This window comes from Coenobita brevimanus, chromosome 101 (genome assembly GCF_032717465.1).
Source record: "Coenobita brevimanus isolate Jiangsu-jjx chromosome 101, ASM3271746v2, whole genome shotgun sequence".
Classification (NCBI taxonomy): domain Eukaryota; kingdom Metazoa; phylum Arthropoda; class Malacostraca; order Decapoda; family Coenobitidae; genus Coenobita; species Coenobita brevimanus.
This window is the reverse complement of record NC_137054.1, coordinates 5,932,438-6,178,986: the sequence shown is the minus strand read 5'-3', so window position 1 is coordinate 6,178,986 and position 246,549 is coordinate 5,932,438. Positions and strand designations below refer to the sequence as shown.

Here is a 246,549-nt window from a genome sequence, read left to right as displayed (position 1 = left end):
CCCATTAATTTACAGTTATGTTGATTGTCATGTTGAACAGTATCATTGTTTATTTTTATGTCGACAGGACTGCTGTTGTTATTAGGAAACCACTTATACGGAACTAAAAATTTAGTTATAAATTAATATTCCATTTACAGTTATTTTGGCAGTGCAATAGAACTGGATATGTAACTTGAGGTAGACATGAACAGGAACTGGTCAGCAGGTACTCAGCATCAGTTTACAGGGCATTTTCCAAAGTATTGTACAATGTGATCTCGTATGACCTGAGCGTTTGTTGCTGCTACAGTTTTGAAACTGCTTGTTGCTTCTAAAGAGTTTGAAAATTTAAACTCCATTTTTCATTAAGCATTCTCATTCAGTAAAAACCGTTTTAGTATCAGTGATTTATATACAGTGTCACGATATACCTTGAAAGCTGCATGTAGAAAGTCAAAACTGGAGTATGAAATTCCTGTTGTCATTTCAGCAACAGTGTAGATAGTACAAGTGGTATCACATGAGTAGTTGTCAGCAGGAGAGGTTGCTAATATATTGTTATCAATTTTTAATTCATTTATATCTGGAATTGCCTTATCTTTTTAGTTTGTGTGTTGTCTTGATAGGTGAAATTCTGTTTTTGTTTCAGTTTTATTTAGCCCATGTCAAGACTGTATTCCTAGTTTCATGTAGAGATCCATATTGTTTTTATTAGAACTGTGAACTATGCCATGCCATTAGATTAAGTTTTGTAGGTTCTCAGTGAAACTTTCAAGTTTTTGTCATAAGACTCTTCATTCCATTACCATAGACCCAAGAAGTAGATTATGTTTATTAACATCTATGTGTATGAAACACGGGTGTATACCAGGTATAATGATCATATTTCTGCAGTTAGAATTGTATTGCTATTTTGCTTGATGTGATCCCTCCTGCTGACAAGTGCAGTATTTGGTGTTCTTCCATGTAAGTCACTGTGGGTAGGTCAGTCATGCTGCTCATACCATACCATAGTCACTCCTTCACCACTGGGTATTTTGAACTTTCATTTTTATTGGCATCAGCCAAGTGTATCCCACTTTTCCAATAAGTTATATTTCTTATATTCTGTTGCAGATTATTTTTATTAGATTTTTTAAAAGACTGAATGTAAATGATAATCATACTGACGGAAGTGTAAATTGGTCAGCACCAGGACTTAGGGTTGCTTTTAGATCTCATCAGTACTTCATGATTTACGGTATCTCAACCTCCCAGTTCATCATACTGTACATTGTATACGAAATGCCCTCATCAAAACTGAGATTGGAAGCAACTGACTGGTGGGGTACGTTGTTGAAACTTAGCTTTTTTTTATAAGGGAAGCCTAGAGAGATGGACCTCCCATGTGGTAGTGAACAACTGCATCCCCTTCAGCCAGTTGCTGTCAGATGGAACCAACCTTAGTACTGTACTTGCACTGTACTGTACCAAACTATTAAGTGAACTTGTAGAAGTCAATAATACTTGGATATTTGTTTCTGCTCACTACTTATTAAACCTAAGAAAACTATATCATGATATGCTCAAGGATTTTGCCACCACTTTTTCAGGCATTACCCTTGTAGCAATTGCTTGGTCTACTCATTTGTTTTTGTTTTTACATAAATGTATTTTTTGGTGGACTTTGCCTGCCTTTGAGTCCTTCAACAAAAACATGCTAAATGGAAGCGCTACTACCATAAACAACATACCGTAAGTATGCTTGAGGATTTTGCCGCCACTTTTACAGACATTACCCTTGTAACGATTGCTTGGTGCACCCATTTGTTTTCACATAATTGTATTCCTTGGTGGGCTTTGCCTGCTCATGAGTCCTTCAACAAAAATACAGCAATAAGCAGTATTATCTTATTCTTTTTCAACAGACCAGTGCTGCCCTTCTTTGCACCATAGCTAAAAAGGCAGAGTGGAATATGTTGTTGCTTCTATCACAGTAACTCTTCTAATCCAGTTACTGTGGTTTTGCAGCACATCAGGAAGATGGGAAAGCAAAGTCCTTCCTCTTCCAAAGTTCTACAAGTAAATCATGTACATAGGACTCTAATGATGATTATGGATTGGCTACTGATGACCTAAGTGCCAATTTCACATTACCCAATGTAGAAACTATCGTGTTAGGAATTCCTTTTTATTTAGTAAGTGGCTGAAACCCTTATAATTAGGTTTAATATATCAGCAGGGAGGACGTATAATACAGTACTGTATGTCCTTAACTCTTGCCGAGTTATGCAGTGCTTTGTGATCTTACAAGGATTCAAAAAAGGTCTCGGTGATATGCTTAAAAATTTCTTGTTGAAAGCATTATGCTTCCTGTTAACAATACAGTACTTAACCTAAGGACTGCAGTTATATGGCCAGTTTAATGACCATTGCAAAAGCACTTCAGCAGTACGTCATTGTCGTGGTTATGGTATTATCCACCTACCCATGAAATATTTTTGTTCAACTCACCATAGTTAGAGAGTTATTGCCATCGGAAATTTCCCAGTTGTTGAGTAATCAACAACTACATATTTGGAACTTTCCTGTCAAACCCTAAGTGAGTTGCCAGTTAGTCTAATAAGCCATAACTTGAGCATGATATGGTAAATTTGATCATTCAGAATCTAAAGATCCATGTATAGGTAAGGCTTATAACAACATTATTTCATCTGTTCCTTGCTTCCCTTAACCACTGTCAACCTCACATTCAGTTTTATCATCAAGAACGAGTTTTTCTAGACAGGATTAATCCTTCCTTAGCTGCTAAAGCCACGGTAAAAGGATCAGCAAGTGCATGACTTATTCATAGTAGCTACTGTTCCTTTGTTTCTGGGCTGAACCTTGAGGGTCGGGACGAGAGAATACATAGCCTCTTATGACAAAATTTGTGGTGTGTTGTTAAAAATCTAGCTCAAATAAGACAAGTTGTTTGTTTGTTCGTTTCAAGATTTCCTCCACCTGAAGTGGAGGCTGGGCCATACATTAGCCCAGTGAGGCAAGTTGCATGCCATGTGGTTAACAAGAGTTGGTCTGAGGATGTGTTTGCACCAGTCAGGAGTATTAAACTGTGTCTTTTCTCAAGCCTTCCAAGGTTAGTTTCCTTCCTCAAGATTATCAGCCTGTAACCTTGACAAATTGTCAGTGTTGTAGTTGTTGCTGTTGCTTGACCCCAGTCTGTCTGGCCAAGCAGACACAATCATCATCAGTAAGCAAGTGCTTCTATGGAGCTGTCCTACAGGTACAGTACAGTATGTACACCTTGGAGGGATCTGGCACCTCCACATGGTAGACAACGCCTTGCCAGATTTGGACTAGGGTCTTTCCCATGGTGAGGTGGAGGGAAATTTGAGGAGGTTTGGCCCCCAAGTGGATGTCACAGCTAGTTTGCCCCACCCAGGTACACAGGGCCACCATTATCATGAGTAAGGTGCTTGAATGCAAGGTCAGTGAGAGTTGTGTGGATTGTGAAGTCAACACATCTTTTCTGTGTAGCTTTTGAATGGCATGTAGTACACTAGATCTATCAGGTTGGAAACATATCTTGTCTGCACTTGCAATCAGAAAGATGGTTATTGCATTTTTTTTTTCAGGGTAGAGAAAGCATACAATGCTACTAGGATATCATATTCTTTGTACACTAAAGCATTTTGGTATTTGTGGTAATGTGGGTGTTATTCTTCAGATAGGCCCTTTCATATTCTTGTTAGCAACTCCATGACTTTTTCCATAATTTGAGTGCATGCCACATTACTCGTATGTATTTAGTTGTCATCATTACCCAGACCTCTTTTCCCAGCATAGGACAGGGTAAGAGTCCAAAGAGCAAGAAAAATTTAATAGAGAGAGAACTCTCAAAATTCTATCTATCTATCTATAGCCCGACGCCCTAATCCCGCAAAGGGTGGCCGCAGACAAAACGCCTCCAAGTCACTCTGTTACCCACCATTTGACTCCCCTCCCCCCAACTCACCCCCCCCCCTCCCTCATATACCTCTCAACTCCATCCCTCCACGTCATCCTCGGTCTACCCCTCCCTCTCCCTCCCTCCACCTCACCTACATACACCCTCTTAGTCAGTCTTTCATTCTCCATTCTCTCCACTTGTCCAAAATTCAGCTCAGTTAAATGGGCCACACATGCATTCATTACTCACACTTGAAGTTCTCGGACTGACTAGCTGATGGTATTGTGAAGCGCATACATATCTTTCTACCATTAACTCTTTTATTGCCGTTAATGGCATAGTTTCCTCTTCTTGTGGATGTCTGTTCTCCCGTGTAGGTTGATGATTTTGCAGTTTATGCAGCTGGCACGTGTCACTACTTTGTATGTTCTCCTTAACTCATGTGCTGTGACGGAGTGGTTGCAAAATTTCTGGTGGTGTGGCTATTTGGCAAAGTCAGTGACCCTCACAAAATGTCGTCAGGTGTACATCATCATCTTGGAAATGACATGCCACACTTTCTCAAGAAATATTTATGCTTAGCGCACCATAAATATGGAATTACTGTGGTTGGAAATTTCCGAATTGGCAAGAAACTAGCAACTACCTGAATGGAACTGAGTACAGCCAGGTCTTACTCTATGATAGAGTTGCATTAAGTGAAGACGTATTGCATAATGATTTATGGTATAGTGAGATCAATGTAACATGGTTCATTGGGGTTAGGGAGGTTTCTCTCTGCCACAAAACTCTGCCACCCACTGAAAGTTTGTCCTGGGCTGGTCCAAATAATCACCAAGGGTCCTCCCAGAAGTTGAGGGACAGCTGGAGGGCCTGGATGATCATTCCAGATCCTTAGGAAGAGGTGAAGAGAGGTGGGGGAGTATGATGTGGTGAAGTCAAGGAAGAGTGGTGCACTGAGGCCAATGGAGAGAAATATGGTAATGCTGATGGAAGGAGATGTGGTGTGGCCAGTGAAAAGTAGAGCTGAAGGTGAGGGAGAACGTGGCAGTGTGGTGTATGGGTGCACCAGGCAGCAATGAAGATGAGGCAGACATGATGGAGGCAGGTGCATATGCACACCACTCGTTGATGGCCTTGGCTCTTCGTTGGTGTTGCTGGCAGGGGAGAAGAAAGAGGTGATGGTGTCTGCCATGCTACCTTTTTCTTAGCTTATTGGCTCCCTTCAACCTCTGTTCGTCTCACCGTTGCCTCTATCTCTTTTCTATCTACTTCAATGGTCACAACTTCTCTGAACTGTCTGCTTGCGTCCTTCCACCACAACAACGGGAGTTTAGCAACAAGCTCTCATCCCTTTTCTGTTCAACTCTCTAATGCAACATTACTCCCAGTCCTTCATTTATGCAACAGGTAAACTCTGGAATTGTCTCCCTCCGTCTGTATTTCCTACTTCCTGTGATCTCCAGTCTTTCCAACGCAGTGTCCAGGCATTTCAAAATGAACGGATCGAATTTGGCTCTCTTTTTTTTTTTTTTTTTTTTTTGTTGGAAGGAACTGTTTGTGGGCTCAGGCTTTGGTTCCTTCTTCCTCAAAAAAAAAAAAAAAAAAAAATGCGAAGGCCACCACCTGCACAGACCCGAGATGGGGTTCTGCACATGTAAACACCGCCGGTCACGTTGGATCACAGCTGATTGTTGGTTTGCATGCATCACTGCATCCACATGATATTCTTGGAGGCAGCTGTCACAATTATTGCTGTAGTGAATTTGCAATCAATCTTCAAACATTACGCGGAAAAGAAGGTATGACTTTCAAATTATCATTGTTGTGATTTATCACACAGCAAACAGTCATATACCGTAGTGAGACATGACTGTACTGTTAGTCTCAGCGAGCTGTCATTCAGCCCAACACATTATAATTGGTGTGTGATGTGCTGCATTTGACAATTTATTCTACCTCTTCTCTTCCCTTAACAACTGTCGACCTTACATTTGATTTTTGCATCAAGAACCGGCCTTATCTAAACAGGTATGAGCCTTCCATGAGTGCTAACCAAATGGTAAATGGGTCAAGAAGTGCATGAATTTCATTCTTAATAAGTACTGTTTTCATGTTTCTTGGTTCAGCCTTAGGGGTGGAGGTGAGTGATAATATTCTATAAAATTTGTGTGATGCTGCTCCTTCCAGAAAGTTTGTAGTATGAGGTTGAAAATCTTGCTCATGAGAGGTATACCACAGCCGTTTGGTGGCAGCTCTTAAGAGATATATGTCACAGCCTGTGGATTATGTCCACAGTTACTTGCTGCATCAGCTTGGGCCTCTAACCACACCATGTCTTTTGGATTTCCACATGATACATGTCAGCCTGTGGATTATGTCAACAGTTACTTGCTGCTTCAGCTTCGGCCTCAAACCATACCATGACTTTTGGTTTTCCACATCTAAATCCTGCACTGTTGCCTTTACCCAGAAATTTTTTTATTCTGTGCCTTACCCTTACTCCTTAAAATACACCTCTTTCATACCAGAGCACCACACTATTCTGGGTCTCATCTTTAATAGTAGCTTGACTTAAGATGTGCATATGTTGTCCTTGAGGTTTTGCATTACACTGCTTTTGTCTCCAAACCCTGTCATACATGATGAGTAGTGTAGACCACAAAACCTTTCTTGAGCGTCATACTGTTCTTGTACTGTACCACTGAAAGGAGATTACAGTTGCCCAAGTATATTCCTTGGTCTCTCCTAGCACAGTACTCCACACAAACCTGAATCAGTATGTCATTTTGATTTTCACTTGCCACGTGGAACTTTTAAGTTTTATCCTGTTGAATTGTCTCAACAATATTCTAATTCAAGAAGTGTGTGGTAATCATAGGGGCATTTGTCTTCTTAGTATAATAGGAAAAGTGTATGGTAGGATACTTATTGACAGAGTTAGAGAAAGAACAGAGGAATTAAGTTGGAGAAGAACAGGGAGGCTTTAGGAAGGGAAGAGGTTGTGTAGGTCAGATATTCATTCTTAGATCTTTAGTGGAAAAGTTTCTAGAGAAGGGAAAGAAGTTGTATGCGGCTTTCATGGATTTGGAGAAAGCATATGACAGGGTGGATAGACAAGGATTGTGGAAAGTGTTAAGAATATATGGAGTAGATGGGACGTTGTTGAATGCTGTGAAGAGTATGTACGATGGTGCGAAGGCTGCAGTGCGTGTGGATGGTGAACTAAGTGAATTTTTCTCTTTGAAAGTTGGTTTGAAACAGGGATGTGTCATGTCTCCATGGTTGTTCAATCTGTACATGGATGGGGTAATAAAAGAGGTACAAGGTAGGGTAGTGGATGTTGGAGTGGCCCTGGTGAGAGAGGATAGTGTTTGGAAACTCCCTGTACTGTTGTTTGCAGATGATACTGTGTTGTTGAGTGAAGACGAAGGGGAGCTGCAAGGCTTGGTGGATGAGTTTGAGAGTGTGTAAGAAACGGAATCTAAAGGTGAATGTAGGGAAGAGTAAAGTGATGGTCTTTGAGAGAGGTGAAGTTAGTGAATGTACAGCGAGGTTGGATGGTGAGGAATTGGAAAATGTGAGTACGTTTAAGTACTTGGGTAGTGTGATGAGTAAGGATGGAGGTTTGGAGGGTGAAGTGCTTGAAAGGGTACAGCAGGGAAGAAAGGTTGCTGGTTCTTTAAAAGCAGTGATAAGAAACAGGGAAGTGAGCATGGAAGTGAAAAAGTTACTACATGACAGTACTGTATTGTGATACCAACTCTAACGTACGGAAGTGAAGCTTGGACATTGTTGGAAGGACACAAGTCAAGAGTGAGAGCAGTGGAAATAGTTATTTAAGAGGAGCCTGTGGAGTCACGTGGAGAGAGAGGCTGACAAATGAGGATATAAAGGAACGTTGTGGTGTTGATGTGGATGTGATAGGAAGCGTTATGAGGAACACACTGAGGTGGTTTGGCCATGTGGAGAGGATGGAGGGTGAAAGACTGATGAAGAGAGTGTATGTGAGTGAGGTGGAGGGGGGATGAGGGAGGGGGAGGCCGAGGATGAGATGGAAGGATGGGGTGGAGAGGTATATGAGAGAGGGGGGTGTGAGTTGGGAGCAGGGCAGTGAAATGGCGGGGGACAGGGCGACTTGGAGGCGATTTGTTTGTGGCCACCCCAAACGGGATTGAGGTGTCTGGCAATAGATAGATAGATAGAAGAATAACATCTTATCGTCATTTTGCACTTTTATTATGTTTTGCCAGACTCAGTTGGTTGCCTTCCCTTTTGATTGGCTTTCCATATGCCAGATTCTGTTGTAAATAATTTGCCACTTGGCCTTACCTAGGATCTCCTTATCTAGTTCGTTTACAGTCCATACTTGCTTCTTAGCCTCTTTGAGCAAACATTCTTTTATTCCAACTGGTTGTGTTTCCTCAGTGGCTTCTGCCACAACCCATATTCCTGCTTTCCAAATCCTCTGCTTCATTGGTATTCCTTCCCAGGCAGCATGTTTGCTGAACTGCACCCCGTCAACCACTGTCCAAGACTCATGGAAGGTTAGTGGGATATTATAAATAAAAATGAACAGTCTGTTTGACAGAGATCACCATTTTATCAACAGGAAGAAACTTACTGGAGATAGTTGGAGGCAACAATTAGGAGGTGTTGATCATCATACAAACATGCAGTGTATGTTTGTCATACCCTTGCAGTCCTGAATCACATGGACTATTCAAGGTCATTTGAGGGTACAGTATAAATATTGTAGTCCTGATTCCTGATATTTTTCCAGCTGAACTTAATGTCCTGTACCATGCAATGAAATGCATTCGTTGACAGTCCTGCCCCATCATTAGTATTCAGACTCCCTCAGTACCCTTCAACTATTTTGCAGACAGCATTAAGATAGCTTCCCATTGTTTTACAGATTCAGTAATAACATTTTCATTTATTGACTAATAAGTCACTTCAGTTTTGCTGAGTGCCTTGTCATGGTGGTGGTATATCCCAGGGCGTGAAATGTAGTGGATGCACTGGGATCCAGTCAAGGTGGATTTTGGCTGCCATTCTTGTTGGACTGTTTCAGTTTGGATATGTTCCTTGATATCTTGACATTATTCCATCCAACTTTGGCAGTCCTGTTGGTTTTCCATCACTCCATCCAAGCTCCACCCAGTTATGTCTTGTTTTTACCCTGGTCCAGCTATTATCATTGCACTGCAGGTAGGAGACTGCACTGGGGTCCAGTTAAGGTAGATTTTGGCTGCCTGTCGTGTCAAACTGTTCCAACTTAGATATCTTCCTTGACATCTTGAGATTATTTCATCCAACTTTGGCAGTCTTGTTGGTCTTCCGCTGCACCTTCCAAGCTTCATACAGTTATGTCTTATTTTTACCCTGGTCCACCTGTTGTCACTGCAATGCAGGTAGGAGACTACATTGGTTTGTCTGAGCATAAGCCATACCAAACTTATCTATGGTTACTTGTTGACCAGTTCCTTCCTCCACTCTGTTCCAGTTGTAGTTCCTCATTGACCGTCCACCATATCTTGCATGTACCATAATGCCTGCTTTATACCTCATATTGATGATTTGCATTCTCTTTCTTGTTATGCCTTCACCGACCCCTGCATTTGAGTGACATTTTCTTAACTTTTTTTCTCCATTTAACCTCCACTGCTGCTCCTTTCTCATTCTGAGGTTTTGAAGTTCTAACCTATTTTATTACAATTTCTGCATTACCTTTGTTTTATGATTCTTCTTGTCTTAGCTTAGTGCCATATGATGGCCTTTGAATCTGTTAGGAGTGTATATATTACCAGCACAGTATTGTACTGCAGTGTATATCATGAAATCTAATGTTTGTGAGCTCTCTTTTTGAGAGAGATTGCTGGGTGCTGAAGGCACTGGCACCAATAGCAGACAATAGATGGCATTGAAGCCTGTTGCCACCCTCCCTTTACCACATCTTCCTCACCCTCTTTTCACTTGACACTGCATATTGTTGACCCTGACTCGTCTATCCTCTCATTACATCCTTTTCTCTCTTTTTCATCACATCCATCTGATTTTACTATATGTCAGCATTGTAACCTCCCTTCCCCCTTTTCCTCAGACATAAAGAATCAGATGCAGCTGCATCCTCCCCACAGTATTACCTTCCCTACACTGTCATTGGTAGAAGCCTTTTCATTGTATTTGTGTAATTCCTCCATTTGATTTTGATTTGATTTTGATTTGACTTGAGAGGAGCATGTGGAGTGACATGGAGGGACAGGTTGACGAATGAAGAAGTGAAGGAACGTTGTGGGGTAGATGTGGATGTGGTTGAAAAGATTAGGAGAAATACACTGAGGTGGTTTGGACATGTGGAGAGGATGGAGAGTGAAAGACTGACTAAGAGGGTGTATGTGGGTGAGGTGGAGGGAGGGAGAGGGAGGGGTAGACCGAGGATGAAGTGGAGGGATGGAGTGGAGAGGTATATGAGGGAGGGGGGGGTGAGTTGGGGGGAGGGGAGTCAAATGGTGGGTGACAGAGTGACTTGGAGGCGTTTTGTCTGCGGCCACCCTTTGCGGGATTAGGGCGTCGGGCTATAGATAGATAGATAGATAGATTTTGATTTATTCTGCACATCTCCCTACCTTCCTTCTCACATTACTTTTTCTCTACTGCACTTTTTTCTGTGTTTCTTTTCCCTCCCATTACTTTCCTTGCTACATGCTGTTTGTCTCCACATCCCCTTGCCAGTCATTTGCTGTACCACATACGACATTTTCTCAAAACAGTTTGTTCCACATGAAATGCTGCTGAAGCATTTTTCATCTTCTCACATGAATGTCTCTCTATGCAATAATTGGTTTCACTGTTAGACCTCAGTCACTGCTTCCTATCTCAATTAAAATTTGATCTTTCAACTTGTGTGTGGTGAGGGGGGGAGGAGGCACCATCTGTTTTTCATCATCAGCAGAAATACCTTAGTGAGGGAAGCTTGTGGACTGAAAACCTAAGTGTACATAGTAATCAACTGTTGTTCCTTTTGGTACTTTCCCCTTTAGGACAGTTCTCTGATGCACACAGGGAGATCAAGGCTGAGCCTTCATGCTGTGTACTGGTTACTTCTGTGGGGCAGCAGGAATTTCTGGCTCATGCAGTGCTGCTCATGGAGAGCAGCTGGTCACTCTTTCCTTTACTGTCTGGATTACGTGGCCTTGCTCCAGATGGGCAGTTATGAACTGGGTGATGGACGAATTATCCTTTTCAAAACCAGGAGGCATTTACTCATTGTACAGGGCCCCCCCAAAACCAAGCCCGTTGTAGTTGTGAGGGGGCTTTGGGGTCTGGGGCTGGGACCTGATGATGGGGGTGGCGTCCTTATACCCTGCTTCCCCGCCCTTGGGTCCCAGTCCTTGGCCCTACTAATTTTGCTTGGTCCTTTTTCTTCTCTTCTTTTCTTTTATTTTCTTTCTTCTCACCTTCCTAAGGTGTGAGAGCCGTGCTGATGGGATGCAAGGCTGTCTCTTCTGTGTCAGTCGCTAACGGCCTCGGGGAACCATGGGTACGGTAGCCCTTGTATTTTTCGCCCTTACTCCTGACCGGGCTCTCAGGAGTGGACCAGTTTATTTCCTGATATTTACAATTAGGCTCACCATGGCCAATAATGATACATTAATAAATTCTCAAGGAGCAACGGGAGATGCTCCTCCAAAACCTTCTCCCGGACAGGCGGATCCCCCACCCCCTATTTTTCTGCCTCTTTCCTCCTCTTCCTATCCTTCTGTTTCTTCTTCTCCCCCCCCTCTCCTTCCTCCCCCCCTCTTTCCAAACCCACCATCAGTAACATCAATTATTGGTCGCCAGACATGGCCCAAGTTCTTCAACATCCAGCCGACAACAAACGACCTCACTCTCCATCTCTCTCTCTCCTTCGACAGATAGGTCCTGACATAACATTTACATCACGACCAAATGGAGACCGCCTTTTGACTGTCCAGACTGCTGCACAGGCTGAGAAGGTGATGTCACTTACTGATCATTCTGGTCATCCCATTGCAGCAGTACCAGATCCCCACCTAAACTCCAGCACGGGAACTGTTCTAATCCCTTCATATATATCTATAGGAGATCGCAGTTTCTCAGAATGCTCTACAGATATACAAGCCATCTTGTCAGCCCAACACCTAGCAGTACTGTCCGTTCAGTGTTACACGCTTCCACCTCAGGGGCGCCGGAAATACTCCTCCAACATTGCTAAGATCAGTTTTAAGGGCCGCGATCTTCCCACTTCTGTCATTATTGGTGGCAGACGACTCAGTGTCAAAGAATACATACCTCGTCCGCGACAGTGCTCTTCATGTTGGCGCTATGGACATCCTGCCAAATACTGTAGATCAGAATCAGTATGCCCTACCTGCGCCCAACCTGGCCACACCTTCTCAGCCTGCACAGCAAAGACCCAGGTCTGCCCGAACTGCCAAGGCTCTCATGCTGCCTCGTCCCGGAACTGCCCGGTGTATACCTTCGAATCCGAAGTCTCCAGGATTCGCTGGAAAGAAGGTCCTTCCCTCCGTGCAGCTCGTCAACGTGCCCGTGAACTAGGATTCTCTACCAAGACTACATATGCTCGAGTGGCCCGTCCTGTCCCCACTACCTCCCCCATTTCCCAGTCCCACCACTCTACCACCATTACAACCTCTACCTCCTTTTCTGCCGTCACCTCCCAATCTAACACACTTACTCCCTTGGTATCACCAGTCTCCTGCTCCCCTGCTGTCCCAACCTCTTTTCCAGTCTGTACTCATACCTCCTCATCATCTTCTTCTCTGACTGTCAGTGTTGTCTCCTCCCCCCCTGTCTCTGTTCTACCCTCTTCCACCTCCCCTTCTCTCTCTTCTTGTTCCACTTCACACTCTCAAACCCCTCTGGTTACTCTTTCCAACTCTTTCTCTGTTCTAGACTCTTCCACTCCAATTTCCTCCCTGTTGCCTCTATTATCTACTCCTATAACTTCTCCTCAACACCCTTCTTGTTCTGCTACTACCCCTCGCTCCTCTTCGTCTCTCCACCAACAATTACTCCCTCTGCCACAGCGTGATGCCCGCCGCCCGCCTTCCTCTGGCAAACGTGGACTTCCTCCCACCACTTTGGATGCCAAGGGTTTCACAAAACCCACACATTCCCCCCCAACCCGTAAAATGCGTACCTCCCGCCCCTTGCCCTCCACGACAACTACTCCATCAAAGATCCCTGTCTCGACTCCACGAACTAGTCCCAACCCTATCCCAACCCCACAAACTACTCCACAACCTGTATCAAATCCATTGCCGACACCACAGACGACACTCCCAGCAAGTGTCGAGAGTGAAACCCTCACAGACATCATGGAGTTTCTGGCGACTCCATTGCAGGAACCCATGAGTCCACAAAAAATAGTCCATACAGCCGAAGTCCATTCTGTCCCTTCTGATCTCCCTCCCACTCCCACAGCTCCTTCCCCTTCTGCCCCCCTTCCTTCTTATTCTAATCCCTCTCCTCTATCCCTTCCGATTCCACCAGGCTATACTGACCATCCCACTCATCCACCTCCTCCACGTTCTGCCCCTATTCCAACTATCGAACCAACCCGGTGATATATAATACCAGTCCGCTATAAATTCGTTTTTATTGTATTTTATCCATTGTAAATTTTTTTTTTCTTAAGCTTTTATTTCCCTTGGTTTTACTTTTTTAGTTTTTTAAATTTTAACATGTCTATTTTACAATGGAATCTTAGAAGTTTTACGGCCCATCGTAATGACCTTCGTTATCTTCTCGCAGTTCGTTGTCCTACATTAGTCTGCATACAAGAACCCCGTTTGTCTGCCCCCCCAGTACCCATACCTGACTATAGTTTCTTATTTTCTCCTGCTTCTCTTTCTGTTTCCGTCATTTTAGTTCATCACACAGTTCCGCTAGAACGTCTATCCATTCACACTACGGTTCCGTGTCATTTTGTTCGTGTCTTCCTCGAACAATGGATTACGGTGGTGTCCATATATTTTACTCCCTCCCAGCCTATCGATTTCCCTGCCTTATCTCTTTTATTAACACAATTACCCACCCCAATTTTATTGTTGGGAGATTTTAACTGTCGTCATGCCTTGTGGGGCGACACCGTTACCAATTCGCGTGGCCGCCAACTTGAGACTTTTATTTTTAATAATGATTTATCCCTTCTAAATACAGGAACTTCAACACATATTGACGACAAAACTCATACTTTTTCCTGTCTGGATCTCTCCTTGTGCTCCTCTTCTATTTCTTTACATTTCCATTGGTCCGTTCTTTTGGACACTGTATATAGGGATCACTTTCCTATAAGGCTTACTCTTACTACATATTGCCCCATACTCAGGCCCCCTCGATGGAGTTTTCGGAAAGCTGACTGGCCGTTATTTACTTCTTTAACCGTGCCTTCTATGCACTCTTCTTCCTTACCCACTGTTTTAGATATACTCACCTATTTTAATGTGTTAGTTCTAAGTGCAGCTTTGACAGCGATTTCTAGGTCGTCCCGTCCTTTTACTTTGAAGTGCATACCTTGGTGGGATTTGGACTGTACTGTAGCACTCCGTGTTAAACGTGCACGTTGGAAGAGTTTTCTACGCAAACGCAACACTCCGGATGAACAGAGTGCATTTCTTCTGTTTAAAAAGGCCCGAGCGGTTCTTCGTAATACTGTTAAACGGGCTAAACATCGTAGCTGGAGATTATACGTTTCCACCATTACTGCCAATACACCCATTGCATCCGTCTGGAAACGTATATGCAAAATAGCAGGTAAACATCTTCCCATGCCCTTACCCTGTCCTACATTTGGATGGGGAGTCAGTTGCAGATGCTCATCTAGTTGCTAATGGCTTAGGTCTTCATTCATTCATTCATTGCCAGACGCCATGTATCCCAGACGGGGTGGCCAAGGGCTTAGAGTTAATTGTTTTACAGGGAGGGGCACTAATCCTCCACCAACCCCACTTGACGTAGGGATGCCAACAGCATCTGGTGTTCCCAGGCGGTCACCCATCCAAGTACTAACCAGACCCAACGTTGCTTAGGTCTTCATTTTAGTAATGTTAGTAGCGGCTCTCATCTCTCACCTGAATTCCATACCCTTAAAGCTGCTACTGAATGTACCCCAGTTGTCTTCAAGCTGTTGTCTAGTCAGTCATATAACGCGCCATTCACGCTCCATGAATTGTCGTCTGCCCTTCGCCTTTGTAAGAACACTTGCGAGGGCCCTGATGGCATACATCATAATATGCTCCGTCACCTTTCCCCCCAGGCCATGGCCTTATTATTAACTATTTATAATCGTATCTGGACAGAGGGTGTTTTTCCTCCCTCTTTTCTTAGTGCCACCATCCTTCCATTTCTTAAACCAGGAAAGCAAGGCCATGCCCCTCAAGATTATCGCCCCATTGCTCTTACCAGCTGTCTTTGCAAATTATTCGAGCGTATGATAAATCATCATCTTATGTGACTCCTATAATCCAAGCAACTTTTGTCATCATCAGTTTGGTTTTCGAAAAGCTCGCGGCACCTTAACTGCCCTCCTAAATCTAGAGACTTATATCCGTTCTGCCTTTGCCACTCGACAATCTGTTATCGCAGTATTCTTCGACCTTGAGAAGGCTTATGACACAGCCTGGCGCTACCATATTTTACGCACAGTTCGTTCTTGTGGTATTGATGGTAACCTTGGTGTCTTCTTAAAGAATTTTCTATCAGCTCGTTTCTTTAGAGTCTGTGTCCAGCATACTTATTCAGACTCATTTCCACAATACGAAGGTGTTCTCCAAGGCAGCGTTCTTAGCACTACTTTATTTTTATTGGCAATTAATGGGATTGTTTCTTGTCTCCCAGTTGGCATCTGCTCTTCTTTGTATGTTGATGATTTTGCAGTATATGCCTCAAATTCTGACATCTCTGCCCTTGGTGCTCTTATTCAGCATGCGGTTTCTGCTGCCTCAGAATGGGCCACTTCTCATGGCTTTCGGTTCTCTCCTCTTAAGTCTCATGCTATTACCTTTGCTCGTTCTCATCATATTCCTCAACCACCTCTTTTTCTTTGTGGCTCTCCTCTCCCATACAAAACCTCCGCTTCCTTTCTTGGCCTTCTTTTCGACTCCCGTCTTACTTGGAAAGATCATATTGCCTCCTTGAAAACCTCAGCCTTGCAACGCCTCCATCTCTTACAAACTTTGTCTCATGTGTCGTGGGGTGCTGATCGAACTACTCTCCTTCACCTCCATATTGTTCTCGTTCTCTCCAAACTTGATTATGGTTGCCAAGTTTATTCTTCTGCTTCAGACACTGTCCTCCAACAACTTGATTCTGTACATCATCATGGTTTGCGTCTGGCTCTTGGTGCTTTTAAGTCATCCAAAGAGTCTGTATCTTGAATTAGGAGTTCCATCACTCTTCCGTCATCGTGCTCTTCTTTCTCTTCGTACCTATGCTAAGTTGCATTGTTTTCCTCATACCCCTTCTCTACTTCCTCCCAGTCCTGACTCAGGCATATTTTCCACTCCTAGGACCAAGCCACCATTTGCAGTTCGAGCCCGTACACTTCTCTCGTGCTCCTGTCTTGCTGTTAGTAATGTTTTTCCTTTCCGCACATGTCTTTTTCCTCCGTGGCTACTTCCGCGACCCCACATTTGTTCTTCCATTTTCCCTTATTCCAAGTCCAATTCTCCTCCATTCATTCTCCGTTCTCGGTTTTCAGACCATCTCTCCTAACATTCCTCTGCAGTCCCTATATACACTGATGGTTCAAAAACTCCTGCTGGCGTTGGATTCGCGATACGGTTTCCTGACACTTTTTATCATTTTAGCCTTCCTACCTATGCAGGTGTTCTAACAGCAGAGTTATATGCCCTCTTGTTTGCGTTACGGTATATTTGTCGTGCCTCCTCCTCCTCATTTGTGATATTCTCTGATTCATATAGTGCTCTAACCCTTCTTCACTCACCTTTTGCTTCTCACTCTCTAGTTCTTCGTATCTTGGAATGGTTGTTCCGTATCTCCTCTTGTCGTAGAGGAGTCCAGTTCTGTTGGGTCCCGGGACGTGGGCGCCGCGGGCAATGAATGTGCTGATCAGTTGGCTCGTATGGCAGTTACCAGGGATGTCTCTCCTTCCTTCCTCATTCCAGTCTCTGACCTTCTTCCTGCTCTGTCATCCTTCCTTCAGCACTGGTGGCAGTCTTGTTGGGACTCTGTCACTAATAACAAACCACGTGTTGTTAAACCGTTTATTTCTCCATGGTCGACCCCTTGCCACCGTAATAGGTGGTGGGAGATGGCTTTAGCTCGCCTTAGAATTGGTCATACTCGACTTACCCACTCTTATTTGATGTCTGGTGGTCGCCCTCCCTTTTGTGCTCGTTGCAATACCATTCTCTCTGTACGCCATATTTTCCTCGATTGTCCACTCTACATACTACAGCGACGTGTTGCATTTCCATTTTTGTCTCACCTCCAACATCCCCCCCTTCTTGCAGACTTTCTCCGAGAGTCATCGTATTTTTCCCTCCATAATATCATGTCCTTCCTTACCTCTGTTGGTCTTCTTTCCGACATCTAATTCCGTTCCTTATTTCAATAGCCCCATCTGTGATATGATATACTCCTTCCATTGACCCATTTCTTCCAGCCCACCTAACGTACACAACTTGTAGCCGATGATCCGGCTTTGTGTTGGATTTTGGCACTAGGTTCCTATTGTTCTTCTTCTTCATTGTACAGGATAATTTTGAAACCAAGAAAACAAAATTATAACATTTCTTATTACTTTTTATTACAGTGCTGTTACAACTTGTATACTGAAGTGCACTGTGCACTGTTACCTAATATCTACATTAAAATTATGGCCTGGAATCTCATGACATGACTAACATACAAGCTGGAACAAGCTGGACATTCATAAAACACTAATCATTAGGGGATACAACAATACACTGACTACAGAGAACACATTACAGGACAATATAAATAAATATAGCCTACTGTATGTATACTGGTATGTTCCTTTACCAAATGTAATACTGAACTATATTACTGCAGACTTACTCCCAAAGCAACTTCTCTAGAATATATTATACTGTTGTGGAAAATTATGCAGAAACAGGTTTTGGAAATATGAAAATGAAATTTAAAATATTCAGTACAGTATTGCATTACCAACAGCTGACAGTATAGTGACTTGGAGAGAACAGTGACATTATCAGCTAAATCCAGCTGAACAAGCCTAACATATTTTTTGTTACAGAACTTAGTGCAGATAGTATTTGTATAAGTGTGCGGTACATCAAGTTTGGTTAAGCAAATTACTTGTGCAATTTGATGATGAAGCTAGCATGAATTAAGTTACATTATTGCTGCTTGATTGTTCTAGGTTGCAGTATTATCTTTGATTTTAATCTTACCAGTTACCGGTAACATGTTACCAACTAGTGAAGTACAGGTATATACAAACAATTTTGTAGCTAGGGCATGACATTTGCATGTTCACCAGTGTACTGGTCTCTTTGTTTTTTATCTCAAAACATTCACTAAAAGCATTCTACACTATGGCATGCATTTTCCGTTACATTGTCCCAGTCAACTTAGTGAATACAATTTTTCAGTCCCTGCATGAGAGCAAAGCCATTCACAATTGAATTTCTCATTTTGACTAAAGATTCTGACAGACCCGATTTATAATTTTAAACTCAAGCAGCAGCATTATTGTTAGTTCAGGTAAACAAATAACGGATAAATGTGTCTGGGTGCTGAGACAGTGCTGCATATCCAAGGGTAGTATGGTATTTTCTTAGCATTTGACCCTCATCTGTCTGATATGAACTTTCCAGAATTAGTCATTCTTCAGTCAGCTGAAAAAATTAAATATAAAATACACATTTAAGTCACAGACAACAATATACAACACACAATAAATACTACTCTGAATAGTTTCAGTACCAGACTGCTCACTGTGCTGGTACAGTACTGTGTTCATAATTCTCTTTGGAAGACTTTCAACAGTTTAGAAATGGACGAATCCTATGCTACATGACAGAAACGTGTAACTTTCCCTCAACAATATCGGGTCTGCTAAACAAGGGTCACAGCTGCTACAGCACAGAACTATAAAGGTGCAACAAGTGCAGAGAAGAGCTGTGCAGGACTGTGCTTCTGGACTACTGTTCAAGGCACACCTGTTCACTCTGGAAGATTTTTACATCACATACTGTAAAGGTATTGTGGAATTACTGAACTTTGAGGCTAAGGCAATGTGGAAACAGAAATTAAAGCCCAGTGGCCTCCTCTTCCAGGAATATGATCCAAGGTAATGGATCTCCTTAACATGAGCACAGCAAATTATTCTAGGACATGGTAAAATTCCAACATTGCAAGATTAAGTGAAGATAAAGTATTATTATATGGTGCACTTCCATGATTTCATGGCTCTTGAGTTACAGCATTCCATAATCCTTAGCCTGAGTGGCACAGATATGCATTACATCATGCAGTTGACTCCCCCACCCCCTTCCACACACACACAAGGCAATTACAGTATATTCACAGTTTATGTACTTCTTGTATTTGTAGTCAAATGGGTTAACACATTCTAGTTAGATGTGGCCTATTAGAGTACAAATTCAAAGGTTAGTATTGAGTTTATTGCTTATATATAACTTGTGACCCTTGCACCCGTGCCTTAAATGTTTGGATTAAATAGTGTAACCCTAAGCCCTGAAGGTCCTAATGGGACAATGAAAGATTGAACAGATTATATATAGAGGGGCTGCTTTATCTTCATGCTTGCATCTTGTAATTTGCTGCATCTGTGAGGACCTCAAAATATCCTGGCATGCCTCATGTATGAAATTTTCACAACAGTTGCGTGGCAGGACAGCAATGAACAATTTGAGAAACCTGCAGAAAATACAAGGAGCTGAGCTGCTAAACTTGGTCTGCATTAGGTTTACCATTTTTGTTTTGGTTAGAATGTACAGAATACTAGTATCTCTTGTTTAACATGCACAGAAACTGTGATACCAACTTCCATGCCAAAAATTGACCTTTCCACTTTGAAAATTTTCATAGAAGTACTTGGCCACCCCGTTTCTCGGATACATGGCGTCTGGCAATGAATGAATGAATGAACTCGCCATAAATTAATAAAAATTGTACAGTTGTTTGGTTAGGTAAACATGACTATGGTCATTTTTGCACTGATCTTTAGGACCATATATAAAGTCTCCTACACCATATTAGTCAATATGATCTGTGCATTACAACTCCAATTTTTTTTCTTTCTTTTTTTAGCTCTAAAGTGACAAAAATTACTGTAAGTGATGTTTGATTTACATGATCAATCAAACAGCTGACCTATGAGGCAGGAATGGAATATGCACAAAGTAAAACATTACATTATCAAATCTAACTATGTATCTATAGCCAGATGCCATTAACCTCTAAGGGGTGGCACTTTGTCTTTTAGTTGTTTTAGAGGGAGAGGCACCAACCCTCTGCCAACAAGAACACATATGGATTGGTTCTATGGTTACCACCCAGTGTTGTAAACTGTTTCCTGGTTTACAGGAAACCATCAGTCTTGTCACTCAATGTAAAGCCATCTGAAAAGGAAGGAAGAGTGATAAAAAGTGACAGGAAAGATGAGAGAAATAGGAAGAGAGGAGGGCAAACACAGGAAAAGAATGATAATGGTAAATGAAGAAGTAGGCAGCACTACATCAAGTGAGTGGATGATGGTTGCCACAACCTACCACCCTCAAATGGTGATATAGTTGAGTATGATCTGTGCATTACATGTATGAACAATACTGTTATTAACATTTTTTAGCTCTACACAAAACTGAGTAATACTGCATGTGTGACAAGCAGTGCAATGTTTGGGTGTTGGAGAAGGGGGATACCTTCACATAATGACTTATCAACCTAGAGGTAGGTGAAAAACTATTTTTTCAAAGCATAAAGTATTGAAAGGTTACCTGAAAGAAAAAGTACATGGTGGAGGCAATGAGGTGATACAGGTTAAAGGCAGGTGGTGTGTGGGGGGGGGGGGAGGGGGGGGAGCTGATCGAGTGTAAACAGACCATTTCACTTCCATAATTTTAGCTGTGTTGAAATATGACCATTTGTTTTAGGAAAATCCTGCAAAAAGACAATGTTTTGCTTATTCTAGATGAGGTGAGCATTCATCTACCTGGTCTCAGTTTGAAACTTTGGAGTGATGGCTGCAGACAGGGAATGAATTTTGGAATTGTCTCGCACAATTTTTTTTTTTTTTTTTTCCCCCCTGCGTTTACTGGGCTGGGTCAGAGTTTATTTTTCCATGCTAAATGTGTTTAGTGCAAATCGGGCCCATGCAAAGTGAAGGTGTACCGTATGTGGTAAATGTGGTTGAGTTCCCCATATGGGATGTGTTGTGCAAACCATTTTCTGGATCTTGGCCCCATTGTCATTTCCCCTGTAGTGTCTCCTGGAACAATGGTAACCATCCACCAACTACCTTTCTGGCAGGCTAACAGGTGCTACACCTTGTCCAAGGGTGACCTGTGACTATGCAGGGAAAGGGTGTCATTTTCCCATTGCCGGACCGAAGGATGACATACTATTCTCAATATGATCTATGCAATACACTTATCAATCATAATTAACATGGTCCAGCAGTGAGTAATTAAACATCAGCAAAAAAGGGATAAATATCAAATATATAGGTGCTGCTGGAAACGGGTCAGCATTGTGTCCATCATTTCATCATTCAGGCTCCAATAAACCTAACAAAGGCACTCAACCTTGTAACAACTCTGTGCCCAGCACTCAACAGTACCTGAACTGTAGTACATACTGTGTTACATTCTTAATCATGTATAACAGGTACTCAACCTTGTAACAACTCTGTGCCCAGCACTCAACAGTATCTGAACTGTAGTACATACTGTATTACATTCTTAATCATGTATAATACTATCTTCTAAATGCACAAAAGTATCAGAACTCAGTTGGTAGTTTGGTGGGGGAGGGGGATCAAAAGTCATAAGAGTACCATTGCTTGTCACAGACATTAGGACCAGTTAGCTTTTTCCCATTGGTTTAGCTGTTCAAGTTTTGTGAGTCTCATGCTGTGTTGCAGAATCAATTAACCGGAATTAACAAAAGTTCTCTGTATTATCATCATTCAGTTATCTGTTTACATCACTATTATTTTCCCAATGAGTGCAACATGCTGCTTTGATGCTTCTCTGTCCATTCCCAATTTTTATAATTTGATTTATCTACTTTTTTGCCATGACCTGTTACTCCCTGTGACACTGCAACCTGCTACCCATTAAAAAGGTCAATCTATTCAGTATTTAATCTGTGTAATCAATGGTCTCCTATTAATACATTCTTGTAGAAAGGTTGAAATATTACTGTAAAAATCTAAAAACAATTGGAGTTGCTGGCAGAACTAAAGTTTCTGAAAACTGTATCATATGTATAAGGCAGAGGAAGAAAATTATGGTCAGATACTCCATGTTATTCTAGCATGTTTTGCAGATTATAATCCAAAGTATGGTAATACCTGTACAGTATGCTTCCTTCAATGGTTACCTTTACTATTCTGCATTTTTTGAATATGGGAAATCTATTGTAAATATAGAATTTGGAAAAAATAAATAAATAAATAAAAAATAAAATTATACCTGGGTAACTCCAAATGTTGTCAAAGACATCTAGGCCAGCAATAAGGGAATTTGGGGGAGGAGTGACATGTCATCGAACCATATACCGGTAGTTTATAGAGGCTCTAACATAATTTCAATGTGTTGGCCTTGGTCACCTTATGGTGGTTCTCCCCACTGCTCGATTTCTGGCAGCCTCCCTATTCAGTCTCTTATCTCTGAGGTCACACTGTATGACTTCGTCCCAGATATTTTTTGGTCTGCCTCTTGCAACCCTGGCCACGACATTCGAATTTCTCACCTCCTGCACCCAACTGTTGTCCTCCATCCCTCTCAACATGCCCAAACCATCTCAGTCTGCCCCTCCTCATCACTATACAGGATTCATCTGTGGTAATAGGGTAACCCAGACAATCTTATTCATGTCACCATTATAAACAACTTATTACAGTACAGTATATATATATATATTAGAGGATTGTTCAGAAAGTATCCAACCTCATTTTTTTTTTTCTCACCACCCAGTTGGAGGATAGGGGGGTTTTGTGTGGTGGAGTGCAGTACCTTCATGCACATGTGTAATTAATGCCAGCCACCATGAGTGATTCAATGGCTGTCACTCAGCTTGTGTTCATGGTCACGCACCTTTTGTTCGTTGCGTTCCTGCGCTTGTCACTATGACCAAAAAAGTTGAACAATGTTACTGCATCAAATTTTGCCAGCAAGTTTTTGCAAACAAATCCATGAAGGGTAACACAAATAAAGGAGTGGTACAAATGCTTAAAAAATGGCTATGTCAGTCACGAGCAATCCATGTCCTGGGAGGCCATCAACAAGAAGGGGTGCTTAGAATGTGAAGAAAGTGTGCGATTTGGTCATGGGAAATCGTTGGCTGACTGTTAGAGAAACTGTTAATGAAACTGGAATCAGCAATGGACGAGCACACGAAATTTCAACAGATGATTTGGGCATGCGAAGAGTAACCACCAAGTTCATTCCAAAGCTCCTTTCACGGGAACAACATGCACTGTGGATGAAAACTGCTGAAGACATGTTAGAGTGTGCAAATCGCAATCCAAACTTGCTGAAGACTGTTATCACTGGAGATGAGACATGGGTGCACAAGTATGACCCAGAAAACAAAACACAGTCATCCCAGTGGAAGCATGCAGTCGCCTCGGCCAAAACAAGCACGACAGGTCCACAGCAAGGTGAAATGCATGTTGACAGTTTTTTTCAACCACCGCAGTGCTGTGCATCACAAATACACCCCAAAGGTCAGACTGTCAACAAACATTACTAACCCGACGTTATCTGTCATCTTCGTGACACAGTTTGGTGAAAAAGACCAAACCTTAAGAAAGTGGCAAGTTGGAAGCTGCACCATGACAAAATGCCTGCCCATTCTTCTGAACTGATTCTGGAAATTTTGGCCATGCACAACATCCCCTAGGTCCGGCAGGCTCCCTACTCACCAGACATGGCTCTGTGCGACTTTTGATTATTCCCCAAGCTTAAAACTCTGCTGAAGGGTTCCCGATTTGAGACAAGAAAAGAGATCATGATGAACGTGATGGAGCACCTGCAGGAGATACCGAAAGCCAACTTTGAATGCTGGGTTGTGTGTGTGAAGTCAGACCTCGTATGCTGATTTTTCATGCAAGAACCCTTATTAAATTTTGTTTTAACTTATTCAAGTAAACACTACAATATACAGTGGATACTGTTTTCTGACAGGAAGGAATAGCAGCTGAAATGATATTTGAAAATTTATCAGAAAACTCTGCTGATCATAATGCTTTACCATTGATGAAATGACACTCTGTAAAGCCAAGTTCCTAGGAATTAATGAACCAAATTGTCACCTGTGTGGCCGAACTCAGGTTTATGTGCTATGATTAACTGATTTACCTGTATCATCAGTAAAGAATACAAAGTGAATGATTGTGTACAGCCTAGCCAATCTTCGTATGATATTAATTTAGACATGCTGGACTAAAAGGCAGCACAAGGGTCAGAGGAGTTAGTTTGGGAGGATTCTTTGAGGAGGCACTGTTCAGTTCCAGTTAACCACATTATAGGAGAGACACTGCACTTAAGTTAGATAATGAGTTTCAACATAATGCAACTGTATTGCCAATATGCCAATATTAGTATGGTATTAATTGCCAAGTTTCTTGAGAAACAAAAAATGTATCTAGTCCCTGTAATTCTGAATCAGCTGAGTAAGTCCTTAAAAGTATTATGTGCCCAGTGCTACAATACCAATTCATAACTTAAAACTACAAGCAATTCATTTTCAGTTACAAAATACAGTACAAGTACCGTGTACATATAAATTTGAGAACCAGCTGGTTACCTCACCACTACTTAGATATATAAATGTGGATGCCACAAACTTTGCATCATTACCCTGATGCATAAATTATGTTACTGAAATGTTTTGCTAACATAAATTACCAATTTCCACCTAATGTAATTTCATTACAGTACAATACTTTTAATTCTCTGGCAAATATTATAGCTATTTCTTTCCAAATACATTTATAAGGATGTGTGTGTGATTCAAAATATAAACGATGAATTGGAATTGAAAACTATTTCTTCCTGGTATTTCTTAAGGAAATTCATATTTTCCAAATTTCTGCAATATTGGCCACCAGCAAATTATCAATACTGTATTAAGTAAGTTGGTTGATAAATTAATAGCTGGGTGTGGGTGCGGATAGCGAGTGAATTGGCAGAATTTTTACAACCAGTGATGAGTGTAACGCACTTGGTATTAACAGGTAATAAACTTCACCGGTAGAGGAAAAAAATACACTAAATGTGCTGTTACTACTATACATATACATATACACACACACACACACACACATATATATATATATATATATATATATATATATATATATATATATATATATGTTAGTTTGAAATTGTAGCATGGGACACTGTGTATTCAGGTAGCATCATTAACACAGGAAGTTTGCATCATTAACACAGAAATGACAATAATGTACACTTTCTGATATCTCCTTGCAAGTGCAGTACTGGCCATTTGTGTCTAGCAAAAGAGAACAAGACAGTTACATATATACATAAGATACTAGCATCTTTTTGAGGGGGGAAAAATGCAATACAGTACTAAAATTAGAAATACTATGTCTCATCATAATCAAAATAGTAATGAACTACCTTTCATGAGAACATGTATTATGCATCTTTTGTGAAAAAAATTATAAATCTCAGGTAAATACTGGGGGTTGACAGCATACTTCTGAATAACTGTACATAGGAATCAAGAACGGATTTCCATCTGTATGAGAATAATACATCCTTTAAAAACAGTACAGTACTGTATCCATCATGCTTTTGTTAGTTTCCAATCCTTGATAATTCTTAAAAGTAATATACATGACAATTAATGCACAGTACAGTATGTCTCTTGGGATATGTTTTACTGATTCCTGTACCATCAACATTCAGTAATTCATTTATATTAGCTTTTCACTTCTTTTAGCTAGCTTGTTACCACTGTGATAATCCAAAATTCATTTCTGCCACCACTAACTGTCCATCTGATTACTGAGCTTTGTGAAAGAACCATCTTGGTACTACAAAATGAAGGACACTCATTGTTGTTATGTGTTCATGTTGGGATTACACATCTGTAGGTTACAAATATTTAACAGTAGATGATCAACCTAAGTCCTTAGCAGCCTTGCATGATTCAAGATTACCCATTTGCCTCTTAGGGACTTGAATATGGGTGTTGCAGGTAATCATCATGCTCACTGGTCTGTGATGTACACAGGGCTGCACCTCATGGGAGTTGCAAAACAGGCTCTTAAGGTTTTTCTTTCCATTTGTATCTTAACCATTATTTTGTCTAATTTTCTTTATGTTTCAGCTTCTTCATTATGCTCATTCTACTGAAATTCTGAACACAGAGAGTAGAGTCTGAAAGAGATAACCCACAGTGAAGATGACTAAGGGAAGGCCACAAGATGGCTGAAGCAAGCTCATTACTGCTGATGGGGGAGGGGAATTAGGAATAGTCACCGTCTGAATGCTTGCACAGGGGGTACCCCTGTGAGTGGAGTTGGAAGGAGAGTGACGTTATCATTGCCATGGCATTTGCCCCAACTGTGGAGTGGGTCATGCTGCCTAAGCTGTGCTCTGAAAAAATGGTAAGAGGTAGATGGTTACCATCATCCTTGGGAGCCATTGCCATGGGAATGATGTAGGATCAGAAGCTCAGTAGCTAGCCTTGTATAATACTGCCAGGCAAGGAACATTCTCATATTTACAGTCAAAGTTCAGGCTGAGACTACAACACATACATATCCCTTCATTGCTACAACCTAGTCTTGGATGGCAGCTGGTCCTGAAGGGAAACTCCAAATTCAAACCCAATGCCCTATGCAAGAGTGGGGGGGGTGAGGGTACTTGGGAGAAAAAAAAACTACTTTTTACAATAGTGGAGTAAAAGCTAAATGGCACCCAAAGTCACAGATAACTGCAATCAACAAATGAAAATGGGTTACAAATGGATACAAGACCAAGGCCATCAAAGATGTAAATTTTGCTTTGGCAGGCTTTTGAATTAAGTATTGTATCAGCTGATGTGGTCATACTTCCAAGCTAACTTAATCACCATTAAACTCACAGACCTCATGGAAGGGGTGATCCTGCCTTTCCTAGTACATTATACCTCTGCTCAAGAACTGGATGGTAGCCAAGTCAAGCATGAGTGCCTTAGCCCATCCTTTAAAATATGGATTTGATATATACATCATCTCAAGAATCTCTGCCAAGCAGTGCAGGGATTTATACAGCAGATCCCCCACTGAACCAGTATTCTTCATGCTGTGATTCATGGCTACCAAAAACTATTCTTGCACATGGCCATTGCTATTAGCATGAGGATTTCAGAATTCGCTGCAATCAAATGTAATTCAGAACTTCTCACACCATGGTATTTGAGGAAAGAAGGGTGGCACTATGCTGTTTCCCAGTGTGGACCACTAAAACAGTTCCAGACACCCTCTCTTCAGTCATAGCCTTTACCTACAAGCCTGGACTTTACAGCAGCCTCTGGGCCTGAATATCTTTTTCCCAAACCCTCAGTCCCTTGCATTTCTCAAAACCACAGGGAGAAAGCTCTGGAAAACAGCAGATCCAGACACCATGGCCTGTTCCTATAACAAAAGTATACAAACATACTTGTTCTATTGCCACATTATTCAAATGTAATGTGGATGTAGGCTTATGGAAGGACATAAATCCATTCATCCATCATCCAATCCTATGCCACCCCATGAGAAGCGTGGGAGCCTGAAGCTAGGCAAGTTGGTCCTGACATTTAAGATGAAAGTGACCAGCCTCACTCATCCCTGCGTGGCATTATGTGAGCAATAAACCCCAGCCACCCCTTGGATATAAACCTACATAGGCTCAGTCTGAGTGGAATGCCTCAATTACCCACTAAACCAACAGGTGCCATAATTTGGTTATATGGTTACCACCCAGCATAGTAAATGGTTTCCTGGTGTACAGGAAACCATTTGGCATGTCACTCAGTGTAGATTCACCCACAGACAGAAGGAAGAGGAAATATTGAAGGAAAGGAAGACATAAATACCTTATAATGATACAGTACCAGAGTTCTTCCGCACACAAAGATGACATGCTTAATTTACAGTAACCTCTTGGCAAACTGGGATTGGGGAAGTTAGAATTCAAGGTAAATTTGCACCACAGGACCTCATTGGAATCTTATGCACTTTCACCATACAATGAACACTATATGTCTTTTGACCCAATCCTAATTCCACTCCCGAAAGGTAGATGAAGTTCAAGAAGTGTGCTAATCAATACCCAGTACATTCTTTTTAAATCACTCTAGTCTCAATGATTGCCTTAGCTGAGGCCAGCCCATATAAGTCATATGTATTCTAACCTATGGTATATAATCCAATTAGTTTAATTTTCTTTTACCTTCATGCCTGTGTACTAGTTGATGTTAAACTGTGATGAAAATCATTAAATGAAATAAACAAGATAGAACATATGTGTCAGCACAAAAATGCCAAATAGCCAGCTGACAATTCAGAGTCCTTTTTTAAGTCTTTATGTTATAATTAGCTGTAATGTACCGGTAATGGAGTAAGAATGGTATCTTGTGGGAAACCGCTTACTATGCTGGGCAATACACATACCCAAGGAATGGACATTAGGTAGTCTACTGAGTTAAAAGCATTCTAGTCAGATGTGGTCATAAGGATTTCACTTTGATTTGGGATTTACTGTACATGGAATGCCACTCTGAGGCAAGTCACTGCCTGATCACTAAACTCTAGAAACTAACACAAGGAGCCCAACAAAGGGTTGCTCCTCCCTCCTGTTTTGGAAGAATTTCCTGATGTTCTTACCATAGCCTAAGGTTGACCTTTTCCTACTGAAAATTTGGAAAGACACATAGCCATGCTCCATATATGAGGGATATGCAAACTGCACTCCAACCTCACACCACCCATTGTTGGGTCTGAGTATGTCAAGAAAACAGAATAGCAGAATAGTTTCTCGGCACATGACAAGATATATACATTAAGCTTTTTAAATTGTAGACATCAGCTTCAGCACTACCTAGCAGGCAAAACTGTCTTGTGGGTTTTAAGAGCAGTTCCTCCTTACTTTCATGCACAGCAGACTTTCAGCACCTTTCTCTTCAAACTGACTGTATCAAGTTGATCAAGATGGTCTCTTCAATACCAACTATGCTCAAGTGTGGCTGTTCGTGGTGGCAGAGCTGCATATTCCACAGGTGTAATCACAATCTCTCTTCATGGATGACGAAGGGGTATAGATATACATGAACATTTGTGGATAAAATTAAGAGCTCACTTGCAGGTACTAAAGGAAAACTTGTGCACAATGAAAGAAGAACCTGTGGTAGAAGAGCAATCATTGCACAGTACTATGCATTAGTTGGCAAACAGTATAATCTATCAGCCACACTTCTCACCATATCCTACTAAGTTTCTAAACAGATGAGAAAAGGAAATAACTTCACCAATGCTGTATCTGGCAACTATAGTACTTCACCAGTATCAAGTCTATATCACTCACATTTAAGAAACAATATTTCCCAATACTTTCCACATAATACCACTATTACTTACAACTCCTAATACAATATCTTGCTTTCACCATTGTCTGATTTAAAGATACATTTTTACTATCACTCACCTCACAAGTTCTCCTTCATGTTCTACTCTTGCCTCTGCATTCTCCTGATAATTTTTCAGCTGAAACAACAAAAATGGTCTTCACACATGAATTCTCCCTAAAAACTGCAATGCTGTTTAACAAAGAACAACAATGGTGTTTATTCCCAATGCTGTATCAACATAACCCTTATACATCTATCGATCTTTTGTGTATTCTTTTTCATGTTCTGGATTTTACCAAGCCCTTTGCAGAAAATGTACTGCAGAAACAGGTTGGGATGATTATGATAATTCAAGCTTGCATTCAGTTATGCCTTTTTTTTTTTATGGGTTAATAAACCATTCCCCCTCTTAACCCTTGCCAAGCTCAAGACCTCATAATTATGAGGCATAATGAAGGCCTGCATGGGCCAAGCTGTAAGCCTCACACAAGGGACAATTCTGATTGGGTATAAAACAAAGATTCAGGGGAGGTAAACTACCTTACAATAAATCTGCCCTGTTGGTTATTTAAAAAAAAAAAAAAAAAAAAAAAAAAAAAAAAATCAGCTTTCAACAAATCTGTGATATTGTGAATAAAATGATAAATGAAGTTGCATTCAGTTATTTCTAATTTTTGAAAGCAGGTAAACCATTCCCTTCTTAAAAAAGAAAAAATAAATAAAAAATTATATATATATAAACTTTTTACAAATCTGTGCAACTGTGAATAAATTACACTATATGACCTACTGTACACTTAGTGAATAAATTCTCTCACGGGCTGTGTCCCATTTTGAATATACTGTACTTTACTGTATACAGTATATAAACCAGCCAAACTCCCATGGTACTTAATTAAGAGGATCTTCACTATACATTCATTTGTACTGACAAGTCCTCTTACTATCTGACATTATATCTTGTCTACACACCCCATCTTCCTGGTCATTTGCATCTCCTTTTCAATATCTGTCACTGTTTTTCTTCTTTTTTTATATATTTATTATTTTTTTTAACATGCAGCTCACTGCTCTGCCTGTGCTGCATCTTCCTCCTCCTCTGTCTCTGGTATCACATCCTGCTTCTTTGCTTCCTCTGCTTTCTTCTCATGCTGTCTGATGAATTCTGCAATTTCTGGATATCCAAAATTTTCTGCTTCTTCACTTGGAGTATGGCCCCACCTGGAGAGAGGTACAGCACATTATATAAAACTGAGGTCATGAGGAGACTAAGAACATCAAGAATGTTGGCAAAAAGGTGAAAGAGAAAGAAATCTGAGCAAAAATAATAGTTTGGGGACAGTCAAAGGACTGCTAAATCAATGAAGGACATTAAAAGAGTCAGGACTGAGAATCATGAATACTGGAAAAATCAGGAGGAAATAAATGATATGATACCACAGCAACATACTGTACGTTGGAAAATATGATTATGTTGCTTAATGCATACATTTTTCTCTGCTTCTGTTCAGTATAGACACCCTTATGAAAGAAATTAACCCCTTCTCTGCAACCACTACCAACCTTTTGTGGTGGAGTCAGGGAGACTCATTTCAGACCTAAAAAGGTGAAGAGTATATATGGCTCCACTAAATACTTAAAAGACAAAGAAACCTCTCCCAAGATTTTAATAAAACGTCTGTACTTTGAGCTTCTTAGTGTCCAGGTGGTTCCCATCAAGTAATGTTATCTCAGGATGAGGGTGATCAAGACAGTGTACATCAGTAGTGGTATTTACATGGTTCTACAGCTTTTTTACTCTGCTATTTTTGTCCTTTTTGTGAAGCCTGTGGCAAGCCTTTCTCATGTTCTCTCACCTACAGCCTTGAAAGTTCCTTAGCTTATTCCTAGGTAGTTAATTGGGTGACTTTTACACTTATGCCTGCAATCTGGAGGGCAAATATTATATTCCCGAAGGACAACACAGGGTCAGTTTTAAGCCTCTTATTGTCACAGTTCTTGATGCTCTTTCATGTAACTTCAGATCTGGACTCCCATAGAGGGTGTTGTTTGCTGATGAGAAGGTGTTGACTGCAGAGAATGAGAAGGTAGCAGAAGAAAGACCTACGAAGTGGAGAGATGGAATGTGGTACAAGGATTTGAGAGTAAATATTAGATAAAACAAAAGTGATGGAAACCGTTGAGGCTAAGGGACTGACGAGAGATCGAGCTGGCTAGATGAATGTTGTGAAAAGACATACATGATCAGAGATTTGGCACCCCTTTTCAATGTGACAGCATCCGGACTGATTTTGGATATGTTTATGTGAAGCTACAGAATGTGGTGAATGTTTTTGGCATATCAGATGTAGCCAGGATTCTGGGGGCTTGAATGATGAGTTGAATGGAAGCGTGGCCCATTGGACTGGGCAAACTTAGGCTGTCTGGATGTGCTGCTCCTCACCTCAATGTGCCCTGGGGTGGATGAGGTCCAGTCGATGATGATGATGATGATAAAAATGGTGATATACTAGGCAGGTTGTGTTATCATCAGACTAGTATCATATTCTACTGTTAAACAATTCTTATAATCACCAATCAAGATAGATTAATGGCAATTTAGGCAAAGTTAAAATGAAAAGAATATGCCATATGAGTTATGTCTAACCTGTCTTTAGGTGCAGGAGGAACACTGCATTTCTCCAAAAGGAAGGAGACAACATCCATATGTCCCTCTGAAGCAGCCAGGTGGAGTGCTGTACGACCATCGTAGTCACTTTCAGCCATGTTTAGACCTGCCAGTGCATATCTGTAAAGTCAAGCCACATTTTGATACTTGTTAATTTACCTACTTCACTCTTGGAAGTCACAACAAATTTTATATATATACTATATATATATATATATATATATAATCGTATTATTTCATTTTTGAAGGCTCCAACATGCTCGCACACATCGGCCTTTGTTACCTAATGGCGGCTCTCCTTGTTGCTCGATATATGGCACCCTCCACATTCAGTCCCTTAACCCTGAGGCCACATTTAATGACCTCGTCCCATGTCTTTCTCGGTCTAACCCTCACAACTCCACCCCAAATATTAACGCTTCTCAACTTCTGCACCAAATTATCATCCTTCATCCTCTCCACATGCCCAAACCATCTCAATCTACCTCTCCTCATCACAACACCAATACACTCCAGTCCCATCCTACCTCTGAACTCTTTCATCATAAAACCAGCCCCCCTACGCTTTGCATGCAGGGACGCACTGCACATCCACCTAATCATTGTCATTTCTCTAGGTTTGAGCCTGCGAATATCCTCTTCCTTTACTGCCCAGGTCTCACTACCATACAGTATTATACTCATATATATATATATATATATATATATATATATATATATAATATTCAGGTATACCCCGGCTTAACAATGCAGTTGGTTAGGTAAAAACCCATCATTAGGCGTGGTATCATATATCGGGGTAGTTTTAACACGTACAATAATGGGATGCGTTTTTCAGCCTCGGGTTTCCCCCCAACAGAGTCCAAAATCACCGAACTGAGCCCCAAAATAAGTTTAAAGCCAATCTAAATGGCCTAACAGCTGTAAAAGAAGCTAACCTAAGCCTAACACCTGTAAATAACTCACTAAAATCAACAAATAAAATCTGAAAATCATCAAATATAAGTCTGGAAAAAATTAAACTTATTAAATTGTACCCCAAAATGGCAATGTTCACACCACCTATGGCTAAAACACATTACTCTAAGTTTAAAAACTACTTATAAATCAACCTAAACACACACTTTGTCTAAAATGTCATCAAAATCGGTAAAAAAAATCAAAATCCATCGTTCAACCAGGGTTTGACCATCGTTAGGTGAGACATGGTGGAATTTCTACCTCCACAGTTAAGCCTGGGTATCGCATCTAGGGGTATTGTATATCGGTAAATTATTGTACATATATACAGTATGTCTCATCTCATCAGCCATTTGAGTGTCCACTGCAAGACCGGCCTATCCCTACTGAAGTGAGGACGATACAGCCAATGTATCTCTACCAAGTGGCTTAGGCTGTCTGGTAGAGATTGTATGTAGGGTGAGAAGTGCTTGTAAGTGTAAGGGTAGTGTTGTACTGCAGTGGCTTTGGATGTGTGTGTAGTCTGTGAACCAAGTGTAATCGGCCTGCGCAAGCCAACTAGGTGCAAGCGTACTTTAAAGTATGCAACACTGGTTCAACCACAGCACCCCTGATGTCTGCCAAGCAGTACGTGGCCAGAAGAATGCTCCCAAAGATTATTACCCTGGCGGGGAATGAACCCTAGTTCTTCAGTGTACAAAAACACACTTTACCACAAAGGCCCCACATATATATTATATCTATCTATCTATCTACCTATTGCCAGATGCCTCAATCCCATTCGGGGTTGCCACAAACAAAACACTTCCACGTCGCCCTGCCACCGCCATTTCACTGCCCTGCTCCCAACTCACACACCTCTCTCTCATATACCTCTCCACCCCATCTCTCCATCTCATCCTCAGCCTCCCCCTCCCTCTCCCACCCTCCACCTCATTCACATACACTCTCTTCGTCAGTCTTTCACCCTCCATCCTCTCCACATGGCCAAACCACCTCAGTGTATTCCTCCTAACACTTCCTATCACATCCACATCCACACCACAACGCTCCTTTATATGCTCATTTGTCAGCCTGTCTCTCCATGTGACTCCACAGGCTCCTCTTAAATAACTCATTTCCACTGCTCTCACTCTTGACTTGTGCCCTTCCAACAATGTCCAAGCTTCACTTCCATAAGTTAGAGTTGGTATCACAATACTGTCATGTAGTAACCTTTTCACTTCCATGCTCACTTCCCTGTTCCTTATCACTGCTTTCAAGGAACCAGCAACCTTTCTTCCCTGCTGTACCCTTTCAAGCACTTCACCCTCCAAACCTCCATCCTTACTTATCACACTACTCAAGTACTTAAACGTACTCACATTTTCCAATTCCTCATCATCTAACCTCGCTGTACATTCACTGACTTCACCTCTCTCAAAGACCATCACTTTACTCTTCCCTACATTCACCTTTAGATTCCGTTTCTTACACACTCTCCCAAACTCATCCACCAAGCCTTGCAGCTCCCCTTCATCTTCACTTTACAACACAGTATCATCTGCAAACAACAGTACAGGGAGTTTCCAAACACTATCCTCTCTCACCAGGGCCACTCCAACATCCACTACCATACCTTGTACCTCTTTTATTACCCCATCCATGTACAGATTGAACAACCATGGAGACATGATACATCCCTGTTTCAACCCAACCTTCAAAGAGAAAAATTCACTTAGTTCACCATCCACACGCACTGCAGCCTTCGCACCATCGTACATACTCTTCACAGCATTCAACAACTTCCCATCTACTCCATATATTCTTAACACTTTCCACAATCCTTGTCTATCCACCCTGTCATATGCTTTCTCCAAATCCATGAAAGCCACATACAACTTCTTTCCCTTCTCTAGAAACTTTTCCACTAAAGATCTAAGAATGAATATCTGACCTACACAACCTCTTCCCTTCCTAAAGCCTCCCTGTTCTTCTCCAACTAATTTCTCTGTTATTTCCCTAACTCTGTCAATAAGTATCCTACCATACACTTTTCCTATTATACTAAGAAGACAAATGCCCTTATGATTACCACACACTTCTTTTTCCCCTTTTCCTTTGTACATGGGAATAATTATACCTGACTTCCAATCCTCCGGAACTCTACCTTCCTCCCAGGCCAATCTGTACATCTTCCACATCCATTCTACTACTATCTCTCCCCCATGCTTCAGCATTTCACCACACACTTCATCAATTCCTGGGGCTTTCCCCGATTTAACTTTCTTCACTGCTTCCACAACTTCTATCCTACTGATTTCGTCCTGTCTTCTCACCTCCCTCCTCCTCCCAGCCATTCCCCAGCCACTTATACTTGCATCACTTCCATCCTTTATGTTCAACAATTCCTTAAAGTGTTCTCTCCATCTGCTCACTTTTTCTCCCTTCTCCACTAGTAATCTACCATTTTTATCTTTCACTCCCCTGCTAACTTCACTTCCACCCAGTCTTACTCTCTTCACCTCTTTCCAGAACATTTTCTTACAGTCCCTCCACTTTACACTCAAATTCCTTCCAAATTCCTCATCCACTCTCTTCTTACTCTTTTTACTAATCTTTTCACCTCTCTCTTTCTTTCTACATATAACTCTCTTTTCCGCCTCTCAACTTCTTCCACGCCCCTATTTCTCATCCATTCATTGTATGCTTTCTTCTTCTGTGCCACAGCCTGCTTCACCCTTCATTCCACCAAGCTTTCCTTGCACCCCCCTCTGTCTTCTCTTCATCCCACACACCACATCACATGCTGCACATATTTCTTCTGTGAATATCCTGCACACACCTTCCATGTCTCCCATCTGCTCTAATTCATATTTGCCCAATCGTTCCTCCACTTCTCTCTTATATTCTGCCTTTTTCTCATCCTCTTATAACCTTTCCACTCTCCTTGCAACTACTCCTTCTTCCCGTCCTTCCCTTCTTCTATTACTCCATCAAATATATATATATACATTCAAAAACCCAGCCTGTTCCTTATCTACTATACATTCTGTACATTCAGCAACCCTGTAAATAAATTTCACCACACATCATCTCAGATGTACTGGACAATCTGATCATTCAAAAATTCCCCTCCACTTCCCCTGGTTCTTTTCTACTGTGCAAATGACCTATGATAATAATTTTCCTATAAATTACTATACACACAAAAGAAAATGGCAGGCTAAAATTTTAACCTGCAATACTGTCCCTTTCAATTGAAGTTGAGCCAAAGAAAGGTAGAATCAAGACCTGTTCACTTTGAGATGCCAGGACACATGGCAGTTAAGAAAAGATTCACGTTTATGGGTAGGAGGGAAGACTGAGATACTGTATATAATTCCACGGCTGACCAGCTGTACACACGAAGGGCAGTGAACACAGGTTTACTCTTGCAATGCAATAAAGTAGAAAAAGAGTGACAATCTATAGTTGGATAAATTATGCATTTCTGGTTACAGTACTTCTTTCCTGGAATTGTTATTACCCACCTCCTCATAGCAGTAACATCCCCAGAGCAGGCAGAGAAGAGGAGAGAGACCACCTTCTGGCCTCGGGACTCAAAGCGCTGCTTCCTTGGGTCCTTTTTGTTGGCTGCATGGCGTAGGTTATCATACCGATGGAAGTTGAAGACTTGGACCAGCTCCTGTGTAATGCATAGGTGGATTGATTAGTACACTATACAGTCATGCTTCAGTAAGCAATGGGGTTATGTCAAGTAAGAACTCATCATGTAATGATTTATCATATACTGAGGTCAATAGAACATGGATTCAGTGGGGATATGTTAGGAGTCAATGGCCACTTAAACTAAAATATCAAAAAAGCCTTACCCTTTTGGGCTTGCCCTCAGTGCTCTCAGTAGCACCACGTTTTCCACTACAGGGAGAACCCTTGCCAAACATAATTAACTTTACTCTTCCCTACATTCACCTTTAAATTCTGTTTCTTACATGCTCTCCCAAACACATCCACCAAGCCTTGCAGTTCCCCTTTGTCTTCACTTTACAACACAGTATCATCTGCAAACATCAATACAGGGAGTTTCCAAACACTGCCCTCTCTCATTAGGGCCACTCCAACATCCACTGCCCTACCTTGTACAGTATCTCTTTTATAACCCCATCCATGTACAGATTGAACAACAATGGAGACATGACACATCCCTGCTTCAACCCAAGCTTCAAATAAAAAAATTCACACAGTTCACTGTCCACATGCACTGCAGCCTTAGCACCCTCATACATTCTCTTCACAGCATTGAAAAACTTCCCTTTTACTCCATATATTCTTAATATTTTCCACAATGCTTGTCTATCCACCCTCTCATATGCTTTCTCCAAATCCATGAATGCTGCATACAACTTCCTTCCCTTCTCTAGAAACTTTTCCACTAAAGATCTAAGAATGAATATCTGATCTACACAACCTCTTCCCTTCCTTAAACCTCCCTGTTCTTCAACTAATTTCTCTGTCATTTCCCTAACTCAGTCAATGAGTTTCCTACCATACACTTTTCCTACTACACTAAGTAGACAAATGCCCCTATGATTACCACACATTTCTTTTTCCCTTTTTCCATTCCTTCCAAGGAAAAAAAACAAAAAACAAAGAGAGCCAATTTCAAGATCCGTTCATTTCTATATGCCTGGACACACTGCGTTTGAAAGACTGGAGATCATAGGAAGCAGGAAATACAGACAGAAGGAGACAGTTCCAGAGCTGACCTGTTGCATAAATGAAGGACTGGGAGTAACTGTTAACTCTTGCATTAGAGAGTTGGACAGAAAAGGGATTAGAGTTTGCAATGTATAGGGTGCAAATGATGAGGTGAAAGAGGGATTGTCCAGGTGCCTGAGGGTGCAAAAGTAGATGTGTGTGGATTAACTGAAACTAAATATGAGTACAGAGGTGAGAGTGTGAGGGAATGGGGGAGTATGGATGGGGTATATGCACAGGAGTGGGTGAGAATGAGAGGGCACAAGAAGGAGTGTGTATTGTTGTGTGCAAGAGATGGAAGGAGAATATAAGAGAGTTGGATCAGTTTGCTCAAGGATTGTGTGGGTAAGATTGAAAGTTGGACTGCAAATGTGGGTGACTGTGTGTGTATGCGCCAACACAAGATCGTGCAAGCATAGTGAGAGAAGAGCTCTGGACAAATGTTGAAGTGTGCACAGAAAAGTTTGAAAGGAATGAGAAAGTGTTTTTGACTGGAGATATGAATAAAAAAGTAGGGGATGTGAAGGTGGATGGAGTAGTTGGTGAGTGGTGTGTGCTTGCAGAAGTGGATAAGAATGGTAGTGCTCTTATGGACATCTGTGCCAGGAGGGAGTTGGTGATAGCCAATACCCTCTTCAGACAAAAAATGATCTACCGGTATAGGTGGTACATGATGAGAAGGGTGGGCGGTGAACTGAATGAACGGAGGCTAATGATTGATTGTGTGTGTGTGGATGATAGGATGAGGTGTGTAATGGAAGCAAAAGCATACAGAGGTTGGGGGAGTGGACTTTCTGACCACCACTTGGTGGTGGTGAAAGTCAAGGCTGAAATGAAGTGGAGGTATAGAAGAAGGGAAGGACAGGAGGAAGTAGTTCTTACAAGGAGGGTGGAAAGGTTGCAAGAGGATGGAAAAAAGGCTGAATATAAGAGAGAAGTGGAGGAGAGACTGGGTAAATATGATTTGGAGCAGATGGGGGATGTGGAAGGTGTGTGCAAGATATTCACAGAAGAAATCTGTGCAGTATGTGAGGTCGTTCGTGGGGTGAAGAGAAGGCAAAAGGGGTGCAAGGAACAGCATAGTGGAATGGAGATGAGACAGGTTGTGACACAAAAGAAGAATGCATATAGTGAGTGGATGAGAAACAGGGGTATGGAGGACGCTGAGAGACAGAAGGGAGAGTTTTATGTAGAGAGGAAGAAAGAGGTGAAAAGATTAGTAAGAGAGAGTAAGGAGAGAGTGGATGAGGAATTTGGAAGTAATCTGAGTGTAAATTGGAGGGAATGTAAGAAAATGTTCAGGAAAGAGCTAGTGTCAGTAGGCAGGTTGTTAAAGAATTTAGTCGGGAAGTGAAAGATAAAAACGGTAGATTACTAGTGGAGAACGGAGAAGTGAGCAGATGGAGAGAACATTTTAAGGAACTTCTGAACACAGAGAATGAAAGTAATGTTTGAACCTATTAAGACATATTACATCTCCAGTGAGAATTTCTATATGGCTCTGGACAATCAACAAGCTCATTCACAATCTCAAGAATCGTATAAAAAGTGACCCAACATCTATGACTTCTGACATGCTCTGCAATTCCCAGTGATTCAAACTCTTTCATTGAAAAAAAATCCTATAATGGATAATTTGACTGAGTAATGAGCCCATCTGCCTTGGGTTATACTTCCTTCTTTCCTTATAATAAAAAATGAATAGGAATGAATTATTATAAGTGATAGTTAATTCTCTGAGTTTCTGGGGACAAGGAACTGGAGTCAAATGACTCGAGGAATGCTCTATGATAACTCAGAAATTAAGCAGTTAAAAACCAATTATAGTCCTCTCTTACTCTGCAAGAGTAACGGCCAGTGGCTATAATTCTAAGCCAACCTACCACAGGCTAAAGGACTCAGGTTCACATGCCTACCACCATATCCCTTTGGAATAACCTCACGTGATCCACCACCATCCATCAATGGTAAGAACCACCTGACTCCACAATGCCCTAAACCCTCCTAACCTCATCTACACAACACCCTCTGCTGAATATCATCCAATAATGCTGTCCATTGATGGTGCCATACAATACCTTCCACCTCTAAAAACACACACACACACACACAATGTCAGGAGTCCTCACCACCAAAATTCCACATGAAGGACCAAGCACAGCAACAGCTAAAATGAGAGGTAGGCTCAGACCCTTGTTTTGTATAATAAAAATATTGTAAGAATAATAATAATAATAGGGTTGTGTGAGAGTCAGGACTGTTTATGGGTGATTTACAGTATTGTGCTTTGTCCTCTTCCGGCTTTACAAAGCTCTGCGTATAATCTATATAACACTGGACCACTCTCTGTCAGTTCAGTATCAAGGTTAATCCAGCTACTCCTCTTAGATGCATGAACTGATTTTGTTTAAACTTTGCAGGAACACTCCCTATGGGCCCAGATTTTGCAAAAACTTTTTTTGGTTTCATAGTTCTGAAAAATGTTTTATTAACAAAATTATAATAGTTACTTATCAATAGTTTGTTCCCTGCAATGGATCATGACCACATAGTAGTTTATTCATACATATAGTAGTTGGTTTATTTCAAAGTTCTAAATATTAAAGGGTGATAGACCAAACAAATCTAGGCCACTGTAGGTGTCTTTATTCAAGTAATAATAATCCATCCACTCATCCAATCCTATGTTGCCCCATGAAAAGCGTAAGAGCCTGGGGCTTGGCAAGTAGGTCCTGACATTTAAGATGAGAGTGACCAACCTCACTCATCTCTGAGTGGCATAACACGAGCAATCAACCCCAACCACCCTCTGGATATAACCCTACACTGGCTCAATCCGACTGGAGCGCCTTAATTACCCACTAAACCACCAGGCGCCATAATTTGGTTATATGGTTACCACCCAGCATAGTAAATGGTTTCCTGGTGTACAGGAAACCGTTTGGTTTGTCACTCAGTGTAGAGTCACCCACAGACAGAAGGAAGAGGAAAGAATGAAGGAATGAAAGACATAAGAGAGAGTGTAAAGTCACCTGTAAGCAGAAGGACAAGGAAAGAATGATGTAAAGAAAGACAAAAGAGAAAGGAAGGAAGGAAAGAAGGGAGGAGAGGACAGGACAGACACCCAAGAGTGGCACTAGATTGAGTGAGTGGATGGTGAGCATAATATACAGTATACAGTATATGTACATTTTTTGCACCGTGTCTCCTTTTTTGACCAGGGCTAAGGCATTGCCCCTGGGTAGAGGACTTTGGTTTTGAAGCGTGAAACATTTTATGACCGGATGCCTTTCCTAATGTCTAACTATGACCCTTGGGTGGACTTGAACTTCTGACCCTTCAGTCAGAGTGCTCTAACCCAATGAACCACAGCTGATAATTAATAATAATAATTACACTACTAGTACAACTCCTACCACTGCTATTACTACTACTACTGCTAACAACAACAAAAACATCAACAACAGTTTCTTTGAACAGCACTGGTAATCCCTATATTTAACAAAGCTTATAACGAACTTACCTCACAGAATTTGAGTCCCCTGACTGAGTTGCCTAAAGGATCAAGGGGAGGGGACCAGGTACAGATGCCCATAACATTTGGAATCACCAGCATGATGGAACCACACACACCCGACTTGGCAGGCAGCCCAACCTGATGGAGACATTCAGATATAAATGTATGCAATCAAGTGGTAAACTTACATTACACAATAGTGTAACAGCCCCTTCTACTCTGAGACTTTATATTATTTTTCACTCAAGCTCAATTGTGTAGTTATTTCTACTATGCAGGCACAGTATTTCTATGTATTACTGTGAATACTTAGGGGGAATCTTTCTTGTAGGTAACACTTTTATTATAACACTAATAACATATATTTAATACAGTTAATTGTACCATTCGTATACTTGTGTGCAACAGCCTGGTCACCTGCGGCTCTCAATGCTGCTCGATCTCTGGCAACCTCCCTATTCAGTCCCTTATCTCTGAGGTCACACTCTCAGACTTTGTCCCAGGCCTTTTTAGGTCTGCCTCTCACAACCCTACCCCAGTTGTTCACACTTCTCACTTTCCGGACGCAACTGTCACCTCCATCCTCTCCACATGCCCAAACCATCTTAATCTACCCCTCCCCATCACAACACCAATACACTCCAGTCCCATCCATCCTCTTAACTCTTTAACTGTGAACCTAGCCCCACCCAGCCATGTTTTCAAGGACACACTACACATTCATCTAATCAATTTTTTTATGTTTAAGCCTATGAATATCCTCTTCCTTTACTGCTCAGGTCTCTTTACCATACAGTATTACACTCTTAACACATGCCACATACAAGACCCCTTAGCATGGAGGGAGAGCCCTCTTTTTGTCAGGAGGGACAACAGCTCCCTGAACTTCCTGCAACCACTCCTTATCTTAGTCACAGAGCTAACTCCAGTTCCACCTCTTGCACATAACATCCCCCCAAAAAAACATTACTCTTGTACACACTCAAGAAATTCACCAATTCTTTCATACCTAATTCAATTCCTTCATACCTAACAATCTCTACATGCTCTTCTCTAAACACTGCATACACAAAATCAACATTATCTTGCAGTCATCCTCTAATGCCACTACATTTCTTATGCACCTACTTATCACAAATACTGAACACGATGGAATTACTTTCCACACCCTTGTGGCAACCAGAAGACCCGCCGACATGTCGTAAAAATACCCCTGCTAATACCAATACACCAGTCCTGTATGAGACAGCCCTAGCATGTATTCAATATGGACGGTGGGTGTTAGCGCCGAAGTGGTGACATGTAGAGGTGTATGGTATGTAGGAGGACTGCTGGGCCTTGATAGCAGGCTGTGAAGCCTATGCCCAGAGTCGGACACATAAAAAAAAAAACATGTGGCCACTCTCCCTCATGCTTTGACAGTACCACCACCACCCCTAGATACAATCACTTTTGATTTATACGCACTTACTCGCAAACCCTCGTGCCCCACTTCAACTCTCTACTTCTTTAATCTTTCCTGCACTTCCCCCTTCATTCTCTGCAGTCAACAAGTAATTAGTATACATCTCCCATGGGAGTTCATTTTTGAAGTCACGTGAGAAAGCTTCAAGCACCATGATAAACAATAAGGGGCTCAAGACTGACCCCTGATGCATGCCAACATTCAAAGAAAACTCATCACTCAAATCTCCATTCACTTCCACCTTGGTGCGAGCACCCACATACACTGCCAAAACCACTCTAAACAGCCATTCCTTAATCCCAAGCTTTCACATTGGCCACTCCCCCCCCCCCCCCATCAAAGGTCTTCTCCAAATCAACAAAAACAAAGTACAGCTCCCTATTCTTTTTGATATATTTTTCCTGAAGCTGTGAAACAATGACTGTGGAGTCAGTGGTCCATTTGCCTAGCATAAACCCGAACTGCATCTCATTAATATTCACTTTTTCCTGAATCATACCTTCTAGGACTCTCTCCATTACCTACATTATCCGATTCAAACTTTTACGCCCCTATAATTTCCTCTTTCCAGGGCATCACTCTTCTGCTTGTGCACAGTTACAATCACACTCTTCAGCCAGTCATTCGGAACAACACATAAATCATCATCATCATCATCATCTGGGCCTCCTTTCCCACCCTAGGACCAAGTGAGGAGTAGCAATGTCCAGACAGCCCAAGTTTGTCCAATCCAATGGGCCACGCTTCCATTCACTCTTCACTGAAGCCCCCGGTATCCTAGCTCTATCTGATACGCTGGAACATTTACCACATTCTGCAGCTTCACATAAACATATTCAATAGTGTCAACTGACATTCACAGACAGTCGTATTTATCAAATCAGTAACTAAACCCACTCCTATATCTCCTGAGGCCTTCAGTATCTCAACAGTCAACCCAGACACACCTGCTGCCTTTCCCACCTGCTTCCTGCCTATTGCTCTACTCAGTAGCAGCATCAGTTAAAGGCCAGGGGCCAAACACTGGATCAACGGACTCCAAACTTTCTGTGTTCCTGTCAAGCTCCTCATTCCGCAACCAGATAAAATGCCCTCTCCAGGCATCTTTAATATCCTCACTGTCCAACACTACCTTTCCTTCACCATTCTTCACACACTGCTTACCTCTGATGTTTTCCTTCTTCATCTGATCTGGCACCTTAAATACCATATTCTTCCTTTCAACACTATTTGGGTTAACCCATAAGTCTCTGAGACTCAGATTTTGCCCTGTTAATACTAGAGTTTAAACACTGTAAGTACATTATGCGAAGGCTTCTGATGTCTGTAATATGGTACAATGTCTACAATAAAATCTCACATGTCACAGACTGGAACATAGCGCATCCATCCATCCATCATCTGATCCTGTGCTGCCCCATGAGAGGCATAGGAGCCTGGAGCTGGGCAAGTTGGTTCTGACATTCAAGATGAGAGTGGCCAGCCTCAGTCATCCCCGAGTCGCATTATGTTAGGAATAAACCCGAACCACCACTTGGATATAAACCTGCAAGGGCTTAATCCAACTGGAACACTTTAATTACCCACTGAACCACCAGGCACCATAATTTGGTTATATGGTTACCACCCAGCGTGGTAAATGGCTTCCTAGTGTACAGGAAACCATTTGGCTTGTCACTCAGTGTAAAGTCACTCGTACATAGAAGGAAGAGGAAAGAATGAAGAAGAAAGAGACAGAACAGGAAGGAAGGAGGGGAAGAAAGTAGAGAGAGAAGAAAGAGCAGTCACCTGAGAGAAGCGCTACATCGAGTGAGTGGATGGTGAATGCCCCCACCTAAACATAAACCAAGAAAAAAAAAAAAATGCTCAGTTGTATACACCAAATTACACGGCATTATCAATCACCTTTGTAATTTTTAACTCTTCATTCCATATAATTACAGTATACCAAACAAAAATAATTTTTGAATTATCTGAAATTCAATTTGTGTTCCTTGATTGTCCATGACACTGTTATACAGTAAAGGATAACACTGAGCAGGGAAGCTCTTTGGTACAACAATGCCCTTTTTCTTTCACTGTCGCTACGTAACAGGTGATTTGGTGCGGTTCTGGGAGAAATGGGAGAAATGGAGTTCCCCCGAGCTAAGCCCTGTATTGGACTATATAGCCCCGCTAGGGTTACAGGAGGGAGCTACCCCTCCCGGCACGCCAGCCCGGGCGAGGCTCGAACTTGCAATCCCCCGATCACAAGTCCAGCGCGCTACCACTGTGCTACCGCGCCCCCCGGTGCGGTTCTGGGGAATCTTGTAATAATGGAGTTAATGAAGGCTAGAGTCCCTATTGAGCTGAATAAAATCATCTGGTAGTACAGTGAGCAAAAGAATATGTCACCGCAATGAATATATCAATCAAAATTAGAGTACACAAGTGGATTTAAAATATCTATCTACAGTATCTATCTATAGCTCGACGTCCCAATCCCACAAACGGTGGCTGCAGACAAAACGCCTCCAAGTCGCTCTGTCACCCATCATTATATATATATATATATATATATATATATATATATATATATATATATATATATATATAGATATAGATAGATAGATAGATATATATACAGTCGCCCCAAGAAGTGATGGCAGAGTTTCAGATTGCTTCGGTCACTCTGCATTGCCGTAAGTTCAATGAAAACAGTGAATATAAGGTAAACATTCAATGCCTTCATCAGGTCATATCAAATAAATTATGTATTATATTGCCCTAAGAATGTAATAACAGGAGGCAGTGATATAATAGAAGTTAACACTTAGTTACCTTTCCCGATTTGAATGAATGTGAAATGTATTACTCCGTGCTCGGTGGGCAGTAGGCCTATAACTCTGTTCCTGATTTAATCGTTTCCCAGGATTTCAAATACAGATGCTCTCGTTTTGACGACCAGTTAAGGAAAATTATAGTGACTGCAATACACTGCCTTATTTTCAAATGCTATGGTGATGATACAGCAACAATAAGGATGCCATAACAATGAAATTATTCTTCGTAATGATGCCCTACCTGCGGTAGCAGCAAGACCATACTACCTGTTATTCCATCTTCCTCTTTACAATAATAATTATAACTAGCAACTTTATTCCCAATTGATGCAAAGTTATTCTTAATTGTAAGGAGGTATGACAGATTCTGCCTTTTTCTCTTACACTAAGCAATAAACAGGACCAAAACATGAGTTCATAAACTCTTGCAATACAAAACCACGCACTCTTTACTCCATCTTTTAATCATAATATCTGTCTTTTTAAATAAACTGTAATGTCCTGCTGAACAGAAAATGCTGATCTGCAAGTTTTGAATTCAATGATTTTATTAACTCTTGCTAATCGATTATGCACTGAGGATAATATCAAACACTGACAGAAGTTAGCATTCACCAAGGAGCTCCGATTATAGGCAAACATCGAGGTTCTATTTTTATACTTCTTTCACCGACAGCCCTCTGGCTTATATTAAATAATCCAGAAATTTTTCTTAATGGGAAACTGGCCAAAGGCAGTATAATAACTGCATGTCTTTGAGTAAATGTTATCTCCTTTCGTGCGTGTTGATCGAAACATTTTAAAAAGCTTACTGGCTTACGCCGCCTTCCCGCTTTCTGTCGTTGTCCATGAAGACATTGGAAACGGAAATAAACGACTTTAAATTATTCCCTGGTATTGTAACGGAAATTATTTTATAAATAATAATTGCTATTTTATATTATTTATTGAAGCTCCTTTTTGTTCAGGCTTACACTACTAAAAGATTATTGCGTGTTACCATACTAGATTTGAACTCCGCAAATTATTCCTGACTGTCCCTGAGCGATAGTTGTGAGATTTCAATTAGTTCCGTTTAGGATTTCCTATTATCGTAACTAACGAACTGCTTCCTACAATTTTGAAGTATACAGGTACTTTGGCATTGATTTATTGTTTTTTGTTACAATTTTACGTATTAGGTTTCACCTCGTAGAGATATAAGGAAGAGTATGTGCACTGTCGCTGACCGAAAATTTCTGGATACTCCGCCGTCACTTCTTAGGCCGACTGTACACACACACACACACACACACACACACATATATATATATATATATATATATATATATATATATATATATATATATATATATATATATATATATATATATATATATATAAAGTAATGGTACACTACTAGGTCTGGATTCAAAAACAAACTTAGATGATCACTTCCCTGTCATAACTGTGCTTTGTTTTGGCAGGATGGATTAAAAAAAAAAAAACTTCCCTGTCATAACTGTGCTTTGTTTTAGCAGGATGGATTTAAAAAAAAAAACTTCCGTCATAACTGTGCTTTGTTTTGGCAGGATGGATTAAAAAAAAAAAGTAAAAAATCTTTCCATGCCTGTTGTTCTGTCTGTTGAAATAAATTTTATGTGCTACTGTGACTCCAGCATAATCTAGATGTCAGTCCAATGTACAAGTACTGCAAGCCACCATTTGAAGGTGTCCCCTTTCTAGCACATTTAAAAATGGACAACTGTCATCAGCTATTTTTATCACTACAGGAATGACATGGAATGACTGAGAAATTTCTGGGTCTGTTGTTCTTTTTGCATATACATATCTGAGTTCCAAAAGTAAGATGATCATAAGTGTGTGTGGATCCACGCCCAATGTGGTATTTCTACAAAATAATGTAGCAGCAACACTCCCCCCCCCCCAATCTCTGTACCTTGAAAGCAAACTGTCCTGAGTAGTCATACATGCCACAGGAGTGCATGAGAGACAGCACATCTCTGACAGCATTGGGCTGCAGCACCTGCTCCCCGGTGATGGGACAGATGCCACCATTGGCCAGTGTCGCTGCCATCACTGACACCACCTCTGCAGTCACCTCCATTGAGCAGCTCTGAAGCACAAACAGGTAAAAAATGAACAAACATTCACAGGATAAGTGTAGTATCCATAACACTTTATTATTATTACAGGAGCAGAGTACAATGCAGAATTGTTACTAACCATAAAGTTACATAGAATTACAATAAAGTACTGTACTACTAATCCGACAGCAGCATAGGTGGTGGGTGAGAAGATGAAGCAGAGGACTGGTTTGTAAATATATGACGTGTACAGTAATGTTTCAATTACACTCCAACATGTTCATTTCCTAAATGCCTGATTAGTAGCAGGTCATAAGAAACATACCGTATTTTAACTTCTTCCCTGACATGATGTATATATTGTTTAACTTAAAACTACCATCTAATGATTTTATTTAACCTGGGAAAGTATTTCATACAATGATGGGGGTTAATGAAAAGTAAACCAGATCCCTCCAGTTGAAAATGACTCTCTGTGACTAAGTAAACTTATCTGATGTAAGTGAGAAGAAAAGGAGAATTACGGGTATGTCCTTGGGCTGAAGGTGTTAACCACATTTACAGTACTAGTTAATAATGTGGTGCACTGCTGAAAAACAATCTTTTGGTTGTGAATTTTACAGTGCACACATAGTAAAATGAACTCAATGAAGACAAGTTTTTTTTTTGGATTGTGAAAGTTCACACTATTACTATGCAACACTTTAGGTCAGCAAATGTATTACAGTAAGTTAGAAGATAAAGAAAACACTTCTGCTACTTTAGTGTTATTATACTGAAAAATAAACAAGGCATTATATAATTCGGCAACTGCAAAATCAAATGACTTGCACAAATTTGCATTTTCTCACCTATTACACCAAATGAATCACACGCTGAGTGGAGAGAGAGAGAGAGAGAGAGAGAGAGAGAGAGAGAGAGAGAGAGAGACAGAGAGACAGACAGACAGACAGACAGAGAGATGGGAGAAAAATGAAGGATGATAAAATTTTTCTCACCTATTACGCCAAACAAATTACACGGGTGGAGAGAGAGAGAGAGAATGGGAGGGTGAAGCGAAAGTGAAAGGGGAATGGGTAATGTAATGCAAAAAGGTATGTGTTTGAGGGGATGGGAAGGGGAGTGAGGGGAGGGTATGTGTGTGAGGTGGAGGGAGTGAGGGGATAGCGGAAGGGGAGTGGGAGGGACAGTGTAATGCAGAGAGGGGAGGGGACGGGGGTCTTTGTGGAGGGGGGCGGGATGTCCACCTTTAGCAATAACACCCTGGCCACGGTCCTTCCTTCATCTCTACTTCCTTAATCTAATCTTAGCTCTCCTACCCCTCTTCCTCCTTCCCTCCCCAACCCTTCCCCATGCTTCCTCTCATCCCTTCTCCTCTTCAGTTCTCCACCTCCGTCCCCCATCTTCTCTCTCTCCCTTCCCGTTTTACGTTTTTCGCCTTCCTCCTTTTATATGGACTTAACTCTTCTCCATTTATCCCTTCTCTACTCGTCTTTCCTTCCTTAATATTTCCCATTATTCTTCCATATCTCTACCTTTCCTTTCCCTTCCCCGTCTTTTCTCTCTTCCTTCATCTTCAACACTTCGTCCTCTATTTCATCTCCATTCTCTTAAACTCACCCTTTTCTCCCTCCTCCGTCCATCTATCCCTTCTTTCTCTCCATTCTTCCATCTCTTCGCTCCCCTTTCCTCAACCCCATTTCAATCTCTTCATCCCTATCTCCCTCCATCTCTTCCCTCTCCCTCTTCATCTCTCCCCCAACTCCCCCTTCCCCTCGAACTCTCCACCTCCCCCCTCCATTAGGCAGTGGGGGGAAATACAGTGAATGTCGAGCCCTCAGCTCTATGTGCCCTTTGTCCTCCTCCTTTTAGCCATCTCTTCCGTACACTCCCCTTTACTGTTTGCTCTCTCCTGCTTCCTCTCTTCGTTCTGCGCATTACAGAGGTTATTTTCTAGGGCATGGATGTATACATTCCTTTCTCATATCCTGTGACTAATGGAAAAAATATATATATATGGTTTAATCACGCTTGTTTTTATGCCGTCCACAAAGAGAAGGCCTACAAAAGGTACCGGAGTTAACCCACCCCTGAATCTCATCTCTCTGTTTCAGCCCGGAATCGTGCTAAGTCTGTTCTTTGCTAAAAATAATGTCATTCGTACTACATGTTCTGAATTCTCAAACTCAAATTCTTCCCGCTCCTTCTGGCACCTTGCCAAAATACCTTTCTAACAACTCAAATTCTTCCCGCTCCATCTGGCACCTTGCCAAAATACCTTTCTAACAACTTTACCTAATCATCCTTCCCTCCTCTTTTCCACTCGGATGGCTCTGTAGCTATTTCTTCTACTGATAAAGCAGAACTCTTCGCTCAGACTTTCACCTCCAGTTCCGCCTTATAGACGATTCGGTGCTGTTCCTCCATCACTTCCCCCTTCTGACTTCCTCATGGCTGACATTAAAATTTCTTCAGCTGATGTATTTTCTGCCATCACTGGCCTCAATACTAACAAGGTATATGGACTTGATGGGGTCCTTCCTGCTGCCCTCAAGAACTGTGTTTCTGTGCTTACACCCTGCCTAGGTAAACTCTTTCAGCTGTTTATTAACTTGTACTTTTCCTTCTTGCTGGAAGTTTGCTCTCATTCAGCCTGTTCCAAAGAAGAAAGACCATTCCCATCCCTCAAACTATCTCCCACTTGCTTTAACATTCAGTGTTTCAAAAGTATTCGAGTCTATTCTTAACATCCTTTCACAACCTTCCTTCTGATTGATAGTATGGGTTCCGCCAGGGACGCTCCACCAGCGATCTTCTCACCTACCTTTCAGTCTCTTGGCCATCCTCCTTTCGGAACTTTGGCGAAAGCTTTGCCATTGCTCTTGACATCTCAAAGGCTTTCGATCGAGTCTGGTATAAATCTTTAATTTCCAAACTACCTTCTTACAGTTTCTATCCTTCTATCTGTGCATTCAGCTCTAGCTTCCTTTCTGGTCATTCTATAGCTGCTGTTGTAGACGGCCATAGTTCTTCTAGATCTACCAATGGTGGTGTTCCTCAGGGCTCTGTCCTATCACACACTCTCTTCCTTTTATTCATCAATGACTTTCTAAGCTGTACATCTAACCCTAACCACTCATACGCCGATGACTCCAGCCTTCACCTTTCTATTCGCTTCCTGCAGCTTCCATCTCAGCAGTTACTTCAGCAAACAAGGGATGAAGCTACGTCACACCTAATGTCTGACTTGGCTCATCTCTCATTGGGGTGAAAGTAATCTTGTTTTCAATGCATCAAAAACTCAGTTCCTACATCTATCAACCCCAAAAAATCTTCCGTAGGAGTACCCTCCATTTTTTAACAATATCCAACTCAGTCCTACATCATCTTTAAACATACTTCAGGTTTCATTCTCTTGGGATTTATCTTGGAAAGATCATATTACCTCTCATGTAAAATCTGCTTCCAAGAGACTAGGTATGCTAAGCCGACTCTGTCTTCTCTACCCCTGTACAGTTGCTGACTTTATAGACGCGTTTTACTCGCCTCTGTGTATAGTACAACTCTCACGAGTAGGGGACTTTTCACAACAAAGTGGAGATAAAGGCTTTTTCGTCTCATTAGCTGTCCTCTTACTGGCTCCCTTCAACTTCTGCATCTTTACCTCTTTTCCATCGATATTTCAACGGTCACTGCTCCTCTGGACTGTCTGCTTGCATCCCTCCACCACTACGGTGGGCGTGTATCACCCGTCTAGCTACAAACTCTCATCCCTTTTCTATCCGAATCTCTAATGCAAAAGTTAACCGTTACTCCCAGTCCTTCATGTATGCAGCAGGCCAACTCTGGAATTGTCTTCCTCTGTCTATTTCCTACTGCCTATGACCTCTGGTCTTTCAAACGAAGTGTGTCCAGGCATCTCGAAATGAACGGATCTTGAATTTGGCTCTGTTATCTTGTTTCTGTTTTTTCTTCGGGGAAACAATATGAGGGCTCCTGGCCTTTGACTCTTCCTTCCCTGCATAAAAAAAAAAAAAAATCTCTTCCCTCTGTTCTATCCTCCTCCCTTCTGTCTCCCTTCCCCACTCTCTTTAGACTGCACTTTTCCTTGCTTTCATCCCTATTATGCCTTCCTTCTTGCTTTCTCTTCTCTTCCTCCATTCTGCCTTCTTCCTTATCTCCCACTATCATTCACCCCGCCTTCTTCATTTACCATGTTCCTCTTCTCTTCCCTAATCCAGTTCATTACTTTTATTTTTTTCTTTCCAAAATGATTTTTAAATCAACCTTAAATAATTTCATGTATTTATCAACCGTATGTTGAATGTCATATATATATATATATATATATATATATATATATATATATATATATATATATATATATATATATATATATATATATATATATATATATAAAAGACATACAGACAGACGAACACCCTTCCACACCCACACCCACACCCAGACCCAGACCCACCCACCAAAACCCACACTCACACAAGGATCTGTTTTGTTCCCTACACTTTTTAACCTAAACATGCACGACATACCCACACCCCACAGATACACATTGCTTCTTGTGAAGACGACGTAACGCATGTACACACCAAAACGCAAACAGCCGCATACATCCTCCAACCTTACCTCAACAAACTGCACGAATAGTTCACAACAAACAGACTCAATATAGCCCCAGCCAAACCTTCAGTGACCCTTCTCACAAACTGGACAGCAGAACATAGTCACATTCCACACCTCATCATAAACACCACCCCCTACCACACACACACACACACACACACACACACACACACACACACACACACACACACACACACACTCCTTAACGTAACATACAATACATCAATGTCATTGAACCAACACATCACAAACATTCAAAATAACACAAAGACATCGCCCTAAAGTCACTTGTCCATACAACATTCGGACACACCAAAGAAATCACCACCACCACAGTATACAATATATACGTTCAGTGATGAATTGTGCAAGCCATGCTTGGGCTTCTAACCTCACTAAAACACACTACATACAGAACAAGGTCCTAAAAATAATCACATACTGCACAGCTACTACACACACACACCACCTACACCAAGAAACTAAAGTCCTCAAACTCAAGGATCATCTAGACGAGAGGCACACAAATTCTTGCCGCAACCTCCACAAACCTACATCATTCACCATACAACATGGCAGCACATCCATACACACCAAGCAACATCAAAACAACACCCAGCACACGATATCATACACAAATACTGTCATCCCTCCCCGCTCGCCCGCCTCAAACCAGCTTCCAAAAGCATATCCATACCCAAATCACTCGCCGTTCTATTCAGTCACCCAAAGACAACACACAGCTGCATGCACGACCTCCTGATATCCACCCTTCTGAATCCTACCTCCCTCGTGAGGACAGGGTCCACCTGGCCAGGCTGAGATGTGGGCATCATCCAACCCTCTTGAGTTATCACAAGAGGTTGGATGACTCACCAGCTGATGCCTGTCCAGAATGCAACACAGCACCCCATACTATTAAGCACATTATGGAAGACTGTATTGCACACGATCACCTGCGCCAACAACACAACATGCACTCGAGAGCTCTGTGGGAAAGCCCAGTCTCGGTCATGGCCTTCCTTAGGGACTCGGGGCTGTTCGGCCAGACTGCCAATAGGGAGCAACTAGTATTACTACCCACACCCACAACAACCCCTTCCCCCCCCCACAGAGAGAGAGAGAGAGAGAGAGAGTACAACAAACTTAGGGGAGGATATCTGCATGTAATGAAAGGGGGTGATATAGTGGTGACCAGACACGTGGCTTTGTTTACACTATCAGCTGATCCTTGTTTACATTATCAGCTGGTCGGCACAGTTCACTCCCTCACGTACTAATGGGGACGAGGCAGGGAGTAATAATAAGACTCTCAAGAGGAATAAAGAGGGAAAAGAAGTACTACAGGAAAGAAAACTTAAGGAAAGAGGGAAAAGAAGTACTACAGGAAAGAAAACTTAAGGAAATGATGTAGAAAGAGGTGAAAACAGAAGGAATAATAATGGAAGCTGAAGATAATGAGAAGGAAAACAAGAAAAGAAAGGAAAAAACTGGATGAAAAACATGACAAATAGAGAGAGAGAGAGAGAGAGAGAGAGAGAGAGAGAGATTATAAATTAAGGATAGAGTAAATGAAAAAAAACAAACGAAGAGTCAGACATACAATAAGCTGAAAAGTGATTAAGAAGAAAGTAGCCAACTAATTATGAAAATAGCTGTGTGTGTGTGTGTGTGTGTGTGTGTGTGTGTGTGTGTGTGTGTGTGTGTGTGTGTGTGTGTGTGTGTGTGTGTGTGTGTGTGTGTGTGTGTGTGTGTGTGTGTGTGTGTGTGTGTGTGTGTGTGTGTGTGTGTGTGTGTGAGAGAGAGAGAGAGAGAGAGAGAGAGGAGAGAGAGAGAGAGGGAGAGAGAGAATCACCTGTGCCCCCATGACCTTATTACCACCACCACACAGGGTTGGTGAGATGCCAAGGATCCCTCCACCCTCAAGTATGTATGTATGTATGCCCCTCCCTCCATCTCATGTATGACCCTCCATCCTCATGTATATATGTATGCCCCTCCCTCCATCTCATGTATGACCCTCCACCCTCATGTAAGTCTATGTGTATACTCCTCCAGCTCCAAGTACAGGTATATCAATCTTCCATGTATATCTAGTATCATGTTCATTTTCTCCTCTCATCCACATGTCTGCTCCACCTTCATGTATGACTTTCCACGCCATATACTGATTTAAACTCATGTAGCCTATGGCCTCCTAACTACGTACATGAGATTCGTCTTTGTGTATTCCCCTCTCCATCCTGCCTACCCATCACACATGCCCCTTTGCTCTCATGCAGTATAAATAGCTCATTCTCCACTACCCCATGTATGCCTGTCTACTGTAATGTATAATACTCCACTCACTCATGTATGCTTCTGTAGTGTGATGTAAACGTTTCAACAATACACTCCACCACCCTCATGTATCTATGTTGTATATTCCACCAGCCCCATGTACCGTATGTCTTTACTATACAGCTTTCTCTCAACAACATCCATGTATGGGGCTTTCCTGCACTGTATACTCAACCACCCCACGTTTACTTCCTCACCTAATGTGTAACAACCATGTACTTTCCACAACTTCACTCACACAGCAATCTTGTAACCCAAATCTTCACTTAACCACCTCTGCCCGAATCTCTCTCTCTCTCTCTCTCTCTCTCTCTCTCTCTCTCTCCTGACGAGTTTAGCTCAGGAAAGAGATCTCGTACTGAACGGGTTGATGAAGGCTGTATCTCACCCACTCAGTTCGAAATCTCCTCTAATCTGAAAAGAATCGTGGAGAGGGAGCACGAATTAAACAATACGTCATCGTAGTGCAGCAGTTAAGCGCACCAGGAGGGTAAGGTCTTTATTATTATTATTATTATTATTATTATTATTATTATTATATTCTTGCTCTCTCGTGGCGACTTTATTCAAAGTAAGATATTTTTCTGAACATCAGAAATACACCTTCTTTAACCCTTTCAATCCGATGACGTATTTATTTTACTTGCTACACTGAGACGATTTCGTTCAGCTCAGGATACTCTTTACGGAAAGGAAGGAATAATCAAGAACCAGCACCAAATCATATTATGGCAATATGGCACTAAGGTAGAAGGAAGCGGGGTAAATAATTATACCAAATGTATGACATGAAACGCGTAAGAAAAATAATAATATAGGAAACAGATACAATGGGAAAGTTACCTTCGAAAGCCATAAGTTGTGGGGGCCGACGTAGTGTGAAAAGGAAGGGACAAGCTGCGAGGTGTTGTTGGAATATAGAGGGGAAATCAAGAAAAGGTGACAGGTAGGCCTATTCAGAGGGCAGTTACAGTGTGACCAGACGGGCTGAGGGTCATGCCTCATCAACTGACCATGAGTTACGAGGGTATGACCCAAGCGAAGACGAGCATGGATAGTACTCCACCGACGATTGGGGTGGGTTGATGTGTGCCAGGGTAGAACAGAGGGTTTAACAGTACGAATTTTTTTGTGAACCTATTGGTTCCATCACGGTCCAAACAAACTTGTAATGTCGGAGCCTACCTGTTGTAACAGGGAATAATGCAGCGAAAGGTCATCTGTCTGGGAATTGATGTTAAAATACAGAGACCTGGTCTGGGGTCCAAAAGGAAAGGTGATCAAGGCAGGGTTAGTGAGTCTGGAAGCAGTATGAGGACGGGACGAGGAAGCCGAAGAAACAGAACGGGTAGATGGAGGAGGGGGAGGAGGCAGGTAAGTTTCAAATGTTACAAAAGAAGATAAAACAGGTAGCGTTGTACATGGACGGGGGTGTGAGGCAGGTGATGGTGTAGTTAGGCAGGTTGAAACAGCCAGAGAAACAGTGGAACAAGATAGAGAAATACCAGGAAGTAAAGCCGGGGTTGCCATCAGGGTAAAAAAAATCGGCAGAACCGGGGGAGGGGGAACCAGAAACAATTTCCATCATTTCCTTTGGGAAGGAAAAGGTTCACCATGAATGTTGAAAAGAATGGATTATTTGGCCGGAACCCGCAGTCCAAGGGCCCGGCAATGACCCATGTAGGGATAAAGCTTCAAGCACGCACTCCCTACCCTACCCAGCAACAGCACCCCTGGATCCGAAAGCTACAAGTAAGCCCCAGTTCCGATCCTGCCGAGACTACCTCCGCAGAGGTCCACACACCGGGGTGGTATCGAACCACCATGATCCCTACAATTGGCCAGACCAATAGCCCACGGGCACACCCTAATCATTCCTGTTGCAACTTCCTAAAGGTCATTGATGAGAATTTTGATGTATGTGGAAAATTCCACTCTATTTAGAGACAAAGATACAGTACTGAGGATAGGAGAAAAGGAAGGAAGAAGCAACAGTAGAAAAAAAGAGCCTTGCAAAATTAGTTGAGGCAGGGACAGGGACCCAAGGAAAAGGGACAGAGCAGAGCAGAATGGAGATGCAGGTGCGGCATCCACCTAGGAACCAAACTTCCACACACCGTGGAGTTCATTAAGGTACCCTGCTATGGCTCCCCTCCAAATCAAGTCCCAATCAACGTCTCCAAAGCCCCTCCCCACGACAACAACGAGCAAGGAAACAGGGGGGGGGGGGATAGACTCTAAAAAACAGAATTATATCTTGCTTTCACAAACCTCTTCACTACCAGGATGCTCTACTGCGGTGAATAAAATCGCCTGTTTATTAACAAGAGTAAAATAATAAATACTAGAGTGCGTCACCTGAGTGAGGGGTTTCCTCCACTCCCAGGAATCAGGACATCTTAGAGCCAGAAAATATATACAGGCCTCACCGTATTCACGAGGCTAACCACTTCAGTCCTGTGACGTACTTTTCAGATGATTTTTGTTGTTCCCAGACGATTTTACGTAACTACAAGAAAGATCCCTCATACTGAAAGGGTACATGAAGGCTATAGCTAATCTCTTCAGCTGCAATTAAAAACTCTCGTTGAATATTACAAAAAGGAAACATCACGAATACAACAGAAAATGAGTCACCGATTCAAGAGGTTTAATAACAGCCTCACAACTGATACAACACAAGAGGGAACAGGGGGAAAGTGAATGCAAGACGTCCACTTTTCCATCTATTCATAATACTCATTCTCTCGGGCTCATGTAACTCACTCTCAGTTGAATAAAATCACTTGGGTTTGCAGGAAAAGAATATTCGAGTTGTCCCGACAGTGACAGAGACAATGGTTACAAGCAGTGACACTCAGGTTCCTATGACTCACCCATTTGTCACTGGCAGGAAAGTCATTTGTCACTGACAGGAAAATACAAGAGTTTCCCAAACTTCAGAAGGCTCCTCATGACTAACCCACCTGAATAGTCATTTGGGGCTGGCAGGAAAAGAATCAAAGAGCTGTCCCGAACTTAAGAGTGTTAACACGACCCATAGCCTGATTTTAGAGATCCTCGCCTCACCTAAATTTATGTGGGAAATGGGGTTAGGACGAAAACAAAGGGGTACTGTTTACGAACACAGATAATTTTAATTTGGTGAACCACGGAAACAGATTTCAGCGCAGCACCTGGCCCTTAATGTATCAAACTATCGCCCTTCAAACTAATCCAGAATGAGACAACCCAAACATGTGTTCAGTACAGACGGTGGGTCACAGCACCGAAGTGGCGACATGTGAAGGGATGTGGCATGCAGGAGGACTATTGGGCCTCAGGGTACGGGTTATGAAGTCAAAGCCAAAAGATGGACAGTGATGATGATGACGATAATAATAACAACAGCAACAATAACAACTAATGACTGTATATGCAAGCCAGTAAGCACACCCTGGGAACGAACACCCAGAGCATCTAAAACACGGCCGAATAAAACAGTTACATGGGTACATACACCATACGATCCTAACGAGGCGGTGCGGCTGGACTTAACACTAACAATAACAATAGCTAGAGGAAAGAAAAAAAATATATACTGTGATATAAAACTGTCTCTCCTCCACCCACCACATCGTAGAAAAAATCGTGCTGGAATGAAATGTGGAGGAAATATCACAGCACCTGCAGATATTATTATTAAAAAGGAAAAACTGAACATTCTTAAAGGTACAATAAAGTTAGGCCATAAATGTACTTCATATATTTTCATACAGGTACACAGCATGAAATTCAGTTCGTCACCCTTTTATAATAATTATGATATATGTAATAGGTAAACATATACGCACATACATTAAACTACGACTATACATGTACACGAGAGAGAGAGAGAGAGAGAGAGAGAGAGAGAGAGAGAGAGAGAGAGAGAGAGAGAGAGAGAGAGAGAACCTTGAGAATGCCCAACACAGCTATAAAGTCTCTCTCTCACGCCCCATAAATCTCTCACCGTTGCTTTTCTTTAATCTCTCACTTCGCTTTACCTTCTCCCTTCTCCCTCATTTTTCCATCTTCCATCAGACTCGCTTTTGTTTCTCTTACATTTTTCAATATGCTCTAAAAAATAATAATTAAAAGATAAATAGACTCGTTTCCGTTAAATATAGAAAATCAATATAACAGCAGCAATAAAGAAAAAATTATTGAAAAAATCTAATATTCTGTTAATACTAAAATTTTTTGAACTGTTTTTACTACACTGAGAATCTATCATTGTGTGTGTGTGTGTGTGTGTGTGTGTGTGTGTGTGTGTGTGAGAGAGAGAGAGAGAGAGAGAGAGAGAGAGAGAGAGAGAGAGAGAGAGAGAATGTTAAGGAGAAAAGAACGCAGCAAAGGGAAAAAAAAAAGAGTGAAGGAATGTGAGAAAAGAAAATCCGACAAAGACTCTTATACTCCATTCTTGCTATCTTCGGGCGATTTCACTCAGCCTTTCAGTTTTCGAGAATTACCTGGTCAACCCTTCCAGTTCGAAAAAATCTCCTCAGCTGAATAAAACCGTCTGTAAATGGCAAGAACATAATAAAGTTTCACAGCACTGAGGAGGTTAAAAAAGAAAACGAGACTTGATAAGAGAAGAAAAAGGAAGTGCGAAAAACAGAAGATGGGGAAGGAGGTCAGATAAAATGAAAATGGAACGCCACTAAAAGACCAGTAAACTTGACACAGATGAAGAGAAGTAAAACACCACAAAAAGAACAGCAAACCCGAAACGGCGAGGAGAGGAGGAGGAGGAGGAGGAGGAGGAGGTAAAATGGATAAAAGTATGCAAGAAGAGGCGGCGGCCAGATGACGACAAAATGAAAAACTAATAGATGACAAGGAAACTTGAAAACAGCAAAGAGAGAGGAAAAAGGAATAAGAGAAAGGATGAAAAGAGGTGATGAAAATAAAGAATATATTATCACATACACAAAAAGGAAAAGGAGTAAAAACAGTAAAGTGGGAGAGAAAAGGGATTAATCCCCAAGCCAGACCTCATTAGTTCATATAGCCCTGCTAGGGTTACAGGAGAGCGCTACCCCTCCCAGCACGGCAGCCACCGGGCGGGGCGCGAACTCGCAACCTCACGATTACGAGCCCGACACCCTACCACCGAGCTACCGCGCTCCCTAAAGTAGGAGAGAAGAGGAAAAAAAAAATCGATTATCAGGAAGACGAAAGGAAGATTCGATGAAGGAAATATACATTATTAGGAAGCAATAAAAGAAGACGAGAATGCAACAAAGTAAATAGAGAGAGCAAGAGAAGACAGCAAGTACAGGAGAGACTGAACAACGTGAACACAGAATTAGCTACTACTATAAGAGGAGAGGCAGCCTAACAGTGAAGCGGCGGAGTAAAGAAAAACAAAGCTAGAAAGGAAGAGGAAGAGGACAGTATAAAACAAGAGTACAAAATTAGACTGCCCTGAGGAAAATGAGGTAAAGCAGCAAACAAGTGGAAGAGGAAAAAGCAAGAGAAACAGGTGGAAGAGGTGAACGTGGGGGAAACAAAGGCAAATCAAAAAACACTGAAAGAGAGGAAAGTTTGCGATAATAACAGTGCAGGACAGTAGGCGACAGAGCAGGCAGATGAGAGGATGGACAGTAAGGAACACACACACACACACACACACACACACACACACACACACACACACACACACACACAACTAGGCGCCAGCATGAGGTAAAAGTAGAGCAAGGCAGTAAAATGATGGCCTATGATATTCGTAGGCTGGGAACTGGAGAAGGGTGTAAACAATATGTGTACAAAACTAGATGGTACTAAAAGAGGAAAAAAACAAAACAGCCTGAAAACAGTAAACACGAGGAGTTATGAGAACGCAAGAAATGAAGAGGAGAAGAGGACAGGTAATAAATAGGTGTAATTATATATCACTAAATGAGGGGAAGAAACCTTGATACAGTAAAGACGGAGTAAAAAGCACAGAGAAGGAGAAAGAGGACGGAATTCAACAGTCAGCCATCACTATCATCATCATGCAGTCTCTTACTGCCCTATCAGGTGAAAACAACAGGTCGCTTTCCCCTGAGCGTCACTCTGTAAGCAACAAACGCCAACCACCCATCGGATAAATAAGATTACACAACTAGACAGAAATAAAATTGGAGACGGAAGTTTGAGACAGTAAAGAGGCAGAATAAGAAAAACGGGTAGCGTGAGTAAAATAGGGGGTGGGGGGTGGGGGGCTGAGGAAAGACGAAGAGGGGGACTTATTTACCACGACTCTTAACTAATATTTACAATTAACAAATTCCCTTTGCTGTTAATTGTCTATGATTTTATTTTCGTCAATTTTTTCACTCTGATGTTCATTCCAGTTTGGTTGTATGAGTGAAAACAGAAGCATAAACTAGAGGCCCCCAAAGGGAGGAATCATACCAGCCGCGAGCAGATACAGATATAGCGCAGCTCGGAATATGACCTTGACCTTTCCCTACTTTCATCAATTTCGAACTCGTAGGAGATTTTCATCCCTACCACACACCTGTAAAATTTTGTGATGATATCCCGAGCGGTTGCGAAGTTATCGTGGTAACAGACACACAGACCTTGACCTACTTTCACCAATTTCTAACTCGTAACCTATTTTTTCCGTACTACACATCTATAAAATTTTGTGATGATATCTTGAGCTGCTGCGAAGTTATCGTGCACGAACACACACACAAACAGGAAAATTGAAAACAATACCAGCTTCGCTATCGCGGCAGGTAAAAGTAGTTCCATATAGTACAACCCCTTCAGTCCAATGACGTATTGCTATATTTTATTCTATCTCCAGAGGTTATACTTGAGTTTAAGAGAGAATTTACGGACTGACCTGTTAGATATAACCTTCATTAACCCCTTCAAAACCAGAGATCTTTATCTGGTTGATTAAAATCGCCAAGAAATAGCAATAGTAAATGGCAAACATATGACATCGTAATGATGGGATTGCACTCAAGAAGCTTAGTAACTACAGCCTCATTTTCTAGGTCTTCCTCACCCCATTATGCTGACTCTAATGGCCCGTAACGACGCTATAAACACCAGGGCAAGTTTACAAACTGCTGATTTTATAGCTGATGGACATAATTTTATGGCATGACATCAAATGTACTCAACAAGAGATTTTCAGAACAAGAAATACAGGAAGTCTGTCACAACGCTATCCCGTCTCTTGCTTTGATCCCTCGCTTTTTTATTTTATTTTTTTAATCTTTGTTTTGTTCTTTCTTTTCATCCTCCAGGCTTCATTCTTGTCTTAATCTTTCACTAGGGCTCCATACCAAAGCGTGGAGGGGTATTCGCATTTCATCCGTTTTGTCTTTCCTCCAAACGCGTGTTCACTTTGGCGCCATTCTTTTATTTCTTCACCTATTTACTTCAAACTTGGCACAATACAGTAATTGTTCCTTGGGCCAAGACTTCCAGGAGGCATTTTAATTTTCTTTTTGCCTTTTATGTGAATTCATGGGATCAAACGTCATACCATATAACACGTAAATTTTGAGATACAATATTTCCGTATATTTTTCCATCATAAGCATGTTACCGAACAGTAGCTGTGTGGAAACCATCTTGCATTCTCTTGGGAATGTTGGCAACCTTGTTTTTGTTTAATATTCCATCCTTCGTTTATAATCTCTGACATCGTCATTCAATTTTCTATTATCCCTTTAGTTGCCGTTCTTCAGTATATCGTCTCTCTTGTCTTAACATTTCAATCTCGTTTCAACCTCCACCTTTTTTTTTTTATCTCTGTCTTCGTCTCCCCCTCTTTCTTTCATTTCTATCGTCATCTTCTACCTCTTTCATCTCCACCTTCCAATTTTTCTTCGTGTCTTCACCATACATATTGTTTTAAACTCGCAATCTTTCCTTAATCTAGCGCTTCTTTCATCTCAGTCTTGATTTTCCTCTTCTTTCATCCCTCTGCCTCCCTCCTCAATTTTTCTTTCATGTTTTTATCTTGCATTTTACTTTTACCTTCCACCCTTCTTCCATGTGTTCTTCCAGCCTTCTTTCATTACAGTACATCTTCCACAACTTTTTTTCTCAGCAATCTCACTTTCACTCTTCCATTCTTAACTTTAACCACTGATTCACCTCTGTCTTAATTTCCTAGTCTTTTTTCCCCTGTCTGTTTTCGTCTCCCACTCTCCATTCATCTCTATGTTCATGTTCCACTCTTTTTTTCATCCCTGTTTTCATTTTCTACACCTCTTTTATCTCTTAATTTTCAACTCTTCTTTCATGTCTTTATCTTCCACTTTTCTTTCATCCCTGGCTTCATCTTCCACTTTTCTTCCATTCGTCATCAATTACTACTCTTCTTTCATCTGTCTTCCAGTCATCTTTCATCTGTCTTCACCTTCCACTCTTCTTCTATCTGTCTTCCTCTTCCATTCTTCTTTCATCTGTCTCTCTCTTCCACTCTTCTTTCATCTGCCTTCGTCTTTCACTCTTCATCTGTCTTCATCTTCCACTTTTTTTCATGTCTACATCTTCCCTTCCTGTTTCATGTCTTCGTCTTCTACTATTTTATCTGTTTTAATCATCCACCCTTCTTTTATCAGTCTTTATCTTCTATTCTTCTTTCGTCTTCCACTCTTTATTTTATTTCTGTCTAAATTTTCCGCCATTCTGTCATCTTTGTCTTCAACCTCCATTCTTCCACATTTATTTTTCATCTCAGTCTATATTTTCCGTTGTTCTTTCATCCTTGTCCTCACATCTCTCACTTTTTTCATCAATGCCTTCACTAAGTTTTCTTCCTCCCTTTCATCGTTCATCATTTGTTTTTCTCTCTTCTTTCACCCCTGACTTCATCATCCTCTCCTCCTTCATCAATTTAGTCTTTATTTTCCTCTCTTCTATCCCTATCTTCATCCTCTTCGTCTCCTTTTTTATCATCCATCTTTCATCCCTACCATCTTTCATCCCTATCCTCCTCTCCTCTTTCCTCTCTGCTCTTACTGAACATCAACACATTTAATCTGCTCATCTGCTTTTTTCAAACCCAAGCAGGAAGGATACATGAAGGTCAAGCAGAAGAGTTATTAGCCAATAGTGTAATATAGCACCTGCTGCGTTTGTACCCTACTATACATTCAAACATCACCCCCTAACCTTTCCTACAAACCACTTCAACTTCCCTCCCCCTCTCCTACAAACCACTCCAACCAGGCTAAAAACATCTCCATCCCGAACACAGTCACTTCATCCTGCTACCCTCACACCACACCACAACCCTCCATACTTCAACCATCAACCACCAAACAACTCAGCCACCAAACTCCATCTTCCACCGAAACTGTAAACCCCAAACACTCAGTCACCTAACTCCCAAACCTCTTAACTTCGAAAGAAATCTATAAATTAACGAAAAAAGTTCTTTAGAATTACTTTTTCAACTTATTCTTTATTAAACATATCTTCGGAAAACAAATACAGAAAGTCTGCTACATAAAATAATGGGCTATAAAAATGGATTAAATATGCTGAGAAAATCGCGCAAGGAATGTGTTGATAAAATGGAGGGAGGCGTACCAAATAAAGCGAGGCGGAAGATGGGTTGAGGCCAGACCCCTCTGTCAATACTCCAACGCCACATATACTGTACTGTACACAACAACCACACACACACTCAACCTTCCCTTCACGTCGTCACCCCACCACCTACAACTACTTCCACCTCCACCACATACTTGCACCTACACTATCATCACTCATCCACACACCCTTCACATTCGGATCTTCATCCTTCACACTACACATTCTCCAAGTCATCAACATTCAACACTCACAAGCCGTCACCCTTACCATTACACCTGCACACTTACAATCCCGTCCTCACTCACTACCCACCCCCTCAACCACACACCCACGCACCTCACCAACACACCCACACTCTCACGCCTACTTTACCACGCCAAATATCCAACACATCCCGGAATTCTCTCCTCTCCCCCCTCTCTCTCTCTCTCTCTCTCTCTCTCTCTCTCTCTCTCACACACACACACCATCGAAAGCTAGCACATTCATCACATCTCTTGCATGTGCACATCCTCCCCCCTCTTTCAATATCGCTATATCCATCTTAATGTACCGGATCTATCTATATATCTACAGTGTGTATATATATATATATATATATATATATATATATATATATATATATATATATATAAGCACATACTCGAACTAGCAACCCCACCCACGCGCCACCTCCCCACCGACCCTCCCTCAGCCCACCCAGACAGCTGTGGATGCGAGGGCGGTGCCAGGCGGGGGGGCAGGGCGTTGGGGGGCGTAGTGGGAGAGCAACTAACAACTCAATTTTCCCCAATATTGTTCTCAGCTCTGGCCTCGAGGTCTGTTGGTGTGCGGAGCAGACGAGGTGGAGGCGGGGGGGAGGAGGGGAGGTAAAGGAAAAGGGGAGGAAGAGACAGGGAGAGAGAGGGAGAGACGAGGAGAATGAGAGGAAGAGAAGGAACAGAGGAAGAGAAGGAACAGAGGAAGGGAGAGACAAGGGATACGGAGGGAAAAAGGGAGGTTGAAACGAAGAAGAATGAGAGGAACGAGAGCAGTGGAGGGATAAAGTAGGAAAGACGACAGTAAACAGACAATAAAAAAAGAAAACAGATACGGAAGGAGAGAAAGAGGAAGGGAAGGAGGGTAAAGAAAAAGGAAGAGGGGAAATGAGGGAGGGAAGATGGGTAATAGGGAAACAAAGAAACAAGGTAGACGAGAATGGGGGGACGGAAACAGGATCAGGTTGCTAAGCAGAGACAACGAAGTAATGAAGGAGAAAAAGAGATGAGGGAGACAGATAGACAGATAAACTGATGACAGAGAGAGAGAGAGAGAGAGAGAGAGAGAGAGAGAGAGACTACAGGAACAAGCAGGAAGCGAAGCAAGGACAATAAAGGTGAGAAGAAAACAGGGACAAATAAATGGACAGAAAGGGATGCAGAGAAGAAACAGAGAACAAAGATTGTGGTTAAGAAAATAGAAAAGAAAGGAAGAGAAAGAATGTAACGAGGAAACAGAGGGAAAGAAAAAAAGAGGGAGGACAATGGTAATAGGGGAAAAGAGATATGAAGTGAATGAGGAACTGGAGGACAGGTAACACAATGAATGGAGGGAAGGAGGGACGGAAGGAATAAAACAAAATAAAAGAAAGTAGTATGAAAAACATCTAAAAAAAAAAGGACATGTTTGAAAGAAGTGACGGTTAAAAAAATATATATATGGATTGTGGGGCAAATGGAGAGAGTAAATACGAACCAGAAAAAAAAAATGAAAACCAATAGATAACAGTACAATGAAAAAATTAAATTAACGAATGGTGTGACTGAGAAGAAAAAAAAAAAAAGAAACTAGAAGGAAGATAACGATGGACGAAGGAATGAATGTTGACGAAGATGAGGACAAACAAGAAATACTGAGGAAATAAAAAATGTAAGCCAGTAGAAGGAAAATGGTGCAGACTTGACAGAAGAGATGAGGACCAACGGGTTGTTTCGTAAGACGAGAGAAAATGTGAGGGAGAGAAGCAAAGAGGGGTGTGAGAAAGAGAAAGAGGACAATGAGGGCAAAGGGAACACACACACACACACACACACACACACACACACACACACACACACGAGAGAGAGAGAGAGAGAGAGAGAGAGAGAGAGAGAGAGAGAGAGAGAGAGAGAGAGAGAGAGAGAGAGAGAGAGAGAGAGAGAGAGAAATGATTAACAACGAAAAAACGAGAGAAAAAAGACAAAATGGCGACAAGAAAAAGAAAAAAGAGGAATAGAGTAGAGGAGGAGGCTGTCCCATCCCCAAAACGACAGTAAAGAGTGAAGGGGGTGCAGTGCGGCATCAAACTGCGTGTACAACATTGGCCCCAAAATGTCCTTGTCTTCATCTCCAACACCTTATATACCTCCTTCAACACTTATGCATCGGTTCATGTACATACTAACGCTTTCATACATATACTAAACGTGGATTTTAACTACAGTATTGGCATGGTCATACACGCCTGGCAGTCTACTGGTTGCAACGCTGCAGTCGAAATTACTGTTTTCCAAAATGTTTTATCCCCATGAGATGACAGCGGCATTTCTGATTATGTGATGCCACCAAGGGAAGCAAAGCTGGTTATCTACCCTTGAATGTGCGTACCTTAGTCTCCGGCCACTACACCTGTAACTGGTTAAACTGGGACTCGCTTTACACAAAGCCTTATACTAGTAGATGACAACAGGAGGTAAAAAGGCCATAAGTATAAATCACCTGCACAAGAAACACAGGTACTATTAATCAAGGGCCACATGAACATGAGAGGTACACAGTTCATCGTCTCAGTACAGGACCCATCCCATCCAGTCACTTTATGTTACGCCATCCTCTGTCACAAAGAAACAGCAAAAACAACCGGCCAACAAAACGTAGCCTGCCTCAACAACATCCTTCCTCCACCCATCACTACACTTCGCAAACATATACACAAGCACATAGCCCCCCCGCCTTTTACAACCTACAGCCAAACAGCATCCTCCATGAACCCCAACCAGACACCCTTCCTAGAGAGGCATGAGGTGATGTACACAGACTACCATGCGGCCACCACCCTTCGCTGCTCCAAGAACGACACAAAATCAACTCACGAATAATCCACTTTTTTAGCCTTTACATCCCTCTCAAACGACTACACACTTGCCTCACGCATCACTCACAATACACACAATTCCTCAACATATCGTCAACAAAAGATCTGAGAGTGGGCGACTATAATGACTTGTTTTTTGCAGTTCACTTCATATAAGTCCAGATAAGCCAGGAGCCACAACAATAATATCCACACACACACATTTTCTCTCTTTTATGTGTCAGTATTTTCATGCATACTCTCACCCCTCTCCTGATTGGTTCATACTGCTTCTTTTATACACTAAAACTCTCTCTCTCTCTCTCTCTCTCTCTCTCTCTCTGTTTATTGATTCATACTGCTTTTATATACATTCAAACTTAGTTCAAATATATACTGGAGCTGTTTTCGCATACACTCACTTCTTATGCCCACACTTCCTATATACTTAAACAGCCTTCGTCCTTATTCATATATTGATTTACAGGGTTTTGTATGAGCAATGATGAAGTTGCTCAGCTATTATTACCATATTATTTACACAATTTCTAAAAATTACGCACAGAGAAAGAATGTAAAATTTTAAGATAATAGTTGACAATCATTATCCGAACCTTCTACGGACGAAGAATAGATCAAACCGAAGTGATGACGTCACGTTACCACAACAACCGCCGTGCTGGTTCAACACAAACATCCAACAAAGGGCTTTCACAATGTCGTCTTCTGTTTCTTCTGTGAGGAATGCAGTCAGTATTTAAGTGCGAACACCACTACAGATGTATTCATATTATCAATCTTCTCTTACTCTAGTGGTGCAGTATTAAGTAAAGGCTAGCATCAAGGAAAGTCTACAAAACTAGGGTGTCTGCAATGTGTCTGGTCTGGCTGTCAACACTTTCTTAATATATAAATTTTCGTTATTTTATGGTAATAATTTATCACTGCTGGCAAAAAGAATATTTCTTTCTATGGCCATCTTTTTTTCTGACTTGCAAAGCTTAGTTCAGCGAATATATCCGATGATAAGTACTGAAGTCTGGTTCTGTGACAGAGTCAGCACACTAAAATTCAGTACAATATAATTTTGAAAGAAAACCCTGACTTAAGCAATAATGATTATCAGTCTAGCAGATACTGTAGTACCAATTATCAACTACTATATCTGAATTTATTTTGTCACAGTGTAGTATGTTCACTGGGTCACAATGATGTATATACACTGTTTGCCCAGTAGCTAATTTAAGATTCATTTACTATACTTCAGGCTCTGTAGGTTTCTCTAGGTTTTGTTCACAAGTAAACCTACAGTAAGTAAGGTCTGGTCAGACTCTGATTTGGTTTGGTCTAGTACCAGTTTGTGTTCGTTAGATCTGGTGGCAATGTGTGTTAGGTCAAGTGGCAATGTGTGTTGGTTAGGTTTAGTGGCGATCTATGTTTGTCAGGTCAAAATTTGATTTGGTTAAGTTAGCACCAGCGGTGGTCTAGATTAGTACCCTTGGCTGATTTAGTTAGGTTAGGGTCGGTTAGGTTAAGTGGCAGAGTATTAGTATGATGAATGATTGCTTCCGTCATTGCTATCATTAGTATTGTATTCTACTTTAGGAGGTATAAAACTTCCATACAATTTTACCAGGAGTTTTACACAACATCCACGACATGCTGATAGTTACTGTATTTCAATATCTTATTCAAACAAATTTTTTTTTTTTTTCTGCGCCCTGGAATTCTTTTCGCCATTATTGTTTCATTGACACTAGTCTGTTCTTCACTGTGGAAGGGGAGAACAATTTTAAAGACCCTTTCAGGTATTATGTTGAATTAAGAAAAAAATATAAAAATCTGCTAAACTTAAATCCCTACATAAAGAAACTTTGTCAGCAATAATAAATTAAATATTAACATTAAATAACGAAAAGGTTTACATCAAGGAAAGGGTTGTAATCAAACCTGACACATTCCAGGCAGTTTTGTATACTTTCTATGATGCTAGCCTTAACTTTACCTGATACTGCGCCACTAGAGTAAGAGAACGTATATACCAGGTATATAAATACATTTACAGTGGTTTTCGCACTTACATACTGACTGCTTCCTCACAAAAGACAGAAACATGAGACAACATTGTCGTATTGCCTCTTGTCGGATGTTTGTGTTGAACCAGCATTGCCGTTGTCATGGTAACATGACGTCACACCGGCTCTGTAAGGTTATTCTCACTTTTTCCAAATAATTTAAAACTACTTACTATAAAAATAAATAATATATTGCTCCTCTTTATTACAGTAGCATATAACATCCTCCGTCATTGTCAAAATAGTTTTTAGATATTAATACTGCTTGAAATATTAGTTGGTAAACCTGGTGTGTGAATGTCGTAGACTTTCATATGCTGCTCTAACAAACCTGACGAATATTAGAAATGAACCAGACAACTTATCGGGGTCGGGCTGGAAGGTCTGAGGGTTTATAATTTTGGCAGTTTAGTGACACACCAACACGTTCCTTCAAACCTTCAACTAAACATGAGTCTGTGTTTTATGCTGAATCACTGAGGAATATTGCCTATTAATTATGGCAAACTGTAAAAACCTACTACTGTAATTCGTATATTATTATTATTATTATCATCTAATGTATCTGAATCCTCTTGCTGTAAAAGAAAAGTCTAGGGTGTACTGCGTTCCTGACCCCTTGAATTCGAGTCCGTAAAGAAGTGGCGAATGTGACGCAGTGAAGTTGATAAGTTGAGTGTACTGTACAGTTTAATACCCGTCTGGTTCTCTTCTTGTTTGTCCAGATTAGTTTTTTTTTTCTTTTTTTTTAGTTCTATATGCAGTGTGATCGTCAGCGAAAACAGAGACAGTACTTTCGCATATTACATCTTCAGACAGGTATTTCTGTCTGAAGACGTAATATACGAATGTACGAGTATTAACTGTCTATTTTCATTTCTCCTGTAGTCAACTTGCCTACATTTCTTCACGGTGAAGCATCCGCATAATATATATATATATATATATATATATATATATATATATATATATATATATATATATATATATATATATATATATATATATATATATACAGTATATATATATATATATATATATATATATATATATATATATATATATATATATATAAAATTCGCCCATAAGGTTATCCGTAACTAGCTCCGTAATGGCTGAGATTTAGACACATGCTCATATAACATCATTTGTTTAGAATTCATTTACCTATCATTTCCCAAAGTTATGCACTTTGCTCCCAGGCCATCCTGAATACTGATGTGCATGAAAGGTTTTAGTTGTGTCCTGGTGTGCGTCAATCAGTTTCCCTCTTTTTGGTTGCCCTCCTTCAAATCCATTTGTCTTCCCTTCACGTCCTATTCCGCCTCTCCATTAGCCTGTTCTGTCACCTTGGTTGCCTCACCTGTCTCCTCGCCATCTCTCCGCCGGTGCACCTCTGACACTGGGTGCGGGGTTTTGACAGCCATTATTCGCTTAGACGCCCATAGCACACCTGACATACGCACTCACCCTCCACCATCTTTATTCCGTTCTCATACCCACTGCTTTCACTCTGCCTCCCATCCCCTTTACTTCTCATCATTTCCCTCCCCCCATTTTTTTTCGTCCCTACGCTTTCCTTTCGCCTCCTTCTTTCTCTTTCATTCCCCCCCTCCCCTCTGTATCTCCTAACCTCACCCCCCTCCCTTTCCACTCCCCTCTTCTTTCTTACCACTCCTGTTTTTTGTTTTTTTTGTCTCTTCTTCTTCACTCTCCCTCCCCCCTCTTTCTCCTCTTTACTAATCCTTGCACTTCGTCACTTTCTTTGTTCCCCCTCTCTCTTTCCTTCTCCATACTCCTCTTCTCCCATCTTATTTTTTCTCACCCTTGCATCTTGTCACCTAATTTCATTCTTCCCCTTCTTTCCTCTCTTCCCCCTCCCACCCATTATCGTTTTCCTCTTCCTTCGTTTGCCCATTCTCCCCACCTCCCCCGTCCCTTTATCTTACCCCATCTATCTCCAGTCTCCAGGCTCTCTCTCTCTCTCTCTCTCCCTCTCTCCATTAAGAAAAAAAATCCCTATTCTTTACTCGTTTATCTATATCTGTCCTTCTAATAAACAGCTTGCTTTTATCTGTACATTTATATTTGTCCCTTTGTCTCATTTCTCTCTGCGTCTGTCTTGTCTATCCCTATACCTTTGCTTTCATCTCTGTCTGTCCCTCTGCTCCCTCTAACACACCTTGCTTTCATCTTTCTCTCATTCCCTCCCCTCCGACACATCCCTCTTTTATTTTAAACATTTCAACCCTTTACCTCCCCCACCTGTGTAATATGATCGGTCTTAACACACTTTATTACCTCTCTCTCTCTCTCTCTCTCTCTCTCTCTCTCTCTCTCTCTCTCCTTCGCTTCTCCGTTTCTTCCCCCTCTCACCATCTACGGTACTTTCCCAAACTTTCCCAGTTACTATTCATTCTTATACCGCATCACTTTCCCTCTTCTTTTCACTTTTCCTCCACTGTCCCTGCCTCCCTTATTCCTCCCCCTTATTATCTTTTCTCCCCTTTTTCTTCCATTACCTTCCCTCTCTCCCACCTCTCCATTCTTTCTCCCTCTTTTCCTGCTTGTTTCTCCCTCCCTCTTCCCTATCTCATACATTTTTTAATTCTCCCTCCAGTCTCCTTTTTATATTCTTCCTCCCTCTCTCCTTTTTCTCTTCTCCCCCCCCCTTTTTTTATTAACAGGATGGCTAGAAGGAGAAGACGTTAAGTGAAGAAGGTAGAGTGAGAAAAAAAAAAAGGTGATAGAGTGTAGCTGTATGTCCTAGTTTCTGTGGTGTTGTCTGTGTATAATATTTTCTGTTGCCGTCCTTAAATACTCCCAGCATTTTAGGTGTGTGCGTGTCTTCCTTTTTTGTGTATAGGAAATTATTTCTAAGCTAAAAACTATATACATTTTGCAAGATTATGGTGTTTGTCTCCTCCTCCTCCCCTCACCCTTACCTCTGTCCCACCCCTTTCCTCCCTCTCTCTCGCCCCCTTCCCCACCCCATGCAAGGCCCCCGTTCTTTTCACAGGGCAAGGGATAATGATTTGTGTGTGAACCCTTTCTCTCTCTCTCTCTCTGTGTTCTCGTGGTACATGGTACAGAGGTCAGCCCCCCTTCCCCCTTACCCCCCAGGGAGATACGGGGGGCCAAGAAACACATTCAAGGATGAGGTTGTGGGGAAGACCAGGATTTGCTCCACCGCTACTGCACCCCCCCCCCTGGCCCCCCCAATCTCTCTCTCTAATTGCAGCAACAACGCAGAAGACATCAATGTCAAATACACTGACAATTTAATGCAGGAGCTACTGTTACTGCTGCAGCAGTGTATTGTACGTGTATGTATATACTGTACATATATACAGATAGATAGATAGATAGATAGATATAAAGATAAATATATATATATATATAATATCTATATCTATATATATATATATATATATATATATATATATATATATGACTATCATTGTCACACTAATCAGACAGCTGAAGTACTGATTTTGCTTGTGGTCCACAAACTATAAACCATCATGGCCACGTTGTCTGCACTTGCATAATATTCTGAACTAACAGATGATGTAATAATAAAGCAAAAAAAATAAATAAATTATATTACGACCCATAAGTTGCCGCCAGCGGAACTTATACGTGAGTGATGTGCCGTGTTCTGAACAAGTAATGATAGTTACAGGAGCCTGTGACACTGTTTTCAAATGCCATGCTTACTAGCCTATGACTCCATCTATAACCTCCATACACGTAATTACGCATCAACAATAAATTTTCCAAATGTTATGGTACTAGAGTAATGGAATTTCTAGAACATTTTGCTCGATGCTATGCATTAGGTTTGTCATAATAGCTAAAGTGTTGCTAAAGTAAGTATACTGTATGCTTGCAAAAATCGTCCTTTCCACGCGATTCAGATTTTAAACGACAGTCAAATACCAAGATCCACTCATTTCAAGAACTTGTTAGAACAATGTGGCCTTTGTAATCGAATTCAAATCGGAGACTGATCCTTGAGTATAACAATTCAACACAACACCGGTTAAGTCACTTGTATTTTGGGTCAATCTGCAGTTTCATACAATCAGCGATTCTGGTGACTTCCTTATGCCAGTCGACATATATTATATAACTTTTATTCCCTACGAGTATGGTCATACCGATTGCATTAGCTGAAGTATTTGTACTAGAGTAAAATGTAGCCTTCGTAATTTTAGTACAATATTCCATATTTATTGTTTCTCTTATGTTTCTAGTTATGAGTATATGAATGAGAAACAGTAGGAATATATGCATAACATTGAAATACAACCTTCCTTACATGTCTGTCTTCCTAACAATACTGGGGTGCTATTGCAACTGAGACTTTACTCCGATGATTTTTTTTTTTTTTTTTTTTTTTTTTTTTTTTTACCGTCGGACGTAACACAATTTGCTCAAGAGACATGCCTGCTGTGAAGGGTTAATAATGGTTATATGAAAACCTCCAGTTCGGAAAGTCCCCTATGAGCTGAATAAAATTGTCTAAGGACAGTAAAACTATAATAAAAATGTATAATGAAACTGAAGTTGTTAGAACGGGATACAGTAAGAACACTGTGGTTAATGGTTTCTTTTTCAGCACCTTTCCCTCATCATACGCCTAAAAATACACCATAAGTCCCCTAAAGTGTTCAAAAATATATTCTAAGTGGCTGCTAGTTTTAATCTTTAGTAATTTCATGGCTATAACCTGGAGGCAATTTGGTAAAGCTAGACTAGATAAAGTTGTGTTGATGATGACTGGCGATGTGACTGGAGAGGCAGTAAAGCACAAGGTGGCTTATAAGCTAAATGAATTCCATGAATTACCAAAACTGCAGTGCCAGAAGCAAGATTACACACACACACACACACACACACACACACACACACACACACACACACACACACACACACTATAAGCTCAAACTGTACCCCCAAAAAGTCACACACACTCACTCATGCTTGGTTACTGGTCAGCACATATCTACTAGTACTACAAAGGCTATTACCAACTCCTTCAGCCACAGAACGTGAATCATTCATTGTTTTCGCTATCATCCTTCCATTTAATTTAGCACGGGAGGGATGTGTTGTAGGAAAGGGGTTGATGGAGGCTTAACCACACCCCTCCAGGCATGAAGCTTTATCCAGAGCTGATTAAAATCGTCTGAACACGGCAAAAATTCAATAAAAACTGCGTCCTCGGATTGAAGGCGTTGAGAAAGCAGAATTAATTATCTTTCTCAATTATATCAATTAGTTCATTCCATTAGGGGTGTCAGCTGTATTTCAGTTACAAAGAGGAAAATAGTCCCCTCCCCCCTTTCTCTCTCTCTCTCTCGTCTGTTTACTCTTCGTCACTTCCTCATTTCCGGCTCTCCCTCCCATACCCCGTCTTTTCCCATCATTTCACAGTCCTTCACTTTTTACTGGCACTGTCATTTCTCTCTCTCTCTCTCTCTCTCTCTCTCTCTCTCTCTCTCTCTCAAATAAAATTAATCGAAAACGGAACTATGACTACAAAAACACACACACACACACACACACACACACACACACACACACACACACACACACAAAACATGCACAAACATAGTAAAGAAAGCAAACACACAAACAAGTTCAAAAGAAATCACACAAAATAAAGCTTGATAAATGAGCACAAAGCAAAGAAATTCTCAGTAATGGACATAAATAAACACTAATGAAAAAACAACTTGGGGCGTACTCAGAAGGCATGTGTTCACAGAAATACACTCGAGCAAGCACAACTACATTCCCAAACACCGAGTCATCCACGCCCCCCCCCTTCTCTCTCTCTCTCTCTCTCTCTCTCTCTCTCTCTCTCTCAATCACTTGTATATACGTTTGTGAGCAAGTGAGGTTAGTCTGGGTGTCACTTTATGCGCGTATTTGCTGGGTGTATGGTTTTGTGTGTATGTTCAGCGGTGTGTGTGTGTGTGTGTGTGTGTGTGTGTGTGTGTGTGTGTGTGTGTGTGTGTGTGTGTGTGTGCGCTCTATCTACCTGTGTCTATCTATCCACCAGCCCGCCCATACGTCCCTTACCCACTCTGTTAACCACCACCCCACCCCTTTAGTACCAGTCATGTCCTCCCATCGTCCTGCCTCACCATTCCTTACCTCTCCTCCCTCCCATTCTCCCACCATACTCTCCCCCATTCCCCCTAGACCCACCCATCCCATCCCTTCCCATCCCCCAACCACCCCCACACTCATTACTATCTATCTTGGCCTTCTATTGTTTTATCCTTTCGTTTCCTTGTCCCATTCTCTCCCATTTTATCTCACCTAGCCGGCCATGCTGCTCTGTGCCGCCCTATACCGCTGTTCTCTGGCTTCTCTCACCCCATCCAAACGGTATCGCAATGCCCGAGTTTCTTACCCCCGTCACATACCTCCAGTCCTTCATTCCATTCCGCCCAGTCCCACCCAATCTAGACAGTCCCATTCCTCCCTGTGCCTACCTAGCGATCGCAATGCCCGAGTTTCTTACCCCCGTCACATACCTCCAGTCCTTCACTCCATTCCGCCCATTCTCTCGTCCCCACCACCCCTTCCGGCGCTACTCCACACCAATCTTCTAACCCATCCCACTAGTCAATCCCAACCCATCTATTCAGTCTCATTCCAATATTATGACCCATCCCTCGTCACTATTATGTCCCGCTTCATCCAAAGAATATCCAACCACCCATCCATCCCACCCTTTCACTCGCCCAAATCGCCCAGTCCCATGCTACTCCCACCTCAATATTCTTCCCGGTCTTACTCCATGCACTGCCAGCCATCATTTCACTCCATTCATTATTCCGATCACTTTTTTCCCCCAAACCCATCTCACGCTGTATTCCATCCCACCCCGACCCCATCACGGCCCCAGGTCACTCTCTTGGTTGAGTTGGGTCGGGGCGGTGAGTCAGCCACAGTAAAGCGGGGGAGGGAGGAAAGCCCCGAAACGTTGCTACTACTGGGTGTTTCAGGGAAGCAAGCAGTTGGACGGGGTGAGAGAGAATGCGAGCGAGGAAGGAAAGGGGAGATCAGAGGAAAGGGGGAGTGAAAGGGACAAGCGACTGAAGAGAGAGGAAAGATGGGGGAAGCGAGAGGAAAAGGGAGAGAAAGTGGGAGGAAAGGTGAGTATGGGAGGGGGGACGAGAGGAAGAGATATGAATGAACCCAGTGTCAAGAGTGAACTGAGAGGGTAAGAAAGCACGCGGGCAGGGAGGAACTGAGAGAGGTGGAAAGGGAGGAATAGAAACAAAATTGAGGGTAAATAGAGAGGAAGTACAAGAGTGAGAGAGGGCGATGGAAAAAAAAGAAATTAAGAAACCGAACGGAAGGGAGAGGAGGTGAAAAACTTAAAGGAGGTGAGAGGAAGAGATAGGAAATGAGAAAAAGACAAGGCTAATGTGAGAAAGCTGAGAGAAACAGAGGGGATGGAGGTGACGGATGGTGGGAGATGAAAAGAAAAAAAAAATAGGTAGAGGGAAGGGAAGGGAAGGAAAAAAAACGAGGGAAGGAAAGGAAAAAGAAAAACAACGGAATCTTCCACACATAGTGCTTAGAGTTTAACTAAATGCCAAAATACATCAGAAAAATATGTTTGTGTGTGTGGAAAATAGCCCTGTAATTAAAACAACTCTCTAACACAGAGAGAAAGGGAGGATGGATGGGAAAAACAAAGGGGGGGAGGAAGGAGTTGGAAGATAAGAAAGGAAAGGGAAGAGAAAGAAAGCGAGGCGGAATAGTGGGAGGAAAGGAGAAAGTGAGGGAGAAAGCGAAATAAAGCTGGCGGATATGAACAAACAGGAGGGAAAGAAAATGGTAAATAACTTCGAAAGGGAGGAGGAGAGAGAGGATGGAAGTAAGAAATGAAGAGAAAGGGGCAGGAGAGAAGCAAGCAAGGCAGATGATGAAAGAAGAGAAAGGAAAGGATAAAAAATATGATTAGGTAGATTAAAAGATATAGAAAAGAAAAGTACGAAAACAAGATATATCTATGGAGGAGTGAGAAATGGAGAGATGGGTGGAGGGGGACGGAAATTAGGAAGTGATGAAGAGCAGCAGGCGAGAGAGAGAGAGAGAGAGAGAGAGAGAGAGAGAGAGAAGATGGCACAAGAACTCGAATGATAGAGAGAGGTGGCGAGTGAGGATTAGGAGGGGGAAGAAACACGGAGGAGAGGTGAGAGAAAATGAAATAAGGAGAGAGAGCGTACGGGAAGAGGGAGGTTTAAAAGAGGGGAGGGAAAGGTACGGAGAGATTAGGTAAGTGTGAAGGAGAGGTACGGAGATGGAGAGGGGGAGGAAAGAAAAAAAAAATAAGTAGAAGAGAGGAGGGAGGAGGAGGGACGGAGGGGAGAGGAAGGATGGGGGGGCGAGGTGAGGACAAAGAGGGGAAATATGGAGATGAAAGGAAGGAGGGGGGAAAGTTAGAGAGAGAGGGGAGAGAGGGAAGAGAGACAGGGAGTTGGGCGAAGGAAGGGAAGGAGGAGGGAGGTGGGTTAAGAGGTCGACAGACTGAGACAGAAACAGGGAGGGAGGAAAAGTGACAAGTGAAAGGTGGCAAACGAGAGAGAGAGAGAGAGAGAGAGAGAGAGAGAGAGAGAGAGAGAGAGAGAGAGAGAGAGAGAGAGAGAGAGAGGAGGGGGAGGCGAGGGTGAGAGGTCGGGAGATGGAGACAGAGACAAGGAAGGAGGAGTGGTGGAGGGAGGGAGGGGAGGTATATAAATGAGGATGAGGGAGGGAGGGAGCAGTGTATTCAGTAGCGTGGTTTTGGAGAAGCCGGCACCATGGTAGGTGACGGGACACTGCGTAACATCCATCCACACCCTCCACATCCCTCACCACCCACACCCACCTCAACCCTCATCATCCACCACCACCCACACCACACAGCCCCCACCACCCACACCATCACAGCCCTCACCACCCACACCATCACAGCCCCCACCACCCACACCATCACAGCCCCCACCACCCATCATCATCATACTCCTCACCTGCCCATCATCACATCCCACACCAGCGCAACATCACACACCTGTCTTCACCACTCTAAAGCACCGTCTCATATTCTCTCATAAGCTTACACAAGAGGTTAGCTATTAACCCCTTCACTACGAGGCGTCTCTCCCCATCCCTCCACCATCACATATCCGCCTTAACCATTCTATAAGCATCTTGCTTCATATCCTCACATAAACAACAACATAGAGCCTCCTGTAAGCCTCTTCACTGCAAGGCGCCTCTGTTAAGAAGAGAAAATATCGTCGGACGATATTAAGAAAAAAAAATCAACTGACATCATGGTGCAGAAGTTACTGGAGATATATATCATTTATCCCTTTAACAGGAGGTCCTTCATTAAAAGAAAAAAAAGTCGTCGGTGGTACCTAAAATACAGATCAGTCCTGGTACTGAACGTGTTAAATGCATAGTGGTGTACCTGCACCCCAGCTAACTTTCCTCCGTAAACCACACTGTGACAACACACTACATATTATACCTCTACTGTACTCTGTCCACTTTAACTAGACCGAAGCCTGCCCTTAATACTGAGCTGTAATATGAGATGAACACTAACATACGGCGCTGGTCATTACGAAATACTGTGAAAAATATACAGAGCCAAAGTATTGCCACTCAGCTACGGGAAGAGAATTGCAAAAGGACGAAGATCTCCGCTTTGTTAAGGTGGCGACCTATAAATTTGTTAGTGGTGGGTGAAGCTCCTCTTTGATGTACACAAAGAATGCGACAGGCTCAACAGCTGCAAAATTTGTTCCTGCCAAAAAAGGGTTACAAAAGTTAGGACCTATATTCAAGACCCGGTCGGGATGCCAAGTAACAACATACTTCATAAATCAACTGACGACATAATTAAACCAGGAAGATATGCGGATTAAAGGAGAATAATATGTCAAACCATGTAATGAACACGCACTGCTTGCCCTATACCGTGAACGACACAGTCACATACCTGATGAACTATCTCCACCGTCAGCTAGTTTTGCAATTTCTGAATTAGAGGAGGGACCTGTTATTCTTCTATAGCTTTTTCGAAGATTAATAAAATCGACGATTGGTATGCAAGAAAGATGTAATTGCACTACACCTTTCGTAACGGGAAGCCCCTCAAAGATACCGAACAACCCATCATAGGCCATTATAATCGGCTGTGCGACGACAGTAATAAAACCATTCAGTCGTGGCAGTGAAGGTAATAGCTAGTGTATACTTAATAATCAGAAATGATACACTTAAAAAGCAAAGTTTCTTTCAAAGATCTAGTGAATACATGGCGGATAAATCGAACCATCGGACATACAAATTATCTTAATTCAGAGTTTGGATGTGTCTCGGTAGCTTTTAATACACAACGGACACAACTAGAAAGATGAATCCCTGTCTTGCCACCAAGAAACATCATTTGGTGTTGCAAGAGAGGAAGCAGGAGAAACGATACTGACCAAGCCTCTGCCACACAGGACCTACAAGACAAAGCTCCGCGGACAAGGCAACCCGTGTTTCATGTGTATCACTAACCATGAGAGGAGAAGTGTTTAATATTCTTTTGACCATTGTAATTTCATATTATCCAGTATTCACTCAACCAATATACCATCTGTTATTACCATATTATTTTCATCTGATTAAAGCCATTTAGTATGTTCACTTTCGTGTATTTGTAATATCAAGATAGACGCAGAGTGAAGTGTAAGATAAGGTGGATGATGTGAGGAGGTGCGCAATATAAGGCAGGGCTGTGCTGAGTATGAGGCAGGGCTGTGCTGAGTATGAGGCAGGGTGAGGAGTATGAGGTAAAGTGTGAAGTGTGTGAGGTACAGTACTGTGTGAAGTATGTTGGAAGGAGTAGAATGTGACGCAGAGTGATGGGTAGGGTGTTCAGAGGTGTGCAGTATGAAGCAGAATTACGGAGAGTATGAGGATAGAAATGTAATGTGATGCAGGGTGTACGATTTAAGAAGGTATGTGCTGTGAGGCAGGGTGTGAGGAGTGGTACAGTGAGCGAAAGGAAGACGGGGAGAGTGAGAAAATGTAAAGTGTTGAGTGGAGAGGAAATGAAGTCGCTGATCCAAGGTACCGTCCGTGGAGCGAGAGCCAGGGTAGGAAGTGTTATCAATGACGGGTGGAGAGGGGTAGTCACGGACGCAACTGCTTTCCACTTCGCCTGCTTCGCACTAAAGGCATGTCCGTCATTTTCCCCCCTGACGCAACTTATCAGACATCATCTATGGGCAAAGAAACACCAAGCCTATCTCAACTACATGGCTATTAACCACCAGAGGAATGTTAGAAGCAGAAAAGGAGAAACATTAGGCGAATTTTTGTCCGGGACTGTATGTGACGCGAGAGGCATGACATCAAACGGTATATGGTGAGACTATGGAATGTGCAGTGATTTGTAACAGGGACGCCCCTATAAAATGACCTTTATAGAGTAAAATGAAGCTGGACACAGACATAAATGGACAGATGATGGAAGGGAATGTAAAATGCTGTGGTAGGATACGTGGAATGGAAAGTAAACGGCAACTTGAAGCATGTGAAGTTCAGTGAAACGTGTACACACACATGCACACTCCACCTGCCTCTTGACGGGCCTGCCTCTCTCATTACACACACACACACACACACACACACACTCACATTATATTATATTATATATATATATATATATATATATATATATATATATATATATATATATATATATATATGAGAGAGATGGGGGGGAGGAGAGGGAGCCGTAAAGAGGCAAGTGAAGAGGGTAAAATGTGGAATGGTGGGATAAAAAGTGGTGTGTGTATGTGTGTGTGTGTGTGTGTGTGTGTGTGGCGGGGTGGTGGATGGCGACCAAATATTCCTTAATAAATCCTGACTCACCCCCCTGGCGGCCTCCCACCGAACTATGTCCCGCCCGCCTCCTCCGCCCACCTATCACCTTTTTATTCACGTGTATTTCGGTAACTGCGTACTTACAGGCGTTAAAATGAATGAGTGATGGTGTGTGTGTGTGTGTGTGTGTGTGTGTGTGTGTGTGTGTGTGTGTTTTAATGCTCTTTGGAATGAATGTACTGTATGTTTAAATGTATGTGTATAAATTTTCCTTAAAGAGAAAGTGTAAGAATGTACGCATATATTTATGTTGATCAGGCATGTGCGTGTGTGTGTGGATTAGTTTCTGGAAATTAATAAATGTATCGTATACGTACGGTATATGTTTATGAAACGTGTATACAAATACGTGCCTAATAATGCTCCCAGAAATGAATTTGTCTTCAACAGTTCCTTGAAATGGATGAATACATATATTCTGTGGAATCTGCTTTAAATATGACTGTATTCTGGTAATAACTACATAAAGGTTTTAAACCGAACGAATGATGAATGTGTATATTAATGTGGGCATTAATGTTCCTCGAAATGAATGTAGGATTCCATTAAGGTTCATTAAAATGGATACTTATTTACAAATGAATATTAATTCCCATCTCCAGTTTTACCTAACACCCCTTTCTTTACGCATATTTCAATGTGTACAGGATACTTACAGTACATGCGTTAAAATGTGTGAAGGTCTCTCTCTCTCTATGTATCCACTCCAACCAGGTTCATTTACCCAATAGTTAATACTGCTGCTCTTACCTGAATATTTTATTCAACTGAACAGAATCCTAGTGACGAAGGGGCTAATGAATGCTATACTTAACTCCTTCTGTGCGACAGGTCTTTTCTAACTTAATAAAATTGTTAATTAGCAGCAAAAATAAACTATCAATAACGTCTTCGGTTTGAAATGGTTAACGATCCTATCACCTGTTTTTTATGTATCTGGTAACCGCGTACTTATGACGTGTGTGTGTGTGTGTGTGTGTGTGTGTGTGTGTGTGTGTGTGTGTGTGTGTTGGTTGGTTATATGGGCATATTACTGCTCCACGAGTGAAGGTATGTTTGTAAATATGTTTTACTATAAAAACGTACGTATACCTGTATGTGCAATAATGTTCCACGAAACGAATGGATGATAATGTATCAGCGCTGTTTGTTATCAGTGTTCTGCGATTATATATATATATATATATATATATATATATATATATATATATATATATATATAAAGTGATTAATGTTTACCTGAATATATACACTAGTATGTATACAGTATAACAGGGATGGCACTTTTAGCAAGTGTCACTGAAAGAATATATTCACTATGTTTCCCAGTCGGTGAAATGTACTGAGATAGTTTTAACCCTACAAGTGGCAATGGTTACATTTAAGTCTAATAAAACCGTAGCTAGAGTTAAATACCAAAGACCTAAGAGGCCGATGACTGGGGAAAAGTTACGACACATAACTTGCTTTTACACACGCTATACATTGAAGTGAAATGTGTGTGTTCTTGCAATATTACAACCATCACCCTGACAAAGTGACTTCATCTGTCTTAGCAGGAGCAAGCACTGACAGACGCGAAGGGACAGGAGGTTGACAGATATATGACTGCAGAATTTAACACTCCATTAGAAAATAATGTATAGTCCACACATACACAGAGACAGAAGATATTCAATGAGACATATTTGACGGGAAAATTAACACGCCATCAGAGGACACAGAGATCATACAGACATACATTAATACAGAGCAAAGGGCACACAGCAGGCAAAGACTAGGCACAACACTGAACCGCAGACAGACAACAGACGGACTAAAAATGGAACCAAATGCATTAGATGTAGAAAAAAGGCGAAACGAAACCAAATTCAGACATAACCAGAAGTACTTGAAAAAAACGTGGCAGACTTGAAAAGGACACAACAGACAGGAAGAAAACAGGTGAAAGACAAGACGCTGACAGTCACGAAGGCAAACAGATGAAAGATGACAGGAAGAAGACAAATTACAAAAATTCAGGGGGAAGAAAGACCAAAATGATAGATTTGCGAAGCCTGGAAAAAAAAAAAAAAAAAAAACTGGACGCTGCTAAACAAAAGAATATGGAGAAACGATAAGATCAGAAGACAGATGACACGGGAAAGCACACAGGGCGACCGAAGGAGGATATACGAACGACATGGATTCACGAGGAAGACATACGAAGCCAGACATGGGGAGAGAAGACAGACGAAAGCAGATAAGACAAACGAAAGAGCACAGGAGGAAAGACGGATGTAAATAAGAGGAAGACACACGAAAGCAGATATGGGGAAGATATACGAATGCAGATGGGTGGAAGACAGATGAAAGCAGACGGGAATAAAACAGACAAGGGCAGACACGAGGAAACAGACAAAAGTATACAGGAAGAGGACAGACAAGCGCAGATTGGCAGAAAGTAGGCGAAAACAAAGAAGGCTTACAGACGAAAACAGAAGACGAATAAGGCGGGAAAAACAAAAAAGACCCAAAACAGACCCAGAGATGGACCCATACAGAAGCGCTACACAAAGACAGACAGACAGACAAAAACAGAACCAGACAAAGACCTAAAACAGCTGGAGAAAGACAGGAAAAGCAGATGGAACAGAAACACAAGGCAACATCAACTGAAAGACAGAAACAGAACTTGACACACTGAGAGGAGCAAAACTAGACAGACAGAATTAACACAGAAAATGAGAAGCAGACAGAACCACACTTACAGATTCTGAACCCGACATACAGACACTGAATCAGAATCAGAATCATACATAACCAAACTGAAAAACAATCAAACAAAAAAGTTGAACAGAACTCGCCAAAAATACACAGACAACCCAATCCTGACAAAACTTCAAACTGAACATGCACAGACAGACAACTTCAGGCCAAATCATACACAGACAGACAAGCAAAACCAGAGAGAGAGAGAGACGGAACCAGACAGACAGACACACAGAAGCAGAACCAGACAGAGACTTGGGATGGGGGTGGAAAGAGAGGGGGGTAGGGGGGTGGTGGGGGGTTGGCGCCACCTTCGTGTTGCCAACCTCGGGAAACTTTAAGACATTTTTCCCTCCCTCCATCGCAAGAAGTGGAGGGGAGGAGGAGGACGGGTGGAGGAGAGGAGAGGAGAGAAAAGGGAGGGAGGATGAGGGGGTGATGATGGAGGAGGAGCGGTGGTGTGTGTGTGTGTGTGTGTGTGTGTGTGTGTGTGTGTGTGTGTGTGTGTGTGTGTGTGTGTGTGTGTGTGTGTGTGTGTGTGTGAGAGAGAGAGAGAGAGAGAGATTGGGGCTGCGGAAGAAAATGTAACTAACACTCATATTATTCTAGCTGCTTCACTTGTTATTGTTCATAAATTAGTAAGAGCAGTTGTTTTTGTTTTTGTTAACTGCGTGGGTGGTGCGTGCAACAAACATCCGCCCATCTCTCCACCCACCCACCCATCCCTTGATATGCCACTTGTCACTGCATCAACCCCCCATCCCCCACACACACAGACCACCCACACACCCATATACATTCATACATATTTAAGTATGTACATGCAAAGGAAATGAGAGAGAAAAACAAGGAAAGTGGAGGAAACTGGAAGCAGAGCGGAGAGAAGGGGAGGAAAACTGAAGGTACTGTACGAAAGGCGTGGAAACTGACAAGAAGAAAAATGGATAAGGAGAAATAGGGATAATGAGATGATGGTGGTGGTATTATATATATATATATATATATATATATATATATATATATATATATATATATAAATTCTGTGTGTGTGTGTGTGTGTGTGTGTGTGTGTGTGTGTATGAGAGAGAGAGAGAGAGAGAGAGAGAGAGAGAGAGAGAGAGAGAGAGGGGGGGGGAGGAAGAGAGGCCGATGGGGGAGACGAAAAACTCGGAAGGGGGAGGGGATAGAAATGAAGTGGGGAAGGTGAAGATGGGATGGGGAGGGGATACGTTGGAAGGGGAGAAAAGAGTGAGAAGGTATGGGAGGAGGAAGGCGGGGAGGGCAGAAGGGAGGGGCGTGGGGAGGAAAGGCGGGATGAGAAGGAGGGAGGGAGAGAGAGTTAGAGGGGTGGAGGAAAGGTGAGAGGAGAGGAATCTTGACACGGAACGAGCCAGGTGAACTTCCTCCACCTATTTCCGCCGGGAGGTGGAGGCAAGGACGGAGGAAGGGAGGGTGGAGGGAAGAAGAGTGGGTTGAGGCAATGACGGAAGAAGTAAGGGTGGAGGGACGGAAGGAATAAGGGACGACGAGGAGGTGAGGAAAAGGAGGAATGGAAATGGAAGGTGGAAGGATGGAGGGCAGGAGGAGGGACGTGGAAGGAAGAGAGGAAGAAACTGATGAAATGGATGGGAGGAACATGGGGAATGAAGGAGAGTGGTGAGGAAAGAGAGACGAAGAAAAGAGACATGCAATGGGAATGAGAATGTGAAGAGGAAGAAAGTGAAGGAAAGGAAGGAGAGACAGGAGGAAGAATGGGAGGAAGGAATGGGGAGACAAAATTTTGAGAGAATATCAAGTAAAAGGATGATGAATGGAGGAAGAGGCAGAAGGAAGGTGACTGACGTGAATGCTAATGAAAGAGGGAAAGGAGTTCAAAAAAGACGCGACGGCAGATAAAACAAGAGGAGATGGAAGCAGGAGGGTGAGAGGATGGAGGGAAGGTCAGAGGGAAATTTAATATTCTGGGAAGTACAAAGGAGTAAAGAAAAGCAAAAAAAAAAAAAGAAGTTACAACTAACAAATTTGTTTAATGAAATATACAAGGACAGGAAAACAGGAAGGGATGAGAAATGAAACACACACACACACACACACACACACACACACACACACACACACACACACCTAACCTACTAAAAACATACTCAGAAGAGGTGTAAGGAAAAAGGTGCCACTAGGATAAAGTAAGAAGAATGCCACTTGCCTGTGCCAATACGAAGGTACCTAATAAAGACAAGAAGGAGAAGGAGAGAGAGATAGATAGATAGATAGATAGATAGATAGATAGATAGAGAGAGAGAGAGAGAGTCCAACATACGAAGGAACAAGGAAGAGGGGGATGGGGAACAGATGCATAAGAGAAAGTGAGAGAGATTATTAGTAATTAGATACGAAAAATCAAGGAGAAAGTGAATGCGAAGGAATAGTGAAAAGCAAATTATTCGAATGAGGGCTGGTTTAACTATTCAATTCTGGCCTTATCACAAGAACCATATCCTGGTGTCAACTTGTCCCCCATTAACAATAGTAATAATAATAACTAATAATAATAATAATAATAATAATAATAATAAAATCAACCACCCAGTATCAACAGTGTTTATCTGATGCATATTTACCAGGATTTTGTTACGTTCATGGTCACAATTTACACCTAAAACATGCCTAACAATCCCCGTGTAAGTACCAAGCATGAAAAAAAAAAAAAAAAAAAACGAGTCAATATATTTATCTGAAATACAAATAACCAACAAGTAAAAATGAATACCTGATTATTAAGTACTGATTAACATACACTCTGCATGTCAAGGTACATCCATTGAAAAGAAAAAATAAATCCTAGTGCTAAAATACATACTTGAACCAAAGTTACGTCCCACGCTGATACACACATCTAAATGATAATCACAACAAGCACTCGCGCCGAATTTATACTTGATTAATTGATATACATTTCTAATTATTATCAACGAGGTGGGTAGGATCCAGAAACATGATACAAACCTCACAATACAAACCTGACAATAAAATGAAAAACACTTCAGACAAAATTAATACTTGGACCATAAAGTAATTCACTACTGTGGCCAAACTGTATTCCTGGACAATATTACACTCCTCTGGTCAAAATAGATAATACGGTTGATTGGCAAAACGTCAAAGCCTTCCTCTCATCATCTGGGTGGAGTGATTTAGTGCAGAGGGCAGAGACAGAGACGAGTCGAAAGAGAGATATATAAAAGTGAAAGGGGGAAACAGGAAAACATGAATTAGGCATATGGGTGAAGAAAGAGAAGGAAGGGGGGGGAGGCACAGAGAAAACAATATGGAAAAAAAAACAGCAATGTGGGTACAAAGGAGGGAGCAGTGTGGTAAATAAGAGAGTGGAAAGCGAGAGAGAAAAGAGTACTAGACTACGGTGAGAAAAGAAGTTTGAAAGCCCGTTTGGTGAGACCCAGCAACAGGAAAATTTTACTGGCCAGAATATATTGCTGTACCTATTGTATTGGCAGAAAGATATAAAAAAGTGTGTGTGTGTGTGTGTGTGTGTGTGTGTGTGTCAGAGAGAGAGAGAGAGGGAGAGGGAGAGAGAGAGGTGGGGGGGCAGGGGAGAAAGTAGTGTGGGGACGCAAGGCAAAGAGTAAAGAGATGGAGGGGGGGGGTAGAAGGCACCTGTCACCCTTCTTTACCTGTCATACACCCCCAATCTTCTCCAACCCGTCCCGTGCCTCCGCCCCATCCCATCCCCATCCCATATTGTGCCTCCGCCTCATCCCATCCCATTCCCCATCTCACACTGTGCCTCCGCCCTATGGCATCCCATTCCACATAATGTCCCCACTCCATCCCATCCCTCCATTATATCATACCTCCACCCTATCCCATCCCACATCCCACACTGTGACTCTGTCCCACGTCATCCTGTATCCCACATCGTGCTTCCATCCTGTCCCACACCATGTCTCTGCCCCACCTCCCCATCCCACATCGTGCCTCCCCCATCCCATACCGTGCCTCACCATGCCATCCCCCATCCTCCTCCCTCCCACATGGTGCATCCACCATCCCATCCCCCACTGTGCCTCCTCCATCCCATCCCACATCATCCCGCCTCCATCCCATCCCCCACACCACATCATGCCTTCCCATCTCATCCCCTATCCCACACTGTGCCGCCTCCACCCTATCCCCCATCCCACATTGTGCCGTCTCATCCCATCTCCCATTCCCATCGTGCCTACTCCATCCCATCCCCCACACCACATCATGCCTTCCCATCCCATCCCCGATTCCACATTGTTTCTCCACCATCCCATCCCCCATCCCATGTCGTGCCTTTCCACCCCATGTCCCATCCCACCTCCACAATCCTATTTCCCATACAACATCGTGCTTCCGCCATCCCATCCCAAATCGTGCCTTCCCCAATCCCATCCCACCTCACTTTGTGCTCCAACCTGTCTCCCATCCCACATCATGCCTCCCTCATCCCTCCCATTATGCTTCAACTCCACCCTCCATCGCTGACATGACCCGCTTCTGAATGCTTTAACACACGATCCACATCCCCCCCCCTCTCTCTCTCTCATTAGTTTCCTCCCTCCCACTCACAATATTCTCTTCATTCTTTCTTAATATAAATGGGGTTGCTGTGTACTCTTCACCTTCCTACTAACACATTTCTCCCTGTCCTCTCTCTCCTCCATTGCCAGTTTTACTTGCTTCTTCTGCATCTACATACCTTCACCTCTCTCTCTCTCTCTCTCTCTCTCTCTCTCTCTCTCTCACACACACACACACACACAACAGGAGAGAGCTCAGTGACTTATGAAGCAACATGGGCACAAAGCTCTTGCACAAACATAGCCTCCACCATTTAGCGGAGTGAGCACAAGACACAAGCATGCACCCAGTATAGCAGCAAAAAAAAAAAAAAAAAAGTGGGGTCGGAGACGGGCCTAGAGGAGCACTGCAGGATGAGCTAAACTTTTGGCAAACCTGCACACTCTCAGGACAACACACACTGGCTGCATAGTTCGCCTTATGGAGAGTATACCCTGTGTGTGTGTGTGTGTGTGTGTGTGTGTGTGTGTGTGTGTGTGTGTGTGTGTGTGTGTGTGTGTGTGTGTGTGTGTGTGTGTGTGTGTACTCCCAGACGCCTCAATCTCGTAATGGGTGGCCACAAACAAACCGCCTTCATGTCGCCCTGTCCAACGCCATTTCACTGCCCTACGCCCAGCTCACATACCCCCCTCTCATATATCTCACCACTCCATCCCTCCATCTCATCCTCGGCCTCCCTTTCCTTCACCCCCCTCCACCTCACTCGCATACTCTCTCCTCGTTAGTCTCTCACTCTCCATCCTCTCCACATGGCCAAATCACCTCAATGTCTTTCTCCTAACGCCTTCTATTACATTCACATCCACACCACAACGCTCCTTCACTTCACGTGTCAGTCTGTCTCTCCACGTAACTCCAAATGCTCCTCTCATATAACTCATTTCCACTGCTCTCACTCTTGTGTCCTTCTAGTAAGGTCCAAGCTTCACTTCCATACGTTAGGTTTGGTATCACAATACTGTCATGCAGTGACTTTTATACCCCCCATGCTCACTTCCCCGTTCCTTATCACTGCTTTCAAAGTACCAGCAACAATTCTTCCTTGTTGTAACCTTTCAAGCACTTCATCCTCTAAACTTCCATCCTTACACATCACACTACCCAAGTACTTAAATGCACTCATTTTCCGTTCCTCCACATGCAGCCTCACTGTACGTTCAGTAGATTCATTTCTCTATCTCAATATATATGTATATATTATTTATATACATATAAATATGTACTGGGAGGGTTAGCCTGTGTTCGTGAGTGGACCCATCAACCCCCACCCACGCCTCAGTCAGTGTCTTCCTCGTTTCACCACTCCCCTTCCCTCCTCCCTCCCCTCTTGCACTACTTTGTCCCTTTGCTATTCTTTGCCAGACACCATTTACCTTCTCTCAAGCGTTTCCCCTAGTGCTCTAGTATTGTTCCCCTTCCTAGCCCACTGCCCGACACTGACCCTGCCACTCAGTATGACGGCATGAAAGGAATTGCACAGGTCCAGCCAGGCCAAAGACCATTGGCTAAAAGTATTTCTCCCCCGGGGATCACGCTCCGCCCAACAATGCTAGGCTAATATGGCAACAGGTGGTGCTCATGACACGATGCTGCTTCTGTCTGTTGTGACTGTTGTGGTGACTGGTTGTGGGGGGTTGGTGATGATTGTGGCTGTGGTTGGAGTGGTGGTTGTGGCTTGAGTGGTGATAGTTATGGCTGTGGCTGTAGTCTTGTTGCGGCTCTAGGGGTGATGGCTGTGACTGTGGTTGTAGTACGAAAGGGGATGGTTGTAGATGTGGTTGTAGTGGTGGCTGTGGCTCACTTGGTGATGGTTGTGGCTGTGGTGATCTTTGTTGTCGTCGCTATGACTGTGGTGGTGGTTGTGGCTGTTTTGGTGGCTGGTAATGGTGGTTGATGATGAGTGGGTGTGGTGGTGGTAGGTGTAGCTAGGATGATGGGCGTGGTGGTGGTTGTTGTGGCTAGGATGATGGTTGTGGTGGTGGTTGTTGTGGCTAGGATGATGGTTGTGGTGGTAGTGTTTGTGAGGATGTTGGCTTTGGTGGTAGTGTTTGTGACTGTTTGTGGTTCTGGTGGCCGTGATACTGGTGGTGGAATCTATACCTGTAGTGAAGATGAGTGAGGTAACGATTCTGGTGAAGTTCTGGCGGTGGTACTGTGCTGGTGGCAGAAAGAGCACTGTGGCTATGTGTAAATGCTTCTTCATTTTACTGATGTTGGTGATGGTGACACAGGGCAACAGCGAAAACTATAATTACAATGCTATTATTATGATCACTATTATCGCAGTGGCAAAGCAGTCGATACTATTATTATTATTATTATTACTGGTCAAATTTTTTCTTCAAGTGCACACTTTTGCAGAGCAGACACAAAGGTAACAACTTTTAAAGGAAGAACCCGAGGAGAGAAATAAATAAGGCAAAGCTACATGAAGGATTATGATGGAAATATGTGCGGGGTAGCTATCAAATACAAAAAGACATGCGAAAGAAACTAAGTAAGGTGCGTTAAAATACAAAGACATAACCGTGCTTTCAAAAAATACAAAGGAAAAGGTGCTGAAGTAGCCCTGGCAAAGGTGAAGATTAGTTTCCACAGAATTTTCGCAGGTGACGTGAGATAGCAAGTACTTCGTGGAATCATTATGTACGTTCAATACCGATGAAGCCTCTAATTTATTTTTATTGCTGCTGTCATTCTATTACTATCTTCTGCTAAAACCACCATTTCATAAGTTAGTTTGTATTGGGTTTTAAACTATTCTCTCTCCATTAAATCATCATGGTTCCATCACATCATCACTTAAGGCACTAATCACTTCTGTCATATTTTTCAACAATCCAGTCCTTCATTATTTTCAAGAAAGCAGCCCTATATCATCACCAATATTTCCCTGCGGTTGGTGTGTGTGTGTGTGTGTGTGTGTGTGTGTGTGTGTGTGTGTGTGTGTGTGTGTGTGTGTGTGTGTGCGCGCGCGCCGCCCACGCGGTGTAGTGTAGTGGCAGTATTGTGTTAAAGCACTATAATGCTGCCACCTCGCAACACAGTATTTTTACACGGGGAGGTGCCATGGTGACAGAGAGAGAGAGAGAGAGAGAGAGGGGGGGGGGAGGAGGGAGACTGATTTTGTTTCTTTGTTTATCACTTATTTACAAGCAATTACGTGCGAGAGAGAGAGAGAGAGAGAGAGAGAGAGAGAGAGAGAGAGAGAGGGAGAGAGAGAGAGAACGTCCTTCATGTCACTCAACCAATACCGTATATTTTTTGTCTCCATTTTATTATACTATTCCGGTGCTTTTTTACAAGCTCTCTCTCTCTCTCTCTCTCTCTCTCATCCACGCCTCTGTCTCTAATCTCTCACCTGCTCACCGACTCGTGTCTCGAGTGAGGCAGAGACTGTCACACTTGTCAACATTTATTTCTCTCTCTCTCTCTCTCTCTCTCTCTCTCTCTCACACACACACACACACACACACACAGAGAGAGAGAGAGAGAGAGAGAGAGAGAGAGAATTACGAATATATAAAGGGGAGAAGACACAAAAAGAGAAAAAGTTAAAAAAAAAAAAATCCAACCTGCTGGCAACCTTTCCCGCTACAGTTGCCAATTAATATTTTTGTTACACTTTCGAGCAATGGTTTCTGGTAGCAATTTCTTCCCTGACAAACCGAATCATATGTAACTCGAGAGAGAGAGAGAGAGAGAGAGAGAGAGAGAGAGAGAGTGGCTGTAGTAATAGCAGTAGCCCCTGATTCATCTGAAATGTGAACCCAGTGGACTGAAGGCTAACGTACTTAACTTGGTCGTCTGTCAGTAAAATGATCTATAGGTTATTCCGTCCTTATTCCTGCCAGACGATTTTACTCAGCTTACAGGCACCCCTCGTGGTGAAGGGGTGAAGTAAGGAGAGGGAGGAATTTCATAAGAGCATGAATGAGGTATTAAAAGAAAAAAGAAAAAAAAAGGGGGGGAATGAGCTAAAACTGAGAGGGTGGAGGACAGGAGGGAGAGAAGGGAGGTTGGGGGGGTAGGATCAGAGAGGGCTGGGGTGCGGGGGAGGGGGATAAGAGGGAGAGAAGGGGCGCTAAGATGATGGGAGAGAGTACTGAAGGGGACAAAGATGAGAGGGAAACGAGAATAGGAGGGGAGTTAGAGGAGTTCAGGAGGAGGGAGGCAGGAGAGGCGGGAAACAAGCGAGGGGTGAGGGATAAAGAGAAGTGGGAGAAGAGGAGCAAGAAGAGGAAAGAAGAGAGAAAGGAACAGAACAGAACGGGGTAGAGAGACAAGGGGAGTGGAGAAGGAACAGGAGGGGGCGAGGGGACATGAGAAGAGGGGTGGACAAGGAGAGGCAATAGGGAAAAGGAGAGGAAAGAGGAATAGAAGAGGAGAGAGGAAAATTAAAAAGGGAGGGGGTGAGAGGACAAGAAAAGGGGCAGGAGATACAAGGGATCCAAATAAAAAGGCGGACTGACAGGGAATAGGAGAGAGAGAGAAGAAACAGAAGAACAGGAGAGGGGACGGTCGGATCAAGGAGACCAGTGGGGACAGGAGTGAGAGGAGGATCGGGGTGAGGAGACCAGAAGGGAGGACAGGTGTGAGGGGAGAGAGGGGATCAGGAGTGGGTAACAAGAGAAGAAGCAACAACAAGGGGACTACAGCAAGGGGGGAGGGAGGTGAACACATATAAGGGAAGGAGGATCATGGAAAGAAAAAGGGGAACAGGAGTGAACAGACCATGAAAAGGAAACAAGACATGAGGTTGGAGGGGAAAGGACAGGAATGTGGGGGAGGGATGGGAAGGGAGTGGGATGCTGCGACACAGAAACTGATCAGGAAAAAAGAGAAAAGCAAGAAGTGACTAGGAGTAAGTTTAGCTATTCAGTTCTGTCCCGGTTTTACGAGACGGATATATTCATCACTCCCGTACGACGCCTTCACCCTGGACGTGTCTAGTCCATATGAACATCTAGCAGTGACGGGAGGTAAGAAGGAACCATGAAAGAGACATAGGAAAGCAATCAGAAGTGAGTGAAGGAAGACAGACCAGGAGTTAGTGAGGGGAGAGGAACCAGATGCGAGTGTGGGAAAAGAGAAAAGAGGTGCGTGAGGGGAGAAGGTCTGACGTGAGACAGGGAAGAGGGACCAGAAGTGAGTGAGGAGAAGGGGACCAGACACGAGTGAGAAGAAGAGGTACCAGCAGGGAGTAAGCGAAGTGAAACCAGAAGTGAATGAAAGGAGTGTGACTAGCAGTGAGTGGGGCAAGGAGCAAGAGGAGTGAGTGAGGGGAGAGGGACTAGATGCGAGTGAGGGGAGAGAGAAGACCAGAAGTGAGTGAGGGGAGAGGGACTAGATGCGAGTGAGGGGAGAGAGAAGACCAGAAGTGAGTGAGGGGAGAGGGACCAGATGCGAGTGAGGGAAGAGGGACCAGAAGTGAGGTGAGAGGAACCAGAAGTGAGGTGAGAGGAACCAGCAGCAAGTGAGAGGAGAAACCAGAAGTGAGTGAGGCGAGGGCGACTAGCAGTGAGTGAGGAGAAAGAAACTAGAAGTGAGAGAAGAAGGACCAGAAGTGAGTGAGGGGAGGAACCAAAAATGAGGGGAGATGGACCAGAAGAGGATGAGGGGAGAGAAACCAGGAGTGAGGGGAGAGGAAACAGCAGTAAGTGAGGAGTGAGGGGAGAGGAAACAGCAGTGGGTGAGGAATGAGGGGAGAGGAAGAGGAATCAGACGTGAGTGATAGAAAAGGGATCAGAAGTGAGAGAAGCGAGAGGAGAGAGACCATCAGTGAGTGAAGCGAGAGGAGGGGGATCGGAAGTGGGTTAGAGGAGAGGAGGTGGACCAGAAATGAGTGGAGCGAGAGAAGGGGGATCGGAAGTGAGTGAGGGGACAGGAGGGAGACCAAAAATGTGTAAGGAGAGAGGGGAAGGACCAGAAGTGTTTGAGGAAAAAGAAGGGGGAACCAGAAATGAATGAGGAGAGATGAGGGGAGAGGGGGGGACCAGAAGTGAGTGAACGGAGAAAAGGGGGACGAGAAATGAGAGAGGGGAGAGGGGGCAGAGTAGGGGAGAGGGGACTCACATGTGAAGGCGTGATCACGTTAACCTCTCACCACTGAGGCCCTCCTGTCTACCACACTCACTAAACCTTTCACACCTCGCCTTATTGCTGTGTGTGTGTGTGTGTGTGTGTGTGTGTGTGTGTGTGTGTGTGTGTGTGTGTGTGTGTGTGTGTGTGTGTGTGTGTGTGATGCCCTAAATTCATACATATTTTCTGTACAATTACTGTACCAACAAAAACACTGAAATGCTACCCAGATAACAAACCCTGAGTGGCAAATGAACTAAAATATCTGTTGAATGAGAAGAAAATATGTATGTTAGGCAATGACACAGAATTTTTGAAAGTAAATATAAAGTGCACGTGTTTTTACATACGTGTTCCGCACTAAATGAGAGTGTATGATATCGTGTAAACGCGTCCGTGAATTAACATACGAAATTCTGTGTGTATGTGTCAGTTGGAGTGTGCGTGGGCTTCCATGTGCGTGTGTGGTTTCATGGGTCGTTTCCTAAAACAATATATGGTCGTATAAATTCTTGTTTTTAGTGGGTTTGATTTTACGAACTCATCCCCCCCCCTCTCTCTCTCTCGGAGAAATGAGAATGAAGATGAAGAGAAAGCGGATGAAGGTGATGTCAAACAGAAAATCAAGGAGAACCTGGGGAAGGGGAGGAAGAGAGGAGCAATAGATGAGAGGGGAACGGGTGAAGGAGAGGAGATGAGGAAAGAAGATATGGAAAGTAATGGAAGAGTAATGAAGAGGAGGAGGACTGGTAAAGAGGGAGAGGAACGAGGGAGAGGGACGAGAAAGAGGGGAGAAAGAAGGCAGGGGAGAGACGGGGAGGAGAGTTGCGTAGCGGAGGCAAGTAGTGGAAAATGAGAAAAATGATGGATGACACACACACACACACACACACACACACACACACACACACACACACACACACACACACACACACACACAGAATTAACTTGGAAGTGCACATTAAAAGTTATGTTATACGGGATTTAGTGGTGCGAGATATTCTGTAGTAGGGTTAGGCTGGGTGCACTATGAGAGGGACAGGATAGGGTGATTGAGCAGAGTAGAGTAGGGTGGGGAAGATGACAGGTTAAGTTAGGTTAGGGTACGGTAGGGGGTATATTAGGAAGAGAAGGTAGGGTTGGGTGGGGTGGGGTGAGGTGACCTAGGGTAGGGTAAGGTAGGGTAGGGTAGGGTCGGGTCGGGCATGGTTTGGCAGGGTAAGGTAGGGTAAAATGGGCTGGGATGGCGTAGAGAAAGGTAAGCTTATTTATGGCAAGGTAGGGTAATGTGGGAGTGAATTATAATGTGTAAGGCAGGGCTGGACAGAGCAGAGCAGGTTATGTTGGGGTAAGGATGAATATGTTGGGTAGAGTAGGGCAGGGTATGGTGGGCAAGGGAAAGGCCAAGTAGCGGGTAAAATAAACTGGGATAGGGTAAGGCAGAATGAGAGCAGGGTAAGGCTGGGAGGGATGGAATGGGAAGGGGTTGAGTAGGGAGGGGAAAGGGAGCGGAAGGGGTGATAGGGGTGGGGCGTGGTGTGGTAGGCAGTGGGTGGAGGGGAATGGCAGGGTGGGCAATAGGTAGTCTCGTAACTCAGTCGTCCTCGTAACACGCCTCACCTACCACTCTAAATGGCACACGGAAAGCCGAGGAGGAAGGGAGGGGAGGGGAGGGAAGGGGAAGGGGAAAGGAGAAAATAATTATGATGGGGAGGAGGGTTAGGGAACGAGATAGTGATGGTGATGATGAGACAGTGGTGAATGGACTGACTTACTCGTATGTTCAAAACAGACGTGCTACAACGAGAAACGGACAGACGGTGATTTGAATTAGTAAATCAATTTAAACTCACTCACTCTCTCTCTCTCTCTCTCTGTTACTCAAAGCACACCACACACCACATTTCTCTGCTCCCCTGCAGAGTTTTTTGGGCCACATATGGACAATGTAGGTAGGGTACAGGAGTGAGCTAGTCCCATAATTGCTAGAGATAACTTAATCTGAATATAATCGCAAGGCGGTAACTAGAATATTGTTTTTATAATCTGCCACCTAGTTCTTTTTTGCCCATCAGTAGCGCAGAGGCCAGAGACTAGGCTACTTAGTCCCAACATTCCTGAGTGGCATGATGTTAGCAATCAATCCCGACCACCCTCAGAAACATACCCTTACAGACTCCATTCGGATGAAGCGCCTTAAACCACTCGACTACCAGGCGTCATTTGGTTGTATGGTTACCATCGAACGTAGTAAATAGCTTCCTGGATTACAGGAAACTATCTGGCTTGTCATTCAGTGTACAGTCTTTTAAAGGCAGCACTACATCGAATGTGTGGATGGACGGCGCCCCCACCAATCATTAACGAAGAATAAAGAATGCAGATTAGTAAAAGTATAAATACTGTAATAAAAAATTTACAAATCAATCCTAATGAATGAATTAAAGGTGACTGTTTATAACCTCTTCACTAGGTTTCCCTAACACTGACAAAATCGCCTGGCAGTAATATGAAGAGAATAAAACAAAACGTCAATGTAGTAACTGCTGTAAAGTAGGTACAGTCTGTCACTCCTTAACCCTCTCTCCGGCATTTTCTTCCCTCTCTCCCCTTGTCCCTTCTCCACTCTCCACTTCTTTTCCTGATCATCTTCCCTTTCCTTCCTCCTATACCCCTACCGTTTTCCTTCTTTCTCTTCCTCCTCTTATCCATCTTCCTTCTTGTTTCCTCCCCTTACCCCTCTTCCTTCTCTTTTTCTCATCTCTTCTTGTTCCCTCTCCTCTCCTTTTCTCTCTCCCCTCTTCCCGTTCTAGTCCCTCTTTCCTTTCCTTCCTTTTTTCCTTTAATCTCCCACCTTTTTATTTTTTCTCCTACTTCTACATAGTAAAAAAAAAATAAAAGAAAAAAAAACTCGACCTTGAGAGAGAGAGAGAGAGAGAGAGAGAGAGAGAGAGGGAGAGAGTGTACACATAAGAGTTTTAGAGACGAGGAAGATGGAAGAGGGGGAGCAAGAGGAAACACCGTAATGAGTACACGAAATAAAACCTGCGAGAGGGGAAGGCGGGAAAGAGGGTAAACATACATCACTCTGAGGCAGGTATTTCCCTCACTATTTCCGGAGCAGCATACTTTGATACCCACCCTCGTACTGTGGTGGCTGTGGTACTACTAGGCCTGAGAATTGTAACTGCTGTTGTGGTAGAATATGTGGTGGTTGGGGTGGTGGTGGAGGGAAGAGTGGTGGTAGCACTGGGATGGTAGGGTGGTGCAGTGCGTGTAGTTCTGGTAGCTAATGTTGTTGTGGTACTACACGTGTTGGATAAGGGGTGTAGGGTGGTCGTGATGGGGGTGTAGCTGTGATAGCTGTGGTAGCTGCAGTATATCTAACTGTAAGGGTTGCAACAGTGTGTGTGTGTGGGAGGGGGGGTAAAGCGGGAGGAGGGAAGCGCTTGTACGGAGCGATGGTGGAAGCAATGGTGAAAAACTGCAATGATGATGGTAAACACGAATGTTGGTGGTAATCTGATGGTGTTGCAAGATGTGGCAATGATTACATGGCCCATTTTCACGCTAGTTAAGATGGTGGCGGTGGTGGCGGTGGCGGTGGTGGTGTATTTCTTTTTTTTATGTGATGATGCCGGGGAAGAGTGGTGATGGTGGTGACAGTGAGGGGTGGTGATAATGCCAGGCTGCTATAGTGATGATCAAGTGACAGTGATGGTGGAGGTAGGTGTGACACCTGTAAGCGTAGATTGTGGTGCGCTGAGGTAGTGGTGATAGTGATGGTAATGGTAAGCTGAGGTAGTGGTGATAGTGATGGTAATGGTAAGCTGAGGTAGTGGTGCTAGCGAGGATAGTTGTGGTAATAGCAGTGATGATAGGATGGGTAATTATGGTGACAGTGGTGGTGCTAGTGGTGGCAGTAATGGTGACTGTGGTGATAGTACTGGCGGTCACAGTAATAGTGAGAGGTCATGGTGTCAGCGGTGGTGATACTGAGGGTGGTCATGGTGATAGCGGAGGTGATAGTTATGGCTGCACTGGTGATAGCAGAGGTGACAGTGAAGGTGGTAATGGTGATAGTGGAGGTGATAGTGAAGGTGGTAATGGTGATAGTGGAGGTGACAGTGAAGGTGGTAATGGTGATAGTGGAGGTGACAGTGAAGGTGGTAATGGTGATAGTGGAGGTGACATGTGCGGGAGGATGATTCAGAGGGAATGAATGAGCTATCTTGAGAGAAGGTGAGTCAGGACAGCTCTTCAAATTAGAAGGAAAATGTGCACTAAATATAACAGCTGTGACTAGAATGTTAGGAATGAACTGAAAGAGAGGAGAAGGAAATAAGTAAAGAAAGTAAGAGTACAATAGTGAAAAGTGATCAAGTGAATGGAGGTGAGTAAAGTAAATTAGAGATGAATGAAGCTTGAAATATAAGTGAATGAAATGCTGAAAAAATAAGTGAAGGACGCAACACAGGTGAATGAAATTACAGACCCGTGTGTAGGAAATAATAAAAATGAATGGCATGATGGAAAAGATTTCAGTGATAAAAGTGAGTGACATGATGAAAGCCAATGAATGAAATTATAGCAGCGAGTAAAGGAAGCGACAGAATGGAGGGAAAGAAGTGATAGAAGCGAGCAAAAAAAACAGTAACTTTTCTCTTTCCAGGCTGAGGTTGAGATGCCGGAGATCGACTCGGAGCAGATGAACGGTCAGTCTTGTTGCTTATCTATTTTTTTTCTATTCACACACACACACACACACACACACACACACACACACACACACAATTTTCTCTACGTTCACTACCAGCATTTCCACATGTCTGACTAAATTATCGTTATATGAAATTGTCCAATACGGTACAAACGTCTCCTCCTCTCTCTCTCTTTCTCTCATCAACCTTCTCTTCTCATTTCCCCCGTACTCCCCTTTTCAAACACACCCCTACTCTCTTCTCAAAGCCTTCTCTCCCTTTCTCCCTCACATCACATACTCTTTTGCTCTCTCCTCCTCACCACTCATTTCCTCCTTCCCTTCTCCTCTTCCCTCTTAAACATCTCCCGGCATCTCCTTTCCCCTCCTATCCATATCCCTTCTCCATCCCCTCCTTTCTTCATTCCACTTTTCCTCCCCTTTTCTCCTCCTTTCGTTACCTTTCTTCTTACTCCCTGTCCCCCAACACATCCCTTCCCCTCACTCACAGATCCCTTTCCTGAGTTTCCTCCCCTCGATTCTCCTACCCTCTCTCTCATCCCTCATGCACTCCCTTTTCTTTCTCACTCCCTTCCCTTCTCCCGCTCACCCATATTTACTCCTCACACCCTATCCTTTACACCTTTCCTCTCAAACAATCCCTCCCCTCTCTTACCTCTTCTCCCCTTTCTTCCCTTCACCCTCTCTTCGCTCCGTTCTCACTCTCCCACCTCTTCTATATCGGATCTCCCATCTTCCATTCTCTCTCTCTCTCTCTCTCTCTCTTTCTCTCTCTCTCACCTCCTCTTGTCTCACAGTTCTGAAGAGGGCGTTCGACAGCTTCGATTCGGACAAGAAGGGCGCCATATCGACGGAGATCGTGGGCACCATCCTCAGAATGATGGGCCAGCACGTCAACAGGCAGATACTCAACCAAGTCATTGAGGAGGTCGACGTAGACAGTAAGTGGAGGATAGGAAAGGACAAGATAAGACTGGACACGACAACACACGACACGGCACGACTGGATAGAATTGGATAGGAAGGGAGACAATGAGGACGAAAGGATAATGCAAGTAGAAGACGTTTTAGGAGACCGTCAGGAGGGAGTTTGAAAAGTGAGATGTGGCACTGCTGGAGGAATCGAGAAATACTTTTGAGATGGTGCGCACATATTAACACACACACACACACACACACACACACACACACACACACACACACACACAAAGATAGGATGAAAGAAACAGAAGGAGAGAGAAAGGAGCAACAAAGAGAAGTGAAACAGAGGGACAGTACAGAGGAGTAAAAATGGAAGAAAAATTGAGTGTTGAAGAATACAACAAATGGGTGAAGAGACGTGAAAGAAAAGGAAAGAGAAAGCAAAAGGGAAGTAATACAGGAAAGAGGGAGCGGGAGGAGGTATGTAGACGGTGGAGAAAGAAGAAGGGAGAGATGGAAACTAGAATAAAAAGTGGAAGGGTGAAAAAGAAGAAAAGGAGAGTGTAGAACGGGAAGAGGGGAGAAGGAAGAATTGGGCACATAAAGGGAAAAAAAATGAAGGAGGAATGACAAAAGGTAAGAAAGTAAAGAAGCTGGGAAGGTGAAGACAAATAATGAATAGGGGAAAGGAAAGTGAAATAGACAGCAAAATGGAGTGGTGCAAATTTGGTATCAGTGAGGGAGCTTTCATAACATCTTCAGCCCTAAGACGTCCCTTCTACTATATTCTTGCTAACCCTTGACGAGATTAGTCAGCTTAGGACAGACTTTTCGGGCTGGAAGAATTACATATTGCCTTCATTAACCTCTAATACTGGAGGCCCTTCCAATGATGAACTGTGACCTTTCTGATCGATTTGCATAAATGAATTACTTGATACCCTCTTGATCTACAATATATGTGTCAAGTTCGCTCCAAGTCAGGTCAGGCATTAACGAGATATTTTGTTGACCTATGCCGTACATACCTAGGTCCAAATACCGTACATACACAAAACCAGACCCTATCACAACAGCTACGTCTTAGGCATCGCTAATGTAAGTCTGGTATTGGCAAGTGTAAAATATGAAAAGATACCATGTTGGTGAAGGGATGAATCTTTTTCCTTACCCATGCTATCTCCAGGCGATTATAGTGACTTTAGGAATGACTGCCCAGACTGGAGGGATAACTCCATCCTTAACTACCTCTCCACAACCGGATGTCTAGAACAGAATCATCCGGTGGTAGTAAGAATAAAGTACAAAAGCCGTCAGTGTAGTGCAAGAGTTAAGTAGCCTCAGTATGTACTTGTAAAAGAGTAGCCCAGCACTTTTTCGCAAGTAGGCTAGCTAATGACTGTTTAACGAGCCTTGCTAAGCTGTCGCGGGAGGAGGGGAATGGTTCAGCGAGTACAGGTATTTTTTCTTACACTTCAAGAGAACAGCTAAACATCACTGCACTTCTGTATGTGTTGTGCTTAACCCTGTCTGTTTTATTCCCAGTACCACCAGACGACTCTATAAAGTTTAGGAGTGTTTTATTGAACTGTGAGGGTACTGTGTATGGCTTTTATTAACACGTCATTGTTAGACGTCTAAAATATATATATATATATATATATATATATATATATATATATATATATATATATATATATATATATATATATATATGGAAGAATAAAGTCCAGAAGAAGTGCTCGGGCTCAAATGGTTAACCTCATCTAAAAGAAAAGTCTATCGCAGGCTGAAGAAAATCATTTCGTTAGCTATAATACATAGTGTACTGGTCATGCAAAGACTAAAGAAAATAACTTAGGAGGCGCTTCTCTCCATCCCTACTTTCACCTATCTAATTTTTCTTCCTAGCTCTATTTCCTATCTCCCGACGATTTTATTCACCTTAGGATAAATCTTTCGAAACGGGAAGGGTTATATGTAGCTTCCATTGACCCCTTTACATACAAAGGTTACTTATGGGTAAAATATTTAAGAGCAGCAATAATCATCATCATCATCATCATAACTATTATAATGATGATTATTATTATTAATATTATTATTCATTCATTTATTCATCATCTAATCCAGAGATGCCCCATGAGGAGCGCAGAAGCCCGGGGCTAGGAAAGTTGGTCCTGGCACTTAATATGAGAGTAACCAGCCTCACTCATCCCTGAGTGGCATTCCGTGAGCAATAAACCCCAACCAGCCCTTGGATTTAAACCTGCACAGGCTCAATCCGACTGAAGCACCTTAATTGCCTACTAAACCACCAGGCGCCATAATTTGGCTAATGGTTACCACCCAGAGTAGTAAATGGTTTCCTCGTGTACAGGAAACCATTTGGCCTATCACTCAGTGTAGAGTCACCCATAGGCAGAAGCAAAATGGAAAGAATGAAGGAAAGAAAGACAGAAGAGGAAGGATGGAAAAAAGGAAAAGAGGAAAGGGCAGGCACCCCGAAAGCAGCACTACATCGAGTGAGTGGATGGTGAGCGCCCCCACCAACCACTTAATAATAATAATAATAATAATAATAATAATAATAAAAATAATAATAATAATATAAAAAGCAGCCGTAATAATGAAGTTATCGTGGTGAATAACAATGGCTTGAACAATGCAGACATTTATATCGAGTTACAACTGCTGACTTTTTGCAGGTTATGAAAGAAAACTTATTTGAGAGTGAAAAGAAATATTTGGCAGAACTGAAAACTGATGATGCTGATGCTGATGATGGTTGAAGAAATGTGTTTAACGAGACTGTGCCCAAACAGGATCGGGAGAGCTGGAGTTCAACGAGTTTGTGATGTTGGCGGTGAAATTCATGAACGAGGAGGACGAGGAGGAGCTCAGGAAGGAACTGTACGAAGCATTTAGGCTCTATGACAAGGACGGTACGTGGAAGAGCTTCAGTACACACACACACACACACACACACACACACACACACACACACACACACACACACTGATAGTCATTCCACACACCTGCATACAACCATCCACCCACATACAACCCGTCACCACACATAAATGCAAACTGTGAATACATACATATTTTGCATACACACAAACATGATTAATGTGTGAATCTCTCTCTCTCTCTCTCTCTCTCTCTCTCTCTCTCTCTCATACACATTCCTGACTCGTCCAGCCTTTCGCCACCCATCCTTTCCCATTACTCACTTCCTTTTCTTTCTTTAGCTAACGTACTCTCTCTCTAAATTCCCTTCTAGTAGCTCACCCCCCTCCTTGAAGCTCCTCTCTCTCTCTCTCTCTCTCTCTCTCTCTCTCCACTTTTTCATCTTTTTCTCCCTCCCTCAAGGTACCACATGTTGGCACTTTTCCACGGCTAGTGAGGAAGGGAGGGAGTGAGAGAGAGAAGAGGAGGATGGGCGAGGGAGAGATGGAGAGGAAGGGAGGCAGGAGAGAAAGAGGAAGGAAGGCAGTCAGAAAATGGTAGAAAAGGAGGCAGACGGACAGGAGAGAGAGAGAGAGAGAGAGAGAGAGAGGGAGGGGGTGAGAGAGAAGGAGAGGAGAGGCGGAAGGGAGGAAGTGGATGAGAAGAGGAAGAATGGAGCGACAGGGAGAAAAGAGGGTCAGGGGTTGAAGAGAGGGGACAGCGAAGTAGTGGAAAAGAGGAAGGGAGGGAGTGGGAGCGAAATGGGAGAGAAGTGCAAAAGAGAAAAATATAAAGGATGAAAGAGATAAGAAGCAGGAGAAATGAGATTATATAAAGGGTAGGGAGATATGGTGAGGAACAGGGTGAATGCCAGAGACAAAAGGAAAGAGACGAGGAGAAAGGAAAATTGAAGAGGGAGGAGGGAAGGAAAAAAAGAGCACAGATGTAAGAGGTGAGGAAGAGACGAAGAAGTGAGGTGAAAGTAGGAGGGGAATGGAGGTGAAAGTAGGAGTAGAAAGAAAGGAAGGAGAGGGAGAGAAGGGACGGGAAAGGAGAGGAGAGAAGGGACGGGAAAGGAGAGGAGAGAAGGGACGGGAAAGGAGAGGAGAGAGAGTGAAGGAGAGAGGAGAGAGAGTGAAGGAGAGAGGAGAGAGATATGAAGGATGAAAGGGATAAGAAGTAGAAGAGAGAAGGTGGGTATGCAGGGTGAGGAGATAAGGTGAGGAAGAGGGAGGATGAGAGTGAGAGGAAAGGAAAGAGACAATGAGAGAGAAAGGAAAAAAGGGAGGGAGGGAGGGAGGGAGGGAGGGAGAGAGAGAGAGAGAGAGAGAGAGAGAGAGAGAGAGAGAGAGAGAGAGAGAGAGAGAGACTAATACAGAACATGAAAGCAGTACAAATGAAATTTTCTTCCCTCATTCACCTTTTTTTACTGACATCCTCTATCTTTATTTTCTACCTCTTTACCTCCACTGTCTCTTCTTCCCTTCTACTTTATCTCCTAACTGACTCTCTCTCTCTCTCTCTCTCTCTCATCCTTCTCCTCCTCCTACCCATCCCTCGTAACTCTTCTTTGCATACCACATCCTTCTTTGTTTCTCCCTCACTTCCCACTCCCTCCTTTCCCACACCCCTATCCCCCTCCCCTAATCCATTTTCACCTAAATCCCTTCTCTTCTCCCCTTCCCTTTACTCCTTCATTCCTATCTCCATTCCTTTTTGCAGTTTTCATCTTCCCCTCTTCCCTTCCCCACACCCACCTCTCCCCTCCATATTCCCCTTTCCCTCCCCAGTATATCCACTTCCACCTCTTTACACAACTCCACTTTCCTCTACCCCTCCTCCCATCTATCCTCCTCTTCCTTTCCCTCCTTTTCATACCTCTCCCCCTACTCCCCCCTTATATCCCCTTCCTCCCTTTATGAGGCTGGTCGTGATACAACTAAAGTTCTCTCTCAACTGGAAACTAATACAAACGGTAAGGCCAGTTAATTACTTCCTAGAAGTTGTTGGAAACTGTTGGGATAATGGAATTTAAAATGTGTAACAAGAATAATAACTGTCTCTTCTCAGACTTTTGACTTGTCAGTTTTAACTTGTGCCTGAACGTATCCAGCTTGAGTGATTATTGCGTGACTAGTTCCCAAGCCTGAAGCTACAGTTCACTTTCATGGAAGTACCTACCAGGGTTGGTGGTACCCACCCATCTACTATCTTTCCCATACTATATCAGTGCTTCATACTGTTCTCCAATCTATTTCACTGTCTATATTCGACCGCACTATACATGAATCACTACGTTTCTCCATCTGCTCATCATCTAGCTTTTTAACTTCCTCAGCCCAAGGATGTATTCATTTTATTCTTGGTAACGCCACATAATTTCAATAAGCTCAGGACATACTTTCTTTACTAGAGAGTTTACATATAGCCTTCACTAACTCTTTCACTACCTTGGTGCTCTTCTAAGCTGAACAATACTGACTCTTTGCAACAATAATGTTAATACCAATGAGTCAACATACTTTGGGTGAAGAGGTTAATATCAGCCATTTTCTATCAGCTCTTCCTATCCATTATTCTCTCACTTTAAGCTATGATGTGATACCATATCCTTCTATTCTATCCATATAACTGTTACTTCAATACTGAATCTAAACTGAACATTATGTGAGTACAGTAAAGTACACACTGTCATGATGTTTTGTCTTACATCAGCCATAACCTATCTCATATTTCATTTTGCCAGACTCTTATACCTCAGCTATTAACATATTCATTAAGATGTTCTCAGATTTTCCTATTATTTCCTCTAACCCTAATGCCCTGCACAAATTAAACTATGGAGGAACAACATTTTTCCATTACTTTAGATAAATAAGCCTTACATCACACCTTCCTATCCTAACTCCTATATTGTTCATCTTCAGATGATGAGAGATTTCCAGTGGAAAATAAAATATACTTGAATTAGCCTGAGGAAAGTGGATGTTGTGCATCAGGGTTCAAGAGTTAAATTGTAATTGCTTCTTAACCCTTGGACCTCAAAAGGTCTACCAGTGGTGTGTAAAATTATCTAACCTTGGACCTCAAGAGGTCTACCAGTGACATGCAAAACTATCTAACACCTGGTACAGTGATACAAGTAGGATGCCCTCAACACAAGATTAAATCTATTTGACTACTGAACACTGCATAAGATCATCTTATCAATTCCTTTAATCTCTACTTCCCTGTTCTTCCCACAGGTCAGGGCTTCATCCCCACCAAGGCACTGCGTGACATTCTGCATGAGCTGGATGACAAACTGACAGATGAGGAGCTAGATGGCATTATTGATGAGATTGACCAGGACGGCTCTGGCACTGTTGATTTTGATGGTATGTCCCCACAGCCATCACAAGACAATTTAACCCCTTCAATATAATGATCTTTTTCATTTTATTCCTTTCATCTTCAGATAATTTTATTCAGCACAAACGACTCAACTGTGGGTTAAAATCATCACTATTAGGGTGTTCTCTTCACCTGAATAAAATAATCTGAAACAGAAGTGACAAACATAAAATGAAAAGTATGCCAGTTAAGTGAGGGGGTTAAACACTTGTGACCCAATGTTTATTATTTACATTTGTACACTTGTTTCTCCTGACTTTTTTTTTTTTTTTACTAACACTTTCCCAGACAATGGGCAAATTTAATACAGTATTTTCATTCCAGTCAAAATAACTGATAGGTTACACCTGTACTTTCTATTCCTGATATTATTTCCCTGTAATACTGTATTTACTGGCAGAAATTACTGAACATCTATACTTCTCTAACTGCACAGTATTTAACAGCAGACATAACTGACTATCTATACTTCTCTTAACTTTTGTGAGGTTCAGCACAAGTTGCATACAAAACTTCTTCCATTCAAGAGTCTAATTTCCAGCCTTGAATAACAGTTTTGAAGTGGTTAAGATCATAATCATATTACATATGATGATCTACTCACCATGTCCACACAGAAGATTCATTCAATACTCTGAATACTGTAATAGATATATAGAATACCAGCCTTGGCTGCTTGTCAGGTTAACTTGAACTGTAGAAAAGAAAGCAGCAAACAGAATTTAAACTTGACTCTAGTGTTTACACTGGCCGGTCATAATTGGAAAAGAAAATTACTGTACAGGGTACCTACACAAAAGACATCATTACATTCTCAACAGAAATGATACTCCAGCTGGGCAGACAGAAAAGATCAGTATTACAAGAAAAGGCAATATTTCAATAATCACTTTCCTTTCCTTTGGCCTTCAATTTGCAATCTAGGGCTAAACTTCTTTATTACACACAAGAGTACCTAAATTAGAACAATTAAATGCATTTCCTGGCAATATAATTTTGTAGGAGCCAATGCGAAAATAACGGAATATCTGGAAGTTTTTAGAGTTGGTTAAAAGGATTTTAATGTAAATTCTTCTGGTTCACACAAAATGAGGAGACAGTTATCAAGATATGACAAACAGATAAAGATGTGTTTCCAGCAAAATCTTTCCAACATCTCAAATCTATCTTTTCATAACTCCTAAAGGATGGCTGGAGCACTAAGATTTTATTCTGGCTCCCACCAAGTGATCTTTTGCTGAGGGAAGCAATTCACCCAGACATGGTTAAAATCTGTCCCAATTAATCCTTTGGAACTTGCTGCGACAATATGGGATTTGATTCTGACTGCCACCAGATTATTTAAATTGCTCTAAGAGAGTTCTGCACCCTAATACCACCAATACCTATCTCAATCAGGCCCTGCAATAACTGAGACACTCTAAAGATTACCTTATGGCTATACTGTTAAGACATTTAATTCTATCAACAAACGATTTAAAACACGAAGGACGGAAACAGCACTTTAACTAATTAATTGCAACATACAGCCACAGCCGTTCTGAGGTGCAGTGCGATGTACAGATACAGCTGCATTTTGACCCAAGTCCCAACTTCAAAATAAAGAAAACATCCAGGCTCTTTATGGCCAAACTTCAGTAGATACTGGCCTGAAAATTTGCACACACACATTGCAACAAGCTCACTTCAATAATATACCCACAAACTTGGTCTTTAGAAAAAGTAACATATGCATATTTTTTTGGTGATCCAAAATTACCAAACTTCAAAATGCTGCAGTGGCCAGACTATGGCATATTTTGATCTGAAAATTGATATACTTTACCACACCCTCTATCAATCAGCAAGGAAAAAAAAAAAAAAAAAAAAAAAATACATGTACTGTTTGAGAAACTTAATTTCTCAGTCACATGGGGTCCACTTTGGAATTCCAGTCTACCCCAGATTAAGGGTTAAGACATACTTTAAACTTCAAGCACCAAAATTGCATCCTTACAGTAACTTTGGTCACTTTGCAAAAGAAACAGAATTAAAACATAGCCATATATTAAGTCCTATTGTTCATAGCTACAGCTTCAAAATTTGCTGCAGTTCTCCCTCTTCGTATGCTGTATTTATTTCATAAAAACTAAGCTTATTTGCTGTCTGCATCCTTATGTACTCTCTTTATCTAACTCATATACTACAGCAATTAACCCATTCAATCCAATGACATGTGTTACATTTTATTCTTGAAACCACCAAAGTTATTTAGCTCTGGAGAGAGATTCTTAGCCAGAGTGGTTAGATGTAGCTTTCATGAAATCCTTCACTACTAGAGATCTGCCATAAGAGTTTTACTGCACTCATCTGGCTATGACAAGAATATGAAAATTTTTTAACAGACTGGAGGAAATAAGCAGAGGCCTGTATAAGATATCAACACAAATATCGAAGTGTTGATATAGCTACTGCTGAAATAGTTTTGCTGTTACAGTATCTTTCACCTATTCAGTCAGAATCTAATTCAGTTCATGCTTGCTCTGCCTGATTTTATTCAGCTAAGGATGAAATTTTCAAATGGAGACGGGGGAGTTGGTTACATACTTAATAAACCCATTCAATATGTATGGACTTTCCTAATTTGAAGGTTAAAAAAAAAAAAGTTTGGCAGCAACAAGAGTAAACTAAAAAGGTGTTACAAGGAACCAAAAGGTTAATCACTTATTATTTCCATCTACTACATGTTTATATTAAATGAACCTTTTCTCTCCCTGCAGAATTTATGGACATGATGACCGGCTAAGGCATTTCCTCCTCCTCTTCCTCCTTTCTTTGCTCCCTCCCTCCCTCTTTATCATCACCCACCCTATTTTTCCTCCCACTACCTCTTCACTATCACGACATTTGATTTTATTCTTGCTATCTCCAGGCAATTTTATCCTGTTAACAAGCTTATTCAAACAGGAGGGGTTAAATATTGCCCTCATCAACTCCTTCTCTACTGTACTAGGGGACTCTTCCTAATTTGAATAAAACTGCCTACAAGCAACAAGAATAAAATAAATGACATCATCTGGCTGAAGAGGTAAAAGTGTACTGGCAGTTACACAGAGAAAGACGTCAATTTATAACCACCTAATCAAACCACTAAGCCATTCCCGTACTGCACCCTCTCCACATCTCTACCCCAAAACCCATCCACTATATGTCTCCCTCTCCACTTTCTCCTAAACTATCTCTGATGTTTATCTAATCTATCATTATATCATCATCCATATTATCTCCTTAGAGCCATATCTAATTCTACAAGTGTATTTATCTCCTCTTATTAATTATTCCTTTGTTGCTTCATTTTTTTATGCAGCATGACAAACATGCGTTGTAACTGAAACATATATTTGATTTTCCTTTACTCCTAACTCAAGGTCTTTCCATCCACCATCTAATTCTTTACTGTCCCCTTCCACTGTTGCTTAAAACAGTCTGATCACAGTGAGAATAAAACAAAGTAATCATTATAGTGAAGGGGTTCAGGAACAAATGTACTGTACTCAAAAATATTCCCTGAATCTCTTCCCTCTCAATCACTCCTCATACTCTTTCACTACTGATTTCTTTTCTTATCTCTCCCTTCTGTGGCTTGTATTTTTCTCCCAAAATATGGTTCAGTTTGGAGGGCATTCTGTGATTAGAAATAAAAAATAGTAATAGTTTATAATTTTACATGCAAGTATTATTGCAAATGGTCCTGCTTTCTTCCTAGGCTCTAGTCATGTTTCAACTTATTAACTTTATAATCAGCAACATAGCTGGATTGACAATAATTCATAAATTCTGTTATCTGAAGAATGATAGCCAAGAAAAACTGAAATCTGATGATGGTTAAAAAATGACAGATAACTGGGTCAGTACTAACAATACGGTGGGCCAACAGGCTGAACTTAGACGGAATATGCTTACATTCTTGATAATGGTAGGATGCTTTAATACATAAAGCTTGAAGACTGGCTAACAGTGGCTGGTTGATTATACAGGCTTGTTCATCAAGATCTGCCTTACTGAGCTAGTGCTATTGTCACATATATCAGTAACCCTTGATTAAAAAATTAATGCCCCACTCCTGCTTCTAAACTTTCTTTTGTTATTCAGCTTTCCTCAGGATAATGATTTATTTTCATATCTATTCAGTACCATGTTAGTTTTCTTGTTATCTTTCCATTTATGAAACCGGTCTGAAGCTGCACTTGACATTGCTTTTCTTTTCCATTCACTCTCACAGTTCCCTTATATAATAGTCCCTCTCTTCTGTTCCCCAGCAAATGTTTTGTTATCTTTACCCCTAGTAATTTTGAAAATTACTGTATCCAAAATCCTGTTTCACTTCAATAAAAGACATGCTATACCTTTGCTTTCCTCTTCCATTATTCATTACATTATCACAGTGATTGATCCTCTCCACTTTCACAATCTCTTTGCTCATCAACCTTTATTAAAACCCATCCTCTTTCCTTCCATGATTACTTTTACATTTTTTTCTTAGCCCCTAACCTTCACCTTCCAATTCCCTCCCTCATCTCTGTGAGCCTCAGCTCTATCAAGTTATGTTTAAGGGAAGTCATGTTAAGTTCTTGTAAGAAAATAAAGAAAATCCAGTGACAACTTTACCTTTTACTTGAAACCTACAATACAGAGAAGTATGGTACACAATACTTTTATAGTACAGCACCTGTATACAGCACTGTAATGTAGTTTCTCTCTGTCATAAAATGAACTAGTGTAATGAACGGAATCCAGTCAACCAATCCACCAGAGAGACAAATGGGGGGATGGTATAGGGGGTGTATGCCTGCCTCCCCCCCCCCTTTGTTTGGCAGAACAACAATTATTTGTAATAAAAAAAACATTATGAAATATGTCAAAAAGATCTTACATAAATGTTTTACAAAAATTATTTCAATAAAGTCAAGAGTGAGGGCAGTGGAAATGAGTTATTTAAGAGGAGCCTGTGGAGTCACATGGAGAGACAGGCTGACAAATGAGGATATAAAGGAGTGTTGTGGTGTGGATGTGGATGTGATAGGAAGCATTAGGAGGAATACACTGAGGTGGTTTGGCCATGTGAAGAGGATGGAGGGTGAAAGACTGACGAAGAGAGTGTATGTGAGTGAGGTGAAGGGGGGGAGAGGGAGGGGGAGGCCGAGGATGAGATGAAGGGATGGGGTGGATTGGTATATGAGAGAGAGGGATGTGAGTTGGGAGCAGGGCAGTGAAATAGCGGGGACAGGGCGACGTGGAGGCAATTTGTTTGTGGCCACCCCGAATGGGATTGAGGCGTCTGGCAATTGATAGATAGATAGATAGATATTTTAATAAAAAGAGGAATCTGGTAACAAATTTTAAAGAATTTGGTAATAAAGTATGAATTTAATTAAATGTGTAGTAATTCCACTTGGAATCATGCCCCTCCCCACTTTTCGAAAGTGCTGGATCCAGCTTTGAATCAATCAAATGATGCCATGCTTCCAGTCAGAGAAATACTCATTCTGAGGTATGCCATGATACAGCTGATGTTTTCTATAAACTTGAAGTTAATCCAAATGCTAAAACCAGTTAACTATTTCCCAACAGATGATGGAAACTGTTGGGAAAAAGAATCTGAGATGTATATAGGTAACAGGATTCATATTATTGATGGAGGGTCAGGTGGACTTCGACTCAAAGTGTGACTGTGTCCTACCTGAGAGTGATGACTGTTTGGCTTCTTACTAAGCTTATGGCCACATTTCACTCATGGTAGTACGGAATTTCCCAGGGCTTCACACTGGTCATCATTATCACTGAAGGTATGAGAAGTGGATTAAACCCAACTTCCATGCCCTTTTAACAAAAATAAACACAAAAAGGGCAAGAAGAAAAATGTGAGAATAAAAGGACTTCCAATCCTTGGTTATTTCTTCATCAGTAAACAAAGCACATGAAAGGATTACAATTAATAACATTCCAAATGTACCATCGGAAATTCAGTTCAAATACAAACCTCCATACAGATAGTTTTGGTCATACATGTGACAATAATATCCCGACAAACATTTGTAATAAAAAAGTCTTTTCCTTTCCTTTCCTTTCAAAACTTTTGGCTTATCAGTTTTGACACCTAACTTACAATGCCTTGCCATCCATTCTGGCTGACATGATTTTTCTTTTTTTTCTTTTTTATGCAAGAAAGAAGGAAACAAAGGCCAGGGGCCCACAAACTGTTCCTTCCAGGAAAAAAACAAAAACAAAATGAAAGAGAGCCAAATTCAAGATCCGTTCATTTCGAGATGCCTGGACACACTGCATTTGAAAGACTGGAGATCATAGAAAAAGGAAATACAGACAAAGGGAGACAGTTCCAGAGTTACCTGTTGCATAAATGAAGGACTGGGAGTAACAGTTAACTCTTGCATTAGAGAGCTGGACAGAAAAGGCAGAGTGGAGGGATGCATGCAGACAGTTCAGAGGAGCGGTGACCATTTAAGTAGCGATACAAAAGAGATGATGCAACAGTGCGGCGAAGAGATAGAGGTTGAAGGGAGCCAGTAAGAGAAGGAGAGTTAATGAGACGAAAAGCCTTTGACTCCACCCTATTGAGAAGAGCCGTATGCGGGAAGCCTCCCCACACGTGAGAGTTGTACTCTACACAGGGGTGAATAAATATTACCATTAACTAATTAACTAATATCTCATGAACTTTTTACTGACAATGGCACTAACAAAAAACTCCCCAGTTCTAAGCAAGTCAGCAGTGTTCATATTTCTGATATGACACCTATGGAATACTAGAACATCACATCCTATTAATGACAAATTTAATTTATTGTACACTATTGTATGTGGTCTCAGTTCTGTATATACAGTATATACATCTATCTATCTACCTGTCTATCTATCTATCTATCTATATATATGTACATCCATCATCCAATCCTACGTTGCCCCATGGGAAGTGTAGGAGCCCGAGGCTAGGGAAGTTGGTCCTGACATTTAAGATGAGTGAATATATATATACCAGTATATATATATATATATATATATATATATATATATATATATATAAAGATCTTCCAATACCATTTTAACATGACTGAAATTGGCAATCATCAGACCTGTCTGGTCACCAGAGGTGGCTACAACAACTTTCTTGTTCAACAAACTATTTTTTTTTTTTTTTCTTTCATATGACACAACAGCTTGTCCCTAAAGCTACTAAAAAAATCTGTCCAAATACTTTCAATTTTCACCCTAACCAAATACCCTGCTTTAGGATTACTGGGGCACTCTTCATAAAGTTGTATTTGAGGAGGATCTCCCCCTTTCACTTGATACTTAACCATTTTAAAACACATTCATCAACTTAAATGATAAGTTAAAAGTTTGTTTGTATGCAAAGACTACTGAGGCTCACACCTTTTACTATGCAACGATAAGTGCTGTACAGTGAACTCTCAAATTATCAGTCAGTGCAATATCAGGCCCAACACAATATCTGGTGCAGCTATCTTGGCTCTATCAACCCCTAACAGCCTGGTGTCAGTTGGAACTATCAAGAAATCAGTGGCAGGGTGGCATCAGCCATCGATCAGAACCACACTTGTTTTTGCACCATAGTTTGAAGTGGCCGCCACCTTATCTCATCACCAATATCTAGGGAGGGACTCCCACCAGCCGAGCCAACCATACCTCAGTCGTCTTTGTGACTTTGCCAGATGTAAGCCGATCTTTTCTTAACCCTTCTCGTCTGATTCTGTTCCCATCTTTTTGCCTAGTTGGTATTTGGGGTTTTCAGAGTTTGGTTCAGAGGGAATTATACGTGGTTAAAATTATGGGGGTCTTGAGGGGTAAAACCCCTTGGTTAGGTTATTTATTTATTTTTTTATTTTTATTTTTTTTTATATGCAAGGAAGAAGGAACCAAATGCCAGGAGCTTGCAAATTGTTCCCTCCAAGAAAAAACAAAAACAAGTTAACAGAGAGCCAAATTCAAGATTCGAGATGCCTGGACACAGTGCATTTGAAAGACTAGAGATCACAGGCAGTAGGAAATACAGACAGAGGAAGACAGTTCCAGAGCTGACCTGTTGCATACACGAAGGACTGCTAATAACGGTCAACTCTTGTGTTAGAGAGTTGGACAGAAAAGGGATGAGAGTTTGCTGCTAGACAGGTGCTACGTGCCTGCTGTAGTGGTGGAGGGATGCAAGCAGACAGTTCAGAGGGGCAGTGACCACTGATGCAGTAACAGAAATGATATAAAGATGCAATAGTGTGGCAAAGACACATAGGCTGAAGGAAGCCAGTAAGAGGAGGAGAGTTAATGAGACGAAAAACCTTTGACTCCACCTTGTTGAGAAGAGCTGTATGCAGGGATCCTCCCCACACGTGAGAGTTGTACCCTACACGGGCTATTAAACCTCATGTATTAAGTCAAAAACCGTGCAGGGGTAAAGAAGGCATGGAGATGGCTTGGCACACTTTATCTCTTGGAAACAAATTTTACAATGTTCTTTCCAAGATAAATCCCGAGAGAATGTAACCCCAAGTATGTTTAAAGATGATGCAGGATTGAGCTGGATATTGTAATAAATTAGAGGGTATTCCTGTGGAAAATTTTGTTGGGCTGATAGATGTAAGAACTGAGTTTTTGATGCATTAAAAACAACAAGATTACTTTTATCACAATCAGATATAAGTGCCAAGTCAGACATTAGGTGTGTCATAGCTTCAACCCTTGTCTGTTGATGTAACTGCTGAGATGGACACTGTGGGAAGCTAATAGAAAGGTGAAGGGTGGAGTCATCAGCGTATGAATAGGTAGGGTTAGACGTACAGCTTAGAAGGTGAATAAAAGGAAGACAGTTGGTGATAGGACAGAGCCTTGAGGAACATCACTATTGATAGCTCTAGGAAAAGAACACTGGCCATCTACAACAGCAACTACAGTACAGAATGACCAGAGAGGAGGCTAGAGATGAAGGCACAGACAGAAGGGCAGAAACCATAAGAGGGCAGTTTGGAAATTAAAGATTTATGCCAGACTCGCTCGAAAGTCTTTGAGATGTTAAGTGCAATGTCAAAGTTTTTGTCAAAGTCTCAAAAGGAAGATGACCAGGGGTCTAAAAGGAAGGTGAGAAGATTGCCAGTGATGCGTCCCTGCCAGAACCCATACTGACGATCAGAAAGAAGGTTATGATAGAAAAGATGCTTCAAAATTTTTCTGTTAAGGAGAGACTCAAAAACTTTTGAAACACAGGATGTTAAATAAATTCAGCAATAGTTAGAGGGATGGGAATGGTCACCCTTCTTTAGGGCTGGCTAAATGAGGGCAAACTTCCAGCAAGAAGGTACAAGCTGAATAACAAAGGCAAAAGAATTTACCTAGTCAAGGTGTAAGCACAGACGCACAGTTCTTGTGGACAACAGGAGGGACCAAATCAGCCCCTTATGCCTTACTAGTATTCAGGCCGGTGATGGCAGAAAATACATCAATTGAAGATATTTTAATGTCAGCCATGATGAAATATGAGGTGGTAAGTAATGGAGGAACAGCACTGGAATTGTCTAAGGTGGAATGGAAAGAGAAAGTCTATGAGAACAGTTATACTTCATCACTAGAAGAAATAGCTACAAAGCCATAATAGAGGAAAGGAGGAGGGAAGGATGATAAGGTCAAGTTGTTAGAAAAGTTTTTGACAAGGTGCCAGAAGGTAAGGTAAAAGTAATGAAGGGAGTATATGCCATGAGGCACTTAGTTGAGGTGCTCATCTCTGTTACATAGGCCTTTAAACCTGTGGTGGGTTATTCACCCAATAACCTAAGATACAAGGCCATTGCATCAACCAGGTCACCACAGTTACCTTCCCTAGGTGCTATCCTAGGTAATCATTTTACCTACTAACCCAAAAAGGGTGGATGGACACCTAAGTCAAGCGATCCCAGCAGCCTGCACCAGGATTTGAACCCTGGCACTGATGGGCCAGCAGCTTCGCAGTCAGCGATGCTAACCACTTAAAGAAATGGGAAGAATTCGAGTTGGAGTGTCCAGAGCATTTAGTACGAATGAAATTATTTTTAGCAGAGCAAAAAACAGACTTAGCACCATTCCAAGCAGACACATTAAAGAGATGAGATTCAGGGGTGGGATGGCTCCAGTACCCTTTGTAGGTTAGGATGCACTGATGTGTCCAGTTGGCAAGATCCTATGTAAACACGCTCGAGGAGTTATCTAAGGCAGAAATATTGATAATAAACTGAAATTTTGGCCAGCTCCATGCTGCCCTTATTGTTAGTCACATTTTCTTTCTTTCTTTTGTTTATTTGTGGCAGGTACTTCTACCCTTCAGAATTAACTGAGTCCAACCAAACTTGGGCACAATGACAAGCCTATGACCTAGTTGTGTCCACGAGTTTTTGGTTGCTGGGCAACTACTCGTTGCCTAGCAATGGCTGAAAAACTGCTTTTTTTGTACTTTTCATGTTTTGAGCTCTAGAGGCATAGTAACAGGTGTAGAAAGCTCTGACTTTTTTAGGTGTAATCTTGAGGTCATTCCCTATTGGGAGAGTTCCATTCATTTTTCCTCTCACTTCTCTAGTTTTCGTGTGGCATCCTGCGAATATTGGCCTCAGTGTCCCTAGCAATCAGTACTGGTTTTCAAAAATGACCCCCCCCCCCATTCCCCTGCAGCTTGATGGATTGAACGAAAGTTTGCATGCTTATAGACATTGATTCAACAACTTCTACTGTCCACCTATGTGCTACATTAGCCAGGTCAGGGGTCAAAAGTCATCAAATGCGGAAACACTGAAAATAACTAAAACCACAACTATGCTCGTGCGAAATCCTAAGGCTCCGGAGATTATTAAGTCATTGCCATGATTCTTGGGTGGAATGTTACATTGGACTACCTCCATACAAAAATTACATTTAGTGTCAAAACTCACTTCCAGTCACTGGCAGTGCCACCTAGAAGTTGTACCTCTGGTGGCCACTCCATGAACATCAAGTTCCCTAGCTCCACAGTGGGTTGATGGAATAGAATGAAACTTTACATGCTTATAGACGTTAATGAGTACTACAAGTGTGCTTTGTACATGCATTACCTGTATCTGCCAGGTCAGAGGTCAAGGTCATCAAGTGCAGGAAATATGAAAGTGCTAAAATTACGACCTTGCTCATGTGAAATGCTAAGGCTTCGAAGATTATTATGCCATGGCCATGATTCTTGGGTGGAATGCGCACTGAAGTACCTCCATATGGAAATGACTTTTAGTGTTAAAACTCACTTTTGGTCGCTGACAAAACTTGGTCCGCTTAGAGCTGGCCATTGTCATCTACCAGCTTGTATAAAATTTTTGTTTAGGAAAAATATGGGGCTCCCATTACGTAACCCCCTATTTTACAGGTAAATATATGTCACATTCCAGCACAAACTTGATTCAGCATGGTTTTACATGACCTATCTCCTGCTGTACAGAGACCCTCCTGTATTAAAATCAGCACAGATACTTACATACAAATTTCTAACACATCTGTATAATACTGAAGAGCAAAGTGTGATGGAAACAGTTTTTAATCTACAAAAAATATTAAGTATGAGAGACAACTGAAGGAAATACAACAATGATGACAGTTGCAAATAATAAGTTGAGTGGAGCATGAGAAATGTGGAAGATAAAATGGCAAAGTGATAAGCTGTGGCAAAAACAAGCAGTCACTAACCTGGAAATAGAGGTCAAGTGATGACATGAGGTCACACTTGTCTGGGAAGCACTTGTTTTCACGCATATAGTAACCAAGGGAGTAGTTGCGGTCAGCATTCTCTCGCTCAGACAAGAAAGTTCCATTGCTGAAACCAATGTTTTCACCTCCTGCAAGTCTCTGTGGATGGAGGAAGAACAAGATAAAAGTTCCATACTAAATCTGGGTTATGGAGAACAAATAGTTACTGGTAATCATTTCAATTCAGTTACATTTATACCTTCCACCAAATACACACGTCACAATCCTGAACCAATTCTCTGTTCAGTCCCCTAACCCAGAGGTCTCCACATGCAGAATGTGAGCCCACATCTTCCTCAGGCTGCCTCTGGGCACTCTCCCCTCCACATCCACAACTGGGATCATCCTCAACTAGGCATCCTCATCCCTCACCTCAAAAGAGTCAGAACATCTCAACCTACTGGCTTACATTACCTTACTTAGGTAAAATCTCTCTGACAGAAAACTATTCTCGGTTCTGCCACTCATATCCTACTCATTCATTTCAACTTTTCCAATTCTGTGCACTCCAATCAGTCAACATCCCCTTTCTGTTACATGCCAAGTCTCACTGCTATATGGCATAACACTTCTATCTATCTATCTATCTATCTACTGCCAGACGCCTAAATCCCGTAAGTGGTGGCCACAAACAAATCGCCTCCATGTCGCCCTGTCCATGCCACTTCACTGCCTCGCTCCCAGCTCACACACCCCCTCTCTCGTATACCTCTCCATTCCATCATTCCATCTCATCCTTGGCCTCCCCATCCATCTCCCCCCCTCCACTTCATTCGCATACATCTCGCTCTCCACTGTCTCCACATAGCCAAACCACCTCAATGTATTTCTCCTGATGCTTTCTGTAAAATCAACATCCGCACTATAATGCTCCTTCACTTCCTCATTTGTCAGTCTGTCTCACCATGTAACTCCACATGCTCCTCAACTAACTCATTTCCACAGCTCTCACTCTTATGTCCCCCCAACAAGGTTTAAGCTTTGCTCCCATATGTCAGAGTTGGTATCACAATACTATCATGCAGTGATTTTTTTACTTCCATGCTCACCTCCCTAATTCTTATCACTGCTTTTGTTATATGCAGGTAAAACTCATCAGCAAATGACATCTGCTGTTCTGTGGCAATGAATGATCAAGGGACATTTATTTTAGTTTCATTTCCTATGGAACTTCAGAATTTTATATAATTGTTTTGTAATACTCCTATGGGTGACTTTATAATCCCTCTTCTATCTTTCTTTCCTTCATTCTTCCCTCTTCGTTTTGCCTGTGGGTGACTCTACACTGAGTGACAAGCCAAATGGTTTCCTGTACACCAGGAAACCATTTACCATGCTGGGTGGTGACCGTATAACCAAATTTTGGCACCTGGTGGTCTAGTGGGTAATTATGGGCGCTCCAATCGGATTGTACCAGTGAAAGTTTATATCCAAGGGATGGTTGAGGTTTATTGCTCATGCAATGCCACTCAGGGATGAGTGAGGCTGGTCACTCTCTTCTTAAATGTCAGGACCAATTTGCCTAGCCCTGGGCTCCTACGCTCCTCGTGGGACAAAGTGGGATTGGATGATCGATGGATGGATGGATGTTTTGTAATACTGTATACTGTCATGTTTCCAACAACATGACCGTCTTTGACTGCACGTGAAGATGGTTATTTACTCAAGTTTCAGTCTGTACAGAACATCTGAATATTATCACGTTTTTGTCATACATGGTCATGTTTTCATCAGCACAACCCTCTTGTAACACATGCACACAATACCTACTTGCAGGGTTTTTTTTTTTTTTAATGATAAGACAGACTGGGGTAGCACCACAACAACTACAACAACACTAATTACTATAACTAGGGCACTTTCTTGAAGCCATAATTACTGTGAAATCTAAGTACATGTATTGTTTATACTGAATCAAGGAACAGAAATTCTTTGACCACAAGGAGGCATGGAAATGTCTGGCATGGATGTGCCAATACACTCACTAATATGGAAAATCAATAAGAGGTCAGTGTAGTCATCAGTTTTAGTTGCTTGTTTCTACAATCATTTAATTTGAGAGCTAATTCTGGGAAACGAAAATGGCAATGACTAAATAAATTATGGTATTCGAACTTCAGCTGTGTCTGACCTTTAGATATTTGAATTTTGGAGGTTGTACTTCTTTTTTTTTTCTTCAATGACATCAGTCTGTTCAGTAATTCTTGTCCAGACTGCTTTCATTCATTTCATTCCCAAACTGTTCTCTTACAGAAATCTATCTATAGCAATAGTCCTGTAATCCAAACAGCAGGGGACCGAGGGTCTTTTGGACTATTGGGAGGGACCTCTAAAAACATTAGAAATATTTACATGATCATTAAATGAACACTTAAAATTATATGGGTTATTCTTTTACTCTCCAGAAATGCAAAGAACTGTTGATAAATAGTTGCAGGCAGGTACATCCAAGCAAGTCCAAGCCAGATAAATCCTTGAATAAGGCCAAGAAAAAGTTTGAAAAAAGCCCAGAAAATGTTAAAAATTTTGCCTTGAAAAATTCGGAGTACTGGGATATTCGGATACTGTAATTGGTGGTTGGATTGGAGGACTTTTACTGTATTTATCAATCTATCTATTTATAGTCAACCACTTTACTCCCATAATGGATGGCCACAAACAAATCTCCTCCATGTCGCCCTGTCCCCTGGCATTTTGCTGCCCTCCCCCTGACTTATACCCCTCTCTCTCCATTCCATCCCTCCATCTCATCCTAGGTTTCCCCTTCCCTCTCCTTCCTCCACCTCACTCACATACACTTGCCTTGCTGGTGTCTCACTCTCCATCCCTCCACATGGCCAAACCACCTCAATGTATTTCTCCTAATGCTTTCTATCACATCCACACCCACACCAGAATGCTCCTTCACTTCCTCATTTGTCAGTCTGATGGAAATACTGAACTAAATTTCTGAACCCTGTACTGCAACATGTGAACAAATATGTGGATATCATTTTTCCTTCTGCAATTGTGTTATTTTATATACCAGACAATATTCGCACATATGATCAAATGTTGTTATGGAGTCACAAGTCTGCTGTTACAAACTGAGTGCCAAATTTGAGCATGCCACTAGTTACAATACCTTTTTTACAATGCCTGCTGTAAATGTACACAAATTACTGCAATGATAAGGATGAAGATTTTTACTATTTTTGTACTACAACTATGTTAAGATTTTCATAAAATGGGCAGTTCTGTTACCACATGTATTCTAACAGCACAAGAGTTGCTAATGATGATGATCAACCTTAGTCTGACTCACTGGGCAGACCCAAAAACCACGCACAAGCAACCGCACCTGCTCAGCCATCCTGTGCAGTGAACTGATGTTCTTGTGTAGTTGACAACACTGAGGCATGGGGAATAGTGAGGAGGTTTGGTTCCAGGGTGGGTGCTGCATTTGCCTCTCTCCACTTGGCTAACAGGGGCACCAGAGTAGGCTCTACTTCACCCCATGATCTGGTTATATAGCTACCACCCTGCATTATAAATGGTTTCTTGGGTTGCAAGAAATCATTAGGCTTATCACTTAAAGTAGAGTCACCAGAAGTGAAGAGTAATAAAAGTGTGACAGGATGGAAATGGAGAAGTGGGAAGAGAAGAGAGCAGACATAAAATTAAAATGATAATGTGAACGAGGAAGTAGGCAGCACTACATCAAACAAAGTAACCCACATAGTACACGAGTACAGTGGATAAAGACTCTCATTAACATATCAAACAGTACACAAGTGATAGCCACATTTTTGAGACTATTGTTCAATGAATACTGTGATTATGATCCCATTTTTTTTTTTTAATTACCTTCATTCCAAGCAGATGTTCTGAAACTGACCTGGAAATACTGCTGCACAAAGTCAAATTTCTCAGAAGAGGACATCTCTGGCTTTACAAGAGTGTGGAGAAGACTATTGATCACAATAGATCCAGCATTAACCAATGGATTGTGTGGTTTATCTGAAAGTCAAATGTAAATTTCAAATTAGAGATTTTGATTATTAAGTATTTTATCTCTAATATACAATTTCATAAGCTGTAGCATACATTATGTGTGATTTAAGCTTCTTAATTAACTTTATTTTACAAAGACACAGAAAAAAAAGCATATTGTGTAAATTTATTAACATGTTTCCATTTAAAACTGGTCTTCAGTTACCTTAAGAAAGCAGTAATATGCATTCTTCTTTAAGGCTTATATACCATACAGCACATACAAGATAATTACTGTTTATTCAATAAATACCAAGATAAAAATGAACAACATACCATCAACTGTGGATTCTCACCATTATAGTCAAGTACGATTGCATTGAACATGCGGCCACTGGGTTCAGTGCCAACGTACTTGTGGACGGTTTCATTCCCCAGTTCATTCAACGCAATGGCATATGTCACTGGCTTGCTGTGGGGGTGTAAAAGAGAACTAATGAATTGCAGACTAGAGAAAAAACCCAGATACTGTATATACATCAAATTCTAACCCTTTAAGTCTTGTAATACATCAATGAAAGCAACACATGTACAACAAGAGTTTTCTAAGGGCTACACCCACCAACAAATTTCAGTCCTAAAAATGTGATACCATTAAGTTCAATGCAGCGGGCAAAAGGCATTAATCTGATAATGTAGTGTGTACAGGGAGGAAGGATATGGCAGAAGGAAGGTCAAGGGTTGAGCATGGACATAGACGAGTCATTGATTTAAGTGCAGGATAAACTTAATATTTTTTTATTTCAGTTTAAGAATGGCTGAAGGAGGTTCATTGTATACAATAAATTAATAAAGGTACAGGTACCTGCTTTGTCTATAATGCACAGGCAGGAGAGGATATTTAAGATAACAATCATGACAGAAGCATCTTTTGCTAGCTTTCTTTTCAGCTCTATGCACAAAGTAGATCATCTGTTAGCAATGGAATCACACCATATCATACAGTTTATAAAGGCTCCAACATACGTGCATGTGTCAACCTTGATCACTTAATGGTGGCTCTCCACACTGCTCCATCCCTGACAGCCTCCCTATTCAGTCCTTTATCCCTGAGGTCACACTCTATGAGAGAAACATCCATTGCTAGCTTTCCTTTCAGCTCTATGCACAAAGTTGATCATCTGTTTTACTCAATGGAATCATACCATATCGTTTATAAAGGCCCCAACATACAGTACTCGCATGTGTCAACCTTGGTCATCTCATCGAGGTTCTCCATGCTGCTTTATCACTGGCTGCCTCCCTATTCAGTCCCTTAACCCTGAGGTAACATTACATGACTTCATACTGTGTCTTTATCAGTCTGTCTCTCGCAACCCTACACCGACATTCATGCTTCTCACTTTCTGCACCAAAATGTCATCCTCCATCCTCTCCACATGTGCAAGCCATCTCAATCTACCCCTCCTCATCATGATATCGATATGCTCCAGTCCCATCCTTCCTCTCAACTCTTAAATCGTAAACCCAGCCCCCCAGGCCTCACATTCAAGGATGAACTACACATGCATCTAATCACTGCCATTTCTGTACTTTTGAGCCTATGAATATCCTCTTCCTTTACTGCACAGGTCTCACTGCCATACAGCATTACACTCCTAGCACATGCCACATACAAAGATCCCTCATAGCATGGAGGGAGAGACTTCTCAGTGTTTGGAGAGGCAACAGCTCCCTGAACTTCCTCTAAACACTCCTTACCTTGGCCAATGAGCTAGATCCAGCTCCACCTCCAGCACATAACATATCCCTTAAATACAATAACAAAGCTCTTCCACACACTCAAGAGACTCACCAGCAAGATCAATCCTTTCACACCTGACAATCTCTACATTCTCTCTCTGACACACCACAATATCTCACAGTCTATTGTAATAACTGGAATGAAACTTAACAAATTAATCACTGGTCTGGCTGAGATTCGAACTCAGGCCCCGGCACTCCAAACATGAGCATATTATCACTGAGCAAAACAGAGGAGCCCAGCTTTGGCAACAGGCAACTTGGGCACTTATAAACCCCCGTTAAACCTCTCATTTCTCCCCTTGATGATTAATTTGGTGAGTTTCAAACACACATGGTGGCACAGCACTGGAGGCCATCACTGGGGACTCGACGGACCACACCCAACAGCTCATCCCCGGGACAAAGACACTGCCAGCTAACTAAGGAACATCATTGCCAACCAGGCCTAGCCTCACATCCTACACCGCTGTCAACTAATGTAATAACTTAAATGGAACTTAACAAATTAATCACCAGCCTGGCCGAGATTCGATCCCTGGCCCACGAGCTCCGTATGTGCGCACATAACACTGAGCCAAACAGAGGATCCATGCTCTGGGTACAGGCAACACGGATATTTATAAACTCCAATACATATCTCTAATACCATTACATCCCTTGTGCACCCACTTATCATGAGGGATGATGAATGTGTGCTTAGATAATATGGTCATATGGAGGGTGGATGTAAATATAATGATGAAGAGGGAATGTGTGAATGAATATGAAGGTGGGAAAAGTCTAGCAAGAAGGTGGATGGATATGGTACATGAGTGTTTAAGAAAGCAAGGAATGAAATGAATGAGACTAGGAAATTGACAAAGCATAAAGTTGGTTAGTTAAATCATATATGAAGGAGCACAAGATCAGGGTTTGGCACTCATTTCTAACTTGATAGCTGACAGACTGACTCAAGCTGGCAGGTAGTATGGAGCCCATCCATATAGAAAACCATTAAAATAAAAATGCAGATGGTTAAGCCTTTGAGGGTGGAACCAGAATTATGGGGGTTGAATGGTGAGCAAAACCAAAGTTAAAGATAACATACAGTCCATCATGGATGAGGGGATAACCTACATCCACGAAAAAGATATCTGCAAAGTTCTTAACAAAAAATTCCAATCAGTTTCTAGAAGAAAGTAATTTTGAGAGGGAAGATGGGGAAAATGCATGCCCACACATATTACCAATTATACGAATATTGGAACAAGAGGTACAGGAAGAGTTGAGTAAATTAGACAAAGGAAAAGCAAATGGTCCTGACGAAGTTTCAGGTTGGGCGCTACATGAATGTGCAGCAGAGTTAAGCAAACCAATATATTTAATATTCAAGGAATCCTTAAGTCAAGGTAAACTACCTGATAGTCGGAAGAAAGCAAACACTGTTCCCATATTCAAGAATGGATGCAGACAGAATCCGCTCAATTACCATTCTGTATCCCTGACCAGTTTGTATGCATGGTAATAGAAGAGCTAATGCAAGGTAATAGAAGAGCTAACAAGAAAAATTTGGGTAAACCATCGGGAAAGATACAAGATGACAACAGAAAGACAGTTCAGTTTTGGAAAAGGAAAATTATGTGTTGCAAATCTATTAACCTACTATGACAGACTTGCAGAAACACTACACAAAAGAGATGGATAGGTGGACAGTATCTATTTAGATTTTAAGAAAGAATTTGACAGAGTACTGCACCAAAGACTTTTATGGAAACTGTACCATCAAGGAGGAATCCGAGGTAATCTGTACTGTTAGATGCAGGATTTTCTCAGAAAAAGGGAAATGAGAACAGTATTAAGGAAAAATTACTCATCATGGAGGGAAGTGACTTGCAGAGCTCCACAGGGCTCAGTGCTTACACCAATCATGTTTTTAGTATACATAATTGAAACAGACAGGAATACTGGAAATGGTAGCTATCTAAATATGTTTGCTGATGATGCAAAAATACAAAGGAGAATTACAAACAGAGACGCTTGTAGAGAGCTACAAGAAGAATTAAATAAGTTTCATGAATGGAGCAACAGATGACAAGTGGAATTCAATGTGGACAAATGCCATGTAATTAAGTTTGGTAAAAACGGAAAAAGTCCAGACTGGGATTATAAGCTAGGAAGTTCAACTCTATACACATCAGAAAAAGAGAAGGACCTAGGAGTGGTTTTCAATAACAGACTATCACTGGCTGACCACATAAATGATAATGTAAGAAACATGCATACACTGATAGCTAATATGAGAATAGAATTCACATATACAAATGAAGACATGCTCAGAAAGATAATACAAGCATTCATCAGAACAACCCTGGAATATGCATCAAGGGTCTGGAATCCCCATCTCAAAAAACACACAGATAAGACTGAAAAAATGCAAAGGTCTGCTACAAGATGGGTACCAAGCTTAAGGGATCTAAGCTATGAAGAAAGACTAGAAAAACTGAACCTACCAACATTACAAGAGAGAACAAAAAGAGGAGACATGATGATGCTACATAAATGCATCTCAGGGAAAGAGAAAATAGACATCAATGAGTGTAAAACCTATGGGGAGGCATCAGCATGAGAACACTGCACAAAACTGCATAAAAAGAGAGGTGAGAAAGACATAACAAAATTCTGTTTCCCAAAGTGGGCAAATGATCAGTGGAATGGACTACCAAATGAAATACAGTACTGTGTGCCAAAACTATTCATAAATTTAAGGATATGTATGATAAAAATGTTTTAATACACGTGACAGCACGGGCCTGACTCATTTCTGAAATTATACAATTAGGTAAGAAAAATTAGGTAAGAACACAAACACACACACACATGGGAGGCAAGAGAGGATGGGGGAGGGTCGGGGGACAGGGAGGGAGACAACCAGGGGGGGGGGGATCAGAGAGGGAGACACACCTAGCAACACTGAGCAAGGTGGGGGATGGAAGAGGGATGGGAGAAGAAGAGAGAGAATGGAGAGAGGACAGGGAGAGCTGAGTACACCCCACATCCTATTTAGACGTGCTCATTCAAACCTAGGGAGGAGTGGAGTGTTTGGACTAGCGAATTGCTGGCCGTTTGGATTGTGGGAATGTTCCCTCATTTCTTTCGTTAGGTCTAGCGAATCATCGGTTAGCAATGCGCTGGAAATCGGGGTATGGGGTATGCCTGTGTATGTGAACAGTCATGGGGACTACACACATTCTTTTATCATTCCGACACTGATTAAATCATTCACTTAACCACCCACCTATTCATACCATCATAAACACTTAACAGCATTCCACACTTCTCCATCCAAACTATACATATAAAAAAACTTCCATAATCCCTCTTTATTTACCCTGTCAGCTGCTTTTCATTTACAAATTCACTCACTCCTCTACAACCTTACTTTCTATGCTTCAAATTTACTTACTCCTCTCAGGCCTCACCTGCAAGACTGTACAGTGAAGTTAATATTAGTATCGCCAATCTCGAAGCGTTGCCCATCAACTGAACACACGGCAACACCCCAATAATCTGGATTAAATCTGGCTAATTGTGGAATGTATGCTGCAACCTGTTGGGAAAAAAAATCTATATTAGCCAATAAATACAAAGCTTTCATAAGGAAGAAAAAGGTTTACATAAAAACATATGAAAAGCAAAATAAAGATGTAGCACTATTACCACAAAGAAGTTCTACAGAAAAGCAATTACTCTGCTGCCTTCACTAAATACATACTGCTAAAAACCTATGGAGGTGTACATGGAAGACTGTTGAAATGGATGGAAAATTATTTGATAGACAAATGAGAACTCTAATTAGCAATAAGTTTTCCCTGTGGAAAAAGGCAACTAGTGGAGTGCCCCAGGGTTCGGTGTTGGCTTCAATCGTGTTCTTGATATATATAAATGACATGCCTGAAGGGTTGAGTACCTATACGAGTTTATTTGCTGACGATGCAAAAATTATGAAATATATCATAGGAGTAAATTGTTGTAAGGAATTGCTAAAAGATCTAGAAAAACCCTACAAGTGGAGTTCATCCATCCAGTCATCATCTACAAGTGGAGTCACTGGAATTCAATACTAATAACTGTCATGTACTGGAAATGGGAGTCAGTGATATGAGACCAAGGTGCAGGAATGTATATAAGATGGAAGATGAAATAATATGGAAGGCAAAAGAAAAGGACCTTAGTGTAACTATACAAGATAGCCGATCACCAGAGAAACATATAAACATGATTACTGGAGGAACTTACAGGCTACTGACTAGTATGAGAGTGCCATTTCATTATATGAATGAAGAGATGCTGGGAGAGTTAACAGTGACCATGATAAGGCTGAGACTGGAATATGCTGCAGTAATATGGTCACCACACTGGAAATAGCATATTAGTAAACTAGAAAGTTTACAAAGGATTGCCACAAAACTGACCCCAAGCTTGAGGAAGTTGTCTTATGAGGAGAGATTGGAAAAGCTAAAACTACAATGAGAGAGAAAGAGGAGAGAGGGGAGATTTGACTGCAATGTTTAGAGGGGTAAGAAGAAAAGAAAGTGTGGACAAAGAGGACCTCTTTGTGAAAGATGATGGATGAACAAGAGGACATAAATTCAAGCTGAAGAAGAGTTGATGACTCAGTGATGTAAAGAAATTTGGTTTTCCAAACAGAACGACAGAAAATTGAAATAATTTAGAGGGAAAGGTGGTGCAAGCAGACAGCATCCATGTGTTTAACATTTGTAGAAAAGAGACGGGACAACACGAGCTTAGCTTAAATCCTTTATAATACAATTATGTAAATACACATTAACAATCACACTCTTCAGCCAGTAATCGGGAACAACACACTCATATATAATCAAATTTATCAAATCAGTAATTAAACCCACTCCTATATCTCCTGAGGCCTTCAACATTTTAGCAGTCTGCCCAGACACACACGTTGCTTTCCCCAGCTGCATCCTGTCTATTGCCCTGCTCACAGTAGCCACATCAATCAAAGGCCAAGGGCCAAATACTGGATCCGCTAACTCCAAACCTTCCCAGTTCCAGACAAACTCCTCATTCAGCAACTGGTTATAATGCTCTCTCCATGCACCATTAATATCCTTACTGTTCACCACTATATTTTTTTCATCATTCTTCTCACACTGCTTACTTATGATATCACTATTTTCCATTATTCATCTGATTTGCCACCTTAAATACCATATTCCTGCTTTCAGAACTTTTTAGGTTATCCAGTAAGTCTTTGATACTCAGATATTGCCCTGTATACCTCCTTCCTAGCCCTACGCTTGGTAGCCAACTATTCTTCTCTGTTACCACCCCTTTTCCATTCCCTAAAAAGTCTTTTCTCCTTAACTGCAGCTTGTACACCCTTATCCCACCACCATGTTACCTTATGTCATGGAGGGCACCTTGTCCATCCAAACAGTAAATCAGTAACTCTCAAGAGACTGAGACTGAGAGCTCTATGGTGTTCATTTACAGTATCTGTTACAGGTTTCTATACACAGTATTTACTATATCACATGTAACAAAATAAATAAAATGTTAGAAAATGGCCCTCATATTAATATTTAGAACAAGAATTTTTCTGCAAAAATAATTTTAATCTGTTATTATTTTTTAATCTTCCCAGCAAATCTGCCATCCTCGCACACTGCACCAGTGTGGCATGCTGCACCATTTGGAGACCACTGCTCTGGATTAACAACCCTTAAGCACTATCCACTGTTACTGTTAGTCAGTGTTGAAATTAATATGCTGTATAATCATGCAATATTTTCTTCACTCCCACACTTACATTCCTACTTATCATTACTTTTAATGCCTATCATCTTCCTTCCATACTTTGCTGCACCCTATCCTTCAACTCATACTTCAAAATACCATCTTCAATCACAGCACCGACAATACTTGTAGACCTACACATTTTTCCATTACTGTACTATTGAGTCTCAGCCTATAATAATCATAGTACCTGTTCCAAACACCATCACTTTAATTTACTCAATATTCACTTTTAAACTTTGTATTTCACACATACTACCAAAGTTTTCTACCAGATTTTGTAATTTCCATTCTACATATGCTATCAGCATTGCATCACATGCAAACAGAAACCCAGAAACCTCCAACTCATTACTTCCTTTCTTAAAAATCACTTCCCTATCACACGTCCCCCGTATCACCTATCTTCTATGTTATGTTCATTTTGTTTCATTTATAAAGGCTCCAACATGCTTGCATGTACAGTACTGACCTTGGTAACCTAATGGCAGCACTCCACACTGCTCGATCTCTGGCTGCCTCCCTCCTCGGTTCCTTATCACTGATGATACACTTTATGACATGTTTTTTTTTTTCTTTTTCTTTGTCCCCCCCCCCCTCCAACCCTATCCTCAATGTTTATACCTCTCATTTTCTGCATCCTCTCAATATGCTAAAACCATCACAATCTATCCCTCGTCATTACAACAATATTACATTCAATTCTCACCCCTCCTCCTAACTCTTTAATCTTAATGCTAACCCTCCCCCCAGAAATGTCATTCAAGGAAATATTACACATCCATTTAGTCATTATCATTTCTGTACACCTAAGCCTATGAATATCCTCTTCCTTTGCTGCCATGGTATCATTACCATACAGCATTATACTCCATACACATGCTGCATACAATAGCTCTGTAGCATGGAGGGAGAGCCCTCTCAATGTCAGGACAGACAAATGCTCCCTGAATTTTCTCCAACCATTCCTTACACTAGCCACAAAGCTAGTCCCTACTTCCAGCACATTACATGATCCTCAAATAACAAACCTCATCCACATGCTCGAGAGACTTTCCACCAAAATCAATCCTTTTGCGCCTCTCTATCTCTGTATGCTCTCCTTGACACATCACACACACAAGAATGCATTATTTTGCAGCCTACTTCTAATACCACTATATCTCTTATGCACTCACTTATCACAAACACTGCACAAGGTTGAGTTACTTCCCACAAACTTGTGTTAAACTACACATGGCCACACTCCCTCTGTTTTGACAAAACCATCACCAGCCCTAGATATCATTACTCCACTCATGTACATTACACATTAAACAGCCATAGTGACATGACACACTCCTGTTTCGTAAGCATAAAAGCACAGCTCAAGCCAAATGAAGCATAGAATGTTTATTTAGGTACCACTTACCCACTTGAAAAAAGTTAGTTCCACAACTACCTAATCAACAATAATATTGTTAATGAAAACAATATATGTACTTTACATAATGTTAACACTCTCATGGTCCAAGAGTTATAGTACAGGTATGCTACTCCTGCTAATCATGTTATTCAGCTGGGTGAATCACAGAAGCCTGACCGTGCTTTAGTAGATTACTAACTTACCTTGCCCCCTGTGAGCCCCTTACAAGACCAGTAAAATTCTTCTATATAGTTTGTGAATTCTTGCCACTCAGGAATGACAAACTGGTGCCTCAATGCCCTTGATATCAGCACGATGTTGTCTTGGATCACTCTGTCCAGGGTGTGGTGGTGGTGGGGGGGATGAGAAATTGGTTGTCAGACAAAGATTTATGACAAATTATATCAAATTATGCCCTATCTGGGGTGGTTAGGCAAGAGAGAATGTGGAACAGATGAGATGTCATTAAATTTGTGTCTACCAAACTTCACTGTCATGATGGTCTAAATTAACCCCTTCAGATTTTTTCATCTCACTCATGTTACAAACAAACTGTTTAATTCAGCTTCTGGGAGACTTCTCATAGTCAGAGAAAGTACTGGAGTTTGTTTCTAATCCCATTATTACCAGATCTCTCCTAATTTGAGTAAAATCATCTGGTGGTAATGTGAAAAAAAATATATATATAAATGCTGTCATCATAGTGAAGTGATTATGGTTGAGGGAGACGAGACTGTGATTATTACAAGTTGTTTTTACAAACTGGCATGGGGATTTTCTACACCACAATTTATGTCAGTGGTAGACCACAAAAAGATCTGAACACAGATAAGCAAGTAAATTTTCCTTCAGTAAGACAATGTTTACCAGATATTTGTGCTAAAAGGCTCTGCAACTAACATTAGATACAAGACTGGAAATTATATATCAGAAAGAGGCTCTGTTTTTTTTTTTTTTTCACATATTCTCCTCATAAAATAAAGGATGCACACCACATCGCAGTCAGGGAGCAATGTCTTGTTATGATAATGTTGCTGAAATTTACAGAGCCACAAACAGTATAAAGAATTGTTCTCATACTTCTGTCCTGATCACTACCAAGGGGAGGGACTGGATGCAGAATGTACCATATGCATTTAATAGTGGTAGGAAGGGACGCTCACCATCCACTCACTCGATGTAGTGCTGCTCTTAGGTGACTGCCCTTTCCTCTCTTCCTTCCTCTTCTGTCTTACTTTCCTTCATTCTTTCCTCTTCTTTCTGTCTACAGGTGACTCTACACTGAGTGACAAGCCAAATGGTTTCCTGTATACCAGGAAGCCATTTGCCATGTGGGTATATAACTGGTGGTTTGGTGGGTAATTAAGGCACCCAAATCAGACTGAGCCTGTGCAGGGTTTTATCCAAGGCATGGTTGGGGTTTACTGCTCACATAATGCCACTCAGGGATGAGTGAGGCTGGTCGTTCTCACTTTAAAAGTCAGGATCAACCTGCCTAGCCCCGGGCTCCTACGCTCCTCATGGGGCAACACAGGATTGGATGATGATGATGATGGTGATGATGATGATATCAATGAAACAGTTTGTAATTTTGCAACTCAAAAAATTCTTAAAGGTTAACTGCACATGCTTAGGTCATATGAGAATACTGTATAAAAAAATAAGGATACTTCAAAATTTGTTCCTTACAATAATAATAATAACAGTATAGTGTGGAACTTCCATTAAAATCCTACACTATAATATTACAATATACAATAAAAGTCCTGTAATCCAAATGGCAGGGGACCAAGGGTCTTTCGAGCTATTGTTTTATATATATATATATATATATATATATATATATATATATATATATATATATATATATATATATATATATATATATATATATACCGGTATATATATATATATATATATATATATATATATATATTTTTTTTTTGACTATTGGAAGGGACCTTTGAAAACATTAGAAATATGTACATGATCATTAAATAAACACTTATAATGATATGGGTTATTGTTTTAGACACTGGACATGCACAGAAGTGTAGCTGAATAGTTACAGGCAGATACAGGACATCCAAGTCCAAGAGCAACCCCAAGCCGATTACTGTAAATCCTTAGATAAAGGCCAGAAAATTTTGAATAAAGCCCAGAAAAGTTCAAAAGCCCAGAAAATTTAGAAAAATTTCACCCTGTAAAATTTGAAGTATTGGCAGTCGGACTGAAGGACTTTTACTGTATAGTTACATCAAGGATAAATTTAATAACAAATTAAGCAGCAAAAGGAAAGGTTGGTAAGAATCTCAAAGAAGAAAGAATACAGTATATAACAGTAAATGATACGCACTACTTAAACAGAGGTGGTTAATTTATATTGTACCTAGCAAAACAAATCCTTGATTTAACAAACAAATTTGAGAGTAAAACATAGTTCATAACAGAGAAAACCATTACATTACAGACTTCTTAACTTATTGATTAGATTTGTAATATTTAGTTTTCATTAACTCCTTCATTACAATGCCATCTTATTCACTTTAATTACATCATGAGACAATCTTACTCAATATTTTAATGCAAGCCTAGCAGTTAATGACTTAAATGTTGCTATAACCCCTCGAGTTAAAACATTTTTCTCTAAAATGAACAAAATCATATGGAAGCAACATGAGTAAATCCATGCAGCACAGTAAATATGTCACTGAATTCAAGAGGTTCAATTTAAGAACAGACTAAGTATATCAGAGCCTCATCTTTGTTTTATCTGATTGTCTCTCCAATCTAAAAAATAAAATAAAATAAAAATAATTACTATACACATGATGGTAGTAAACCAGATTTGTCAGAAATTATCATTAAACAGCTACAGTATTCTCCATGTTCATTTAATCAAGAATTTATTGCAATATACATGTAAACTACAGGTAACATTCATGCTTCAAGTCTGAGAACTAGTACACTGTGCTACAACATAGGAAAACTGGATAAGAATGCATTCATCTGTGCAATACTATAGGCATGCAAATATGCAATGTACAGTTTGTAAATGTACTGTACAGTAATCGCCATATCAATAATGACATACCAAGTGGCAGGTATACTTTTTGGCAGAACATTTTGTTGTACAGTACCATTCACACTGTCCACAAATACAAACAACCATGAGCATGGACACAAAGCAAGGTTATTGTTAAAATTACTAAGAGGGACTTACACAGGCTACATATTATTTGGATAGAAAGTTGTGCTCCACTAGTGTCTGCACTGTACAGTGAGACCTTATCATACAGTACAGTACAGTAACTGGGGGGACAGTATATCTGATAGCTTGTTATATAAGACATTTGAGGGGGACCCATTATACCAGACCTAGGGTCAGTATACAGTATATATGAAAAATAGTTTGACAGGTACCCCACATACAACAAGTAACATGATGTCAATAAATCAGTACTGTATGGGTTTGCCCACTGTTCCTTGATGTATAACAGATTTGATATATAACAGATCAATAAGCAACAGGGAATAATGTTGGCCTTCATATCAACTGAAAATAATGAAAAAAAGAATATCAGGTACAGGTTTGGTATTTGACAAATATGTGCAGTAGGGCACTGCATGTGTTCCCTGTGCTGGACCTTGGTTAGGTATAGAGTATAAAAAAGTTGTCCAGTAGGGTCAACGGGTCCATTGCATCTGAAGTCCAGCATAAATGGGTCTGTTAAAGCAAGGTCTCACTGTAATGTACTTTACAATGCCTGCTCTACGTTTACATTACAACACTTCACGTCAGTGTCGTATGCTTTGCCGGAATTGCACGAGTGAAGTGCAGCATGACATTATCATGAGTACTGTGCAGTATAACTTGTGCTCCACATTCTCAGGAGTTAACATGCTTCAGAACTGTTTCATAAAAACACTTACAGAGGATATTATATGAGTTTGGTACATAACACTCTACTTTATAGAATTGGGATACATAAAAAAAAAAAGTAAAGAAATCAAACAAAAGGGAAGTTTGCATACAATAAAGTAAAATACAAAATCAAACATTAAGGCAAGTCATCACAGTGCCAAAGGACAGAAGATGCTACATTAAAGGCACGAAAGTACAGCAGTGTTCTGCGTACTGAGCAAGTGTGACATACATAAATTAGCAAAACTAAAAATGACAGTGTTTTGTACATGCTCTGGTGTTCTCTGTTTCACCACATCTATAACACCATCTAACCACCACTACATACTGTACCTTCAACTAACTACATACTGTACCTTCAACTAAACAGGCATGAACTAGGTATTAAAATAAAAAAATGATCAATTCATGTGAACTCTATGGAAACATACTGTTTAACTAGACCATGGATGTTAAATGTTTTGAATAATTCTAAGTAGGAATGATAAAATGAGGAGAACTAAATCAGAAACAAAAGGACGAGGTATCATCCAAGTGTAATGTAGGTTACTATGCACCAGTTGTAAAACCATCAAAGTCCAGTATGCTTTGGTGTCCCCCCTTCTCCACAAAAAAGTTACCTTCACTGGCTTTCCAAAGCCACATACAGTAAATCCTCAGTTTAACCCACTCTGATTTAGCAAACTTCTGAATCACTGCCCAATATAGGAACCAAAACATGGATAACTCCGTTAAATTGCACATGTGCATTAATCTCCCTCATTTCATTAATTTTGTTACATTACCTATACGCAAAGATATGTTATAATGAGATTTTGTTCTTTGGAGGAGGCTATTTCATCATATAACATTATCCTGAATGCAATTTAGTGACAAAAGTGTGCAAACTAGGGACCAGAGCATTTGATATAGGGATCTTAGAGTTAGCATATTTGATTTAGTACACAGGGCAGTGTCTGAATTAGTGAGCTAAATGGAGGACATACTGTACTACAAAACTTATTTTCTATGATTTTTCAAGTACATCAAACTGCTTATAATGTAGTTGTATGTCTCTCTTCACTATCTTTCAAAATACAATACTGTGTGCCAAGAAAGTTTGAGTCTTCTTACTGTAATGCACTTTACCTGGTTACAGTACTGCGTCTGACTAGACTGAAATACTTCCCCACAACTGACCTACACTGGTTAGGCAAGGCTATGGAGTGTCTGCTCTGGCATAAATAAAAGGTGTTACTGGAAATGCAATACTGTATTACACAAAACTACAGCAGGGATGCAACTTTTTAATTTCATGGGCCACATCATTACTTTAACATGTGAGGGCCACCAGACTTATGGTACACACACACACACACACACACACTTTACTTCCTCCTTCATACAATGTCCACATTCTGGGTCTTCCCCTCCTCATTCTGCCTTCAACTTCCCTTCATCCCATTAAGCTGTCAATATATTCTTCTATATTAAGATCCAGTCTGTTAAGTCATTATATAACCGCACTGAATAGGGAAGAGAGAGAAAGAGAGAGAGAGAATGTCGGGGGGAAGTGAATGTTGAAGGACGGAATGTGAGTTAATGGGGGAGCATATCTACTAAAGGGCCACAGGTTGTGCATCCTTGCTGTACAGTATACAGTAACCAGTAACCACTATGTATAACTAACCGCCTGAAAGAATTACCTCAAACTCTATGGGTGTGCTATGGTCCAAACAGTCTCAAAACACAGCATTCTATTTTTGGTAAATTTTATAAATATCCATATTTTTCAGCTGTCTTCATTCATGCTAAAATTGTAATATTATTCTTAAGTTTTAATTTTAAGAACATTATCTTGGGAACACATAACTGAATATACTATAAATAAATTACTGTATTACTGCATTCTTATTGGCCATAAACAATTTCAAATGCATGATACAATGTGATTTGGCCTCTTACACCAAAGTTTATGCAAAGAATTTCACTGAATACCTTCAGGAGACTGTACTGTACAAAAGCATTGTATTACCTGTATGGCATAACTTGGTTTGCATGACCTTTTGGTGATATTTATACATAAACTTTCATGACTAAGATGATAAAACAATACCAATAGCTATGCAAGCATTTTTACGTACAGTATAGTGTATGACTATGAATTTACTTTAAAAGAATTAAATTCTTAATTACAGTAATTACAAAATATAGTACAGTACTGTTAATTTTCTTGCACTTAAGTCCAAGTATCCTCTTTCATATGCATAGTTTGTTTGCAACTTATCTTTGATTGACTAAGCAAAAAATAGTTTCCCTAATTTCTTCATAAACACTGCTGAAGCATATCACATTATGAAATATTCAGATACAGTAAACTCTCAATAAACTCTCAATAATCCATTACACAGCAACCGTGGGAGTGTTGGATAGTGAAGTAATACCCCTCAAACCCCTTCAAAGTGGGGTTTAACCCCCTGTAAAACCTTATACCAACACTATATAAAACTGTTCAAATAGTTTAAAACTTTAATTAATTTATTTTTCATGCAGGAAATAAGGAACCAAAGGCTAGAAGCCCACAAATTATTCCCTCCAAGAAAAAATAAAAACAAGATAACAGAGAGCCAAATTCAAGATCCATATATTTCAAGATGGCTGGACACACTGCCTTTAAGAGTCTGGAGGTCATAGGCAGTAGGATATAAAGACTGAAGAAGACAGTTCTGGAGAAGACCTGTTAGGACATACATGAAGGACTGGGAGTAATGGTTCACTCTGCATCAGAGTGATGGACAGAAAAGGGATGAGAGTTTTCTGCTAGATGAGTGCTATGTGCCTGCTGCAGTGGTGGAAGGATGCAAGCAGACAGTTCAGAGGAGCAGTGACCATTGAAGTAGCAACAGAAAAGAGATAAAGATATAACAGTGTGGTGAAGCAGTAGAGGTTGAAGGGCGTCAGTAAGAAGGAGAGTTAATGAGACAAAATACCTTTGACTCCACCTTGATGAGAAGAGCTGTGTGTGGGGAGCCTCCCCACGTATAAGCGTTGTACTCTACATGGGAGAATAACACCCACGTACAAAGTCAACAACCGTGCAGGGGTAAGGAAGACATGAAGTCCACTTAGCACATCTAATCTCTTGGAAAGGAAATTTTTCAAGAAGTAATATGATCTTTCCAAGATATATCCTGAGAGAATGAAACCCCATGTATGTTCAAAGATGATGTAGGACTGAGTTAAGCATTGTTGAAAATTAGAGGTTATTCCTGTGGTAGATCTGATTGGTCAAAAGATATAAGAACTGATTTTTTGATGCACTAAAAACATTCATTCATTCATCATCCAATCTTACGTTGCCCCATGAGGAGCGTAGGAGCCCGGGGCTAGGCAAGTTGGTCCTGACATTTAAGATGAGAGTGACCAGCCTCACTCATCCCTGAGTGTCATTATGTGAGCAATAAACCCCAACCACCCCTTGGATATAAACCTTCACTGGCTCAATCCGATTGGAGGGCCGTAATTACCCACTAAACCACCAGGTGCCAAAATTTGGTTATATGGCTACCACCCAGCATAGTAAATGGTTTCCTGGTGTACAGCAAACCATTATACCGTTTTTACCCCAATCAGAGATATGAGCCAAGTCAGACATTAAGTGTGCCATAGCTTCATCCCTTGTGTGTTAAGTATCTGCCGAGATGGACACTGCAGGAAGCCGATGGATATGTGAAGAATGGAGTCATCAGCATACGAGTGGATAAGATCAGATGTACAGTACAACTAAGGTCACTGATGAATACTGTAGAAACAATAGAGTTGGTGATAGGACAGAACCCTGTGGAACACCACAACTGATAGCCCTAGGAGAACGGTGACCATCTACAACAGCAGCTATGGAACTACCAGAAAGCAAGCTACAGATGAAGGCACAGATAGAAGGATAGGAACTGTAAGAGTGAAGTTTGGAAATTAAAGATTTATGTCAGACTTGATCGAAAGCCTTTGAGATATCAAGTGCAATGGCAAAACTTTCACCAAAGTCTCAAAAGGAGGATGACCAGAGTGTAAAAGGAAGGCAAGATGATTGCCAGTGTAGCATCTCTGGCGGAACCCATACTCGTACCGATGATCGGAAAAATGGTTATTATAGGAAAGGTGTTAAAAATTATTTTGTTAAGAATACTGTATATTAAAAAACGTTAGAAATATAGGATGTTGAAGCAACTGAGCAATAGTTAGAAGGCTGGGAATGGTTACCCTTCTTTGGGACAGGTTGAATGAGAGCAAACTTCCAGCAAGAAGCAAAGGTACAAGTTGACAGAGAAAGGCAAAAAGAGTTTACCTAGGCAGGGTGTAAACACAAAAGCACAGTTCTTGATTCTTTAGGACAACAGGAAGGATGCCTTGTTAGTACTGAGACCAGTGATGGCAGAAAACACATGAATTGAAGAAATTTTAGTGTCAGCCACTAGGAAGTCAAAAGAGAAAGTGATGGAGGAACAGCATCAGAATTATCTAAGGTGGAATTGGAGGAGAAAGTCTGAGTGAAGAGTTCTGCTTGATCTGTAGAAGAAAGAGCTACAGAGTCACCAGTGCTGAAAAGAAAAGGGAAGGATGGTGAAATAAAGTTGTTAGAAAGGTTTTTGGCAAGGTGCCAGAAGGAGCAGGAAGAGTCTGAGACGGAGAGCTCAAAGCATTCACTACGAATGAAACTATTTTTAGCAGAGAGAAGGACAGACTTAGCATGATTCCGTGCAGAAATACAGAGATGAGTGTGATAGGTGGGGCCACTCACCATCCACTCGCTCGATGTAGTGCTGCTTTGGGTGTCTGCCCTTTCCTCTCTTCCTTCCTTCCTCCTCTGTCTTTCTTTGCTTCATTCTTTCCTCTTCCTGCTGCCTATGGGTGACTTTACACTCCCTCTTCTGTCTTTCTTTCCTTCATTCTCTCCTATTCCTTCTGTCTATGGGTGACTCTACACTGAGTGATGAGCCAAATGGTTTCCTGTACACCCAGAAACCATTTACTATGCTGGGTGGTAACCATATAACCAAATTATGGCACCTGTTGGTTTAGTGAGTAATTAATGAGTACCAATTGGATTGAGCCTGTGCAAGTTTATATCCAAGGGGTGGTTGGGGTTTATTGCTCATGTAATGCCACTCAGGGATGAGTAAGGCTGGTCGTCTCATCTTAAATGTCAGGACCAACTTGCCTAGCCCCGGACTCTTATGCTCTTCATGAGGCAACGTAGGATTGGATGATGGATGGATGGATGGATGGATGGATGGATGGAGATTCTAGGGTGGGCTGGCTCTGGTACTTTTTGAAGGACCTCTCCTTGTTGTGTACAGAATTAGAGCAAGAGTGCTTTAACCAAGGTTTTTGATGCATTAGTCACAGGATAAGAGAAAGGAATGTATGCTTCCATGCCCAAGAGAATTACCTATGTAATGTGCGTGGCACACTCAGATGGCTCTTAGCCGTGGAGGAAAAAATCATTCCACGAAAAATCAAGGAAATACTACTTGAGGGACTCTCAATCAGCTGAACCTTCTCCATTGCTTTTGGAAATACAGTACAGGTCTCCCTCGTTTTACGCTGTATCGTTTTATTTTACGATATTTTGCATTTACGATCCTTATTCTTTAGTACCAAGTGTTCATTTTACAATTGAGCTCCCTCGTATTTACGATTGGACGTGTGGAAATCCCGTGCTCACAGGCAGATCAGCTGAGCGTTGCATGGCATACCCGCCCAAACCTCCACCTCCACCACCTCTCATTCTCCTGATTCATGCACCCCTGCCACCCAAACCTCCACCATCCCTGCTTCCTCCCACTCCACCTCTTGTGTTGACGAGTGATGGGCTTTGGCCCAGGATGTCTCCTAGCATCGGAGGAGACATTTAGGCATTACGTCCTCCAGCCTCGGGGGGGGGGGGGGACTGACTAAGGGTGGACGGACCTACAGTACAGTAGGAGGGTACATAACAGTACATTACAGTACAGTACAGCCGTATTTCATGTTGTTTTTGCTATTTCATGTCTTTATGTTTGCAGATGTACATACATATGTGATTCAGATGCACTACAATACATAAAACATCATCATTATTATTGCATATTAGAATTACTCTGGATAATTGAGTGTTTACTGTGCCTCGAATTCTCATACATACGTTTACTAACACTCCACCTTCTTCTTGGTTTACCATGAATCCTCCTACCTTCAAACTCATTTACATTCAGTAGCTATACCCTTTCCATTTCACATTACAAAAATAAAAATCTTATGTATCCTTACTACAATAAAGTACTGTACTGTACTGCATATCTCTTCCACACATGACTAATTCAGATCTAATATATGTGATTGCCTTTAAATCTCCATAAGCATTTTGTAAAGAATATGACTGACAAATAAGTTGTAGATAATTTACTTAGGCCTATCTAAATGAATATACACTACTGATACAGCTGACTTGCACTGTGCATCTCTATCTTTTACTATAACCCTCCTTTTAACTTAAACTAAAATACAACTACAAAACACTAAATATTATGCTTCAAGATGAATTTGCATCACATAATAAAGCAACTTCTACTGTGGTGTGCTGTGGATCCAAGGTGACAGAAATACAGCCCTACATGTTTATCTGAAAACCTTACATATTTACACGTACACACAGATGTACTTTCAAACAAACTCTGTATGGTATAGGTAAAGGTATGAGTGTCCAGATATTCTGTGTTTAACTTATATATCTCAGACGGAACTTGCCGGTGTGAATCACACCAAATCAAGCACAGACAATATAATGCTTCAAGTCCCTACTGAGGTTAGCTCACTAGCAGCAAGCTACAACCAAGCACATCAGACATTCACGATTTGAGAAAAGAGGCTTACTGCTGGCTTAATGCAAGTGCAGCAGTGATATACGGTATACACTGGAGAGAATGATTATTTGCTAGGGAAAAATAGCAGAATACACTATGAAGTCCATGGGAGTGAATTAACTTAATTTCTGTGAGTATTATATAACAGGAATGCTATATTCAGTAATTACTGTACCATAAATAACGCCAGTAAATGTAGTGGCTCTCAGTAATGAACTTACAATTAATACACATGATCCCATCTGTATGGCACAGTACAGCACAAAGTTCAGTACCAGAATAACAAGTGTTCTAAACAGGTACCAGTGGTCTTGGTACCTGCAAAGCACAATATGAAAGGGTACCTTCTAATATCATTAGAATAACAGAATGTTCAAAAGGATGTTGGTAAAGCAAGTTTTCACAAACTCTGCCTGTTACATACAGTATGTACAGAATGCTGAACAGTAAGTTTTTAAAAAAATGTAAAATCCAATAAAACATCTAAGATTATGGCTGAACTTAGAAGAATGCTGAGTTCCATAAACTTCACTTTATATATATATATATATATATATATATATATATTATATATATATTTGTTTTTTCTAACCATAAATATACATGACATTAAGAAGCAAACAGGTATCAAAGTCTTGTCTGAGTAATGGTGCTGATGTGAGAATGATGCCTGGAAGTACAGTAGGATGGAGCTGCATGCAACTTAATATATGGAGGAAACAAGCAGAATGGGTGCCAGATAGAGAGGAAGGTGGGAGGGATATAATAATGATAATCCTCCCATGGTGATAAACAGAGAGAGAGAATACGAGTGGAGTACGGCCGAGTGAACAAAAAAGAAAAGAAACACATATTGCACATCCAGCCTCTTCAAGAACAAGTACAGTATCTGTTCATAATTTACATACATATTTAATGCTTAAAATGATCATTACATCAGGTCAGGATAAATAAGTTATCACTCTACTACAGCATTCTCTGAGCAATCATTGGCTAAGTTTGTGGAACTTTTGCCGCACTTTAATATTTCACCCATATAGTACACATCCAAGAAATCTATAAAATTTGCATATGTATATGATCATGTTGTAGCACAATGACTGTGCTAAACAATTAGGGAATAAAGCATGGATGAGCAACAAGCATTTCGTTTATTTTTCTCTCTTTCCCTCACACCGGACCTGAGGTGCCCCTGGTGCGTACTTCTTGAACTGCTGCCTGTCCAAACAGCGTGAGGTTGGGGAGATGACGGAGATGGAACGGCGTGGTGACCCATCTAGCGAAGGACTCTGGCTCCTCGATCTGACCCGGCCCCATAACACAACGACTATTACGCTTTATGGTTTAGGGACATGCACTCTAGAGCTGCCTAATTATCTACAGCCTTCCAAACTGCCATTCACTCTGTATATTCACTGAACTGGCTTAGGGTCACACATTCTAGGACTGCCTGAGATCATCTACAGCCTTCTACACAGTCACTCACTGTATATTCCCTGCACTGTACTACTTTACTTCTGGGATCCAGAAAGACTAAGTCCTCCACTATTATCACCAAAATTTATCTTTCCTAATTTATAAACATCATGCCTACATTCCTAACTACAACCATCTCCTCTACAGTATTACTACTAACATTACCTAAATGCCTATGATTTTGAATCCTCCTCACTCTTCACAAAAATATAACATCGGCAAAACACAAACCTCTAACAACAATACTATTTTGCATTCTCAGGATCATCTGCTTTCCCTCTGCACAATACTCTACCTTTACTTAACACCATCCACTCTTGTGTTCAGTTAACCTAAAGGAAGTATCCACTAACTTCATTTCACTGGAGAAGAAACAGTTTAAGTTTTTGATAATTACATTTTTAAGGCCTTGGCCAGACTTGCAAGTATGAGCCTTTTTTCATATACTATGGCAACAACAGCAATACTGGGTGACACGTAGCTCCAGCATCACTGATATGCCATTAACAAATACCATGGGCAAGTTTATTTCATGATTATATGCCCTTACTGATGCCAATCCTCACCTTGGGGTTCTCAGGTTTGAATTTGGATTATTCCTCCTAAGCCAGCTGCCAGTCCAGTCTATTACAGAGAATGGTATAAATGAGTGGACTCTGTGTAAATGTACTTGACGCCTCCACCTGGGAATGTTGTTTAAGAACAGTTACCGAGCTTTTTGTCCCACATCACTCTCAAGATAGTATCTCTCAAGGGCAATGGTCACTACACCTCTAACCTCAAACAGTGATATTAAAAAGGACTTACAAAGACCAAAGTCCAAAAAAATTATAACAACACCATAAAACCACAATTACATAAACAATCTTGCTAATTACAGTGATATCTTTGTGGCAGAGGAGTAGACTGTCAATTTCATGGTCCCTGGGGATGCTGTGGTCAAGTACTGTAGAAAGTACTTTGAGGGAAGGCCTGGTGTTTGATGGGATATAAGGTGAATATTAGACTGGGACAGGGAATTGTTTTACCATCTGAATTTTATTAAACACACTATCTTTTTTTCCTATAACACCATCCACCTACATATCTTAAAAACACCTCTGCTAATACTGTACCCTGATACTAGTCCTGAAAGAGACAGCCTTGGCATCAAACAGTAGTTCAATATGGATGATTAGTATTAGCACCACAGTGGTGACATATGAAGGTGTTGCAAGCAGGACTGCCAGACCTTGGAATAGATTAAGATATCTATGTCCAAAATTGGACAAATAAAAAGGTTTATTTTTAGCTGTTATAGGGAAAAGGTCCTCCACTGTATCACAACAAAGATGATGGAAATCCTCCACTGTATCACAACAAAGATGATGGGAATCCTCCACTGTATCACAACAAAGACGATGGGAATCCTCCACTGTATCACAACAAAGATGATGGGATTCCTCCACTGTATAACAGAGATGGTGGACTTACAAAGCAAGTGGTGTAAGGGTATTTGACATCAATATGTTTGTGCAAGCTAACTATTGTATTAGTTCTTGGAAATGTGCTACCCAGCCTTTGGGGGGGAGAGAGAGAGAGAAAGGAAACACACAGGTATGTACTTTTTTTTTTTTTTCAATTAACAGAATGGTAACTTTACTACCACTTTTTTATTCTGCCATTAGGCAGACTACTGAATTCAAGTTCAAAGATCATGGATCAGATATCAAGAAAGTAAGGGGAAAGGGAGGCTGAGAAGCCAATGGAAGAACAAAACAACAGGATACTGGTATGATTCACAAAAGTCTAAGCACCCAACAGTGTGCAAGCTGTGTATGAAAACGCAATTTGTATGAAGTAGATACGTGGGAAAGCACAGGAATGCAATCAGAATAGAGTAGGGGAGAAGCCAGAAGAACCTTACTGACTGTCAAAATTTAATTCTGTCTTCATACAACATATAGGAGGTGTAATCCAAAAATAATGAGACAGGCTACATAAAATCTTTATTTTTCTAGATATTACTTGATAACCAAAATAGTGTGGAAAGGAAGAATATTATATTTAGGATGGCAAATCAGATGAAGAAGGAGAACAGGGATACCATAGGTGAGCAGCATGTGAAGACTGAAGGAAAGGTAGTGGTGAACAGTGGGGATATTAAAGACGCATGGAGAAAGCACTACAACCGGTTGTTGAATGAGGAATTTGACTGGGACAGGGAAGGTTTAGAGCCAGTAGATCCAGTGTCTGGCCCCTGACCATTGATTAATGCTGCTACTGTGAGCAGGGCAATAGGCAGCAGGTGTGTCTGGGTTGACTGCTGAAATGTTGAATGCCTCAGGAGATATAGGAGTGGGGTTAGTCACTGACCTGATAAATACAATTATGTATGAGTGTGTTGTCCCAGATGATTGGCTGAAGAGTGTAAATGTAAATGTGTACAAGAGGAAGAGTGATGCCCTGTAAAGAGGAAATTATATAGGCATAAAGTTCTGGACCAGATAATGAAGGTAATGGAGAGAGTTCTAGAAGGTATGATTAGAGTAAGAGTGAATATTGATGAGATGCAGCTTGGGTTTATGCCACGCAAAGAGACCACTTATCTCATATTCATTGTTTGACAGCTTCAGGAAAAATATCCAGGAAAGAAATGGGAACTGCATCCTGTTCATGTTGATTTGGAAAAGGCCTTTGACAGAGTCCCTAGAGAGGTGGTGGTGGGCAATGAGAAAGCTTGGGATCATGGAGTGGCTGGTTAGGGTGATTATGGCCATGTATGTGGGTGCTTGCACTCAGGTAAGAGTGAATGGAGATTTGAGTGAGGAGTTTTCTGTGAATGCTGATGTGCATCAGGGGTCAGTCTTGAAACTCTTGTTCATTATGGTACTTAAAGCCCTTTCATGTGACTTTAGAAATGGACTCCCATGGGAGATGTTGTATGCTGATGATATCGCACTGATTGCAGGAAATGAAACAGAGGCAGAGGAAAGATTTAGGAAGTGGAGAGATGGTATGGGGGCACAAGGGCTTAGGAGTAAATGCAGATAAAAGAAAAGTGATGGTATCTAGTGGGCTAGGGGTAGTACTGTCAAAGAAGAGAGGGAGTGGCCATGTGAGATTTGCAACAAGGTCATGGGAAGTAATTCCATCTTACAGAGTGTTTGTGATAAGTGGGTAATGGTATTAGAGGTAGACTGTGAGATAATGCTGATTTCACATGAGCGGTGTGTCAGGGAGAGCATATGGAGATTGTCAGGCATGAAAAGATTGAACTTGCAGGCAAGTCTCTTAAGTGTGTGGAAGAGTTTTGTTATTTGGGAGACATGTTATGTGCTGGGGGTGGGGCTGGAGCTACTTCTGTGACTAGAGTGAGGAGTAATCGGAAGAAGTTCAGGGAGCTGTTGTCTCTCCTGACATTGAGAGGGCTCTGTATGCAGCATGTGTTAGGATTGTAATGCTGTATGGTAGTGACGCCTGGGCAGCAAAGGAAGAGGATATGCGCCAGTTCAAACGTACAGAAATGATAATGATTAGGTGGATGTTCAGTGTGTCCCTGAGTGCAAGGCCTGGAGGGGCTAGGTTTATGATGGAAGAGTTAAGAGATAGGATGGGACTGGAGTGGATTGGTGTTGTGATGAGGAGAGGTAGACTGAGATGGTTTCTAGGTTTATGATGGAAGAGTTAAGTGGTAGGATGGGACTGGAGTGTATTGGTGTTGTGATGAGGAGCGGTAGACTGAGATGGTTTGGGCATGTGGTGAGGATGGGGGATGATAACTGGGTGGAGAAAGTGTGAAGTGTCATTGTTGGGGGTAGGGTAGCAAAAGACAGATAGAAAAAGACCTGGGACAAGGTCACCAAGTGTGACTTCAGGGATAAGGGACTAATTAGGGAAGCCGCCAGAGATCAGGCAGCACGGAAAGCCGCTATTAGGTGACCAAGGCCAACGCATTCAAGCATGTTGGAGCATTCAAAACTGAACGAACGATAACTGTGAAACTTCAGTCACCCTCAAAATAATCTGCAGCCGTCACAATGCAGTGCTGAATTCACTCCTCCCACTTCTAGAAGCAGAGCTGAAAGTCCTCACTGATAAGTGTGGCAATCATCTGCACTGTCTGCTGAATCTCCATCCAGTCCATGAGTCTCCTCCCCTTGAGATGCAACTTGAGCTTTGGAAACAGCCAGATCTAGAGAGTACAAAGGGTTGGTGACCTGTGTTATTCTGTGCTTGACCAGAAAGCTATTCACAGAGAAGGCCATGTGTGCAGGGGCACTGTTCTGGTAAAGCGACCAATTGACAGTTCTGTGCAGCTCTGGCCTCTTCCTCCTGATGTCCTCCCTCAGCCACTGGATACCAGGGTAGTACTGCTGGTTCACAGTTCACAGGATATGGTTTTCCCTCCTGTGGCTTCTGGCTGCTTCCAAAGCTCAAGTTGCATCTTGAGGGGAAGAGGTTCATGGACAGGATGGAGATTTAACAGACAATAAAGAACATGATTTCCACACTACCAATGAGAACTTCCTGATCTGCTTCTACAAGTGGGAGGATTGAGTTCATTGTTGCATTGTGGCCTCTGCGATTATTTAGGAGGCTACTAATATTCACCATACAGTAATAACTAGAAAAATACAGATTTTATGAAGCCAGACTGATTACTCTCAGAGAATCTACTAGAGTAGATGTGAATGTAATAGGTAATACAGTATTATCCTGCTTCAGGGAAACAAACTATTCAGGGTCAAAACTAAGCATATCTAAATACAAAAGTGGGGATGATAATGCATGATAACCATGAAACATACAATTTAGTAGTGTGTGTGTGTTCTTACCTAATTGTTCTTACCTAATTGTATCTTTACAGGAATGAGTCAAGCTCGTACTGTCCCGTGTCTTAAACCATATTTATCGTACATATCCTTAAATTTGTGAATTGTTTTGGCACACACTATTTCATTCGGTAGTGCATTCCATTGATCAATTGCTCTGTTTGGGAAACTGAATTTCCTTACGTCTTTATCACCTCTCTTCTTATGCAGTTTTTTGCAGTGTCCTCTTGCTGATGCTTCTCCATATGTTAAGTAATCGTTTATGTCTATTTTCTCCTTTCCTGATATGCGCTTATATAGCATTATCATGTCACCTCTTTTCCTTCTCTCCTGTATTGTTGGTAGATTCAGTTTATTTAGTCTTTCTTCGTAGCTTAGGTCCCTTAAGCTTGGTATCCATCTTGTAGCGGCCCTTTGAACTTTTTCAATCTTGTCTATATGCTTTTTGAGATGAGGATTCCAGACTACTGATGCATATTCCAGGGTTGGTCTAATGAATGATGTTATTATCCTTCTTAGCATGTCTTCATTTATGTATGTGAATGCTATTCTCATATTTGCAAGCAGTGTATACATGTTCCGTCCCTTCTCGCTGATGTGGTCAGCCGGAGATAGTCTGTTATTGATAATCACACCTAGGTCTTTCTCTCTTTCTGATGTGTATAGGGTTTTATTTCCTAACTTATAATCCCAATCAGGTCTTTTTCCACTTTTACCAAACTTGATTGCATGACACTTGTCCACATTGAATTCCATTTGCCATGTACTACTCCATTCATGAAGTTTATTTAATTCTTCTTGTAGCTCCCTACAAGAGTCTGTGCTAGTAATTCTCCTTTGTATTTTTGCATCATCTGCAAACATATTCAGATAGCTCTCATTTCCAGTGTTACTGTTTATATCATTTATGTACACTAAAAACATGATTGGTGCCAGCACCGAACCCTGTGGTACTCCACTAGTCACTTCTTTCCATGATGAGTAGTTTCCTCTTAGTACTGTCCTCATTTCTCTTTTTATGAGAAAGTCTTGCATCCAACAAAACAGTTTGCCTCGAATTCCTCCTTGATGGTACAGCTTCCATAAAAGTCTTTGGTGTGGTACTGTGTCAAAAGCTTTCTTGAAATCTAAATAGATACTGTCCACCCATCCTTCCCTTTCCTGTATTGTGTTTGTTACTCTGTCATAGTAGCTCAACAGATTAGTAACACATGATTTTCCTTTTCTGAAACCAAACTGTCTTTCTGTTATCATACTGTGTTCTTCTAAATGATTTACCCAAGCTTTTCTTATAAGTTTTTCTAATACCTTGCTTACAACACTGGTCAGTGATACTGGTCGGTAGTTAAGAGGACTTTGTCTATTTCCTTTCTTGAATAAGGGGACTATATTTGCTTTTTTCCAAATATCAGGTAGTTTCCCTTGACTCAAGGATTTCTTGAAAATTAAAAATAATGGTTTACTTAACTCCTTTGCACATTCTCGTAACACCAACATGAAATTTCATCAGGACCACTTGCTTTTCCTCTGTCTAATCTACTTAACTCCTCCTGTATTACTTTTTCTGCTATTTGTATATCTGGTAGTATGTGTGGACATGCGTGTTCCACATAGTCCCTCTCAAAATTTTTTTCTTCTGTAAAAACTAATTGGAAATTCTTATTTAGTGCTTCACAAATATCTTTCTCTTGTGTATAAGTGATTCCCTCGTCCGTAATGGATTGTATTATATCTTTTACTTTGGTTTTGCTTCTGATATAGCTGTAAAACAGCTTTGGTTGATCACTACTTTTATTTATTATATCCTCCTCAAACTGTTTTTGGGCTTCCCTCCTTATTCTTGTATAGTCGTTTCTTGCCTGTTTGTAATTATTATAAGCCCTTTCACTGTTGTGTCTTCTGTATCTATTCCACAACAAATCTCTTCTTTCTTTTGATTTTTTACATTCTGTATTGAACCATTTCTGTATTTTCTTATCTGCTTCTTTGTGCTGTGGGATGTACTTCTGGACTCCTATTTCATAAAATTCACAAAATTTTTTATATACAGCATTTAAATCTTGTCCTCTAAGCTCATTTTCCCAATCAACTTCTAAGAAATACTTCTTTAGGTCTTGATAATTTCCCTTTTTATAGTTTAGGCTCTTTTTGTAACTGTCATTGCTGTTTACTATGTCATATGCTATCCTGAAGTTATAATTTAGTACTGCATGATCGCTTTTGCCGAGTGGAGGGTGATATATTAAACTGTCAATGTCATTTTCTTGCCTAGTAAATATTAGATCTAGCACTGAAGGTGTGTGTGTGTGTGTGTGTGTGTGTGTGTGTGTGTGTGTGTGTGTGTGTAAATAATATAATATTTCTGGAGTATATGAGTACAGGATTAAGCCTCATATAATTACACAAGACTGGCTTGCACACCACTTCCTTGGGGTATTCTCTCATCCATTAAATGATACCAATAGCTGGGGAAAACTCCATGTCTATTCATATCAACTTGCTCGGAAACAAGTATGTTCTGTGTCGAATATTTGGTGAACTGAACACAAATGTATATGACCATGATCCTTGTCCTCATGTAGCCTCACTATGAACAGGAAAACACAGTAGTCTCTCTCTCTCTCTAACTGCATGACTGGTCGTTTCGAATCTGTTTCCCATTAAATTTTCACTGACATTTGCCACAATCCACTGATGACAGCTTACTCTGCTGTTTGCCATACAAGATGCAGTTATAAGGAAAATACTGTAATTATGACAGTTACCATATAATAAGGCTGACCATATCAAAGCAGCAACAGAGGCTTGTATAAGATGACTATTATTTGCATCAACAGTGCCAAAGAATATGCTTTTAATAAGCCCTTTAATCACTTCCTGTTATGTTTGAAAAAAGGTTAATTTAGTGCAGTTATTACACAATGTCATTCCTAATGATAATGATTACTGTTCACTACACTACAACTTAAAGGACAATGAAAAATTTTGAAAGGATAACATGTTGAGCAGAGACAGAGACAGAGAGTAATACAATTTTTCACTCGTAAAATCACTCATTCTGCTGAAAACATTCACATATTTATGTATGACTATCCTGGGTACCTTTAATAACAAACACCTGTGATGAAAGGGTAAGACAACAAAAAATTGTAAACTTATTATGCATCCTCTTTAACTGGCATCCCATCACACAACACAGTACAGTGACAGTACTCATATATACTGTAGTATATAAACATTCATACAACATCTGATTTTTGTGACATGCTAGGCTTTAGAGGGATGGGATAGCCAAAATGCAGTGTCATGAAGATTATCAAGGCTATACCCAAACTGATCACAGCTATACCAAGTTCTTGCAAACAGAGACAGATGATATATGGGAGTTTACACACAGTGGATGGAGTTTACATCTAAATACATTTTAATTTAAGTAAATATATAAAATATTGTATCAAACCGAGTTCAAAAGTAGACTTAGAAAATTTGCAAACCTCAATTAGCTTTATGACACACCAAATTATAAACCTAAAAATAGTGGCCAATACAACATACTGCATGAACAGCTTACTCATATAAATACTGATAAAAATTTAACAAGTATCTGAAGGATATCTCCAGATTCTCGCAGTGTACAGAAAATAGAATAAATGAATACAGAAAACATATTAGAGCACCAACCTTCTTATTCTTGATTTTGTAACAATACACAGAGGAGGTATGGAGGGCAGGATGGGGAGAAAAATGTGTAAAGAATCAATCAAAACTAATATAAAAACAAAGAGAACAAAGATCTTTGAACTGGTGGGAAAAAAAAAAAAGTTATTTCAAGTCAAAGGAATGGAAAGAGACTGAGCATGCCTCCCCTACCAAACACTGAAAACTAAACAACTGCAAAGTGAATGCTTAGTGTTCTGTATAAAAATAAATGCTAGTTTTATGCATGCTATGTGGTACAACATTACACCTTCAACACATTTCATGCATTACCTATCAATATTTTAGATTTGGCTTCAAATTTTGTTTCATAATCATGTATCCATGACTTTTTACCAAGTTTCAAACACATATGTGAAAACAGCAACCACATCATGGCCAATACAACACATATGATGTGTGATAAAAGGCACTAACAATTTTAAATGAATTTATCAGGGTTATAATGGAAACAATACTCTCTGACTACAAACACACACTGATTTACCCAATCAAACTAAATACTGCAAAATGATCATGTTTTAACTACAACAACAACACCCAGAATGAGAAATAATAAGACTGATGCAGTGCACTCTATCCTGCCAGCTGGATTGATCATCACTGCTGTATACACTAAGACCAAACAACACTCCATTTACCTTGTGTTAGGGAACAAGATGCTTTAACCCACTTAATTGTTAATGATGCCTAGGGATTATAGTACTTTATTTATCGCCTGGTTGCAAAAATCATGCAAAAATAAATTTTCTGTTTAGATACTGTATCTGCACAGACTCCTACAGCCTATTTTTGCCTCCAAATACTATTGTATCCCACGATTCCATCACCGGATCTTCCAAAATAACATCATATGAGTGTTCTATGCTTTAATTACTAGACTTCTAACTGGCTGAGGTGTATTACATAAATATTACTAGGAATTATTCATACTACATCTAGGGTCACAGAAACTTACAGGTATTAAAGAAATATTAACACATTCCATGCATATGGTTCAGTAAAAAAAAGTTGTTGTGGGCATCCAGGCAGCTGCCCTGAATACCCTAAAATAGGTAAAATTTAAATTTTTTGTTCAATATACATTTTGTCATAAAAAATCAACAGGCAGCTATCTGTGCTGCACAATGTTAGACTCTATGACAACAGGTGAAATTGCCACAGCCATGGGGTAGTTTCTCAGAGAAATTTCAAAATGATGTCCACTACCATATATAAAAGGCTAACAGGCAGTTTGGCAGTTGTCATGACTAGATAGTGTTACCCTAGTACCATTACCCTGATCTAGCTGAACAAACGTTACTATCATTCTTCGGTACCTTTATGGAGTTACACCCAACTAATGGACAATGAAATTAATATGCTCATAAGGCTCCTGAACTTAAGCAATCTTACGCATTTTCTTCTCACTAAGTATCCATCACAAATGCTAAAGAACAGTAAACAGGAGCTGGCAGGAGAGTCTCCAGCTCCTTTTCTAGCTTATTATTGCATCTATATTAAGCTGAACTGCGGTAACCTAATTTTAAAATGAGAACGGGGGGAGGGAGCTAGGAGTTGAATAACTCCCCTCCCCCACTTCATTTACCAAAGTAATGATAAGTGCTTTTGCGATGGATACCAGTATGTATTGAAGAGAAATTTCTTAAAACTGCATAAATAAATGGTGCACATTAATTTCAACCTCCGTTGGTTGGGCTTCACTCTGAAATAAAACCCATTCTTCAAAGAGCAACACTGGTATCTCACTGGACTACTAGTTAAATAACTTAATTTGGCAAACTGTTTAACTAAACATATAATCAGTCTTGGGTAAACAGTTCAATCAAACATTTAATCAGCTTTAAAATCAATCAACTGTTTAAGACTTTGGCCTATTACTTGACAGATGGTGATGTGCTTTTGGGAATTTCTCTTCCTACTACTGCACCAGTAAGACAGGGAACCACTTAACATGGTAAAAATGCTGCTTACTAAAGACTTTATAGTTACTGGGTCTCTACTGCTCTTTATTCAGTACCCAAACAGGGAATATCGACTCTCATATTTTCGCCGCTTTCTTTCATGCAGCCACTACTTGTTTCAGCCTCAGGTTCTTTCACCTCCTCTGTGTGATCCTTATTATCTCAATGCCACATTCCCTATCAGTGAATGACATTTAGAAACAAACGTATGTATAAATACGTTAATAAGACAACATAAACGATAAGGCACCCACCGTGAGGTTTAGCCACCTGCCTGCTGCACAAGAATGGTACAAAGTGTTGTGACCAGAAGCAGCAACAGTTGGCAACATTGTGGTATACATCGCACCATGCCATTAGTTACAAGCCTGCCACAGAAATCAGGAATGGTATCCTGAAAACTGACTAGAAAGAACGCAGTTTCAAACTCCCTTCTAATGGCCGGATGCACCAACACGAAATCAGAAAATGTAGTTTCGATAATTTTCCTAAAATTATTATTCCACGTAAATGTAATAACTAGTACTTATAAAACACCTTGATGAATGTTGAAGATGGTACAGTATTTTTTATTTTGTTGACAAATTGCTAACAAATTGTTTATAAACAAAAATTGTGCCATATAGCCCATAGATTGCCATATAGCCCCTGGAATACCAAATAGCCATGCCGTAAGGTAGTTCTTAACTGTTGCTGGCAAAAGTTAGTGGTGGTGGTTGACTTTAAACAGTCAAATTTATCATTTTGTTTAAAATAGTACATTACCTTTATCATGTCTTGAACATGTCAAAAAATCATTGAACTAATGGTAAAAATGGTTTTCTTATACCCAAAAACCCTTAAACAGAGGTTTTACATGACCATCTGTGACTTTTGGTTCTTAAGCTATAATTATATGCATCCCATGCTGTTGGTGGCCATCTTGGATTTTTGTCCCACAAGGCTAGCTCACGTGGAATGTTTAGAATGTTTGTGGATTTCGACTTAGCATGCTTCCAAGTGGCTTTCCTGAAAAAATCAGCTTCTCAATTTTTTTTTTTATTTTTTTTTAAAGGTTCCCATAGAATCTGAGCTACTGCTCCTGGCCTATGACGCAAATGGTTGAGAGTCGAGGGGGTTCCAACGTGTGGGGTGTGGAGCTCATGGAGGTTTTAGAATATACCATTCAAATCAACTTCAGAGAAGAACAAGCATCATTAGGAAATTTTCATTCTCTGAGCAAGGGCTTGCAACAAAACTCAAAATAATGCTGTTTGTGATAATGAGGTAATATTACTGTATTTCTCACTATTGCATCAAGAGATGGCATAACATTTCTTATTGTTCGTCTCAACTTTTTTTTTATGAGCTCCAAAGCTAACTTCATCTTACGCCCATGGTAACACATAAAGAAACTGTACAGAACTGTTTACTCTGCTCATCTCCATTTCCATAACAACTTCCTGTGTCAACTGCAGTGATTTTGGTCATAAGTGTGCCGAAATACTACACCAATATACGAGTATTATACGACATTAATGCATGGCTGCAGGCGTACATTATATTTCTTCTGAAAGTACTATAGAACACATGACTGGTTCTTCAAAGGCACGCAGCTTGATACATCCTTCAGCACTCCATGACTACACATCAGCAATGTGTATTTCAGTGCAGTAATTCTGGATCTCCTAATCTACTGAATAACAACTGGAAATAATGGTTTTGTCTACACAATCATAAATTATGCAGATTACCGTATAAACAAACATGGGCGGATACAGTATATGGAATACAGTATCCCCACATGTTTCACTCAAGCTATTAACCAACAATCAAGCACATGAAGCTAACATACCTAACACATCAGAATCTGCAAGTTTCCACGGACAGTTAGAGTAAGAATGAAAGGAGTGATTTTACAGAGCTCTAAAACATTAAAATACTTGACCAACCTTGCTTACCTATCAGGGTTGATCACAATAAGTGAAAAAATAATCAATATATTTTTTATCACCCCTCTTGTCTGGGTCATCAAATAAAACAGCCTCTCTGGACATGCAATACTACCTACAGAGTATCAGTTAAGGACGAAATGAGCTTGATATTACAGTCAGTACAGCGAAAGGACACTCTGAAGTACGCACCAGATTCTAAAAAATATTAACAATAATTACCTTGTCATAACTCAGATTTGTTTTTTCAGGGGGAACAAGTAACCGGGAAGTTTCTACACTCTCCTTTCCTTGCCTTTCATGGGGAAATTGAACAACTTACGATAACTTTTTTCTCGCTGCTTAGGATTGATTATTTCCATACGAAGTACAAGAGGAGAGTCTGTTTTCTCCTTGTCTTTCTTGCAAAACCAAGTCTGTGTTATGATAGGAAAACAATCGTTATGATGTTCGAGAATCCCACCCGATTCAGTTGGTATTCGGGAGTTTTAAACAACAGGGAAACAGGTGCACCACTAATGACAGCTGGCAATACACTGACACCCATAAGAGTTAAAACAGAAATAGACCATTTTTACAGAAACCAAATGCACATGGCAGTGCTGAGTATTCAAACACAAGGGGTAAGAAGGTTCTGATTTAAAAAATAATGAGAATTCAACACTTTAAGAAAAATAAGTACAGTACTAGCATAAGAACGTGGACGCCAGCCGGAAATAGTGCAGTGTCATATTTCCTCTGATACAGGAAAGGGGCAGTTAGATGTCCATGAAGTTCTAACTCTTCTAACTGCTGTCTTGCGAGTTATAAAGTGCCATGTGCTAGTTATCTCCAGCCTTTGTGAAAATGAGCAACAACACAGGGTAATGACTACATCTTTTAAAACCTTCAAAATATTATGTGTGTCCAAAAGAGGAAAGTAGAAAGATCACTTTGGTTCTCTTAAGCTAACTTGGTTCAGATTTTCGGCATTTTGCAGTTTATTCCACGCAGCTCTGTGGGAAAATTATACTGCAACTCTACGCCCTTTCTATAGCACGTCTTCGCGACTAGTACCATACTCGAGTGCTAATCTATTGTTGCAATTCAGCAGGCTATTTAAGACAGAGAGGGCAATTTTTGGTCGTTAAAGTAAAATGAGTATATTCTTGTATTCTCTGCACATCATAAAGGGGTGAGTATGGAGAACTTGAAATGCTCCTCTCTGCATCAGTGTAGGGTGAGGGCTAGCAACCTCACTGCCCAGTAATTTCATTAGCAAACTAGAAAGGACTCAGAGAGCGCATACCTCTGCCAATGCCAATAAAAAGGATCTAGATCTGGATCCGTGGAGATATTGTGTGGAATACATGGGATCCAGATCTGCCCCAAAATATAATCAATTGTTCCTTGACCCATGGCTCACGCTTCCACAAAATTTTATTGAAATTCATTGAGAACTTTTGTAGATAATGTGCGGAATACACAGAATCATGATCCTGATCCGCCCCCAAATTAATCAATTCTTTCTTGACCCATGGACCACCCTTCCACAAAATTTCATTGAAGTTCACGGAGAACTTTTGGAGACATCGTGTGGACAAATAAACAAACAAACAGACAAACATTGGTGAATACATAATCTCCTCCAACTTTATTGGTGGAGGTAATAAAATCATGTCTGATACACGCTGATTCATACCTCCACTGAGATCAAAGACACGTGTTTTTGATCTCCCCACTCAACTGAATCTGGGAAACTGGGCAATGAGGCAGCCTTACTGATATTCTGATGCAATTTACTTAATGACAATATCCTTCAACAAATTTACTTAATGATGAAATATCCTGCAACAAATTTATTTAATTCAGCACCAACGGTAATAAGAGTCGATAATTATCATGAGGTGCACCCACTCCATAATCATAGGGGAAAGTATATGTTACTTAAGAAAGATCTCTTGGCTGTAATATGTTGGCAAACCCGTCATTACACATAGCAGTCTGCAAGTGTTTCCATAATCAACTTATTATTATTATTATTATAAAGATCATAGGAAATCCCCCACAAATTGCCTGTTAAATTTCCATTATTCCTATGAAGTATGTTTGCTACTTCGCCTGTGCAAAGTAATGATTTTTTTTTTCTTTTTGCATTCCTGATTTATAACATGGACTTCCAGAACAGGTAGGGAAAAAAAAAAGGAGTAATGATCTAAAGTAAAACAAACAGTCGCAAAAATAAATACAAAAAAAAATTAATAACAAGATAATGGGTACCTCTTAAATGCCGTCTTATCGAGTGCCAGGGTGGACGGGGAGGCGACGCGAGGGTTCTCCAGCTGCGTGTGTACTTCATAGAGGTTATTTCGGAGCTCAGACAGTCTGGGGTCAGATTTGCGTAGTCCAACCTCTGACAGTGCCTGTTGGGAGAGTACTCAGATATACAGGGTGGTCCATAAATAACGCTCCACTAGAACCTCACGTGAATATACGGGGTGGTCCATAAATAACGCTCCACTAGAACCTCACGTGAATATACGGGGTGGTCCATAAATAACGCTCCACTAGAACCTCACGTGAATATACGGGGTGGTCCATAAATAACCCTCCACTAGAACTTCTAACTTTCGTCAGGTGAGAAAAAAGTATACTCACTGCCATAAACTTGCCGATGTGAACTGTTTCATCGGTTTCGTCCTTGAACATGTCGAAGAGCTGGTCTTCCACGTTGATCGGCGTGACTCTGAAGACCAAGAAAATATAATTAGTTACTGCAGGTTATTTATTTATTTATTTTTTTTACACCACCTAGGTTAATCTTGTGGCCGGTTTCTGTTATATGCTGAGGGAGATTTAATATACAATAAAATACCTGGGCTGGGACTCTGACACTAATTTGTGATTAATTCCCTGCTGTACCTCAGATTTTCGCTTGCAGGAAAAACAAGCCATGGGAAACATTTACACTCTCCTTTTTTTGCTGTCTCTGGAAAAACTAATGGTAGCGCAAGAAAATATTTTTCTGGTAACTAAGATGGCAGGAAAAGGAAAACAGTACTATAAAATTCCATGGTCTCCTTGTCCTGCCTACAAATCAATGTCTGAGTTACAACCAGGAATCGACCGATAATAGGTCTGAGAATTCCACCCCTGTACCGTATACTGTATAATTATAATCTAAGATCCAGCATCACCAGACGACTCTACTTCTCTATCACTAAGGGCCGTATGTCGTCAGTTGAGGAGCCGTAGCACCTCTCTCTCCTCTTTTTTTTTTTTTTTTTTTTTTTTTTTCAACTAGTATGTTATTTCCTTGTATGTTATTTACGCGGTTTACATCAATATATAAAAGACATGAATTACAGATGCAAATAATCATCACCCAAACCTCTTGTCACACCTACGGACAGAACAAGAAAACACCAGATAGATGAACAACTAAGGTCTGCCCAACTGAATGGACCACACACATTCACTCATCATTCAAATCCACGGAATCCTGACTCCACCTCACACGCATAACCATTCACAGTTTCGGTACGAGCTGCGCGCCACATATTCACTTGGATCCAGTTTGACAACTTTCATGTTAGGGGATAGAACAAGAGAACCAAAATCCTTATCATACACTCTTCCATACAAAATAATAAGCATAATAAGGTGTAACAAGAAAAAAAAAATGTTTCGGAACAGGTGTCAGATGCGCTTTTAAGCTGACGAAAATACGATCTCACATCACTTGAAAATAGTGCTACGATTTTGACTGGGCATTCGTCGCATTCGTTTATCCTCGTTTTCTGTTGTAGGCTTAACCTCGTTTGCCGTAATATACATCTACTCACGCTTCTGGACTTTCCGGCTTATTCTCTCTCTCTCTCGGCAACAAGAGCCTTTAATAACATCACTAATTCCTCCTTTCTTGTATTATAAGTACTTTCCTCTTCATCTTTCCCTCCCTCCCTCCTCCTCCTCTTTCCTTCCTTCTCCTGCTTCTGCTCCCCCTCCTCCTCCACTTTCCTTCCTCTATTCATCCCTCCACTTCCTTCCTCTTTTCCTCCTCTTTCTTTCGTCGTTTTGCCTTCTTTCTCCCTTTTTTCCCTACCCTATCTTCTTACCTCTCCTGTTTTCGTCCTCCCCTCTCTTCTTCTATCCCTTCCTTTCGTCCAGTTCTCTTCTTCCTCTCTCTCTTTCCTTCCTCTCCTCCTCCTTTTTTCCCCTCTCCTCTCTTCCTCCCTCCCCTTGTCCTCCTCCTCCTGCATCACTCACTTATACAGCCTCAGGCCGCATATTAAACACTAGTGCCTCCCGCGTCAAAATGGCCGCCCCTCCCCCCCTTACTAGAGAGAGAGAGAGAGAGAGAGAGAGAGAGAGAGAGATGAGGACAAATGCATGGAAGAGAAGGAAAGCGAATTGAAAGAAGGAAGGAAGAGGGGAGAGAAACGAAGGAAAGAGCAAAGACGAGAGAAGAGTGAAAAGGAGAGAAAGGGAATATGGAAATGGGAGAGAGAGAGAGAGAGAGAGAGAGAGAGAGAAGAGAGGAAACATCAAGGGGGGGGGGCAGTGTGAAAAAAGGAAAATGAAGCGAGAGGGAGACATGAAATAAAATGAAAAAGGAGATACAGGTAGGAAGTAATCAAGCAGACACACACACACACACACACACACACACACACACACACACACAGAAAGAGAGAGTGGGGGTTGAAGCTGCCAGAGGATTACGGAGGAAGAACTGAGGATGAAAGAAGCCAGACTGAAGGAATGAGGAAAGAAATATTGTTGTCTATGTGGAGGAAGGGAGAATGCAGAAGAACAGATACTAACAAAGAGGCAGAGAAGGAGAAGAAGTGACGAGTGAGGAAGATAATGAAAAAAAAACAGTGACAAGAAAAAAGCGAGACGAAGGTGTGGCTTATGGAGGAAAGGAGAAAGCTGGGGAAGAAAAGATGGATGAGGATGAAATAAAATGAGAGAAGTAATTTTATGGTATCAGAAGGAAAGGCGAAAAGAAAGTAAAAAAAATAAATAAGAGAAAGAGGAGAAAAAGACGGAAGGAGAAATGACAGAAGTATGAAAAAAGGAAGGATGGCTCGTGAAGGAAGGCAAAAGAGAAAAGGAAGGTAAGTGAGAAGAAATAAATATGGTAGCCTGTCAAGATGAGAAGTAAATCTATCTAACTGTCTTTAGTTAGACGCCATAATCCCGATAATCCCGTACGGGGTAGCTGTATGTCTCTATGTTTGTTGTTTTACGGTGAGGGACACAAGGCTTCCGTCAATCCACCTGTTGACATGTTGGGAACACGTATGGGTTGGTTATACGGTTGCCACCCAGCGTTGTAAATGGTTTCCTGACTTATAGGAAACCATTAGGCTTGTCACTCAATGTAAAGCCACCTGAAAATTAAAGACGAGTAATAAAAAAAGACAGGAAAGCTGGGAGAAATAGGAAGAAAGGAGGACAGACTCTGAAAAAGAATGATAAATGTGAAAGAAGAAGTAGGCAGCATTACATCTTTTAGCGAATTGGGCTACAGGTAACCTTTCAAGACAGGGGTTAAATAGCCCATCATTAGTCCTTCCACCAACATTATAAATTACACAACCAACTGAGAGGTACTCCATCCTTTTAATATATACTGTATGTTAACCACTTCACTCTATTGACGTGTTTTATATTTAACATATTATATTATTCCTGTTGTCTTTTACCTTCAGCTTAGAAGACTTACAGAACTAGGGAGGTTACATAATTATATAGTTACAACCCCTTCACTTTACGGGGGTTCCCAAGCCGAATAAAACTGCCTGGTAGCTGCAAGAATAACTCGTATGACGTTCTCGGGCTGTACGTGTTGAACAGAGCTAAGCTAACATGGAAGTACTGTAATTTACCTAGTTGTACACAATCAGTCCAACATGCATATATAAAAAGACTAAAAAACAAAGTTTTCAATGGAATATCGAACATACGGCGATGCTAGTTTTAGGGTAAAAAAAAATATAATGAAGGGGTGCCACATACCATAAGCCAGTGGTTCTAAAACTGTTTTCGTCCTGTGCCCCCCCCCCCCCCGATTTCGTGTGATAACATCTGTGACCCTCCTCTACTATACTTCTTCACTTGGAGAATGAAACAAAGCAGCACCACTCGAATAAGTATGTTGGATACGAGATTGCAAAAACTGGGTAGATAAAAAAAAAAAAGATGATATCCATGCACATGAAAAAAACGCTCAGGTAGTAAACTGAAAACTTGCTGGTATGGTAGATTTTTTTTTTTCTTTCAAACATGTGGGGTATCAGTGGTTGAGACAAAGTTACAGAAGAGATCATATTCCATGTGGATTCTTTTTTTGGTTTAGTGCCTAACGGTTAAAGAAAGTTTAACAGAAAAAGGCAGACAAGACTGACAGAAACACCCAGACAGCCAATCTGCTGATACCAGTGCAACATCCTATTCTTGCTTACGAGAGGTGCAAATGACGAATGGGTCTTTTAAGCTCAGGGAATTCATCTTGCACAGCCTATAGGAATGTTCAGCACAAGATGATTGACAGGAAAAAAAAAAATCCTCACAAATACTGCCTACGAACGATAATTATAAAATTCTCACACCACTGATTTCAAATACTTGAGATAATCAATGCCACTCCCCCAAAACTGCATCACGGCTCCACAGGGAGCCACAGCCCCTAGTACTGGTACGGTACTTTGCGCCTATGTTTATCGAGAACTGGCCAGGTAGAGCGGAAAGGACAATGTATCAAACATGCAAGAAAACTGTGATTCTTGTACGGTACATCATTCAAGCCCTTAGTCACACCATCTATTTTTGCTTCATTCATTCTCATATCCGGGAGCGCAACGCAACAAGCAACTAGCCCAGTGTGTGCATTCATTATGTAGGTTTTGTGTGTTTGCATGTATTTATTGAGGGCAGTCTATGCTACAATAAGAAAATTTATTTTCATTCTTTGGTATAAAATTTCAGTTCTGGCAATACTTCTAACAATATCGGCTGGAAGACTAGGAGAGCGGGGATAGAGAAGGGTCTTTCCTTGCTATCCTTGTGATGTTCTGGTGGTGTAATTATACCTATATCATGGAGATGAGAGCCAGCCAACCAACCAACTACAGTTGACCCTTATATTATGTTTTTGCACATGTCGATATGAATCTGATTATTCTGCACAGGATATAACTCCATCTCTGAAATTCCCATAAAAATCGTGAAATAAATCAATAAATCATTTTATATTCTTCCAACCTGTACAAATGAGCATCAGCGCATAGGAATTTAATGGCTACCGGTATTGCTGTTTTAGCATGAATTTTGACGGCATAAACGCACGGGACGGGCTAAACTGGGTTAGTGTGCTATTGATCTATCAGCTCAAAAGATGGCATTTTAGAAGCCTCCAGAATCGAGTCTTCATAACCCGATCTTCCATCACGCTCACCGTCCCCTCTCAACGCTCCGCCAGATCCGCATCCCTCGTTATGTGCAAATCCCTGGGCTGGTGTGGCAGAGCTGCGCCGGGGAGGGGCAGCGGTGGGGAAGAGACAAGGTGCCAGACAGTCCCGCGTGTGGGTAGACGTAGGTTAAAGCTGCCTTGCCCGGGGAAGCGGGAGACAGACCGTGCGGGAGTACCGTCTTGGATTATGTCACGGTAGGCCCTATATATTTCCTCTTTCCCCTCTCACACACATACGCCTCCCATTAGCATCAAGCTGATAAGAGACGGTACGGTAGGCAATGATACAGAAAATATACCGTACATACTGTAATTAAGAAGAGACTTGTCACCAATGGCAGACTTAATTAAGGAGTACTGTACTGCAGCTACTGCAATATTTATTAGTAATATCTGATTTCTGCTTCAATTCCCAATGTCGTATGCTTGAACTTTAAATCGCTAAGTGGAGTGCAAACCCCTGTGACGGTCATTTATGGAACGCTTGTGGTATTACACACGGTCAGCCTGCATTCCGTATATATTACACAAAGCAGCCACCAGCCATACAGAACGGCCATATATTTTCCATCATTGACAAGTACTTCAGAAATCATCGTCAAAATTTTGGAGTATAAATCCCACTTCTCGATTTCAGGTTTAATACGACCTTCACACTCTTCCGCCATTACAGTAGTGTGGAAATGATGAGAAACTGTACAGTGCATATTGATACATAAAATATACTGCTACATAACTGACGGGCGAGTCATCAATACCTTAATTAAATCGGTTCACAAACAAATATACTTAACGGCAGCAACACCACTAAAAAACTGAATCCAATATTCTCCCTGATAATTAACAAACATAATTCTGCTTCATATTTATTACACCTGCACGTCTCGCCTTGTACCTAACTGCTACCATAAACGCCAACTTAACTAAGACAAACGCTACTCTCCACCACGAACTTAACAGGCTATAACCTATATTGAGCTGCGAATCTAATTAATCTATCTGTCTATCTATCGATTGCCAGACGCCTTAATCCCTTATACGGGGTGGCCACAAACAAATCGCCTCCACGTCACCCTGTCTCCCGCCATTTCACCGCCCTGCTCCCAATTCACACCCCCTCTCTCATATACCTCTCCACTCCATCCCTCCATCTAATTAATAGTTTGTAAAAATTCTAACGCAATTTCGCCCTGTGACTGCATTACCTGGTTTCTGTTTCACCTTCACCACAATTACATCTTTCTGACTGTAACTGACATAACAGTGATATATCAAACACAATGGATTTAAACTGAGCAACAAATTAACAGGGAGGGGGTGGGATATGTCTCAGTTCAAAAATGCAATAATATTCTTCTGATATTTTCTCGGTGGCAGTCGTGTGGGAGGCTGGAAGGGGAGAGGAGAGATCTAAATATAGTAAATACACCTATATAAAAATTGTTCTCAAAAAAGTAACCCCGCTTCCACGAGCAAGATGGTCTGAGAAACAAGGAAAGACTGGGTACGTAAGTGGAGTAGTGAAACGATAGAAGATAATTCCGTAGAGTTCTGCAGACAACCACGTGAGGGAAGAGCAGGGGAGGGGGAGGGAGGTGGCGGGGGCAAGGAAGGAGGAGTAGGTAGCGTGGAAGGGGAGGAAGATAAGAGGAGTTGGGAGAAATAGTGGGAGGGGAAGCGGGAAGAGAGGGAAATGTGGGTGAAGCGAAGGAAGGGAGTGAAGAGTATCGAGGGGAGGAAAGGGGAGAGGAATGAGGAGGGAGAGGGGGTTTGTGGAGGAGAGAGGTAGGGGGAGAGGGGGTTTGTGGAGGAGAGAGGTAGGGGGAGAGGGGGTTTGTGGAGGAGAGAGGTAGGGGGAGAGGTAGTGAAGGGAGGAAAACATTGATGAGAAGAGAGGAACGGGGTAGGAGGTGGGGCAGGAGAGGAGGGGAGAGAGGAAGAGGTAGTGAAAGTGGTGAGCAGGGGCGCGGGCAGTGGGTGGCTTGAGAGAGAGAGAGAGAGAGAGAGAGAGAGAGAGAGAGAAGAGGAGGAGGAGAAAAAGTGGAGGAGGGAAGGGGAAGGGCGGAAAGGAGGGCACTGGAAAGAAGGAGAGGGAGGTGAGACAGATGGGAGGTGGTGGGGGGAGGAGGCAGGGGAGGAGGATTAGGGGGCATGAGGGGGTGAGGGAGGGAGGGGGAATAGGTCAGTGAGGAAAGCGACAAGGGATGAGAGAGAGAGAGAGAGATAGAGAGAGAGAGAGAGAGGCAGGTCAGGGAAGGGACGGGAGGGAAGGCAGGAAAAGAGAGGAGGGGAGGGGGGGCAGGGAGAGTGGGAGACGAGGGGAAGGGATGGAAGGGGAAAGGAGGGAAGGATGGGAAGGACAGCAGTGTAAAGGAAGGGAGATGTGGAGGAAGAAGGAAGGAAGAATAGCGAAAAAGAGGGGAGGAGGCGAAGGGAATAAAGCAGAGGGAGAAGATGGGAGACGGAACAGAGAAATGAGAGAAAATGGAGGAGGGAGGAAGACTGAAAAGGAAATAGGAAGAGAAGTGAAAGAGAAAAGAGAGGAGGGCAGACGTGAAAGAGAAGGGAGGAGAAAGAAAGGGGAAAGACGGAACAAGGAAGAGGAAAAATTAAGAAAAAATGAAGGAAGGGTCGGAAAGGGGAGAGAGAGAGAGAGAGAGAGAGAGAGAGAGAGAGAGAGAGAGAGAGACGCTGGAACTCACTAGAAGGTCGAAGAGAAGAGAGGATTGGGGGGGAGGGGGAAGGAGGGGGGAGGACAGGGATATGAGTGGAGAGGGAAAGAGGAAGGAGGACAGAAGAGTATGACGTAACACCTCCCTCTCTCCCCTCTCCTCCACCCACTCTTCCCCCCCTCCCACACTCCTTCCATTTTCTCTCTCTTCCCTCCCTCTCACCCTCCTTCCCTCTTCCCTCTCTTCCCTCCCTCCCTCCCTCCCTGCCTCTCATTCTCTTCCACTGGTCCGCCTCAGCTCCATAAAGCAGAGTACCCCACACACTTTTACACAACATCCTCCCTATCATCACTATTTTCATCACTACTGTACTTCTGTAACTGTTAAAATCATTACTACTACTACTACTACTACTTCTACCACTACTACCACCCTCGTTATCACCACTACCGTACATCAATAACCATCAACATCATAATCACCACCACCACGCCATCATCTTCACTATCCCACCGTCATCACCATACACCACCACCATCGTCATTTTCACCACATCACCTCCTCCAACGTCATCATCACCGTCAACACTCATCGCCATATCACAGTCATCATTAACAGTATCACCACTACCGTTAACCTTCCCATCACCACTACAGTCACAACCATCACAACCGCTGCCAACACAATCACCACCACAACCATCACAACCGCTGCCAACACAATCACCACCACAACCATCACAACCGCTGCCAACACAATCACCATTATCATTACCACTATCACCGTTTCAATCACTAGGCAACCAGTACAACCATCACAACCGCTGCCAACACAATCACCACCACAACCATCACAACCGCTGCCAACACAATCACCACCTTCATCATCATCATCATCACTACCAGAGCCATCGTATCTCCGTAACTATCACCATCTTTATTATTACCACTATCACCGTTTCAATCACTAGGCAACCATCACCACCATCACCTACCTATCACCACCACCGCTACCATCATCATCACCACCATCACTTACACAATCAACTTTCGGTACCTATCACCACCACCACTACTTATACAATCGTTATCCGGTACTTATCACCACCACCACCACCACCACCACCACCGCCGCCGCCATCATCACCACTCCTAACACAACATCCATTACCTATCACCACCACTAGTAACACAATTAACATCCGTAATCAACACAATCACCACCACTAACACAGCAACCGGCACTTATCACTATCACCACCACTTATCACCATCATTAACACAATCCACATCCGGTACCAATCACCAGCACCATTACTCCTATCATCACCACTACAACATAATCAACATCCGGTACCTATCACCACCACAATCAACGCTACCTCCACTATCACCATCACTACCTCCATCACCGTCACCACCATAACCCCCAGCACCACCACCACAACCCCTACCAACACCACCACAGCCACCACCATTACCCACAATCCTCTTGCCCTCTACAGGTTAATCCAGTGAAGCGTAAAATCTAACTTATTTATCAAACATTCCACTTTAGCCCCGCATCGCCCAGACAACACAGGCTCCACACAGTCTCCGCGGGCCGAGACAAGAGGAGAGGAAGTGAGGGGAAGGGAGAGGGGAAGTGGGGGAGGGGAAGGGAGAGGGGGTGTGGGGGAGGGAGGGGGAAGGAGGACGGGGGAGGGAGGGGAGTCAGGAGAGGGGGGTCAGAAAGCAAGGACCATGACCCATTTCCTCCTTCATTTCCGGTACTGAAGTTCTCCATTACTACGTTATTTTTACCTTATAAAATGTCCGCTTTCATTATTACTGACGCTGAATATGTATGTATGTACGTATGCCGAATCTTATTACACGTTTTTAACGAAATTTTGCACATGAAACCATTGGGATCCAATAGCAGCCAGATTCCAAGCTGGTTCACATCGATGTCCTGAGGGGGTGTTTTGATTACCTCTATGCACCTGAGATGGTGTGTGTGTGTGTGTGTGTGTGTGTGTGTGTGTGTGTGTGTGTGTGTGTGTGTGTATGTATGTGTGTGTGTGTGTGTGTATGTATGTGTGTGTGTGTGTGTGTGTGTGTGTGTGTGTGTGTGTGTGAACAGTATAACTTAAACAGTTTTCATCCGAGTTGGATCAGACTTAACGGAAGGGCTGGGTGTTAGGTAAGGCTGAACTAATTTTGTTATGACAAGTCAATTACATGTTACGGTCGCAGGGTAACGCCAAAGATTCGGTCCCTTGATCAACTGTACGGTACTGGGGTTGCACTCCTTGGGTTCTCCTTTATGTTGTGGACATGTGGTAAGATTAAGACCTGTGTAAAGCAGCGGATGATTCTACCTGATAATTTTAGACAATGAGTCACAAATGGGCACCGTTCACGAGTGACAAGGCTCGTTGTTGGCTTGGTGCCTAGAGTACCGGTAAGCCTTGCTCTCATAGTAGTGTTTTGAATGTTATTACTGTTGATCTCTCTCTCTCTCTCTCTCTCTCTCTCTCTCTCTCTCTCTCTCTCTCTCTCTCACACACACACACACACACACGCACACACACAAACTTCATAAATAACCGCACTCCAAACTACCTCCACAACATAAATTTAAGGCAAGAATTATCGCACGCCAACTTCATAAATACTGTAACTGCACTGCAAACAACTTCCACAACAAAAATATACAGCAAGACTAACTGCACATTACTTTTATTAACAATTTTCCGATGTCAAAGGCAGAAAACAAAAGCGGAGACCCAGTTACCAAACGCCTCCAGCCTATAAATGTAACTCAGTCCTCTCGTTGGGGGAGAAGAACGAAATAAGCAGTCATCTTGGCAACTCTGCATTCACGCATCAACTATCGCATACTCAGGACACCAACGAAATAATAATAATAGTAACAACAACAACAACAACAACAATAATAATAATAGCCTAATGATAATTAATAATAATAATAGTAATAATAATAATAATAATAATAATAATAATAATAATAACAACTAATAGTAGCAGTAGTAGTAGTGGTTGTGGTACTGTAGTTGTAACTAGAAAGCACTTACAGAGCACATACTTCCAACGCCAATAAAATTTATTATTTCCTGCATTCGGGTCCTGATCCACCTCAAAATCTAATCAACTCTCCCTTGACCCCTTGTCCACCTATCCGCCAAATTTCACAGAAATCCGAAAACAACCTTTTCAAATATCTTGTGCATACACAGGCAAACAGACACAAGTGAATGCATTATCTCCTCCAACTAGTTGGCGGAGGTAAAAAGACGTTTTCGTTTAACAGACAAAATCTTCCGTTAACGGATGAAGAAGTTTAATTGGGTAGTGTCGTTTAATCTGTCTGGCGGGTTTGGGGAATTCGGGTCTCTCTCTCTCTCTCTCTCTCTCTCTCTCTCTCTCTCTCTCTCTCTCCGGTATATAGCTATATAGCTATTTACCTATATAATCTGGATAACCTTGAGATATGTATCATGCACACACATAAGCACAAACAAATAGTCTACTCATACCCAACAATCAACTCAATATCCATGCGATACGGCGTCGTTTATATTTCCCAGTACGAGTTGGAGTATTTTATAGATCTTTTAATTCAATGCAGAACAAATCATAACTAATGAAGTAATTAAATGCACACATTACACTTACTCAAGCCCTGATACTGCCGCTTTAGCAGCCGCCAAATTAAAAACTCTTGGCTACGATCAATAGAAAAAAAAATCTAAATGTTTACTTCTACAGAACAAGAAGCTTGGAAAGATCCCCCACATCTGATTCCTTGTCCTCTCTGAAATAAATAAATCAATAAATACAAGTGGTTACCGCGCGACTCGTCTTTGAATTTATTGATCCATGCGCACGTTCCTGAAGTCACAGCGGTTTCATGTGACATCTTGATCCCGAACGTGTTTAAACAGGAGTTATCAGTATTATAGCCAGTTATTATAAGTCGTATTCTTAATTTCATTACGAAACTGATTACTTACGGTGCATTTATTTTTTTTTATTTATTTATTTATTTTTTTGGCTGAAGCTTTGAAAATTCTGTGAAAACCTACATTACATGACTTAATTTTCACCCTATGAATCAGACGAAGCAGCAGTGTTACTAATCTGTTACTTCCACGTGATTCTGTTCAAGTTGCGAAGAACCTCTAAGAGTGAAGGAGTTGATGAACGCAATATCTACCCCTCCAGTTCTGAAAGTCTCCCGTCACAATAATATCGTCTGGAGACAGCAGGAATAAACTTCAATAAGGCGTCATCGTACTGAAGATATTACTGATAAAAACTGGCGTTTGTGAAGCTGCTAACACTTTCATGCAGAAGGCTTAGGATCACTGTCCATTGACTGCACTAGCCAATATGGCAGACAATATTTACGCCACAATATCGTCCCATAGAATAGGACACGCAACAATCGAATCTGTTAAGTGAACAGGAACAGAGGGGAAGCAATTTTGTACGAGAGTCTGACGGGCCCGGGAATCACACTCATCACTCCATGAACCTGAGTGAGCGTTAGTGGCAAGTGCTTGCGTACGTGTTAGTGGTGCCTGTCGTTTTGTGTGCGAGTGAGTGCTTGAGCCTCAGGTGTAACGATCGCGACGCTTGGACGGCAGCCAGCAGGACGCCTGGAGTCAGCACGTTGTTCAGATTTTGTCCACTCTGCACCAAGGTCCATTGCTCTGCACCAGCCCGCCATATTGGGAAAACCAGCCACGTAATGCTAACATCACCTGTTTATTATTTTTTATTTTACCCGAGTAATATATATATATATATATATATATATATATATATATATATATATATATATATATATATATATATATAGAATTATAAATAATTTTAGAAATGTCTCCGGTTATCTCTGTGATGATGATGCCACTGAATCCTGCTAAAAATGAATGTAAAACAATTTTCCAACATTTTTAGCTCATGAGCTTGTATCTTAATTGGTATATCTGTAGGTTTAAAAAATAATGGTTTCATAGCTCAAAAATTGTAAGTACAACTTAATAACTACCGTACCTATCTACAGCCAGGCACCTTAATTCCGTTAAGGGGTGACCGCACACAAATCGCCTCCATGTCACCCTGTTCCCCGCCATTTCGCTGCCTTCACGTTCTTTCATATCCCTCTCCACTCTATCCCTCCATCTCACCCTCGGTCTCCCCATCTCTCTCCTCCCCTTCACCTCACTCACATACACTCTGCTCGTTAGTCTGTCGCTCACCATCCTCTGCACATGATCAAACCAATGCAGTGTATTTCTCCTAATGCTTTCTATCGCATCCACATCCACACCATAACTCTCCTTCACTTTCTCATTTGTCAGTCTGTCTTTCCATGTAACTCCACACATGCTCCTCTCAATTAACTCATTTCCACTGCTCTCACTCTTGACTTTAGTCCGTTCAACAAGGTCCAAGCTTCATTCATATAAGTCAGAGTTAGTATCACAATACAATCATGCAGAGACTTTTTTTACTTCCATGCTAACTTCCCTACTTCTTATCACTGCTTTCAAAGAACTAGCAACATTTCTTCCCCGTTTTACCATTTCAAGCACTTCATTCTCTAAACTTCCATCTTTACTCATCACACTACCCATGCACTTTATCGCACTCACATTTTCCATTTCCTCATTGTCCAACCTCAATGTGCACTCAATGACTTCATTTCTCTCGAAGACCACAACTTTACTCTTCCCTACATTCCCGTTTAGATACCCAAACTCAGTCACTAAGCCTTACAGTTCCCCTTCCTCTTCATTTAACAATACAGTATCATCTGCAAACAACAGCACAGGAAGTTTCCAAACGCTACCCTTTCTCATTAGGGCCCCTCCAACATCCTGCCTTGTATCTCTCTTATAACCCCATCCATACACAGATTGAACAACCATGGAGACATGACACATCCCTGTTTCAATCCAACATTCAGACAGAAAAATTCACTCAGTTCACCATCCACACGCACTGCAGCCTTAGCATCCTCATCCATACTCTTCACGGCACTCAACAGCTTCCCATTTACTCCATATATTCTTATTATTTTCCACATTCCTTGTCTACCCACTCTGTCATATGCTTTCTTCAACTCCATGAATGCCGCAAACAACTTCTTTCCCTTCTCTAGAAACTTTTCCATCAAAGACTTTAGGATAATATCAATGCAGTGAAAATCCGGCGTATAGTGTAGAAGTAATCAATGCATTAAAAAGGAAAATATACGGTAAACAATATAAACATTTTTGTAGATACAGTCTGCACTTAATGAACAATGCAGTAAAATCATTTTAATGAAACATGCATAATACTGAACAGTACGTGACAAGATCTATCCATAACTCTAAATATATAAAAAGTAAAGAATAAATTCTCTCTCTCTCTCTCTCTCTCTCTCTCTCTCTCTCTCTCTCTCTCTCTCTCTCTCTCTCTCTCTCTCTCTCTCTCGAGTAATGCACAATAAATACTTGCATAATAGGATTATACTGTTTTCCTGAAACTGCTTTTTTCTTCAGTAAGCGACAATGATGATGATGATGATGATGATGATGATAATGATAATGCCGATGATGATACATTTTCCTACACATAAAGTATATTTTCAAACTATGCAAACACTGTTCAGAGGGAAACAGTAAACAGCAGCCTATATGAATAAATCTGGAAACAATGCAAGCACAGCACCTTTGCAGGGCACAGTACTTTCCATTGCTAGGACCTGCTCACAACAGTTATCGTAAACTGAATCAAAATACATGAAGAAATTAGGTAAGAACTCTGTAATGGTACCTTTTACTGAAGGGGACTCGAAACGTAAACTTAAAGCAACATAAATGATAGAAAATGTCATAAAGTGCCGGAAAAGACTTTTTTTTTTTTAATCTACATGTCTAACTCTGTGGGGACAAGACACCACTTAAGTAATAAATTCCGGCTAATTCCACGCTATTTTAATCCGCTTAGGGAGAGCCTTGCATGACAAAGGGTTACATGAGTGGCGAGGCGGGAGAACAGGAGGGGGAGGGGAAGGAGGGGGAGAGAAATGAGGAAGAAAGCAGGAGACGGAAAGGGGAAGGGATGCAGACGAGGAGAGTGGGGAGGAGGAAGAGATGAAAAAGGAAGGATGAAGAGGGGAAGATGAGAGAGGGAAGGGGAAGGAGAGATACACAAAGCAGGAGAGAGGAGGGGGAAAGGAGAAAACACTGGAGGAGGATGAGAGAGGAACGGGGACGGGAAACAGATGGTAAACGGTATATGTGGGAAAAGCGAGGAAGGAGGAAGAGAAAAAGTTAGATGAGGAATGACGAGATGGATGTAGCAGAGATAAAGGATAAAATGGAGGTGAGAGACAGTGGAGAAGAGAAAATAAAAGAGAGAGATGAGAAGAGGGGAGTGGGAGGCGGGAGAAGATGAAAGGGGAAGGACTATGGGTAGCTTTAAAAAAACAGTAAAGATAAGAAGCCGCGGGAGGAGGAAGAGTAAGATAAGAAGGTGCAGCAGGAGGAGGAGGAGAAAGAGACAAATGGGATGAAAATGACAGGAGAGGGAAAGAAGAGGAGGAAAGGAATGGGTAAAGAGGTGGGAGGAAAGGAAAAGCAGAAAGGAAAGGAAAACAGGAGGGGGGAAAGTTAGAAGAGAGAGAAGAAAGGAGAGATGGGGGGGAAAAGAGGGAGAAAAGAAATGAAAAAGGAGAAGCGAGAGGGTGACGGTATAGGAGATGAAAAATATTAGAAGTTGGGGTGAATGGATGGGGAGAGGGGGAAGATAGGGAAGAAGTTTAAGGTATATGAAGTGGAAAGAAAGGAAGAGGAGGAAATAAGAAAGAAAAGACGAGGAGAGGGAAAGAAAGGGAGAAGGAAGAGGAGAGAAGCGGCGAGAAGGAGCAGTTACGGGTAGATAAAGAAGTGGAAGAAATGAGACGTGGAGGAAGAAGGGGATAAGAGTGAGAGGACATGGGAGAAGAATGAGAGGACATAGGAGGAGAACGAGAGGACATGGGAGGAGAATGAGAGGAAATGGGAGGAGAGCTATAGGAGGAGGGGGAAAGATAAAGTAGGGGGTGCAGGAGTATAAGGGCTAAGGGTAAATGTGGTTAAAAAGATGAGAGGTAGGGATGGGGGGAAGGGAAGGGGGAAATATGAGAAATATCAGAAGTAGGGTGGGAGGATGGGTAGGAGGGATTATGAGAAATATGAAGGGTAGGGGTGGGGGTGGGGAGGGGGATTATATGAGAACTGTGAGACGTGCGGGCGGAAGAAGGGGAGAGAGATTACAGATGATGATGGTCTACGCTACAGGTCGGTAAATCCCTCTTATCTTATCTCAGGTGGGGAAATACCGCCACGGAGGCTTAGTATGCCGAGCTGCTATTACAGCCAAACATGCACTATTATCACACATTACATAACCCACCACGTGCTACACTTGCATCATCAACACCTTCACTATGATCATGACGTGTGGGTTAGAATCGTATTACTTCCAGACGATTTTCTTTAGTTCAGGAGACACTTTTCGAACTGGAGGGGTTATAATATACTCGTAGACTTCTTTTCTTTCCATCCACTACCACAGCGTACTTTTTATTATTCTCCTTCCAAACACTTGATTTTCGCCTATTTACGGCAAAATTTTCGAAATGGAAAGGTTAGGTAGAGGCTTCACTGATCTCATCGCCCAAAGAGATCCTTCCTAAGTTTAATATAGTCGACTGGAGGCAGCAAAAACAAAAACTGCATCTTCGGTCACGCAACACACCGGCTCCAGCTGCATCATTAACTCCTTCGCCACGACGATCCCTTCCATCTCAGGAGTTTTTCTTGTATTTATTATTACTGCCTCCAAACACTTATATTCTGCTTAAGAGACCACCTACATTTTGGTGGGGTTAATGAAAACTATCTAACTTCTCCAATCAGAAAAGTCTCCCCTAAACTGATTATTACCGTCCGCATGTGCCAAGGAGAAACTAAAAAATACCTCACCAGATTGACAGTATTATTATTATTATTATTATTGTTACTGTTGTTATTGCTGTTATTGTTACTACTGATGTTATTGCTGTTGTTACTGTTATTGCTGCTGTTGCTATTGTTCTTTGTTATTATTATTATTACTACTATTATTATTATTATTACTGTTATCTCGACGATTTTATTCAACTCGGGGGAGACTTTCCGACCTACAGAGGCTAAATAACAGTCCTCAATGACCCGACCACCAACAGAGATCCATTCTAAGCCCAATAACATCGTCTTGGAGGCAGCCAAAAATTGAACGTAAGTGAGGTACTCGGAGTGAAATGGTTAGCATCCCAATTAGAAGAGTCCATTTCCTGTCACCTGATTGGCAGATGCATCGGAAATTTACATCCACCATCGGAAGTGTGAGGAAGTTAGGCAATCTTTGTGTGTGTGTGTGTGTGTGTGTGTGTGTGTGTGTGTGTGTGTGTGTGTGTGTGTGTGTGTGTGTGTGTGTGTGTGTGTGTGTGTGTGTGTGTGTGTCCGCAAAGTTAAAAAAAAAAAAAATACAATCCGTCTTAAGAGAAATTTAGCCCCTTCACTTCGATGACGTGTTTTTCTGTTTTACTCAGGCTACCCTCTGATGACGCCGACGACTGCGATGATGATATTATTATTATGATCATTATTAATATCATTATTATTGGTGGTGGTACGTGGAGGCGCTCACCATCCACTCACTCGATGTAGTGCTGCTTTGGATGTGTGTGTGTGTGTGTGTGTGTGTGTGTGTGTGTGTGTGTGTGTGTGTGTGTGTGTGTGTGTAATTCACCGGGTCGGTCAGGATCACTTGATGGTCGTGATCGTCAGCTTTTACCCTCCCGGAAGGGAGCTGAGAGCTCATATAGTCCGATCTAAGGGTAAGGCTGTGACCTTCACACACGCACACACCCGTCCCCTTGCTCAAGGGGGACAGTAACCACCCACTTCGTCAGTGAAACTTTTCGCAACCTGAGGGAGGCGCGAACTCCCGTCCACCGGTTGGCAAGCGGGAACGTTACCGTGTGTGTGTGTGTGTGTGTGTGTGTGTGTGTGTGTGTGTGTGTGTGTGTGTGTGTGTGTGTGTGTGTGTGTGCTTATCCCCTTCAGTCCGGTGACGCCTTCTATACCGGTACCCTGTTATCTCCAGACGCTGTTATTCACTACATACTCGACTTCTTAAACTGCAGGGGTTGGATATAGCTTTGACTAATTCTTTCACTACATATCCTTCCTAAGTTAAATAAAGTCGCCTGATGATAAATAATAAAAATAATAATAATAATAATAATAATAATAACAATAATAATAATAATAATAATAATAATAACACTATCCGACTGCCGAGGTTAAATCAATGACCCAACCTCGATGTCAATTTAGACGCTAACAAATTTTCGAAGAACAGAAAGGACGAGGAAAGGAGTGTGCCGAGTCCTCCTACATGTCGCGCTCATCCTATAAGAAACATATCTTGGGTATGAATTATTGTACACTGTATTTGTTTACTGTTTTTTCTTTCTTTTTTCTGCAGGAAGGCCGGGGAAGGTGTGCAAAAACTTCTAATGTCTCTTTTTTCCACCTCCAGGATATCAAAATCCCGAGTTCTATCCATCTCTCTCTAGCCGGAAGCCTAAATTCCGTAAGGGATGGCCACATACAATTGGCCTCCATGTCGCCCTGTCCCCTGCCATTTCGCTGCCCTCCCTCCGAGTTGCAAGCGGTAATTACTAAGTCAGTGCTTCAGGGTCCTGAGATGTGCATTGTGTTCGATTCCTGAGCAACAGTTTACTGACCGCGTGACTGAAAAAAAAGTATATTTAATTAGTTTCAGGTGTTTACAATTAACCTTTTGTGTAATTAAAATTCTGAAGTAATGATATCCAGGTAAAATGTTTCAATTTGTCATAAGCTGTAATTTTAACTGCTTGGATATCGTCAGCCTTCTGATTTTTTAACAAATTTTTCTTAAGCCCTTCACTCCAGGACACAGTATTCATTTAATTATTGCTGCCTGAAGACAATTGATTTGACTTAGGGGTGACTTCAAACTTCTGGTGTTGCTTGAGCACGCGGCTAATTTATTCAGGTTGACCGGCCCCCCACAAGATTAACTTTCACCGAGCTAAATCCCTGCTGCGGAAAAAAAAAAAAAATCGAATAATTTTATTTTTGCCGGTACACAGGGGAATTTTATTTAGCTTAACACCACACATTCAGCCCAAAAATATTCTAAACGCCAAAGGGTTAAGGACACGACATTTCATATATATATATATTAACATACTCCAGGTTTTTCGGATGTTGTCTTGAATTTTTTAGTCTTGTTTATATAAATATGTCGGTTTTCAGTCTTTACATTTAAAAGTGTTTTCAAATGACAGTCAAGCGTTTTATGAAGAGCTGTTTGAGGTGTCTTTTTAATCAGATTTACCTGTGTGTGTGTGTGTGTGTGTGTGTGTGTGTGTGTGTGTGTGTGTGTGTGTGTGTGTGTGTGTGTGTGTGTGTGTGTGTGTGTGTGTGTGTGTGTGTACAGTATGAATGTATTTATGCAGGCATGTATGGGTGTGTTTGTGTAAAAAAAAAGTACGTACGAATGTGTTTATGTACCATATATGTGTAAGTAAACAATTACATGTGTACATTTACATTCTCTCTCTCTCTCTCTCTCTCTCTCTCTCTCTCTCTGTCGACGTAATCTACTGGAGCCTGTCCCCGTGGTCCAATAGCCCTCTCACGCCAACAAACAGGAAGGGACGGGGGGAAGGAAGGTCAGGAGGGGGGGAGGGGATGGGAGGATGGAGGAGAAAGAGGAGCAGGATGGAGGAGAGGAGTTGGCAGTAATTTTTTACCGTATTTTCCAGTCGGATTTATTCAGCACTCCCGCACGATGCCCTCACCCCGACGAGGGAGCAGTGTGTGTGTGTGTGTGTGTGTGTGTGTGTGTGTGTGTGTGTGTGTGTGTGTGTGTGTGTGTGTGTGTGTGTGTGTGTGTGTGTGTGTGTGTGTGTGTGTGTGTGTGTGTGTGTGTGTGTGTGTGTGTGTGTGTGTGTGTGTGTGTGTGTGTGTGTGTGTAATATATATAAACAAAAAGACCCAAAACTTCACAAACCACTCACACCAACACAATGGCGCCACATGGATGGGTAAATACTGCACATTTAGGGAGGGAAGTAAAAAGAGGAAGATGGGACGGAAGGCAGGGAGGGAAGGACGGAGGAATAAAGGTGAGGGAGGGAAAAAAAAAAAGAAAGGTGGAAGAGAGGGAGTGAAGGAAAAAGAGGCTAAGAGGTACAAAGATACAAAGGGAGGGGAGGAAATGGGGTGGAAAGGTACTGTTCTTAAGAAGGGGAGGAAAGAGCGGTCCCGTCAGAGAGGAAGAAGACACAGAAGCTAAAGTTCAGATTGGAAACTCCAGGAGATAGAAGGTGGAGAAAAGAGAGAAGGTGGAGAAAAGAAAGAAGATGGAGAAAAGATGAAGGTGGAGAAAAGAAAGGTGTGGAAAAGAAGGTGGAGAAAAGAAAGAAGGGAGAAAAGAAAAGAGGTTATGGTAAGAAGACAAAGTGGAGAGGAGAAAAATTTAGTGTAGTCTGGAGGCAGGACGCAGTGGAGGGGGAGGGGGAGATGTAGTGGAGGAAAGAGGTCGCGGAGAAAAACAACGGGGGAAGGATCTAGTGCGAGGGAAAGGAGGAGGGAGTGAAAGTAGGGGGATAACTGATAGGGTAGGTGGGAATTAGAAAAGGGAGAAGTGAAGGAGGGAGAGGTAAGGAAAGGAAAGACGGCGGACAGACGACGGGGAGAGGGGGTGGGGAGAGAGGTACGAAGGGGAAGGGAAAGGGGGATGGGGACGGGATTGGAGAGGGGGTGTGAGAGGGGGAAAGAGAGGGAATGGAGGTGAACAGAGAGGGAACGGGGAGAGTTAAGGCTTAGGAGCGAGGAAAGTGGGGCAGGCGGAGGCAAAAAGGTGAGGAGGGGGAGGGGGGAGGGGGGAGGGGGAAGAAGGGAAAGAAGGAGGGTGGGGGAGAAGCAGACACGAGGGAGGGGGGAGTCAGGAGGGAAGCGGATGAGGAAGTGGGAAAGATGGCGGTGGAGGGGTGAAAGAAATATCACGGCACGAGTAAACCACGAGCTTTATCTCCGTCAGGACTGAAAAACTGGAACCGAGCGTGCAGAAGACAACAGATCACGCTTCTATCCACTAGGCCACCAGCTCATCATCGTTACGTAATAGAACGGAGAAGCTTTATATGGTAAGGGAAGCCATGACGGTGTAGGGGTGTAAATGTCTGATGTAAGGGAACTGGAGGGGTGGGAGGGGAGAGAGGAAAGGAGGGAAGGGAGGGGAAGAAAGGAGAAATGATAAGTAAAAGAGGTAAGGTATAGGAGTGGACATAAGAAAGATTTAGAAGGATGGCAAAGTAAGATGGGAAGAGAGGAGAACTGTAGAAGGGGAAAAGAAAGGGGAAGGTGCTGATGAGGTGTAGAGCGGGGAAGGAAAGGAGGGAGGAAGCAGAAGACAGGACAAACACTGAGGAAGGGAGGTAAGGGCAAGGTGTAGGAGGAGGAGTAGAAGTGAGGGATGTATTGAAAGGCAGAGAGGAAAGGAGGCAAGAGAGGGGAGGAGAGAAGAAAAGCAGTGAAGGAGAGGAAAGGAGAGGCTCAGAGGTAACAGGGACAAGAGCAGGGTGTAACGAAGAGAGCAGAGCAGGGAAGAGGGGAAGTGTGCGGCAAGAAATATAGTAAATGAGAAAAAAGAGAAAAGGAGAAAAGGGTGGAGGAAATATATGCAGGGATGTGAGAGAGAGAGAGAGAGAGAGAGAGAGAGAGAGAGAGAGAGAGAGAGAGAGAGAGAGAGAGGCGTGTCAAGGTGGTGGCGGTCAGAGCGGGTGGCACTGGAGTGTATGACGACAAGAAACAGGGGAAAAGAAAGAAAAAAAGAGGGCGGGAGAGGAAGGGCGCACAGTACATGAGAGAAAGAAATGACGAGATGTGGGAAGAGAAGACAGGAGGAAGGTGGCAAATAAAACAAGAAGAAAGCGTAGGGAAAGAAGGGGAGGGGATGGGAGACATATAGAGGAGAGGTTGAAGTACAGGGGAGAGCGAAAGGGGCAGGGAAAGCAGAAGGGGTTCAAAGAAGTAGTGATAAGAATAAAGTAAAGCAAACACCAAAGAAAAAAAATATGGTCGTTCTTAGGCTGTTTGATGTAGGACAGACTAAAACAAATTAAGTAAAAAACAATGACAGAAAGGCATAAAGGCTGCCCTCACCATCAACCCCTTCCCCAGCGAAACCAACAGAAAAGTGAAAATGACCACCATGTAGCATGAAAAAGCTAACAGACAACACTCCCGGGGCTTGGCTAGTGAGTGTGTAGCCCATTTCACTGTGCCTGTTGTTGCTTTATTCTCCTTTATGTTTTTCTCTTCCCTTGTTTTCTGGGCCCTATTTTACCCTATTTTGGGGTGGAAAACGGGATGGGAAATTCAAAGGAAAGCTTGAATGGAAGGGGAAGGGGAGGAGGATGGGGATGTGTACATGAGGAGTAAGCATAGGGGGAGTGAGGAGGGAGGGAGGTGAAGAGGAAAAGGGAAAACAATGAGGGGAAGAGGGAGGGGAGTTGGGTAAGGAAGTGGGGAAACACAGTGAAGGGAAGGCAAAAGGAAGGGGGAAGGGGAGAAGGACAAGGGTGGGAAAAGGAGAAGGATGGGAAGAGCGAAAGAGGTGGGAGAAAGGGAAGGGGAAAGGGGGTTAGGGGGAGTGGGTGGAGAAGGGGAGGGGACAAAACATGAGAAATACGTGGAGGGGAGAGGGGGAAGGGATGGGGAGGTCAAAGGAAAGCATAAGAAAGAGGGGGAGAGAGAAGAGGGGAGTAAGGGGGTGGGTAAAGCATAGGGGGCAGGGGAGATGTGTATGAGAGAGGAAAAGGTAAGGGGGGAGGGGGGAATGATGTTGGGGGGAATGGGAGCAAGAGGGGATTGGAGGTAACCTTGTGCGTGACCTTCACCTTCACCTGCTCTGTGTGCGTGTGCGTGTGTGTGTGTGTGTGTGTGTGTGTGAGAGAGAGAGGGGAGGAAGGGTGTAGACGAAGGGGAGGGAGAAGAATGAATGGAATTTAAGACACACACACACACACACACACACATACAGGGGGTGAGGCAGATGCGGAATGACTAGGGTGACGTAACAAGGAGAAAAAGGAAAGAATGGAGGGTAGGGGGGCGAGGTGACGGGGGGTGGGGAGAAGAGGGAGGAGGGTAAGGGAGGGTAGGAAAGAGAGGAAGAAGAGTTAGGCAGGAAGGGAGGCAGGGAGGGAGGAGAGTATTGGGTGGAAGGGAGAAGGGGAATAGAGGATAAAAATAAGGGATGGAAGGAAGGAGGAGAAATCAGAGAAGAGAGGTGGGGAGGTGAGGGGAGTGGAGGGGAGGGGAGGGGCGGGGAGTGGAGTGGAGTGGAGTGGAGTGGAGGGGAGGGGAGGGGAGGGGAGTGGAGGGGAGTGAAGTGGAGGGAGGGAGGAGGAGGGAGGGAAGGGGAGGGGAGGGGAGGAGGGGAGGGGAGGGGAGGTGAGGGGAGTGGAGGGGAGGGGAGTGGAGGGGAGGGGAGGGAACAGCGGGGAGGAGGGAGGGGCACCTACCCGTATGATATAAGAAGGTGGATGGGGAGGATGGGAGGAGGGTAGACAAGGTTATGGGAAGAGGAGGGGAGGAGGAAGGGGAGGAGGAAGGGGAGGGTGGAAGAGGGCAAAGGAAGAGGAGGGGCGGAGAGGGGATGTAACGGTAGGGAGATCAGGGAGGAGAGGGGAAAGTAGGAGGAGGGAAGGGGACGGAAACAAAGAACGAGGGGAAGGAGGGGAGAGGACTGAAACAGAGAGAGGGAGGGAGAATAATCAAGTAAAGACAATGAAACAAAGGAAAATGAAAAGAAAAGAGAGAGGAGAGGAGCGGAGCGGAGCGGAGCGGAGGGGAGAGGAGGGAAGGGGAGAAGAGATGAATGTTGCGTAGTAAAGAAGATGGGCGAAGGATGGAGGGAAAGAGAGCATTTGAGTGGAAGAAGGGAGGGGAATAGGGATTTAGTGTAGCAAGGGGAGGGAACAGGGAAGGGTTGGGAGAAGGGAGGGAAGGGGAGAAGGAAGGGGAAGGGGTGCACAGGGATGGAGAAGAAAGGGGAGAAGAGGGATGCAGAAGAAAGGGGTGTAGAGTACGGGAGGGGGGATGGGAAGGGAGGGGATGGGAAGGGAGGGGATGGGAAGGGAGGGGAGGGGATGGGAAGGGAGGGGAGGGGAGGGGAGGGGAAGGGAGGGGAGGGGAGTGGAGGAAGTCCTGCAGTAATGGAGCCCAGCTGATCAATTCTCTGCCAGACGTGAGCATGGCACCCCCTACCCCTCCTCTCACTCCCACCCTCCCTACCCCCTTCCCTTTACTCCCACCCTCCCTACCCCCTCCCCTTTACTCCCACCCTCCCTACCCCCTCCCCTCCTCCCTTCCACCTCCCCTACTCCCACTTCCCCTCACCCCCGTCTCTCATCCTAGATTCTCCCCTCCCTACTCCTCACTCCACTCCCCCACTCTCTCTCCACTCCCTCTCTCTCGCAGCCTCTCTCCACTCCCTCTAGCCCGCAGCCTCTCTCCACTCCCTCTAGCCCGCAGCCTCTCTTCACTCCCTCTCTCTCGCAGCCTCTCTCCACTCCCTCTAGCCCGCAGCCTCTCTCCACTCCCTCTCGCCCGCAGCCTCTCTCCACTCCCTCTCGCCCGCAGCCTCTCTCCACTCCCTCTCGCCTGCAGCCTCTCTCCACTCCCTCTCGCCCGCAGCCTCTCTCCACTCCCTCTCGCCCGCAGCCTCTCTCCACTCCCTCTAGCCCGCAGCCTCTCTCCACTCCCCCCTCTCCCTCACTCTCTCTCCACTCCCACCCTTTCACGATTCCCTCTACCTCACTTTCTCCCCACTCTCTTTCTCTTTCTCTTTCTCTCTTAGGCAGCTGTTCTCTTTCTTCTCTCCTTACCACCACTACCCTCTCCCTCTCCCTCCCCTCTCACTTCTCTCCCCCGCCCCTCATCCCTTCTCCCTCCTCCCCACTGTATTTATCTCCCCACTCCCCATCTCCTCACCTGACTTTACACAGTTTTCTTAGTCGCTTTCCTTTTTGTTCCTCTCTCTCTCTCTCTCTCTCTCTCTCTCTCTCTCTCTCTCTCTCCCTCTCTCTCTCTCTCTCTCTCTCTCTCTCTCTCCTCGCCATCACTGGGTTTTATTGTTCTTTTATTTCCGTTGCCCACTCCCTCCCTCCCTCCCTTCTCCCCCACTCCCCCCTCCTTCTCGCTGTCTTCCCACCCCTTTCCCTCCTTCCACCTACTCTTCTCTACATTGGTCTTACCCTCCCTCCTTCTCTCCCCACCTCTCTCTCTCTCTCTCTCTCTCTCTCGTGTGTGTGTGTGTGTGTGTGTGTGTGTGTGTGTGTGTGTGTGTGTGTGTGTGTGTGTGTGTGTGTGTGTGTGTGTGTGTGTGTGTGAGAGGTAGCTACTCTTACCACAATGAATACCTCTTGTGTGTGTGTGTACATTTACCAGATAAGGTACTCGTTTCAGCCTTCTACTTCTATCACTCCTTTTCTCCCTTCGCTTCTCTTCTCATCGTCTTTCTTCCTCTCCCTTTTCTTTCCTCCCACTCCTTTCTCTCAGTTCATCTTATTTGTTTTTCTTCCATCCTTTACTCCCTCATCTCACCTCTCCTTCCCTTCCCCTACTCCCTCTCTCTGCCTTAACCTCCTATTTCTCTTACTCCTCCAATTACCTCTCTTTTTCTTTACTTCCTTCCTTCTTTCCTTTCCTCCTCTCTTCCTCCTTTTCCCTCTCCTCCCTCCACCTTTTCTCTACAGAGATATTTTCCAATGCCACCAAATCTAATGTTGACACGCAGGCTACTCTCTCTCTCTCTCTCTCTCTCTCTCTGCTTATATGAACCTGCATGTGTATCTGCAAGCAGCTACGTACATGTGTATATAATATTATGTAAGTACGGTATACAATATATACATGTGTTTACCGGATAATCTATAAAGGTATGCAGACAAGAATACGCTTTGTGTTTCTCGTTTATCATCAGGGGCACCGTTTTCATCGTTATACTGTATTTTAATTTCAGTTGACCGCCGGCCATTCCAGGGTTAACGCGTCCATGACTGAGTTAAATAAGGTCGTCAGGTCAAGCAAGGATCGTCTGAGTTGTAAATGTAAATATAAATCCATATTAGCACCACTGCACAATCAAACCTTCTCCTCGGAAAGTATGGCAGGCAGAATCAACCCTTCCTCACGCTGGCGAAATACTAATGGGAAAGGGGTGTTTGTAGGGGCAGTGATGCACGTGAACGCATACTGCTGTGATAGTTATGGTTTTGTGTGTGTGTGTGTGTGTGTGTGTGTGTGTGTGTGTGTGTGTGTGACTGGGCGCGAATATATGCAAGAATATGACAGGACACATTACCAACAAGAAATTTAAATATCCCATGGCTTGGGTTTCGAACCCGTAACGCGGTGCACACGGACTGCGAGATAAGTGTGGTAACCAACGAGCCACCAAAGTTCCAGGTATGATTAGGCTGGCATAAAGTAAATAAGATCAGGACAGGTTTCCAGGCTTCCATCAGATGATTCTACTCAGCTTAAGGAAGACTTCGACCTAGGAGTTAGGCCCAACCTCCACTAACCCGCTCAGTATAGGGTCTTAAATCGAATAAAATTGTCTGGAAGCGGCAATAATAAACTGTAAGAAGGTTACTGTACTGAAGGAATTAATGCAACTTCAAAACTGGTCCGAGAAATGTCTAACACTGTAAATCACTGTATGTATTGAAGGTTACCCACTTACAATTTGATATCGAACCCAACTTGAGGTGCTCTTCGCTTTGTCTCATGATATCAGGCTGAAAGTATTTTACTGTAAAATTTTTTTTAAGTAACTTACGGTGGTTTTTAGAAGTGGAATTAGTTTACAGACCTATTTTCCTCCAATGCCTTAACCCCTACCCACTTTTAATCTACATTCTTCCCTTTAACTCTCCCTCCCTCCCTTTAATTCTCCGTCTTGAACCCTTTCTTCCTCCCTTTAACTCTCCGTATTTAACCCTCTCTTCCTCCCTTTAACTCTCCCTCTCTGTCTTTAACCATCTTTCCCTCCCTTTAACTCTCCCTGTCTTTAACCCGCCCTCCCTCCATTTCACCCTCACTTCCTCCCTTTAACTCCCACTCTCTCCTTTTAATTCTCCCTCCCTTCTTTTAACCCTCTCTTCCCCTCCTTTAACCATCACTCTCCCATTAACCCGAATTCCGTCCTTCAACGTTCACTTCCCCCCAGACATCTCTCTCTCTCTCTCTCTCTCTCTCTTATTCAATGTGGTTATATAATGACTTTACAGACTGGATCTTAATATAGAAGAATATATTGACAGCTTAATGGGATGAAGGGAAGTTGAAGGCAGAATGAGGAGGGGAAGACCCAGAATGTGGACATTGTATGAAGGAGGAAGTAAAATGTGTGTGTGTGTGTGTGTGTGTGTGTGTGTGTGTGTGTGTGTGTGTGTGTGTGTGTGTGTGTGTGTGTGTGTGTGTGTGTGTGTGTGTGTGTGTGTGTGTGTGTGTGTGTGTGTGTGTGTGTGTGTGTGTGTGTGTGTGTGTGTGTGTGTGTGTGTGTGTGTGTGTGTGTGTGAGAGAGAGAGAGAGAGAGACAGACAGAGAGAGAGAGAGAACGATGAAAAGAGAGAATGCGTTTGAGTGCAATAGGAAGGGCGATGTGGATGGGTGAGAAAGAGTGGTGATGGGTTGTGACAGAGGCTGGGGAGATGAACTTGTATTTGCGTGTTCCCTCACCCTTGTTCTCCTCTCTCTCTTCTCTCCCTGATCCTTCGTCTTATCGTTCTTCCCTCCGTCTCACCTCTTCTTAAAAAGGGGGAAAGTTATAGGGAGGTTAGGAGGAGGGTAGGAAAGACACAAGGCTCAAAAGGTGAAACAAGACAGCTGAGGTGGACAGTGGTATGGTACGGGTTTGTTTATATGATCTTTACTACGTCCACCCCACAAACTCAGTGGCAATCAGCGGTGCTCGAACCCACCACTCCCAGCGTCCTAAAATGTGCAAATGTGGGGCCAATATTAAACCGAACGGAAAAATGAGTCGCCTCTTCCTCTTCCTTATTCCCCCATTCCTCTCCCTCCTCTTCCCCCTATCCCGTATCTACCCCTCCTTTCTTTCCCCCTTCCCAAGTCCCACTCTTCTCTCCTCTTCCTATCCACCCTCAGCTCTCTTTAATCCTTCTCTCTTTCCTTCCACTTCACTTTCCGCTTTCCCTAGTCTCTCCTTTCTTTCCCTCCTTCTTTTGTCTCTCTCGGTCCTCCTCTCTCGCTCTTCTTCCACATCATAATCTCCTCTCTCGCTCTTCTTCCCTCCCCTACCTCATTTTCTCTGCGAATATTTTTCCCAGTACTATCAAACCCGACCTTGGCACTATTATCGTCACCTCCCCTATCCCTCCAGCCATCCCCCTCCTCCCTCCCTCCCTCCCTCCCTCCCTCTCTCTCTCTCTCTCTCTATCTATCTATCTGTCTATCTATCTATCCATCTATCTATCTATCCCTTCTGTATCTACACGAGAGAGAGAGAGAGAGAGAGAGAGAGAGAGAGAGGGGGGGGGTATTACTAGAGCATGCCAGGCGAGACTATGGGCCCACTGTTTCCTTGGCACTATGGCAGGGACGGAGGGGGAAGGTCGGCAGTGAGAGGAGAGGAAAGAGGGAGGGAGGGAGAGAAGGTAAAAAGAAAAAAAAAGGTGAGGGAGGGAGGGAAAGATTGAGGAACGGAGGGATAGGAGAGAAAGAGGGAATGCTGAAGAAGGGAGAGAAAGGGAGGGAGGGATTATGGGGATGGTTACGGTAATGGGAAGCAATAAAAGATAGCGGAGGAGGGGAGGAATGACTGGTGGAAAGGAGTGAATGTCACGCAGGAAGGAAGGAAGGAAAGAATGGAAGGGGGTCAAGGCAGGAAGGAGAGAGGGAATGGTAATGGTAATGGGAGGCAATTAAATATATATATATATATATAATCTCAGTGAGTCAGACCAGGTTCCGAAATATCATGTCTTACTAATGTCTACTTTTTTTCAGTGATATAACTGACATGTACTGTACGATAAACCTAAATCTGTTGACGTACTCTATCTCGATTTCCAGAAGGCATTTGGTAAAGTTCCCCATAAACGGCTTCTCGAGAAACTTTAGGCTATGGTATCAGAGGCAATGTACAAAGATGGCTTGAAAATCTAACGGAACGTAAACAAAAGGCTTAATGGGAAGGAATCAGACAGGATGAATGTTACAGGCGGAGTACCACAGGGTTGTTTTGGGTCCTGCACCGTTTATAATTCATACTGACGATACTGATGAAGGTTTGTGTCGTTAATATCTCCAAGTCTGCTGACAGTACAAAAAATCTCGATACAAAAACCGGAAACAAGGCGAATACAGGAAACAAAGCGAATACAGTCAAGAGAAAGAGGAGGAACGAAAGAGAGGAAGAGGATCACTGCAGAAAGGAAAATGGTAATAGTAATGGGAGGAGGGGGGGGCAAAAGGAGGTTGTGAGAGGAGGAGAGACAAGAGTAATGAAAAGAAATGCCTCGCAGAGAAGGAGCAATGGAGGGAAACAAGAAAGGATTGGAATGTGTGGGGAAATTGTGGAAGGAAGTAACGAAGCGAAGTGGATAATACGGAGTAAAAAGGAAGGAAGGAAGGAAGGATAGAAGGAAGGGAGGAAGGAGAGGAAGGGAGGAAGGAGAAGGAAGGAAGAAGGGAGGAACGAACGAACGAACGAACGATAGAACGAACGACAGATAGCTAGACAGAAGAGAAGGAGAGAAAAAGCAAGTAACGGGAAGTAGTGAAAATGAATAGGAGAGACAGTGTAAACACGGAAAAAAATGAATGAAAGATAAACAAAAATGGAGGGGAATGTGGGATACATATGAGATGGGAGTAGTTAAAGGAGTGGATAGGAGACAGGGAGTAAAGAGAATGAAAAGAGAAGGAAGAGAGGGAAGAATAAGAGGGAAAATAAGAAAGTGAAAGAAAGCATTAGTGACGACAAGTGGAATTAGAGACGGACTGAAAGGAGGGAAGGATGGGATTAGGAGTTTTATAAAATGTGGAAAAGAAAACGTAAAAAGAATAAAAAGAGAGACAAACACGATTCGTGGGAAGAAACTATCTATCTATCTATATACCTAGGCTGCTTCCCCCAAGGAAAGGGAGGTAGCCGAGACAGGACGACTCACTCTCCATTTACTCATCCATTCAAACACATTCATTCGCATCTTAGCCCCAAAGGGGAGAACGGACAGATCCTCACCGCATCACACCGCACAAGGGTCAACTGCGCAATGCAAGCAGTGACATCCACAGCAGGGCCCGACAGCTGAACTGGTTTACCCCTGCCACATCATAACAGACCCATCCCCTTACCCGCACCTGACCTGACTAGCTGATCAGACCAAATGCAGGAGAATATCCCCTCAGGGCTGCGTCATCACTTATTCATTCACAATTTCTCTCCATTTATTTCTGTCACGCACAGCCACTCTTCCTTGCTCAACGGACATCCCTCTCGCATCCAGCGCTCTCTTCACACTGTCCATCCATCCTATTCGTGGTCTTCCTCTCAGTCTTACACCTCTCACATCAGATCTAGTTATCTTTTTCACCAATCGCTCATTATCCATTCTCTCCATATGCCCAAACCATTGCAACACCCTCTGCTCAACTCTACCAGCCATCTCCCGAACAACTCCAGTTCTCCTTCGCACTTCATCATTTCGCACTCGATCCATACGCGTCACTCCACACATACTCCTCAGACATCTCATCTCCATTACATTCAAACTTTTCCTCTCTGCTACACCCATATTCCATGTTTCAGCCCCATATAACGCAGTCGGTACCACAACACCCTCATACAGCCTTCTCTTTACATCCATTCTAAGCGAACGACATCTAAACACTTTTTTCATTCCTCCCAGCACCTTTCCTACTTCATTTATTCTAAACTTCACTTCTGCATCTATTCTTCCATCCACAGCAACATGTGACCCTAGATATTTAAAACAATCTACCTCCTCAAGCATCTCACCATTCAAAACTATATTCATCCCCCTACCATCTATCAACCTCGTACACTTCATCACTTTACTCTTATTCTCATTTACTTTCAATTTCCTCCTTTCACACACCCTTCCAAACTCCTCTACCAACTGTCTCAATCTCTCCTCTGAATCAGTCACCAGTGCAGTATCATCTGCAAACAGCAGCTGCTTCAGATTCCACTCTCCTCCATCAACATTTACCAGATTCAGACCACCTAAAACTCTTGCATTCACCTCCCGTACAACACCATCCATGTAAATATTAAACAACCAAGGCGACATCACACATCCCTGTCGCAGCCCCACTCTCACGGGAAACCAATCACTCACAGCATTTCCCACTCTTACACACGCTCTACTATTTACATAAAAACTTTTCACCCCTTTTAGCAACCTACCATCAAGTCCATACAATCTTAAAACAGTCCACAAAACCTCCCTATCAATTCTATCATACGCTTTCTCTAAATCCATAAATGCCCAAAACACATCCTTGCCTTTCGCTAAATACTTTTCACACACTTGTCTCACAGCAAACACCTGATCAACGCATCCCCTCCCTCTCCTGAAGCCACACTGCTCATCACTAATCACTCCCTCTGTACCCTCTCTAACTCTCATAATTAACACTCTACCATACACTTTACCTACAACACTCAACAGACTTATACCCCTAAAGCTAGTACATTCATACTTATCACCCTTGCCTTTATACAACGGGACCACACAAGCACTTGCCCAGTCAATTGGGAAGAAACGCAGGAGAGAAATGGTCGTAAAAGGAATAATCTAGAAAAGGAATAGAAGGAGTATTGTAGTGCAGTGGGAAGGACGAATGGCAATGGGAATGAAGGTAGTAAAAGAAAATTACGTAATGGAACTGTGAATAGAAGTGTGCAGAAGCAAGAGATTAATGGAATGACGGAGAGAAGGAAGGGGAGGGAGGGCGTGGAGGATGGGCGGCTGGAAGGATGGCGGTAAGAGAGAACGGAAGGAGGAAAAGAGAAGAGGGTGAGTAGGATGAAGAGGGTGAGTAGGATGAAGAGGAGAAAGACAAGACAGAGGAGAATAAAGAAGAGCAGAGGAGACGAGAGAAGATGAGATGAGAGGAGTGGAGGGACGAGGGGAGGGGAGGAGAGAGAAAAGAAGAAACTGAAGAGGAGAAGAGTGAAGGGAGGAAGAAGGGATGGCAAAGATAGTACGAAAGGGAAGGGAAGGACGAGGGGCGCGAAGAAGTGAAGGAAAGTAAGGAAGGGAAAGGAGTGAAGCTGAGGGAAGGAGAAACGAGGGGAGGTGAGGATAGCAGAGGGAAAGGAGGAATAGTGCGGGAGGGAGGGACTGAGGACAGGTAGAGGAGGGGAAAGGAGAAAGTGATCACCAGGGAAGGGGAAGCGAGGAGAATGACTGCAGGAGGGGGTAGAAGGGTGGGAGGTGGAGGATCAGGAAGGTGGAGAGGGAGGAAGGGAGGGGAGAGGAGGGGAAGAAGAAGGGAGGTATTATAGGAGGTGAAGCAGAGATAATGGTGTGTGTGTGTGTGTGTGTGTGTGTGTGTGTGTGTGTGTGTGTGTGAACAGATTACACTAGCGATACGGAATGAGAATTATTAAGGAAGTGGCAGACACGGCAACCAAGTGAGTCAATGAGAGAGAGAGAGAGAGAGAGAGAGAGAGAGAGAGAGAGAGAGAGAGAGAGAGTTGTGGGCAAAAGTGAAATAATGCCACTAATACGAGTACATTAAAAATAACACATTAACCCTGAAAGACAGACACACAAGCCGACGGAGAGAGGGGGAGGGGATGAAGGGGTGGCTAAATAAAGAAACTATGTAAAAAAATGTGTTTACACTTCCCAACACACTGACCCTGAGAGAGAGAGAGAGAGAGAGAGAGAGAGAGAGAGAGAGAGAGAGAGAGAGAGAGAGAAGGGTGTTGAAAGCTAAAGTGGGAAACAATGTAGCCAAAACCATAACCCTCACCAGCACACAATTCTCAAGGCCTATATCCTCGTCACCTTAGAGGGCTTCCTAAAACCTCTACCCTAACCTTGTATTTTCCATATATTACATCGTACGACACTTTTATATCTTCTTTACTTGTTTTTAATGCCAACATAGATACACAAGGGCTTGTTGACATGCTAGTCTGTATGCTAAACTGAATTGGTATGGAAGAGGTACTGACTGATACAAATACCGGTCCGTACTATAAATGGACTTGGAGATTTGTAGCACCTGTAGTATTTGTAGAATGTACAGAAATATCCAGTCACAACCACGTATTATTAATATTCAAAGGAAGGTACTATGCCAACATTCTTAAATACGACAAAGTGCGGGTTTCAGTAATATTGTGGGAAATTCCATGGCAGGTTACATAATATTATGTTAAGAGTGGTATTTCAAGAACAAGAGAGATTCTGCAGTAAGGGAATGGTGAATCATAAGACTGTTTTAAAAGTACATTAGCCTACATATACCATAAACCTTAAGTAAACCCGTTCAACAAAGATTACAATGCAGTCCCTGGACTCTAATGCACCGCAGAATTTTTCGATCAAAAACATTGTAACTACTGTAGATAAGCCTAAAAGACAAACGTAAAAGTAATTAAGAAATTAGTTACAAATATGAGGACTCAAAATTCTGACCAAAAAAAAATAATAACTGTCATACTCACGTTTCATCCTCGCAGTCGACTGAGATGCAGATGCTGTCCCGCCAAGAAGCGTCCTGTTCCTGCAATGACATCAAGCAAATGCCGTTAGATACTTCACAGTTATTTACTCAGCTCTATCTCCACACTGTCATTTACAAAGCGTTAGTTATATTCCACACGGTTATTTCTGCAGGCTTTTCAACATCATTTACTGGTTCTCTTCCATATTATGCTGTGACATCAAGGTGTTGGAGAGGGAGCCTTCATCTTCATCTTGTGGCACCGATGTAAACAGACGGGTCCACTGTCTGGCTATATTCATACAAATGTCCATCAACTACTTCCCTATCCTCCAAACGGAGGATGGTGAACTGCAGAATGGCAACTTAATCCAGCAGTCTACTGGGTTCACGTTCCAGATGAACTTGGGGAAACTAATAAAAAACATCCAGCAAATGTGGTTAGCTATTTTTCATGCTCTTACTTTTGGAAGTTTGTTACAGCTTCCGCTATGTCACTAACTACTTGTCCCCCATACTATCCCTCGAGACAGGGAAGAACAAATACCACCACCACTCCAGTACTCTGTGGGGGCCATTACATTACCAGTATTTAAAACGATGACGTACTATTAAAACTTATTCTTGCTATCTCCAGAGGATTTCATTCAACTTGAGAGAGATTTCGAAGTGGAAAGGTTAGATACAGCCATCATCAACCTTTCAGCACGGTCTTTATTAACCTAAATAAAATCGTCCGAAGGAAGCAAGAATAAACTAAAAATGAATGAATGAATAAATAAATAAATAAATAAACAAAGCACCATCTACCTGAAGTGTTTAGACTCTTAAAAGGGCGAGAATAGCTGTCAAGGCCAGATACCTCCTCTGCGCTGGTACCTCGCCGCAGCCCCATACTTTCTACGGTACCGGTAGTTTTATCTTCCACTTCTCTCTCAATTTACTAATGATATTATTTATTTATAAGTACAATTTACAGTACAAGTTTTAAGGACTTTGAACCTACCACACTTCCTCACTAAGAGTTACCAGTACATTTTCCATACCATTATTGCTGTTTTTTCCTCATCGCTACCCATTATGATTCTTAGAACTATTTTACATACTATTAAGGTCTCCATCGTCCTGTTCAGTCAAAGATTTCATGGGCATAGGTACCTTTCATGGCTTTGCATTTCCATACTGCTCAATTCCTGTGACAAGATGTCTAGACTACAACGATAATAATCATCAATGGGGGTTTAATTTACGGTATCACTATTTTCTATCAGATTTATTTTCATTTGCTTTCCGCATTTAGCTGGTAACGATATTTTCACCCCAAAACAGTCGTCGGGGGCCACTCAATAAACCGGTACTGCTGTTTTAATATGAGCGTTATGGAAACCCTGGAGCGGATGCGTTACATAACGTTTTGTATTGGGAAGTGTTATGGTAGATCAGTGTACTCGATAACATATATTTCTAGCAGAGAGAGAGAGAGAGAGAGAGAGAGAGAGACTGTACAAGGCCTCTACTTCCTTTATACTTCGATACTATGGTGTTTTAACCACTCTTAGACGGTGTTCGTGTATATTTAAACATCAGCTGACTGAGCCGGTGTCAACACAGCGGGGGTGGCGGGCGTACGACATCACGCCTTTCTGTCACCTGACTGATCAGGTGGTGGATACGCATGACAATCAGTCCTCAAGGTGACCACCCTCCACAAACCATACCCTACCGTACCTGGTGAACTTTACTACATAATGGACTTGTCCTGGAATGCGAATCTGACAATATCATCATCATCATTATCATCATCACTGCATCTCCCACGAACACATTTGAGAGGGATCCACGATTTGGGAAAGAAAAACGCAGAAGTTAAACTATCAGCGGTGACCAGTGCCACTCATCATTCAAGCCTTCGAAATTCTTTGCTTCACAGGCCAAACTATCCATAAGGACTAAGAATTGTACTTAATACTGTGTGTGGGAGAGACCATTCTTTTGACTACTACGTTGAAGAAGGATTGCACCGCCTGTCATGCACACCTTCACATTCTTTATCCTTCCATTCTACCCTTAAATTCCCTTGCTGCCTCAGTTTCCATAAATCACTTTCACACACACACACACACACACACACACACACACACTGACTTACCCATCCCCCTTCTTTCCCGCGCCTCCTTCAAGCTCTTACCCTCCAAATCGCACACATACCTGGTAACTACTCCGTTCGCCCCTTTATTAAATCCAATTCTCTCCTTGATAATATCTAAGCACACACTCTTCTTCTTGTTCCGTCTGATCTATAATCCTCAACACAGTATCTTTAAAGAATCTGTACATTTCTTATCCAATGTACAGTACTCAACCACGTACCGTGCCAATAAATTACTTAGAGAGTCCCTGCTTCCACTATTTTTATATTCACGTCACTCTAGAGTCTCACACCCTATGTTTATGTCGTCACTAACATTTCTTTCCGCGGTTCTCTTGTACGCCTTGTAAGCTATTCAGGCTTCTATTCTGTATCAAGACCTTCAAAGTAGCTGCCACTTTACTTCCTTCAGTTACTCTGCTCTCCCCTTGCTTTACATACGTAGCTCTCATTTCTGTCACTGCTAGTCAGCTACCTTAACACTTCCACCAAGTCCACTCTCCCGCCTTTCATTAACACATCAACTCGATCCACAAATACCGGTATGTAGCTATACTTTTATCTACACTTCTTTCACCTTGTCGCTCACATTCACAAAATTCTGATCCAGACTACAAAGATTTCCTTCGTTACTAGCCTAGCAAGCAACACTGCATCATCCGCACAATCTAAGCATGCATTAAACCTGAAACATTGAACCCACTCGGCATTTATCGTATGCTTCTCCCGTCTCCGCACCCTCGTTCTAAGTTCTCACAAGACTCCGCCCATATACTCGTATGGCGTGGTTATACACCGTACTGAAAAGCCATGTGGACATCACACACCTTTTGTATTACTTCAGTACTTATGGTGGTAGGAGGGGGCACCTATCATTCGGTCATTCGATATTGTGTTGCCTACTTCGTCCTTCACTATCATTCCTTTTCTGTGTCTGCCCTCTCTTTTCCTGTTTTCTCCCTTCCTTCCCGCCACTTTTCTTACTCGTCATCCCACTTAACTCTACACTGAGTGACGAAACTGATAGTTTTCTGTACCCAAGGACACCATTTACAATGCTGGGTGGTAACCATATAATCAACGGTGTGATGCGAATCCACCTACGGTGCCTCTGTACACTAGGACAGACGCAAATGAGGCGTCCATCTAAGAACCAAACTTTCACACTCTTCGCACCTCACTGTGGCAAGGCGCCCTATGCCGCAAGGAAACATTGGTGCACTGCACGGGATGGACCTGCTGTGGCGATTGCTTGCCTGCGGTTGCTGGGTCTATTCGGCCAGACAGACCTGGGTTACTCAACGACAAGTTCATTATTAATAATGAACCCCTCAATCAAACATTCATATACTCTTAAACATGATTCAACACCAAAATAACAATATTCTTGACAGTCTTCTGCATTTTACCTTCAACACGACAAACCGCCTACGGAATAATCCCTCCCTGTTTAGTCTCTCACAAAGCTTTCACCCTCCGTGCCATAAATAACTTAAGTCGTTCTCACATGCTTTCTCTATTGTTTGTTTTACTAAAAATATCTTGTCCTCACATGCCCTGCCACTCCAGAAACCACTCTGCTTAGGACTCACCAGACACGTAACTGCCTAACTTTCATCACCAGTCTTCTACATGGGTCTATATTCTTTACCCACAGATTTCAAAACAATAAATCCAAAATTATTTCTTGCACTCATAACAGTCACTTCTTAATACAAGGTCTTAATCGCATCCTTCTTCAACTCCATTAATACAGCTCCTCTCTCCCAGGCTTTTTGGCAAATTTCGCGCAAACAGCTCACTGCGGTCTCTGCACTACTTTTCATAATTTCCTAACACATTTCATCACCGCCAACACTCCCATTCTTCAGTTTTTTCGCAGCTCTCTTCATTTCTGCCACTGACACTCTCTGACACCAGCTTCCTTCCTTGTGCATAGTCCTACCAAGTCGGAACACACGCCATGAAAATTCAACTGAAAGCCGAAAGAAAATGCAATTGCAATGTTAAAATTAATCGAAACAATTCCAGTACTGTACAGCAATGAAGTATTCCTATCCCACAAGAGTGGCTGTTTACTTGAATATACACTTCTTATCGTATGATGTTCTTTCTATATATCAGGATGGCTATTCGTCTCTTTCCGCTGATGAAAACATGATCAAGGAGATTACATGAACAAATTCAATCAGTACAGGTATCTTCACAACTTCTTGGTGCACGAAAACGTTAAGTACGAAAATTTCAGAATGAATTAGGCCTTCGGAAGAAACTTAGGTAGTCTGCTCGCTCGCTCTACTGATGAAATTCTTCAAATTTTGTATGATAAGTTTTCCATTCAGAATTCGAATAGACTAACGTAGAGTCGCTATTTCGATCAACAGGAAGACGACTCAAAGCCTTTGCATATGAATATCCAAGTCAACTGAGTATTTCGCTGAGTATTTCCCTTCAGTGACAGTGATGAATTCTAAGTAAGCCAAACAAGCTGCTACAACTAATTTCCACTCAGCCAAACACTGTCAAAATTTCCAACCAACCAAAACTCAGCCGTCGAAATGCTCAATCAACCAATTAAATTACATACTGTAATCAAACATTTTATCATCGAAATCTGCAATCAATCAACTTACTGGAACTTTACAGATTCAGACAAATGCTACTATAGAATTTCCTATCAACCGATCATATTGAAAATTCAGTCGATCGATCAAGTTGGACCTACCGTCGAAATTTTCAACAATTCCCCACATTTTACATACGAACTTTAATGAGGCTAATCCAGTTAATTACACGAGTACACAACCGAAAGAGATCGCAACCCATCACAAATGCTGCGGTTAGCCCAACTGCACACAAGTTAAACGAACCCAGTCACAACTAAAGACAAAGAGAGGTGTTCGTTGGCTCAGTTTTCTTAACACATCTCTCCTAAGAGATTTATTTTGCATATCCAAGCTTCATATCCTCCTTACGCAAACCATGGCAAGACTAAAAAGACATAAATAACAAACTAGAGAAGACTGAGGTATGCTAAAGAGAATGAAGAAAAGAAAATGGAGAATGCTACGAAGTCTCCTATGTCACCAGAGACTAAACCATGCAAGACGGAGCAATAAAGCGATCAAGCCTAAGGCGGGAACAACATGAATTACTGAAAGCCATGCAAGGGGGCTGCGCAATGGTAACTGACCACAAGGAGGAGGAGAAGGAGGAGGAGGAGGAGGAGGAGGAGAAGGACGACGACGACGACGACGACGACGACGACAAAATAAAAAAAAGAAACGAAACGGTAAAAAAAAAAATCCCAGCAGAGAGGAGGAGGAAAGGAAAACGAAATTTAAAAAAAAAAAAACTGATGGAGGAAGAAGAGGAAGAAAAAGATGAGCATGGAAACGAAATGAAAAACGAGTACTAAAGGAAGAACTATCATCAGAGTGCATTACACTGATTGTGCGGTGTCTCGTTACAATGATATTAACTCTTTCGTTGAGCCAGCTGCACAGGGATATTTTGGCAGACTAGCGTTTTTACCGAGAGAAATCCAAAGAATACTCACTCAGAAGCTTGAGAGAGAGAGAGAGAGAGAGAGAGAGAGAGAGAGAGAGAGAGAGTTAAATACTGTACATATAATTCAAATCTCTTTCTCATTTCGAGGAGCGTATATTTAGCACACCTCAGTTCAGCTAAAGGAGCCCTAGTCAGCAACTGGAAACATCAGTGGCCAGTTAATATATTTTTTTACTTTATATAATACCTTGCTAGATGTGTTATGGTAGTATATCAACTTTCCACTTGAACATTTCAACTTTCCACTTGAACATTAGCTTAACCTAGATTTATTGAATACAAATCTATGCCAGGTTAGTTATGTAATGTAAGTACAGGTATCATAGAAGAGTACGGAATTTATATTTACCGGTACACGTTCAGTAAGATACGTAAATATATGACAACTATTTATTATATCATGGCTAATTTCTATGAGTAGAGAGGAGGCAGAAAAAGGGAGGGATATGGAATGATATACTGGTAAGCTAAAAGTTGTATATATATAGGCTATATATATATAGTATGCATTGTATTTTTGAGTTGTGAAACTCCTTCACTACGATGACGCAATTTAACCACGTCACTTCACTGACGGTTTATATTCTGTTCTTGACACCACCAGACGATATGAAGCCATGGAGAGATTTTTCTAACTGGAGAAGTAAATGCAGCCTTCGTTAACCCCTCCGTTACCTGAGGTCTGTCTTGAACAAAACCTCCTGGTGGTCGAAGGAAGAAAATAAGGAAGTACGGTACCGGTACGTCATTGAACTGCAGGTGTTAATTTTTTTCTGACAACTACGGGACCATCTGACTCAAGTTATCAAGAATCTCTTTTAGTGGCTAGTAGTAGCTGTTGTTATTGTTGTAGACAGAGGTTCATCTGACGCGTGAACCCAGTGGGCTGCAGGCTGAGGTAACCTTCTGTAGTTCATTATCCTCCACTTACAGCCCCCCAAATTCTCCGTAGGCCCCCTTTCATCCCCCTCCTTCCGTTAATTTTGAAGCAAATTATCTTTTGGTGCTCGGGTCATCTCAACCCCCCGTTGCTTCCAGGAAGCCCCTTTTTATACTCACCCTATAATCATGGACCCGGCATTGCCATCACCCTTTGAAAAGATAGGGAAGTAGTTGAGGGAGGTCTGAATAACCAGGCAGTTCGGCGACTTACTTATATCGGTGCCACCACATGAAGGCCTATCTCTTCAACAACTCTCCTTCAGTGAGAGAGTTAACAATGGCCGTACCTAACACCTCCACTTATCTCCCCTTAGCTGAATAAAATCGTCTGGAAATATCAAGAATAGGATAAGAAAAACACCATCCATGTAAAGGTGTTAAACTGATCGCACATCTACGATACCCCTTTTCTCCCACACCTCCTCTAATTTCTCGTTCTTTCGTTTCTTCTCAACAGGCCAGTCTGCTCTTTTTTTTCCTCCTTCCTTCTTCTATCCATCCGTATTCTCTCCTTCCCTTACATCACCTCTCTCTCTCTCTCTCTCATATCACCGGCGTATTGACCGCGACCTGGCTGACTACCCCTCTGACCCCTGACCTACCCTTCTCACTCATTTCTTTCATATCTCTAGCCTGGCTGTTTTCTTCCAAACTTGTTATTATCTCTCTACCTTTCTATCTACCTACCTATGTATCAGTATTTACTCAGATTACCTACTTGTCTATCTGTCTGTCTATCTATATGTCTGTCTATCCATATATCTATCTGTTTATCTACCTATCTATCTACACCGGTGTTTGTTGTACTGCAAGCATTTTCGTATCACCTCTTATTCATTTACTGTACGTACATGTAATCTATGTTACTTCCTGCAAGCTCTCTCTCTCTCTCTCTCTCTCTCCAACTTACCCTCCCTTTCCCCCCTCGCCAACAATCAATTCCGCAACTTCCTCTATCCGTCATTCACTTTCCCTCCCATTCTCCCTTCTATCTTCTCCCTCACATTGCATTTTTTTCCCCATTATCATTCATTCTCACCGCCCATTTCCCCTCAAACCTTCCTCTCTTCTCACCTTCTCTTACTTCCCTTACTCTCTCCTGTTCTCCCTCCATCTTTATTTTTCTTTCTCTTTCTTCTGTTTTTACAAGCATCATTTTCCCCTCTCTCACCTTTTCTCCTAAGTACCCCCTCCTTCGCTTCCTCCGCCTCTCTTCTTTCCTCCCTCTTTCAGTTTCTCTGCCTCTCTCCTTTTCTTCTTCCCTCAGTTCCTCCGTCTCTCCCTCTCCCTCCCTCAGTTCCTCCATCTCTCTCCTTCCCTCCCACCCTTAGTTCCTCGCCTCTCTCTTTCCCTCCCTCAGTTCCTCCTCCTCTTCCTTCATCAATTCCTCCATCTCTCTCCTTAATCCCTCTCCCTTCCTCCCTCCCTCCCTCCTCCCCTCTCTCTCTCCATATTTTTCTTCCTTACCCAGTTCTCTCCTAAATTTCTTTCCATTTCCCCTGAGTCCCCCCTCCCTCCTTCCTCATCCATATTCCCTGCCCCCTCCTCCTCCTTGCTCTCATCCTGTTTCAGCCTCAAAATTCCCTACCTATCTCCTTTCCTTCCTTTTCTCCCCCTCCCCTCTCCCTTCATCTCCCTCTCCTCTATCCTCTTTCCCTTCTTCACTCATCTCCCCCTCCCCAACCCTAGCAGGTTCCGAACTCCCCTAGCCTCTTCTTTCACCCTTCCTCCTCCATCTCTCCTTCCTTTCTCCTGTATCTACTAAACTTCCCCCTTCAACTAATCAGAAAAATCACTCAGCTATGAACGCTTTCACTGAGGACTCGAGGCCAGATACGTATCCAATCGACTTTTAAACTTTATTACTGCCATATTTCTGGGCAAATTTATCCATATCTTGACAGCTCTACTGAAGAAAAGGTGTTTTACTTCTAAGGCTGGAAACGTTTGCCGATGATTTTATAACCATTACTTCCAGTGTAATTTAAATGAGTAATTGTGAAGTACTTGTCCACTACCATATTGTCACGTCCTTAAAAATTTTGTATACCGGAATCCGATCCCTTGATAAGTTAACAAGCTCTATATAGCTCTTCTAAACGTTCCTCATACGGTTTGTTTCTTAATCTGGGTATCCTTTTTGGTACGCTTCGCTGCACTATCTCTAGTTTCTCCATATCCATCTTGTACTAAGGTAACCAAAGCTGAACACAGTACTTCAAAAAGGGCCATATGAAGGAGCTGTACATGGAGAAAATGAAATTCTGTGATTTAAATTCAAATGCTCTGCCTATAAATCCAACTAATTTATTAGCTTTCTTCATTATTTCTGTGCACTGTCGAGTTTCTTTCAGATTATTTTTTATTATTTATCCAAAATCTTTTTCTTGATTCGCATTCTGGAGTTGAGCATCATTCACAGTTTACCCTAGTTTTTCTCTTTTACTCCCAATATTTAAAACTTTACATATGTCATCATTAAAAGCCATTCGCCACGTTTGAGCCCAGTTAAATAATTTGTCTAATCTCTTTGAATCACCAGTCTCTGTTCGGGTGTATCTAATCTATCACCGATTTTTGTATCATCAGCAAATTTGGAGATTTTTCGACACAAGCCCTCACCATTGTAGTCGATATTAATTAAGAACAGAACAAAGCCCATATCTGAACTGAACATTGGGACACATCCTCTTATGACATTAATCCAGTCTGATTCTTTCCGATTAAACACAACTCCCTGTTTTCATTCCTTAAGCCAACTTTCAGCTCTACATTGCCTCTGATGCCATACAACCTCGTTCCTCCATTTTCGCTTCCTTTTGGTTTTCCCTCCTTTCAAGCTCAGTTATACTCCCCTGTCCTCTCTCTTCTTCCTCTCCCTCTACTTCTCTCTTTCCTCCACTTCTCTCGCTCCTGAACTTCCTAACTCCATCCATTCTTTTATCTCCATCTCAACTCCATTCCCCAACCCTCTCTCTACCTTGTTCTTCCATCTTCGCTTCCCTCTTCTCCCCCTACCCTCTCCCTTCTTCCGTTATCCCCCTGTACTTCTCCCCTTCTTTCCTTTCTCTTGCTCTCATAAGCTTCCATACTCCTTCCCTTCTTAGCTTATCTCCTCTCAATCCTGTCCACCTCGTTCCTCCATCTTCGCTTTCTTTTCCTCCCCTACTCTCTCTCCATTCCTCCTCCTCTATTACCCCTCCACGTTTCCCCTTCCTCCTCCTCCCCCAGCCCCCCTCTCCACCTCTGCGATCAATGGAGACATGACAACACCTCATAGCTAGACGTGTTGTGGCGTAAGACACGAAGGGGAGTAATTGTGAGGGGAGGGCCGAGGACAGAAATGGAGAGGTAACACCGAATACTGGAGGGGGAGAAAACACAGCGAGGGGAAAAAAATGGCAAATACTAAGAAACAAACTAACAGAAAGTGGAAAATACGTAATAATAAGGTGACTAATACGTAAATAAAGGAAGAGAACAAGAGAAATGAAAGACGGGAGTACGTAAGGAGAAAAATACGCGACTAATGGGTGAGCCAACAATGGAAGGAGAATACATGCAAAATAGAGAAGTGAAAAATTGGATAATTAACACGGAAAAGTGAAAGGGAAAAATACAACCTTTACAGTGCTGCTTACAATTCCCTTCACGGCTCTGACGCTTGTTTTTGGGAGTCTCGGGGTGGGGGGAATGCTTTCTTACTATTCTTTTTTTTCTTTTAAGCTACTTCTATGTGACGAGTAAGACGCTTACGGCCTTCGTTGGGACAATGAGATCTGTGTGGTCTGAGGATCGATGTAGCTATATAATGAACTGTTTAATGGGCGAGCAGTGGGAAGGAGAAACTAATTATGGAAGTGGGGCCTGTACGGGAGGGAAGTTAACAGAAAGGACAATAACATGAAATTTATAAGGGAAAGATATATGGATTGGAACGGAAAAATGCTTAATAATGAAGTGAATAATACACAAATAACGTTAATGGGAAGGGAAATGCGATACGAAATTGTGAAAAGGAGAAAAAAGCGATACCCAGCGCAACAGCGAGACGGTGAATACAACTCAAACAACGGAAAGGAAGAGAACACTAGAGAGAGAGAAATGAAGGGTAATCTGGAAGGCAAAGGGGAAACAGCCTAGGCAGAAACGGAATGGTGCGTACAAAGGGAAAAGACAGACAACACGGACATAAGAAACGACAAAAACACGAAAGGAAAAGAAAAAATACACAAAACTGGAAAGAAAATGAGAAAATACACCAAAACTGTAAGGAAAACGAGGAAATACACAAAAACTGGAAGGAAACGAGGAAGTACACAAGAACTGGAAGGAAAACGAAGAAACACAAAAACCGGAAAGAAAACGAAGAAATACACAAGAATTGGAAGGGTTTGAATGGGACGGTGAATAATATAAATAAATAATGAGAATGGTCGAATGGCAAATGCAAGACGTAAACACTGGATGAAAAATGAACTACTACCACAAAAATTGGGGTAGGGGAAGGGATATGCCGAATAGGAATGGTTTGGTGAAAACGTGGGAGAGAAAGCTAGGGAAATGTGGAAGGTGGGCAAATAAAAGAAGACCCAGAGGGGAAGAGGGAACACAATGACTCAAGGGTAGGGATAAGAATAATGCGATAATGGGATTGAAGAAGGAAGGAGACAGAAAATGCCCAACAATGGACGATAAAGATAAAGGATTAAGATACGAGGCTATAAGAATGGACGACACAAAGGAAGAGAGAAGGCAACAAACACGACCAGACAGGAAAAGAGAAAATACACAATACTGGGAGGAAAAGAAAGGAAAAATAAGTAATATAGGCATGACGAAAATGGAATAAGCGTTGACGATGAAGGCCAACAGTATGAAGGATGAAAACAAGAAGAAAACGGGGAAAATACGCAAGGATGAACGAAAATGGAACGAGACTGAAATAGCCATAAAAGACCAGGAACTAAGAATGAGGCATGAGATGAATATAGAGCAGGCAACGAAAGAGAATGAGATAATACGCATTATTAAACGGATAAGAGACTAGACGTCATAAATGCATAAAAGAGAAAAAGCGTAAGACGCCTGGCAAGAAGGAAGGTGAGGAAGACTGACAAGAAGGGTAAGAAAAAGAAACTAATAGGCTGCAAGGAAGAGAGACCATACGCAATAATGGCATTGAAGATTAAGAGTAAAAAGGTTAGAAATTAGCAACAAAAGATGGAAGAATGAAGGCAACAGGCAAGCATGGAAAGAGAGAGAGACAATAGGCAATAATTGACGATGTGATTACAAATATCCACAAACTGACGAGAGAGAGAGAGAGAGAGAGAGAGAGAGAGAGAGAGAGAGAGAATATCCCCTTGAATCAGATGGCAGATTTTACTGATATAGGGGGTTTGTTTTCATCAGACGGAACTGTGCCACTCCCATGACTTGAATATGAAGTCGGAGTTGCATGACATTCCATGAGCCTTAGATATGAGGCTGGAATAAGTCTCCTTGATTACCTATCAAATTTAAGCTCACCAAATTTACCCATTAACTGGAGTGGAAAAAGTTAGATCAGGCGATTTTATTATTATTATTATTATTATTATTATTATTATTATTACGGTTATTGTTAGTCACCATCACCACCATCATTTTTTCATTATTTTACTAGAGATACGGGCTACATTATCCCTAGGAATACAAGAGGTGTTTTCAAGCTGAATAAAACTGACTAGTACAGTAGTAGCAAAAATGAAGTAAACAGAGCATCCTCGGGTTGACAGGATTGGCTAATATGGAAGGCAATTATGGACGACGAAAGTACAGGGAACATGATAACGGAAGGAGAGACAACAAAACAAATTCAAGAAAAGACACAGACATGCCGGATGAAAAGAAAGACCAGAAATTCTTAGCCTATTTCAGGATCGCTCCCCCTTTAGTCTCGGTCCTCATGTCCACACCTCCCCCCCCCCTCCCATCTGACTCTAAAAACTTAATTCCGAATTATTGATATTGGTGCAGGTTCAAGTGGACGTCGTTAATCCAGGTGAATTTAGGCTGAATTATCCCTTCTGCAGTTCACTACCCCCCTTTACAGGAGACTGAAGGGGGCGGGAGATAAGGGAAGTTTATATTTTAACTGGGATGCCGTCCATCTTCCAATATAATACTTTTTGTGGTCTTCAGTTTTCTCTGGAAACGTCCAGATTACAAAGAGAAAAGAAAAAGCAGGAAGGCGACCAGGCAACTGACAAAGAAAGAAAAAAATTACACCGGTACAAAGAAAAGTGTGCACTGGAGGACGGAGCAGAGACTGAATATGAATACTGAAGTAACTGAATATAAATCAATGGTTCATCGTGACACACGCACACACATTTGTCCATGCCATACTATTTTTCCTGTAAGTCCTCGCGCCCCCCTTGGAAACTGGTCACGCTCCCCTAGGGGAATGCGCCCCCCAGGTTGAGAACCAGCGCGGTAAAAAAAAAAAAAAAAAGTTCAAAGGATAGACAAAAGAGGATCAAAGGATAAACGAAAGAATGAGGCGACGATGAAAGGACAGCAAATGAAAGAAAGAAAAAAAAACTGACAAAGGTTAAGATAAAAGGATGAACAAGAACAAACCGAATGAAAGAATCGACAAAATAAAGATCAAAGGATAAACACGATGCAAAATAAGAGAAAAAAATCGAGTGAAAATGTGATGTGAAAGAGGAGACTAAGCCACCTCTTTTCACCGGGAGAGGTATTCTTCGTGTGAAATATCATCGACTGACAATAGCTTACGGTCCAGTGTATCTCACCCGCTTAAAGAGTTAACGGAGGGACAAGTTTGAATCCTTTCCCGAAGATTCAACTCAGCTCTCAGTCAACGAAAATTTTTAATCCTTCAACCCGATTATATATATTTTCTTCTTATCTCCAGGTTATTTACTTTTATTCACTTACAATTTTTCGAACTGGAACCAGGTCACTTTTTTTTTTTTCTTTCTTGAAGCTCCTGATGAGTTTTATTCACTAAAGATTTTTTGAACTCGAGGGGTTAAAAACAGCCTTCATCAGCTCCATCAGCACCAAGTGACTCCTTTGTGCTGAATAAAATCGTCTGGTAACAGCAATACAGAAAGATAATGACAAAGGCTATTTGGGTTGAAGTGAATATATAACGAAAAGAAAATGAAGAGAAGGGTTGAAGTGAATATATAACGAAAAGAAAAAGAAGAGAACAATGAAGAAAAGGGCGCAGATGATGGAGATTAAGTAATTCAATACTCTTTTCATTTTAACTTGGCCTAAAATTATCATTCCTTGATCTTGAGTGCTGAGCTTTAAGAAATTACTAGCATTAAAGTATGATGCTAGTCATGAGAAGTGTTATGAAAGGGATGTTGAACCGAAGTATTCTTTTTCTGCCACTGGACTACGAAAAGTTAAAGTGAAAGAATTATAATACAAGTACACAGAACCGTAGGAAATAATGGATGTATTAAAAGGTAATACACACGAAGCTTATATAGAAGAGGGGAAAAAATCACCCATCAAAACAAAATACGAAGGCTGGATGAGGAAAGAGAAACATGTAATGACAAGGAATTAAAGGAGACTAAGTGAGCGCCAAGGAGACAGGAAGAAAAGTATGTCATGATGAAAATAAGAGTCACAATAATAAGCAACGGAAAATAAAATAAAAGAAGAAACTATGAGAAACGGGGAAAAAATCATGATGGAAAATGAGCATGGATTAACATTTTAAGGTACGCGTGTAAGGAAAGGACAGACCAGAGGAAGAAGAGGACAAAAGACGAAGCAGAAAAAGGAAATTGGACAATAATGAACTAGGGGGAAAGAAATGAAATAACCTACCTTAACGGGACAAACGAGTGGAGGGTGACAGAGGAAAGAATGGCAGCAAGTAAAACAAAACGCGATTTTTATTGTTCTCAGAAGCGAAGCGGTTTGAGAGAGAGAGAGAGAGAGAGAGAGAGAGAGAGAGAGAGAGAGAGAGAGAGAGAGAGAGAGAGAGAGTTACCAAGTTACCCGAGATGGGGCGTCAAACTTATGATGGAAGATGGGGCAGCGAGGCTGTGAGGTTGCTGGAAAGGTTGATGGAGACTGACCGAGGAGAGATTAAGCTGGGAAGAGTTTGCTGTGCAAATGGATAGGCCATTAAGCTGACCTGTCAAAGTGAGTAGTGAAGTGTATGCTTGTAGGCCTAGCTGGGAGAGGTTGCGAGAAAAATGATGGGATAAGAACAGAAAACATTCTAATCAGTTTCTATCAGAAAATGATAAAGCAGAACTTCCCCGGTGGTAGCAAAATGAAAGGTTTGAAAAGCACATCTTATGATGGTAACTGCCATGGGTGAGCAATACTACTATATCTTTTCAAGCTGTGTTTTACAAGTCTTGAAGGGGAATTGATCCTTAGGTCCGATGGACAACACTTTGTCACCGACGGAGTGACCCACTCCCACCTTATGCATCATGCACGGATATAAGCTAGGCGTGTGTAGGAGACTAAGCTTTTCCAATGTGGTGTGATATAAGAAATGCATGGAGAAACAGGGAATTATGCTGATGAGAAATATGTTGCCGAGACCAAAACACTAGGAACCCACCAAGGAGGTTATAGAGGCCAATGTGATTCGTTGTCCCTGACAAAATGACTCGAATGACAAAATAGTATTAAGACCTTCACTTTGATGAAATGCAAAAGAAGGTACGCTTACATGACTAAAATCTCAACCAGTTATAAGTAGGTATACCGGTACGAGTAATCGAGTATGCTCTTTTCATTCTCGCAGAATGATGTAATTTGTCTATTGAAGTAACAGGACTTTGTGGTGATTCTGAACTGCAGCACCATCGTGCTCGCCCATATTCCCATTATGAGAAATTAATTTGGCAGGGTCCAGAAACAGGGAAAGGAAAGCAAAGGTACCGAATTTTACATTAACATCACATTTCTACCCACTTAAAAGTGCAATATATCCATTCGTTCATCGTTTCAATTTTCTTTTCAAAATCTCGGCTCCATATCACATGCCCAACCGCCCACATTAATGTTCTTAACCTGATCGTCAATCTCGCAATAGGCTACCTGTGATGTAACCTGCAAAAGATACAGTAAGTGTCAGGAAAGTTAAAAGAGATCGAGAATACTGTTTATCTACTCAACAGTAAAAAGAAATTATGACAAAGGGTAAACTTATGAACTGGACAACTTTCAGGCAGTACAAAATGCTATATTGCGGAAAAGGTCTATCAGACAATTACATGTACGTAACAGCCTAACCAAAACTGCGAATCCGCCCAATCTCTATACACGAACAATGGTGCCAACTCGACCGTACAGCAGGACATAGGGGAAATGCGGTTACACCACAACGATAAATCTCAGTCTTCGCGATTTAATACCTGATCACGTTTTGAGGGTAAAAACATAGGAGGAAAAAAAAGGCTGTGTCAGTCTGGAGAATATGAAGCTGGCAAGGTCACATTCTGTGTAACTTGGCACTGTTGCAGTCTACGAAGTCCAACACTGTGACGTAACCTAACCACGCTGGAGGCTTACTTAGGTGAAGGATGCAGAGGAGATAGAACGAGTTGATCCCACACCTACGGCCGTATTCTCGTCGGCTACAGAGGTTCTCTAGCACTTCTTCCTCAATGTTTATTATACACACGACACTTTACTATCCTCTTCCAAGCCTCATTTTATGCTGCATATCGTACTTTATTGTCATCCTGCAGGACACGATTTGTTGTAGGCTACATACAACCCTTAATTCACTATCCTCATGCAGGCCTAAATTTTATTCTGCATACTGATACTACACTTTACTATCCTCCTGCAAGACAGTCATCTATGCCTTTATCATATCGATATGGACTTTGTAAATGACTTGCAAGCGAATGTTGGCGTGTCATGCGGAAATCAGCTGGTAAGGAAGATGTGTTCGGCTGCCTCCTAAGCTGACGAGAATACTGGACCTAAATATGAAATAGGATTGTAATTTCGACGGTTGTCACCGTCGTGGGGAATGTTTGGGTGCTTTTGTTGTCAGTCACACACTCAATCAAACATCAAATATCAAAACTGGCTGTGGAAAAACTGTGTAATGTATGTAAATGGTACACGGCACAACAAAAACAGTTCGGTAATGAGAACAATGTCATACGGTAACTTAGACACAGGAATAGAATGCCCAAAATGGTATCGTCTATCTATCTATAGCCCGACGCCCTAATCCCGCAAAGGGTGGCCACAGACAAAACGCCTCCAAGTCGCTCGTCACCCACCAATTTAATAAAAACAACACCCACTAATTTACTAAAAAACAACACCAGTATTGAGAATCGGCACCGGTATACAGGCTACTGAGCTGTACATTTATCCTTATGTTTCTCACTTAGCTAACAGTAGGCTAATACGCCCAGGCGATGTCAAAGGACAAACGCTGAAGTAGAGAAAACTACTGGGACAGTGACTGATTTAAAAAAATAAGTCATGGAAAGCAAATATACTAAATATAGTACAAGTGATGATGAAGTATAGGCTATGTTATTGGCTAATAAAAAAAATATTACATACACTGTCTATGTTTCTGCAGGATTCGTGCACTTGCTCATTTCAAGAAAAGTAGCCTACTTTCATGCAAATAATCATTGAACCAAATATCCTCTCATATCTCAACATGCAGACATCCACAATGGACATTCCTTAACCATGCAGTGCTGTACATGATGTCATTTCCTACCCATGTTATCAGTCATGCTCCCATGCATTCTTTCACCAACAACATGCATAATATAATTATCTGATATGACCGAAACTCCATACCACTATTACCCTATGATCCTCGTTGTCGGTTTGTCTTCAGTTACTGTAGTTGTGATGTGTGTTGACCTAATTTGATGTGCAATGGTGACGTAGTTTAATGAGAAATGTAACAAACAGCCTCGAAAGGACCATAAGGCCTGTTGCTGTTTGCCTTTTGTATCTCTGTAATATGAGTGCAAAGGTGATGTGATGTGATGTGATGTGATGTGGACATGCCTTGATGATCAGGTAGGCTATGTGTGCAAAAGTAATATGGTATGATAGTGGTGATTGGTGATGTGAATGGCGATGTGGGCAAAGGTGTGGTGATTGGTGATGTGAATGGCGATGTGGGCAAAGGTGTGGTGATTGGTGATGTGAATGGCGATGTGGGCAAAGGTGATGTGTGATGTGACACTGGTATGTGCAAAGGTTATGCATGATATTCAGTGATGTGATGTGAAAATGGTAGGTGCAAAGGTGATACATGATATTCACTGGTGCTGTGTTCAAAGGCAATGTCGTACGATAAGCAATGGTGAAGTGGTGTGATGAAAGATGATTATGCGCACAGAAAAATGATGTGATGAGCGATGTGCATTGGTCATGTAATGCGACGTGCACTGCAATGATGTGCAGTGGTGATGTTTTGTGAAATAATCTGTGTCGATGAAGTGGTGATGTGCTATGGGGATGTGATGTGACTGTAGGTGTGCAATGGTGATAAGTAGAGCCTTGACCTTAGTCACTTGTGCAATGGTGATGTAATAGGCAAATGTGACGTTATGCAATGGCTGTGTGACTACATAAAGTGGTGATGTGTTGATGACAATTAAATGTAAAGGTGTGGTATGAAGATGTGACGTAGTGTAATGGCATGATGCATAACGATTTGGTGTGACTATGTGGTGCGGTTACCGGAATGTGAAGTGGTGTGACAAGTTGCGTAGTGGTGTGGTGTACTCCTGGTAAATGATGTTTGTGATGTGATGTGGAGTAAGGCCGTGATACGATGTGCATGATGCATTGAAATGATAATATAATACATCAGAGCAATATGCTATGTGTGGTGCAGTGATGTATGGTGGTGGTGAGTAATGGCGAGCTGTGATCTGGTCAAGAGATAAGGTGAAAAGATGTGATAAGGTCCGGTGATTGGATGAAATGTCAGGCGGCGCTGAGATATAATGATATAGGCCAGGGTTCTTCAAAAGGGGAGATGCATGAGAAACCTCAACAAGTGGTGCATCGTCACTATACGGTACTCTATTAACTCTAACTTGGCCTAATTGCTATCTCTCCACCTGGAAACCCGAGCTGTACCAATAGAACATGACAGTATGATGCTAGTCATGATGAAGTGCTGTGGAAAAGATGTAGGGTCGTACTATGGTCTTTTTCTGTCACAGGGCTACGTGGAATAATTTGCAAAAGAATGAAAATCAGAACGAAATTTGGGCAAGAGCAATGTGAGGTGCGTCAGTTTTCTGTACTACCTCGAGGCAAAACTTCCTAGCATTTGATCATCTATTATTGTTCAGGTTATTTAACTGTGCCATATTACACTATTTTCATTATGCTTACCTAAAGGTGTATAAACCACTCTGCTTAATACAGAATGCTATATACTTTTCGGTAAACGATTTCTTCTACCTAAAAATTAAAAGCTGATAAAATACTCAACATATAACAAATCAAAGGGGATGCGTAGGCTGTGATAAATTTGGTCTGGGAATTCAAAAAAACTGCTAAAGAACCCTGATATAGGCTCTATTCATTGGGATGGTGGTATGCGCTGGCCAGATCTGCCTCGACAATGGGTAGGTTGATGTGCTGACGCTGTGGTGTCCAGCCGTGATTAATGATGTGTCTAATGGCTGATGTGATGTGGGTGTGGCTGTGGGTGTGTAGCTTGGTGCTGTCTGTGAGTCTGTTGGTGAATTGGTGATGTAGTGATGCTGTGGTGCCGATCTAGAGGTCCCTGATGATATGATGGTGTATTGGAGACGGTAGTGTGGTTATGATGGTGTGGTGGTGGTGATGGTAGTGATTTTCGCGTGATTGTGCAGGGTGTGGCGGTCGTGCTGATGATGGTGGTGGGTGGTGTTGATTGTGGTGTGGCGTGATGTGGTGGTCCTGGTCGTAGTGGTGGTGGTGGTGGTAATGGTGGTGTGATGTTATGGTTGTGGTGTGACGGTGGATGTGGTAGTGCTTGGAGTGATGGGCGTCGTGATGTTGACTGGATGGTGTGGTGGTCGTGCTGATGGCGATTGGATGGTGGTAGGTGTGGTGGTGCTGATGGTGAGTGCAGTGGTGGATGTGGTGATGTGGTGGATGTGGTGATGTGGTGGGTGTAGCGGTGATTGTAACAGGGTGTATGAAGAAGCTTATGACCCGAGTGGTGTCAGCAATGGTGATATGGAAACGAGCCGTGACTAACCTGACTAATGAGTGGCATAACGTGAGTGTGGTGGTAATTGTGGGTGGTGTAGTGGTAGTGGTGGTGGTTGTGGTGGATATGACTGCTGTTGTGAAGTTAGCGTGGTGACACCCGTGGTGATGGTTATGTGGTGATGGCGTGTGGCACACACGTGGATGGAGGCATATCAAATAACCCTCCTCCCCCTCACCCCAAATATCACGCAGGGGAGGGGCGAGGAGGTGACAGAGACTTACTCTAGTGGTAAACAGAGAGCGGCATGCAGCAGGGGCAGCAGGGGCGGCATGGGGAGGCAGGATAGGCGTGCGCCGACACAAGCACTGCGGGCGTGGGAGGCTGCACCTGGAGGCTGACCTGGCCTGACCTAGGGCTGCCCTCAGGCCCGGCCAGGCCCCCAGCAGCGACCTCACCACTATACGACCAACCTGATCCATGGCGAGGGCGGGGGGACTAGGAAGGGCGGGAGGAGGCCTAGAGCAGAGCCCTGGCCGGTAAGTTAGTAGGGAGGAGTGTTAGTGCCCTACACCACCAGGCTTTCGTCTTCGAAGAACCACACACCACCACGCTCTCCGCCTCCCAACAGATCGTTGATGGCTCAGGCTCGCCTCTGGGAACACGAAACGAGTCTCTGTATTTGAAATACAGAAGACAGCACCGTGGGAGAGGAGCGAGTCAAGGAGCACTGAGGTGGGATGGTAAACTCTCACGGTCGGGTAGCACAAGTCACACTGAGGCAGAGGCTGCCGGCTCGTTGTGCATCTGCTGGTGACGTCAGGCAACATCGCGCAGACGAACTAACGTTTTCTCACCTACCACCACCCACACCAGGATAGTAAATGTAAACTTAATATTTCTTCAGTTATACTTTCGCGTGTGATTCATAATAGAAATAAAATACAGGGTAACTGAAACTGATATCTCCATCTCTTGGGTGTGCTCTGCAATCATCTGACCAAACTATTGTACTGCACCAGTTTCCCAGAATGAACTCCGAAACTTTACAGTGGGTTTCATCGTCACTTGTCATTGAGTTGCAGAGTTATTTTGGGAAGGATTTAACCCTACTAATTTTATTATGGCAGTTAATCGCAATACATTATATATTACTAATATACCGTATGAAAGGAGAGGTTAGTACGGACAACACACAACAATGTCCAGGCTCAGTCGCTTCGGCGGCACTTACAACCAAGCTAAATTCTGATAGTTTTCTCTAACGTTCCGTACAAAAATCAACATATCTTTTATATATCGACTATTTCTGACAGAGACGGGAACAGTACTATCAGATCAGGTTATAGGCCGTTTATAAAGGTAACCACAAAAGTGCAACATTGACGCCAGTCCTGACGAGTGGATATAAGCTAAAACCGTCAGGTGATGTCTAGGCAAATTATGACAGGTTGTGAAGGTGTGGAAGAAGTGCAGTTGATATAAAGGACACCGTCAAGCAATTGCTTCTACGAAATATTCGCTTACCCTTTCTCAGAATTTGACTTTTAGTGTTTACATTTCCTTTGTTTTCAATTGATCAACAACACAACATTAACGGCGACCTTTATTGCTCAGATGTTTAACTGGATTTTTTAAAATCCATTCTTCAGAAATACCGGTAATTTACATACTCTTTGCTGTACATTCCAAAGAAAATTCTCGTGTGAACACGAATGACTGGATGACAGGGATTATGCAAGACATCGGGTTTCGGATGCTTTATCAAATGCCCGATGCCACCATGTGATCCAAATTCATTACATCCATCTTAAATCATTAAACACGAAAGATAATAAACTTTCGAACAAAATGAAATGTCATCAGTGTGGCTTTGTACAGTCGGCCTAAGAAGTGACGACGGAGTATCCAGAAGTTTTCGGTCAGCGATAGTGCATATATTCTTCCTTATATCTCTACGAGGTGAAACCTAATACGTAAAATTTACTAAAAACAATAAATCAATGCCAAAGTACCTGTTTATTTCAAAATTGTAGGATGCAGTTCGTTAGTTACGATAATAGGAAATCCTAAACGGAACTAATTGAAATTTCACAACTATCGCTCAGGGACAGTCAGGAATAATTTGTGGAGTTCTAACCTAGTATGGTAAAACGCAATAATTTTTTAGTAGCGTAAAACTCAACAAAAGGGAGCTTCAATAAACAACTAAAATTAGTAATTATTATTTAGAAAATAATTTCCGTTACAATACTAGGGACTAATTTAAAGTAATTTATTTCCGTTTCCAATTTCTCCATGAACGACGACAGAAAGCGGGAAGGCGGCGTAAGCCAGTAAGCTATTTTAAATGTTTCGATCAACACGCACGAAAGGAGATTACATTTACTCAAAGACATGCAGTTATTATACTGCCTTTGGCCAGTTTTCCATTAAGAAAAATCTCTGAATTACATAATATAAGCCAGAGGGCTATTGGTGAAAGAAGTATAAAAATAGAACCTCGAAATTTGCCTAGAGTCGGAGCTCCTTGGTGAATGCTAACTTGTCATAGTCTGATATCCTCAGTGCATAATCGATTAACAAGAGTAATAAAATGCAGAGGTTCATAAACAAATCATTGAGTTCAAAACTTCCAAATCAGCATATTCTGTTCAGCAGGACATTACAGTTTATTTAAACACATATTAAGATTAAAAGATGGAGTAAAAAGTGCGTGCTTTTGCATTGCAAGAATTTATGAACTCATGTTTTGGTCCTGTTGATTGCCTGGTGTAAGAGAAAAAGGTAAAATCTGTCATACCTCCTTACGGCTAAAAAATAATTTTGCATCAATTGGTAATAAAGTTGCTAATAATAATTATTACTGCCGGGAGGAAGACGGAATAACAGTCAGTATGGTCTTGCTGCTACCGCAGGTAGGGCATCATTACAAAGAATAATCTCATTGTTAGGACATCCTTATTGTTGCTGTCTCATCACCATAGCATTTGAAAATAAGGCAGTGTATTGCAGTCACATGATTTTTTTTTTTAACTGGTCTTCAAAACTAGATCATCTGCATCTGAAATCCTGGGAAAAAATAAATCAGGAACACGGAGTTATAGGCACGGGTTATAGGCCTACTGCCCACCGCGCGCGGAGTAATACATTTCACATTCATTCAAATCGGGAAAGGTGAGTTAACTTCTAAATCTAATATATTACTGCCTCCCGTTATTCATTTTACATTATTCTTAGCGCGATAAGATATATATTTTATTTGATATGACGTGATGAAGGCACTGAATGTTTACCTTATATTCACTGTTTTCATTGAACGTAGGGCAGAGTGACCAAAGCAATCTGAAACTCTGCCATCACTTCTTGAGGCGACTGTAGGTATAAGATAAATTTATTGTGCAAAGTTATTTGGAAATTTATTTAGATAGCCATCTGTTTAGTCGCACTTGACTACCACAGAATTTTATTCTGTTACCATTTCTGAAATTATTTTAGTCTTTAAGTTACTTATGTCTGCCGGCAGGTAATTTATGTCGAATAGTCTGAGCTGAAAAATGTTTCTTCATTATTATTATTTTTTTTTTTTCCTCTACATTAAAAAATATTTTCTTATTAATGAAGGCTGGTATACTGGATGGTGGTGGAGGTAGCGAACAAGTGGGAGAACCTATGCGCGTGTCGCTCCCATATATTTCTAAAATGACGCAGATGATAAAAGGAAACTTCTATCAAATGCCTTTTGTATACAAGGAAGAAGGAACAAAAGGCTAGAAGCCCGAAAAGTTATCCCCTCCAAGAAAAATAAATGAATAAGTAAGTAAAAAGGACTTGGCACCTCTTCCTAACCAACCATTTTTGCAAATGCTTTATTTTCCTATCTGTTGTTGTTGAAAACTGAGCCCATCTAGAGAAGTACAACAAGCACATCAAAGACAATTGTGCCTCAAGAACAGTTAGAAAGTCAACTGAGTCAACGAATACGTTGTAATTGAGCTTATCCTTCTCCCCTCTCGCATATATATATATATATATATATATATATATATATATATATATATATATATATATATATATATATATACAGTAGATACATTTGAAAAATACGTAACCGAACAAAGTGCTCGCCTTTGCATGAGAACTATGCTCATATACGTAGCTACCGCCAGAAATTCTTTAATATGTAAAAAGCTAATATACTAACGCTTGCACCAGCGGGGGGAAAAGGCTTCTGTTAAAAGATTCAGCGCTCACCAGTTAAATTTTAGATACTCTGCCAGTGCTGCGACTTTGGCTCCAATTTTTCCCACACAAACTTTTCTCCTGTATGTTATACTGAACTGTGCTTCTGCCGCTTCACTGGCACCTTGACGATCCACAGCTCCAGGGTAGTGTGGAGCTGTAGTCTTTTACCTTTACTTGACCCGGATTTTTGTCCTTTTGCAATATGCTGTATCCTTCACGTAGCCCAGTAGCAGAGTAAGACAATACTGTGGCTTTACATCTTTTCCATAGCACTGCTTCATGACTAGCATCATTTTCCAGCGTCAATCATTTGTTACAACACGATGTTGAACACAGTGATGATAGTTTTAGGCCAAGTTAGAGTAAAAAGGATATAGCTCATTTAGTGCACCCCGTTAAACTTAGGCCTCCGTGTTTACCAAGCGTTTCTATATGGTGGGTAGCCGGTGATGCAGTGGCAGCACGACTGTCTCACGATTTCACAACTGACTGACCTCGGATTTTATTTTCTTTTTAGTCGGACTGCTGCTCTAGACAAAGCTTATTTCCAACTTCCTGTTCACCCAGCGGTACATTTGGGAACACAGATGAAAATCCGACTGTTGTGTGTCGTATTCTAGGGAAAGACTGGAATTTAACACATTTTTATTATCTGTTTAACGATCCTTCCCTTGAGCGGTGGATAGGCACTACTCCTAAACCTTCTTCGTTGAAGTTCGCAGATGTGTTTGTTCATGCAGGAAAAGGCAACATTTAATACGCCCAAATTGAGATTTTCCTCATACATTAAACTGTATCCTTACTTGGGACTGGTAGATTGAATGGCTGGGCGCCAATATTGTCTTGTTGGAGGGGAGGGAGGTATATTTGAATTACCGTTTTTTGAGCAAAATTATCGCACCAACTTAAATAAAGTCATTTTTTTAAAAATAATCATTAGTTATTAAATATATCGCATGCATGTTATCGTTTATCGCACTGGCCAAATCATCACACTGGGCAATAATTTTTGCACATCTGGCAGCGCTGGATCACTGAGCGCTGGGTGCAGCGTCATAGCCTCCTAATTTTTCGAACACACGCTTTTTAGAACAAACCAGCTCTAATTACTGTTTGCCGTAGTGGCTAACAGACAGCAAGACTTACCGGTTTTTCGCTTACTGAGTAAGTGAAAAACAGGAATATTTTTGTAAATTTGTGGAGCATACTGGTGGGCCGGTCAGATTAGATTTACGGGCCGGGTCAGGCCCGCGAGCGGTAGGTTGCTGACCCGTTTTACGAGAACAGTAATAGATATCGGGCTAATTCTTTTTGCATTAGGTCGGGGTAAGTCCAGGGAGTGTCAGAAAAGTATCAAACAAAAATTTTGGCTATCGCGCGCAACGAAACGGTGCGAAATTGTCGAGAATTGTGACACGCGCAAATGTGTCTGTGCATTTGTTCGTTTCTTTCACGAGAAAGGTAATATATATCAATCCAATTCATTTTGCAATAGGTTTAGGTAAGTCCAGGGATTGTCGGAAAAATACTGTAGAATAAAAAATTGGCTATCGCACAGGACGAGACAGCACTAAATTTTTGGAAATCCGGACATGTGAAAATGTGTGAAAATAATTTCGATTTTCAAATCAGGGTTGGTCGTTGTGGGCTCAATAATGGTATGGAAACAAAGATAATGGTACTGTATTTGCTAACATTCTGTGATGGAAAGGCTATTAGTTAGTCCAGCAAATTTTTGAGGGCAAGCACTAATGTTATATATACACACTCATATAGATAGATAGATAGACAGATAGACTGACAGACAGATATATGGATAGATGTAGATGTTATGTCATCACAGACTCAGAAATTACAACAGCGTGCTCCGTTTTTTATTAATGCGGCCGTAAGAGTGAGATGACTAAATATACATTCTTTCTCTCTGAAATGACTAAATATGCGTTCTCTCTCTCTCTCTCTCTCTCTCTCTCTCTCTCTCTCTCTCTCTCTCGCTGTTGTTGTTGTGAGCGAAGTGAGGGACAAGGGGATCAGGTGCAGCGTGTCTGTCAGCTCCCAGTGGAGAAAGGTCGGTGGTTTGGGGGAACAGGAAGGTGGGAAGGGGGCAGGGGAAGGGGTGGGGAACGACCATAGAAAGGAAGGGTGGGGAAGGGGGCACAGGAAGGAGGGGTGGGAGATGGGCCATAGGTAGGACGAGTGGGGAAGGGGGCACAGGAAGGAGGGGTGGGGAAGGGGGCACAGGAAGGAGGGGTGGGGAAGGGGGCACAGGAAGGAGGGGTGGGGAAGGGGGCACAGGAAGGAGGGGTGGGGAAGGGGGCACAGGAAGGAGGGGTGGGGAAGGGGGCACAGGAAGGAGGGGTGGGGAAGGGGGCACAGGAAGGAAGGGTGGGGGAGGGGCCATAGAAAGGAGGGATGGGGGAGGGGACATAGGAAGGGAGGGAGAGGGGACATAGGAAGGAAGGGTGGGAGAGGGGCCATAGGAAGGAGGGGTGGGGAAGGGGACACTTTAAGGATGTGTGGATGGACCGCATAGGAGGATGAGGAAGGAAGCATAGGAAGAGGGTGGGAGAGAGGAGCATAGGATGGGGTTTGGGAGGGGGTATGGGAAGGTACGTTGAGATAGGGGCCATTAGAAGGAGGGGTGATGGCATAGGGAGAGGAGTGGAGGAGGGGGCATAAGAAAGGAAATGGAGAGGAAGGCATAAGAAGTGGGGTGCGGGAGAGAGTATAGGAAGAGGGTGAAGGGCATAAGAAGGTTGGGTAGGGCATAGTAAGGTGGATAGTGGAACAAATAAACACCTCCCCAACACCGACATCATGTAAGCTACACTGTACCATGAATTGTTCAGAAGAATTACATGTCACCCTCATTTGGAAAAGCTGTTTATTGGGAAGATACACCTGTTTCGCCTCAACCTAAAGTCCTAGACCATCTTCAGATATATTTATCTTTTGAATGTATGTCTTGCAATAATCTCTCAGAAACTGGGCATAACGTTTACATTTCCCTAGCGACGAGTATAGCAAGTACACCACAACACAGACAAATAAGCGTCTGAATACTGTACTACAAGAATCCAGGCTAGCTGTGCACCTCCCCGCGAACTGGGGTCCGTTGTTGTCATTTACTATTTATCATGTATCGCGTTATTGCTTATCAGTCTCGTTGTTATTCCCTCTAGAAAGACTAACTAGTCCTTGTGGGACATGAGTGTCAGTAGCCCCGTCAAGATGTACATTCACGTTTGGGTCTGTGATTAGTACAAGGACGTGCCGTGACTGGTATTGATCTGGTACTCTGAAAACACACACACACACACACACACACACACACACACACACACACACACACACACACACACACAATGTTATGTCCGTCGTGGAAAACAAGAAAAAACTGCTCTGCGTGAAGCGAACGCAAGGCTCTCGTGGAAATTTAAAATAAAGACGATGAAACAATGTTGGATGCAGGGGCCTCTTCACGTTTAGCATTACTTTGTAATATACCTGTTCGCGTGACGTCCTAGTGGTTGGCATAACGTCTCACATACTTGGGAAGTGGGAACCATAACATTGTATAGTATTCTTAATGGTTTAGAAAGCTCACTAGCTCTTTATTAACAAGCGATTATATATATATATATATATATATATATATATATATATATATATATATATATATATATATTACTGCACCCAGGTACGTAAACTCGCTCAACAGTTCAAGGTTCTCTTCATTCACCAGCACATCACGTCGGAATCACCTTCTGCCTCTGCAACCATGATTTTGCTCTTATCAAATTTCCTTTAAGAGCACAACGCTCACGGACATCAACAGAATTCTGCAGCATTCTGCCAATATCTTGTTCATTATCAACGAGCAACACTTATCTACATGTGTCAGAGCTCAGATATTCTATCCATTCCATACATTACCATCCCCACCTCTCTCTCTCTCTCTCTCTCTCTCTCTCTCTCTCTCTCTCGTTGCTATACCAATACGGGTCCAGTTTTCAGACTTACGGAGCTACAGTTATTGATGGCGTTATGGGCGAAAATGGTTTCCCTCGTAATTTATAAAGTCATCAGTACTTGTAGCTTCGTAACGGTTGAGAATTGGACCCATGCTGATGGTGTTTTTTAACTCAAAGTCAACATTATATCTATCTATCTATCTATCTATCTGTTTATCCATCTATCTATCCATACATATAGATAGATAGATAGATATAGATATATAGATATAGATATAGATATATATCGTCTCATCTAACATTTAACTTGAACGACTCGCTAAATCCCCACTTACCTTTACACAGGCATAAAAACCTTTAACATCATGCAGCAGATCCATATATACTGTACCACAAACACTTCACAATCCTTTTCACCCTTTTTACAAGCTTCCTGCACTATCGTTCTCTTTGCAGACATTTGATCTCTACTACTCATAAAGCCAGGAGGATCGTAACACAGAGGACATTCTGAAGCATTCCTTACCTTTCTACAGCCCTCAGCAGCCTTATACAGCAATATCGGATTATCATTTATTTCAGTCGCCTCTGCTTCTTTACAAAGCATAATCACAGCCTTCTTCCACTCTGATGCTACAATAGCAGTCATCCAAGCTTCTTACACAATTCCGTCTAACACTTCAGTGCACTCGCCCCAGTACACTTAATAATTTCTAAATACACCTTATAAACACCAGATGTCTTCTAATTTCGCAACTGCATCACAGCATTCATCATTCCTGGTAATGCCACATTACCGGCATCAAATAATTAATTACTTTACAGCTTTCTAGTTGCCTGAGAAGTTTGTGGTTTCTCTTTACTTCTAGTACTTGAATACTTTGTGAACAAGATAGGCCTACTTTTACTTTTACTATTACTTGGGCAAAGCTAAATGAAATAATACACTGTCTTAAGTAGCTGACTAACGTATTTTTAACAGCCGTGTCAGGATGTATGCATCATTAGTAACCTGCTTTAGAAACTGATGAAAGTGACGCAGACAATTCGGAAACTTATCTCATGTAACGAAATAACATTTTGCTTTAAGAGAGATGTATTCCTATCTTGTAAGTAATTTGAACAATATTAGGCGACTAAACAAGACGTGCAAATCCATTCACCACACTAACATCTTTTCCATCCTCTCATAAGAATAATTGAAACTTTTTTATAATCAAAATCACTTTTACCGTCTCTACATAAACAACATTCACGTTACCTCTGCCACTTCACCATTACTGTATTACTGTCCATCCGTAACTAGTCTATTACTTTTCAACAACCCCCATGCCAGTCCACCATTTAAACAAGCTAATGACAATAATATATAAGTACTAGCAGTACAGTTTGCTACATACAGTATTCTAAATGCTGAAAATGATGTTCTCAAGTTACCAATATTAAATATTGATATTACTGTGACGGCATGCTATTTAGTACATTGAAACGCTACCATGAGGGATGTGAGTTCCAGAAATGGCTGGAAATATTAGTGATCTTTATCAGTTGTCTCGATTACTTTGTAAACACGAAGCGCACAGGTCGACATGTTCTATTATATGTACTTTGTACGGAAATCCAGTATGGGTTTCTTCTATCCTCACCGATGTTCACAACAGTGTGCTTCTTCAGCCAATATAACATACGTGTCGGAAGGTTTCACTGTTGTTGATTATTCAAACCACATTGTGAATGAAATTCATCCAATATCCTAATATTATTATAATATGTGTTCCTGCAAGTTACTTTGCCCTCAGTGAGGAAAGTCGCTGGGGTCCACAGTAAAACCCGTCGCGGTCTGGGTTCGGGCCGCGGGTCCCCATTCGAGTACGATTGTGCAGTTCTATACCGAACAAAGTACTGCCAGGCGGACAGTGTCTGGGAAAGATATAGGTAAACGCGGTGACACTGAATGCTAATACAGATGTCTTGATGGTCAGATTTCACAGGCACTCTCATTCACTGTCACCCCTAACTACACACACACACACACACACACACACACACACACACCTCACCTTCTTCTTCGCTGACTTCACCTCCTGCACGGTGTCGTTCTCCTCAGACGACCCTTCCTCCTCGAATATGGAGCACTTTGGGGCAGATTCGGCGAGTCGGTTTAGCTGACTACGGACATGCGAGTTGATGGTGTGGCTGTACATGCTGTATTTCCTCCAGTCCATGGTGTGGTGTGGTGTGGTGGGAAATGTGATAAGAAGTGTTTGTGGTGTGGCGGCGTAAAGAGCTGTGGTGTGATAATAGGGAGATGTGGTGTACAGTAGTGGTAGTAGTTGTAGTGTAGTAGAAAAATTTTGTGGTACAGCGGTAGGAAAGGTGGTAGTAGTGTGATGTGATGGAACTGAGTGATAGTATGGAGGCGTGACAGCGAAATACGGAAAGAAAAACTAAGAGTCGAGCGGTAGAAGTAGTGGAGTGTCGTGGATATAGGAGCAACGGAAAGGTTAGTGGTTGTGTAGTGGGTGGGTGCTGTGGTAGTGCGGAGTTGTGGTGGTTGTGGTTGTGGCAAGGCAGGAAGCGGGTGTGGTGGAGGCGGCGATGGCGGTGGTGATGGTGTGAGGGCCGACGAGAGACTGTGTGGGGTACAGGTGGTGGGGAACGACAGTCATACTTGCTGCCATCCTTACACACACACACACACACACACACACACACACACACACACACACACACACACACTCTCTCAAAAAACAAAAAAACATATACATTCACAAAACAAACTTAGACACAATGACATACTCCACTATACGAAATCCTTATTCACTCAAACATGCAGGCACACATACTTAACACACGCTCAAACACAGCCCTCCACACACACACACACACAAGCACGCAACCACACACACGCACGCACTCAGACACAAAACCATCCAAACACTGAAACACATAACCACACACGCACACTCTAGCGCACACATTCAAAAGCACAATCATTTACACAGTCAAGCACGGAGCCCTCCTTACTCTCAGACACAATCATCCACATTCAGATATGTAACTACACACACACACACACACACACACACACACACACACACACGCACACACGCACACACACACACACACGCACACACGCACACTCACACACACGGGTGGTTTAAATGTCAACGTGTGCCCTCTGACCAGGTGCTGCTATGGCCAGGTGAGGGGAAGGGGGGAAGGGAGGGTAGAGTTGAGGGGAGGGAGGGGTGGGGAGGGGAGGGGAGGGGAGGAGTAGGAAAGGATTGAAAGCAAGAGAAAGAGAAAGGAGGGGAGGGGAGGGAAGGTAAGGGAGGAGTCAAGAGATAAGGGTAGGGGAGGGGAGGCAAGGGAACGTACGATGAGGGAAAGTGAGATGGTTGGATGTGGAGGGTTCGTACCCATACCGGACAACACAAAATATCCCTCAAAGCATTGGACCGGTCCTGCCTCGCAATAAGCCAGGCAGAGATAGAGCGGTAAGGTGAGGGCAAGCGTGAGGAAGCGTGTGTGTGCAGTGATTATCAGGGCAGGAGATGGACTCGCGAGCATATTTACGACAGATGTCCTGCAGTGATCATTAGTAGCATTTGCATAAAGGAAAAAGAGAGCACAACATCGAGTCTTCCCGTCTCTTATTCCTCCCACTAAAACAAATCTCGGGTCCCTTGTTTTAAGTTATCCCCCTCACCAGTACTGAGTGGCGGGGGGGGGGGAGGTTCAGGCTCTCATTTTAGCCTGATCAGGGGTAGTGAATCTTGTACAGTAAAATCATGAGTGAGGATAGTGAGGCTTCGTAGAAACAGAGTGAGTGGACGAGCCCCCTCTGACGTAACAGGTGGAGTGACCGAGACCCCTCTAGCCTGACAGGGGATGGAACCGAGGCACCTTCTGTGTGGCCATTGACTGGTTCAAAGACCCTTGGTTATGAGGAAAATTATGGAAGGATTATATTTGCTTTCAGTACGAGGAACAAGGATAACTGAGTTCCGAGTTTTTTCATGTCTCGAGCTCGTCTTACAAAAAAAAAAAAAAAAAAAAAAAAAAAAAAAAAAGTTTGCTAGGACAAAGAATCGTTCGTAAATGTTTATTGTTCCTCCTCAGTACGGTACAAGGGAACAAAGCTAAAATCATTCCTCCCCGTGCTGTACTTTCATATTACCTTCTAAGAGATGTTGACTAACCATGGTAGACTTCATGCTAGAAAGAGTGGTGTTTTCGAGAGTAACTGCCCTCTCACGGTTTCTGTCCTTCTGTCTATGTCTTCATCTCTAGCTTCCTTTCTGGTCGTTCTGTAGCTGCTGTTGTAGACGGCCACCTGTCTTTTATTGGTATCAGCAAGTGCGCGTGGGCCCTTCGGGCCCCTCGCACTTGCTCCTGCGGAGGGCTCTCTCGTTTATGTGCTGTTCTAGTGTAATGTTGTCACTTGGATTTTTTTGCAACTAACCAATTGATCGTGTTATTTGCAACTTCGGGAATGGAACTTAAGTTGTCCGAACGCAAGTCCGAAATACTTTAGTTATACCTGTGGTCAAAAAAATTCAACGGAGATTCTATGCCGGGCGCCAGGAGCGGCGTTTTTTGGGTCAAAATGTGATCGCTCATTAAATATAGTAAAAGTTTTTCAATCGTGATGGGACAAAGTTTTTTAACATCAGCGAATTTTTTGCGATTTCTGTGCCAATTTTGGTGCGATTTGAATGTGTAGTTTCGGCTGCCCAAAATACACACACACACACACACAAACACAGACAGAGACACGGCTACTGCTATAGTATATTAGATAGTGGTGTTCCTCAGGACTCTATCCTATCACCAGTTCTCTTCCTCTTATTCATCACTGACCTTCTAAGCTGTACATCTAATCCTATCCACTCATACACTAATGACTCCACCCTTAACCTTTCCATTCACTTCCCGTAGCGTTCATTTTAGCAGTAACTTCAACAAACAAGGAAGGAGGTTATAGCACAGCTAATGTCTGACTTGACTAATAATTCTGATTGGAGTAAAAGTAATCTATAGTGACAGTACACAGCAATATTTGTCCAGCAGTGGGTACATAAAAATGGCAAATATATCCCATCCATCCATCATCCACCACTGTATTGTCTCATCCCCTGAGAGGCGTTGGATCACATCTAGCTGGAGCACCTTTGGCTGCGGTGAGATTCTGTTAGCTGAATAAAGCAGTCCGTTGTAATTTGGAATATAATTCGGTGTTCTCTGATCTCGGCCAAAGCGTTAATCATGATAGCTTTTAACGTTACTGGCGCCCTTAGTTTCCCTCGACCATAATTAAATCGTCTCGTTGGTCGAAATAAACTGCAAAGTAGATAATTCGCAGCCAATTGTCCAACACAAGTTCACTAATGCATGACTCTCTAGGATGTGAGGTGCGATGAGATACTGCTGAGTGGGAAGTGGTAGCGTTAGTTAGAACTACGAATGTCAAGTGTTAGGAAAAACAAACACACGACACATGGGTAGACTCACAGCGATTCCTTTTCAACAGTTGGCTACATTTCTGTGAGTGCTAAGTGTTTGTTCCGGGTCAGTGATCCCTCCTTGTACCACCATTTCTAGCCACGAGGTTCCATTAATTATATACAGTATAAGCAGCAAACAGAGGTCAGTTCACATCAAGAAAGCTGGGGTAAGCACATACAGGTAGGCACCACTAGCGATCCCGAATTGATCACGTCAGACATTATGATAAGTTATTCGGTACAAAAGAGGGAAGGTGCATGGTGCCAACAAAATCCCTGCCTCTATGCCGGTTTGGATGAGTAGCCGTCACAGTGTGTCTGTGACGGCTACTCACCCAAACCGGGAAAGGACAGATGAGCAGATAGATAAACACAGTGGCTGTATTGCAAATAGTAGTGGATGTACTGAAGAATCGCCTGCCTCGTATAGTGGCTAATAAATGAGGGTCAAAGCACTTTACTTGGTGGTCTTACTCAGTAGCCTACTTACCTGTTCATCGGGGATACAGACAATCACAATGACGTCTCTCTCTCTCTCTCTCTCTCTCTCTCTCTCTCTCTCTCTCTCTCTCACGAAACCTTTAAATACTGCCTCGAAGTGTCTGGAGAGTTAAAACAGTACCGAAACGGGTGTCTTTTTGAAGATGCATGTTGTACCAATAAAGTGTAGCATTGTTGTGGGTGCTTGCCAGGGGTGCCAGATGCAGGGAAATTTCCCTTTTTAGGGAAATAATCCTCGAAAGGGAAAAAGGGAAAAAATACAAATTCAATTGGAATCCAGGGAAGTTTCAATGAACATTTTTACACGGAGAGAACGGGCCTTCTAAACAGATCCTAAGAGAGAGAGAGAGCCCTATCCCATTCCTGAATTTCCTCCTTGGGTGTTAACAGGTGTTAGTGCTCTTGCAGTCCAGTGTGATTACCAAGTCTTAGAACCGGAAGCACAAGAGCTCATTTTCCTGTGCCTGACCCTCTTGAAGTTTTTCGTTCGACGGTGCTGAGACTCGTGGGAAGAGTTACTAAGTGGTGTCCAAATTATCATCTTGCCAACAATATTGTCTTTGGATCCAAATTGGAGGTGATCACTCTCCCCTCCTCCCCCATCGCAATTATCGTATATCGTACCTCTTTGTAGTGATGTGTACATAAAAAAACGCAGCTCTACCGTTCATTCCGTGAAGGTCCAGACCTCTGCAATGCAGCCTACACGCCTCCCCCTCCCCCCGGCGGCTTCCCACCATCTAGTGCATCGCTCCCATCAGCACCAGTCCCAAGGCATCCCTTCCAGCTCTCCTCCGACAGGACAGCATCAGGAGAATCTCATCTCTCCGAACTCTCACCACAGGAGAGTACTACACAGATGGATCGGACTCACCTGACGAGTCTGCAGGTGCCGCATTCGTCAGTGAAGGTCATGTCGAGACCTGGCGGCTCCCCATGGGAGCCACCACGTATGAGACAGAGCTCGTGGCCATTCTTGGTGCCCTCCGACATGCGCGATCACTCCAGCACAGTCGCATAGTCATCCACACTGATTCGCTCTCATCCATACACGGTCTCCGAGCACAGCACTTCACTGACAGGGTGAACCTGCTGATCTCTATTCATACTGTGGCCGACTCCATTTTTCATCAGGGGGGGGGGTGAGATCCTCCTTCACTGGCTGCCCAACCATGTTGGCATTCTAGGAAATGAACGTGCTGACTCTGCAGCACGATCCACTGCCACCCTACCAGAAACCACATTCCCCCTATTATCCATTCTCTCACGCATAAAACGAGCAGCCAGATGAAGCATATATGACTTTACCATCTCTGCTAATGAAAATCATGTAGCTGAGGGTTCGCAATCTGGCACCTGGCTCGCCAGGGCCACTTCAATCACAGAGTTGAGGAATCAGATAATCATTTGTCAAATTTAGTTTCTTTGCTCTCTTGACCTGCACCCTGTTAAGTAGGGTACTGTATCTTATACAGGTACTTGTCTTTGCTCTCTACCATTGCCACATACATACAAGCAGTCTTTGTTAGAAGTTCAGGATGTGTTCTAAAATAGTTAATGCTGTGAATGGGGGGAACTGGCAAATCAGGTTTATGGGCAGCAATGGAACTTTAATAGGCAATTTCAGTAATCAGCATGTACTTGATGCCAAAAAAGAACATCTGAGAGGTCAACTTATAATGAGAACTTCTTGTGCATCACATTTTGCTTTCACACCAGCCAAGTATTCTCTTCCCTTCTCCCTGGCCTTCACTTTCCTTGGACAAAGCACAGTATTTATATTAATACTGTATGTCTAAACTGTCTATATCATCCTTGCTTCTATCCCTCTATTCCTGGCCTTCCTTCAGACAGGTGTCCCTGACCCATCCCATCCTCCACTTGTTTTACATTTGTTGTTGTCACTACAAAAATCATCCATGTTGCTCTGAAATTCACCTAAGTCCATGTATTCTAGCAAAAAACACTTCCAGCTGAAACTTACTTTTGATACAATTTACTTGATCCACCTTCTTTTTTCTTAACTACATTCTCTCACTCCAAGGTACCCCCAAATTCCTTAATGTTAAATGCTGCAAGATCTCCGCTCAGATGTTCTCTGGCTCTTAACTTCCTTACAAAGCATATATAGTGTTGTCAGATCCACCTAATCCAGAACAAGAGAGTCTATACTCGTACATCACAGAGAGAATCATGAAAGGATGAAAGCATGCAAGAACACATGTAAAAAATATACTTCAGCACCCACTGAAGTGTCTGACCTCATCAAGAAGTGAATCCAGATCCAGATGAGTGTCAGTTCTGTAGCACTTAAGCTCAAAGAGTGGAAACAGCAGGATCCACTTGCACTGAAAACATGTTACAGCAGCCACAGTTGCAGGTTCTTTGATATTAAAGAAGCAACAAGGCAACTTCAGTTCATAATTTCCCTCTAAATGAGCACCTACATGCTTTTTTTGTGTTTCACTGACTGCTATATCATGTCTCTTGTTATAAATATTAATGACTGCTGTCTGGTGAAACAATCTTTCTTTGAAGCACCAGCCCTGAATTAGCCTTATCAAATACATCCTCCCAACCCCCTAAAAGTCTGGTAATGCTTAGCTACGATGCAACATCAGATGTTATGATATACAGTACACTGTAATATGTACTGTCACAAAGACAAATTACCCAACAGTCCCCTGCCAGCATTGCGTACTTCCTTCCATAGTTGTTTTTCTTCCTTGAATGTCAAGAAAGCATCTTTCCTTCCTCCCTTACACTCTCTTGTTATCTACTTCATATAGTTTCCACAAGAATTCCACCACTACAACCCTTACTTCAGCCCAGGGTTCCCCCTGGGGAAAGGGGGGAAAGATAAGGGATTAATCCCCAAGCTAGACCTCATCAGATCATATAGTCCTGCTAGGGTTACAGGAGAGCGCTACCCCTCCCAGCACAGCAGCCAACAGGCGGGGTGCGAACTTGCAACCTCATGATTACGAGCCCGACACCCTACCACCGAGCTACCGCGCTCCCCAGGGGTGGAAAGAATACATCCCCAATATCCTTGTTTGTCATAAAAGTCAACTAAAAGGGGCCTTTTTGTCTCTATTCCTTCTCTCCTTATTGGCAGCTCTTGTCATACCTTTCTTCTTGATATTTCCATGTTTCTTCCAGCCTTTATTTTCCCTCTACTCCTACATTGCCATATAGCCACGTTATGACTTGGTGCTAATTCTTCATTATTCCTTCCTTCAGCCGAGGGTCTAGTGATGATATGCTTGCTTATACCAGTGAAGTGTAATTGTTCGTGTCATATTACTCTCTGCTGAGGGTAAAGGCAAGAGAATGAGCTAAGGCAAGTATAGGCCTATGTGAAGATAAATAACCAGCTTACTTCCTTTGACGGCATTACACAAATGATAAATTTCCAGTCACCTCTTGGAGATGTAGCCTATGTGCATGGCCTGACCATTTCTCCAACTAGGGTGCTCTAACCACCAGACCACCAAACATCTATACAGTAGTACTGTCCTAGAGCCATCTGTCTGCATCTTTGCTTATATAAACTTCTGGTTTAATGAAAATCAGAGTCAATAGGTCAAGCAAACAGTGTAATATACAATGTCAACTTTACTAAGGTAAGAAAGAGCATCATGGTAGCTTCATACCTGGTATAAGCACATAGTGAGGAAAGGTGTAATATAGCTAGAACAACGCTCAAGAATGTGTGTGTAATAGTGTCCCTTACATTTAATAACCTCTATAAATTTATATGCTTTTTACCTGAAGAAGGCCAAATATAATTACAGGATTTCAAGCAGTCATATACTGTATGCTGTTGTCTTCTATGACTGCAGATGACAATTTCTAATACAGCAGACCCTTGCTGTAATGGACAAACTGAGGGGAAGCCAGGTTCAAGCTGGCTGAAAGTTAATTAAATTCAAGGGTCCCCCCCCTCACCCTTCAAGAGGAAATTCAAACACATGTTTGAAAATAAATGAGTACAATATCATATTCAAATACTAAAAATGAAAACTGTACCCATTTTACACTAACCTGGCCCATAATTTCATCTTTGCAGCTTATTTCACATCCTTGTCATAACACTTCTTCATGACTAGTATTGTTATAATCTGTTATTACAACTTGGCAGTCATTATGGGGAGATGGCAATTTCAGGTCAGGTTGGAGTAAAAGGGGTAGGAAACACATGCATTGTACACTATATCTGTATAGATGGCTGTACACTGCTTACACTGCCACTCATTTTGTAGGCTATACACTTCTAGTGGCACTGGTGTCAGGTCTAGTATAAAGAATCCTGAGGTGCTAGAGGTTGGGGTCCTGGAGGCTGTAGTTCCAGGTCCTGAGGCTATGTGGAGGCAGGCTGAGGTGGTTGAAGCTACAGACACGGTGGAGGTCTCTGACTCTGTGCAGAGCCTCTTGGTCATCTTAAGATCATACCCATGAGTTTGACCCTGCTCATGCCTCTCTTGTGGGCCTCAATCACCTTCACCTTCTCCGCAATGGTAATAATCCACCTCTGCCTTTTCAGCAGAGGAAGTGCTAGGATATTCCTTATTAGAAGCCATTTTTCACAATCTGAGTCACCCAGCATGTGGGGAGTAGTTTGGAAGGGCTGCGTAATGTGCCCCATTTAACAACCATTTTGTTTGGTATAGTCACATAACAGTTTGGCAGGCTCAGAGGCATTTCAAAGGGCTGTGTGATGTGCTCTATTAAAAGACCACTGTTCATTATAGCCGGAAAAAAGTTTGATGGCCCTGGGGCATTCGTTAAATCTGAAAAACATTCTATCAAGATTCATCATAGCAAGGGTCTACTGTATTGATTTTTCCCCTCCATTACTTTTTCAGTACCATCAAAAGCAAAAGTTTGACAACAATCCCTTACTAGCATTATGCTTACAAACATTTCTCATTCTTCCTTAAATGTCATGCAATCTATAGTAATTGATATTGTAACCTATTTTCAAGTAACACCTTACACTGTCATAGATGACAGGGAAGTGTCAGTAAAACTTTTGCAATAAGGTGTGCTGACATTCTTGTGCTTCTGTTTGCTGCACAAATTGTATTGATAAAAAGAGTTAATATTAATTATGTTTAGTTCTAGTACACTTTATAACATATGTAGGAACTGCAAAGCATAATACACCAAAGTGATGATACAAAACTGATATTAACCCTTCAATCTCATGATGTACTGTATTTTACTTTTTGTTCTTGCTATCTCCAGACAGTTGTACTCTGATGCAGATAGACATTTAAAACTGGAGTGGTTAAATTCAACCATCATTAACAATTACCCCAACCGGGGCTCTTCTATGCTGATAAAATAATATGGTAACAACAAAAATAAACTATGATATTTTGTCTCTATTGATGGGGTTCAAGTTCTGACTAACTTTGACTGCTGGGACTATTTCCATTCTGATTTCAATAATGTACTGTACTATAACTAAAGTACAAAAAAATATTACTGAATAACTAGATATTTATCATTAACCAACAGCCACTCAAAATACAGTACAAAGAAAAACAGCTGACTGATTAGCCTACTCCTCGAAACATAATTTGTCAGAAGTGAAATTTAGGGGAAATGGCTTTAAAAAAGCAGTTACACAAATGCACAGTTTTTAAAATATGTGCATTTTTGGGGGGCCTGCCAAAGATTTGTCTAACTCATTCATACCTTAATGTTACTGATAACAGTACAAACATACTGTATATTTCACTGTGCAAAAATAACTACAGTAGTATATTAAAATTCTTCATATGAAAAACTTATGATGTAAATCAAAGGTGAATTCATTTCTCACATATTGCATTTTATACAGTATACCTTCCATTCAGTCTGGTTTGTGACTGACAGTGCATCCTGTGTGACATACAGCACCGGGAAGCCATGAAGTGACTGGTGGACACAATTATAAACAGCATTACCAGAATCAAAGAACATAGTGTACGAATAAATTCTTCGTTACTGCATGTGACATATCCTTGATTTAAAACAGAAAAAAAAAAGTCAGTGTGACTCATACTTTCAGGATAATGACTAACATAACTCAGTTTAGACAGGCAATCTGTTTAAGGCTAGTAAAATTTTACAATTTGTAATGCACCAACACAATCCTTTGCTCATATCACTGTGAATATCATTTTAAATTAACCAACTCATTACAGTACTGCATATCCTTGGCCATGCCAAGTACAGTAAACTACAAATACAATACTCTGTGTTAGGCTGACACAGTACAGAACATTTAAAACTAGTTTGTACTATTACAAGTAGGCAAGTGGTAAAATGCACACTGACAAGTTAACTACACTCTTCTGCAATGACAACCATTCAATGTTCAATGAACAAAAATGTGATGTCTGTAATAAAAAAAATATGCTGTGTTAACTGCTGAGGCCAAAGCTTGAAGTGTTCATCATATTTCAGTATTAAGAAAGGTGCTAGATAATGATTTAGTACCACAGTATACCAGTAAGCACTGTATAAAGATATAGCAGGTACTTTTACCATAGTCAAATGTATTACAACTTCATGTGTCAACTGACTTCTTGGTGCCAGATACAGTAATAATTCAGTGACACACTGTAACAATAAGCACTGTGTAAAGATATGGCAGGTACTTTTACCATAGTCAAATGTATTACAACCTGATGTGTCAGCTGACTCCTAGATGATGAGCCACACAATGCATGGTGCTGTACAGCAGTGGCAGCAACATTTACAGTTGTGCTTTAAAAAACAAAAACAAAAAAGTTAAGCAATTACAGCATTCACTTCAAAATTAACATTCCACTACAACACACAACAAGTATATCAATCAGTCTAAAATTTCATACACCAGCACTATACAGTTAACGCTATTAAATAACAGGAAAGTTAACCTCTAAAGACCTATGTCTGCCGAACAACAGTTTTGGAAAATGTAGCACGAAGTCCTATGTCTGTTGATGGTACAGAGCTTACCAAAAACTGGCAGTAGGCAGCACTGGCTCTTTTATGACATATATGGGACCAAGCCAATGGGAACTACAGTATCTAGTGGGGTATGGCCAAACTGGACCTCTAGAGAGGGGGAGTGACTCCCCCCCCCTCTGTCTCTCCACCTGCCTCAGTCCCACTGGGCCCTCTCCTCATTATGGCCTTCCAACCACCCAAACCCTCATATAACTCTTGGATACAGTAGCTAGTGTGCATAGCAAGCCCACTTCCTTCCTTCCTCCACTCCTCACCCCCAACACCTCCCTTCCTCCCTGTATCCACCACCATACTCCCTCCACCTTCATCCTCTCCCTTTGTTTCCAGGCACGTAGGGCTTTCCCTTGCTACGCACCACTATAAATTTTATTTTCCTTTCAATATTGTTATTTCACCTTGTTTTATGCCTGGGAATATATATTGTTTACAGTTAGGTTTGTATGGTTATTAACCATTCTCTGCAGATTCAAGGGTAGACTTTTTATTTCTGACGGTTGCTAGTACGGTAACCATTGGACATATTATGAATGTGAGATAGACATCTTCAGGTGTGTAAATTCAAGCTCTTGAAATCTGTAAGATAAAATAACAATCTGAGAAAGTAAAAAAATTGGACCCTAACTGCAGTTCTGGGGATAGGTTGCTAAGAAATTTGTGGTCTTTAGGGGTTAAGATCTATGAGGGGTACAGATTATACTGCGTAAATGTTGCTTATAGCATATTCAGAAAAAAAGATGTTGTACAGTATCAATCAGCTGTTCTGAAGTACTGTACCTATACCTGTGATTATTGCAAGCACTTAAATGAACTTCACTCTGACCTGAGACAGTACATGCTTCATAACTGTGGCAAACCTTATCTAAATGTTTAACCTTCACTACATTATTTCACCTATTGTAGACAAACTATTATAGACACTGAATAATACTGTACATTTTTCTGAACTTAGCACTTATGTCCTGTTTGAGTCAACACAGCACACTAAGAAAATCACTGCCTCTCTGCAAGATGGAACAATATATATATATATATATATATATTTTTTTCAACCCATGCACTTTCATTTTGTCATTTTTGTTCAGCAAAGGCTCCAACATGCTTGCATGCATTGGCCTTGGTCACCTAATGGCAGCTTTCCATGCTGCTCAGTCTCTGGCAGCTTCCCTATTCAGTCCCCTATCCCTGAGGTTACAATCAATGACCTTGTTCCAGGCCTCTTTTGGTCTATCTCTCACAACCCTACCCATAACATTAACACTTCTCAGTTTCTGCAGATAATTATCATCCCCCATTCTCTCCACATGCCCAGACCATCTCAATCTACCTCTCCTCATCACAACACCAATACATTTCAGTCTCATCCTACCTCTAACCTCTTCCATCATAAACCTAGCTCCCCTAGGCCTTGCACTCAGGGATGCACTGCACATCCAACTAATCAGGCAATGTGGGATTGGATGATGGATGGATGGATATATCATACTTTCCTGTCAAAGTGCTCTTATATGGGGTATTTGCTACAGACAGGTATCCTGGGTGCTATGCAGTTTTTCCCAGTTTGTCTTTACCAAAGTACAGTACTGTATATCAGAAATAACAAGAAGCTATGGTGGTACGTGGTGGTGACCATTATCCACTCATTTGATACAGTGCTGCCTACTTTTTCCTTCACTTTTATTATTCTTTTTCTGTGTCTGCTCTCCTGTCTTCCTATTTCTGTCATCTTTCCTGTCATTTTTTATTACTCTTCTTTCCTCTTCAGGTGGCCTTACACTGAGTGACAAGCCTAATGGTTTCCTGCAAGCCAGGAAACCATATATAATCTGGGTGGTAACCATATAGGCGACCATTTAAGTTGACTATGTGTCAACAAGTAGGTCGGTAACTGGCTGGAGCCCCTCTCCGTAAAATAACTAACTCAAAGACAATGGCCACCTCTTATGGGATTATGGCATCTGGCTACTGAGATAGATGTTGCAACCCGTTATGATGAATATTGCAAAAAGTAGTGTGATGTTAGTATTGGTACATCTATTTTCTTGCTACACCCTGTAGAAAAGGTAAAGGCCATTATAAATACAATATTAAATAATTTATGGGGATGATACATCCCAACTGTCCTGTACAGTACCTTGCACAGATTGCACACATTTATTCCATATGCTAAATTCACTACAATACGAATGTTCTGAAGTATCTGCATCACAGTATTATGACCAAACTGAATAATTTTTACACAGCAGAAGCCCACAGTTGGACATCACACAACCAGACTTCAATACTCAAGAATGATCATTAATGGTACACATCAAACACAGACAGCTTGTATGGTCACATTCTAAGTAGCTTTGGAAATGTTGTAACACTTCTTCCTTTGCAACTTATTTTGCACATTACATGTCAACATCCTCATGCACATTATTGATGCAAATTATGTTTATGTTAAAGCTATATACTATGGTGTAATGAGAAAATTAGCTGCTCAGGAAGGGATGCCACAAAGCCTACTATGCCACCTTGAATCCAGTCCATTAATTAACCCAAAAACACACACCACCCTCACTCAGTGGAGTCACGCAGGACTGACAGAAGGACGGAGAGAAGTGAAGACCCTGGATCAGTCAGAAAGCATGAAGATATAGCCGTGGGGTTGAGAGACAGACAAAGGATCTTCTGTGCTTGGTGTGTTCCTCCCACACTCCCCTTGGTGGTTAACCCAATCACGCCGCTGACAGAAATCACTACAGTAGGCTTTGTTCTGGCACCCCGAGCACTCCAGATCACTCTCACGGTTGCAGTTGACGCACTAGAGTACACAAAAACAATGCAATATTAGAGAGAAATATTATACCCAAATTATAATTCTGGCATCTCAAAACAATCCTTAACTTCACATCTCTATCTAACTTAGGGAAAGGTTGAGGCAAGGTCCATAAACCATGGAAGGAGAAATATGAAAATGTGCCACAAGTCACGTAGAAAACATTCAAAACATGTTGGTGGGAGGTGTTAAAGGTATAGGAAGCGACAACACAAATAACCGATATATTGCATGGTAGTGAAGAAGCGGACCTATGTACCTAGGAGGAAAATACAGGTATGGAAGTTAAAAAAAAACATGCAGTATGGGATGCTGTCTACAGCAAAATGAGTAGAGTGGTGGCTGAAGAAGGAACTGTTGACAGAAGTAGTAATGAACAGTAGAGAACTCTCAAAAACAATCTCCTGAGAGTTACTGATTCAGGGTGTGGACGGACAAGGGGGCCTCCAAGATATAAGGCAACATGGCAGTGGGATGAGGGTAAAGAAGTAAGTTATGGACAAAAGAAGGCTTTTTTGGGAATGGAAAAGGAGTGGTAACAGAGAGGAATACTTGGCTCTCAAATGTAGGGCTAGAAAGGAATATACAGGGGAAAATCCAAGACTCAGACTCTTTTACTGGATAATCTAAATAGGGTTGAAAGGAAGAATGTGGTGTTTAAGGTGGCAAATCAGATTCAGAGAAAAAACAGGAATATCAAAGATTAGCAGTGTGTGAAGAAAGATGAAGGAATGACAGTGGTGGGCAAAGGATGTAAAAGACACCTGGAGAAGGCATTATAACCAGCTGTTGAATGAGGAGTTTGACTTGAACTAGGAAGGTTTGCAGTCAGTGGATTCACTTTTTGGCCCTTGATCTTCGATTGGTGTTGCTACTGTGAAGAAGGAATAATGCAGGATGCAGTTGGGGAAAGCAGTATGTGTCTCTGGATTGACTGTTCAAATGCTGATGGCCTTAGAAGATATAGGAGTGGATTTAATTACTGATTTGATAAATACGATTATATATGAGTGTGCTGTCCCAGATAAATGGCTGATGTGTGATTTGTTGGCTAGTTTCCATGTCCTGTTAATGATCTTCTTTACTGTGACCTGTGACTGAAACTTAGCTTTTAGTGGCCATGCCTCTCCCTCCTCATATCTTCCCAGCCTAAACCCCACTTCAATCTCTTCTTGAGTTTTGATGTCACTCTCCATAACTACTGATACTATCTCTTTAGCCTTTCTCTGTTCTTCTCTTTCACTTTCTGATCTTATTGCCATAGGTTTTTCTTTCAATCCTGAAATTATTACACATTTTTTCTTATCTGTTACATCCCTGACTAGAGATTCTCTGCTTTTTAATACCTTAACCACTTCCTTCTCCACCTTTTCCTGGTTTTCCTTTCTCTGCTGTTCTAAAATCTCCTTTAGATTTATTTTTCCTTCATCCTGAATCTTCTTTCACCCCCTGTGCTCTTCCTAAATTTCCCTGAAGTGTTCATCTTGCTTCTTTGTATTTTATTCATGCTCATCGTTTACTTTTCATCCTGTTCCTTTCCTTTTCCAGCCTCTTATATTCCCTCCTGAGCTGTTTTATTTCATTTGTGGCAGATTCATTGCCACTTTTAACTCTGTTACTTTTTTCTCTTGTTCAGTACAGCATGAACAAACACTCTCTAACTTGGTTTTCAACACCTCAATCTCCCTCTCCTGTTCTGAGTCTGTTCCTGTAACTCTCTAATTACTGCCCATACCTGTTGTAATTCCTGGGCATTCCTCTCAGGTATTTTCTCCACACCTGCTACTCGTGTTTGGTTCAGTTTTGGTCATCGTTGGAGAATCCACAAATTCACTTTCACTGGATGTAAACAATGAACTACTTCCTTCCACCATGATGAATGCTGTTTGTACAAAAATTTAAACTGCCACTGTGTTGTACTCTTATTTGACTGAATCCTCTGGCTTTTTTTAACTATATTCTGATGGGACCACCACTCACACATCATAATAGGCAGGCCTCCTTTTCACCACTGGCTTAGCTAATTGTTGTCTCAGGAGATTCATTCGACACATCCGTCCTGCCTGACTGCTCACTCTCGTGTGTGTGGGGGTGAGGGGAGGGGGTTTCCTTGTTAGGTGAAGCCAGGATACAGAAGACCTGAATAATGTGTAGCCTAAATGATCGAGAGGCCCATTTCACTTGGGATGTTGTTTAATAGACAGTTCTCTTTTGCATATACTTTCTCTTTCTGTTTTCAGATCCTGTCTCATCATATCTTTTAGGTGAGGATTAGTGCTATGATGAGATGGAAGGATGGAGTGGAGAGTACCCGCATACCCTGCTATACGATCAACCGCTTTCGATATCCTGCCATAGAGATGTAAATCAATTAACACCCTTCCCAGCCTATCGATGGCGAGTCCCCAGTTATCCAATGGGTTTTTATCCAATGGTTTCATATTTAACCACTTTTGATGATATTTTATACTTAAATTTTGAGTTTAGGTTGATTTATAAACTGCATTTAAACTTAGATTAATGTGTTTTAGTCATAGGTGGGATGAACACTGTCCTTTTTGGGTGCAGTTTACTAAGTTTGATTTTTCCTGAATTATTTTTGATGATTTTCAGATACGGTATTATTTTTGAGTTTGGGTGAGTTAAAAACTGCTTTAGGCTTAGTTTTGCTTGTTTTAAAGATATTTTGGAGTTTAGGTGAACTAGGAACTTGTTTCTGGACTCATTTGGATGAGTTTTGGACTTGGTTAGGGGGGATCCCAAGGCTCTCCAACACATCCCTATACTTTCTATGTCATAACGTCCCTGATTAACAATACCCCATCTCAACGAAGGGTTGTCCCAAATGCATCCCATCGTTATCACTAGGACAGCCTGTATATGAGGGGGGGAGTGTGAGTTGGAGAGAAGACAGTGAAATGGAAGAGGATAGGGCACATGGAGGCAAGGTGATTGTTAATCCCTTACGGGATTAAGGTGTCTGTCAACAGACAGATAGATAAACAGATTGATGATCATGATCATGAAACAAGATTGTGTTCTAAAAGAAGTATGAGAGACATTCTATTAAGTCCTTTCACTTATAAAACAACATGCAAGGATTTAACATTAACTAAAATGGAGAGAGAGAGAGAGAGAGAGAGAGAGAGAGAGAGAGGCACTGTGAGTTTTTTCCTATCCAACGAAGGTCCCTAACTCCTTTTATGGCCAAATTTGGTCAAACTGGAGAATTAATTTGACTAATACTCAAGGAGACTAATTTCTATCTCATAACCAAGACTCGAAGAATTTCATGCAATTACAACCCAGCAAAATATGTCCTCATTATCCTGTGTGCTACCTCTTTATTTTTTTTTTTATTCTTTTTTTGCTATGTCCTCAATAAATCACAAACAAACTGCCTATCAAAGTTGCATTGCTGCTTATAAAGTTGATTTGCTAATTTCTCTGAGTTTGCAGTATCAACTATATGGGATGTTGTATCCATATCGAAAACATTTCTGGCTTATAATATGGACTGACCTACTGTAGTTACATCAGGTAAAAACAAACCAACTCCCACCTTCTTGCGGACACCATTGATGGCTGGCATGGAGCTCAGGGAGGGTACGTTGGAGATTAGGGAGTCCAGCATGATCGGCTGGAGGGTGGGACTGCCTTCGTCATCATGCACCTGCACCAGGAATTCTTCTGACGACCTAATAAGGGACCACCCTGGTTGAGCTCTAAATTCATGTAAGTTCTTAAACTACTGTAAATCCTTCAAATATTGTTAAAAAAAGGAAGTCTCTTTCAAAACAGATCTCAAGGCAAGGCCACCATAAAATCAATGCTTAATGTCAATTACACAGGCAGTATATAGTTAATAATTTTGGCATCCTCAACTTGAGAAACTAATATATATATATGCATCTTTCTACATAAACAATTTACATTGTTAACAATATTTAGTCACACAACAAAACCTGTTCACATAGAACTGTTTTCAAGAAAAGTTTTATGAGGCAAGGGAGATATAAGTGCTATGCTAAACACAACTCATGTATATAGCCTACAATCAAAACCCACTTGGCCATGGAGGAAAGATGAGCTTCAAGTTTAGCCTGATTTACAGCTTCTTCTTTTTCCCGCAGCAGCTTCTGTTGAGCTGAGAGTCCCTCCTGCTGTGTGCGCTCTCTCAAGGCCCCCAGCAGAACACGTGCCTCACTCACACTGCGCTCCAAACCCAGTAGGACCTGGAGTTGGCAATGAGAAGTGGGATGGTCAACAGAAATAAGGGTGGACAGTGAGGAGTGGGATGGTCAACAGAAGTGAGGGCATACAGTGAGGAGTGGGATGGTCAGCAGAAATGAGGGCAGACAGTGAGAAGTGGGATGGTCAGTTGCACTGAGGGTGGCTAGTGAAAAGTGGGATGGTCTGTAGATGTGAGGATGGACAGAGAAAGGTGGGATGCTTGGCAGAAGTGAGGATGGACAGTGAAATGTGAGATGGTCAATAAAAGTATGGACAGAAAGTGAAAAGTGGGATGGTCAGCAGAAGTGAGGGTGGACAGTGAGGAGTTGGATGGGCGGCAGAAGTGAGGGCAGACAATGAGGAGTGGGATGGTCAGTAGAAGTGAGGGTGGATGGTGAAAAGTGGGATGGCTGGTAGAAGTGAGGGTGGGCAATGAACAGTGGGATGGTCAGTAGACAAAGGCATAACCAACATTCAGGAGGCAAGAGGATGGACAGTGCTGTAATGGGATGGTGACTTCATGACAAGTATCTACAAACAGTTACTCCTCATTACAGGTCCCCCTTTCTGATGTCCATCTTTGCTATTAAGTCCATGGTGTATAAAAGAAAATCCGTGATTCGTTCCAGTGTTACATATTAAGCTGATTTGCTAATTTCTTCAAACTTACTTTACCAACTGTGTCTCATGGTAGGTGGTTTTGACCATCATCCATTCACTTGATGTAGTGCTTCCTACTTCTTCCTTCATCTTTGGCATTCTTTTGCTGTTTCTGCCCTTCTCTCTTCTTATTTCTCCTACCCTTCCCGTCGCTTCATACTCTTCTTTCCACTTCAGGTGGATCTACACTGAGTAACAAGCCTTATGGTTTCCCATAACCCAAAAACCATTACAATGCAGGGTGGTAACCTAATAACCACATAAGGGGATGATGTGGAGTTATGGTGTCCCTGTTATCTGGATGTGGAGTTATGGTGCCTCTGTTATCTGGGTGGAGAAATGCAAATTTAACGTCCATTCAGGAAGCAAACTTCCACACTCTTCCCTGAGCCTCGCAGTGGTGAGATGCTGTCTACCACAAGGGAACATCGGTTCAACATATGGAATGGCCCTGCAGGGGCAGTTGCTTGCCTACAGTTGATGGGTCTGCTCACTCAAACAGACCAGGGTTACTCAAACAACAACTGTTTCTAAAATCTTCTGATATTTTGGAATGCATCTCTGCTATATAATAAGGACTCACAGTAGATAAAGTAAATCTATAAAAATACAATACACTACATTTTTAAAAATGAAACTATCACATGATGCTACACTGTACAGTATTAGCTACTTGTCAAATGTAACTGTTCTTGTAATAACTTGTTAATGGTACAGCAGCTTGAGTTTTGCTGTTTATCATCATCATCATCATCATCCCAACACTAATTTCCACCTCCCTTGCTATTTTAGGATGGTGGATTGCAGAAGAAGGACAACTAAAAGCCTGCAGTTCAGTGGGTTCACATTTAGATGAACCTGGAGTCACAATAACAACAACAATATGAGGGTTGCAGAGGGCTTCTATCAGATTATCAGCACTGGTAAATTACAGAGTAAATTCAGATTTCTTACAAGTATACTTACACTTGTAAGTACTGTATTACACTTTTCAGTATTTGTTGGGCTCAGGGAACCTGATCCTCACAAATTCTGAGGGTATGCAGTACAACCATAACTTCTGCCATTTTACATGTAGCATTTTGTACTGCTGGAAAGAAAGGTTATTAGTTCACTGATAACTGTGATCTAGAAGAGGGGAGTGAGTATGGAAGTAAAAAAGTTGCTGCATGACAGTACAGTACTAAGATCCCATCTCTAACATATGGATGTGAAGTTTGGACCCTACTGCAAGCAAACATGTCAAGAGTTGAGAGCAACAGAAATGAGATGAGTGAGAGGAACATATGGAGTTACAAGGAAAGACAGCCAGACAAATGAGGAAGTAGAAGAGCAGTGTGATCTTGATGTGGACATGACTGAAAGCATTAGGAGAAATGCTCTAAGATGGTTTGGTCATATGGAGAGGAAAAAGTATGAGAGGTTGACTAGAAGAGCAGATGTGAGTGCCTTGGAGGGGGAGACTGCAGATAAAATGGAGGGATGGGGTGGTGAGATATACGAGAGAGAAGTGTGTAAGCTAGAGTAGGGCATCATAATGGCAGAGGACAGGGTGAAAGGGAGGCAATAGCTATGATTCTGACCACCCCTACAGAATCAAGGTACCTAACCATAAACTGGGATAGATAAATATTGTACCTCATTCATGTGCTCCCAGGCTTTATCTAGCGGCAGAGTCGCTGGGTCAACAATAGTGGGTGATGCAGTGACTGGTGTTGCAACAGTTGGGGGTGGCTGTGGGGAGGTTGGGGCAGGTGGCCGCTGCTCTCCCAGCACAATTTGAGGAACCACTGTCAGCTCACCCAGGCCCGACACAGGCAGTGTTACTGTGGGAAGTGCTGTCATCAGTTAAGGTCTATTTCATATAAAATCTTCATCACGCTATAGGTCAATAATATGTTCAGAATACCACAACTTTTTCCATAACTGGTACTGGAAATTGAAGGAACTAGAAAATCAGCTTTATAGATGGCAATGCAAATTTACAGGCAAGTTTTTAAGAATTTGCTGTGGACTTAATGGCATAACAAGAACATCAAAAAGATGACTTAAAACAAGGACTTTCTGTACTGTAATTTCTCTCTCATGTTTGGGTTTTCAGTTCAATACTGGTGGCCACCTATCTTTAACCACTTGATTTCAAGGATCTCTCTCCTAAGCTACACAAAACTACAGTAAAATACCTGAAATTAGTCCAATACACAGATAGGTCAAAAGAACAGTGTCCTTAAGAGTTAATGCATATTTACTACTCCATGAACTAGAATGTTCCTATACAATTCACTATTCCACTTAAGTTCTTATCCTATTTGAGCCAAACCCCTAGGGATTTACTACTGCATATGACATATAATAAATAAGACTTACCAGTATGAGCTTACCTGTAGTGGTTGGGGTGGCTGATGCTGGAGCAGTACGGTTATGTGTAACATCACGCTTTAGGGCTTTGTCTGTGTCAAGGAAGAAATGGTCCTTCTTCTTGCGCTTGTATGGCCGATGCAAACGAACTGAACCAGCCTGAAATGGGTGAGAGTGAAGTGGGATATAGTTTATCCACCTTATTTGCAATGTTAATGGCACTCTCGGTAAATGGTACTTCCTATTTCATAAACTCTGTTATGCCTAACAAAAATCCAAAGGCTGAAAACCTGTTCCACAGAAAGTCAAACAAAAGGGCCAAATAGTGACAAGTTCAATATGAGACACCTAGACACAGCACAGTACATCTAAAAGTTGGATATGATAAGCAGACTGAAAGACAGAAACAAAGAGAGAAAAAGACATCCATATTTAACCACTTGTGGACATATGAAAATGACAGATATGGCTAACTTTTGCATTAGACACCTGGAGAGAGGAGCAATGAAAGCAAGTGAATGGATGGGCACAGTACAGTATACCTACAGGAATGGGAACAGTATGCAGGCAAAGTTCAAGAGAATAGTGTCCCTAGTACCTGTGTACAAGCAACAGTAAGCAATGATGCAAGCTTGCCACAAGGAGAGTGACTGATGAAAGTCAGTGAAGATGAAAGCTGTATTAAAGTCACAAAACATGAAAGCGGTATGTTGTAACTCTCCAATGACATAAGAGTTGTGCTTGACACAAGGGCATACAAGGCTCCTATACAGGGTCGGCCACTGAATAAGGTTTGAGGAAGCAATAAGTCATTCAGTATACCTGACTTTTAAGAGTATAATTTAACAAAAGAAGTACATGTACCTGCAATGTGATCTTTATAAGACTGATCACAGGAGAAAAAGGATTAAACGATGGTGTGAGACGAAGAACTGAAATGCATGCCGTACAGGCAAGAGAGTAGTGTGGAAGACTGAGGCATTATCAGCAGCAATGTTTCTCTTGCCTTTGTCAGATATACCAGGCAAAACAAAAGCTTGGCACACTTTACTCCCACTGTGACAGAACTATGGAGAATGTTGTGATGAATAATGCAAGAAGCAGGCAAAATCATCATTAGAAGAATGAACAGCATTGCAAACCCAGCTTGGTAAAAAATAGAACTGTATCAGAACTTATAATCATGTTAGTGAATATTTTGATATGCATGTGACAGGTAGTATGGTGGGTTCAGAAGGCCCATAATGGTTTATGTCTGAAAAGTGGTTGGAGTTTCTTCCTCACAAAATGGCAAGCAAGGGCAAGCAACTAATCACCTTTGCCTTAAATGTTCAGAATGAGTAGCCTAGTCCTGGGCTTATACTCTCCTGAGGAGGAGGAGGAGGAAAAGGAGGAAGAGGAGGTGGAAGAAGAGGTAGATTCCAAAGGTGTAACCAATTACAAGTGTGCTACATGCAAAGAAGATCATATAGTACAGTCTATACATGTACTGAGGAAGACTACCATAAAGGATGTGGCTTTGGAATGTGCAAATGAATTGTGCTACTTGGTGGCATGGTTTATTGAGGTCTTGGGATGGAGGAGACTAGCCTATATGCCAACCTGCTACAATATGAATCCAAGAGCTGGCTGAAGATTTTACTTTCTGACATCTAAATGTTGGCTGGGATGCAGCATGGTTTCCAAACAGAACTGGCTGGAAAGATCTTAAGGAACTGCTACTTTTATTGACAATGAAGGGACTCACCTCTCAGTATGACAGAGAAGTTGTAGCTACACTTTCTGTGAGAAGTGCAATACTCTATGGTATGAGGCATGGAAAGTTAAAGTGACACTGTATTTAAATATTAGTGATTAGGGATGCCAAATGATACATCAAGATACAGATCATGTGCAGAATAAAGATGTTTAGGTACTTAGTGTATTAGAAAAAATTATTTGTTCAAACAGACTAAGAGAGGCTGAACATGTGGAGAGAGTTAGTATCTTGGTGAAGAGTTCCTTAAATCCAACCATCCATCCATCATCCAATCCTATGTTGTCCCTTGAGAAGCATAGGAGCCCGGGACTAGGCAGGTTGGTCCTGGCATTTAAGATAGAGTAACCAGCCTCACTCATTCCTGAGTGGCATTACATGAGCAATAAACAAACCCCCCTGGATATAAACCTTCTCTGGCTCAATCCGATTGGAGCACCACAATTACCCACTAAACCACCAGGCACCATAATATGGTTATATGGTTACCACCCAGTGTAGTAAATGGTTTCCTGGTGTACAGGAAACCATCTGGCTTGTTACTCAGTGTAAAGTCACCCATAAGCAGAAGGAACACGAAAGAAAGAAGGAAAGAAAGACAGAAGAGGAAGTGTAAAGTCACCCATAGGCAGAAGCACGAGGAAAGAATGAAGTAAAGAAAGACAGAAGAGGAAGGAAGGAAAGAAGGAGGGAGGAGAGGAAAGGGCAGACACCTGAGAGCAGCACTTGATGTAGTGCTGCTCTCAGGTGTCCTTAAATCTGGGTATGGAAAAGAGAGTTCCTGTGGGCAGACTTAGAAATATGGAGAATGAAGTACAGTAGTTAGACTGGGATACTGTAAGAGTTTGTGTAACATGGAGAGTGGCCATCAAGTGAACAAGGCTGAG

General features: G+C 41.9%; 3 protein-coding genes across 3 annotated transcripts in view; 1 reads left to right on the top strand and 2 right to left on the bottom strand.

Moving 5' to 3' along the window:
• Positions 1-30,849: 30,849 nt before the first annotated feature.
• Positions 30,850-213,078, bottom strand: LOC145415122 (glutaminase liver isoform, mitochondrial-like). Its single transcript, XM_080284541.1, has 16 exons — positions 212,881-213,078; positions 192,721-192,779; positions 159,329-159,416; positions 158,951-159,093; positions 152,761-152,769; positions 143,993-144,091; positions 132,187-132,316; positions 128,223-128,350; positions 123,315-123,430; positions 122,864-122,985; positions 118,927-119,085; positions 47,897-48,073; positions 41,677-41,808; positions 36,926-37,080; positions 32,433-32,573; positions 30,850-31,006 (listed from the first exon to the last, which is right to left on the bottom strand). Exons 1-16 carry the CDS (start codon positions 213,076-213,078, stop codon positions 30,850-30,852), a joined length of 2,013 nt encoding a protein of 670 aa, XP_080140667.1.
• On the top strand, positions 78,563-111,828 carry LOC145415126 (troponin C, isotype gamma-like). Its single transcript, XM_080284546.1, has 6 exons — positions 78,563-78,619; positions 99,874-99,916; positions 100,719-100,862; positions 103,668-103,787; positions 107,040-107,171; positions 109,947-111,828. Exons 1-6 carry the CDS (start codon positions 78,617-78,619, stop codon positions 109,970-109,972), a joined length of 468 nt encoding a protein of 155 aa, XP_080140672.1. The 5' UTR covers positions 78,563-78,616; the 3' UTR covers positions 109,973-111,828.
• Positions 213,079-234,290: 21,212 nt separating the features above from the next.
• Deaf1 (deformed epidermal autoregulatory factor 1) overlaps positions 234,291-246,549 on the bottom strand; it is an 18,956-nt gene continuing 6,697 nt past the window's right edge. Inside the window, 6 exon segments of the mRNA XM_080284318.1 lie at positions 234,291-234,407; positions 236,398-236,640; positions 240,218-240,353; positions 240,724-240,890; positions 243,187-243,419; positions 243,966-244,065. Of these exon segments, the coding sequence (XP_080140444.1) occupies positions 236,452-236,640; positions 240,218-240,353; positions 240,724-240,890; positions 243,187-243,419; positions 243,966-244,065 (825 nt within the window). The 3' untranslated portion in view covers positions 234,291-234,407; positions 236,398-236,451.

Bases quoted from the DNA above. Each gene is read 5' to 3' on its own strand.
- LOC145415126 (XM_080284546.1), top strand. The intron at 99,917-100,718 runs GTCAGTCTTGTT...CTTGTCTCACAG, and splicing joins CGACTCGGAGCAGATGAACG to TTCTGAAGAGGGCGTTCGAC. The intron at 107,172-109,946 runs GTATGTCCCCAC...CTCTCCCTGCAG, and splicing joins TGGCACTGTTGATTTTGATG to AATTTATGGACATGATGACC.
- LOC145415122 (XM_080284541.1), bottom strand. From the start codon at position 213,078: ATGGATCAGGTTGGTCGTATAGTGGTGAGGTCGCTGCTGGGGGCCTGG. The intron at 48,074-118,926 runs GTTAGTGACTGC...TTTGTGCTTCAG, and splicing joins CACTTGACCTCTATTTCCAG to AGCTGCTCAATGGAGGTGAC. The intron at 37,081-41,676 runs GTAAGTTCGTTA...TGCATTACACAG, and splicing joins GGGGACTCAAATTCTGTGAG to GAGCTGGTCCAAGTCTTCAA.